The sequence below is a fragment of the Ursus americanus genome, chromosome 17 (genome assembly GCF_024610735.1).
Source record: "Ursus americanus isolate L20-20 chromosome 17, mUrsAme1.1.p, whole genome shotgun sequence".
NCBI lineage: Eukaryota > Metazoa > Chordata > Mammalia > Carnivora > Ursidae > Ursus > Ursus americanus.
This window is the reverse complement of record NC_142143.1, coordinates 37,214,055-37,446,810: the sequence shown is the minus strand read 5'-3', so window position 1 is coordinate 37,446,810 and position 232,756 is coordinate 37,214,055. Positions and strand designations below refer to the sequence as shown.

Sequence of the window (232,756 nt, the reverse complement as noted above, 5' to 3'; positions counted from 1 at the left end):
GGCTGGATGGACTGCCACTATCATGCACCTGAAGAGACAGACCTCACTATATTACAAGTGGTGCCAGGGCACAGCATTGTCACAGGCTACAATTGCCAGGTCACCACTTTGTAAAAAAGTAGGCGAGCCCTGAGTCACACTCTTACCTAACATAAATCTTTCTTCCTACTTAGTATTCCTGTTTTGCCCAGGTGGCACATGGTGGGTGGGCAGTCAGTGTGTGCCTGCCACAAGAATGAGATTGGGAGAAAGTGATTCACATGCTATTTATTTCTCAGAGGGAAAGTCACACAGTTCCCGTCTTTGGTCTGGCTGTTGGGGTGAACATGTGGGTAGCAGGGAGAGAGCTCTGGAAAAATCCTTAGAAAATTAAAGGCCTTCCTTGGGAATTGGTTTCAAAGGCGGAGCCTAGCTGGTACCATCCTGGGCGTGCCACCTGAAATTCTTAAATTACAGATTCACTCGAGTGTTTTGTTTTCTGAGTTTTAAGGGGGTGTGTAGGAGGGTTGGGCATTAAACAGATTCGCATTAATGCTTTGTAACTTACCGAAGGATTTTCAGTTGGAGGGGCTGCAGGATACAGCGGAAAGAGGATACAGTGTGCCAGAATACAAGTTCATTAAGTAGCTGAGAGATCTCCAATGTGTTAAGTTCTCTGAAACTCAGCCTTCTTTACTGTAAAATCAACAACAGCATATATTTTTTAAGCTATTATAAGAATCGACACTATGTTCTTGGTTCAAGGAAGACACTCAGTAAACATAGTCCTTTTTATTAATAGGATATCAAACAGTTTTTCGTCTCTAAGAAGTGGGGGAGGGGGTGTAGCGGGGAGAGAGGGCAGGCAAAAAAAGATAAGGTACTGAATACACAATATTAATTAGAAAATTATAGACAGAAAATGAACTAGAATAACGCTTATACCACATAAATTTATCACTGCACTTTTGGACTGTTCTCTTAGTATTAATAGGCTCTGACTCAGGAATTGGCTACTACTGACTCCTGTGGCTTTGGGCAAGTTGCTTAACTTTTGTGCCTCTGTTTACTTACATATAAAATGGGGATAATGATACTTCCTACATTGTGAGAGTGTTGTGAAGGTGCCTGAGATCCCTGGATAAAAGGTAGTATATGAGAACCAGAGTAGTTATTATTAGTCTATAAATGCCTTAGGAACCGTGGATGAAAGAGATTATTGAGGTACAAAGCACTATGTATTATTATTGTTATCATTTATTATACCTTTTGTCTTTACCTTACCATTCTCATTTCCAAAGATGTATTTCACAGGCAGACTGCTTCCAGCACCGCACCAAGGTATTTAGCTGAGTCAGTCCTAAATTGCAAAATGTTTGCATATCATCAATCTTTATGTTTAGCGTTCTGATGAAATAATCCTCAAAGACTCCGAGCGTGGTTTCTCAACCATGGCACTGTTGACATTGGGGACTTGGTAATTCTTGGGGGCTTGTCCTGTCCATTGCAGGATGTTTAGCAGCATCCTTGGCTTGTAGCCACTAGATTCCAATAGTTGCCCCCAACCCCCAGTTGTGACTTTGCCAAAAGTTCCCTGGAGGGAAAAATCTTCCCCAGTTGAGAACTGAGCTAGCCCTAAAATAACTAATTTGGGTGATACACTTGCCCTTTATAATAAACGGAAATATGATGTTACTAACAAATAAAAAGATTCATTGTAATACGTCAGGATGAAACTTACTCTAAATGTTAAGTCTTACTTCATGTTTTCCAGGCAGTGGATTAGCTATGATGTGAAATAGCCGATTTGTTTATGTTGAAATAATTAGTAGGATATTGAGGAATAGCCATTGCTCCTTCAATGCAAAAATTTCTGGAACATATGCAATTCACCCTCTTAAAATCAAAATAATACATGTACAGTCTTAGAAGGTAAATACTTTAGTACTGCAAGGATTATTACAAAAGACAACAATCCCCTACCTGGCCTTCCCACATCCAAAACCCTACCCAAAATTTTGAATTCTTATATCTGTTTCTGCTAATACAATTCATCATATTAATTTTAAAACCCTCAGTAGCTTCTTGATTTCTTCGTTTTTAGACATACTTTATTGACTTCCTAATAGAGAAAAAGAAAATTTAGCTCTCTTATACTAACTACACACACACTTTTCTTACTCATAAACTCCCGCTATATTTATATTACAATTTTATTAAACATTTAATGTTTGTTGTGTTATGACTATGCAAATATTGTTCACAGCTGAGCCATGCAGTGTACTATGATTGCATTTTTACAACTTTTGTCTTGTTACACAATTATTTCTTTTTCCTCCACAGTTAAAACTTGACATTTTTAAAATCATTTCATCATATTCCATATACCAGTCACAAATTGAAACCCAAACTTTCCTCCTCTCAGTGCAATTAATCATGTCAGGTAATCTACCAGTTCTATTTCTCTTTTTCTTGGAGATCTCTCTCTTGGAGCCCTCCATTCCCTGCTGTGATCTAGGTTGATTTTAAGGCTCATAGCTCTGTGGTCATCCTAGGATTATGTTTCCCTAACATCGTGGAAATCATTTCCTATGCAAACCTCTTGTTTCCTGAATTCCATATTGTCCTCTTTCTTTTTTTCCCCCATCATTTCAGTGGAGTACATCTTCAGTTTATTCTGAAGATAAGATCATACATTCTTGAACACCTTGTGTATTGGAAAACATTTTTAATTTATCTTCACACTCAACAGTTTGGTGGGGCATGGAACTCTAGGTTAGAAATCATTTTCCTTCATAATTTTAAAGATGTCACTGGGCGCCTGGGTGGCTCAATTGGTTGGGCATTCCGCTCTTGATTTCGGCTCAGGTTATGATCTCAGGGTCATGAGATGAAGTCCTGTGCGGGGCTCCATGCTCAGCAGGGAGTCTGCACGAGATTCCCTCCCTCTCCCTCTGCCCTTCCTCCCCACACTCTCTGTCTCTCTCTTTCTCTCTTAAAAAAAAAAAAAAATTGCTATATTGTCTTCTAGTTTCCAGAGTTGATGCTGAGAAGTTCAAAGGCATTCTGATTCCTTTGTATTTTGTCTCTGGAGGTTTCTGGAACTTTTTACCCAAATCTTCTGGAACATCTCGGATTTGTCCTGATTAACCTTTTTTCATTATTATATTAGGCACTCAGTGGGCCCTTTCAGTCTGTCATCTGCCCTTTAGCTGGGAAATTTCCTGATCCTATTACCTTTGGTAATTCTTCTCTTCAATTTTCTCTGTTCTCTCTAGAACTTCTATTAAATGTTTGCTTTCTAAACATTCTCTAATAAATGTTCAATCTTTTCTCTCCTAGTTTCCATCTCTTTGGCATATTATTCTATTTTCAGTGAAATTTCCTCCATCTTGTATGCCACCTTTTCTATCACATTTTCTGTTTCTGACACCATTTTCTTGGTAAGATTTGTTTCTTATTCTCTAAGTGTTCTTTTTCCATATCATCCTGTTCTTGTGCCATAAGTTCACCATCTTTTCTCTCCCTAAGGAAATTTCTTTAACTTTTCTTCTATTGGTCCTGCACTCTGTCTCTTACCTATATGTTCCTTTTTTCTCTCTTTTTTTTTTTTTTTTGTCTTCATCTTTCATGTTAGAGGATTTCCTCCTCCGTCTGCCATTCATTCATATTTAAAATAGAAGTACCGAAAAGCTGACTGGATGCTCTTTTGTGAAAAGGCAGAGCCTGTGGACTGATGGTCCTCCTTTAGGAGGCTGATGTTTGGACCCAGGCATTTTGTGGAGGCATGTGTCAAATGTCAGCATCTATGGGACTTTTCTCTTGGCCAGAACACTTTCCCTGAGAGAAACTGCATTTCTGCCTGTGTTGCCAGTTGTCAACCATTTCAGGGCCAAGTAGGGAAAGAGGACTTGGGAAGTCTTATTACTCAATATGCAGGTTTTACCCCATACCTATGCTCAATATTCCTGGTATACACAAGTTCAGTATATTTATGATTCAACAACTGCTGAGTGTGAACTTCCAGGTCTCCACCAGGATCAAGAGAGAGACCCTCCTTGCTCCTGGGCCTTAGAGAAGGGACTTGAGAATCTAACTGCTCCTTACACAGATTTTCAACTAATTCTTCTGTTTTCACCACTTTCTTCTGTTTTTGGAAGTACATGCTTCTGCCTCCAATTTCTGAGCTTTCCTCTGGACAAAAAGGATTACTTCTTGTCAGCTTTGTCTCTTGCAGGTGGTTGGAAGTCACCTTTCCCTACTCTGCTAATGTCTGTGCCCCACCTTCCATCTTCCAACATTTTGTTCTTGTCACCCATCCTCTTTGTTGTGACTGGTTTATTACTTTATTTTTGTGTGAGTAAAATTACTTGAGGGAATAGAGGTAAACATGTGTGTTCCGCCTGTTATGTTTAAAAGGAAGCCTAACCTATCCATTTTGCAGATTTCCAGATACTTTGAAATCTAATCTGTGATGAGGCCAGATAAGTAGAGACCTCTACACCTCCTTATTGAATTACATCGCAAGCCCCTATTGATTGACACTATTAGAAAGAACTAGATGAGATGTATTGTATTGTCTGTAGGCTGTCTATAAAGATGTGGCACGTTATATTACATAACGTTCCTATTATAATAAAAACTAGGAAAAATGCCTGACATTAATATTAAAAATACTTACATGGTATTGTAATAGCATCATATGGCGATAGACTACACTTGTAGTGAGCACAGCATAACATATAGTTTTTGAATCACTACTTTGTACACCTGAAACTAACGTAACATTATATGCCAACTATACATCAATAAATAAGAATAAAAATAAAATAAAATGATGGTATCAGACAGAGCATCTTACACTGCAGTCATGACCCCTTATGGGCCATAATTGAGTTAGTGGGCTGTTAGGATTTTTTAAAAAAGAAAGAAAAACAAAAACACATTAGAGAAAAGCTCTCATGTAAAGGTGAGTGTTGTTTGGTGACCTGTTGGTCTCAATTGGGGGTGCCACTGTCAGCATGTGAAGTTCATTCCGTGTGGTGGGCAGAGTCAAAAAAGCATGAAAACCAATATTATAAATAGATATTTAAAGATATGGAAGAGTAAAAAACAGACAAACAAACAAAAAAAATAAAGATATGGAATAGGGTTTATCCAATTAAAATGCAAAAACCAGTTTACATAACCAAATACACATTATAATCCCATTCTGCAGAAGAAGAAAAAAAAGAATAGTTGCATATTCCTTTTGTTACTGGTTTTGTGGGTTTTTTTAACCATAGTAGAACTACGTGTTATATAGCTAGTGAGTTTTCTCTTTTTCAGTTGACTACTGGTAATCTTAGGCCACATTTGTGGTTTATCTAGGAAAGACCTAGGTTTTATGGTACCTGAGGCTTATGTAACTTAAGAACCTTCTTTAAGAAAAAGAATGTGTAAGAAAATAAATATTTAGAATAAGACAGCTTTAAAAATTATAAGTTTTAACAAATTGGAAAATGCCATAAACATTGCAAAATCCAGAAAGACAACCTAAATTATTCATTATTTTACTCTGACATATTTCTATAATACTATTTTACCTGCATTTTTATTATTGATTTTATTATTACTTACTGATGCATAAAATAGGTGAGTTTACACACAGATGTATCCTTTCTTTGCAATACAAGTATATAGATTAATGTACCACACACACAGGAACTCTGATAAATTCTACTTCATACTATTCCCATCAAAAAGAAAATAATATACTGGGCATTTATAATTTTATAGCTTATATTATGAAATATATCCCAGATAGGAAAGAGCTTCTGTTTCAACTAGACTTGCCACCCCCTATAAGGGGCAACGTCTTGTTGTGGTCACTAGCTAACTTCTCAGCCACTCTGAATCACTGAGGATCTTAGTTCCTGGCCGACTGTCTTCTCCTGTTTATGTCACTTCTTAGTGATAACATGCGAAGATAATCTATCCAATCTCCTGGCATCTCAGATACTTGACTTTACTTCCAATAATCTTTTCCTCTTTACCCCTCTTTAGTCAGGCATCTCCACAGTTAATCTCTTGACGTTGTCATCACCAGCCAGTGCACCTCCAGATACCCAGTTTAAACACTCTATTTCCCAACCACTACCTCCTACTCCTCTAGCACGCTTAGTCTGGTACCCCTCCCCCAACCATTTTTTTCTATTATCCTACCGATTATTCATTATCTATTTTTTCATGTCCTAACTTCCCTACTCAGTTTAGATTCTAAAGCTGATTGTTATTACCGTCCTGTGTGCCTGCGCCTGCTCAGATAAATAAGGTTAATTAAACACAGTACGACATGCTTCTTAACCTTACTTTAAATATATGACCACAGCCTCAACTGGACAATCCATACTGTCTAGCAATCCTGCAATCCTCATAAGCTTGCTCTCTTGTGCTCCAGAATGACTAGCTCACATCTGTCCCTTAAACCTCCAATTCTCCTCATCCCACCCTTGCTCTCAGTTGATGAACTTGCTTTCCTATTTCATTGCCTAAATAGGACTGATCAGAGTGGAGCTCCTCGTATTCCTAAGACAGCTCTACCCACTTTCCTACATCTGGATGGACTCTCTCCCTTCTTACTTTAAGATGAAGTTCTCTACTCCCTTCAAAAGCAGTTATGCTGTCTGTGTCTTTCCCTTTGCAGGGGTTTGCTCCTGCCACTATACTCTCCTCTTGTGCATAATCAATTCCTCCTTCTCTATTAAGTCATTCCCTTCAACATACAAATGAACTCTAGTTATCCCTTCTGTATTAATTTTTTATTTACTGCCTTAACAAAATTTCACAGACCTAACATCTTAAATAACACAACTTTATCATTGTATGGTTCTGTAGTAAATGTCCCACCTGGGTCTCACTTGTCAAAAATGAGGGGACAGGCAGGGTTGCATTCCTTTCGGGAGGGTTTCTGGAAGAATCTGTTTCCTTGACCTTTCCAACCTTTAGAACCTCCTACATTCCTTGGCTCCAGGTCCTCTTCCCCATTTTCAAAAATAAGCAATGTTGTATCTTTCTGTATCTTTCATTATCACAAATTCCTACGATTCTCTCTTCTGCCCCCCTTTTCCACTTGTAAGGATCGAACGATTGCATTGGGTGTACCTGCATATTCCAGGGTAATCTATTTTAAAATCAGCTGATTAGCAATCTTAATTCCATCTTCAACTTTAATTCTCCTTTGCTGTACTCACAGATTCTAGGGATTAGGGCCTGGAAACGCTTTGGGGGCCGTTATTCTGAGTACCACACCCCCTTAAAGCAAAAAATCCTTCCCTTGACTAAGGGATCTATTCTGGTCAATGTCCCATTTCTTCTTTGGTGTTCAGTCAAAATTCTTGAAGAATCATCTTTATTCACTGCGGCAGTTTGATGGGATGGGGTCATTAACCTGTGAAGTCCGCACTAACTCCAGGTAGTTAGTATTATCATTGGGTTGTAGGACATCCGGTTAGTGTTCAGAGTGGGAGAACTGCTTAGTGTGAAAAAACCGCCCCCTGCCCCAACATCTGGTGTCAGAATTGTTGAGAGTAAAGGAACACACTGCTTCCCCTTTTACCTGGCTACATTGAAGATGTGATTTCCTGACAATCCCGTGATGGTACTCTCAGGTATCTACCCTAGAGAAACTCTGACGTGAACACAGGGACACATGGACATAAAGGTTCTTCACTGTGGCACTTATCGTAGTAGTGGGAAAGTGGAGATGTACCCGTAGTTAGCAGGAGAGTGAATATATAAATTTAAAGTTCATTAGTACAATGGAACATTTATAGCATTTCAGAAAAATCATTAAAACCCGGTTTCAAGTGGATAACGTATACTATTCATATAAATTTCTAAAATGTACAATTAAAAAAATGTATATATTTGACAAATACATACTTTTATAATATAAACACAAACACACCAAATTCAGCTTGTTAGTGATTTCTGAGGACAGATGGAAGGAAAAGATAGAGGAACTGTCATTTGCTTTATTTATGTTTTATATTTTAAAAATAAAAGAGATCTGGGGTGCCTGGTGGCGCAGTCAGTTAAGCATCAAACTCTTGGTCTCCGCTCAGGTCATGGTCTCAGGCTCCATGCTCAGCACAGAGTCTGCTTAAAAGTCTCTTTCCCTCTCCCTTTCCCCTTCCCTTCCCCTGCTTTTTCTCTCTCTTTAAAATAAATAAATCCTTAAAAAAATAAAATAAAAAATAAAAGAGATCTAAGATAAATGTTGCAAATCATTAACATTTGTTAAATCTCAGTGGGTGTGGGGAGGACCTAGGCTCTTTGCTATATTATTTTCTATACTTTTATATGTTTAAAATATGCTAGAATTTAAAGTAACTTTTAAAGGAAATAATCTGGACTTGGATAAATCATTTCATAAGAAAAGGTTTGATTTTAAAAGGCCAAAACGTTAACAAAATTGGGCTTGCCCATCACATCTTTGGGCAACCTTAAAACATCCCTGTTTTTTTTATGCCAAACAAAAGAAGAACCAAAATTGTAGAAAATTTAATGAAGCCATGTACCCTGGAAGTATTTGAAATGGTTTATTGCTTGGGGCAAAGGAAGAAAACTGAAGGCATACCAATTTCAAAAGGCACGAGCCCCTCCATAAACACTGATCTTTCTTCTAATATCTGGAAACAAGTTGCTAAACTGGCTCCTAAACCACTTTTGTTCAACACGCAGACAGCTGCAAGAGACTGCTGCTGCCTCTCGTTTCAACCAGCCCTATATTGTCATTCTTTGCACACGGTGCCCTCAAGAAGTATTCCAATCTTTCTGCTCCCCTTTTGGAAGCTTGACAAGCCATTGTCATGTTCCAAATGGTGAAAAAATGCCTTTGTCAAGGAAAACTTTGTGCGGACAGAACGTTTGGTTCTCGGGACGCAGTAGCATACCTGGCTGGGCGGCTTTGTTGAAAGCGCTCCGCGCGGCGTCATAACTCATGGCCCTCGGCATCAACAGGAATTGATTTGTGCCAGCAATTCTCATAGGAGTCTTGTTTACTGCTGTGAAAGTCATCAACTCTATCACAGCCTGGTCCTAACCTCAGCCTTTTCAAGAAATTTTGACTAGAAAACAGATCAGAGTGGGGAGCTCTTCTCTATTACACTCAGTCCAGTAACTTTACAAAGAATACTCATGACTAAGTCGTATGTGTGCTCTCAAGAGAAGGACAGAGACAGAGAGACACAGAGAGGAAGACCGAGGGAGAGCAAGAGACAACATTTCTCAGAACAATGTAATTAAGAGGAGTTCCTTCCTGGTTTTGTTACATCATAGATATTTCTGACCAGGAGACTAAAGCAAATCTTTTGATTTAAGGTTCTACAGAGGGTATTATGGATACTAGTAAAAGGAACCCACCAACTCATAGCTCAGCACCATTTCAGGAAGTGAAGACAGAATGCAGGCAATGCTGTAAGCTTTCCAGTGAGGAGAAGGACTTTCTGGGGTCTGAGGCCCACTGAGAAAGGCTTACTAATTTCCCCATAAACAGAAATTTTCAATACCCCAAAACACCATAGAATTCTTTTGCAAGTTGCTTCTGCTCTGATGACTTTAAAATTAAAATATGAATCAATCATCCTGTTTGGCCCCCAGAAAGCTTCAACGATACACCTAACCAAAGACGGTTCCATTAATTCACAATGATGATGATGAGGCAGGAATTTAAACTCAGACTTGGGGTATGTTCTTTGAACTATACGAGCCAATGTTTTCAGCGTTTATTGCCATAAAAAAAAAAAGAGTGAAATCAAGTGGGTGACATAAATGACATAACCCAACTTTATATGTATGCGTATGTATGTATATGTATGTATACGTATGTATATCTCCCAACTTCTTATTCAAATCAAAAGCATCCTTTCATTGGAATTTGCTACTGAGTAAAGTTAAGGTTGCCTTTGATTTTATTGGCGTTCAAATTAATGAAGACAGTATTTTGCACAATAACATTTATAGCAGTTAGTCATTGCTTACTACACACTAGGGACTGCTGTCACTTTGTATATGATGTCTAACAATTCTAAACAGGCCTATCAGGGGAGCACTAATATTCCCTTTGGCAGATCAGCAAACCGAGGCATAAAGACAGTAAGTAATCTGTCCAGTGCCACAGAGCTAGTACATGATAAAGCCAAATGTTTCAGCACATAGCTGATGCCTGAGCCCATCCTATCTTATATGCCAAAGCCATTCATTTTCAGTGCTATAAAGTAAACTAAATGCAAACAGACTAGTTTCTGTGCATTTTTCCGTGAAAGATTCGTTTCGATTTCATCAAAATCTTAGGGTTTCATAATCAGTGATTCTTAGGGCTAAGGACAATTGGCCTAGACAAAGCGCAGCACTTGGAATACCTGAGTCACCCCTTCCCTCCCTGTCTCTGCATCATTGTGTCTGGAGTACAGCAGGTGCTCTGTGTATAAATATTTCTCGGACGGCAGGCGGGCAGGATGGCTGTCCTAAGTTTGCCCTGGAAGTAAGCGTACGGTCCGCCAGGGCTTACTGGGGAGGCGGGGACAGTTCTGGTTGGAGAAGTATCCTTGGTGTAGGTACGACAGCCAGCCTTTGATCCTCAGCTTTGCCCGTTCAGAACTCTGATTTTATCAGCAATTAAAGAGCATATTAATTTTCAACAATGCATTCACATTAATGTAGCCCACTTACCTGATGTCCAAGCGCCAAATAACTCATTGATTTATAATGAAAAATATCAAGATTAGAAACACAGGAATGTTAAAGTCGTCACTAGCAGCATGTGTTCTCCAAGAAGGCAGACCTACATGGGAGTGAAAACATCACTGGACGTTTACTTGGTAAATATGAAAAATGAACAATAGGGGTTAATTGGAGGAATCCAGTGTCTATTGACCTCTGGTAAGAGAGCCAGGGCATTCATCCCCACAAATAAGGAGAGTCTTGCCAAACTGAACAGAACAGAACGGCTCTCCCCGGGACCTCTGCGTTCCATCTCTTGCTTGCTAAGGAAGCTGCTAACTTGGCTACTGATGGACACATTCTTTTCTTTGTATATGCTAATGATTTTCATCTGGTTATGGTCCTGTTTTATTGGTCAGACCTCTTTCAGGTGAATTTGAATATTCACACGAAATCCATTTAGTGAACTTTTCAAAAACTATTTTTAACACTTTTAAAAGGATTTTATGTATTTATTAGATAGAGAGTGTGCACAAGCAGGGAGGGGCAGCAGGGGAGGGAGAAAGAATCTGAAGCGGACTCTGCACTGAGCTCAGAACCCGACGTGGGGCTCGATCACCATCAGGAGATCGTGACCTGGACCCGAAACCAAGAGTCCGTGGCTTAACAGACTGAGCCACCTGGGCGCCCCATTTATTGAACTTTTTAAAAGTTGAATTCTCCCTGGGCGGTGTTACAGGCGGGCATTCTATTATAGCGTGGGTGTGCTGATGACTAACATTTTCTAAGGCCCCTCAAGAAAAGTCTGTTGTCCCTTGATCTTCGAATAGAAATTGCTCCTCCTTTTAAAGCTAATCTATAAGTTACATGAAGAAAAGGACCGGGGGTCATTCATGAACATTTTGGGGGTGGCCCTCCTGTGCATCAGGCTTGTTGCATGCAAGTTGCTGTTTAGACAAAATGGAGAACAAGGATGAATGACAGCTCCTGCCTTTAAGGCGCCTGCAGGTGGGTAAACACATATGTAAACAAGAGCAGATATCAGAATAGAATATCTGTCTAAAGAGACTTGGAAACAGGGCACCCGGGGGACTCAGTCCGGAGAGCACGTGACTCGATCTCAGCGTGGTGAGTTCAGGCACCACGTTGGGCATGGAGCCTGCTTAAAAACAGACACACTTGCAAACAAACTGATGTTGTTTAGTTCTAAATAGAAATAAGAACAAATTGTTGTAGAACCACAAAGAGGAAAGGCGTGGCTTCACCAGGAAAGAATAGATATTTTCAGTAGACAAGGGAGGAAAGTGCATTCCAACAGCTGGAACCACGGAAGCTCAAACACGGATTGTAAAGTGTGTGCAGGAAATGGGGAAGGCGGGCTCTCGGAAGGCTAGGAGGGGAGACCTGGAGGAGCTGGCTGAGCCGGGGCACAGGGGTACGGAGGCTTGAGCTCTTTAGGGCCAAAGGGACGGGAAACATTTCCTCCCTCTTCCACCTCTTTCCCTCATCTCCAGAACACTCCACTCTCTATGTTTGCCTCTTGGGCCTCTAGGTATTGATTCTCTGTCTCTTTCAGAAGCTTCTGTTTTCTCAGGTTCATTTTTTAAATCTATAATTTTTAAAAATTGGGGACCCTGACTAGCTGAGTCAGTGCAGCATGTGACTCTGGATCTCAGGGTCTTGGGTTTGAGTCCCAAGTTGGGTGTAGAGACTAAAATAAATAAATAAATAAATAAATAAATAAATAAATAAATAAATAAATAATAAGTTTTTAAAAATTGGTTTTTGATTACATAATACCTGTTTGTGGCATGATGGTCAAGATCTATAAAGGCGAAGTGTGAAAAATCGAGTTTCCCTCCCACCTGCAATGGCCAGCAGCAACAGCAGGGCTCTCCTTCTCCCAGGGATGACCGCTGGCAGCGGCTTCCTGTATATTCTTCCATAAAGTCTCTGGATAGGTGTGTTTGTGTGTGTGTGTGTGTGTGTGTACATTTTTTTACACCAAGAATAGAATACTACTGCATTTTGCTTTCTTCACTTTAAAATGGATTTTAGAGATTTTTCCATATTTATCCATTCTTTGATGCATTCAATTGACAAGTATTTATGCAGTGTCTACCATGTACCAGGCACTCTTAGATGGTAAAGATATAACAGTGGGCAAAATCTCTGCCTTTGTGGGACTTATCTTCTAGTAGAGGGGTACAGGAAAGACAGACACACACCAAATAAGCAGTGAAATATGTATAGGATGCCAGATGGTGATGAGAGCTATGGAGAAAACTAAAGAAGAGTGCTGGGAGGGTAGAAGTTGGAGAGTGGCTGCAGCCATCTAATGGAGAGAGAAAGAAAGAGAGAATGAGAGAGAGAAAGAGAGGCCTAGTTCTGTTGGTCCAGTGGCAGTCTGTCAGATGAATATACCATAATTTGTTTAATCAGTCCCCTCCTGACATTTACCTAATTTCTCACATTTTGCTGTTACAGGAGTGCAAATCTTGCATGTAGGTCATTTGACACATCTAAGAGTATATTTGCAAGTGCAATTCCTAGGAGTGGAATTGCCATTTTAAGGGTCTGTGCAGTTTCAATTTTAACAGATAGTGCTAAATTACTTTCTGAAGAGTACCAATTTACAGTTCTTTCAGCAATGCATGTGAGGACCCCAACTGCATCAACACTGTGTTGTCAAGATTTGTGATGTTTGCTTACCTAATGAGTAAACCATGAAATCTTGTCATAAGTCTAATCTGCATTTTACTTTTTGTGATTGAAGTGAAATGTCTAAAGGCCATTTTTCTTTCTTGTAAACTGTTCACGTCCTTTGCCAAATTTTCTATTGTGCGGGTGAGGAGTAGGGGGCAGCGGTTGCTTAGTTTTGTTTTATTTCTGATTCATAGAACCTCTTCTTAGTGACGAGTTTACAGCTGTTTTTGGGCTGTGGGTACAAAAGTTTTATCTAACTTGTCAATTCTCTTTTGATTGTGTTTATAAGTTTTTTATAATGCAGAAAATGCTTACTAATATGTAGCCCAATTCAACCATCTTTTAATGGTTTCAGAAATTATTTTTTTAATTACTGTTTTTCTTCTAGCACTTTAACCTTTAACAATTATGTTTTTTTTAAGATTTTATTTATTTATTTGAGAGAGAGAGACAAGGGGCTAGATCCCAAGACCCCGAGATTATGACCTGAGCTGAAAGCAGACACTTAACCAACTGAGCCACCCAAGAGCCCCAACAGTCTGTTTTTTAACATTTAAATATTTGATTCATTTAGAATTCATTCTCTATAAGGTGTGAGGCATGGCTCCAATCATTTTTTTTCCAACTGGTTACCCAATTGTCCCAATGCTATTTATAGAATAATTCCTCTTTTCTCCATGACTTTTTTTTTTAAGATTCTATTTTTTTAAGTAATCTCTATACCCAACATGGGGCTTGAAGTCACAACCCAGAGATCAAGAGTTGCATGTTCTACCGACTGAGCCAGCCAGGCGCCCCTCCATGACTTTTAATTCCCATTTTTTAACATGATAAATTCCAATAAGAATTTGGGTCCAATTTGGGTTTTCTAGACAAATCCATTGATTTAACTGTTTATTTAATCAACAATTGTATATTATATGTGCCAAGTACTGTTCTACAAGCATTAGTAACATTTTAAAATGTTATAGCTTATAAACTATAGTGTACTATCTGATGGAAAAATACATCTTATTTTTCTTATTCTTTTTAGACTTTCCCAGGCTCTTTTTATTTGCTTATTTTCCATTTGAACTTTAGAATCAGTTTGTCTAGTTCCAAAATAAATCATCTCAGTGTTTTTATTGGGATTACACTGAATTTACAGATTAATTTAGGGAGAACTGACATCTTTGTTATGCTAAAATTTTCAGAACAAGAGCATAGTACGTCCTGTATTACATCTTTTTGTGTGTGTCCCTCAGTAGCCTTTTAGTTTTCTTCATATAAATTGTTCACACTCTCTGTATATCTTACCTTTTTCTAGTTTTTTCCTTCAAACTGGCTCCATGAATGCTCTTACGGATTTTGAATTCTCTTATTGTTTCTAACAGTTTTTCATTAGATTCTCTTGCACTTTCTGGTAAAAAATAAAAATAAAAAAAAATAAATAAATCATACCATCAGCAAATGATGATGATTTTGCTTCACTTTTTCCAATTTTTATTTTTATTCATTTCTGTTATCTAATTATGATGACTAAATAGTAGCGGTGATAAAGAAGACCCTTACCTCCTTCTTGATAACGATGGGGATGCTACGCCGATATAAGCTTCTTTGTCATAGCTAGGAGCAGAAGGCTTCATTCAGGAGTTTTTAATCATCAGAATCGGGGGTGCTTACCACACATCAAATTTTTGGAAAACGAAGAGGCTCATGTACAGCGTCTTTCTAGTGATGGGGATTTACCATAAGGATATTCGGGAAAATGAAGGATATAAGAAACCATGGCAGCGTGGCTGTTAATTACTCATTGTTTCATTCTTTTTTTTGCTAATGTAACACTATGCTAACATTTTTATACATATGAGGTTGTTTGAAATTAATCTCTTCAAGGGTCACAGGCGATATGCAGAGGCAAAATGCCCCAAAAGGAAACTTAAGTGATAGAAGTTTCCATGTCTTCCATGTCTTGTTCTGAAATTGCTCATTCTTTTTTTTTTTTTAGATTTATTTATTTATTTGAGAGAGAGAGAGAACACGCACACGAGCGCCCGTCTGCACGGGTACACAAAGGGAGGTACACAAAGGGAGGGGCAGAGGGAGAGGGAGAGAGAGAATCTTAGCAGACTCCATGTTGAATGAGGAGCTCAATGCGGGGCTTGATCTCATGACCTTGAGATCACGACCTGAGCCAAAATCAAGAATCAGATGCTTAACCAACTGAGCCACCCAGGCTCCCCTCTGCAAAATAATTTCTTTTTTTTTTTTTTAAGATTTTATTTATTTATTTGACAGAGAGAGAGACAGCCAGCAAGAGAGGGAACACAGGCAGGGGGAGCAGGAGAGGAAGAAGCAAGCTCCCAGCGGATGAGCCTGATGTGGGGCTCGATCCCAGCGCTCTGAGATCACGCCCTGAGCCGAAGGCAGACGCCCAATGACTGAGCCACCCAGGCGCCCCTGCAAAATAATTTCTAATGATAAGCCATATGGATGAACTGATCACCAGTACAGATTCCTTTTCTAAAATATGGAGCTGGCCAAAAAAAGGCACTCCAAGTTCCATGGTCACCTGGGTTCCGTGGCCTCACAAACATGGGTTCGGGGAGACCAAAGACACAAAGGGTCCCAAGATCAGGGTTCCATCATGCTCTTGGGACCTCACACAACACCAGTGGACTTTACATTAGGGGCTGAGGAGGGCAAGAGAGCCGAGCCTGTTCTTTGGCCTGACTCCCTCTTCAAAGCTGGAGTGACAGATATTTCATAACTTTGAGATCTCATATTATTTAGTAAGGGTGGCTCTTTTTCAGTTTCACATCGTTTGCTTATTCATTTGGCAAATATTTGCTAAGTGCCTGCTTGTGTGCCAGGGTTAATGCTAAAGGATATGAAAATGGATAAAATATGGTGGTTAACCTTGAGGGGCTCATAATCCAGAAGGACAAACGACTATGAAATATGATGGTGGCTAGAGTAGGGACCTGTGAGTCAACTGCTACAGAGGAATAAGCACTTAGCTCTTCAGGAATGGGCACTGAGGGAATCTGAGGGAGTTCACTGAGGAGGTGACATTTCAGCTGATTCATGAAGAATAAGTAGGTGTTTTCAGGGCAGAGAGGGAGCAAAGGAAGCCACTACAGAAGGAAAGAATAAAATGGGTATATCCTAGTTTGTTTGTATGTACCTGAACCCACCTGAAAAAGAGTCAGAGACAAGATTCCAAAGTATGTTTAGGTTATGCTAAGATCAGACTTTACCCTGAAGCACACTAGAGAAAAATGAAGGATTTTAATCCAATAATATAATCATCAGATTTACATTTTAAAATGTCCTTCTGCTTTTATTGTGGAGAATGACTTAGTGGTTAAGTAAGTCATCCACGTTAGAACAGATAAAAGTTTCCAAAATGGGAGCTAGGGCAGGAATTTAAGAGATTTGGGAGGTAGAAATTCCAGGGAGTGGTTACTGATAGAGTGTGGAAGTTGAAAGAGGGGAGCCTACAAATACCTCCAGGCTTCTGACTGGATGGATTATAATAATATATATTTCATTAATTCTAAAAAGCACACTCTTCTTTTCATATATAACAACCCTGAAATTGAGACCCATTTTACATTCCATGGTATGTCTACTTAATGTTCTCAGTACTTTGGTTCTTACTCCGTGATACAATAAATAAAGGTGCATCAGCCACGTGATGACATCTCAGACTTAGTAGAATATGGAAAATAAGATCAGGAATACAGCAGAAAGATAAGATTTGGGCAGGAGGGCTGGGGGGAAAAGGTCATCACTTATGAGAGATGAGGGAGATGGTACTTTGCAGTACTTTATTATTTAAAACAAAACCACAGTCCTGTTCTGCTGCACATGGGACGCTCGATTATTCTAGGCAGGTGAAATGTTCAACACTGGAAACTGGACATTGAGGGATGGAGGTCTGGTGACGGTGTGTGGGTTGGGAGCTCACCTAGAAAGCTAGGTTTATGGAAGGATGGGGCAAAAAAAATTATATCTTTTTAACTGACTTACCTGTTGCTGAATTTGGCATCCTGCATTATTAGGTATCAAATACCAACAAAAGTTCATAAACAAATACATATTTCTGTATTTTCAGTCGTGTATCATTTCAGTAGTCAAAATACCTGAATTTTCCCCTGCTCTAAAAAATAAATGGGCACAATCCTATCAGCGGAGATAGCAAGTCACTGCTCTAATATCCTGGCCAGTTTCAGTACTCCACTCTCGTCCTTCAGTCGTGGACCACCACATACCTCCAAGGGTGGTCATTTACAACTGAAATTGCATGTTCTTTCCTTGCTCAAAACTCTCCAAAGTTTCCCATCACCCTTGGGATGAAATCCAAATTTACCTCAGCCTATCGCATGCTGTATCATCAGGGCTCCTTCCCTCACTGACTCTCCTTTCCTACTCCCCTCTGGTAAGGGCTGCCTTACTGCCTTCACGCCAGCCCCTGAGACACCACCAATTTCTCCCCCCCTCAGGACCTGTGTCCTCGTTTGTTCTGCCTTGACTGTCCTTCCTCTAGGTCTTCCCCTGGCCATGTCCCTTCCTTCATGTCTCTGTCAAGTGTCACTGACCCAGGAAGGCATTGTCTAAACCCCCAATCTAAAACAGCTGGTGCCCCACGCTGCCATTATCTTCCCTTCAGCCAGCTTCGTTTCTCTTCCTTGCACTTAACACAACCTGTAATTACACATTTGACTGTTCACCTAAGAAAACACGAAATAGAAAAGGAAAGGCTTTAGCTTGGCTGAGAATTGGGCCTGGCACACAGTAAGTGTAAAATAGGTAAGTATTCAGGAGACAAATGCTATGGACCTCAACGTTGGAACTGAATGTCGCTCTGCTAGAGAAAAGTCCATGCTGTTCTCTGTGCCCACCACGGCCACTGCTCTCTCTCAACGCAGTAGCCAAGGATCCTCGAACATAAATCTCTGTGCTTTATACTGGATTCTAAGACACTTGCCTCAGCCAATCAAACCAGACATGGGGAGGGGGGATACCTATGGGCTTATTTCTCCAAAGTGTGGTCCACAGACCAGCAGCAGCAGCCGCACCTGCGAATTTCTTAAAAGTGCCGGTTCTTAGGACCTATTGAGTCAGAATCTGCATGTTTAACAAGATCCCTAGGTGATTTGGGTGAGCATTGAGATTCGAGAAGCACTGATTTATAGCATTGTTTTTCAAACTGCGGAGTTATGAAATCAATTTAGCAAGTCACGACGAGCAAATTTTTAAATGAATAGAACAGAATGGGATAGGATAGGCTCGGTTCAGAACACAAAAGATCAGACTGTAAAAGGTACAGAGGGCTTACGTGTTATCTTAAGAAGCCCTGTGGGTATATGCACAGATGCATAAGATCACGATGTAATACATTTATTACTGTGGATTGTGGTCACAATGCTTGGAAGCTGCCGACCCACAGGACGGTCAGAACTGGAGGTAAGAATTAACCCATGGAGGAAAGTGATACCGTATTGTGACCACCGAACCAATTAGATCTTCCAAATAAAGTCTAGAGACTTAAAACAAAGGGGTTGTTTTGAGAAACCTTTTCCAGACTGTTAAAATTTTCCTAGTTTCAGCTTATCACATGTAGAGTATAGTACATAAGTTACTCAACTCTCACTCCTACATTGCAACTTGGAAAAAAATCAGTGTTGAAAAGCTCTAAAAAGACAACAATGTGCGGTTGTTGGGGCTCGATCCCACACACAACATGTGTGCTGTTAATGAATATCCGATTTACAGAGTTATAGTGGCTTGTGGGTGTTTTAAAGAAAAACACAAAATAAAATAGCAAAAGATTGAGTAAATTTTACCCACAATGATTGATAAAGTCTCAATACAAATCTAATTGTTAGCAATCCATAGATGTATTTTTATAGCAATATGGCATTTTCAAACTATCTACCTTGATCATCTTCTAAAAAACTGATGCCTATGTCAGACTAACTAAAGCCTTTCCTTTGTTCAACAGACATTGCGACATATCACGAGTATAAAACCACACAGGGTGCGCTAATTACCTACCATTCACTCATTCAACGGATCTTTTTAAACATCTCTTATATTTAAGGCATTGTGGAGCATAAATGAAAGCCTTTGAACAATATCAAGGCAATTTTTCTAAACAGGGAAACTTGAGTATTGATAGATTAGACAAGCAGGAGCCAATTTTTTTTTTTTTAATTTGAGAGAAAAAAGAAATAGTGTCTAAATTAAGGCCAAGCTTTGGCTAATTAGAGGCTGCTGAGTTAGCATACTGTTGGGTTATTTGGATCTCATACCCCTTCCTATTCTTCTCGTTAGGCAATTTTATTCTCTTCTGGTACATTCATTAAAGAATGAGCAATTTCTTTAGGCCCAAATTTCTTATTCTATTATTCTCCAGACTTGTAAAAGGATTGAGCATTAGGAGAAAGTATATGGATATTCAAGAAGTCAAGGAAGATGAAAGAAAAGAGCTATATTGAGAAAGACAAGTATATTAAAAATATATATTATATATAAGACATTGCCATTTTTGTGAATGGTTGAGTATCACCAATTTCATATGGTTTTACCAAATACCAAAAAGGAAGGAAAATGGAGGGAAAGTATATCTAAAACTAAAAGACATGTTAATATTTTGAAAGACTCAGCAAAAATAAAGATGGCCTTTCAGTATCAGAATCAGCCATGGGCTGTAGAGCATACTGGTTAAGATATGAATTTCAAAGTTGAACTTCCTTTCATTGAATCCTGCTTATACCACTTACTCTGTGATCTTGGTTAAGTTACTTAATTTCTTCTGCCCCAGTTTCTTCACCTGTAAAAGGGAAAAATAATAACACTTACTTACTGAGTTTTAGAGTAGATTGAATAGAACAAACCTGAGGTTGAAACTGTGCCTTAATACAAACCAAGTTTCAACCAAATGAATGATTTTATTTCTATTAGTCTTCTTCAATCAGAAGGGAAACCTTGAAGTTAGCAGGCATTTATGTGAGAGTAAATAAGAATTTGAAGTTCCTGATTATTTTTTCAGATTTATTTATTTATTTTAGAGAGAGAGAGTGAGAGAGAGAGAGAGAGTGTACGTGAGAGGGGAGTGGGGCACAGGGTGGGAGAGAGAGAGAATCCTAAGCAGGCTCCAAGCCCAGGGTGGAGCCCAACGCAGGACTCCATCTCACAACCCTGAGATCATGACCTGAGCTGAAATCAAGTCTGACATTTAACCGACTGAGCCACCCAGGTGCCCCTCTTGATAATTTTTATTAGAGATTTATTAGAGGATATCAGGCTTTGGGGTCAAACAGATCTGGGTTTGTCTTTGGGGAAATTTACTTACCTTTTCTAAGTATCACCTTTTCATTTGTAAAATGGGCAAAAGATTATACTTAATTCATAAGGTTGTTGTGAAAAGTAAATGGAATTATGTAAAATCCTCAACAGGGAAGTCACTGAGTGTCTAACAAGTTGCAGCTATTACTGTTAAAATTAATTAACTTCATTGACTTGAATATTACAAATATATCTTCTTTCATTTTCCTAAAATTAACCAATTCAAAAAGGAGGTTAAAACATTTATTTCAGGAACTTTTCCTTGAATATTCTGTAATAGTCATTGTCTAGTTAATTTTTTTAAAGATTTTATTTATTTATTTATTTGAGAGAGAGAGACAGAGAATCTCAAGCAGCAGGGCTCGATCCCACAACTCTGAGATCATGACTGAGCCAAAACCAAGAGCTAGATGTTTAACCAACTGAGCCTCCCAGGCACCCCTAGTTACTTTTATAAGAAATGAATTAGAATTTTTAAAAATGTGTAAATTCCATAGACATACTCAGTTTGATATAATTCAAATGTATGAACCATATTGTAATTTCAAAATGAGTACCTTAAAAAAATCAGAAATACTACTTCATGTAGCATAAAGTCATAGTTGTAAAGTTCTATGTGACAAAAATGTAAAAATAAACAGACTGAAAGGAAATGCTGTTTGGTCTTCTGGTAAACAAAGGCCTATTATGTTGATCACTACTATGAAGGGAAGGCAAGAAAAGGATTGACAGACTAGCAGAGGAGGTGCCATATATCATAAGAGATAGCTCATGTTCCAACTTCCTTTGTTAAATTCCTATACATCTCTGACATTGTGGTGCTGTCATAGGCTTCAACTCCAGGGAGACATTCTTCCAACCAGATGCTCTTATAAGTGACATCATTTAAAGGCAAGGAAGAAATACCAAGATCATTTGCTGAAGTTGACTCAGAAAATTTAGGAGATAAGCAGACAGAATGTGAACAAGAAAAGATCAGCTCAGATTGAGTCTTCAAATAATTATGAGAAGTGTTTGTTTAGAAAGACACTCCTAGGGATCCATATGTTCCAAGAGAAAAAGAATGAATTCAAAGATGATATCATTGGGATGCATTTGATTAATGAAAAGGACAACATTAATTGTTAAAGGAAAAGGACTTTTATATAACTTGAAAAGGTAGAACTGATACACAACTTCATCATACTTCATTGACTAGGAATGTATTTTCCCCCGAGGCTGAAGAGCTTTAAAGCCACATAAAATATTTCATTTGTCTTGTGATTCATAATGCTGGCACATCTTACATCACACTCAATTAAAGAACAGTGCGTCCTTCCCCACATCATCTTCCCATAGAAAAACTGAGGAACACTAACGCAAGTGACATTGTCAGGAGCACAATCTTCCCCTCTATATTCGATATTTTTGTTCATTACTTGTTTGGTATCACCACACCTCACTTTGAAGGGTCTGATTCCAATATCACTGTGTGCTCCCATATTGTTTCAATATTTCAGTTGGTCTACAGCAGTTTAGTTTTGGTTTGAACTAGGCAGATGGCACTCAGAGCTCCCTTCTTCATGAATTTATTTTCATTTTGAAAATAATGAATCTGCACGGCAGAGTGGTTAAAGTTCAGTATTTGGTTTCAGATAGACTCAGCTCAAATGCAAGACCTGGAGTATTTACTTCAAGTCTCTAAGCCTCACTGTTCCTCAATGAGAAAACCGATGGCTGCAATAATGCTTACAGCATTTGGCTGTTGAGAGGATTAACTGCATATAAGACAACCAACATAGTGTCTGGCACATGGTAAAAGCTAAAGGCATGGTAATTATTTTTGAGCTCTTTATTAGATAATGTTTGGAGAATTATAGGACTTACATGATGGCATTTACTTATTAGGACGGGAACTGGAGTCGTTTTTGCTTCATGAAGTGTCTTTAAGCTGTAACAATCTCTTCTGCATTTGACACTAATTGCACACTTTGAGATACGTTTATTATTATTCTCTACAGTAAGGTAGAGATTATTGCCTCTACAGATGAGATAAAAAGACTAGAAATAAGACTTCTACTTCTGGGAAGAGGCAGTAAGTATACTTTTCCTTACTTCTGTCATTAAATACAACTTAAAACTCCACACAAATATAAAGGACTCTGAAAGGTGGAGAGAAGGAGACAGACCAGCTAGGGACTTTTGAACCCAAGGATTGACATGATGGTGAATCCCATGGGTTTCCTTTTTGTCTCATTTATCCTGGAATGATGCTAGAGAAGCCCCCAAACTAGACATCAATAGGCACAAACAGAAAACAAAAACACCTGTTCTCTCTAACCAAAGAACCAAGAAAGCAGTAGCCTAGCAAGACAGAAAACTTTGAGACAACCACTCTATCCCAGCCAACCACCACAGAAAAAATCTCACTCCACCCCTACCCACACCAGGAAAAGTAAAAAAAAAAAAAAAAAAAAAAAAGTACATACAGATATACATAAAAAATTGCACACCATATGTGTGGGGTTTATTCCAGGGATGCATGGTTGGTTTAATAATTGAAAATCAATCAATGCAATTGTCAAAGTAAGGAGTAAAAATGAACAAAACGTATGATAACATCAACTGATGCAGAAAAATCATTTGACAAAACTCAGTACACATGTATGATAAAAATGCTCAGAAAAAGAGGAACAGAAGGGAACTTCCTTAATTTGATCAACATCTACAAAAACCCTACAGACAACATTATATTTAATAGTGAATGATAATGCTTTCCCCCTCAGATCAGGAACAAGGAAAAAACACCTACTCTCACCACTCTCATTCAATGTAGTGCTAGAAATTCTAGCCAGTGCAATAAAGCAAGAAAAGAAAATAAAAGGCATACAAATCAAGAAGGAAGAGATAAAACTGTCCCTATTTGTGGATGACATAATTATCTACATAGACAATCCTAAGGAATGTACAAAAAAGGCTCTTACAACTAATAATTGAATTCCTCAAGATCACAGGATATCTAGTAAGCATATTAAAATCTATTATGTTTCTATATACTAGCAATTAACATGTGGATACCAACATTAAAAATACAATACCATTTACAATCACTCAAAAAATTGAAATACTTAGGTATAAATATCACAAAAACAGGTACAGGACTTGACTTGTATGCTAAAAACTACAGAACACTGGTGAAAGAAATAAGAGATCTAAATAAATGGAGAGACAAAGGGTGTTCACGGATTAGAAGACTCAACATAGTAAAGATGGCAATTTCCCGATTTGATATGAAAGTTTAATGCTATTCCTATCAAAATCGCAGCAAGGTTTTTGTAGATAGTAACAAGACCATTCTAAATTGTATATGGAAAGGCAGAAAAAAGAATGATTAAAAAAATTATTGAAAAAGGAGAATTAAGTGGGAAAAATCAGTCTCTCCATTTCAGTATTTTTTTTTTCATAAACTTCTTTAATGAAGACAGTATATGGGTGAAGAGATAGATACATAAATCAATGGAATAGAGTAGAAAGCCCAGAAATAAAATATGCCAGTTGATTTTTGACAAAGCTACAAACACGATTCAGTGGAAGAAAGATGGCTTTTTAAAAAATTGTGCTGAAGCAATTGGACATTCATTAAAAATAAAAAATTTCAAATTAACCTCCAGACCTTATCCAAAAATTAATAAAAAATGGATCATGGGCATACATGTAAAATAAAAGATTATAAAACTTTTAGAAAAAAAGTAGTTGAAAAATCTTTGAAGTCTAGTGATAAACAAAGAGTTCTTAAACCTGACACCAAAGACATGATTCATAAAAGGAAAAATGGACAGACTGGACTTCATCAAAACTAAAAACTTTTGCTCTGTAAGTGATTCTGTTAGAGGATGAAAAGACAAAGACTAATGTTTGGAATACGTAAGATCTCTTAAAACTCAACACCTAAAGGGCGCCTGGGTGGCACAGCGGTTAAGCGTCTGCCTTCGGCTCAGGGCGTGATCCCGGCATTCTGGGATCGAGCCCCACATCAGGCTCCTCTGCCATGGGCCTGCTTCTTCCTCTCCCACTCCCCCTGCTTGTGTTCCCTCTCTCGCTGGCTGTCTCTATCTCTGTCAAATAAATAAATAAAATCTTTAAAAAAAAAAACAACTCAACACCTAAAACTCCATTAGAAAATGAACAAAAGACATGAAGAGATATTTCATTTAAAAAAGAATACACAGATAGCAAATAAGCACAAAGAATGATGTTTAACATTATTAGTCATTAGGGAAATGTAAATTAAAACCACAATGATGGGGTGCTTCGGTGGCTCAGTTGGTTAAGCATCTGCCTTGGGCTCAGGTCATGATCCCAGGGTCCTGAGATCGAGCCCTGCATTGGGCTTTGTGAGCCTTGGGGAGCCTGCTTCTCCTTCTCCCTCTGCCCCTCAACCCTCACCCATGTTCTCTCTCTCTCTCTTGTTCTGCTCTCTCTCTCAAATAAATAAAATCTTTAAAAAAAATAAACACAATGACATACCACTACACACTATCAGAATGGCTGAAATTTTTTGAAAAGTGATGCAAACACCAGATTCTGGTGAGGATGGGGAGAAACTGGATCATTCCTACATTGCTGGTGGGAATGGACAATGGTATATCTATTTTGGAAAACAGTTTAGTTGCGTGTTTAAAAAATTAAACACGCAACTACACAGTGACTCAGCAATTGCACTCCTGGGTATTTATCCCATAGAAATGAAAGCTTACGTTCATACCAAAATCTATACACAAATGCTTATAGCATCTTTACTCAAAGAGCCAAAAACTGAAAACAACCCACATATCCTTCAGGGAGTGAATGGTTAAAAATCTGTGGTATATCCATATCATGGAATATTCTTCGGCAATAAAAAGGAATGAAGACTTGGCACATGCAACAGTCTGGATAAATCAAGGGAATTATGATGAGTGAAAAACTAAATCCTAAAAGGTTACATACTCTATGATTTTTTTTTTTTTTTGAGAGAGAGAGAAAGAGAGAGCACGTGAGCATGGGGCGGGGGGGGGGAGAGGGAGAGGAAGAGAGAGAATCTTAAACAGGCTCCACACTCAGCGGCATGGAGCCCGACTTGACGCTCTATCTCTCAACCCCGAGATCATGACCTGAGCCGAAATCAAGAGTTGGACGCTTAACTTGAGCTATCCGGGTACCCCAATATATTATTTCATTTAACATTCTTGAGATGACAAAATTAAAGAAATAGAGAACAAATTACTGCTTTCCAGGGGACTATGAAGGGAAGTGTGTGTAACTATAAACATACAACACAGGAATTTCTATGGTGGTGTAACTGTTCTGTATCTTTTTTTTTTTTTTTTGTAGGCCCCCACACCCAGTGTAGAGCCCACCATAGCGCCTGAACCCATGACCCTAATATCAAGACCCAAGCCGAGATCAAGGGTTGGCATCCTACTGACTGAGCCACCCAGGTGCCCCTAATTGTTCTGTATTTGACTGTTTTAGTGTCCATATCCTGGTTGTGCTATATAGTACTTTTAATTTTGCAAAATGTTACCATTAGGAAAAACTGGGTAAATAGTACGTGATTTCTCTGTTATTTATTTTTTTTAAAAAAATATTTTAAAGTAATCTCTACACACAACATAGGGCTCGAACTCATGACCCCAAGATCAAGAGTGGCAAGCTCTACCGACTGTGTCATTTTTTTATAACTGCATGTGAATCTATACTTTTATCAAAATAAATAGTTTGGCTAATTGAACATAATAATATAAATAAATAAATAAATAAATAAATAAATAAATAAATAATTGAAGTAAAATAAAACCCAGAAGTCCTGGATTCTAATCCTATGTCCAGATGATTTTTAGAAACACATTACTCAGTGTCCGTTTACTCATTTGTAAAATGGAGGAAATAGTGTCTGTACTATATCCTGGAATTGGGTAAACAAAGTTAAAAAAAATAAATGTTTAAGAAATTGCACATAGCTACATACTTGGATTGGACTTCTGAAACAGAAGAGCCCTTAGTAATTTCTAACCGCATTGGTCTCCAAATAATTTTTTTCTGGGCATAGGGATCATGGGCTGGACATTGTGCAGAGTGGTAAGAGGTAGAGCAGGAAGTGCTTCCCATACATCCTTCTCCTTCTAACACTCCTCTGGTTCCCTTTCCCTCCCAGCCTTGCTTTCATTGGTTTTCCATACAATTCTGAGAGATTTTGTAGAAGTGTTTTTTATTTAATGCATTTTGATATCAACCCTTTTAGGCCTAATCTTTCATTTTACTGACTAGAAGACTGGTAACCAGAGAGGTTTAGTGACTTACAGAGGACACAAGATGGTGGTGGAGGTGAGAACAGAACCAGGGCTATTGACCCACAGCCCAGCATTGTTTTACTAAATCACAGTGCTCTGTTATTTTGGTAGATTGCTCAACATTTTTGTCAAAAGTTCAGTTTCTTAAGCAGCGAGTAATTTGCTAAAGTGATAAGATTTAAGGTTGTCTGGAACCATAACTTTATACAGTCTTCTTGAAACAGATGGATTGAATTTGTAGACATGTTGGTAGTGATCCTATCAGGTATTGTTCTTTAGTGGATGGAATTCAAGGAGTGTCTTAAATCTACATCCTTTAGTGTACATATTTGGAAAAAGCTTGTTGGTGCCACCTAGTGGTTCAAGGGATAGATATTATACTGTGGCAGTAATTCAGAAGACATTTTAAATTCCCCTTTTGTTAATGCTGTTTCGATTAATACAGTAAAATTTATTGCCACCTACCTCAGCCACTTTATTTCTTTGATGTTTTACTGAAAATGCATTTCAGAATAGGAAGGAAGAGGCTCATTCTTGGCTTAGCTGTCCAATTTATGTCTGCCAATTAAAAACTTTCTTCTTGATAGAGAAAATTACTTAGATGAATTATTTTTTTAAGATTTTATTTTTATGTAATCTCTATACTCAACATGAGGCTTAAACTCAGGACCCCGAGATCAAGAGTTGCGTGCTCCCCCGACTGAGCCAGCCAGGCGTCTCAAGATGAATTATTTTCAAGCCCCAATTACTTGTTAATTACAACTAATTTTCAAATCAGAATAGTGAATTCTTCCTTAGTACAAATCCTTAGGATTCCTGTAAAATTAATAGTCAGGTTGAGTAGGGGCTGATAAGTACTAACATCTTTTTTAAAAATTTGCAATTTAGACTTTTCACTAAATGGGATATTACTCTGTAAAAAAAAAAAAAGTGTGACCATGTTGAAGACTAATATCATAAGGGCTACAGTTAGAAGTGAGTGCACAATTTAACCATTAGAAGGAATTCAACTCTTGAAAGTTTTCTAATGAACATACGTTTCTTTCAGTGAAAACTTACACTTAGATGTAATCCTTTTCCTAACACTAAAGTAATTATTTGAGCAGACTAAACCCCATATCAACCACTATTGAATGCTTAAAATGTTTACTTGCTTCTATATTCTCACCACATAACAATTTTCTTTCTTTTAGAAGGGGTCGTGAAAGGAGTGAATCATAAAAGTATTTGTTTGCTCAAGGTGTTATTAACTTTAGAAATTGCTGGTCTTCTGGGCTGGTTCCCTTCTCAAAGCTATTTTTAGAACAATAATGACTAAACTCAAGTACAGGAAAGACATTTGGTAGACAAGGACAAGGGAAGCTGTTGACAAGTCTGTGGAGGGAGGCAATCTGGAACCAAGAATAGCAGGATACAAAGCAGCCATCAGGAGGAATGAAACAGAAAGAGAAGGGAAGAAAGTTTCAGGAAGAGGGAAAGTTTGAGGTATCACCACGGCAAAAGTGATGAAAACCTCAGATAATGCTTGAGGAGGCTGAAAAAGCTAACGAACAGGATAAATTTAAAAAACAAGTTTAAGTCCCATTTAAAAGTTTCAACCTGTACCAATTATGCTTTCAGTTGTTACAGATTTATTTCGATAACTGAATATTTTTTGGGGTGCCTGAATGGCTCAGATGGTTAAGCGTCTGCCTTTGGCTCAAGTCATGATCCCAGGGTCCTGAGATCAAGCCCCATATCAGCTGGGAGTCTGCATCTCCCTCTCTCTCTCTGCCTCTCCCCCCGCATGTGCTCACTCTCTCTTTGTCTCTCTCTCAAATGAATAAATAAAAAAATCTTAAAAAAAAACTGAATATTTTTTAACCATTGACTAGAGGTAAATTTTCACACTGCCAATACAAAAAAGATTTATTTAAGAACACATGATGCAAATGTAGCCCAGGGTCCTGAGATCAAGCCCCAGCTCAGCTGGGAGTCTGCATCTCCCTCTCTCTCTCTGCCTCTCCCCCCGCATGTGCTCACTCTCTCTTTGTCTCTCTCTCAAATGAATAAATAAAAAAATCTTAAAAAAAAACTGAATATTTTTTAACCATTGACTAGAGGTAAATTTTCACACTGCCAATACAAAAAAGATTTATTTAAGAACACATGATGCAAATGTAGCCCATTTCCAAAGGCTAGGACCGGAGACGAACTTCCTGGGTAACTCTCATTAGTTATTTCTGGCAATGGTAAGTTCTTCATGTAAGTTACCCACTGCCAAATTAAAGCTATTTCCTCCTTAAAAAAAATAATCTGAACACTATTGGAATACCTTCAGATCTTTGCAGTTAGAACACTTGAGGTCAATTGTTGAAGACAGGTGGGAACAAAATAGATTTTGAAGAAAAGTCCATAAGGCCTTTTTAAAAATTAAAAAAAAATTTTTTTTTAAAGATTTTGTTTTAAAGTAATCTCTACCTCCAACATGGGGCTCACACTCACAACCCCAACATCAAGAATCATATGCTCTTCTGACCAGGCCAGACAGGTGCCCCCAAGGCCTTTTATGTTGACTTCTTGAAGCTCCATGAAGTGGAATGGGCGCCGAGTCAGACACTATCCAGATCCTGGCTTCATTACTTAGGCCCTAAGTTCATGACTTTAGCTTCTTCTTGTAAACTGGGAATCATACTGCCTCTCACAGTTGTTATGTGGGTTAAATCATATATATATTGTGCTTGTGAGCACTCGGCACACAGTAGGTGATTAACAAATGCTCATTTCTTTTTTTTCATTGAGCCTAACATACTTGACAATAGCGCAGAATTCAAAGTTTTTTCCCATGGTCTTTGGTTTTTACTGGCAGCACAGACTTGCATAGCAAAGAAGTCATGAGCTCTTTTTAATAAGATTCACATAAAATTCTTAATGCCCTAAGAATCTATTATTATACATAATTATAACAAGTAGATTTGGTGCCTGGGGATACATACTTTTAAATCTTCTAACAATTACAAGATAGTGAAACTCACTTGGTCCATTTTAACTTGAGGTTACAAATTTCTCAGTTTAGAGCCAACACGTAACTTTGTAAAGAATAAGGGAATAATAAGTATGTGGGCTGCAAAAAAGAGCAGTTCTATTTTTAGGATCAGTATCAACCAAATGCGAAATGCTGGTGGTGTCAAAAGAGATTTTTGTACCAAGATTTGAGAAAACACCCTTGTATCTTTCTTTCTTTCTTTCTTTCTTTCTTTCTTTCTTTCTTTCTTTCTTTCTTTCTTTCTTTCTTTTTCTTTCTTTCTTTCTTTCTTTTTTTCTTTCTTTCTTTCTTTCTTTCTTTCTTTCTTTCTTTCTTTCTTAGATTTTATCTATCTATCTATCTATCTATCTATCTATCTATCTATCTATCTATCATCTATTTGGAGATCTGGGGGAGGGTCAAAGGGAGAGAGAATCTTAGGCAGACTCTGTGCTGAGCATGGAGCCTGACTCAGGGCTTGATCCCACCACCCTGAGTCCATGACTTGAACCAAAACCAAGAGGCAGATGCTCAACCGAATGAGCCACCCAGGCATCCTGATACTCTTGTTTCTATTAACATTTGCAAAGATGTATAAATGAACGCATTATAATTTCAAGGATGCTATTCAAGACGTACTATCCCTCTGACATTTTTACTGTCCAATATCCAGAACCTAAACATGCTATAATAACTGATAAAACGTCCCTACTGAGATGTAGTGTCTGCCTTAGAGACCCCTAACAACTGTTTAATACCAGCACACTCACATTAATGTGTGCTTATAGATAAATACATTTTTAACTCAGTGGTATACTGATGGACTTAGCAAAAGAAATGTTGGCATCTTGGTAAAGGGTAAATTTGGCCCTTTTAAGAAAATGTGGCAATATTTAAAGTGAAATTATAATGAAAATTTCAAATAAGCCTTTAAATTTTGACAACTAATTATATGTAAGAAAAAATTCTTAAATATGCCTATTTATACAGTTTTGCCATTTGAAATATTGCTTAACCTTTCCCTTACTAAGCCATTCAATGGGGGTACCTAGGTGGCTCTGTAAGTTAAGCGTCTGACTCTTGATTTCGGCTCTGGTCATGATCCCAGGGTTAGAGATCGAGCCCCGAGTCAGGCTCCACGCTTGTAGCAGAGTCTGGGATTCTCTCTCTCTCTCCCCCTACCCCCCGTCTTCCTCCGCCCCTCCCTCTCTCGTTCTCCCTCGCTCTCTAAAATAAATAAATCCTAAAAAAAATAAATAAATAAAAATGAGCTACTCAATATATTTTGTCTCCTTATCTTTTCCAACTAGATAATTAAAAAACTTAAAGCACCTCAATATTTTTCTTTGCTTTTTCAAATTTACATTATTGTCTCTTTATTTATATCTACTATTATTCTATTAGAGAATACACAATACCCCTTAGCTATTTAACCATTCATTCATTCACTTGGGTTTGGGTGTCTCTCACCAGAGCTGCATGCTGGCCTGCGTTGCTAATGCATATATTGTAGTCAAGGTGGCAGGAGGGACGCCCAGAAACGCATTTCTTTAGGTGTACTCCGCGCGGTCACAGCAAGGAGGATGCACACGGGTATGGGAGCTTCCACGTGCTCCAGGCCCCCAGGTGCAGAGGTGGAGGGGAGAGAGCGTGCGTAGGGACGTGTGCGTGCGAGCTGCGCAGCCACGACCACTAGCGCGTGCAAGGAGGCTCGAGCAGCGTGGGAAAGCAGCGTCTTCGTCACGATGGCAACTCGCTCGCCCTCTCCTCCACCCGTGCGTGTCATTCCTCCTTTATGCTCTGTGACACCCCGGCCTTTTCGCCGCAGGATCCTCTGGCCTGATAAGGAGAGGCAGACCTTTTAAAAGGCCACAAGATCAATTCTAAGTGTGCGATTCTGTGATGCTCACTAAATCTCTTTATTAAACTTTATGAATGAAAAAATGCTTCATTAAACATACATATTGCTATATTTTTTCATTAGATTCAACGAATATCTTTTTTTCCCTGTCACTGAGCTCGCTTTACCTCCTAGAATATCATACATATTGTTCTTTTAAGCTTAAAATAACCTCTCCAGTGGGTTCAATTTATACAAGTGTAAGGGGAAGAAATGACTCATTTTAGGGCTTTAGACAAAAATAAGACGTGCTGCTGACTTACGGTCTGGTGGGAGGAACTGATGCACACACAGCCAATTATAACTACCGTGGCAGAGGCAGAAAGTAGAGTCGTGGGAGCCCAGAGAAAGTCAGGCTTCGCCGGAGGGCTGCTACTCTTGGGAAACAGTGCAGGACATGGGTGGCGGCGTGGAGTCTGAGGCCTGGTCCAAGAGTGCAGATCTGCTCGTGCGGCTGGAGCGTGGAGGGGGGCGAATCCACGCGCGATCAGAGTAGTAGCCTGGCACGGTCCTTGCCATGTAGCTGGGGCTCAGTGGACGCTGGAAGAGACGAAGATGCATTATGTCCCTCTCAGCCTCGGAGTCTTCCCAGCGTACTTAAAATACAATCCTGGGACCTTCCTCCGGTTCATGAGGCTCTACATTTCCTGCCTCCCTAACTCTCCACTCTATATTTATGACCACTCTTTACCCTGGTGAGTTTTGCTGTAACTCACTATCTCCCTTCTCCTCCTCCAGCATGCTAAATCCGTTTCTGTCTCAGGATGGACATTCGCAGTCCCCTCTGTGAATACCACTCTCCTTACACGTATGTGTAGGGCTCAGGGGTCACTTGTCTCTGGTCCTTCCTCAGAGATGCCTTCCTTGCCTGCCTCTTCTGGAATAGTCACTCCATACCCATTTGCTATCCACTTCCTCTATTTTGGTTTTTCTATATAGTGCTTACTGCTACCCAGAATTTCATCCTTTGTTTACTTGTTAATATTCTGTCTTCCCTACTAGGCTATAAACTAAGTCACTGAGGATAGGGACTTCATTTTGTTGATCACCATATCTCCAGTGCCTCTACATAGTAGGTCTCAATAAATTATTTGGGGAAGGAAAGGAGAGAACAAGGGGCCAATCAGTGGAAGGTTTGAATACCATGCCCAATTATCCTGCAGACACACTCTCACCATATTCATTTATCTCTGATGAATAAATTCTTGTTGTCCTTTCCCTCACTAAATAGGAATATATTAAATACTGAGAATGTACTTAATATATTATTATGTGTGAGAAGGAAAGAAATCAATGGACAATTTTTCAAGTCAACAAATGTCGTTGGGAACCTTTTATTGCCAGGTGCTGGGCTAGGTGTTGGTAAAAAGCAATGAACAAGTCAGGTGTAGTCTTACTGAGCTTAGAGGCAAGTAGGGAGAGATACAGTGAAGTGTGATGAGCGTCTTATAAAAGGGAAAATCATAGGTACTCTTGACTAGTTGATGAAAGCTTATTAGAAGAAAGAATGTTCAAGCTGAGACCTGACAGGTGAGTTAGCCAAGTAAAAGGGGAAAGATGAAGACTACCTCAGAATGTGCGAAAGGTGGTGTGGAGAAATCAAAGAAATTGATGCCTGAGGCCTTAAGTTCTCAGTCTTCCAGCTACTTAATGTTCCAGGTGGAGAGAGGATGGACATTTGAGACAGTTAAATAAGAATGCATGAGGGGCACCTGGGTGGCTCAGTTGGTTAAGCGTCTGCCTTCAGCTCCGGTCATGATCCCAGGGTCCTGGGATCGAGCCCTGCATCAGGCTTCTTGCTCAGTGGGGAGCCTGCCTCTCCCTCTCCATCTGCCTCTCCCCCAGCTCATGCTCGCTCGCTCTCTCTCTCTCTTTCTATACATTAGAGTGGAAGAGGAAAAGTGGCGGGGGAGGGGGGCAGTGTCTCACTGCAGGTCAAAAAAGAATTTCCCATAATCTCTAGTGCGTCCTTACTTGTGCCAGAAGCTGTCTAGGAATTCCATGGGAATGTGAAAGCCACCCATTATGTGCATCCCAGGGGGAAAAAAACTGAGATCTACTGCTTTAAAAATCATCCCCAAATTTCATCAGTCTACAAATTAGTTGTTTTCCTCTTTCCATAACCCTTTCTGATTTGCATCAAGGTGTATACATATTAGTTGTATATGTATATTAATTATTTTATGTAATATTAAGCTGGAAATTTTTTTTTAAGATTTTATTTATTTATTTATTTGACAGAGATAGAGACAGCCAGCAAGAGAGGGAACACAAGCAGGGGGAGTGCGAGAGGAAGAAGCAGGCTCATAGCGGAGGAGCCTGATGTGGGGCTCGATCCCATAACGCCAGGATCACGCCCTGAGCCGAAGGCAGACGCTTAACCGCTGTGCCACCCAGGTGCCCCTAAGCTGGAAATTTTTAATAAAATATTTGTTTTTCTACAGCAGAGTCACTTATTCTTCTACTGCATAAAGTAATCCAGCAGGTTTATAACTCAAGCTATTTGGCAATGAATTGAGGCTAATTGCCTTTGTTTATGGTTGTTTCTTTATACTTCTCCACCCTTGCAAAACCATCCTGCTCCCACCTAACAGCTGACCCAAAGATGACTCATGTTCTCTATATAAACACACCTTTTAATTTATATACTTCCTGCTGTTTGGAAAGCCTCTGCCTCTCCATGCAAATTCTATCCATTAAAAAAATGTTTAATTAAAAGAAATTACATTACAGAAAATTTGGAAAATAGAGGATAGGTATTACCTATAAAACTATTCTCTAGGACAATATACCGTGGTTTGGTCCACTTGTTCTAGCCTTTTTAGTTTTTTTTTTTTTTTTTTTAAAGATTTTATTTATTTATGTGACAGAGAGACAGCCAGCGAGAGAGGGAACACAAGCAGGGGGAGTGGGAGAGGAAGAAGCAGGCTCACAGCGGAGGAGCCTGATGTGGGACTCGATCCCGGTACGCCAGGATCACGCCCTGAGCCGAAGGCAGACGCTTTAACGACTGCGCTACCCAGGTGCCCCTAGCCTTTTTAGTTTTTTTTAATTAATTTTATGTGTGTGTGTGTGTGTGCTTTTTTGGGGGGGAGGCACTTTTTTTGGTGGGGAGGCAGCTGGGTGATTTGGGTTTGGGGGTCAGACTACAAATGAATTGCAAGATGGGGGGTTGCAATGCCAACCAAGCATGTTCCTCCTCCCTCTGCCATTGCCTTTGGTGTGTGACTACCTGTGCATGTGCTCCTGTGTGTGTGAGTGTGGGTATGAGAGTGTGCATGCGAGTGTGTACCCACCAGGGGCCAGCGGACACATGTGTTTGGGTTGGAGAGAATGAGGCAAAATCTGTTTTTTTTTTTTTTTAAGATTTTATTTATTTACTTTTGAAGTTTAAAAAATTTTTTTTAGTAATCTCTACACCCAACATGGGGCTTGAATTTATAACTCTGAGATCAAGAGTCACATGCTCTACTGACTGAACCAGTGAGGTGCCCCTGTTCTAGCCTTTTTAAAAGCTAGTTTTTAAATTATGAAAGTAATACGGAGATTTTGCTTCCAGTAATGGCAGAGTAGCTCATATTGGACTAAGCCTCTTACAGATAACCATTATGGACTATTGACAAAATATGAAAAATAGCTGGAAAGCAACCAAAAGCAGGCCTAAACTAAAGAGGACTCAACCCTGGAAAAGGGAAACCACACTTGGTGAGATTAATGTTTGAACAGATTCACCTCTGAGGGCATTTCCCATTGAGTGCAGTAGAGGGTGGCTAGAACTTAAACTGAAGATACCAGAGAACAGAGTTTGGGGCTCCCAGAACAACTAGAAATTGAGGGGGGAAATTCTGGAAACGAGACTCACAGAGATGGGAGTCCCAAAACCTATGTACAAATTTCCTTCAAACCATTGGATGAATTGCATATACCAGGTCTCAAAAAACCCAGGAAAAGAACAGCTAGAAAACACAGCAGAGATTTCAGTTGTTGCCCAGATAGAAGAGACAGTTTGGATTTTGAATATTACTTTGTGAGCCCATTTGGTCTACTGTAACAAAAATATCACAGGCTGTGTAGTTTATAAACAATAAAAATTTATTTTTCACAGTTCTGAAGATAAAATCCAAGATCAAGGTGTCAGCCTGGTGGAGTGAGGGCCCTCTTCCAGGCTTCTTGTATCCACCCTGATGGAAGGGGCTAAGGAGCTCTGAGGGGTCTCTTTTATAAAAGCACTAATCCCATTCATGAGTGCTCTATCCTCATGACCTAATCACTTCTCAGAGGCCTCACCTCTTAACATCATTACATCTGGTGTTAGGATTACCACATGTGAATTTGGGGGGAACACAGACATTCAGACCATAGTCCTACCAAGTCAGAGGGGCTTGGTAAACATTTCAAGCTTTTAATCGAAATTCAAAAGGGGCTACACCTTTGGGGTAAAGACTATTTCCTGGGGCTAAAGATTTGCTCTAAAATTAAGAATAAAATTGAAATAGATCTATACTAAAAATATAAAAAGTAAGCTTATACAAGTTCAAAGTCATCAGCCACTAAAAGTATTAGTAACATAGCTGCCTACTGGAATGGAAATCAGAATCCTTCAGAGGAAGAAAAATTCATGTGTTGTCTACAACGTTTAGGATAAAAATTATTAAACATGTGAGGTGCCTGGCTGGCTTAGCTGGTAGAACATGTGACCCTGGATCTCAGGGTTGTGAGTTCAAGCCCCATGTTTGGATGTAGAGCTTACTAAAAAGTTAAAAAAAAAATTTTTTTTTAAATGAAACATGTAAAGACACAGGAAAACATGACCCAAGGTTAGAGAAAAATTTGTCAATAGAAGCAGACCCTGAGATGAGCCATATGACTTCAAAGGACTTTAAAACAGTTATAAATATTTTCAAAGACTTACATGAAAAGATAGCCATAGTGAGTGAGCAAATGGAGGAATTTCAGAAGAAAAATGAAAACTATTTAAAAAACTAAAATGAAATTCTAGCACTGAGAAGTATAATATCTGAAATGAAATATTCTCTGGATGGGTCTAACATCAGATTGGAGATGGCAAAAGCATCAGAAAATTTGAAGAAAGATCAATAATAATATGCCATCTGAAGAATGAAGAGAAAAAAGATGAAGAAAATAGAACAAAGTCTTAGTAAGTTGTTAGACAATATCAAGCAGCTTAACATGAATCCAATTGCAAACTAAAAGAAGAGAGAAATTATGTAATGGGGAAGAAGAAATAGTTGATACAATAATACCTGAAAATTTCCCAAATTTGGTGAAAATATCAACTTACAGTTTCAAAAATTTCAGTGAACTCCTAGCAGCAAAATCACAAAGGAAATCACACTTTGCACTACCAAACTGCTCAAAACCAAAAATAAAGAGAAAAATCTTAAAATAACCAAAGGGGGAAAAATACATGTAAGGGGAAAATGAAAAAATATTTCTCTCATGAGACACAATGGGGACCAGAAAAAAATTGTATGACGACTTTAAAGAGCTGAATGGAATAAAAAATAAGTCATGCTAGAATTTCATATCCAGAGAAGATCACCTCCATAATGAAAGGTAAATAAAGACAATAAAGACATAAAGATAAAGATAAAAGAACACTGAGGGAATCATCACAGCAGGCCTCCACTACAAGGAATCAAAAAGATGTTCCTTAAGTTAAAAGTATAGGACAACTTGTATCTACAGGAAGAAATAAAGAACACCTGAAAAATATAAAATACTATCTAGATTGGTTTCCTATTGCTACTGTAACAAATTTCCACAAGTGGCTAAAAACAAGACAAATTTATTGTCTTAAACGTGGAAGGTCAGAGGTCTGAAATGGGCTGCGCTGAGCTAAAATTAAGGGGTCAGGTATGCTTCCTCTGGAGGCTTTAGAGCAGAATCCATTTCCTTGCTTTTCCAGCTTCTAGAGGCCCTTTGCACTCCTGGGCTTGTGGCCCCATCTTCAAAGCCAGCAATGTCACTCTGAATCCTTCTCATGCTGCTATTTCTATTGGTTTTCCTTAGCCTCTTTCTTCATTTTAGGGACCCTTGAAATTGCTTTGGGCCTGATTGGATAATTCAAGATAATATCCCTATTTTGAAGTCAATTGATTAGCATCATTAATTCACTCTGCTACCACAGTTCCCCTTTGACATGTAACCTAACATATTCACAACTTCTGGGCATTAGGACATGGAAATATTTGGGGGGCCATCATTCTGCTGACCACACCAACATTTTTCCCTCTTAATTTATATAAAGGACAACTGATTATTATTGTAAAAATTACAACATAGTCTTGCGGTATTTATAAATAAGTAGATATCAAATGTATGATAGCAATAGCACAAGGAACAGAGGGTGGTAAATGAGATAAACTGTTGCAAGTTTCTTCCATTTTATATGAAGTGCTATAATATTAACTTGTAGCAGACTATTAAGGATGGATATTACAATTCCTAGAGCAGTTTCTCAACTGGGGCTCCGTGGAAGTGAGGTTCCTAGAAAATGTTGCTAAGAGTTTTGTTAGAGATCATGGTTTGATGAAGTGCCTGAAACAAGCAGAGGCCAAGATGTATTAAATGTTTGTCTTCATATCTGGGAACAAAAGGTCTATCTTAAAGAAACTTGTGTTGGCTGCCGCCTCCTATTAAGAAAAAAAAAATCCGTGCGTTAATGTCACAATGCAAATTTCTTTGGAGACAGATGCTTGTGTCAAAAACTCTTAGAGTTGAAATTTGGAAATACGGAAAGATGCTACAAAAAATGGTTACCTATATTAAAAAAAAGACTAATTTACTTAAGAGTGTTTTTTGAAACTGTTTCAAAACCTCATTTGTGGAACATAAGGAATAGCAGGGAGATTGGTAGGAGAAGGAAGGGAAGAATGAAGGGGGGGGTAAACAGAAGGGGGAATGAATCATGAGAGACTATGGACTCTGGGAAACAAACTGAGGGTTTCAGAGGGGAGGGGAGTGGGGGATTGGGCTAGGACGGTAATGGGTATTAAGGAGGGCACATGTTGCATGGAGCACTGGGTGTTATACGCAAACAATGAATCATGGAATACTACATCAAAAACTAATGATGTACTGTATGGTGAATAACATAACATAATAAAAATTAAAAAAAAAAAAAACCTGGGAAAAAGAGTGCATAATCCCTTGCTACATACAGAAACCTGAGGGCTTAGCAGAGGAAGAGTTCTGAATAGGGTAACTGAGGTTAAAAGAGACTTACAAGTACTTTCAGGAAAAGAGAGGACTAGAGTTTGCTCAGGACTTGGAAATGAAGAAGGGTTATGGAAATGAGCCCCCTTAGCAGACATGTTTTTGTTGTTGTTGTTGTTGTTGTTGTTGTTTTTAATCCTATGAACCTGTTGAACAAATCTCTGCAGGAACCACAGAACAGGTTTAGATTATAAGTGACAAGTTTCTTGGATTTTAAAGGAAATTGAATTTTTGGAAAAATATTGCAAAAGGAAATTTTGAAATGTTTCCACTGCTGCTTGGGTTTGAGAGAGAGGAGGAATATTGCCAAGTGTCCAGTTTCATGAAACTGGGAGAACTGCAGCACAAGACTGAACGGTATTCTCCCTCACCTCCAAAGCAAGTGTGACTCAAGGAAGGTCCCTTTCTCTAAATCTTCTGCTCAGCTCGAGAATTTGTGAGCTGCACGCTGATTGTACACTGAAGATGAGATGTACTGATCTGCCTCTAGACAAGTTTTGGATTTCTGTAAAAAAGAATATTCTGTCATTCATAGGAAAATAAAGGACAACTGACTACAGTTTTCAACTCCTTACGTGTGTGAACAGGCTTATTTATTTCAGGTGAAAATGAAATCTGTACGTACGTTCAACCCAGAACTGAGAACACATTGGCGCACATAATAACTAATGTGAGTTGGCTAAGAATCTCACGCTGGTATGCTCCCTTTTCTACTATTGTTATTACACATTTCACTTTTACATATGTTATAACCCTCAATATATTGTTCTTATTTTTGATTAGGCCATCAATTATTTTAAGAGCTTTAGCTAGAAGTACAATGTTCTTTATATTTATGTACATTTTAAGCGCTTCCTTGAATCTTCATTTCTTTCTGGAGATCCAAACTACTGTCTGATATCCTATTCCTTCTGCCTCAAGAACGTCAACATTTTTTTGTAGTGTAGATCTATTGAATTTCTCCAATTTTTTTCTGAAAAAACATTTTTTCTTTATTTTTCTTTTTTCTTTAAGATTTTATTTATGGGAGAGAGAGAGGGTGAGAGAGAGAGAGCGAGCACAGAGGGAGACGGCGAAGCAGACTTCCCGCTGAGAGGGGAGCCCAATGCGGGGCTTGATCCCAGGACCCTCAGATCATGTCCTGAGCCAAATACCGACGCTTAAACAACTGAGCCACCCAGGCGCCCCTCTTTATTTTTCAAACATAATTTTGCTGTGCATAGAATTTAGAACCATCAGTTCTTTTTAATTTTAGCACTTTAAAGATGTCACTCCACTTTGTTGGGCTTGCACATTGCTGAGACAAATACTTAACATATCTTAGCCTCTGCTTGTTTTGGGCAGTTCACCAAACCATGATCTCTAACAAAACTCTTAGCAACATCTTGCAGAGATGGAGCCCCAGGTGAGAAACTCTGCTCTAGGAATTGCAATATCCATCCTTAATTTCTGATAGTCTGCTACAAGTTAATATTACAGCACTTTATATAAAATGGAAGAAACTTGCATTCATCTCATCTTTGTTCTGTATACAGATATCTTATTTTCCCCCATTGATTGCCTACAAGATTTTTCTCTTTATCTTTGGTTTTTAGCGGTTTGAATACAGTGTATCTAGGTTAAAAATTTTTTTTAAAAACCCTTGCTATTCTCTGAGATTTTTGCAACCCTGTTTTGATATGTTTCATTAATTTTGAAAAATTCTTGACCATTATCTCTTCAAACATTTCTTCTATCCCATTCATCTCTCTTTTCCTCCTGGGATTCAAATGACACACACAGTAGACTATACAATACCGTCCCACAGCTTTGGTGTGGTGTGTTGTTGCTTTTTCCCCTTCTCTCTTTTTCTTCTTTTTGAGCTTCAATTTGGATAACTTCTTTTGACCTATCTTCAATTCACTCTTTCTGTGGCTATGTCAAATTACTGATGTGTTTTCACATCAGTCAGGAGGCGTTCTTCCTATCTGTTACCATAGTTTTCCATTCCATCATTTCCATGCGAACCTTTTTTTTTTTTTGGAGGTTATTATTATTTTTTAAATTAAGCTCTATGCCCAATGTGGGGTTTGAATTCACAACCCCAAGATCAAGAGTCGCATTCTCTACTGACTGAGCGAGCCAGGCACCTCAATGTTCTTTTTTTAAATTTCTTTTTTTGATTGAAGTATAGTTGACATATAACATGGTGTTATTTCCAGGCATAAAACATAATGATTCAATATTTGTGTATTCTGTTGAAATGATCACTACAGTAAGTTTACTTACCATTCATCATCATGCAGAGCTATAAATATTTTTTCACATATGAACTCTTAGGATTTACTCCCTTGGCAACTTTCAAGTATGCACTACAATATTATTGACCATAGTCACTATGCTGTGCATTATATCCTCCTGACTTATTTCTTTTATAATTGGAAGTTTGTATCTCTTGACCCTCTTCACCCATTTTGCCTGCTTCCCAAGTCCCTCTTCCCCTCTAGCAGCCACAGTTCTATTCTCTGTGTCTTGGAGTTTTGTGTTTTAGATTTCACATATAAGTGGTATTTGTATTTTTCTGACTTATTTCACTTAGCATAATTCCCTCAAGGTCCATCCATGTTGCAAATGGCAAGGTTTTGTTCTTTTTCATGGTCAAGCAGTATTCCATTGTATATATGATATATATGAAATTTATGAATGACATCTTTATCCACTTATTCATCAATGGAAACTTCGGTTGTTTCCATATCTTGGCTGTAGTAAATGATGCTGCAATAACATAGGGGAGCATATATCTTTCTGAATTAGTGTTTTTGTTTTCTTTGGATAAATTACCTAGTAGTGGAATTGCTGAATCATATGGTAGTTATATTTAAACATTTTTGAGGAAATTTCATGCTGTTTTCCATAGTGGCTGTACCATTTATATTCCCACCAACAGCGCATGAAGGTCCCCTTTTCTCCACATCCTTACTAACATTTCCTTTTTTTTTTAAATTAATATTAGCCATTTTAACATGTGTGAGGTGGTATCTCATTGTGATTTTAATTTGCATTTCCTTGATGATTAGTGATGTTGAACATCTTTTCATTCACCTATTGGCCAGCCATCTGTAAGTCTTCTGTAGAAAAATGTCTATTCAGGGGCACCTGGCTGGCTCAGTCGATAGAGCATGCAACTCTTGACCTCAGGGTCCTGAGTCCAAGCCTCACATTGGGTGTAGAACTTACAAAAGGAAGGAAGGAAGGAAGGAAGGGAGGGAGGGAGGAAAGGAGGGAGGAAGGAAAGAAGGAAGGAAGGAAGGAAGGAAGGAAGGAAGGAAGGAAGGAAGGAAGGAAGGAAGGTCCTTTGCTCATTTTTTTTAAGTAGCCTCCACACCCAACACAGAGATTGAACTCACAACCCTGAGATCAAGAACTGTGCTGAGATCAAGAGTCAGATGCTTAACCAATTGAGCCACCCAGGTGACCCAACTCTGCTCCTTTTTAAATTGGTGTTTGGGGGATTTTTTTGGTGTTGTGTTATATATTAGTGTTTATATATTTTGAATATTAACCCTTTATTGGCTATTTGATTTGCAAATATTTTCTCCCTTTCAGCACATTGCCTTTTAATTTTGTTGATGGTGTCCTTGCTGTGCAGAAGCTTTTTAGCTTGATAGAATCCCATTACTTTATTTTTGGCTTTTGTTGCCTTTGTTTTTAGAGTCAGATCCAAAAAAATCATTGAGATTGATGCAAAGGAGTTTATTGCCTATGTTTTCTTCTAGGAGTTTTACAGTTTCAGGTCTTGCATTTAACTCTTTAATACATTTCGAGTTAATTTTTGAATATGGTGTAAGATAGTGGTTCAATTTCATTCTTTTGCATGTGGCTGTTCAGTTTTCTCACATAATTTATTGAAGAGACTGTTCTTTCTGTATTGTATATTCTTGCCTTCTTTTTCATAAATTAATTGACATAATTATGTGTATGGGCTTATTTCTGGGATTTCTATTCTGTTCTTTTGATCTGTGTGTCTGGTTTCACACCAGTGCCATATTGTTTTGATTACTACAGCTTTGTAATATAGTTTGAAATCAGAGAGTGTGAGGCCTCCAGCTTTGTCTTTCTTTCTCAACACTGGTTTGGCTAATGGAACCACAAAAGACTCTAAGTATCCCTGTTTGGGGTGCTCAACTTTCTAGTGAAGGTCCCAAAGGCTGGGGTGCCTGCTGTGGGGCATGAACCCTCAGTCCTCAGGTGGAAGCTCAGGCCTCATGATTTTGGGTTGCTGCACTGGGGTGGGCTTCTCAGTGAGACCATGTCTTTGCCTCTCCTACCAGTCTCAGTGTGGCCCTTTCTGTTGTGGAGCAGCCGTTCAGCTAGTTTTCAGGCCTTTTTCAGAGGGAATTGTTCCTTATGAAGCTATAGCTTTGCTACCTCTGTGGGAGGATGTGAGTTCAGGACCTTTCTATATCATCACCTTGGGACTGCCCTTTCCCATTTAACTATTCTTATAGCTTCTATATCTCTGAATTTCCTCTTCTATTTATTCATGTACCCTACCTTTTCCACATTAGGCTAACATATTAATCATAATTATTTTAGATTTCCTATCTGATCACTCCATCCATGTCATATCTAAGTCTGGTACTGCTAAATGCTTTGTCTCTTGATGACGGGTTTTAGAAAGTTTATGTTTTGTATTTTGTACTTGATTGCTCGGAGCACATAATGTATAGAACAGTAGATACTGAGGCAAATAGTATTATTGGAAGTGACAACCCTTCTTTTGCTAGACCTGTAGAGGTTGAGCCAATAAGCTGGAATTGAGCTGGGTTTGTTTTTTTGTTGCTGCTGTGTTTACTTTCCATGTCCCATGTTTTAAACTCTACTGGATTTTCCTTGGGGTTAGGGTGGGAATTGGTTTTCTCAATGTTCTGCTTCTCCCTTAAGACTTCTCTTTGAGTTTGTGCTTCAGAGAGGGTTTCTCCATGCTCTTGTCCCTTCCCCAACAGTAGACTTGGGGTCTCTCCATGCTCTTGTCCCTTCCCCAACAGACTTCTGTTGCTTGTTGTTATTTGGTACTTGCAAGGAGGGTGAGGATGATGGAGAGAGGCCAGAGGAACTTTCTGTCATTCTGCTTCAGTCTCAGCCTTAGTCTTTGTATTTCTGTTTTCAGGGGTGTGGTTTTTCTTAGTGATTCTACCTACTCTACCTCCTACCTCCTTGAGGTAGGAGACCTGTGTTAGACTGGGACTGTACTTTTAACTTTATAAGCACTGAATAACAAACTCATTTTACAGTATAGCCATATCTTTCCCCCAAACAAAAATTTCTTGTTGGGTTCCTTTTGAAGGCATCCACTAAAGGGGATGCTTTCTTCCTTTGAGGTGGATCTGCTCCACTTCAGATAATTCATATCTGATTATGGCCCTTCCCAATCCAGTTTTTTTTTTTTTAAAGATTTTATTTATTTATTCGACAGAGATAGAGACAGCCAGCGAGAGAGGGAACACAAGCAGGGGGAGTGGGAGAGGAAGAAGCAGGCTCATAGCGGAGGAGCCTGATGTGGGGCTCGATCCCATAACGCTGGGATCACGCCCTGAGCCTAAGGCAGATGCTTAACCGCTGTGCCACCCAGGTGCCCCCCCAATCCAGTTTTAAGAGTAAAATGTTTCCTAGTATTTTTCAGATTGAGGGAGTGAAACCTGCAGCATGTTCCCGACGTAGCTAGAGATTTCTTACTCCCTAATTGATCATTCTTTTCACTCTCCACCAATAAAGTCTAAAGAGATTTTTTTTTTTTTTACATTTAATTCAGTTTCAGTCCAGGTTATCTGGATTTAAAAACTTTAGACCAGTAGATCTCAAATTTTATCTTGCATCATAATCCCTTGGAGGGCTTGTTGAAGAAGACTGTTGGGCCTCATCTTCAGTTTCTGATTCACTAGGTCTGGGGTGGAGCCCAAGAAGTTGCATGTCTAATAAAATCCCAGTTGATGCTGACACTCTTGGTCTCAGGATGACAATTTAAACTCTGGTAGAGATTTACACATCTATATCTATCTGAACTTAATCCGACAAAGTTTAGCTATATTCAGCAGCAGTCCTATAAAGCTAGCCACGTAGGCCATGCAGGAAAAATGGATGCCTGTTTAGATGTAGTGGAGTCCCTGTAGCATGTTGTGTGGGGTTTATGAGGCACTTTATGTAATAGCTTGGGCTTTAAAGGTAAGAAGGTAGTTATGTTGGCTCTCCTGATTTAAACTTGCAAGAGAGCTAGATTTTTAAAACATTTGCCTCCCTACACTTGGAGTTTTAGGCCTTTTTTCTCTTTAGCAAGTGGAGAAAAGGTAAGGGCATTGCTACCCTTCTCCTGACCCCACGTATGGGACTGCTGTCAAGTTGCTTGTCTCATATGAAAAAAAGTCCTTTTCTGTTTTGTTTTCTTGGCAAATCGTATCTGATTTGTCTGCCCATGTCCTTTACCCTCAGCCCAGGTATACGTGCTATGATTGGACACATGATCTTTTAAACTATCACTGGTGTTGCTCAAGGTTTAATATCTCTATGGTCTCCATTTAACTGCTAATATAGTATACCCACATTTTGGTTTCTCACAAGGGACTTTACTTTCGAATTCTCTATTTCCATTTAGGAGACGGACAAATGATATTGTAATGCCATATGTCTCAAAATACAGTCCCTCAACCAGCAGTATCAGCATCACCTGGTTAACTTGATAGAAATGCAAATTCACTGGTCCTACTCAAGATCCTAAATACTGAATCAGAAATAGGCGTGGGGCTCAAACTGTGTCTAACAAGCTCACCACTGTTGTAGAATGATTAAGCTAACCATTCCCGGGACATTCCTAGGACAAGAAAGAAAGATGGTGGATACTACACACTAGGATTAAAGTGATCTGATCCTTCTTGGAACAACATCTTAGCAATTACAGAAGCACATCTTACTATCCAGATTTTGCTTTTGAAAGCAGAAATGAGAAATGACCATCTGAACAGAAATACTACTACCAAAAAACCCCAAAACCCCACAAATGAGGACAATGCAATAGGTATACAGACCAATGGTAAACCCAGTTAGAAAAATTCTTTTGAGAACTGACCTAAAATATTAATTTTGCCCAAAGAACTGATGTACTTCTTTTATATAGTATTGATGTTTATAATAATTTTTTTCCATTTCTAACTTGGTTGTCATGAGTCTTAACAAATGTTTTACATTTAATTAAGTTTCCCCTTAGAAGACCTAAATCTAAGTTTCTAGTATAATTTTTCTTCCTAATTCAAAATTTATAATCCAATTCTTTTTTTTAATAAAAAGTAGTATATAAGGCTCTTATTGTAAGGAGCTACAAGTTATCGTTGGCAAAAGGGTATAGATAAAAGCAGTAAGGTTGTTGAAGAAGCAAGTCTATTAGTCGGGGTGAGGCTAGTGCACAGTATGTGGCCAATTCTTCTCTACATCAAGTCCCTAATCCAGCTCTTGGTTGCCTCTCTGGTCTCTCCTACTCTTCTTGCTCACCATAGAACTTCTACCACAGTGTGTTTGTCTATTTTCAATCTTCCCACTATTTGAATGTAACCACAAGGCAAGGATTTTGTTGTTGCCTGCTTTACTTCCGAGTATGTACCCACCACATAGAGCAATGTCTGGCATATAAGCGCTAACAAGAACTTGTTGAATGACTTAAAGTCTGCAGGAATCAGAATGTTTATATTCAGTAGCTTAAAAAACTTAAATCTAGAAGCCAGCTGAGATTTCTTCTTCCACAAAGTGTATATATCAGAATTTAATTATTTGGGTTTACTTGTTCCTTTTAAACATTCAGCAAACACCTACTATTTGCAAGGCACTAGGCTAGGTGCTGAGAACAAAAATGAAAAAGACCCTGTTTTTTTAAGGGGCTCACAGCAGAGTAAAATAAAAGAAACAGCTTAAAAAATTTTTTTAAACCACAAAACCAAGATATGTATAGGGTGTGGTACACAGAAAATATTAAAATTTAGCTGCCTTCCCTCTGGTTTTTCTACTGCTGCTTACAGTAAAGCAAGTACTAGACAGATGTGCAGTCTTGCACAGAATAAGAACGAGAGGCAGAACTATAAATTTCCAACAAAAGAACAGATAAGGTAATAAAGCTCTTATGCAGAACATCATTATGTAACAAGGTTAGTCTGATCTGAAGGCTGATAAAATGACCGAGATAACTGCAGGATATTTTACAAGCTCCATGTAAACTTTAAAAGCATCCAAAATTAGTGATGATACTGACATCCCAACAACCATAAATCTTAATGAAAACAAGGAATATTGAATAGCAATTATTACAAGTATTAAAACATTTACTAGCCCATACTTACCACCTGCCTCTTCTATGGCAAATATATTTTATGTCACATGTAAATTCTCTGCCTCTTTCCCCATCTCTCCTTCTCTGTTAACAGCAACTGGGGTCCATAAATGGATTAGATTCAGTCACACCACTAGAGCCAGTGTCCATGGAATCTGTTGGCACAGATGTGGCATGGTTACAGAGGTGTACCTTTTCCTTCTTTGCAATGGTTGAAGGAAGTCCTCCGAAATCCACCTCTTATGTATTTTTCTCCCTTACTGATCCTAGAGTAAAAAATTAGGTGTTTATGATAACTGGGTAAATCATTCCAAAATTTTGTTTTAATATATTCTAAGAGGAAACTATTAAATTTTAAAAATACTACAAGCTTCTTTGGGTCATGATCTCAGGGTCATGAGACCAAGTCCAGCGTGGGGCTCTGTGCTCAGTGGGGAGTCTACTTGAGATTCTTTCTCCCTCTCTCTGCCCCCTCACCCCGCTGTCTAAAATAAATGGATATATCTTTAAAAAAATGCTACAATCTTCTTTGGAAATATGCTGACATTATCAAGTGATCTTAGCAAAAATAAGTTAATTCCAAAGTAAATTAATACTTTTAGAAAGTCACAAATTAATGTAACTTCTTCAAAGTAATAACATAATAATTGCAATTCTGAGCATCTATCCACTAAACTCTAGGAAGTATTCAAGGCACTTTATACGATATGTCATTTACCCAAAGAAATTGAGCCCAAATGGTTAATTTGACCAATGACACGCAATCATAAAGTGGTGAAACTAAGATTTACATCTAGACCTGACTGAATCCAAAACTCAAGTGTTTAAAAACACAGAATAAGTAACAAGTGAGAAAATCATGCTGTGGTCATGTTGTCTTATTTTGAGTACTTTCTTTTGGGGTGAGGTCATATCTGAGTTAACATAAACACAATTTTTATGTTATATATTGACATTCCACAAGTTTTCATTGGGGAGAAAAGTTCGCTGCTAAAACCATAGCACTATCAATGTTGCCTATCTTACTTGGTAATAAAGTTCTTGAGAATTAAGCTCCAATCACCAACTAAAAATGTCTTAATTTTTTAAGAATGCAGAAATTCTTTTGCATGTATGTGAAAATATCTTTAAAAACTTTATGATGGTCTACCGGATATAGTTAGAATTTGCATCAGTAAATCACTAGCTGCTTGAGCATTAAAGCATTCATCTCAAAAAAAAAAAAAAATCCCATTATAGGGCAAAATGGTTTAGCAATAACAAGTTCTAAGGAGAGGAGAAATTTAGTGAGTGTGGGGGTTAGGATGTAGAATTAGAGAAAGAATGCAAAAAAACCCCTCAAGAAATGCTATCCTTATTTTAAAGCCTAGACATATAAAATAGGCTCATAGGTCACTTCTGCAATTTCATGCAAATAAACCATCAAACTAACTGCTAATATTAGAAAAAGTCCTGGAATGTTAAATCAGTTAATAGTCTGTACATCTCAGGTTTCTCACCTACAAAATGGAGACAGACTTTATTTGGCCAGCCTGTGGTACAGATCAAATGAGATATGCAAATCAGACCCGTCAGAAAAATGGAGTGTAAGGGGAGAGAAGGTAATTTCTTCTCTTTTCTACTACCAGTCTCCCAGACATAAAAGCACAAAGTACAGGCCCTATTAGCTGTATATTATTCAAGACAAAATCTACTAATATTTATAATTCTTAAACTTTCCCCCTTTCTTTTTCATTAACCTTTTAAAATGAAAATCTAGTTCATTTTTGCAACCTATTTATTTATTGGCATCTAAGTAGTGACAAGTTGTGATAGCCAGGCTCAAAAAAGCTTACTTAAACTTTAAAACACTTGTAATAAAATTTCGAGTTATGGTAATCAGAGAATTATTTATGTTACCTTATTATAGAATCTTAAACTTCTGACTCGTATGTTTTTAAATTTATTACCTTGTCATCTGGTCATTTTGTAGGCAAGGAACATTGGTATGACATTGTGTCACTTACCTCAGAGAAAGAGCAATCTGTTGTTTACATAGCACTTAACACCCCAGAGAACCTTTCCAAAATGAAAGTCAAGAAATGTAGTTAGAGATATGTGATAAATAGGAAAAACAATTTCATTTTATACCCAATCCTTTTTGGATTGTACATTACACCTGTTGTACACGTATACTCACACACAGAGATCACAAACATACAGTGTACAACGTGGACATCAGAGAAAAGATTGCTTATCAGTCAGCCTTCATCTTTGCAGCCAAAGGTTTTCACTAATGGATAGTTAATAATTATTAATGGGGTCTTCTCTGTATTCTGCTTATCATGACAAGTGAAGGGCGAACTACAGGGCTATTACGTCCTATGGGAAATACATGGTCCTAGAGTAGAGAGAATTTGGCCTTCTGGATTATCTGCTTCTTACGACAACAAACTCAGTGAGAGTGGACATTGAGAGTCATGACTGTTTCAGATTAGCCAGGAAAGACTAAGTGATAATAAACCTGTAAGCAAAAGAGCAAAGTAGCCTAATGGACTGGTGAGTATCTACTTTTTATATGAATACTCTCCAACACAGTTCGATAGCTGCTTTTCATTTGGCTTTGAAGTACTGGCATGTGAAGGCAAACAACAGTAACATCTTTCGTTCTGTGACCATGCATAGGGTAAAGTACTGGAAATAGAAAGAAGATAATTCAATTCTTGTTGTATTCAGTTAAAACACAGGCTTACTACAAGTCCTCTACCAAAGTTTCCAAACTGAAAGTGCCTGCTATGATAGTTATATTTAGATGTGTAAGTAGATGGGGGGGAGAGGTTGAACTTTGGACAAACCTAGGTTGAAGAATAATATTTTACATCTCAATGGAATATTATCTTTATATGTACTCCCAAGCCCATGTTTGCAGCTAAGAAAAAAGCACAGGTTTAGTTTAGAAACCACAAGATGTTTATGTAAATGAAATCTTGTGCTACAAAGCCTCTACTACCTTGAGACTCACTGTTATTGTTTTTTACCCACTTATTATCATAAAAAAACTAGTTCTCAGATTCTGCATACAGACAGCTTTATGTAAAATATATAAACATTTGTCCAAATTGGTACACAGATTGCATAAATATGGCAATTAAGATTGCATTTACAGATGTGCATGTACAATGTTGTGCAAATTATCACAATATTACAATTTCAGAAATTATTCAAATTGGAATCCAAGTAAAGCAATTAGTGAAAAAATACCCATGCAGAATTTAAATATCTCAGAACAAAATTTAAATGTCTTCAGTAAAAGGTCACACATTTAAAATAGTTTTATTCATTTTATTTGTATATGTCAAAATACATTTTTATTTCCAAAATAGTGGGTTTTGCAACTAGTTTCATGCAGAAACAAGGTCTGCTCAATACTACCAATAAAATCAATATAGCACAGTAGCTGTTCAGTTTTAGATACAAAGAATAAATAACCTAAATACAAAACACTAAAATATTAGAAACATGTATTTAATCATTCTTCACAGGCATCCAAACTTCACAAATATAATCCTTAGCATGCCTAACTGTTGTGCAACCAGAACATGTTGCAGTCACTCAAACTTATCAATTATCTGTATATTTTACGTCCACATAAGACCATGGAAATTCTCTATATTCAGACCCACCATTCATACAGTTCAAATATAACCAAAAATAAAATTCCCATAACTATCCTTGTACCTTTAAAAATCAAGAATCCTGAGCTTGGTAGTAAGAGCATAACCTTATATCTTCATAAAACCAATCAAGAGAGAGAGGACTTAAAATCCTGCTTACCAAAACACCCTTTCCCAGCCCCAAAGTAATCTAAAATAGGCAGTAGAACACAATGACCTTTTAAAATGAAGGGGTACAAATTCACATTTAATATAGTATACAATACAATCAATAATACAATTAGCTACTATAAGCTTTATGATGTACAATTTATTCAAATGGCTGAACTGTTCAGTGGTTAAGGAGACAGTTATGTGCCAGAAAGATGTAATTTTTTTTTGCATGGTTTGATGAAAATATAAAAGCTATTTGTCCAAATTAAAGCCATCTTCACTATGTACTTGGTTTTGCTTTTTTTTTTTTTCCTTTTCCTTTTTTTTTTTTTTTTTTAAAAAGGCCACTGAAATGTATAAAATGGTCTGAACATGATGGTGGTATCAAAGTCAATGCCTCTTCACATGGCAATAACAGTGCATTTAACATTAACTCACGGGTTAAGTCTGCAAATGATTTCATAGCATTACTTTGGCTAGCACAACAGTTTTAGACAGCACTCAGATAAATATAGGTATGTGAAATGTGAAGCAATTATCTTATGCAACTTTAATTGTGGTTGAATACTATCAAATGAAAACTGGAAATAAAAGTAAAAGCACTTTACAGTAGAAAACTTTTGTAAAGATAGGGCTCCATATAATGTGTTACTTTTAAAGTCTTTATATCACATTGTTAGCAAATTTTGTTTTAACACTATTATGGAGTAGCCTACTTTGCATTAACAGACATTTGAAATAAGGAAATAGTCAAGCATGCCATGTGGTGGTCTAAAAATCAAAACAATACACTTATTTATATATACAGCATCACTCAGTACCTGCTAAAATGAATGTGAAGATTACAGAATCTAACATCTTATACTACAATAATAAAAAACAAACAAAAACAAAAAGTGACCAATGAAGGCAGAAAACAGGACTTAAAAGAATCTAATCTCAATTGACTTTAAAGCATTCATATAAGAAATAAATGCATATTGCACAAACAGTGAAAGCAAATGTTCCACCAAGCAATTCAGTTCCAGGTGGAAGACAACACAGCATTAGCCTAATACATAACAATGATATCAGAAGAACAGTGTTCTTTTCTGTAAATGAGAAAGCTGTGAAAACATAGAAGAGTCTGCCACATGAAGAGTTAGAAGGAAAAAAATACAAACCCAAACTTAGATGTAAAGCAAAAAATTAAATATCGAAAAACCGGAAACTGTGGCACATCAAAAAATGTTGAATAACTGTCTTCTGTGAGAGCTGAAAGTTTCTGTTGACACAAAAGTATTTATGTACAACTAAGGCTTACTGGTTAAATATCTGAGGCATATCTGGCCTTGAACACTTTCCTTATATGCTGGAGCTGTAAACAAGTTTTCTCAGTCATTAAAAAAAAAATCTTCTCAGCAGCTGCATTAACATGAAACAATGGTCTTGATACAAGAAAAAAAAAAAAACCAGAAAATTAAACAAAACAAAATTCCTAGATAAGAGGGCATTTGGCAGGATATCCGAAAATGACAGTCTCCAAGGATTCTTCTCAGGCTTCCAGTGACTGTCAGTTATGGTCCACTAGGTTGCTAATATGTGCAATTCCATTATTTGCTGCTTTTTATTTGGAAAGTTTGCTTATAACTCTAATCAAGGCCCCATTTTCATCCTTTAGCCTCTGGTTGTCTGCTTTTAGGTCTGGTAACATCTGTGAGGGGAAAAATAAAAGTTTTACTTCAATAAGAAGATACGATGTTACTCTTCATAAATTTTATGTTTTCACCACAAGACACATGAACAAGCTTTGTCAGTTATATAAATTTCTAGTGGCTAAAACATATATGAAAGAAAGAAAAAGCTTGATTTGTGAAGCTAATTAGTTTAATAAATGATGGAATTAAAGGTTTATTCTCCCAAAGTTATCAATTGGAATGTACTAAATCACCCGCTATTACGACTCACAAGCACACCATATTAGAGCAGCCAAGAAAATGAAGCCTGTTTTTGTTAGGATGGGCTCTCAAAGGGAGTTCCTCTAAGACTTCCTGTCGGCACCTAAACTGAGGCCTTTTACTTTATTTACATCAGACCTCAAACCACAGTACTTACTATTATTCCACAAGGAAACCAGCCTATTTAGCATAGTATTGAGGAAGTTAGATTTGTTCTAAATTATTAAAATTCCTTAAAGGATTCATTTGTAGTACCAAGTTTAAGCATGTAGTACAATGTGTGATCCAAGATAGGTGCTCGTTAAGTTATAATAACTATTACTATTATTAGAATAGTACAAAATAATTTATAAGCCGAAGTAGTCAGTCTGTATTGATGAAAATACCTAAGCATTGAAAAAACCACCAGTATTTGAAGCAAACAGAAAAACACATCCTTACGTCCTCAAAGCAAATCTATTTTCTGTTTTATAGTCACACTGAAGGAGGGGGTAGAAATGTTATCAGTAAACTGGATTTTCCACTAAGAATCAATTAAATCACACGTGCTCTGCCAGATTTGCTAGGAAGTGGAACAGCTTATATTCTGGACATTAAAACATACTTTCCAAGGTGCTTAAAATATCTTTCAATATCTTTCCTCAGCTATCAAAATGTACTAAGTTGTAAAATTAGATAAAAGTAAAACTTCTACTTGGCATAATTAAGTTAAGCAAAATCTTTATGAAGAGCTTAACTTTACGTGGAACCAATGAATTCTTGTGTTCACAATGTATGGATCTAAACCATAGTAATCTGAAGTTTATGTATTAGGATACCTCTGTAATAAAGAACTAAGAGAATATTAACTACAGTGGTTCTGACTGAAATTGTATTATTTTGAAAAAAAGGTAAAGCATGCTTAATCTTTAGCTTCAACATATTAATTATAAGTAAAATATGTTATACTGCTTATGTTCCATTTTCTTTCTAGAAAAGAATTTTAAAGTTATATTTAAATATTTAATCCTTAAAATATCTGTAGAGCCAAAAATGTATAAAGCTTTGCAAAAGTGCAGACAAGTCTTTAAATCCTTAAATCATTTCCTAAATTTATTGTAGTTTATCAGTCAGAATATACAATTAGTGACACTTTCTAACATTCTGAGAAGCCATGCATAATTAACAGTTACATGATAAGCTTCAGACATAATGGCATTAATTTGTAAAAGTGAGCTTAAGACACGCTTACTAATACAAAAACACCTGCCTGGCTCTACCAAGAAGAAATGATGAAACTATAAATTACAGGTTTACAGACTGCAGATGCCTACAGAACCCTGAGCGCTTGGCTACCACTCTTGTCAAGGCCCTATTCTCAGTCAGCAGTCGCTCATTTAACTCTCTCAGAGTTTGAATTTGCTTTATTTGGTGCAGGTTCTGCAGGAATTAGAACAAAGAAATAGAAAATAAAAAAATAAGAAAATGGGAAAGCGTACAATAAAAATACAAAGAATCACAGATAATGCATACAAGAAGAAAAAATTAAGAGTCTTGAATGAATATCTATAAGGATATTCATTCCCTGAGATTTGCAAAGCTAAACAGTGTAGTCCTAAAATTCCATATCAAACAAAATATATAACAAAATCCAAAAACTGTCTCCAAAGCCATTCAATAATAACATTTTAATAAGGAACCAAATTCAGTAATACAATAATTAACTCTTGAAATTTTAATTCTACAGGAACATTGTCCTATGTATCAGTTCATTAATTCATAATGTGATAAAGACGTTTTATGCAAGATAATACAATAAAAACTAACCAATTAACTATGCTATTTTTTCCCCAGCAAAGAGGATTCCTTCCAACATTCAAAACAAATAGTTACTTCTATAGGTAATTCGGAGTTCAATAAAGCAGAGCTCTGCTCATCCACTACTGTAATGTCCTTTATTTTCAAAGGAAAATATTTTTGTATTGACACCCCTTCCACCATTTATTCTCCAAGAAACAGAGTATGTGAAATGTGAATAAATAATAAATCCCAAATCTTATAGTCATTACTGTCTAATTTCTTCTATACCTGAACATCAAAAGAGCCATTAAAAAGTGATTAACGAAATGAGTTGATTATATTCTCCTAGCTCACATAAAACCTAGATGTAGGAAGAAGAGAAGCACAAGATATCGATAATTCACAAACTACATAATCAGTACAGAGAACAATTAACATAAACATAATATCTATAAGAATACTGTAACACCTGAGTTGATAAACAGCACTATCTCTTATAAGTCATAGCAAGGTTTACTTACTTTGAGCTCTTCTTCCATTTCAGATATTCTTCTTTCTAGAGCTCTTCGTTCCTAGATCAATTTAAGGTACCAATATTAATCACATAATTATTATATTCTTAATTTTCTTCTAAATTGTGAAAGAGTGACACTTTAGAGTCAAAAATCAAATCAGGAGCAGTGTGGAAAAAGATGTGATGCCAGTGATGTGTAAAGAGCTTTCCAAATTTTGAGAGAAGTAAATATGAAGATTATTTTTATTAATTTCTATAAGCTCTTTCTTCAAAGCTTTGACTTTCTAGTAAGATGCTACATAACATGTTCAAACTATTTTTTTAGTTCACATAAAACTTAGGAATAAACCAATACTCAAGACTGAGGATTATATAGAAAAGAAAAAAAAAATCACACATAGATGCAATTATTCTACAGTGACAGAAGCAGAAACGCAAGCAGCAAACATGCCTAAAATATGTGTACTTTAAAATATCCAAAGGATCTAAGAGAAGTTCATCTCTTCCACCTACAATGTTTACTAGTCATTATTTATCCAACTGACTTTATAGCTTTGTATTTAGGTTGATACCGTGTGCAGCATTAATGCAGTGAATCTAATGAAGAAGCAACTGCAGCACTTAAAGTACCTCCTTTCCACGAGTGACAGGCAAAGGCAACATACGATATATTACTGCAGTGTACGGTTTTATTCTCCCTTAAATAATAAGCACTCTAGGGTGTTACGCAAAAAGCAAGCAGCAGTAATTAATGTGCTGTAAAACTTTGGTTGTTAGGTCATACCGCCCAGAAGATACTGACTCTTGCCGGTCACCTTTCAGATACAAACCATTTAAATTTAGTTTAATCACTAGAATTTCCAAGACATTCTTTCCCAGATTAATAATTAATGTTGATATTTAGTAAAGCAGTATATTTACTGTAAATGTTAATGTTTTTAGATTATGTGATGTAAAAAGTAGATGGGACTCCTACTCATAGTCTTTTAAGTACCATGTTATTCTATTAATAGCTGGTTTAAACACTATTATATAGACAAAAATGTTATCTTCTATGAACAGAACTTCCTCCTAGTTAATAATACAGCCATGACTAATTCATAAAAACTACTGCACTTCCCAAAACACTAGGATATATAGCATCATATCTGATCCTAATAACTTGGTGAAATCTCATAAATAACATATTTCCTTCAGCCTCATTATCCTCAATTTTATTAGGTACCTTCAAGATTTTAACTACTTTCTGGCAAAGCAAGACAAGAACACTATACCAAACTGTCTTGTCACCAAATCAGCAACTATAAAGTTGTAGGCAACTTCTTCTGTTTGACAAACTTAATAACATCAAAAAATATGGTTAAGAAAAATACATGTAAAGTGCTTATTAGCCCAGTGCCTGCCTGGTACATCAGAGTGCTGAATAAATGTTATTAGCAGATATTATTAATACTAGGATTAGTAATATCTGTTAAATTGAAAGTAAATTAGCTACTTTGTAATTTATTTGCCTTTGACAGGCAAACAAAGAAGGTTAGGTGAGTATGTCAGAATATAAACGTGTGCACCACGTGTGCACAAGTCTAGATAAAAAAAGACAGACATCATTTCTCTCATTTTTTTTTTTTTTGTCAAAAAGGTAAATTGGCTATTTTTATAATGGAATGGAGGAAAATATTTTATCAACGGCTCCTGATTATTTATTCTTTGACCTAGCTACCCAGGATGTACTTTCTTGTCTGGCTGAAACCTTGTAGGTCTAGCCACTGCTCACTTGGACTAACGGACACTCTTTTCCTTTAACTTTTGATCATTTATATACTCTCAACTGCTCAGACTAAACTGCAGAGTTCTTCCTATGGCCACTGCTAGACCTCTGAGCAATAACAATAATAAATGAGAAATACAAATGAATATATCGTTGCCAAATAAAAAATTATAGGAAGACATAAAAGGGCAAAAGGCTTTTCTAGTAGTCAATTTTTTTTATTTAAAATATACTATTTAATTTAAATATTTAAATTCAAAATTAAATAAAGTATTATTAACTTTAAAAGAAATTTGAGAATTTGATGTCCTTAGAATCTTTACAAACTTTAAGAATGGATTTAAATTTTCTAAAGACTTAAACTAAATGTATGCATCAGAATGTTTTAAGTATACAACAGAAAACCAAAGAGATAAATGGCACTTCAAAAACATCGGATGCACTATCATAACGTGTGCATTTCAGAATCAAGGCAAAGATTTTTTTTAATCTGTTAAAAGAATAACATGGTAAATTAAGTCATAATACCTAGAGAGGTAAGGTAATTTCACACCTAGAGAGATCCCACAGAACTGTACAAAGAAGCTAAGCCAGAAAACATTCATAATTAAAATATTAATCTACACTAACAAAAATTACCATTCATAAAAATAAAATTAAAAGAAAACAAAAAAACTTACTGTTGCTTATGTAAAACAATAAAGGGGGAAAATGATTATTCAATAAAATGGATACTTACCCTTTTTTCCATTTCTAATAGTGACCTATCAGCAAACCTTTCTTGTCTCTGTAACGAAGTAAGAAATATAAAAGGGATATAAGCGCAATAAAGGTGGGGGGTGGTGAAGGTGAATGAAGGAGGACCATAGTATCTCCTCTAGTGGTGTTCAAATAAATCACATAATTCAGGTAGAGTAATACACAGGTATAAATAAAGAAAAGAGAAAACAACCTTGTATTGAAACAACAGAGAGTTAAAGAAATGCTTAGAAATAGAATGGTCTCCACAGCTCTCATGGTCTACCCGTCACTTTTTCTCAGGTCTTTACGCAGTATAGTAGGGGCTAAAGATGGGTGAGTACTGTGGAACAAAACCATAACATCCTAGAGTTTCCTGTCCGATGCTCAAGCTCTCTCTTACACACCACTCGGAGGAGTGGCTAATCTGAATGGTCAGATTCTAGGACCGTGGCTGAAAGGTAGTTGGACTAGGATGAGTGAGTATCCATGCAGCCAAGCCAGTAAACTGGCCTAAATTCTGGTGTCTCTCACAGCTTCCTATTGCTCACTCTCTATCTAGAGTTTCTTTTCCAATCATCCATGCTCCAAAATTGGTAAGGAACTACACCCTGTCACTTATAAGAAATCCTAACTATATAGCTTTTCTTTTCCTGGTACTTAGGGCTCTCATTTTTCCTGCTTTGTATCAGGAAATGATACTGTACTATGTATCAATGGTACTATGCTATCAACTCAAAGTTGACAAAATCCTGAGACCTGGGAAATAGAAGGGGTTTTAAGCCATATGTTACAGCCAGTACCTGAGGGGTCTGCACGTGGATACTGAGTAAAGGCCCAGTTAAAAACAAGTAGTTCCTAGGGGCCCCTGGGTGGCTCAGTTGGTTGAGCGTCTGCCTTCAGATCAGGTCATGATCTCAGGGTCCTGGGATTGAGCCCCACGTCAGGCTCCTTGCTCAGCGTGGAGTCTGCTTCTCTCTCTGCTCTTCCTCCCACTTATACACACTCTCTCTCTCAAATAAATAAAATCTTAAAAAAAAAAAAAAACCAACAAAAAACAAGTGGTATCCTAGTTCTTACACTGACTTCTGTACATATATCTCCCTTGGATTCCTGGTCAGTTTGCTATAAAAACCATCAAATGACTCATTTCCCAAAAGTGAATTTGTTGAATAATCAATTTTACCAACTTACCAAAAATGGTTTTTGACAACTTTAACAAGAATGCTTTTTTATGACTATTAACCACAAAATATACTTAAAAATATATTTCATCATTAATTACATATTTCCCTTTTTTCTTCTTCTTTTTCAATTTTATTTTTAAGTAATCTCTACACCCAACACAGGGCTCAAACCTACTACCCCAAGAACAACAGCTGCACTCTACTGACTGAGCCAAGCCAGGCGCCCTAAACGTTTCTTTATGTAATTTTCTATTCTGTCAACCATTTCAGCATTCACACTTTAGTCTCATCAAGGCCTGTAACCAAGTTACTTTTTGATCTTCTTTTCACAATTTCTTTTTTATGGTATATAAAATTTAAAGATCTAATCACAGCCAGGTATCCCTCCTTTTCTCTGTTGTTTTAAATGGTTTTATGCTTTTGTGGTTACTCTTTCTGGAAAAATAAAAGTTGACATATTTTAATTACTTATTGTTAGAAATCAAATTGAGAATTTCAAGTATGATGAGACTTTTCAGCTAATTCTGATTTTTTGATGTTTTTAAATTAAAATTTATATTTAACTGCTAAAAATACAAAAATATGCCCCTCGAGGATATGCAAATGAATCCTAAAAAATGCTTTAAAGACTGAAAAATGTAGTGGTGCCTGGATGGCTCCATCAGAATAGTATGGGACTCTTGATCTCAGGGTTGTGAGTTTGAGCCCCATGCTGGGTGTACACATTACTTGAAAAAAAATAAAGACTGAAAAATTTAAAAATGACATTCAAAAGCACCCAAAAGAATTCAGAAGCAGCTGAAACAATGCCATTACATATAAGTCAACAAAATTTTAGATGGAAAATTAGCATTTTTTTGCGGATTCTTCTTCATATAGGAACATTTTAGCAATTTTATGATTCATCTGCTAACTTCTTAAGGTTAAAAAATCAACTTTAGTTAATATTTTTGGTTAATGTTCTAGTTAAAGCTGTTAAAAATCATATTCAGTGAATCTAGTGAATTGACATTTGACAAAATATTATTCATCGAACCAGTTTCTGGTAAATCAGCCTCAGTTGGGAGACTACAGGAAGGAGGGTGGCTGGACGAAGGCAGGATTCAAGGATTCTAGAATCCCTTGGCCAAGTGTTGTCAAACTCACTATTTTTTTTTTTTTTTTGGTTTTTGTTTTACTTTAATGCCAGCCTAGTTATCCTACAGTGTTAGTTTCAGGTGTACAGTGTAGTGATTCAAAAATTCTATACATTCATTACTCAGTGATTCTCAAGATAAGTGTATTCCTTATCTCCTTTACCTATTTCACCCATCCCCCCACCCACTGCCCCTCTGGTAACCATCTGTTCACTCTCTATAATTAAGAGTCTGTTTTTTGGTTTATCTCTTTGTTTCCTTCGTTCGTGTCAAACTCACTATTAATAGGATGATAGTTCCCTTGGAAAAAACTCTATGCAACTGTCAAACCGTTATCAGTATGTATACCCATGAATAGTTATGGAAGTAATGCCCCAAAAAGAAAATAAAAATCAGGTGGAATGATTCATAGTAGACTTAAATGCTCAGGATAAATACTTTAAAATTGAACAAAAAGTTTAATGTTTATCAGCTTTGCTTTTACATGGACACTTAAAATTAAAAACATTTACACTGTTTTTCCAACTAAGATATTAACTCTGAGTATTTACCAATATCTTATATTCTGAATTACCCTTTCCATTATTCATTCAGTATACTGGGCATGGTACTTAGAATGTCTACTAAGGCAGTTAATAGTAACTTGTTTTTCTGGCCACAATCCATAGGATCAGAAATTGGTACATGACCTAAAGGCAGCTTGCTCTAGGTTGTCCAGTGTCCTATGAAATGGTAACAGGACTGCTCCATGCTGATAATAACTGGCTAATTCTAATTCTATCAGATCCCCTTCTTGCAGACTTAGAATGAGAGACATCTAGGAAAAATTAAATGACAACAGGGTAGGAAGAAGAGCAGAGAAACAGAGAAGGTAGTAAGCAGTAAAAACACAGATTAGCTGACTCACTGTAATGCCAGAATACAGCAGTAGGAAGCAGTGGACTCTTTTTTTTTTTTTTTAAAGCAGTGGACATTTTTATTTAGAAAATATTATGATCAAATCTCTGGAGCTAAAGTTATTTTCAGAAAACTAGTTATGATATTTTTGTATGAGGAGGCTCACGAAGCTACTAATGCAACCCAAAGAATGATGACTTTCCAGTTTACCATGAAGTCTAAGTTACCCCAGCAAGTTGTTACTTGAATGACATTCCAAGTTTCTATGACACCTCACTATGAAATGTGTTCTTGTTCTGACTTACTTCTCTGTGTATCTTTACAGTAAACCCTCATCAAATGATGGAATCTGCAGAGCCTCCTCAACCTCATAAGGGTAGCTTAATTCCTGGAATTTTAGCAAAGCCTCCATTGTGCATAGACAACTGCTTCACAATGTAATAATGGTTAACAACAACGAAAAGGGGACCTGGTAACAAGTTCAACATAGAAAATTAACTTAAAAGATTATAAAAAAGATGAATGTAAAAGAATGACCAAAGAATACAGTCTTATTCATAGAACCAGACATGTCAGTTCTCGATGAGTGATTTCAAACTGGATTCCAAAAGTTGAACTGCAGAAATGTGTTTATACTACAAAGTCTCATGTTAAAATTAAACAAGTTTGTTTTCTTAAAAATTACAGGACTGCTTAGAGCCTTTTAACACATGAGTAGTATCCTATAAAATCTCCAAGATGTAGTATAGTATTTCCCATGAAACAGTTGGGTCACAAAACTCTTTCCTTTGAAGGGGACAGGTAGAGAATGAGGAAGGAATGTGCCTATTACTATCTCCCACAATTGGTATTCCATGGAAAAAGCTTGGGAAACAATGCCTAGATCATACATAGCCTAGATCATATGTATATGGTTGTGAATTTTGTTTGGCTATCCCAATTTTCTTGTCTAAAATGGTCTCCTATAGGCTGTTGCATAGAAGGTAAATAAAAAGAGTTAATGACAAACTATCTTCTTCAAGCATTAGTATATCAATTTTGAGACAAACAGGAAATATTTCTAATGAATAAAAACGATTATAAAATTTTTCAATGGCTCTAAGAAGATTCTGTATAGATGCTTTTAATGCCTTCCTACATTTGGTATGCTGGGAAATAAGCATTTAAGCCCTTTATGTAACACAACATAGGTATTTTTGGCTTAAAAATACTTCAACTTTCCATTACAAGGTTTTACTTTTGTATTTTTAATTTATTCTAGAAAGAAGTAAATGAAGTTATCAGTAAACTGTATTATTTTGATTCCTTATTAATAAGCTATTATCAGTAACCAAACTTATGTTTCGAAGGAACACCTGAGAATATTTCAATCTAATTTTTTAGATAGAATAAATCAAAACAATTACCTTCAGGATAACAAAGAGAAAAAGGTACAAACCTGGGTGGCCTTTTCCAATTGTAATTTAAGATCGGTCAGTTCCATATTTGTATCATGTAGCTGTGCTTTCAGCTTTTCATTTTCAGCTAGAATTTGTTCATAAAGCTATAAAAATTAGAACAACAAATTACTTTTCTGCTCTCTTACTATTTTAAGATTTCCCACTGAATAGTTTGCAATATTAAAACAAAAAAGATTAATGTAACATATGAGCCATTAAAGGATACATTAAAAATATTTTAATGCTTTATGGTTGCAAGGCAAAATTTTTGGTCATGCAGGTATTTGTCCTATGGAAACTCTTTAATACATTAGTTCTAGTATTTAAAATTTAAGACTGCACTGACAAATCTACCTTTTGTATTTCCATTAAAAAAAAATTCAGTTATATGATAAAGAGGGACCACATAGTGCAGAGCAACTATAGCTAGAGCTGAGGAACCACTGTGATCTTCTTCTGGGGTCTGTGAGCTTTTCTATGCATCATTCTCTCTTGAATAACTGACACTGATGTGGAGCATCAGTTGTATTTATCATTATAATTGTACTGCTTTTACTAAAATTTTAAGGAAAGTGAAATATTTCTTGAATACTTTCGTAACATTTGAATCTACTACTTCTTTCTCCCCCATCCCTACTACTACCAGTATAGATGGTTAAAATCATCTCTTATCTAGACTATTGTAAAAATTAGAATTATTTTCCTGACCTCGCTCTAATTTGTCCTATACATAGCAGCAAGAGTAGACTTTTTAAAAATGATAATCTCAACTTCATATGCCAACCATTCCATTAACCCTGACACCAGAAACCCCTGAATAGCTTCCCAGTGTTCAGTATAAAGATATCCTTAAAATAGCCTGTAAAGCACTGTATGGTCTGGTCCTGGGCTGTACATCTAAGTGCAACCTCACACTACCATCCCTTCTGCTCTACCAGCCATACTGAAAATTTAATTACTTCAATGCATCCTGCGCCTTTCTACCACCAGGTCTATGTCTTTCTATTTCACTCCATCTAGAAAACTTTCTTCTTCCATTTTGCTAGTTAACTAATCGTCCTTCTGTGATTTGCTTCTGAAGCTTCACTTCTTTAGGAAATCTTATCTTTAGGCCCTGTCACTTTCCTTTGTTATACACTCTTATGAAATGGATTCTTTACTTCAGATAATTGTTTCAATTTTTAAGTTACACATTTATTAATATGACTGTATGATCATGTCGGTCTCTTCTACTACATGGAAGATGTCCATAAGAGCAAGGACAGTATCTCCAACTCTACTGCCCATGAGGAGAAGCTCACTACTTAGGACAGTGTTTAATTCTTTACTGAATGAATGACAATCTTATACATAATGTAAACTGACCCTCCACCTTCCTTCTTTTGCTGACTTTGCTTGTAAGAAACCAATTCAAATAGCTGCCTACTATTTGGGGGAACATGTACAAATATCACAAGCCTTCTTTTTCCCCAACAAACTTCATGTTTATTCTAAGCTTAAAATATTAAGAATTATGAGTCAGAATCCTAGACTGTTGAGTTTCCAGAACTTACTTCTTAAATACTTCCATCCTTAAGACATGATAGCACTTACGTTACCACAAGTTTTTTAGTTACCTAGGAAAAACTATATTCACTTAGGAAGAGCTCTGTTCTTTGTTTGGCTGCCTCTTATTGACAAATAGGTAGAGAAAAGTGTGTGTTCATGCTTGCGTGAGTATACATGCATATACAACCCCCCACCCCCAGCCCACCTGCATCCATGCCTCTTTTCTCAGCTCAATCACAGTATCGGCCTGAGACACTTAAGTGTGAAATAAAGTCTCTTCCTTTTAAAAAACAAACAGCTATTTATATTCTCTGTACCATTTAGTGCTCCAAACTGAAAATTAAAGTTATTTCAAGATACTGATTTCATTATGAGTTTCCAGGAATAATATCGAAATATAAATGTATTAATACAAAAGACTATTTTTAATTAAATATAGTTAAATAACCCAAGTACCTTTTTGAAGTCAGTTGAGTCGTCCTTTTCTAGCCTGCTACTATAAGGTTTTCTTTCTTCTAAATAAGTGTATGATCCAGAGCGACCCAGCAAGGAATCATACCGATCACCAGCTGATGTGGAACTGGTTTCATATCTTTAAAAGATGAGTCAAAGTCAAAATCTTTATTATAGGCTTTTACAGCTCCCATTAACATGCATCCTAGTATATTTTGACTTGATATTCCAAAATAGTAGGTAACATTCTCCTTCATCTATTATCTGTTATCATCTGTATTTGTGATAATAAATGAAAGTTATTTATAATACTATTAATTTCTATTATTTGAGGAAGAGATTCAATATATCTATATCTAAAAAGTCAGAACTAGTTTCACATCATGATAAATTATTTCAACAATTTTAAACTGTACTCTTCTACATTTTAAAATCTCTGAAATCAGAACATGGCTTGTAACTGTTGGTGTATTATACTTGAATTGGTAGCACTTTTCCTTTAAGTGGCATGTAGTTGTTTAAAAATTAATAACAGCTGAGATTTGATAAACTCCTCTATCCAAAGTGATAGATAACAGGTCTGCCCTAAACAGAAGGAAAATAATCTCATCTGTACATGAATTTTCTTATTATCTCGTTATGAATTCAGGTTACGTTTTCCTGATAAATGCTATTGCTTCTACATTTCAATTCAACAGAATCATCAATATATAAAAATTTGTTCTTGGTTTTACAAGGTTTTGGTTAACTCTTATGAGTGAGAGAAGTGGAATGGAGATTAGACTTAAGGACACCGTGGAGTTTTCTAAAAGGTGAATAATTTTGAGCTAGATGACAATTTTTAGTGTCTGCATTGTTTTTCTTTTATCTAAAGCAGGGATCTGAGAGAAGATTCAGAATACCTAATCAAATACATTTCTGGTGGTTTTCATCAGCCTCTGCTGTTAATAATGACATAGTTAATACTGAAGTAACTTAGGAAGCTTAGGAAAACTTAAAAAGTTATCACTGTTGTAAGGATTTAAGAAAAAATTTTCTTTTTTAGTGACTTACTATGACTATTGAACTAGAAGCAAAGGCTTTGACAAAGAAAGCTGGTAACAGTTATTAGGTCACCTAAACATCTACAGATTTTTATTATTCAAATAATTCCAACTTACAAAATCTATAAATATCTAAGCAACACAGAATAAAAATAAGAAAAAAGTCAGTAAAAATGTAAAACATACCTAGAAATGGAATCCGTCTATAAAGAAAGAGAAAAACACAGGCATATTAATTTTTATACTCTCATTAAAGTAACTTGATTGATGAAGTAAATTTAACATTTATACTGTTTTCCACACTATTTAACTTATCTATTTACTGTATATATATATATATATATATATTTTTTTTTAAAGATTTTATTTATTTATTTGACAGAGAGAGAGACAGCCAGCGAGAGAGGGAACACAAGCAGGGGGAGTGGGAGAGGAAGAAGCAGGCTCCCAATGGAGGAGCCTGATGTGGGGTTTGATCCCGGGACTCTGGGATCACGCCCTGAGCTGAAGGCAGACGCTTAACAACTGAGCCACCCAGGCGCCCCTACTATATATATGCTTTAACTTTAATGTGATTGTTCAGAAGTTCTAGAACAGAGTCACTATATATTTTTCATGCATAATAACCATATAATTACATTTCACAATTTATAGTCATCTTTTATGAATTCCTACAAATGCCACCATACTACATTTTTAATTAGAAGAAAAAAAAAGAAACTAAGACATATATCTATTACTTCTACCTACTCAGGAGAAAGCAGTATGTTTATTTGTATTAACAAATGTCAAGTTTACTACGTCACATCCCAAAGCAACTATTTTTCTCATTTTTCTGTTTTTGAGGCAATAACACGAGAGGCAAACAAATGAATACCTAAGGTATTTTATGTGCAATAATATACACATAATTTTAAAATTTACTTTCTAGAAATCCAGCTCCAAATTCCGTCAAAGTTTAGCAACTTGGAGGTAGGAAATTACGACTTAATTTTCTCAAGCAAATGGTATACTTTATCAATGTTTCATAACTCTTCTTATCTAAATGGTGAAATGATCATAGGGTAAAAGAATTTTAGTTGGGGACAAAGTAGGTTTTTTTTGGTGGTCATTTTTAGCTCTTTCCCTTTCTATCGAAGCTCTTGCTCAAACTACACTTTTCTGTAAGGCAGCTATTCAGAAATGGTTTGTTAAATTTCTGAATTAGGTAATTGTATTTTTCCATTGCATCTATCTTTGAATGCACTGTAAAATTAATGGGTTCCTTTGGGATTGTTTAAAGTCTAATTTGGACCAAAAACACCTTACTAATAAAGTCTATTTAAATTTCCTTTGCAAAACCAATTTTAACTTTGCACTTGCTTCCTATTTTTTTGATGTAATGCTTCATTTCATTATTTGTTCATTAGTTTCATGACAATTTTGAATTTAAATTTCAACTTTCAAGAGATTCAAAATCATACATTGCTAAGAGAACAGACTTTGAAAGTTCTTATCACAAGAGAAAAAATGTAACTACGTGTGGAAATGGATGTTAACTAGACTTACTGTGGTGATCATTTTTTGCAATATATACAAATAATGAATCACTATGTTGAACACCTGAAACTAATACAATATTACAAGTCAATGATATTTCAATTAAAAAAATAACAAAACCAAAAAAACCCGAGATATTATTCAAATTCAGAAAAATATCCATGTATGAAATAAAATGTGTAAACAGCAAATGAAAACATCGCCATTCACCTCACAGTTTGTACTCTGGTTCATGGATTTAAATTTAAGAAAAAATAAAAACTCCAAGCAGTTACAGAAATCATTCAAATTCCATTTCTTTGTCTTTAAAAATCATGGCGCTAACCATTGGTTATTTTTTATATTTTTGAGATTGTAATAAAAAACACCTGACATAAAAGTTACCATCTAAATTACTTTTAGGAGTATAGCTTAATACTGTTAACTATATTCACATTGTTGTGCGACACATCTCTAGAATGTTTCCATCTTGCAAAACGAACTTTATACACCCCATATTCTTCTATCCACAGCCCTGGAAACAACAATTCTACTTTCTAAGAGTTTGAATAGTTTAAATACCTCATGTAAGTGGAATTACGCAGTATGTTTATTTCGTGACTAGCTTATTACATTTAGCATGTGTCCTTATTTCATACAGCAATGTTCTTGCTCCCTGTGTTTCAAAATTATTTTTCCAAAGTAAAAATACACTTAATTACAGTACATATAAGCTCATCTAAAAGTACCACAGCATAAAAAGTTCCTCTATAACTCACTGCCTCGAACCCTCAAGGTAAAGTAGGACCCTGGGATCATGACCTGAGCTAAAGGCAGACACTTAACCAACTGAGCCACCCAGTTGTGCCTGATGCTACAAGTTTTTTAAAAGAGAGTGGCATACCTAATGGCTAGAAGCACTTTCCTTGTTTATTGTAGAAGACACTGTGTTAGTGTGTTAACCTCCATTCTTCCTTTTATTCATGGTGTACCAGTCATTCAATTTAGGTGAGATGGTATACAGCCCACATTAGAAGCAAAATGGCTGCAATACCCTAGTGGTGGAACTTGTCTGGCCTAAGCCAATTATTATAATCCCAGCCCTGAGATGGAAACCTGCTTGAGGATGAAGATGACATAGAGGGTTGTGTAATACAACTGGAGAGTAATAAATTCTCTGTTTAATTTGGTTTCGGTTGGGTTTTCTGTTACTTGTAACTGAATGCTAGCACAAAAGCAAGAGCTAAATAATTCCCTATTTAAAACGAACAAAACCTATTTAAATTGTTTGGAACTAAGAAAAGGTTTCTTTTTAGAAACAATTTCTTTTCGATCTTAATGTATCTCATGTATAATTTTAATAGTAAAACTTAAACACAAGTATCAATATGCTTCAAAGTCACAACTTTGAAATCAGAAAATCTTCCCTTCTGTCCCAGCCTGGTGGATGTGAGGTATATGTGATAAGGCAGTGAGAAGTGTCAACTAGGGATGGTTTACTAACCCATTTCCCCTTGTTTACCTATTATTTTTCCCTTGAAAGATGGGAATTACAGAATATAATAAACATGAGACACAGGGGAACTGGGGATACTGACAACTGAGAGGCAAAGCGTTTAAAAGTGATACAACTTTACCCTGCAAATAATTTACCCTTGGAAATAATTAATTCTTCAGTATCTCTCTGGGTACCTAATTATAAAATAAAAGTACCTTTCAGGACAAAATAGGAAACTTGGCTTTAAAAGTAACATCCATAGTCACAGAGCACACAGATAATCACCTTCTGGTCACTTCATATTATCGTAGATCCTTGTTGACTGAAAAGAACTTCAATAGCTCTATTTAGGAACTCCAAGTCAAAAATAAAGACGATATGACAGAATGCCATTTCAGGTTAGATACTGCTAGCTTAGAAGACTAGAACTAACTCATATTATACAGCTTTACCCCTATGTGAATAGAGCTCTTTAAAGCATGTCAGCTTTCTCCACAGCCAACCAATAGGGCATAGAGGGGGAAAATAGTTAGTGGGAGGAAACTTTCAGCATTTGCTAGTTATGTAACCTTTTAAGTCATTCAAACTTGCCTTAGTTCCTTCATCACTACTGAGGGAAAAAAATGCGTTTTTGGAGAAGATTGTCGGTATGGTCAATTGTGATAATATAAAAGTCCTTTAGGGGCGTCTGGGTGGCACAGCGGTGGGGCGTCTGCCTTCGGCTCAGGGCGTGATCCCGGCGTTATGGGATCGAGCCCCACATCGGGCTCTTCTGCTATGAGCCTGCTTCTTCCTCTCCCACTCCCCCTGCTTGTGTTCCCTCTCTCGCTGGCTGTCTCTATCTCTGTTGAATAAATAAATAAAATCTTAAAAAAAAAAAAAAAAGTCCTTTAGAGCACTAAATTTCTAAACAAATGTAAAGAAAGTAAAAAGACTTACTGTCTTCTCTAGAAGGTAACTTTGCCTTCCACTACTTCTCGATATCCCTTAGATACTTTTATTTTTCTATTCAACTTCGGAGATTAATTTACATATATTAAACTATCCATTTAGAGTATGCAGTTTGATAAGTTTGACAGCTGTATATATCCAGAAAATCACCACTATAATCAAGATCCAGAATATTTCCATTGCCTCTATAATATTCTTTGTGACACTTCCAGTCCATTTACCCCTGATCCCAGAGAAACAGAGTCTATCCCCAGCATGCAGGTACAGTGTGGAGTACCGATCTTCCATGAATAAATACAAACACAAGCAAACAGTAATCCTTAAAAAATATGAATACTTCTAAACACAAAAACTGCTTTTTACCTGAGTTTCTTTCTTATTGGATCCTTCTTCTGTATCTGATTGTTGTTCTTGTTCATTTTCGTCGCTCTAAAACAGATTGTCAATTTACTTTAGAAAAATAAAAATAAATTTCAAACACCTGATGCTTAAATATTTTAGGGCTTTTCTAATTTTTTTTTGAAAAGATTTATTTATTTGAGAGAGAGAGTGCATGCAAGCAAGCGTTGGGGTGGGTACGTAGGGCGGGGGAGAGGCAGAGAGAATCCTGAGCAGACGCCCTGCTGAGCAGGGAGCCTAATGTGGGGCTCAATCTCACGACCCTGAGATCATGACCCGACTGAAAATCAAGAGTCAGTCGCTTAACCAACTGAGCTACCCAGGCACCCCGGGGTTTTTCTAATTTAAAATAAACCTTGAGAAAAATCTACCAGGAAACAAATCAAAAGGAAAACGGATTTTTATGTGGGAATTTTTCTACCCTATTTTGAGGAAGCCTTTATTTTGTCTGCACGACACAATCTAAGTAGGTTAACATACACGGTGAAAAAAGACCATCTATCTAAAAACATGATTTAGGAAACACATTCACAGTGGATGAGGAAACTGAAGGCTTAGCAGAAGAAGGTATTACATTTTATACTGCAATGATACCACATGTGCTTTATAAATGTACTATTTAGACACTCAACTATAATGGGGCATCAAAAATAGGAAATTCATTATATTAAGAAAAGTTGGATTCTATAAGCTTGGCAAAATTTATACAAAAGTCCTACTATATTTAGGTAGTTTATCAACATCTGGAAGTTTCTTGGGAGTTTACAGCATACTAAATAGAAATCAGGTGAAATCAATGGTGCTACTGCTAGTTTTATTTATTAATATAAATGTTAATATAAAAACATGAATTCCACACATGATATGATTGTTTTTAAAAACTGCAGTTTCATGGGAAAACATAGAAACTGGAAATTTAGAAAGTGGGGAGGTTCAGAAGTCCTAAAAGTAGTAATAAAAAAGAGGGGGGGAAGCCTACTAATAAGAGAGATTAAAAAGCTGCCTAACTACATAACACTTTCTTGACAGAGCTCTTGGTTCTTTTTGTATGTTGTCTGATATAGGTTCAAATGTGGCTAAGGGAAGAAGACCTGTGCTCTGATGGCTAATTAGAACACAATTCAATGCAGGCTCAAGTTAAAAAGATGAGTACTGCCAATATAAATCCCAGGAAGAATCCTTACAATGCAAGTTAAGGGTATTCCAGAAAGTGAAGTTCTGAAGGGAGAGCTGGTCTGAATCAAACCAGGGAAAAATAAATACTATACAGTAAACACAGCTTTGACTATGAATCTCCTACTACATATGATTTATTAAAAAGATAATTTTAAGTAACAAGAGTTACTAAGTTAGGGTCCTAAGACTGAGGTTTTATTTTACTGTTACTAAAATGTTAATGAGCAATCGATTAAAATCAACCAGATATTATATACTTCTTGATGAACAAAGATACATTGCCAAAACAATTTTTGAACTGGAATGGGATCGGTTTTCTACTTGGTAGTTACCAATTGGTAAAATGGCAGTTACCAATTTATAGGAAATATTAAAAAAACACATGAATGCATTAAACAACATTTCTGGGATATGATAACCCAGTTAATTCAAAAATAATTGTAAGCAAAAAGAAAAAATGAGATGGAGGGAGAAACTGATTAAATATATAACTAATCATAACGCATAGTCCCTACTATATTACAATCAAACCAGCAAAGCTTCTACAACAAACCACGTATGGCATATATTAGTCAAATGGACATTACAACTGACTGGATATTAAATATTAAAGATTTATTGTTAACTTACTTAACAATAAATGTGATCACGGTATTGTGATCATTTGTTGTATGGTGACACATACTGTGATTACTTTTATTACTGAAAAAATACAATTCTAGTAATTTTTAAAAAGGAATCCTTTCCTCTTAAAAATACACACAAAAATTTTTAGATGAAATGATATTCTGTAGACTTTCTTCAAATAATATGGGAGTTGGGGAGGTGGTAGGGATTTAGTTTAAACAACGGATATCTGGGGGGGGGTCATTATACTTCTCTGTCAATTCTGAACTTTACTGTTACTTTGAATTTTCTATATTAAAAATTAAAAGAAAAATGGAAAAAAAAAAAAACGCAAGAGGCTGAAAAAACCCAAACAGATTATGTTTGTCCTTCCATAGTTATATGTTCTATTGAAACAGCATAAATTTCACATTAACTGTGCTATGCTATAGTTCTTCTTTCTCCTGTATATGAATAGCAATGTTAGGCATATATACAATCAGGCATAAGGAAAAAAATAAAATTTTGTACGATTGTTATAATTTGATAAGTCAAAGCACTACTTCTATCAAACATCACTTGAGATGTTATGTACTGTATAATCATATTCATTAAAATGGAACGTAAAGCATCTTATGGAGTTCTTGGTAGATGGTGAAGTAGGAGGATCTTAAGTTCACCTTCCATGGACACACTGAAGCAACAGCTATATATAATGTAACTCACTCTGAAAACAACCTAAAAATTAGCAGAACAGATCTTCCATTGCTAAAAAAACACACAGAGGCCCCATGGAGAAGCATAGAAGGGGCGGAGAGGCAGCTGGGTACCAAACCTCCCACATGGCAACCCACAAATGAGAAGGATATCACAGGTACAGAACTCCTTGAGGAGCAAAGAGAATCATGCCTCACATTGGACAATCCCTACTCTGGGGACCTACATCGGGAAGATGAATCCCCATAACATTTGGCTTTGAAAATAAGCAGGGCTTAACTCCAGGAACTTTGAAAATCAGTGGGGCATAACTCTGGAAGAGCCAGAAGGCTATAGGAAACCGACACTCCACTTTCAAAGGGCCATTGTACTATGTCATTTAGTTCGAGATCCTGCACAGAAGCATTCGTTTGAAAAGCACCTGGGTTATACATGATTTACTTATTAATTTAGGGGATGTGCTTGAGGGGCAAGGATCTGTAGGAGTTTTCTCCAGGAAAGGAGGTACTAGCTAGCATCATTTCCAACCCCCTTCTGCCTAGTTGGTCGGACACAGGAGACAATTCTGACACCTTCTATCTACATTACCAGCACTGCTCACCCCACCCCAGCTTTCCCTGTGGATGCTCCCCGCTCCATCCACTCACCCTGGCAGGCACCCCTTCAAAGTTGCTCCTGCTCTGCAACACCTGGCGGGCAGCCTTGCTCAGGACTGGTGTCCCCAGAAAAGGATTACTGCCCCATCACACCTAGCAGGCAGCCCTGGTGGGAACTGGAACACTTTCAAAGCTACTCCTGTCCTGGGGAGGGGGAGAGCCAGTCTCACCCACCAGCCTACCCATAGCAGCTACTGCCAGGCTTTTCAGTCAGCTGCACTGGGGCCAGCACTGCCCATCAATGCATCTGCAGTAGTCGCAGGCTGGTCACTGCAGCCAGCTGGGCTGAGGACCGGCCCACCCACCAGTTCCCCCAGATCGTGGCCTAGTTACCACAGGAAGGTACACACAGCTCACACACTGGACACCCTTGGAGTGCCTGGTTCTGTTGACAGGGTGGGGGGAAGGGTTGTGTTACAGGGCACCACAAAACCTTTTCTACACAAGGCCACTAATTTCAGGACCAGGAGACATGGCTGACCTACCTAATACAGAGAAACAAACACAAAGAGTAGGACAAAATGAGGAAACCGAGGATTATGTTCCAAATCAAAGACAAAGACTAAGACAAAACCTCAGAAAAAGAACTAAAGGAAATGGTTTACCTGATACAGGGTTCAAAATCATGATCATAAAGATGTTCACCAGATGAGAGAAGAACAGATGAACTAAGGGTAAACTTCAACAAAGATAAGGAAAATATAAAGAAGAGCCAATCAGAGCTGAAGAATACAGTAAATGAAATGAAAAATACACTAAAGTCAACAGCAGATTAGAGAATACAAAAGAATGAAATCTGCAATCTGGAAGACAGTGTAGTGGAAAGCATGCAAGCTGAACAACAAAAAGAGAAAAAGAACTAAAAAATGAGGATAGGTTAAGGGACCTCTGGGACAACATCAAGCATATTAACATTAACATTATAGGGGTCCCAGAAGGAGAAGAGGGAGAGAAAGAGGCAGAAAACATATTCTGAGAATTAATAACTGAAAACTTCCCTAACCTGAGGAAGGGAACAGACATCCAGATCCAGGAAGTGCACAGATTTCCAAACAAGAGGAATCCAAGAAGGTCCACACCAAGATATATATTCATCAAAACATCAAAAATTAAAGATTAAGAGAATGTTAAAATCAACTAGTTATGAACATGGGAAACCCTATAAGGCTATTAGCTTATTTTTCAGCAGAAACTTTGCAGGCCAGAAGAGAGTGGCATGACGTAAGACTGCCACGGAAAAAACCTACAACCTTCTGGAAAAAACCTACAACCAACATTACCTAGAAAGGTTATCATTAAGAACTGAAGGAGGGATAAAGAGTTTTCCAGACAAAAAAGTTAAAGGACTTCTTCACCACTAAACCAGCCTTACAAGAAATGTTAAAGAGACTTCTGTAAGTGGAAAAGAGAAGGCCATAACTAGAAATCAATTATACCTAGAGAAATTAAAGGATAAATAAAATAAAAGTAGTGAAATATGTGACATATAAACTGTAGAGGAGGGAGTAAAAATGTAGTACTTTTAGAATGTGTTTGAACTTCAGTGATGACTATTAAATTAAGACAGACTGCTATATACGTAGGATGTTATATATGAACCTCATGGTAACCACAAACCAAAACCTAAAGTGGATACACAAAAAATAAAAAGGAATCCAAGCATACCACTAAAGAAAGTCATCAAATCGCAAGGGAGGAGAGCAAGAGAAGAAAGGAACAGAGAACTACAAAAACAACCAGAAAACAATGAACAAAATTGAAGTACCTATCTATCAATAATTCCTTTAAATGTAAATGGACTAAATGCTCCAATCAAAAGACAAAGGATGACCTAATGGTTAAAAAAAAAAAACAAGATCTAATTGTATGCTGCCCACAAGAGACTATTTCAGACCTAAAGATTCATACAGGCTAAAAGTGAAGGGATGGAAAAAAATATTCCATGCAAATGGAATAATAAAAAAAAAAAAGCTGGGGCAGCAATACTTTTATTAGACAAAACACACTTTAAGACAAAGACTAAAAAGAGACAAAGAGGGCCTTACAAAATGTTGAAGAGATCAATCCAACAAGAGAATATAAGAATTTAAATATCAATATACCCAACATAGGAACACCTAAAAATATAAAGAAAATATTAACAGACATAAAGGCCAAAATTGAAAATCATAGAGTAACAGTAGGGAACTTTTTACACCCTACTTGTATCAATGGACAGATCAACCAGACAGAAAAATCAATAAGGAAACAGTGGCTTTGAAGGACACGTTAGACCAGATGGACTTAACAGATATACAGAACACTTCATCCAAAAACAAAATACATTCTTTTCAAGTGCACATGGAATATTCTCAAGGACAGATCATGTTAGGCCACAAAATAAGACTCAATAAATTTAAGACTGAAGTCATACCAAGTATCTTTTCTGACCAAAATGGTATGAAACTAAAAATAAATTAGGAGAAAACTGGAAGAAAAACGAACATGTAGTGGTAAACAACACGCTTCTCAGCAATGGGTCAACGAAGAAATCGAAGCGGAAATAAAAAAATACTTGGACATAAATGAAAAGGGAAAGAATGGTTCAAAATCTTTGGGTTGCAACAAAAATGGTTCTAAAAGGGAAGTTTATAGTGATACAGGCCTACCTCAAGAAATAAGAAAAATCTCAAACAATCTAACCTTATACCTAAAGACAAAGCCCAAAGTTAGCAGAAAAAAGGAAATACAGATCAGAGCAGAAATAAATGAAATATAAACTAAAACAATAAAAAAGACCAATGAAATAAAGAGCTGGTTCTTTGAAAAGAGAAACAAAATTGACAAACCTTTAGCCAGCTTCCGCAAGAAAAAAAGAGAATTGAAATAAATAAAAAATGGAAGAGAAGGTACAATGGACACCACAGGAATACAAAGAATTGTAAGACTACTAAAAACAATGACATGCCAACAAATTAGAAGAAACTGAAAAGTGACAGTAATCAAAACATTATGGTACCGTCACAAAAACAGACACACAGATCAACAGAGCAGAACAGGGAGCCCAGAAATAAACCCATGCTTATATGGTTAATCTTCAGCAAAGCAAAAGAATATATATTAAGGAAAAGACAGTCTCTTTGAAAAATAGTGCTGGAAAACCAGACAGCTACATGAAAAAGAATGAAACTGGACCATTTTTATACCATTAACAAAAATAAACTCAAATAAACTGGAAAGGTGCTTGACATCAATAATCATCAGGGAAATGCCAAAAAAACCACAACACCCCCCCCCAAGAGACATTATCTTGCACCTGTCAGAATGGTTAGCATCAAAAAGATAAGCAATAGTAAGTGTTGGCGAGGAAGTGGAGAAAAGGGAATCTTTGTGCACTGTTGGTGGGAATGCAAATTGGTGCAGCCACTATGGACAACAGTATGGAGCTTCCTCAAAAAATTAAAAAGAAATACCGTATTATCCAGTAATCCTCGTACTGGGTAATTTACCTGAAGAAAACTAAAACACTAATCTTTAAAGACAGATTTATCCCCATGTTCACTGCAGCATTATTTACAATAGCCAAGACAAGGAAGCAACCTAAGCATCCATCGACAGATTAAATAAAGAAGATGTGGAAATATATACAATGGCATATTAGACATAAAAAAAATGAAATCTTGCCATTCACAACATGGATAGACCTAGAGAGTATTATGCTAAGTGAAACAAGTCAAACAGAGAAAAATAAATACCACGTGGTTTTACTTTTATGTGGACTCTAAAAGCCCAAAAAGTTAACAAACAAACAAGCAGAAACGGACTCATAAATACAGAAAATGAACTAATTGTTTCAAGAGGGGATGGGGAGATAGGTTAAAAAGATGAAGGGGATTAAGAGGTTCAAACTTCCATTTATAAAATAAGTCAAGGTGATGACAAGTACAGCATAGGGAATATAGTCAATAATATTGTAATAACTGTATAATGAAAGATGGTTACTACACTTATTATAGTGGGCATTTTGTATGTAATTGTTGAATCACTATGTTATATACTTGAAACTAATATATAATAATAATAAGAATACATAAAGCATCTCTCTTTCAAAGAATCTCCAAGGTAGAGCAGTTAAGCCTCTATACAATTTTATATATATACATATAAAGAACATATATTATATATAAACACATACACACTTCCTGAGCTGTGGCTATTAGCTATTATTTTTATTCCAAAATTGGGACAGAACTCTTGCTTATTAGTAATACCAAAACTCTAAGAACTCATTAACTATCCTTCAGAAGAACTTTTCTGATTTAATAACTTGACTCAAAACATATAGTGATGACCTAAAGAATATATAATCTGAGGTATATAGAAAATTATTAGTATGTACTTCTGGAAAGATTAAGTATACTATCAAGTAGTTATATGTTAACAGGTTCTCACATCTTGTGTCCAAAATGAAACTCCTGTAGATCTCCTTTTCTCTCTTGGTCGCCGTCGTTCTCGGATTGATTTAGGTTGTGATTTATCTTCGCCTTCTTTTTCCTCTTCTCTTTTTTCTCCCTCTGTTAAAGATTACAATGAACCACATGGTAGTAATGTATCTTGACAGTATTTTATAAGAAAAACATAATAACAATTCAAAGTCAACCTCCTTCACGAAGCCTTCTAAAATTCTCCAATCAGAATTATTTTTTGCCCTTCTCAGTGCTCCTATAAAACACATGGTTTAAACATGTATTTGTATCTCCCACTGGAGAGGTTCTTGATCAAGACAAGAGTTTTAATTATTTCATTTTCCTGGTGCCTCATACAAAACTTTTGCCAAAAGACACACTTAATTATGTGCTGGATAAAAAAAAAATTGAATCCTATGAAGAGAATAGGGCTTGAGTTATTAATGTCTGATAGGGAGAGACAGTTACTAAACCCAAAGTTAACACTTCAAGGAAACCAGTTCTTAATGATGGAAGAACTAGCAGGCATCCAAGTTTATCAGTTTCTGTTTCTACTATTTCCAGTCCTCATTCAGTAGTAGAATAAATACAGTATTCATTTCATTTCTATTAAAATCTAAGAACAAAGCCTTTTTTTCTGGAAAAAATATTTATATTTTATTAAAAACAAATCAACATAAAATAGATATAGTCTCAAAATTTGTTTCCTTCCTAGGACAATTAAAATAGCTTTAGACTTACATACTAAAAAAAATATTAGGGCCTTTAATTTTGTTTTAAAAAGCAGACATCTATGTGGAACAAAGTAATGTTAAAAATTACTTTTTAAAAGTTTCCTTGTGTCATTAGCAAGGAGTCACAGCAGAAGAAAATTCTAAAATTATAGTATTCAGAGGGTTTTTTAAGAGTTTGTTTAGAGCAACGATCTCAAACTCCAATGCTTACAGTGGACTTCCAGATAACATAAATGGATAAAATAGGTCAGGGGGGGCACTTTTCCAAGTAGTGTGGGGCTGCTAACTGTTTGGCTCTAGCCAGTTGCTGGTATGTGAGAATTTTTAGACCCACTGTTGCTAAATCTTCCAATTTTTCAATAGAAGATGAAAATCTAAACTTTTATTGGCTCAAAAGTTTTACAAACATTATGTGGGCCTCACACTCAGTGGTTTAAACAACTGAAGGGATGCCTGGGGGGCTCAGTTGGTTGAACCTTTGACTCTTGATTTCAACTCAGGTCATGACCTCAGGGTCATGGATTGAGCCTCGCATAGGGCTCTGTGTTTAGCTGAGAGTCTGCTGCTTGAGATTTTCTCCTTCCCTCTGCTTCTCCCACAACTCACATATGCATGCTTTCTTTCTCAAATAAATAAATAAATCTGGAAAAAAAAAAAAAAAGAACTATTTCTGACCAAAAAAAAGTCAGCTGAAAATTAAGAAAAACTTAATTTTCTGAAGTTTATCCTATATGATGATTGATATTGTCATGACTAATACTATGAGATTTTCTTTTAAAATATAAAATGCCTACAATTAGAAATGATTTTATGTAGTACCCACCTCTGATTTAAAGTAGAAATTATTAAAATTTAAATAGGAAGTTTATATTAGGAAATGTTAAGAGTGATCACCAATATGCCAAGCATATAGCTGAAAAAGAAATCTATTTCTCAAGAATAAGCTTTAATAAAAACAATTTTGTTTTAGCAAGGAAATTACATGTGTATGTGATTTTAGTTTAAAACAATTTCACGCACAAAAAATTTAAGAACTATGATCCATGCAATAGGCAAGAAATAAGGGACTAATGAACTGGTCCTAGAAATAGTCTCCTATCAGTTCTTCTATATTGACTTTTTTCTATGTTGGTGGACATAAAAATTTTTGTGAAGTCTTGGATTATAAAGATATATGTATCAATTATAAAGATATATGTATCAACACAAAGATATCAATGTATCAATATAAAGATATGTATCAATTATAAAGATATATGTATCAATCCATTATAAAGATGTATGTATCAATAAGAATTTTTGTGAAGTCTTAAATTATAAAGATATATATCAATATGTATCAATCAAAGATATACATAATTTTCTATTTTTATTTTCTACTCGTCTCATTCTCATCCATCATATTCTTTCTGAAAGAATGGCAGAATGATTCCCAGTTTAGAATGCTGTTTTTTTCTGTTGAACTATAAAGAAAAAGAAAAAAAAATGGATTCAAAGGATTATTTGTAGGAAACAAAGTGTTTAAAAAATTTAGCCTTCTTACCTCTTTCATTTTCTTTTGTTAATCCTCTGGAGTAAGCAGAAGTTATACCTACAAGACTATTTGGCCTGTTTAGTTGACTTGAAGCATAAAGTGAACTGCTCATGGTAGAAATAGAAGAGGATGGAGTGGTTGAACTTGAAGTTGACACTGGTCTGTAACGTTGGTAAGTCTGCGAAAATATTACAATTAATACCCATTTAAAATATTAAACAGTTAAAAACATATACACATTTAAATTCATTTTAAAGGAAAAATAATGTTCTAATCATCTTGAAATAATTCAGATTTCTCATTAAAATCCTTTTGAGTATTTTGTATATGGTCTGTTGGTAAATAAATCTCTTGTATTCTGAGAGTCATAACAACTATTCATACTATTTGACCTAGCTATGTTGTTGGTATACTATTACCTCATCATATGTTCTAGAGTACTTTTGTTTATATTCATCTTCTCTTGATGTTTCTGACTCCTTCTTTTCTTCTTGTTTCTCTTTATCCTGTTTTTCTTTTTCCTCTTTTTCTTTTTCTTCATTTTCTTGTTCTCTGGTTCGGGTAGAACGACTTCTTCCTATTGTTTTTTCAGCTTCCTGAAGATCAGTCAATGTTACGCCCTGTATGCAAAAAAGGTAAATTTAATAATGAGAGGCATTATAGCTTGTTTCAAAGAAATATTTTATAAGTAGACAAATTTAATATGAATGTATTAAAAAGAAATTGAAACAGAATTTCTACTTGGCAAGTCACATTCATTCTATGAAGAATCATCATGAGTAAGCACAATAATAGGTACTGGGAAAGATACAAAATGTGTGTAAGAAATAGCCTCTATATTCAAGAAATTAACAAAAACAAAGGGGAGGTGACAGAAGTAACACATGAATTCCTAAGAAGTTCAGAGAAAAAAGGAAAAACTGGCATATACACTGTTTATATACTGAATTTATATGTATCTATGTTTTTATGTATATATTTGCAGAGAAAATTTTGGTAAAAGAAATAATTTTTGAAGGATAAGCCTTGAAGAACAGGTTAAGATTTCAAGAAGTAAAGGTACAAAGACAGAAAAAATATGTTAAGATCTTAGCAAATAGTTCAGCCTGAAATGTGAATAAGAGTAAGGATTGAGGAGCTGAATCTGGACTTTGGAGCTCCTCAACTGTAGGAAAGGATACACATAGGATAAAAGGACAGTGATATATTAGATATAATTAGAATGGTAAGGAGGTTAAGGAGATGATAACTAGACTGAATGACATTTTCCTCATACTTGTATATTAGCTGTTTGAAATATCTAACATAATAGACCTATTCCCCACAACTCCAAATATTCATAGAATTCTTTAATAATCAGACATATTGATTAATTAACACTTATTGAATACTCTGTGCCAGGCACCATCTTAGTAACGACAACAAAAAAATATTCAAAGACATACAAAGGCATATGCTAATTGGATTAAATATAATATTAACAATGTGACTATATACAAAAGGCTAGGGCAGGATTATTAAAGCAGTCTTTATTTTTAAGATTTACCCACATTATATACTGATATCGATTCATTCTTTTTTTTTCTCAGTTTTTAAAAATTTATTTAAGTAATCTCTACACCCAATGTGGGCCTCGAACTCACCACCCCAGATCCTCTGACTGAGCCAGCCAGGCGCCCCAATGACATCAATATTTTCAGAGAAGTGAAAAAGAGAAAGGTAATTTGTTTCGAAGTTTTATATATTATACACATTAAATATACCTGTGTTGATCTTCTAGACTGTCTTGCTTGTCTAGATCTTGCTTTTCTTTGGGATTCAGACTCTTCGTCTCTAACAGGAGTGAGGTATGATCTACAGTAATAAGTAAAAACTGTTAGTTGGAGATACAATATCTGTGAATATAATTACATATGAATGTGTGAATGAATACAAATTTAAGCATTTTAATGGGTTTTAAGAAGAAGTCTTCAAAAATGGTTACATCCACTGTGAAAAGTCAACAATAGAATCTGATAAAATTTTTAGACTGGAAATAATCACATTAACTTATATTTTTCAAGTTTCTCCTAACTATAGTTTTTGGTTTTTTTAAACCATGTGACATCAGTCCTCTTAGCCCCTTTTTTGATTCCCTGCAATATCAGGCTAGATGATATGTGAAGTTATCTGGCTAAACTCTAGCCTGTCAATGTCTTCTTATAGTAGAATGGTTAGGACTGAAGGCAACATTCAACATATGGGATGACTTAGTGAGCAAGCAACACTCCCTGAATTCCTGCCACTGTGTATTTATTAATGATGTTTTTGGCAGACATCATACTCTCGTTCACACTACAAGTTCTCTAAAAAGTCAAGTGCTTTTATACATAAACTGCTTTAAAATCAGCATCTTATTCCTGGTTACTGATTTTCTGATATAAAGAGGACTTAATATTTAGCTTCACTACATCTCATCTTACACATCTGAGCCTATGTTCCATCCTGTCACAGAATATGCACTATTTTATGAGCATGCAATCTATGTCAAGAGATTAGTATTTAATTAATTAAAGGGTTGAATAAGCAAAGATAAGACAGAGCCCTGCAACACAACAAAAAAACTTCCTTCCGATGATCAATATTACTTGGGAAGTTCAATCATTAATACTTTATGTATTTATATTACCATCTAATTCACATTTCTCAGAGAATACTCAGAAGTAGAGTATCTCTATTTTCTATTCTGTTTATTAAATTTATCTAGTTTATACCACTCTGCCTCTTCCCTCCAAATGCTATTTTTTAAAAAGGCTTTTTAGCTTTAGTATGCTTTCCAATTGGTAATTCATTCTGCTCTTTAAACTCCCTAACTATTCATGTATCTATAGCAAACTTCAGAATTTATTCTTGGTTTTATGCCTCATCTTTTACTTTTTCTATGTATCCTTTAAAGCTCTAAGTTCAGAGAGTACACCACATCTCAACCTCCTTAGAATAATTTTTAGTTTTTTCAGAGTTCTTTTGGAGAGCCCCATCCCTTTTGATTTACCTTTCTCTTCCTTCACACTCTTCAGTTTTTAGAAATCTGTCTTCTAAAACCAGAATACATGATTCATTATTCCTAGGATTTACCTCCTTGAATAATTAACCCTAAGATGACAAGGTCACTTGTCATCCAAAATCTAGTTGCCTTAATTCCATCAATTAACTGCTACTTATTGGTTAAAGTTAGTTCTAGAAGACTGGTTTTCTGTGTTGCTTCTAATCTAATTACAGATAAACTTTAACCTAGGTAAGTCAGGAACTTCTCTAGAGGGTGTTTTTGATTGAGACATCCAACAAATTTAGAGAAGGATGAGAATCCTCTCCCTACTTTTTTTTTTGACTTAAGTTGTTTTTATCACCTGGTTTGAGAAAATGTCACCTGATCTTTCTACTTGGCTGAATAACTTATGGCACTATTTCATAATGATATAATTGATTTTTTTCTCTTTATCCATATGTTCTCTATCATGTTTTCACCTCTAGGTTTCTACAATAGCCTGAAAGATTACGTCTTTTTGCTATTACAGTAGCACTACTCATATAAATCAGCCACACCTCATGAAGCATTAGAAGAGTTCTTAACTAAATTTGGCTTCTACTAAAACAGTGGTACAGATTTAAGTTTACAACCTAAAATTTTAATTAAAAAAATTAAACGTCTAATTATTTTTCTGTTACTTTTATTATTTATTTTTTAAAAGATTTTTATTTATTTATTTGGCAGAGAGAGAGAGAAGAGTGCGCACGCATGGGAGAGCATAAGCAGGGGGAATGGCAGGCAGAGGAAGAAGCAGGGTCCCCACTGAGCAGGGAGCCTGATGTGGGGCTTGATCCCAGGACCCTGGGATCATGACCTGAACCTAAGGCAGATGCTTAACTGACCGCACCACCCAAGCCCGTTTTCTGTTACTTTTAATTTGTCCCGTGTTCAGGGCATGGAAAAAATTCACTAAACGAAACATTTTAGTTATCAACAATTCTTTAGTTTGACTTTCTTTTAGAGATTCTGCAACACATGGCTTCATCTGTACCAATGCACAGATCCAAAGAGATGAGCAGAATTGGTAGGATACCTGCCCTCTTGCTGGTCCATGATGCTCTAGCTGCACTAAGCTTGGTAGTTCTCTCTCTCTCTCACTGTTTTATAATTTTCATTCTGTCTATATACCAACTCTTGTGAGTTTTAAGCTTTTTATTTAGATATAACAGATATTAAAAAAACCAGATATAACAGATACTTCCTATTTTTATAACAACTCCGGTGATTTTCCTAGGACGAGTAATTTAAAAGGTGAAAGAGAGTAACAATAAACTTGTTATTATAGTTTCAGTTTAAGAAAATTAATTCTGAATATAGTGAGGAGCTTCTTTGTGGCAGAAGTTGGTCATATGTATTTGGAAAATGCTTACATTCTAACCTTCTCTAGGAAAATCACAACATGTTAAAGGCTCTGAGAAGAACTGAAAGAAGAAACCTGTTTAACCGTGTTTAACTATGCATTTCTTCAAGATCATTTAAGTAAAAAATATTTTTCTTTTGTGGTACACCTGCTACATGTGGAAAGTGCTCTGTAAAACATCAGCTTGAAAAATATGTCCTGATGGCTATTTTTTTAGCCAATCACTTAGTACTTATTTATGCATCTACTGCCCCTACATAATTTATTGCTTTTTGGACTTCTCCCAGATGAGGGGAAGAAAAAAAAAAATAAAAGGAGATGAAACCTCAATGAAATAGCGAATCTGGTTCAACAGAAAAACTTTATAGCAGCTTAGATGGCTGCATGCATCATTTCAGTATTTCATGAACTGCTATGAAAGTAAAGCATGAACATGGACTTCTGAATCTGACTCCCCTATGTAATGGTCAAAATTCCCACATTTAGTTTAGAACAGGGAAATCTGCATTGCCATTTGCCCTTTTTAACTCTAAGGCAATCAGCCATCACACTTTCTTGTTCAAAAGAACGATTCTTTTTCAAGTTTCAAGTTGCCATAAAAGTTAAATATATTTATGGTATCTGGTTTAACATATATACATAGGTCAATGGGATAAAAATTCCTAAATGGAAGACTTACAATTTCTGTTCATTTAAATTTTCCATACATTTGCTCCAAATTAGCATAAGAATCCAGCCTATCAATTTGTAATACACAATGTATTTCCTATTATTTTAAGAGTCCCCATCTGGTATTCAGTTCCTTTCTCCTCTCTTGGGGTTCCTGTATAGAACAGACCTCTATGAAGAAAATTAATTCATATATTTTATGTGTTTTTAATTAAAAAGAGCTGACCAGGGCACCTGGGTGGCTCAGTAGGGTGGGCGTCTGCCTTCAGCTCAGGTCATGACCCCAGGGTCCTGGGATCGAGTCCCACACTAGGCTCCCTGCTCAGTGGGGAGTCTGCTTCTCCCTCTGCATGACCACCAAACAGCAGAATATATCAGTCAAAATCCACTGCTGCCTTAATCATTACTATATCATACTGTCATACTGGATCTCTTTCATAGAACTATATAGGGTGCATAATTTTACTCCTTAGCTGTCTCAGATTGCTTACTATTTTCCGTGCAAAGGTTATTTTTAAATTACGAATTTTCCAATAATTCCAATTATTCTATATATTTTTAATTTCACTTTCTTTTTTAAAAAAGATTTATTTATTTTGGGGGGGGGTGCAGGAGGGGAGGCACCCAGGGAGAGGTAGAGAGAAAATTCCAGCAGACTTGCTGCTGAGTGGGAACCCTGACGTAGCGCTCCACTTTACGACTCTAGGATCATGACCTGAGCCAAAATCAAGAGGAGGACACTCAACTGACTGAATCACCCAGGCACCCTAATTTCGCTGACATTTATTGGCTGAAATATTCATATTTACTTATAATATTTATATTTTGGGTAGTCAACAAATTACATTTTTAAAAAACTGAAAACCACTTGTTTTTCTTTCAGCTTTTTTCTTTGCAGAGGGAAGAAAAATGAGCAAATGCAAGCTGGCTGAGCCAAGGGAAAAAGGTGTAAGAAAATAATTATACAAAGCAACAGTTCCATGTGAATTCATGCTACAAATAAGAACTTATTAGTAAGATACTGTTTTGTAGTTTGAAAAGACTGGAGAACTAGAAATATTTTAAAAATGAAAGAATTTGCTATTATGCTCCATCTATTTAAAGCTAGTTTCTCTTCTATACTCCCCACCCTGCAACCACCATTAAACCACTGGAAATCTTTACTAATAAAAACAGATTCCTCACCTAATCCTGATCAATTAAAATAACAAAATTCAAGAATCCTGTGGAATTTAATAGTTAGTATGGTAACTTTATATAATATCTGAAAGTATATATGTAAGGATACCTAAAATGGCATAAATGTATTAACTTATCTTTTTTTACGCACAATATATATTTAAATCCTAATATGTACATTTTGAGGACAAATATTCAACCATATACATTTCAAAACCATTAACGAAATTTAATTGAAGGACAAAAGAGGCCAACAATGTATTCAAAACTGCAAACAATTACCTGACATGAAACAAAACACAAACATTAATATTATCACAAACATCACTGAAACAGAGTAAGACAAAGAAAACCTCTGTAATATGCACCAGGAAAAATTTCATACACATTTTGTTTCTTATGCTATCAAAATCTGTTCTGTTCTATTAATATCTCCAAATATTTAATTCTCAATCTTTAATGTCTTCCAGTATTAATCCCAAAATGTTGAAACTCAACTCTCTCTAACAACTTTAAAATAAAGAAATCTGAGGTTAAGAATCATAATTTGTTTGCTCTGAAATAACTGATGATTCCAGGAAGATACTCATTAGGCTCTGTCACTGGAAACATTTTTAAAAGCATGGAATCCTAGAAATAGAAAGTATTCTAGAAGTCAAAAATTATATAAATCAAATACCTCATTTTACAGAAGAAGAAATTCTGACCTGAAGAGCACTCTAACCTTAGGATTAAAGCAGAGCAAGGAGTAAAAACCTAAGGATTCCTGACCTTTTTTCCTTCACTCCCCCTACACCATAAAAGCAAAGTCCTCAAATTTATTTTCATTAGAAAAGAATGATGGATGCTTATGATCCTCTGATTTCTGTTGGCTATATGGCCTTACCTGAAAACACCTCAAAAGCCTAAAAATAATTTAAATTTAGAAAAATGAAGAATTAAATTATGGTATGACCTATACTGATATTCAAATCACAAAATGTTAATTGCTTATAATAATTTCATCATAAAAATAGAAATAAAACATAAACAGTGGTAGAAAATAAAGATGCAATGACAGAAAATTTTTAACATTAAAAAAATTTAATGTCTTCTTACTTTTCATATATTCACCACAAATATTACTGCAAGGATACTGATTCTTTGCTAGGCACCAGAGATAAAGACTGCATATGAACAGTACATGCCAGAAATAAGAGAAAGTTGATCTGGTTGGTATTTTTATAAAAAAAACCAAACCAGTTATGCAGCTCATTTAATTTTGCAAGAATAAATATAGAAAAGGTCACGTTTAGTTTCCTAACACTTTCGTTTTCCTCAAGAGGGAAAGCAAAATTCAAAGCTAGGAACTAGGTATGATAGAAAAAAATACTGGACTAATTTCCTGTGAACTTGGGCTTTGCCTTAGTTCTCATACTAATTATATAAAAGTGGAAAAGTCACTTAATATCTCTGGGTCTTAGTCACCTTCTGTAAAGCAAGGATATCACAGGTAAGTTCCTTTCCACATTTGTGGTTCCATACCAATTAGCAGCAGTAGGAAGAAGTAAAGCAATGCTCTTAACATTTAAGCACACAAAATCAATTCACAAATCCTTTAAGAAACTTAATTAATGAGTGCCTTTTGTGTGCTAGAATTAAAACTAAGTGAATGTACTCAATGTACTTAAAAATTACTTGGCTTACACGTATGCCTAAGAAACCTTTCTTCAAGAGAATCTTAAAAGGAAAATCTCAAAAATAACAAGAACAAAAACAGTTAAAATCCATCAAACTTTTTAATAATGGGGAAACATAGAGAAGAATAAAAAATCTGTTTTCATCAGTTAGATCTAGTCTTCCATGAGTCTGATTGGGTGTGTTTAGATCTTCATTACAAAAACATCTTGAACTAGAACAACCATTAAAAAAATGAAGATGGCTAAGAAGACATGTGTCTGGCTCACTGCCTTGAAATGAAAACATCAATTCTGTCAGAGGGAGTCACCAAGCCTAAATGCTAGTAATTGCCCATTATATCAGTCTACACAGTTCTGAGGTGATACAGGTTACTTCATTTATTAACCTACCAAAGAGATGGTCACCGACTTGACAAGATTAAAAAGCAAAACAAACAATTTTCATCACTGGGCAAGACAGATCAGCAGTCCTGTGAGGACCTTTACACACCTGCGTCTCTCCCTGACCTCTGAAGTGGAGGAGACAGTGCCAGCAGTAGTTGTAGTCAGGGTTGTGGTTGAGGCTGCAGCATTTACAACAGTTGGAGCAACAGGGATGGTCAATGCCGTAGGAACACTGTCCTTTTCTTTTTCAGTACTATCCTCAGCCCACAAACGATTTGAGGTACTATCGCATCATAAGCAGCAACACAAAAAGAAAAAAGGGAAACAGCTAAACAATGAAAGCACTTTCTAGCAGCTGAAACATGTGACTACAGGGATGGATTTTTTTAAAACACAAGGTAGGACATCTTTCAACTATGAACCAAAAAGCTCACCCAGAGCTGTCAAAGGAGAAATTTACATTTTAAGCTGCCTGATTCAAGGAAGTTAATACTTTAGGAACTTAATTTTTCCCCCAGACATGCATAATTGCCTCTTTTGGGAACCAATTTTTGATTGTAAATAATTTTAATGAGGTAAATGAAAAAATCCAGAGCCCCACAATCTTCTAAACAAAAATGCATGCACATACATAAGCACACAGTAGGCCTGAACACAAAATGTATCTGTGACTCACCTGCTTTGTGTGCCTGCTGAGGAAGAACCCGTTGTAATCTTTGTAGTAGTGCTTGTGCTGGAAAGCAGGCTTTTCTGAAGCCCAGCTGCAGAGGTAACTGTTGGTGTTGATGTGGTGCTTGGAACACTAGAACTAATCAAATCATCTGGTCTTCTACCAAAGGAGCAACTAAAGGAAAGAGTCATATCTATATAGGATGTGTTTGTATGTGTATTCTATAGTTAATGTCTATATATTATACAGATTGACAAGGCTAGGAAAAATCTAAAAAACTGTGTTCCTAAATACACCACCAGCTCTAGCACCAAGAGTTGCATCTACAACTTGCTAGGAGTCTGGATGATTTCACTAATTTGGTAGTGTATCATTTTACTACCTCCCCCCTCCCTCAATAGGACTCAAAGGTGATCTGATCTGGTATTTTTCATTCCTGGACTGTTACAGACCATATGGTCATGCCAGGCTGGGTCTGAGAAAAACACTTAGGTTTGGTTTTACTCAGGGAAAGTAAAGACGGACCTTTTTGAAGAAAAGTGTTTCAGCAGTGAGTCACATCCTTAGGAGTGACCCATGCCTATATTATACTTGTTCATCTTCTTTTTGGCTGTTTTTAGCAGAGAAAATATTTAAAGCCCCCCCCCCCACCATGTGATTGTTACCATCATTTCAATTCAAGACACTTCCATATCTCTGAGTTCTCAGAAAAGCAGAAACTTCCAGGTCACTAAATAATGATCAAATCAATGAAGACACTGATCTATTTCAACTGCTCTAGTTAATTATATAAGGAATTCCTTTTAAATATGCTACAATCTAAAAGATACTCCCTAATATATCAAATCTAATGAAATTTATATATATATGATAGGAAGGCATAAGTAGAAGTAAATTTTCACCCATCTTTCAATATATCTTCTGGGTCTTTAAATGATATTTTATTTAAACAACAAAAGACATACTTATAAAAGCACACATTTTCTTATGATATTAAATTGAGGGCTCCAAAGAAACTGCCTCATATTTTTATAAAAGACATGAAAGTTATTCAAGAATTATATTACCTTTTATGATAAGTTGATCCTTCATTAACTGAGCTATTCTTTTTGAGATCATCTTCCCATTTTCTTCTTGTATAGGAACTACTTGTTCGCAAACTTGAGGAATCTCTGTGAAAAGAACATCCTTCAAATTCTGGTATATAATTTTAAAATAGGGTTAAGAAAGCTGTATATTAATAAACATTAGTAGAAGCAGAAACTTCTGCTCGGGAAGGGAAAATTCCTCGGGAAAACACTTTGGCATTAAGAAGTGAAAGTAATTCTAGTTCTAAGATTCTATCCCTAGCGTATAATAATCCTAATTATAGGGGGAAAATTAAGATGTTTACAGAAGTTTTACTTATGATCACAAAATATGGGGAGGGGGTGGAGCAGAGAGAGAACCCCAGGCAGGCACAGAGCCCAACACGGGGCTCAATCTCACGACCCTGAGATCATGACCTGAGCTGAAATCAGGAGTTGGATGCTTAACCAACGGAGTCACCCAGGTACCCCAATAAAAATTTCATAGTAAAAACATAAAGCAAATCATAATGAATCCACCTGTTTTCTTTCTCTTCAATGTCAGATGTACTGGCTAGTCGTCTTGGTATTGTAGGTGCAACATATGCGAGCCTAGTTCCTTTACTATCTTTCTCCTACACAACAGGAAAAAATAATGAGTAAAAATAAATCTGTATGATGATTACAGGAGCTGCTAAAAGTATTAAGGAAAGAGTATTCGACAATGTACAATTATACAGCCATCACAGTTTACTTTTTTAGTATTTTTCCAAAGTTCCTAGCTATACTCTAAAATTAATGTCTATCAATAGTACTATAAACACTAAAGGAAAGCCTGTTTAAACCAATTTTCTTTTCTTTCTCCTTTAATCTAGAATTAGACAGTATTTTAATATAAGAAAAAAATCCCTCCACATTTTAATGACTTTTTCTAAACTTCTATAACAGATTATATAAGGTAATGCAATATAATAAAGTAAAATATTCTTATTTTTCCAGAGAAATAAGGTCTCAAAAATGGTTGACTGGTAAGTCCCAATTATTTGTTATGTAAGTTATTTACTACTTTGATATAACATTAAAATATTCAGAACAAAAATTACTTAAATTATATTTATCCAAATCTGGTTGAGACTGTAGTATTAGCAAGGGCATCTGATACATTCCCACTATACTGTCATTAAGTACTCAGAAAATAATTGGGCAGTCAATTCATACAAAACAAAAAACATTAAAATTACTTCATGAGAAATTCCATTTCTGAATTTCTGATACAAAGAAACACTTTTTTTTTTTTTAAAGATTTTATTTATTTATTTGACAGAGATAGAGACAGCCAGCGAGAGAGGGAACACAAGCAGGAGGAGTGGGAGAGGAAGAAGCAGGCTCATAGCAGAGGAGCCTGATATGGGGCTCGATCCCATAACGCCGGGATCACGCCCTGAGCCGAAGGCAGACGCTTAACCGCTGTGCCACCCAGGCGCCCCACAAAGAAACACTTTTAAATAGAGGAAGGAAACTATATGGAAAAAAGTCCAAGCACTGAAAATGCAATAGAAAATAAATAATCCAGCTATATAAAGTATCACTGAATGAACTGTAGTACATTCTATTTGATATTATTTATAATTTAATACTACCTTTCCAAATATAGTTATTAAAACTACTCCATTAGAAGGAGGTTGCTTTTGATGTATCAGATGAAAAAGGAGATAAAAACGCAGATACTGGATATACTCCCAGGAGTATAATTACATTCTGGAATAAATAAATTCTAGAATAAATGCCCCTTAATACATTTTATTGTAAGCTCTCAAGTAGGATGAAGCATTCATTTGAGTATAATCTCATAATTTATTTTTTTGGCAAATACATCTGATTTCCCCAATACTTATAGAGGCACACTTCATTTTATTGCACTTAACAGCTATTGTGGTTTTTATAAATTGAAATTTGTTACAACCCTGCATCAAGCAAGTACATCCCAGCCATTTTCCAACAGCATTTGCTCACTTTATGTCTCTGTGTCACATTTTGGTGATTCCCACAATATTTCAAAATATTTCAATTTTTTTTTAAAGGTTTATTTTTTTGTTTGAGAGAGAGGGAGAGAGCACACACACAAGCAGGTGGAGGGGCAGAAGGAGAGGGAGAGAGAATCTCAAGCAAACTCTGCACTGAGTGAGAAGCCTGGTGGGGGGCTTGATCTCACGACCCTGAGATCGTAACCTGAGCCAACACCAACAGTCAGACACTTAACCAAAAGAGCTGCCCAGACACCCTCAAGCTTTTTCATTATTACATTTGCTATGATGATCTGTGATCAGTGATTATGACCTGCTGAAAGCTCAGATCAGGGTTAGCATTTTTTAGCTAAAAAGTATTTTTTAATTAAGGTATATATATTTTCTTTAGACATAATGCTACTGCACACTTAAGAGACTATAGTATAGTATAAATATATTTTTTATATACAGTGGAAACAAAAATTCATTTGACTTCCTTTATTGCTGTGGTCTGGAGTCAAACCCATATCTCCTGACATATGCCTGTAATTCCATACTGACATCTGTTTTAGGTGGGTATATTTGTATTATCATGTAATTCATTAAGTCAGGTGAATTAAGCTAATACAGATCTAATAATGATATATAGTAGAAAATACATCAAATCTGATGTTCCCGGAAAACAAATTATTAGAGTTTTGATAGAAACCAGATTAGGAAATAGATTACCTTTTCTTTATTATCCAAAGAGGAGGAAAGCCTGGGACTTGAAGCTGAACGCATCACACCTGCAGTGTCTTTGTCTTTCTGAGCCTCTTTAGATGCTGTGATTTCTGCAAGTGCGCCATAACTGCCAGTCTTTCTAAGTCCTAACCTCCAAGATGCAGGAGACTCATCCTTTCTCTCTTCTTCTTTGGGGGAAACTTTTGTAGCTGAGGTTGGAAACTGTTTTTATTTTATTTTTAAGGAAAAGAAAAAATAGTTATCAAGACTGGTCAATCCTTAAGCTGGAAATGACAAGTTTACAGATAATATGTCTCAAACTATAGTTAATATCAGGAGAAACACTTTTACTAAGTAGGTTAATGTCTTAGTAAAAAATGTAAAGATCTAAAACTGAAAAAAAAAAAATAGAACTACCTTTACAAAAGTTAGATTTAATAAAACACACTCCACACTTTATATCACACAGAAAAATTATGATGCAAATACAAAGAACAGAAATGAGCACACCATAAGGACTTTAAAACCATGCATCTTTGGAACCAATATTCATATTAAACTTGTTATGTTGTAACCTAATATAAATCCTTGCACATAGAAATGCCTCACCATAGATTTTTCACCCTTACTGGGCACAAGAACAATGCCAGTTTTGCGCAAGCCCTGCCTCCATGATGCAGGATCTACTGATTCCACCACAGGCATGATAGGAGCAATGAAATCATACTAAAGCCAATTAAAATAAGACAGGTAAAGAGATAAAGATTGAAAGCATAAAACCAGAAAAGGAAGTTATGAACAAAACACTTTTTTAAAAAAAGATTTTTATAACAAACGAAAACCCAATAACTGAGTAATGATCCAATCTTAAAAGTCACTGGGAGCAAGTTCTAGTTTTAGCATGAGAGAGAGATTCTGAAAGACTCTAATGAAGAAATTTCTGAAGCAGTTAAAGGCACCTGGAGCAGATAATGTTACAGTATATGAATGAGCAAACTTATGCATCTGAATTTTGTTTCTATTCATTTATATACTCGGGTTAAAAATTTTTAATCCAGCATAATCAACAAAAAGTAATAACTGGTGTATCTTCCACTTATGATATTTCATCAGTAATATTTTTAATATCATAGCCTTAAACTATTTGATTTTACCAAAAAATATTAATTTAAACATTTCAACTAAAAACTAATTTTTTAAACAAATACTTACTTCATTTTCAAGGCTTTCCAAAAGCCATAAAAATGAAACATCTGTTATCTTTAACTAGTTCATTTCATCAACTCACAGAGTTTAAATATTTAACCGCAATTAAGAATAGGTGAATATAGCAACTAACTAGTTCCTATAAATATAGGATATGGGTAATTAAAAAAAAACTAAACACTTTCCCCCATATTTATTGCCAAAGTTTGCTATAATTAGCAGTTTAAGAGGGCTTGTTAAAGCACCCAGGATGTGAGAGGGCTACTTCATAGACAAAACTATTGTGTAAGATACCTCTGGTACCTCCAGTAAATAATTCCTATTGATAGGGTCAAAAAAATAGACTCAAGATATACAGCATTCCCCAGTTCCTAAAATGTGCACTGAAGCACTCTAGAGTGCCAGGATAAAATCAGAAGGGCACTGCAGGGTATTCTGAAGTTTTAACAGAAAGTACAGTGACACCTGTTGGATGCTGCACAACTGCCATTGTTAACTTACTTGCACTTAACTACTTAAATGAAGCAGAGTGGGACTTCTGGCCAATGAAAAAAAATTAATAAAATATTAAGCGTTTCCACTGACTGAGAAAGTCCAGGGCCGTCTGTAACATTTTATACAATAATAAAGGGACTGAGATGACTGGTTATTGGTTTCCGAGTCTAAAGTCAGAGCATCCAAGAATAGGGGTGGGCAAACTTTACTGTAAAGGACCAGATTGTGAATTATAGGCTTTTGCAAACCTTAGAGTCTCTGTTCTAACAAAACTTTATTTAGGTATGATGAAATCTGAATTTGTGTCACAAAATATTCTTTTGATTTTCCCAACCATTTAAAAATATTAAAACCATTCTAACATGTGGGCTGTACAAAAACAGGTAGTAGGTCAGCTTTGGCCCATGGACCATGGTTTGCCAATCCCTGACTTAGAACCTCCCCAAAACTGGAAATAAAATTACTCCTCCATGATAAAATAGGTAACCTAACATTTACTGAGTGTTACAACAGAAGCTAACATTTAATAAATATTTGTTCCTGTCAGGCCCTAAGCTTAAAAGTCCTTCACATGCGTTATCTCATTTAATCCTTGCAACCACCCAGTGAAATACTATTATTTCTGCTATTTTAGAATTGAGAAAAATGAGGGAGTATTATCAATTTTGAAACGGACATTTGTTGTACTGTAATGACTGATATATCTCCATTCTGTCTAATGTGAATTTGGATTTACTGGTTTATGTGTTTCAACGCTCCTCTCTATTTTACTTGGTCTATAAATGAACATCTCTGAAATACTCAACTATACCCACTCCCTGAAACTCTTCTTTTAAGCTTTTGTAAACAGTACACTGTTTTGACTTTCTTACTTTTCTGACCACCCACCTTTTTGGTCTTCTTGTTGTTGTTAGCACAGTCCTGTAACATAAGCATTTCAAGACTCTCCTCAGATCTCCTATCTTCCCTTTCTACTTTCTCCTCCTGAGGGCTGGGAATAGTCTTCTATACTTCCTCAGGCTAAATATTAACAGTACTCAGCTTATTCTCAACTTTGTTATCTTTAATTCAGCCTGACTCCTAAATTCCTAGTTCTCAATTTCTACTTACCTAAAGAATGATCTACCTGAAACTCAACATATTTCAAATCGAACACCTTTATTTCCAAATTGGCTCTCCCTCAGTTCCCTATTTCTGTTAGTAGCAACAATAAATTTCTTCACTTCCCAATATTTGGAACTTTGTAGTCCTGTTAGACTTCTTAGTCATCTTCCCCCATTTATAAATTAGGTGCCAAGTCTCTGAATCCCTGTCCTTTATAAGACCACTGACACTTTTCTAGTTTATCATCTTGGGCAACTTTAATAACATTCTAACCAATCTTCTCTCAATTAGCCTCCCTTCAAATACACCTGTATGTTGCAACCAAAATAACATTCTATAAAGAATAATTCTCTCATGGCCTTGTTCAAACACTTTCTATGGTTCTCTACTATCTATCAAACTATAAAAATGTCACCATAGAAATGAAGACATTCCACAATTTGGCTTTACTTTTCCTGTTTTACTTTGTATATGTACCCTATAAATCAACCAAACTATACAACTTATTTTTCCTGCAAAATATTTCGCATTATCCCTACTTTTGTTCACATTGCTTCTCTTCTCTTCCTTTCAGTAAACTGTACAAACTCTCCTTCTCTGTTAGTGGAAATACCACCTACTCATTAAAGATCTCAAATGTTCTAGCTTTATTGCCTCAAATCAAATATGATCTCTTCCATTTTTTTCTCAAGATTTATTTATCTGAGACAGAGAGAAAGAGAGAGCGTACACATGGCGGGGGAAGCAGCAGAGGGAAAGGGAGAGAGGGACCCAAGCAGACTCTGCACTGAGCACGAAGCCCAACATGGGACTCCATCCCACAACCCTTAGATCATGACCTGAGCCAAAACCAAGAATCACACTCAACTGACTGCACCACCCAGGCACCACTCAGGCACCACTCTCTTCCATTTTTTTTTTTTTTTAAGATTTTATTTATTTATGTGACAGAGAGACAGCCAGCGAGAGAGGGAACACAGCAGGGGAGTGGGAGAGAAAGAAGCAGGCTCCCAACGGAGGAGCCCGATGTGGGACTCGATCCCGGAACGCCGGGATCATGCCCTGAGCCGAAGGCAGATGCTTAATGACTGCACTACCCAGGCGCCCTACTCTCTTCCATTTTTAAACCATCTTTCTGTATTTGTACTTTTACTGGCATGTATCATATGCCCACAGTACATAGTTTATTAAATTATTATTATACTTAATAACTGGATTCAATTAGCCAAAACACTTAATTGTAAGAAAATTATTAATTTTTACCATCTAGTAAATATAGCTTGCACTTATCAGAATTTATGTGCATACAGCAAAGTAGGTAATCTTTTTTCAGAGATCCCAACAATATTTATTTTGATTAAAGAGAGGTATATAAACTTTATTTGTTAAAATTTTAAAGTTTACTTATTATTATTATTTAGTAATTTCTACACCCATTGCAGGGTTTAAACTCATGAACCCAAGATCAAGAGTCGCATACTCTCCTGACCAAGCCAGCCACATGCCCCTACTGTTAAAATTCTAAATCATAAAAGCAAACTGATAGTTTTATAGGAAACATCGCCAGAAATCACAAGCCTGGTCTCTCTTTAATTTTAGCTGAAGAGTTAAGAACTTAAGGGAAGATCATTTAAACAGAATATATCTACACATCTCTGTAGCTACCCTGAATTATTGGAGAATATAAGTGATATTTAATACTGTTTTAGACCTTCCTGTTTTGTGATCTATTCCTTGCCGTGTGTATGCACGTGCGTGTATTTCTTTTTTTTAATAATTTTATTTATTTGACAGAGAGAGAGAGAGCACAAGCAGGGGGAGTGGCAGCCAGAAGGAGAGGGAGAAGCAAGCTCCCCACTGAGCAGGGAGCCGGTGGGACTCAATCCCCGGACTGTGAGATCATGACCTGAGCTGCAGGCAGACGTTTAACTGACTGAGCCACCCAGGCACTGTGTGTGTATTTCTATATAGTTTATGCACTGGTGGAGGAAGCAAGAAATTTAAGATACCTTTGTCTAACTATCAAAACCAGAGTAGTGAGTGGGAACCTAAAAACAGAACTCTTAACTACAAAATCTTTTACATTGTATTTACATACAGATTAACAATTCATCTAAGGACATTCATCTATGTTAAGCCTTTAAGTTAAAGGAAAATTCTTGAAACTAACTTAGAAAACATTAAAATGCTAAATTAACATAAAAAGTATCACTGAACATAACTACAGGCTTTAAAGTCATACAAAATAAGTAAGATTGCCCTATCCATTAAAATAATACTTCAAATTATTTGTATGCCTCAACTTTATTGATTAAAATAAAATTTGGCTACAAAACCTTAAGAACAAAGACTAAAAACATATAATCTTCAAAGTAAGTTATGATACCTGAAATTGAGAATAAAATGGAGCTTCTAAATATGCAAATCATAGAAGCAGATAGTTGGTTATTAGATCAATATAATTACAGAATCAGAAGTAGTTCTGAATAAGGGTTTTTATAGCAAAGAGGTTACTGGCCTAACTCTAATAGTTATTAAGTTATTATTACTATAACAGTAAATTATTATTACTTTAACAATTATTAAGAGTTATTAAAGGCAATTAAGTTATTAAACTGGAGCTATGCTTGAGAAAAATATAATTGATCAAAAGGAGTCAACTGCAATTATTTGACTACAGTAGGAAAGAGATTGCTCAGCGAAATACTCAAAAGAATGAGAGCCAGTTATTTGTGGCCAGATATTTCAGGCAGATGAAGCTTTTGGGAACTTGATAATCCTATAATTTTATAACAGACAGTAAATCAAAAGAGCTAAAGTTTGGTACTCACTGAAGAAGTATACAAGGGCTCTAGAATTAAATAAAGTTTAAAACAGCCTATGGTGGCTCCAGTTAAACCATCTTTAAAATTCTGCAGACAGATTACCACTAGAGAATTTCAATAATTTCAATTATTATCATATGAACGTAGGTTCTAGCTGAATTCAGGAAGCCCTCAATTCTGGAATACAGAAGGTAAGATAAATCATTCATATATTTCCCTAATATTCAAACTGTACCAGTGAAATCCATACATTTCTACCACTAAGAACCCACATTATCACTTTCCTTAGCAAGAGTTTTAGGGGAAGATTATTACTAGCAGTATGTATTTTCAAAAACTCTAGTTTATTATTCTAAAAGACTCACATTTTGACCACTTGGAGTCAAATCCAAAGATTAACAATACTGACAACATAACAGAAACACTATGGGGATTTAAAATCAGTCCTCAAACCCATGCAAACCAAATAACACCAGATAAGCAACAAAATAAGTCCAAAGGCAGAGACATGACAGTTAAACACAATGTGCAATCCCTCAGTGGACCCTTGATTTGAAAAAACAAACAGAAAAACATGAGGAGGAGGAGGACAATTGAAAAAATCTTGACTATGGTTTGTATATAATGAACATACATTAACAGTATTATACCAAAGTTAAATATCCAAAATAGGATCATTTTAGTATGGGAATGAAAGATAATGCTTTCGTATTTAGGAGATACATCCTCAAGTATTTAGGTGTAAAGTGTTGTATCGATTGCACTCAATTCTTAAATGTTTCCACAAAAAAGTGTGTGTGTGTACACAGAGAGGGAAATGAGGATGCTCATTAAAAATAAGTAAAGGTGGTGGGGAGAAGCCTTTAAAAAGAGACCAGTGGTAAACAAAACAAAACAAAACAAAACCTATAATCTTTAATTTGGATTAAAAGAAGTACAGGTTCTAGAGTAGCAGGGAGAAGAAAAATCTTAAAAAAGATCAACACACTACTTGGGAAGCACTGTTTGGTGGAGCAAAGGAAGCAAATGGACAGAGAACAAATGGGTAACAGAATAAGGGAGAAGAGGAAGAAATGAAACTACCATTTTGAGAGCACTTAGTCACTAGCCAGGCTCTCTCTCTCAACCAAGACTTATAATGCTAATTTACTTTCTCTTTTTGTTTATTATTTTTGTTTTGCCTTTTCTCTGACAGATAAGGAAGACAGTAACTTGCTCAAGGTCCTTACAATTAATAAGAGGTGGGGTCAGGAGTGGATCTCTGGTTCATCTGACAACAGAGATAATGCTCTTACTGGCATATCATACTTGCATGCCTGGTGCTTTGTATAGTTAGAAAATCTAGATTCTAGCTCTCTCATTGACTTTGATAGTACTTTTTGTGCTTAACTGTGAAATCATCAAAATGCACCTTTACTTACCAGGGATAAAGGATATAAAACCCATGTTTCTCAAAAGTTCAACAGAAATAAAAACTACCATTACCATTACCATTAGTTTTCATATGCAAACTAATACTTTAAAAAGTATTTTTTAAAAAGAATATGGTTCAAAGGAAATCTCAAAAAAGAAAAATATATTCTTATTCTGAACCTTAAGTATTTTTGGAATAAACTATAAAAATTTAAGAACTGTCTTAATGCTTTTGTACTTAGAATATATGTATTTTTAGCAAACACAATTTTGGCTTACCTTTTTCATAGGTGATGTAGGTGTTGCCTGACCAGATGACACAGGTGTTGTAACAGCTACAGGAGCTGCTTGTGTACTAGAAGTATTGGCATTAGTTACAGAAGCCATGGGCTTTGTCTTATCTATTACAAAAACATGAAAAACATTGAGTCAAGATTCAGTACAGATTGTTTTAATGTCTAGAAAAACAGTATTTTACAATCATTTTTGTTAAAGTCTTGTTAATTCAAGTCTTTTCCATTTTTTTCCCTTTAACAAGTGAATTTTTCAAGGAGTTTCTAGAAATGTCTCAATATATATGCTGATACACAGAACATGGTGACACAAGAAAGCTTCTAAGAACAAAAAGCAAAAATGGAATCTGATTTTCATAATTTTAACACTATAGAAATATAAAAAAATTAATATTTAAAAGCTGAATGCATAAATACAGTGTAATTAAAAAGATTACAAGAGTTATACAATTTTTCTAATAGATCTACAATTTACACTGCTTATTTAAAATTCATAGTTCCTCTTTATTCCAGGAAATCTAAAAAGTGCCTTTTGTCAATAATCAGATTATACTTCTGTCACAAAGAGCATACATTCTCACCCCTAAAAAGTCTAAACTTAAACGAGAATATCAGTTGAATTAAGATTAAATCTCTTTTCACAATGTATTGAGACAATTTCCAACCAACAATGAAGCACTTAGAGAAATATTTTTGAGAATATCGATGCCAGAAAAGATTCAGACTGTAGTTGAACATAAATATGTGTGTGTGTATGTGTGTGTGTGTATATATATATATATATATTTAAGATTTACTCATTTGAGAGAGAGAGTGCACACACACATAAGTGGGAGAGGGAGAGAGAATCTCAAGCAGACTCTGCGCTGAGTGTGGAGCCTGACACGGGGCTTGATCTCATGATCCTGATATCACCACCTGAGCCAAAACCAAGAGTCAGCTGCTTAACTGACTGCACAACCCAGGTGCCCCTATATTTGAACATATAAATCAGACTGATTTTAGCAAAAACAGTTACCTATAAATTTAAATCTATAAATTAACTGTAATTTATAAATGGGCCAGAAAGGCTTACTTTTCAAATGATCAAAGATCACTTATCTATTTTTAAAGTATTCCTTTGGTTTCAAAATGAGGGAGGACAGATATTTTTCTATACTTTTGGGAAGAAGTATAGTACTTTAAAACTCTATGAGATATTCATTTTCATTATACTCATATTCGTTATACTTCTCTCTCTCCCTTAGGTCAATTTTCCAAAACAATTTTCTACCTTATCATTATTATATGCTGCTATACTTTATAAGTAGACAATATTAAAATATAATTATCTTTAGTACTTGCCCTAAAGATAATATATATACATACACATGTATAAACACCAAATAGTTCTGAATTTGTATTGATTGATTCAATTCTATCTGAGACTAAGAAAATATCCACAAGATGTTAATAGGGTGAAAAGCATAATATCTCAAACTATACCAAAGGACAAGGCCAAAGTGGCGCATTTAAAAATCACTATGATTTTAGCTTTTTGAATAAACTGAATGAGCTAACCACAGTCTAATAAACTTTATTCTCATTGTTAAACAATACCTCTTTTCATTCAATAGAAGCTAAGACTATTTAGTACAGTTAAGTACAAATCATGTATAATCTATTAGACCATCATCCTGAAAACAGTCTTCCTAACTGGAGAGAGTAATTCAACGAATATTTATTAAATGTCTCCATACTTCAAGTACTAGGTACTGCGTCCTCCTGTCCTAGGTAGGTACTGGGGACGTACCAGCTGATGAAAAAAACAAAATACCTTAACTGCATACAGCTTATGGTCAGTCCAGTAGGAAAAACAAACAACAAACAAGATAAAATTCAACAGATTTTTTTCCCTTTTATTTCCTCCTTTTTCCTCTTGGTTTAAATATTTGTTTTATATTAGTGAAATCTACACATCAAAGAACGTATATGCATGAATGTATAAACATTCAGGCTTGATTTAAGAATAATAATGAAACAAACCTCAAGTGTTCACCATCCAGCTTAACATTATTAATATTGTTAAAGCCCTTCTATTATTAATTTAATTTCAATGAAGAGTGAAGATTTCAAGTCCTAGAGGAAGCAAAAGTATGCTTCCCTTCTCATTCCTTCAACTACCTCTCAAATTTATAAATCACTAGGGAGGAAATTAAACTTTTGGTTGAGTTCCTATTTTCAGCTCATTCATAAGAAAAAGACACTCATAAAAAACCAGTTTGGTAAATAATTTATGAAAGAAAATTCAGAAAAATCATTATTTTACATCAAATAGTTTCCCAAAGAAATGACCTTACAAAAAAGTAGGAAAAAAAATAATTTAGAAATTGTCAAATCAAGCTGTAGCTCTACAGGGAAACAACTGCTTTCTCAAGCTTGCCAAATAAAGTATGATAAAACCTTGGTGATATTAAAAGAATGAGACAGAGGGACTATACAGCATTTACATGGATTAATTCTTGAGACAGAGTCAAATTTTCCTGGCACAACCAACCACTAGCAACAGGAAGAACAAAATTATCATAGTACAATGCTTCAGAGAAACATTTAAAGTTAGTTTACTGAGAAAGTGAGCAGAGAGTGATTGGTATGCCTAAACTCCAAAGGAGGAATACAATGCAATTTGATGGCAATTAATTCTATTTTAGTTACAGAACAGTTTATCAAAAAGGAAGGAAGGAAGGAAGGAAGGAAGGAAGGAAGGAAGGAAGGGAGGAAGGAAGGAAGGGATGGACACTAACACTACGGTTTAAAGAACTATCCAGATCGTTTAGTCCAATTCTCATTTTACAAGCAAGGAAATTTCAACCAAAGAAGTTCAGGAGACTAGCTTATTAATGACAAGACTGGCCTAATCAGAAGTCTTGTTTGTTTCAAATAGTTCTCCAGTGCCCAACATGGAATAGTGAATTCTATAGAAGAGGCCAATTAAGAAAATATTAGATAACGAAATCTCAGAAATTTCTGTGAGATGCTTGGATTCTTGAATTCTGCTACGTAAGTAGTAAAAGATCTGACACATTAGTTAAAAGATCTGGGTGCTAGTTCTGGCTTTCTTGTGCACATGTAGTATACTTTGATTTGTAGTGATATATTCTACTACAGACTGGAGGCCAAAGCATTTCTCAAAGGGAGGAGATGAACTACATAAAAATAACTTTAACACTTGTGAAATATCTCAATTTAAATTTCAATAATCTGATTTCATCTTCTAGTTTTTGTACAATGAACAAGGAAACAGTACAAATTTAATTGAAATGATATTAGGAAAGCATGTATGTTGATCATATTTAAATTAGTAGAGTCAAATTTTATAAAATTATTATGCAAAGTTAGCACTTACAACAAAGCAGTGCTATATATAGTATCCATTTAAAGCAGGAAAAAACTGAGAAATTGGAGGTTAGAGTAATCTGAGATTAAATAAATTAAGCACAAATACAATTACACTCATGAATCAGTCCATGTTTTTAAACACTGTGCATGCTCATTCTCATATAATTCACTTTTATAATGAGAAAGATTTTAATTAACAAGTCATAAAAACGAATTATAACATTCAATGACTACCTGGTTGCTTTAGTTTCCAATTTTACCCATACTCTCACCAAGACAAAAGATATGCTGACTCACCTGACCAGCAATATGACAGCAATATATTGAAAATTATATTCTTGGTGACTAAAATCTAGCCATTTACATATCTCAAAAAGTCTCTGTGTTTTACCAAAAAATAATTTACTTGTAGGATTAGTAAACTTCAAAAATAAACAAAGGAATTTAAGACACAGTACCTGGCAACAAAGCTAGCCTTTATCAGTTTAACAACATTTTGTTTTTAATGGGAAACAGATAACTATCTTCTTCAATGTGTGTTTATCTAGTAAACTTTAGCTTCCTGCATTTTCTTAGGGGAAATATTTTGCTGAGTGAGTAAAAATAAAATGATCCCAAACTGCTGTTGAGCCTAGAGGAAATACAGGGAGCCCAAGAAATTCTAGGGCTTCATTTGTATTTACTGATGACCACCATATTAGTCCAGATAAATTTTTTTTTTTGATCAAAGATCTTAATGGAAATGGACTATATTTTCTGATAAATTTACATGTTAAACTATCAGGTTATACAACTCAAAGATGGCAATACTGTAATTTCACATTGGTCTGAAGATGTGAATGATTAACTTATGTAGAATAAGAAAATAAGTGTTACTTAATAAAAGCACTCTGGTAAATAAAATGTATAAAACCATGGGGGCCAGATGAAGCAATGCAGAAATCATACCCTTGATAATAAAAAGGAAAAGAATGTAAATTGTGATAGTGACTTTGTAAAGAAATTTGGCAACATCCATGAAAACTGAAAATGTGACACGATAACTCAAATTTTAAGTATACCTAGTAGAGTATCTCTTACCTATATATATAAGGAGGCAATTGCACAAATGATCACTATGGCATTATTTGCCAACAATGGAAAAATGGGAATAAGATAAATTTTTATCAGAAGGGAAACATATATTTAATACTATACAACAACTAAAGGGGTAAGATATGTTGGTAGAGATACAAATAGATGTAAACAAATCTAAAAATTACAACTTTTGAGTTAAAAAAAAAAAAAAAGCAAGTTACATAACAACTCCTAGGTATAAGAATGAAAGCACAAAACTGTCCTACAATTACTATATATTACTTCTGAATGTATAAGATATGAGTATAAAAATGGACTGGAAGATAAAAGAAAAAACTCAAAGACAGTGACTGACTTTGGGAAGAAAGGAAAGGGAAGCAGACTAGGGCTTATGGTTAAAGAAGACAACTGTAATTTTAAAATTTTATTACAAGAAAAATTTGAAGAAAATATAGCTAAATGTCAGCAGCTGTTCATTCCTGGTAGGTGGAATATGAAGGTGTATTATAGTATCTTCAAAATTTCTTGAAACAAAGCAAATTTTTCCACACCGCACAGGAAAGTATCTCAATTCAGCCTCAACCTTCTAAAATTTTACTACTCCTTAGGGAATATTTGGGATGATACTGGGACCAACTTCCTGGATTGTTGGGCCTCAGAAAGTATCAGACACATTCAAGGATTGCTGGAAACCCATTTATATCCTATCTGCACCATCCTAAGGGAATCTTCACCTTCTTCAAACCTAAAAATACAATTCAGCAAGATGCAGAGGTGAGTAAGAACCTCCAGGTCATTAGAGAACAATAAATTCACAACTATACTCAAGTTTCTAATACTCCCTGAAAGATAATTTACTGGTTTGTCAGATATCTGAACAAATAGCAAATCAGTCCGTGAAGCTTCAAAATTAAAGCCTAATCTTATCTTACTTTACACTACATCAAAATTCACTGAAAATCCCATTATGCGTCAAATTTTACCTGTTTCAGCTTCTGATTCTGAGTCATCTTCTTCATCTTCTTCACTAGAGCAGCTAGATTCATCTTTCTTTCCTTCTTCTTCATCATCAACTTTTTCTTGTTCCAGAGATTCAATACGGGATGCGTTTTTCTCTGGCTCAATTATCAGTGTCTCTTTGCTGTGAAAGGAAAATAGTTTTCAAATGATTAAAAACACGAAGACCAAAAAACATTAATTTTTCTCAGATCCACAAAATCTAATAATCATGTCTATGGCCATCATGCCAATTCATTCGTAACAATAACAAAACCTACTTTAATATTTCACTCACTTTTTAAAGGTCTTCTGTGACTGATTATTGTCCATATTGGCTGTTGATTCAATTAGTGGAGATTTCTTCTCCCGTTTTTCACTATGCAGCTTTATAAAAGTTATGCAAAGGAAAATAATACTATTAAAATAGTATTAATGAGTAAAATACAGAATTTGAAATAATAACATAGTTTTCCAAACATGAAACAAAACCAAAACAAAGATTTAAGTTTTACCTGAAAAAAAGGGGGGGCCAGCTTGGATAAAGAATAAAGAGGACTAAACAGTTAAAAAGCTAGGTGAAGGACAAAGTTGGATTTTCTACATCCCTCCAACTTTAGATCACTGAAAAAAAGTTAGGATCCATTAGCCACTTAAGATGTCTGATGATATTTTAGACTTAAAAATCTCTTTCCTACCTACATAACTTCTTCCTTATCTAGAGCCGGCTATTTTAGAAATCTGAGATTTTATAGTCTCCACCTTGTAAGCAAACTTTATTATGAAATTACAAAAACATGTTATTCATGACCAGGTACATTATGGAAGTATTCATTTTGTGAAGAGGAGATAAGCAACACAAAAGGCTGAACACTACCACTATTCCTTTATTCTCTTTCAGGTCACTTGGTTTGACTGTCAGGAATAACTTAAAACCAAAAAGTAAACATCACAAAAGTACTTTTTCAACTGTCTGAAAGTTAAAGCTATTAGGGAAATTCGCTAATACAGACAATTTTTAGACAGTCATCAAACATACCAGATTTTGTTTCTTTTGCAACTCTTCTAAATATCCTAAAATATCTTCATCTGCTACATCAAACGCTGTCTGGCCCTGTAGGAAACAAAGGGGGTTGGTAACGGTAAAAAGTCAATAAACAAGAAAACACCTTTGATGATTCTGTATAATTATATAGAAAGAAGTTAGATAACATTTTGTTATGTATGTAGTTATGTATGTAGTTTGTTATGTACGTAGTAATACAACAGTATATGACTTAAAGGAGATGTATGAGAAATCCATGTGAGAGAGCAGCAGCTGATACAACTCCCCTTACATTCTTTGGTAACAGCTTTATTGACATAAAACTCACCATACAAAAAGCGATTTAAAGTGTACAATTCAATTCTTTTTAGTGTATTCATAGAGTATCACAACCTTAACCGTAATCAATATAGGACATTTTCACCACCCCAAAAAGAGATGACCTCTCCGCTTTTCTCATCTCCCTTCCCAACCCTCCAGCCGAAGGCAACCACTAATCTATGTTCTGTTAATACAGATTTGCCTGTTCTGAACATTTCATATAAATGGAATCATACAATACTTGGTCCTTTGTGACTGGCTTCTTTCAAACTTTGTATAATGTTTTCAAGTTTCATCCATGTTGCCACATATAGCACTAACTTCAATCCTTTTTATTGTTGAATAATATTTCATTGCTTGACATACCACCTGTGCTAATTTATTCATCAGTTGATGGATATTTGCTTTTGTTTTCTGCTTTCTGGTTATATATAATAAAAAATACTGCTATGAACATCTGTATACAAGTTTTTGAGTGAACATCTGTTTTCATTTTTTTGGGGATACAGCTCTAGGTAAAAATTACTAGGTCATATGGTAACTCCATGTTCAACTTTTCAAGGCCTTTTTTTTTTTGATACCTCCATAAAAATTAATTAAAGTCTTAATAGAGTAACAAAATAAATGTTTCTAAACTGCTTAAAGTTCAGCCATGCCTTAGTTTCAAAAATTAGTTCAGGTGAACATCTGTCAATCTATTTTTATTCACTGTGGAAAAGAAAATTTCAAAGAGCTGCTGACCAAGCATAGTGAGGTTTTCTCCTGTTGCCTGCATTTGTCCTTGTAATAATCCTACTGGTACAGGTTTCCAGAATGTCAAAAAAGTTCATTATAAGAATACATTCTACTTTATATGTTGGCCAGCATATGATCCTTTCTCAGAAAAAAATTCTTTTTTTTAACTAGAAAATATATCCTTCTGAAAGGCAATTCAAATTTCTTTCATAAAAGGAATCTCACAGCTACAAAAAAGCCAGATGAGTAGATAATAATGACTTCTAAAATCACATAAGCTCTTCCATTAAAAAACAAATCTAAAATCCTCAATTCTAGACCAACATTAAGATGTTGCCATCTACCTGGATAGGAGTTACATTGCCTAGCACTATAAAATGAAATATAAGCTATCTGATATCTGAGCTGGTTTTCCACTGTCTGTTTATAAAATAAAAAAATGGTCTAAGAAATGTATTCTAAAAGTACATGAGACGCTACTTTATCAAGATAGGGGAATGTATGTATTTAAAATTTAAAGGACTCAAAAACATTTATCTGCCTTTTTTTGTTAGAAAATCTTCCCAGCAGGAATTTAAGAACCAATCAACCTTTTCCCACTCAGTCCAGGAGAAAATGTTTTTGCTTTAATAAACCTTTTCTCCCATTTCAACCTTGAGTATTAAATGCTAAGAGTTAAATTTCTGAAGAATAAGTGGCTCTGAAACAAAATAACTGGCTCAAATTTTGAAGGTGCCCTTTATATTACAAATAACGTTAATCCATTTTGCCATATCATTGTCTCTCTGTATCATTAGTTCTATAATGTTACACATGCCATGTTATGCAAATTGTTTTCAAGATGTTAAGTGAAAATAACTCACTGGCTTCTTTTTAAGTATTATTTTAAGCATTTATCAACCCTTTTCATGAATGAAATACTGCACCTTAAAAATTTTTTTGAATTGTAATTAAATTTTAGCAGCGGTTAAATGCAATGGGGTTATTTTAGTAACCAAGGAATTTTCCTCTTAAGAATAAGAAATTGGATCACCTTACTAACCTTTCTTTTCACTTTCTCCCTTGATAAATGAGTCTACTTTGCAAACAGCAGCTGATAGAGAATAAAAACTAGAGTAAAATGCAGGCTATAAACAGAGAAAATTTTCTAATTTCAGAAAAGCACACCCCTCAACTTAACCATGCTCATTAAACAATATATAGGACAGTTATGAAGGTAGCCAACTGTAAAGTTATAAACATGACCTGGTTCTTAATTACTATAAGGCCACTATGCTTCATTAACGGGATGCTACCACAGTAGGGCATATAAACAGAAATCACTCAACGTAACCAAGAAATAATTGAGGAGGGTACAATGCTGAGGTATGAGAAAATAAGAACTCTTATTAATCAAGAAAACAATCTTAAAAGAAAATTACTGCTTAAAAAATCAGTTTACAATACATCTGTAAATTACCAGAATCACACTAGAGCTACTGTTTAAGTCTAACTACATAGACTCTTCATTCTTTCCTCACTTATTGTGAGTTGCTTTTATAGCCGTGATCTCTCTTCATTTACACAACAACCAGTGAAGTAGTCAGACAAGCATTATGGCTCCCACTGTACAGACGAGGAAACCTAGGCTGAGTATATGGCATTTGCTTAAGGTCATGCAGGCAATGGAGGGAAAGTGGGAATAGAATCTAGGTCTCTACTGCTCCACTGTCTCTACAGAAAGTAAGAATAAGTTCAGATAAAAGCAGGGAAAAAAATTCCGTGTGCCCATTAAGCAGAAGCAGTTTTGTTATTCATTTAAATCTTTGTAATAACAGCTATCAAACTAAAAAACTGTCTACCAATAATTGTCATATTGCATTAAAAGAAAATTCCAGGGGCGCCTGGGTGGCACAGCGGTTAAGCGTCCACCTTCGGCTCAGGGCGTGATCCCAGCGTTCCGGGATCGAGCCCCACATCAGGCTCCTCCGCTATGAGCCTGCTTCTTCCTCTCCCACTCCCCCTGCTTGTGTTCCCTCTCTTGCTGGCTGTCTCTATCTCTGTCAAATAAATAAATAAATAATCTTTAAAAAAAAAAAAAAGAAAGAAAGAAAATTCCAATTAGAAAAACATCTTAGTTAATACTTAAAAAGGGACAATATTTGGGTATATTCTAGTAAAAGAATTATTTTAATAAATTAAGGAAACAAAATAAAAATCATGATATTTAAAGTCTGTATCACGTAATTTATAATGCGTTAAAATGTAGCAAATGTCTTACAAAACGTTAAAGAAACAAGACCAAAATCTCTATTTTAAGAAAATTTCTCATACTTTTATGTAGAAAGACTTTCAAATTTTATACATTTGGTGCATTTTCTGTATTATACATTTACCAAAATTATATTTTCTATTAGTAAAGAATTAATCTAAATCCTGAAAGTTCTGTAAGTACTTTCTGATATTTTTATTTTTTAAGATTTTATTTATTCATTTATTTATTTTTTATTATGATATGTTAGTCACCATACAGTACATCATTTTAAAAATAAATTTACTAAAAATCTTCAAACTACAAGTACTGAAGGTATCAAATAACAAGATAAATTCATTTAAGCAGGCTTACACAATAAAGACTAATTTTGACTGAACATGAAGTATAACTTTTTTTAAATGCAGCCAATGATAACAGAAGAGACTAACACACAGGCATAATTATAAAATTAAAATTTTAAAAATTAAAAGTCTTGTAAAAATAAATTCCATTATTATAGAATATAGTCTCCCTCCCAACAACAAAAATGCTTGCATTTTGGTACACTTACGGCATACAGGCCTTTAGAATGCTATATACATTATTTATTTCTCGCTACTAAAAGATGTCTTTAAAATCCTGTTATTTGATTAAAAAATCCAGGTATTTGATAAAAAAATCCAGTTTTGATAAAAATTTTAAAATTGTATTTTTACGACTTATGAGTTAGTATCCGGAAAAATAAAACATGAGAAATCAAAAACTAAGAAAAAGCTGCAGAAGAACTTAGCAGAATAAATTATTCTTTTTTTAACACCGATTTATTTATTTCTTTTATAAAGAGAGAGCAAGGGAGAGCGTGTGTGCACAAGTGGGGGGAGGGGCAGAGGGAGAGAATCTCAAGCCGACTCCCAGCTAAGCCCACAGCCCATTGCAGGGCTCGATCTCACAACCCCTGAGATCATTACCTGGAGCCAGGACCAAGAGTTGGACGCTTAAAGAACTGAACCACCCAAACGCCCCCAGAATAAATTATTCTTAATTACACTTAATTATTAGGGCTTTAAGAAAATCACTTGACTTCTCTGATCATGTTCTCAAAACTGCATAACTCAGATAACAACTTCGAAGGATTGTTAAAAGGATAGCATTAGATAATATATATGAAAATAAGTTGAAAACTATAAAATTCTAAGGCACTATGAGGCATAATTCTTTTAAGATCATACAAAGATATACCGAAATGATGAAATGAGGGGATAAGATATTAAAATTTAGGATGACACAAGAAACTGCTACTATAGTAAGACAGAAACAAAAGGAGATAAAACAAAATTATTTACATGCAGTCTTTCTTCTAGAGCATAATTATGATGAACTATATGGCATAGGAATCAGACAATTATAGAACAGAGATCAGATAAAATATTTTTTTTTCATACATACTATATATTGTCTATGAATCACTACCAAAACATAACATGTTTAAACTGGAAAATGATAACAATCTTTTTGGAAAACCATTTCCATTAATAAGCTTCTCTCTTCTGGTCCTTATCTGGAGGCTACTACCAATGAATGAACCAATTATCAGTACTGTCCATGTCAATGAACAAGTGGCCTTTAGGGGACGCTGTTTGGGAGAGAGACAGGAATGCAGAACAGAGATTAGAACGTAGGAGGTATTTACTAATTTCTTCAGAAAAATCCCAACTCCTGGGGGAATTTCTACACTGAGAGGAAGAATTGTCAAGCTAAAATTAAATGGCTTTTTAACTTAAAATTTAACAGTATCAACATTCGTCTTCTAATGCTAATTACAAAACAGAAAACTGTTATAATAAAAAACTAGAGAAAGCAAATTACCAAAAGTTTTGACTACAAAATTAAAGACTTTTATACTTATATATAAAAGCAAACCTAAACTTACACTCTCAAACATTTGGATCACTCTGAAACATTTTTTATCTTGATTTCCCTGAAGATTTTCATCACTTCTAGGACTTTAACTTGCCTGCACATTTCTTACTTAAAACACATTTATAAACACATACATGAAATGCTACAGAAAGAGCAAAGGAGTTCAGAAAGCTTCTTTATCAGAATCTGCACTACTACCTCAACTTCCAAACACCCACAGGAAAATCCTGGGCATATGTATATCATACTTGTTCTCTTCCCTTTGCAGATCCCCAATTAGAAACTGCAGTTAATCATAGCATAATTAGCACTAGCACTTATATTAATGGACACAGCAGAATCACACGATGCCATGTGAATAAAGATGAGATTATTTTAGGAACCTCTGCTAAGTAATCTACTACATTATCTTATAAAATGCAATATGTAAGGGATATTCTATGGAAGTTAAGGGTAATCAGCTCACCAGAGATATGTTTTAAGCTCTCCAACTGTTGGCAGAGGATAAGAATTATGAACACAGAATAGGAGGAACTAACAGGAATACTGGTGACACTGGTAACTGACTGACAGTGCTTAGAATGGAATAAAGGAAAAAATATCTGATCTAATAAGGAATCTGATAACCTGAATCTGTTCATGATTTTGTAAAAAAACCCACGTAATAGGACATTCATTCCTTCTTTCCCTCTACCTAATTGCGTGATATTAAGTAAATCTTTTACCTCATAAATGGTTTTCTCATCTGCAAAACTAGGACTAAATGTTGCATCTCAATTATTTTATTTGGGATAAAACTTTATGGTTTTTATTAGTCTCACATGCTGTAGACCCCACTTTCCATGTCATTTAAAAAGCCGTTAAGACTATCAGCTAAAGAGAAACAGAAATATACTTCTGTATGTGTTCCAACTCAGAGTGATGGGAGAAAGCATTCACAGAGAAATGCAAAATTTTCTTAATTTATGAGTTCCCAAGTACCCAAATCTATTATGTGTGGTAATATGATTACTAAAAGAGTAATATTTCTTTCTTTGAGGAACAAGACCAAAACCACCTCACAGGTAGCTGAGAAAGACTTAAACAATTAATAATAAAAGTCAATAAATGGTTGATAAAATGTTGTTTTGCAGTTCATAAAACGTAATACAATTATAGAATTTATACCCCAACATTTTTGAGACTTTTAAAACATTTATTTCTAAAAGTTAAATATTTAAAATACATATTAGATATTTCTAAAAATTTAAATATTTAAAATACATTTAAAAGGCCTACCACTTTGTTGACCATCTCCATATCACACAGATTGTCCACTAAAATTCGACATGCTTCTTCTTTACCCCAGTGAGCAGCAGCATGAAGAGGTGTCCAGCCATCATAATCTTTAATATTAACATCATAGCCTGCCTGTATTAAAAGTCTAAAGAAATTACAGTGAATTAGATAATCATTAAATCTAAAAATGAGCAAACATAATCATTAGCTTTATACCATGCAAGTTTACAAAAATTTGTGATGTATTTCTTTTCCTAGTTCACATCTTCTCCCTCCCTTTCAATGAATTAATAGAACAAAAGAAAATAATTCTCAGAAAACACTGGCAATGAGGATTTTGAATTACTGCCATAATAATGCATTCAGCTTTAATTAATTCTTACTGACTAATAAGTCTTATGGTTTGGTGTAACACTGATTCTTGTTAATATGAATTATAGTTGAAATTTTCATAGGAAAGCCAATAATTTTTCAATGTGAACTCAAAAACTCCTGGATCAATCTGTATGTTAAACTGATTTATTGAAGGAATGTCTTCAGGTATCCATATTACATGTCATCTCAAGCTAAATGTGTTCTAAAAATATACTGGGATCAAACAAATTTATTTTGCAGTTTTTCTGTTGCCTTGCAGTTGAGGAACTAGTTTGTGAATGCTTTCACAAACCTTAATGATCTACCTAATTTTCATAGGAAAATGACAATCTGTTAGGAACAAACCAAAGCAAAACAAATATTCAAGGGGTCGATTCTACTTTTCTGCGGCAGTAGAAAGCAGATATTCTAATTATCAACAAAGCTAGAAAAGAGGAATACATTTTAATACAATGCAAAGAACTGTATAAATTATGTTAGTATGGCCTCCTAACTGTAAATATTGACATTAACCTTTATTTTATTTAGAAATTAAGCTCGGAGAGCAAGGAGTGGGTCTATAAATTGCACAGCACAGCCTCTCACACACAGGCGAACAGTAAATACTTTACAACTCATGAAATCTGGCTGACCTTTACCTTACTTTCCAAGTAGCTGAGCTTGAGAAGGGCTTCTTTTTACCTACAGGAGGTGGTAGTGATAGCTAATACATAACCCTTCATTTATTTATATTTCACGAATTGATCCCTTATTTCCTAAGAATATTTAAAGCAGCCATTTCCAATTCTGGATCCAAAACAAAACCATCTTAAGAGCTTGTTTACAAAAAAAAAAAAGATTCCCAGGCTCTACCACAGTCCTATGGAATTAAGCAGCATGTTAGGAGATGGGCCCTGCCAATTTGTATTTTTAGGAAATCCCGTTACCTGCCTGCAGACCAACATTTAAAAGCCTCCAATCTAAAGAGCAGGCTAACAGATATAAGTCTAGAGCTTACAGTTCAAAAAAATATGTCCATTAACATATATTATCAGAAACTTTATTAACAGAGACAGAATACTGGAAGATATAAAAATATATCCCCCATTAGAAAATATGAACTATAATAATGTTAAATATTCTGAACAACAAAAATTATAAGTACTTAGGAGTCTATGTTGAGAAGCAAGACAGAAAAGTAGGTGTGTATATATATATATATATATATATATATATTTTTTTTTTTTTTCCCCATAAACGTATGGCTCTCTCTATATGCCAGGCCACACAATACTCAAAAAAATAGGACCGTGCTTATTATATTCAAGGAGCTTCAAAGGGGGACAAAAGTCAAGTAAAACAATCAACCCTCAAAGACAGTTTCTGTGATGGAGATGCAATGGCAGTACAGAGTTGAAAAGCATCAAAACCAATTGAAAGGGGTTGTGTGTGTTTGTGGGGAAAGGGATAAGGTACTAAGTGGGGAGAAGGTTACATTTGAAACCAGTTTCTTCTATTTATTTTTCATTTCATTCATATTTTTATTTATTTATTTTCATAAGTAATATACTTACAAAGTTCAAAAATAAAAAAGAATAAATGGCTATATAGGGAAGTCACACTCTCACTGCTGATCTTTAGCCAGCAGTTTCCGCTCCCTTAGGTAACTGTACTACTAATTTTGATTGGATCCTTAGGGAGATTTTATGTATATATCAGCAAATACAATTAAAAAATTTTTTTTTCTTAAAGATTTTATCTTTAAGTAATCTATACACCCAACAGGGAGCTCAAAACCACAACCCCGAGACCAAGAGCTGCACGCTCCACCGACTGAGCCAGCCAGATGCCCCTGAAATTTTAAAATAGAGACACAAATGATGAATACTTCTGCCCTTGTTTCTTTTATTTTTTTACAGTTAATAGATCCTATTGCTCTTTCTATACCTATATATAGTGTTTTAATTGCTACAAGAGTATTCAGTGAAAGGAGGTATCAAAATTTATTCAACATTCTCCTACTCCTATTATAAATAATGCTGTTAGCACCTACCTTATTTCCTGTGAGAATATCTGTAAAAAAAAATTTCTAGAGGCAGAGCTAACTGCTAAGCCAAAGAGTAACTGTTACTTTGATAGAATCTGTTCAATTGTCACACTTTCAGCAGGAATGTAAGAGAGAGCCTTTTCCCCAACCTTGCCAACACAGTGTGCCAAACATTTTAATCTTTGCCAACATGACAGATGAAAAATGGTAATTCATTGTAGCTTTATCTGCACTGATTATGAGTAAGGTTGAGCATGTTTTTTCATAGGCTTAAAAGCCTTGAACTGAGTCAAAGGATTGAAAGGAATTTGCCTCCAAGTTGAAGAGATGGTGAATGAAGGTATCTAGACAGAAACAAAGTAGGCATTAAGACATCATGACAGAACTTCAAGTAGATATATATAGTTGGAATAATGCAGGCCTGAGGAGCAATGGTAGCAACTTAGCTTAAAAGAGGATGACTTATGGTCTTATGTACTAATTTGAGGAGTTTAAAAAACATCCCAATCCCCACTGAGAATCTTAATAAAGAATTTTAAGAGCCTAGATAACCTAATTAAAAAGACCACTTGGAAGCAGTCTAGAAAACTATTTTACAGTGCAACTAGTACTCAAAAAAAAATATTACCTTTACCATATGCAATTCTCTAATATTTCCATTTTTTTCTTTAAAAAATGCTGTTGTCAAGTCACTAAGTTTATTTGTGACCTGCTAATGGGGTCTGAAAGTTGCTAAGTTTTGGATTAGAGAGAAACACATAGGACAAGAAAAGATTATTAAAAGTTAACTGCACTATTCTGAAGGCTTCAGTTATTGAAGTGAGTAGGGATTGAAAAAAGGTGAAAACTTAGGAATAGTCGACCCACTTAAACTTCACTGTTTTTACTGAGCAGAGGGAATAAGGAGAATAGTTTGATATTAGAAGCTCCAGTGGAACATAACAATATAAAGGGTGCAGAAGATGTTGCTGAGGGCTAGAGTCTTATTTCCTTACACATACATATAACAAAAATCATGCACTGAATTATTTTTTTTATATGGCTGCCAACATATTTGCACTTAAATAAAAGAAAAAAATTTACTGTGATGTAAGAGAGCTTTGTTTCAAGGAAATATGCTGATCAATATATAGACCTATTAAAAGTCTCGGCTACTTATGGCTTGATATTTATTATTATGCTAAAAGCACCCTGAGTCCCAGCATTATGTAGTAAAAAGAAAACTGCACTTCAGATAGATTACACGTAAATAAATATTCACTAGGAATCAAGCTCTCTGAATTTCATGATTATGTTTATATAGAATACTGTTCTTAGTCTGAGTAACCAGAGTTAGCCAATCTGGGAACCTCAAAATGACTTTTTACCAGCCCAGAAGGTAACATATAATGGCTGTCTGACACTTTAACTCAGTGGAAAATTGCAACCAAAGAAACGAACAGAATAATCAAAATTCAAGAGTAAAGAAAGGGCTTTAAAAATAAAACAATCATATTCAAGATAGTTTTCTCTTTTCCTATAAATAGACATTAAATAACTTCTATAAACTGTTTCAAAATAATGTCTGCAGGTATCTTAAGAAAAGGAACAATGAAATAAAGAAAATACACCAAACTAGAAAAATGACTGTGAAAAACAATACTTACTTTAAAACTTCCGTATAGCCTTTAGCGGCTGCAACGTGAAGTGCTGTCCCTCCAGATTTTGCATGCCGGACATCATTTATGTGACCGCTATTTAGCCACTGTCTTGCATCTCTAAGCATTATCCGTTCTTCTTCTTTTCGAGCTGCTTCTATATCAACCCCTGATAAAATAAAAATTGCTTTTATTTTTTCTTTATCGAAAATGCTCTATGTTGGAAAATAAAATTATTTAAAATATTTCAAGTCTAAATAAAAATTAAAAGTGAAATTATATTTGTGAAAAATGGGCTGCTAATAACAAGCTGGTTCAATAAGGGAATGTGGGAATACTTATAGCCATTTTATTACCCTTCTCTACTGATTATTTAGTTTTTGCCCCACAATATTATTTTGGCTTTCTTTATTACCTTTTCTGATAAATCCTTTTGTTTTTAAAAATTTGATTATTTCCTTAGGTACATCATCCTTTAGTTTAAAAACAAGACAAAACAAAATGTTATTAAGTCTTAAATTTCTATCCAACTGCTTTGACCAGTCCTCTGAACTCTAGCCTACTAGGTAGAAATGTTTATTGAATACTCTGACTCAGAAAATTTACCAGACTTTCAAACAGATTCTTTACCAAAGTCTTTCCTTATCCAACATAGTACATTCTTCACTATTAGTATCAGCATTATAATTGTAATAAGTTATACAGATGTTCATTCATTTAAAAGCATTTATTAAGCACTGAGTAAGGTTGAGATGGTAAGAGTGGGAAGAATTTAAAAAGGAACAGGATACTCCACTTCTTACCTTCAAAGAGCTCTAAATCTTGAGAAAAAAAATTAAAGTAGAAAAGATAATCTTGAAATTCCTAAATGATCTCATGTGGTCTCATGGCGAATTGCTGGCTGTTTAATGAACAGCATACACCACAATGCAATTATAGTTTGTCTTACTCCAGGAACCTATGAATTTTATTTAAAGGTAAAGATACTGCTTTTTTATCCTGTAACCCCACTGTCTAGATGAGCACCTAATACAGAGTAAAAAGGATCAGTAAATGTATACTAACTACATGATGAATGAATAAATAAGTAAAAACAATTACACACACACACACACACACACACACACACACACACAGCTTCTCAGCTAAGATCTCTCCTATAATTCATATCCCCATATCCAACTGTCTGGTCAGGATTTTTTTCTTTCATTCATCCATTTATCCATTCACCCACCCATTCAATATGTACTGAGTGCCTTTTAGATGTCAGGCATGTCTTATAAGGTACAATGGGTATAGAAGTGAACTTATTAGAAGGCCGAAAATAATACATATGTGAAGAAAAATAAAGCAAGGTAAAGGGACAGAGGGTAATGCTAAAAAAAAAAAAAACAAAAAAACAAAAAAAAACAAACCACAACTTGTTTTATATGGTTTGGTAAAGAAAAGTCTCTTTAATAAGGTGACATTACAGCAAAAAATAGAGTGATAGTCATACTCTAATCTGGGAGACATTCCAGGAATAGGGAAGCCCTAGTAGGCTCTGAGGTAGAAGCCTGCTTGGAATGTTCTGTTTAGAAGGCCAGGGTATCTACAGAGTAGTGAGAACAATAAGCAGAGTGACACAATCCGTCTTAATTTAAGAGGATCACTTAAGCTGGAAAATTAAGAAAAGAAACTGAGGTATCAAACTGGAGGCTATTATAATAATTTAGACAAGAGATGATAGTAGCTTAAACTAGGGTAGTAGTTAAGGTAGTAAAGAAATTAGATTCTGGATTCTTCAAGGTACATCAACAGAATTTGTTGCTAGTTTGGATGTAGGAGAAAAAGAGAAGTCACATATGAATCAAGGTTTTCTGCCTGAGCAATTGGAAATATTGAATTTTTAATATGAGAAATGTGAAGTTTGAGATGCCCTGACAGACATCTATCTAACTGGATATCAAGTAGTCAGTGGGATACCTGAGGTTGGAGAACAGAAGAGAGTCAAGACTAGGCAAATAATATAATAAAATTATACGCCACAGGCATCTGAAGCTTATTGCTAAAATCTTAATTCAATTTTCCTAGCCAGTCAGCTTGCTGCCTATCTTGTATTTACTATACTAGGTACTACTACTTACCCAGCAACCTGGAAGACACCCTTAATCCCTCCCTTTACCTTATTCCCAGCCCTCATCCAATTAGTTCACAGACTTGAACTGCCATCTCCCAGAGTGTCGTCATGATGGTATCATAGTTCATCACCATCTTAGTTCACATCCTATACCCCAGGCTTTAAGGACTACTACTGGCCCTTAACTCACTCAACCTCAGTACCTTCTGATTCATTTCCCACATTGCTGCCAGCCCAGTTTTTCCATATCAAAATATAATCATTCACTTTTCTACATAAATTCATCAATGGCCGCTAACCTCCTGTAAGACAAAACTCAAGCTCTTTTGCGTAGTAGACAAAGCCTTTCATATGATTTGGTCTCAATACACTTTTAACCTCTACTCTTTTTCTTCTAGCATCACCCAGTGTTCTTACCGTCTAGATCGCCACCAAGCAGATTATGCTTGTGTGCTGTTGTGCAAGCTATTATCTTCTGCATGGACTGTATCGTTCCCTTGCCTAAGCAAATTACCAATTATTCGAGGCACAACTAAACCATTCAACTGAAGCTCAACTTTTAAAAAGTAGACCATAAATGAAAACATTTTTAAAATCCACAAATTACATTAAGTACAGGTAAAGTCATCTTCAAACTAGAGACAGTTAAATCTCAATAACACATTTGAAAGAAACTTGCAATAAGATTTCCCGAAAAAGGGGGAGCCTGGGTGGTGCGGTCAGTTGAATGTCCAATTCTTGGTTTCAGCTCAGGTTGTGATCTCAGGGTCATGGGATTGCATCCCAAGTAGGGCTCACGTTCAGCTTGGAGTCCGCTTGAGATTCTCTCTCTCCCTCCCTCTACCCCTCCCACTCATGCATGTGCGCGCTCTCTCTCTCTCTCAGTGAATAAATGAATTAAAAAAAAGAAAGATTTCCAAAAAAGACTTTATAAAAAACCATTATACTATCTATGTGTAATAAACAAAACCTATTATGACTGTTATTTAAAAAGTAACACCATTTCATAATGAATCAATTTTATATATCCAAATTTCCTACCAAAAGATAATCATCTCATATTATTTAAGATGACTTCTAATGTTATTCATAAAAGAAATTATAAAGTTATAATTGTACTACATTAAGTATAACCTTTTTACTAAATGATTTTTCTCAGACTGATTTTATTTTCTTACGCTTTATACTTTTACTAAGTCTTTTAAAATACAGACCTCTTTATTATCATTATGCTTTTTGTCTTTACCACCTTGAATATTCTTACTTTTATTATCTTTTACTATTCTAAATTCCCTTTGGACCTGAAATTTAAAAATATGTACTTCTCACTTCTGGATTTGTCTAATTTTATCTAATTACAAATTTGTCTAAATTTATCTAATTACAAAGCAATTACCCTCTTTTAGCTCCACATCATGCTCACATAAATTATATGTAAAAACAACTCATGTTTAAAATTAAAGTACATGTGAAAGGAAATTTCTTATGCTTAAGAAAATCCAGTTGGAAAGAAAAACTGCACTTCCATATTTAAAAAAAAAATTTAAATACTACTTAGTTATAGACCTTGCTTTATTTCATTAAAATCTAGGGGAAAAAACCCTTATTATACTACATATTACAATACTTTTTTCCTAGTTCCACTGTTTTAACTAGCTAGTGACCTTGAGAATGCCATAACCTCTCTGAATAGTAGTACATTTAAATGTACTTCCATTATATGAATAAAATGAATACCATAAAGTATTTCTAGATTAAGAACACCGAAATTGAACCTAGACTGCCAAGTTTCAATCCCTTATCTGCCACTTACTAGCACTATTATTTTGGGAAAGACACTTAATCTCTGCTAATATTCAGTTTATCTGTAAAATATTTATTTGTAAAAAAAAAGGGTAATGAAAGCACCTATCCCCTAAGATTGTTGTGAGGATTAAATTAATTGAGATATGTGAAACGCTTAGATCAGGAGTAAGCACCAAGGTATTAACTATCACTATCAGCTCTAAACGCCTATGATTCTGCTTCTCCTTTCTTGTTTTATGGTCTAACAGACAGAAAATTCTATAATGCATTTAACTGGTCCTTAGCCCACCTACTATAATTCCAAGGCTTTTAAATAATGAAAACGATAGCAAAACTAAATTGGGTATAATAAAGTGATTATATTATTTAACATCCGTTTAACTACTATTGAAAAACAGTAAATATAAGATTGAAATGTAGCCAAATCTCTTGGTGAGAAAAAATAAGAATAAACTGGAGTTTGGTCACAGTTAAGAGAGAAAAAGATTGATTCGTGTCCCAAGCTAAATAAAGGCAATTGCATTAAAATACAAGCCAGTAATACTTTAAGCTACTGCTCAATCATTACTACTTTGTTTTGTTCTTAAGTAATCTCTGCACCCAGTGTGGGTCTTCAACTCACAACCCTGAGATCAAGAGTTGCATGCTCTACCAACTGAGCTAGTGGGGTGTCCCAAATCATTACTAGTTTCAAAGGCAATTTACTTAAGCATAACTAGTTATTGATCAAATACTTAAATAAGAAATTAGAGCTGAAAGAATTGAAGAATTTTAAAATATTAAATAAAGACATTCATATCAGGATAAATAATTTTAGAAATCTTATCACTACAAGAAGTATATTTAAGGTGCTCTTTTTATAATTATTAAGATCTATTAGTAATATCCCTATAATTTGTTTCTCTGGAACAAAGTTATGCTACATAAGTTCATGTACTTCCATTATATGAATAAAATGAATACCATAAAGTATTTTCTAGGAGACATTCTTAATAAAATACAGTATGATACAGTGATGAAGAGTGTGAGCTCAAGAGATCTGTCAGACTGTTTGGGACTGAACCACAGTACTACTTCCTACCTGTATGATCTTGGGTAAATCACTGATTCTCAATTTGCCATCTGTAAAATGAGGGTAATAGTAGTAGTAATCTCTTAGCATTGTTGTGAGGATAAAATGAAATGAGGCACTTAAAGCCCACTGGCTCAATGCCTGGCAACACTGTCAGCATTTAATAAGAGTTAACTACTATTATTAGTATTAGCTTTTCACTTTTTAGTTCCAGGGTCATCTCATCTATTTCTCAGAACTCCCCCTCATCTATTATTCTCCCAGATTTACATCGTCCATTGTGACATCTCCTAGGTTCCAACAATGCACCACATACTGTTATGTGAATGTCCTTTAGCTGCCACAAACTCCATATATCCCAAAATGAACTCATGTATGCCCTTAATCTGTTCCTACGTCATCCCACATTTTCCCATATCAATTTAGCCGTCATTAATTCTTTTTTTTTTTTTAAGATTTTATTTATTTGAGAGACAGAGAGAGCATGAGTGCGAGGGGGGAAGGGAGAGGGACAAGCAGGCTTCCTGCTGAGCATGGAGCCTGATGCAGAGCCCAATGCAGAGCCCGATGCAGAGCCCGATGAGGGATGCGGGACTTGAATTGGGGCTCATCCCAGGACCCTTAGATCATGACCTGAGCCAAAGTCAGAAGCTTAACAGACTGAGCCACCCAGGGACCCCAGTCATCATTAATTCTTAAACTGGAAACTTCAGGAGGCAAATAGTGGGCCTCAATTCTTCCTTTATCTCCTCCACATTCAATTATTCATCAAAGTGTTTTAATTTTACATTAATATTTCCTCAAGACAGCCCTGCTCTTTTCTATCTTAAATGTAATTGTTTTGTCTTATCTTTCAGCTGGACTAAATTAAAAGAGCCTTCTTCAAGGAAGATATGCCACACCATTCTAAATCATCTTCCAAACTGCCATCAGCTAGCTATATAACTAAAAACCAAATCCAATCGAGTTCATTTCCTGCTTGGAGATCTTTGCTGCATCTTATGCCTATAAAATGGATGTCCTCACCACCTGGCCCCAGGCTCATTTTCTCAGGTCTCACCCTCCTACTAATTCCATCCTGACTTTGCATTTTGTGATTCCAATTCTAATGAGTTCTCCTCATATTTTATGTCTCCAATTCCTTTTCTTTGCACATGCTGACACCCCTGCCTGACACGCCTTTTTTTGTCCACCACCTCCTTTCTCTGCTAAGCAAACTCATTCTCAAATGTCATCATTCTGAAACTTCTACTGACTATTGTTAGCAGTTAGTCATAGCCTTTTCTGTTCTCCCGCAACCTTTTGTCCCTATCCATATTTTACACATAGCACACTGCATTGTGAAGCTGTTCATATATACCTGCCACTTCTGATATACCGTGAAATCCTTAAGAAGAAAGATTGTCTTCTTTCTTCCTTTCTGTCTTTTCAATACCCAGCACTCAAAGCATTTGCTGGCATATTAACCAATACTGAACGAATCATTACAATTAAAATTAGTGTTGCAAAAAGCTTCCTTTATATACAAGGAAACCAAAGGCAAAAAGGTTTCAGTACATCTCCATGCCTTTTCTAGCACGTAATAATGGCTAATATTAGACAGTATAAAAAGATTTATTTTGAATAGTTCTTAACAGGAAATGGCTATCTATCTAGGTACTCATCAGAGCATATGGGCAGAAAAGGCAGTCTTCTCTCTAGATTGTGATGCTTTCTACCTATTCTTCCAGCTTCCTCAAGTCCTCAATATCCCATTACTCCAAGATGCCTGATTAGAACATTCCTGTTAAAGCTCTTCTGTGTACTTATCCAAGCTCCAGTTTTTAACTACTTTTCTAATGTATGCCCTGTTTCTCCTGGGCTTCAGGGACCTTCGACTATCTGTTACAATGCCTCAACTCTATTTAGGCTCCTAAATATCTTCTCAGCTTCAGTGTCTTAAGATTATTTATTTATTTATTTGAGAGAGAGAGAGAGAGTGCATGCACTATTTGAGGGGGGGACGGGCAGCGGGAGGGGGAGATAATCTTAAGCAGGCTCCAAGCCCAGCATGGAGCCCCGACATGCGGCTCGATCTCACGACCCTGACTGAGATCATGACCTGAGCCGAAATCAAGAAGTCGCACACTTAACCAAATGAGCCATCCAGGTGCCCCTTATGATTTTTTTTAAACACTTAGTATGAATTATGAATTTTCCTAATCCCAGGAATAAAAATCTCTTTTCAAAGTACTAATTTAGCTTCTACCCCTTTGCTTCTATTTCATGATCAACCATACTTCAGTAAGTGCCTACCTTCTAAAATAGTATCCCATACATTTCCTTCATCTTTTAACACCTTAGTAAAACAGTTCTCTTCTGATAATACTCATTTAATCACCGTCTAAACATAATGGAATATAGTGGAAATCATGCAGACTAATTTTATTTATACATATTAATTTTTAATTGGTAAAATACACATAAAATTTACCATCTTAACATTTTTTTTCTTTTTAAAGATTTTATTTATTTATTTGACAGAGAGACACAGCCAGCAAGAGAGGGAACACAAGCAGGGGGAGTGGGAGAGGAAGAAGCAGGCTCCTAGCGGAGAAGCCTGATGTGGGGCTCGATCCCAGAATGCTGGGATCACGCCCTGAGCCGAAGGTAGATGCTTAACGACTGTGCCACCCAGGCGCCCCACCATCTTAACATTTTTAAGTACATAGTTCAGTAGCGATAAGTACATTTACACTGGTGTGCAACCCATCTCTAGAACTTTTTATCTTGCAAAACTGAAATGCTACACCCATTAAACAACAAATCCCCATTCCCACCTCCTGATAGCCATCATTCCACTTCTTCTATTAATCTGACTCTTGAAGTACTTCATGTAAGTGGAATCATACAGTATTTGTCTTTTTGTGACTGTCTTATTTTGTTTAGCACAATGTCCCCAAGGTTCATCCACGCTACAGTATGTGTCAGAATTTCATTTTCAATGCTGAATAATAGTCCATTGTATGTACATACCAGATTTTGTTTATTCACTCATCCACTGCCAGACACTTGGTCTACCTCCATCTTTCGCTTAAGTGAATAACACTGTTATAAACATGGGTATACAAATATCTTCCTGAAAGTTTCCTTTTAACTTTTTGAGTATGTACCCCAAAAAAGAACTGCTAGATTTTATTAAAGATATTATATAGACATATAAAACATAAATATATTATGTATTATATATATCTCAAGATACAATTCATATATATTTACAATATACAGTTCAGTGGTTTTTAGTATATTTGCAGAGTTGTGAAACTATTATTACCACAGTTTGTTTGTTTATTTACTTATTTTTAAAGATTTTATTTGTTTGGCAGAGAGAGAGACAGATGCGAGAGAGGGAACACAGGGAGGGGGAGTGGGAGAGGAAGAAGCAGGCTCCCAGTGGAGGAGCCTGATGTGGGGCTCGATCCCAGGACCCCGGGATCACGCCCTGAGCCAAAGGCAGACACTTAATGACTGAGCCACCCAGTTGCCCCCGCAATCAGTTTAGAACACTCATCACTCCTAAACAAAACTCTACCCATAAATAATCACTCCTCATCTATAAACTGATGTTTCTCAAATTTTTGTCTCCAGCCTGTACCTTTCTCTGCTCATGGATTCAACTGCTTAAATATCTAATCGGCAAAACAAACTTGACATATCTGAAAATAAATCTCTGAACTTTCCCCACAAAACCTACTTTTCCCACAATATTCACATCTCATTTATACCTTCTTTCTTACATACCCTACACTTAATCACTCAATAATCCTCTTGACCAAACCTTCAAAATATATCTAAAATTCAACCTTTTCCCATCACTTTGTCCACTATCACCTACTCCTGCCCTTATTTTCCTACAATCTATTCTCAACACAACAGCCACAGAGATCCTTTCTAAAGTAAGTCAGATCGTGTCACTCCTCTACCTCAATTCCTCCACTGGCTCCCTACTTCTCTCTGCCTAAAAACCAAAGTCGTTCCAACGGCCCACAAGCCCTTGATGTGGTATGGTTCACTGTTATCTCTGTGACATCTCCCTCCAGCCTCGTCCTTGTTTTGCATACTTTAGTCACACTAGTCTATTTGTTGCTTCTCTGAATAAATCATGCACTTTCCCATCCTTGCACTTGCAGCTCCCCATCTGGAATGTTCTTTGCCCAGATGCATGATTCATCCCCTCACTTCGCTCAGATCTTAGCTTAAATATCCATTAACGCTCTATTTAAATTTACAACGTATCTAATTTATCCTATGCACGTCCCTATTCTCTTTGCCTATTTTCTCTCCAAAGCTTTTATTACCACATAATTTTATGTCTGATCCTACAATTTATGATACTTCTTTCAATTTTAAAAATATTTAAAAAGATGTAGAATTGAGAATCATATATTTTTTTCAAACAGACTCATATTACACATACTGTTATGGAAAGTGATTTTTTTCCAAATTATGATTTCCCCTTCAATACCAACAATTATTTTATTAAAAAAGTCTAGTATCATAGTCTCTCTAAAACAGTTTTAAACATTTTTTCCACTTAGGTCATTTTTACATTACCTTGCCGATTAACTTCATTTTGAAGTAGCTCTTCCATTGCTTCTTCCTCAGCAATATCTAATGGTGTGTCTCCTTCACTGTTGACAGCTCCTACATGAGCTCCCTGACCAATCAAAAATCTGTAAAATGAAAGGGAAGACAGTTAAGCAATGACAGTATCATAAGACTAAAGGCATAGCAAATGAAGAAAACTTATGTAAAAGCAACACTAAAAACCAAGGATAGATGCATTAAGTTTTAAAAAAGTAGAGCATGTTTTCTTATTTTAATTTGTATTTCTTAATTTTTCTATAATGTACACACATTGCCTAATACAAAAATTTTATTTAATGATAATTAGAAAGTCCTTCATAGGATCATTTCAGACTGTCTCCACTAAAATTTTTCAATACCTCCATATTGACTGGTTTCCTAACTGAGCTCCACGTTCCCAGTCTCACGCCATATGCAACAGTTCTTTTTTTTTTTTTTTTTTTTTAAGATTTATTTATTTACTTGAGAGAGAGAGAGATAACGTGCACGCAAGTAGGTGGGGTACAGAGGGAGAGATAATCCTCAAGTATACACCTTGCTGGGTGTGCAGCCCAATGTGGGGCAAAATCCCAGGACCCTGAGATCATGACCTGAGCTGAAATAAAAAGTCAGACGCTCAAGTGACTAAGCCACCCAGGTGCCCCATATGCAATAGTTCTTAACCTGGGGTTGATGGACTAAAGTCAGAAGGCCATTCAACTGATGCAGGTATCTTAAAATACTGTTTAGATCATCACTGTTTTGAAATGAAAAGTAATTGTTAGATCAACCATTAGGCCTCTTCATTTAATGTGTTACTAAAGAAGCACATATATAACTATACCATAAATGAGTTTTTCTGATATTTTGAAAAATGAAACCCAACAGAACTGGTGTTTGGTGTTCTTCCTATTTTATTTTATATATCCAAAATACAATCCTGAGAAAAGTATCCACAGGCTTAATCAAACCTGACAAAGGGATTCAGATACAAAAAGGTTAGGAATCTCTTCCACTGCATCAACTATACATCTCCCAAAATCTATTTAAAATGACTGGAGTCAGCTTCCCACTTAAAAATCTTTTATGGTTGTACCATACTAAGAGAAAACATACATGACCCTCAATGAGCTGGTTTTGTCTTCTTTTTCAGCCTCATTTCTATTCTGTCTTGTACCACACTTTAGGCTCCAATAATACAGAACTATACTTATAATGCCAGACTAAGCCATGCTCCTTTGGCATCCCTGATTTTACTTCTGTGTATGTAAAGAATGGGCATTTTTCCTCTATGTCCCTAACCAACTTAACTCTTATTCATATGCAAATTTTTATAGACTACATAAAAATATTCTCATTATAAAAATAGTAAAAATGTCCAGAATTTAAAAAAAAGAAAGAAAAAACAAGAATACCTTTATACCTCTCCTTCTACTATTATGTTCCCTCCCCAGAGATAAATATTACCAACAATATCTTCCTAGTAACTTTGCTATGAATTTTTATATGTGTATATAAACATGTACACACTCACTTTTGAGGTTCTTTTTATGAAACAAAAATTAATGAGATTATTTTCAATGCACAGGAATGCAATGCATTATAATAGTTGAAAAATACTCCACAATATGGCTGAATCATACTTTTATTTCATACCATCCTCCTAATGGAATGTTTTTAAATGGACACTTGACATTATCAACCTTTAAAAGTTTTCCCAACATGATGGGAATAAAACTTTATTTCCTGATCACACAAGAGGTTGAAAATATTTGGGTATGTTTACTGGCATTTGTATTTTCTCCTCTCGTGAACTTATTTACATCTTTTGCTAGTACTTTGAATGTGTTCATTAATTTAACAAAAACTTATGGGATGTTTTTATGGACTGAGTATTTGTATCCCCAAATTTCATCTTGAAATCCTAACCTCCAATGTGATGGTATTAGGGGGTGGGACTTTTGGTAAGTAATTAGGCTTAGATGAAATCACTAGAGTGATGCACCCATGATGGGGATTACTGTTCTTACAGAAGAGGAAGAGATTAGAGCTCACTGTCTTTCTGCCATAAGGGACACAGCAAGATGGCAGCTATCTGCAAGCCAGGAAAAGGGCCCTTACCAGACACAGAATTGGCCAGCACCTTGACCCTTTAATTCCCGAGTCTCCAGAACTATGAGAAACAAATGCCTATTGTGTAAGCCACCCAGTTTATGGTATTTTGTTTTCCCAGCCAAAGCTAAGACAGGTATCTAGTATGTACCTAGTACTATGTTACACGCCAGGAATACAATGGTAAGCAAAACAAACATAGACCTTTCCCTCAAAGAGCTTACAGTCTAGTAAAAGAGAGATTATTCAAAGAGTTAAGATTATTGTAAAATTTTGGTAAGTCTTATGACAGAATTTTGGGGTTTCTACGAGTGGATAATAGGATAACCTAATTCAGTTAGGTAAGGAATATGTAGATACTAACAAAGACAATGGAAGGAAAGTGTGTTCCATGTAAGAGAGAACAAAAGGTACCATATAACCCTGTGACAGTAAATATGTATGGTCTACAGAGGCCTGGTTCATTTTCCTGAAAGAACTGATCAATCTCTATGTATAGCTAATCTCTCCTACACACACACACACACACACACACACACACACACACACACACAGTGAGAGTCTACTTTTCTAAGATGTTATATGATCAGGAATATGTTTCAAAAAGATCACTTTGTACAGTACGGAAAATAAATTACAATGTAGAAAGAATGAAAGTAGAAAGATCAGTTAAAGGAGCTACAGCAATAGTAAAAAAAAAATTATGTTGGAAACTTGAATTTTATGGAAGAAATGGATGAATTCGAGATACCCAAGGAGATACTGGGAGATGAGTTGGATATGAGAAGTGAGGGTGAGGAAGGTGTCTAGGATAAATTGAAGTTCTTGACTTGTATGATGTGATAAATGAATGGTGGTACTAATTAATGATATGGAGAAAATGAAGTTATTTCCTACATCTGACTAATAGCTATGTTACAAGTATTTCTTCCATACTGTAACTGCATTTTGAAAAAAAACCCACAGGGGCACCTGGGTGGCTCAGTCGTTAAGTGTCTGCCTTTGGCTCAGGGCGTGACCCCTGCGTTCTGGGATCGAGCCCCACATCAGGCTCTTCCACTGGGAGCCTGCTTCTTCCTCTCCCACTCCCCCTGCTTGTGTTCCCTCTCTCGCTGGCTGTCTCTATCTCTGTCGAATAAATAAATAAAATCTTTAAAAAAAAAAAAGAAAAGAAAAGAAAAAAAACCCCACAACTTTTCAGGGCTCCTGGGTGGTGCAGTTAGTTAAGCGGCTGACTCTTGCTTTCGGCTCAGGTTGTGATCTCAGAGGTCATGGGATCAAGCCCCGCACTGGGCTTTGTGCTCAGTGCAGCGTGCTCAAGACTTTTTCTCCCTTTCACTGCCTCAAACGAATAAATAAATCTTTAAAAAACAGAACAGAAACAAAAAACTTTTCTTACAGTACTTTGTATCTTACTAAGTTTAAAGGTTGCATAAAGGCAGGTCTGTCAGTCTCTTGTTTAAGAAGGCTTTTACCATCCTATTACATGTATCTATATGGAGATGTAACTTTTACAGACATATACATAAACAAGAACAAAAGAATATACACTACAAAGTTAACAGTGATTATTATCTCTAAGTGGTAATTAGAAGGGATTTGTATTAGTAGTTTTATTTGGGGGGTATTTTTTTGTTATCCAAATTTTCTGTACAAAGTTTATTTTGTATATGTGTGTCAGACCACAAAAATGGCTACCATACCATTCTGTAGCCTCATGCTTTTACATTACACTTAATAATACGCTGTAAATATTTCTCCCTATATAAGGTAAAATTTCATTTTTATGATCTTCATGGGACTTCTACAAAGAAGTCATACTTGAATTGAAGCAACTTTTTCTGTTTTAGAGTTTTATTTTTTATTTATTTATTTTTTAAGATTTTATTTATTTGACAGAGAGAGACAGCCAGTGAGAGAGGGAACACAGCAGGGGGAGTGGGAGAGGAAGAAGCAGGCTCCTAGCGGAGAAGCCTGATGCGGGGCTCGATCCCATAACGCCGGGATCATGCCCTGAGCCGAAGGCAGACGCTTAACGACTGCGCCACCCAGGCACCCCTGTTTTAGAGTTTTAAAAAATGTAATATAAAACTAAATGAGAACATTCATGTACTACAAATAAATAAATGAGTCTGGAGCAAAAGAGAAAAAATATATAGGTGGTAAAATAAACTGTGCTATGCTCCAGGAGAGTATGTAAACAATCCGCTATGCAAAATATTAACCAAACAATTAGCCATATTTAAATGAAATCACTTCTATTTTTCTTAGGTAGAAATCATTCATAGGCTATAAAGACTGAGAATAAAAAGAGTACCTCAGAGTAGCTTCAGTGCTTGCAGCAGGGGGAGCTATATGGGAAGCAGTCTCGAGGAAATACCAGGGCAAAGCCAAATACAGACAATCCAAAATTAATATAAACAGGAAGGATGTTAAGAGAAACTAGCAAGAGTAAAGTTACAAAACTACTGCCAGGAAACAGAGACTGGAGCAATTCCTGAACCCAAAGTTAAGGTATATATATCTACTCATATAATTCACAAAAATCACCTGCACTCCAGGACTATCATTTGCAAATATGAATTTTTAAAACGATATATAGAAACAAAGAAAGAAAATCCCATGGCATTAATTCTTAGCTACAATGAAGAATCTCAAAAAACCATTCAAAGATTGGTTGTGTGAAAAAAAGCACAAATGTTTAAGTTCCGTAGACTCTGAGTTAGGCTCCCAACTCTGCCTCTTGACAGCTGTGTGACATTCACTAGAACGCTGGAAGCCTAGTTCATAGACAAATTACAGGGCTGTGTGAAGTTTAAATAAGTTAATGTCTAAAAATAAAATTCTATCTTTTATCCCATCACGCAAAATCATCACATTTAGAAAGCAATGTTTAAGATAATGTGAAATAAAACAGTACAGACTATCTGGAATACCAGAAATTGACTTTGAGGGGCCCTCCAGATACTGGAAACAGATGGCTATATTTCCTTCAGAACAAAAAAAGCTAGGGAATTATAAGGAGCTCATGTGACGGCTAATTAGGAAACATATTTATTTTAAGATTTTTTTGGAAAGAAAAAAAGCAAAGATTTCACACAGACTATCCCAAATTGAAAAGAAAGAAGATTGGACTGTTTCTCAGATGAGTAGGTTTTTTTGTATGCTTTAGAATTTTTTTTTAAAGCAGTGTAACTGTCTTAACAATAATGATTTCCTCAAGTGATACAAATGAGGCCAACATAGGAGATGCCTATAAATGATGAAATTCTTCATAAATTGTAGAAATAAAAAATGTTAAACCACCAGGTTTATTGAGATTTATAATAATCTAGCACCTTGAGTCAATAAATAATTTTGGATAAATTAACTGACCTCAAAATCAAGACATGATCCAAATGGACTTTTACAAAATTATTTGCACATGTCCTAATTTAAAAATCTGACAAAAGGCATAAAGTTCTTAACCAAGTTATTGGTGGCAATTTAGATATGCATATTAGATAAATTTGAGAATTATTCAATGTTACTTGAATTTGGAAGACAAATTTTGACAGTCTCTGTTGTCTTGGATTATGAGTTTTGTCAAAAAAGAATCCATAAGAAGAGATCATGAGAAAGGGAAATAGTTTTCATTTAAAAAATCTGATCTTTTAATTAAAATTGTGTTTAAAGTAGAAGCTAATGAGAACACAGTGATCAAAGAGACAAAGGAAGAAGAAACTCCATCAGCAAGAGCTGAATATATTTAGTGTCCAAATTTAATGTATATTGACTTTTTTATTCACTGTAGGAAAACTAGTATCAAGAAGTCATTATAACCAGGGGCGCCTGGGTGGCTCAGTCGTTAAGCGTCTGCCTTCGGCTCAGGGCGTGATCCCAGAGTTCTGGGATCGAGCCCCCATCAGGCTTCTCCGCCAGGAGCCTGCTTCTTCCTCTCCCACTCCCCCTGCTTGTGTTCCCTCTCTCGCTGGCTGTTTCTCTCTCTCTGTCAAAGAAATAAATAAAATCTAAAAAAAAAAAAAAGTCATTATAACCAATACATGAAATTTTCATGTATTCAATACGTGAATCTTTAAAAACCAGGAAGTCAGTACCGCCTTAAAACAGAAAGAAATTCTGTCACACAGATGAACCTCAAGGTCAGTGTGCTAAGCAATATAAGATAGTTACAAAAGGACAAATAGTATATGATTCCACTTATATGAAGTATCTAAAGGTATCAAAATCATAGAAACAAAAAAGAAAGCTGGTTACCAACGGCTGAGAGTAGAGGAGAGGGGAAATTACAACGGCTGAGGGTAGAGGAGAGGGGAAATTAGTGTTTAGTGCACAGAGTTTCAGTATTATAAGATGAAAAATTCTAGCGATCTGCTGCACCATAGTGTGAATATATCTGACACTGAACTATACACTTAAAAATGGTACAAATGGTAAATCTAATATTATGTGATTTTATGATAATTTTTTTTAAGCAGAAAATCAGAAGAATGCCACTGGAATAGCTGTTTCTTGAAAATCAAAATGAGTTCCTCAAAGCCATCTAATGACACAGAATCATGAACTACCTGAACTTTCCAAAGATGGGTAAGTAGAACATTACACCCTTAAGAAATGCATGCTATTTTCTTTTGGTAGTCTCTGAGCAACAAAAATCTTCAAATAAGTGTAAACAACCTTATGCGTCTTCAGCGGGAACGCACTTTGCTATTTCATTCCTGAAGTTCTAGACAATGATGAAAAATAGTTGAAAACAGCTGTAAGAGTCCAAAAACAGCTCTGATGTGGAACCTTTGAAAAGTTTTATTAAAAACAGCAGTTCTTCATTCAGCACTTGACAAATGTTATGCCACTTTCTTCTGGTCTCCATGGTTTCTAGGGAGAAACCTGTTGTCATTCAAATTTCCCTCCTTAAAATACAGAAATTAGGCTTTTGTTGGGACTTTTTCTTCTTTTGGTGTGCCTACTTGTGCTTCTGGATCATCAGTGTTTTCAGTTCAAAGATATATGAGACAAAAAGGAAAGCTAAGAAACTCTCTCCGTGGGTCCTGTGATGCCTAGCCATCATGTCTTCTTTCTACCTCTTCAGAATCTTTTGTTTTGTATATAATGCTCAGGGTTTTTAGTAGTTCTTAGCAGGAAGAATAGGGAAAACCATGTCTACTCTATCTTCCCAGAAGCAGAAATTCTCTCTCATTTTTAATTGTCAAATTTCAATGCTTAGAACATTAGCAATTTTAACCTTAATTTTTTTTGTCAAAACCTGAAGGCAAAAGTATTATCTTCACATACAAATCACGTTGTTAGTCCAACTGTTAGTCGTGATACCTTGCCAAATACTTTGCTTAATTTCTGACATCACAGTTCCACAATTATGTCACAGATATAATTAATTATGCCAATAGCAAAAACCAGGCTAATACTTGTGAGAGAAATGAATCTATTTTTGAAACTGGTGTCTATTTTCCAGTTGTCTAGGAACCTGGATTATCATTTGTAAAACAAAAACAAAAACAAAACAACAAATTCAAAATGTGGGAAAGTATTTAAATTCCTCTATTCTCTTTGTAAAACCACCTTTAAATATAGGAAACCCTCAAGGTTCTGTCTTCAGCATTTCCTGTTTCTCCTAATTACTCCCCAGAACCATGATTCTATACTTCTCTGATGATGCACTAACTCCTGAAAAGGCATATTTGTTTATTAAAATCAATTATATATACTACTGTATTACCTCATTACTGCAACTTTCAATTCCCAAAGGCAAAAATCCTACTCACTATGCAACAATTCTAAAATGTACATTTCCCTCACATTTTAAATTCATGGAAATCTTCTACAATCAATGAATGTTACAATCCATGATGCCTTACAATGGCTACTGGCCAGGTGGCAGACAACCTGGTTGTGATTATCTGTCCTCACGTGACCTCAGTCACAGCTATTCATACTGTTTTCATTTCAGTCAACTTATGTGCATTATTGGTACCTTATTTGTTGAACTTAAAATGTCTTTCTGGATGTTGTCTGAAACTTTTTGTTGATACTTTCCGGTAAGATCAAGAAAGCATCAAAATCAAAACTTGCAGAATGCATACCAATGGCTTAAATAAAACCCCAAAGGCAATAAGAGAACATTCTTTAGTAACGTTGCATCAATGACACTCTAAATTGCACAGAAAATAATACTGTGCGAAAAAAATCTAGGTGATTAAACACACACACACAGTATCACAGCTTCATTTTTTAACCTTTTTTTAGTTGGTATATAAAATAACGACACTGTGTTACAACAATGGCATCTTAAACTTCATGAAATCCAGTATATGCATTATAAACACACCAAATTTATTCCTGGCTTCCTACAGCACCATTTCCATTAGCATCTCAAACAGGGCCTATTTTTTTTCAAAATATTTTATTAATTTATTTGAGATAGATAATGAGAGAGAGCATAAGCAGGGGGCAGAGGGAGAGGGGGAAGCAGGCTCCCCACTGGGCAAGAAGCCCAATGCGGGGCTCTATCCCAGGACCCTGTGGTTTCATGACCTGAGCCATAGGTAGACACTTAACTGACTGAGCCACACAGGCACCCTCAAATAGGCATATTTAAAACCACATTCCACTATGGTCTCTTCTCCGCTTCCCCCAGTCTTGCTCTTTAGGTCTCTTAATAAGTTTAAAGGCATCATTTTGCCAATTACAAAGGTCAGACAGGGAGGCAAAATAGTGTACTGGCTTAAAGTACAGACTTGAAAAGTTAGACTGACTAGGTTCACATCCTAGTTCTGCCACTGACTGTGTGTGATTACTCTTGGACTCAAGTTTCCTCATCTATACATCACTATATACCATCACTCACCCAAACCCAAACTTCAAAATCTTTCATATTTTAGAAAGATAATATTGCAGATTATGTAACCCCCCCGAATCTGAGGCAGCACTTCATAACCAAACATATTAATATTTTTGCAAAACATAAACATACAGTAAGTGGGATAAACGAAACTATAAATAGCCTCTTATCAGTTTAGGTCATGGTTTGTTACCAAATGAGCCTATACCCAAATTTACAATTAGCTTGTCATTTTTCCAAGTTTTTGGAGTTTGTAATTGTGCATATAGACCTGTGGGGTGGTGGTAGCAATATATTTTCATGTGATTGTTAGGATGACTGAAATTATATATACTTAAAGGGCTTAGAGTAGTGACTAGCCCATATTAAACACTCAATGAATATTAGCTATTATCAGGCATTCTCACCACCTTTGATTTTTTTCTCCTACCTTACTACCTAGACCCAGTGAATCACAACCCAGCCTTATCAATTCTATTTTCCAATTTCTTTCAGATCTGCCCCACTTCCAATTTCACTGCCATTACCCTAGCTCTCTTGTCCAACAATACTAATCTGTGAAGAACAGTCTTCCTAAAATACAGAGTGAGGATCATCATCACAACATCCCTAAAAATGCATCACCACTAAAGGTCAAACTTAGCAAAGCATACAAACTCCTCTATGCTGTTGACTCAGTTCATTTTCGCAATCGGATCTGCTACTCTCCATATGCCACTAATGTTCTTCTTCCTGAAAAACTCCGGCTCCAAAAACCTCCTCCTATCCAATGGAATCAGAACTAGTATTTGCTTGGTTAACCAGAAAAGCTGATTAAAACAGGGAATCATAAAACATAATTATATATATATATATATGAAAATAATTAAATGTAAATAAGATATTTATTTCAACATAGAAGATACTGGAGAATGTCTCCAATGACTTAAAACTATGCTACCTCTCTTGCATAAACCATACTCATAATGCATTTCCTAAGACTTCCAAGTGTCTTTAAAATGAAGCAAAAACTTGAAGTCAACAGGAGAGCAGAGTACACAATCCCTCTGTCTTTTACTTTCAATCTTTCACTTATCACAACCACATCTACTTAAATCGCAATTTTATATATATATATATATATATATATATATATATATATATGTAAAAGATTTATTTATTTATTTTAGAGAGAGAATGAGTACAAGCAGGGGAAGGGGCAGAGGGAGAGGGAAAGAGAGAATATCAAGCAGACTCCCTGCTGAAAGCGGAGACCCATGCAGGGCATGATCTCACAACCCTGTGATCATGACCTAAGACTAAATCAAGAGTCGGACACTCAACTGACTGGGCCACCCAGGCGCCCCATCAGCAGTTATATTTTTAAGGCCTTGCCCTTATCAAATCTTTCAAAATATTTAACTGTTACAACAATAATTTTCTTTTTTGTACACATTTCAACAGTTTTGTGCTATCTAATTAAATAATCAATAACAAGTTCAGAATACACACAATTAACTTTTGGTAGGCTTGTAATTCCATTGGTGAAACAGAAGTGAGTAAGCTTAGTAGAAATAGCCTATTTGCTGCAATGTTCAGTTTCAACCACTTAATGGCAATCGGTCATTAGATTTTAAAAAAGAAGTGACAAATGTGGGGCACCTGGGTGGCTTGGTTGTTAAGCATCTGCCTTTGGCTCAGGTCACGATCCCAGAGTCCTGGGATCGACCCCACATCGGGCTCCCTGCTCAGCAGGAAGCCTGCTTCTCCCTCTCCCACTCCCCCTGCTGGTGTTCCGTCTCTCTGTCTCTCTCTGTCCAATAAATATATTAAAAAAAAAAAAAAAAAAAGAAGTGACAAATGTTAGTTAATACAGTGGAAGCCAGTTAAAAGAGCTTTACCATATATTATCTCTCATTCATGAATAACGACTTTGTTCAGACAACTTCCAACTCTCACAGGCATAAACCCTGCTCGCTGTTTAACATAACAATTAATGTCATCTCCTCTAAAATTATTCCCTGGCCTAATCAAAATCAATCACTTCTTCAGTGTTCCTTGTACATTTCTTGGTCCATTTATTCTATGCAGTATTATTAGTTAATTAACTTCACATATATCTATAAGTTTGAGATCAGGAATGGAGTTGTAGCCATTTTTATATCTCACAATGCCTAACACTACTGTAGTAGATGTGATATAATGAAAAGAACATCAGAATTTGAGTCCTGAGAATGAAGGTTCAGTTCTGATTATAAAATGGAAGTAACAGGGAACATTCCCATATGTACTTTAAAAAAGCAGTAAGAATGTATATAAGAAAATGATCTTTATAGTTTTAAGCAAACACATCTCATTATTACTATAGTAAGACATAAGTATCTCATATCAAATTTTAATATTTTCATAGGATCCTAGACATAAGTTTTGCCGAGATGCCTAATCAAATACAGTCTGCTTTAGATGAACAAAGTATCATTCTTAACAAGAAATATGTAAATAAAACCAAAATTCATGGATTTGCCAACTCTTCTTGACGCTCAAATATCCACATATCAAAGTAAGTATGACAAAATGACTACTTTACTATCTTCTGTTCCTCTCATCTAGTTCTGTTTACCCTCACACCAAATGACATGATAGTTTTCTTTATAATCAGGAGAACCAAGAGTTTAGCTATTTTTCACTAAAAGTAATGACCATATGTAGTATTTTGATTAATACCAATTTAGCTAACATTTACTGAATACTAAATATGCTGTGTATTGTGTCAAGTGTCTAATACACATTATCTAATCTTCACGATCTTATAGAATAGGGATAAGTATTAATATTTTTATTTTACAGATGAGGAAACAGAGGTTCAGAAAAGCTGGCAATCTGCCTCAAGTTAATAGCAATTCTGGCTTCTACTCTGAATGCACTATGAATCCACTGGAAGGATTTGAATAAAAATGTGATGTTATCCCACTTGTAATATTTTAAATGGATCATCCTGCCTGCTGTGTGGAAAACAGATGGGTAGAGGCAGGAATAGGATGGTTATAGTTAGAATTGTTGCAACTATAATAATTCCAGTGAAAAACAACAGTGTCCAGGATCAGGAAGAAATTAAAGAGGTGATGAAAATAGATACTGGATATATTTTGAAGGGTAAGCCAAGAGAAATCTCGAGGATTATACTGGATGTTTATGGAATAAAGCTATAATGAAGGAGAAAAGCCAAGCCATAAATAAGCCACCACAAATATTTAAAAGTTATCATATCCTTAAATAGTTGATTTTTTAATGATCAAATGACAAAACTCATGAAACTTTTTCCATGCTGTAAATAAGACCATGAAAATGTCACTGAATGTAATCCTACTAGCTTTTTTTTTTTTTTTAAAGATTTTATTTATTTGAGAGAGAGCGAGAAAGAGCACAAGAAGCTTGGGGGGGGGGCATGTAGGGACAGGGGGAGAGGGAGAAGCAGACTCCCTGCTGAGCAGGAAGCCCTAATGCTGGGCTTGATCCCAGAACCCTGGGATCACAACCTGAGCTGAAGGCAGATGCTTAACTGACTGAGCCACCCAGCCCCCCCACTAGCATTTTATAATGATATAAAATCTTCAATAGCAGCAGTTTAGAAACTACTCCAAACACAAAGAAAAATGCATTAAATGTACTAATTAATCACTATGTCATCCTATGTACACTACATAATGCTTGCTTTATACAGGGCTAATTTTCCCTACTATTGAAAATTTTTATGGCAAACACCAAAGCTACTCAAGATAAAAGCACTCCTAGGGATGCCTGGGTGGTTCAGTTGGTTGAGCTTCCAACTCCTGATTTTGGCTCAGGTCATAATCTCAGGGTCATGGGATCAAGCCCTGCACTGGGCCCTGCTCAGCATTGAATGCCCCTGCTTGGGATTCTTTCCTTCTTCTTCTACCTCCTCCCTGTGCCCCTTTCCCCCGCTCATGCATGCAGTTTCTCTTTCTCTCTCTCAAATAAATGAATAAAACCAAAAAAGCACTCCTAAATATCTGTGGTAGAAGCCTAAAAAAGAAAAGTGGTGATAAAATTAAAATACAAAAAGATTTCAGAATAACCACATCAATAACCAAAACGTTAATAAAACAAATTGTTTTAAAGTTTTATTATTCAAATACAAAATTTTTCACATAAACATAAAAATTCCTATGATTTGCAAAAATGAAAAAACAATTCCAAGGCTAAAACTAGAGTCATTCAAATAGATAGCATTCTTTGGTCAACCAAGAAGGACAGACTGAATAAACTACAATGACATACTATACAATGGAGCCCTCAAACCTAAAAATAGAACAATGAGAAAGAGCTCTATATACCCCACTATATAATGATCTCCAGAATAGACTGTTAAGTGGAAAAAGCAAGTGAAGAAATACGTATATGGTATTCTATCATTTACCTACAAGGGGAAATAATATTTTCAATGATACTTGTATTAAAAAACAAACTGGGATAAAATATAAAATTTGCAAAATAGTATAGAAGGAAACAGGATAGAAGGGATTGCCATTAGAACTCAGTATTTTATGTAAATTATAAAACAAAATTAAATTTAAAAAAGCAAACTCTAAAAAATAAATAAACAATGAACCTAATAGTGTATCTAGTTGGTGGCATAACCACACAGAAAAGAACTATTTCAAGTGTTCCAACACACAGTAATTTGATGGTGTATTTGAAGTCGGAATACCTTAAGGACCAAAAGAATTGCCCTCACACAAAACTTCAAACTGCTTTCAGTAATCATATTGTTGTTGTTAGTGGTATTGTTGTTATAAGTAGTGTAATGTACGTGTAATATATAATGAAGGAAATTAGTAATTCTGTGTTATTTTAATACTACAACTCCTGGCAATGAAATAAAGGGAGAAAGGAAATATTGATACAAGATAGAAGAGGGTAAAGGAAAACACCTTGGTGCCAAATATGAACTTGACGCAATGACCAACTCAGTAGCAATGAGCACTTCTAACACAAGGAACAGAGCTCATTGGAGAAATGGCAATTCCAGACCCAGGGCAGGAAAAAAAATGAGTTTGGAACACCCTGTAATACTACATAGCAAGGAAGGTTTAAAGATCACTTTATTTGTTCATTTCCCAAGGTTTTAGAAGCCAACATGAAGAGAGTCTTGATAACCACAGACATATAATTTACTAATCAATAAAGATAGTAACAGCAATGTATTAAGCACATTAAGTATATTTAAATGCAGGAGCTCCTGAAGTTGCTTAACCCTCAAAAAACCAATTAGTTCCCTTTGAAGGTAACTAATGAACCAACTCATTATTTTAAAAATCAGTATATAGAGGAAAAGAACAAAAACTATATCCTCTCTTTCCTTTATAAAACTTGTATTAGGGGTGACTAAATAAATATGAGGAAGTTTCTTTTACAAAAATATTCCAGTTAATAAATGAAAAAGAATGACAAAATGCTGCCACTGTATAGCTCCTATGTTTTCATTTAATTATTTCTTCAGTCAGAGGACTTGGTTTTCAATGCTTTGTGCATAATAATTTAGTTTTTTAAAAATATTTTATTTATTTATTTTAGAGAGAGACAGAGAGCACAAGCAGGGGGAGGGGCAGACAGAGAGGGAAAGTATCTCAAGCAGACTCCATGCTGAGCGTGGAGCCTGACATGGGACTCGATCTCATGACCCTGAAATCATGACCTGGGCCGAAATCAAGATTTGGATGCTTAATCGACTGAGCCATCCAGGCGCCCCTGTACATAATAATTTAAATATATAATTTATACTTTATAGTTAAAGAGCTAAGACTAATTGAACTTATATACTGGAGCACAAAATTAAATACATAGTTTTTGGGGCTCTGTAATTGTTTGCCTTTTCTAATATATCCAAAGCTGTACTATTCAATTTTACTTTTAAACCACGACTCAACGACAACACTATAATTTTTAGGGAAAAATACCTTGATGCGACAGTAAGAATTTTATACTGCCTAAATTAGTGTACCAGTGCTACCGTTAACAAAATGGCATTAAAAAAAAATACCACAGACTAAGTGTCTTAAACAACAGAAGTTTATTTTATCATAGATTTAGAGGCTTGAAGCCTATGATCAGGGTGTTGGCAGGTTTAAAATGTTTCTTCTGAGGGTTCTCTCCTTAGCTCACAGATGGCTACCTTTTTCATAGTGTAGCTTCCTGTGGTCTTTTCTGTGTACAGGAACTAGGTGTCTCTTTCTCCATCCAAATTTCCTTTTCTTATAAGAAAACCAGGAAGACTGAATTAGGGCCTACCCTAACAGCCTGATTTTAACTTAATTATTTCCTTAAGGGCTGCATCTATCTTGTCACAATCCAAGTTTCTGGGGGCGGTTAGAGCTTCGACATATGAATTATGTACGGACACAATTCAGCACACTGAAGGAAGAGAATGATGTTAGTGCATACATTTCAATACTTGACCCGACAGTATTTAGTAAATCAATGCATATGCTGAGGTAACATACTCCCCAAACTCACCTCCGTTACTATTCCTCTAATCCACTCTGGAGAAGGGGCATTATTAAACAATCTCTATTTTTAGTTTTTCCTAAGACTTCTACCTTATTCGAAGCAGGGAGGTTGAGAATAATTATTTCGGTGAAAAGGTGAGATAACTGAGCCAGAATATGAAGAGTCATCATCCATCTATTCACTTGGCTTCTGCTAGGCTACAAACCAGATGTGAAATTGTTGAATGTCTAGAAACTAAACTGTAATCTCACATTCTCTATTCTACTATGTCCAACAGAGGTCCATCTCTATTTATTTATTTTTTGGGGTAAGATTTTATTTTTAAGGTAATCTCCTTGGGGCTCAAACTCACAACCCTGAGGTCAAGAGTTTCTTATTCCACCAACTGAGCCAGCAGGTGTCCTTAGGGGTCAAAAATTTAGAAGTCACTGTATCCAAATTATCTCCAAAACTTTAAACTATGTGTGCTTCATTGTTTGTTTCATCTCTCATTTCAACAGGTATGAATTAGAACTATTCTGTGCATAATGCAGTTCCTATTGAAGCATGTAAACATCTGATATGTTGTAGAGATGATGATGATGATAATAAATCAGCCGGGAATATCAGAAATGTTTCTGGAAGAAGTGATCCTTATGTAATTGCATTTGAGAGTCTGGGAGGAGCTGGTTAAGAAAAGAAATAAGGCAAAGGAACCAGCAAAGACTCATTAATATGAACCAGCAGTAAAAGTTTGGGGAATTAAAAGTAGTCCAGTATTGAGAGTGTGAAAAATATGAAAAGCAGTAAGAGAAATAAGAGGCACGAAGAAGCCAGATCATCCCTATTGTATAAATAATGTTAATCACTGAGACGAAGTAGCTTGGCCAAGGGCATGAAATTAGTGAACGGCAGAACCAGGATTATAACAATATAACTCCAAGTACTTCACTTAGCAGAGTAATTCAATTTTCCTAGGTTGTTCCTTGTTTATAAATATTATTTCTATATCATTATTAATAGGGCCTTCTACCCCATAAACATTCTCACTTGGGGGATATCTTCACCTTATCTCTTAAACCACCATGCTATACTTTTCTAGACCAAAGAAAAGTAGGGTTTCATTAACTTCTGTCATTAGTGAGATTAACTGGTGAAAGAGCTAATGATGATATGGTGACTAACATATCATAATAAAAAAAAATCATGTATTTGGAATGGTTTTGGACTATCATCACTTTAACAAGTAATCCCAGTCAATATACATCAGAGTTAAATGGTCTTTTATAAACACTCTTATTACTTAAAAAAAGCAGAAAGATCAAAAAAGAAAAAGTCATCATTCTTCTAATTTTAATTTTGTTCAAAGACACTATGGATTTAAATACTTTGGTTATACCACAGCCATAAATTCAAACTGCCTAAAGAAAGGTAGTTAGATCAGCAAAACCGTACTTAACCTTGGCCAAACCAGGTCATTTTTGTTTGTGTAAGTCCTATGAAACACTTTGTTCCATAGCCTACCTCTTAAAAAAATGAAAAGTTGTAGTTATTCTACTGAAAATATTAACACTTGCAGCAGACCCCTTATCCATCCTCCTACTTATTTACTGATCTGTAAAACACTGAATATGCCAAGTACTTGCTTTTCCCAAGGTAGCAATGGGCAAGTGACCAAGCCCAGGCCAATGCAAATCCCTGAAGGGGAAATGTGATGTACTCACAGGACTCTCTGGGAAAAGTTCCCTTCTCTGACACGCACAGGATATGGAGAAGATACTTTCCATTTCCCACTTCACTTTTTATTTTGCTCTCGGGTGTACATATGTAAAAATATAACTCAGGAGTTGCAGCAATCATCCTGTGACCAGGAGGGGACAAGGCTAAGAATAAAGTTCATATTTGGGAAAGGCAGAAGAAAAAAACTGAGAGATCCCAGGCCCTTGGATGACATCACTGAGCAGTTTAATAAACTTGAATGCCCTTCCTCTAAACTACCTTATATACTGTAAAACAAAGACCCTTACCTTTTTAGGTCACTTTAAATTTGATACTGGTACTTGCAGCTAAAATCATCCCAACATACACAATGGCATATCAAGCAAGTGGAAGAAATTATTCAGTAGGATTATTAGTGTCTTTTCAAACTCAGAAGCATAAATTAAAAAAAGGAAACATGGGAATTAAACATTTGAAGAAAAAGGCTGAGTTTTCATTTCCCAAGAGAAGATAAACAAGATAATGGTCAAAAGTGAATAATATATTGAGTATTTACTATGTGCCAGGTACTTCGATGGATCACTCATTTAACCCCCACAACAAACCTAAGAAATACTTCTCCCTTTCTACAGAGGAGAAAACAGAAGCATATAAAAGCTAAGCAGCTTGCCCAAGGTCATACCCCTTGAGTGTGGCTGAGGAAGCATTCAAAATTCACATCGTTTGACTCCAGAACCTGAGTACCAAATATTTAAGGGCAGCTAAAGATAAATGCACATTAGCAATTTTTTCTATGAAGAAGAGATTCAAGTCCTCCTTGAGCACAAAAAGAAGAGAAAGGAGTAAGGAAGCTGAGAACCATGACTAATTATCAACAACCACTACTGTTTTATAATGACAAAAGACTACCTCATTTTACACATAAAGAAAAAGAAATCAAGGCCCGGGGTGCTTGGGTGGCTCAGTTGGTTAAGTGTCCGACTCTTGATTTTGGCTCAGTCATGATCTCAGGGTCCTGGGATTGAGCCCTGCATTGGGCTCTGTGCTCAGCAGTGAGTGTGCTTGAGGATTCTCTCTCCCTTTCGCACTGCTCCCTACCCCCAGCTCTCATGCTCACGAGCGTACTCTCTCAAATAAATAAATAAATCTCAAAAAAAAAAAAAAAAAATCAAGGCTGAGAAAGAAAAAGATGAAGTGTAATTAGTGTTACAGGTAGTAATAAAACTCAAGTGACTCAGACATTCTATTCCCAGGTCAGAGTAATTTTCATTTTACCAAACAATGCCTCCCCTTTAAAATGATATATTGCGGCACCTGGGTGCCTCCATAGGTTAAGCATCTGCCTTTGGCTCAGGTCATGATCTCAGAGTCCTGGGATCGAGCCCCAAGACGGACACCCTGCTCAGCGGGGAGTCTGTTTCTCTCTCTCCCTCTGCTCCACCCCCTGCTTGTACACACAATCTCTCCTTCTTCTCTCAAATTAATAAAATCTTTAAAAAAATGATGTATCATAGTTACAATACACACGGAGGAAGAAATGAAATACACAAAGAAATAACAATAGTTAAGGCTTACTAAGAGAGATTCACAGAGTAGCACTCCCATATTCAATATCTACCAGTTGATAAGCTCTGATGTGAGCAGACAAACAATAAAATGTATTTATGATATTGGATACATAGTAACAAAAAAGTGAAATAATTTAGTGAAAAAATTATTTTGTCAGGATAACTATACTTCCCTGTTAAATGCTTGAAGAATCAGATTTTCTTGGAAAGTACCATCAAATGTAGATAAGAATGACCATTTCTCATTGCATTTTCTAAAAACCATTTTTAGAAAACAATCTTAATAACAACTAAGTATAAATGTTTTAACGAACTAGAGAACTATGTATCATATTCTCCCTATAACAAAGTAACCTGAGTTATTGTTAGCTTTCCCTAACAATTCACAATTACATAAGGATAGACTAGACTGCTAAGTATTAACCTTGAATCATTAGACAATGGTCTACATGTACTCAAAAGGAGATGCGAATGGAGAAGTGTACAATTACTCATATTAATACAAAGTACCAAAAGCCAAAGAGGGTGGGGAGACGGAAGATGACCTTCCAACGAGAGACTCGATATACAGATTCCCAAGAACTGCTTATTCTTTTTCCTGGGAAGAATAGTTTTCATGAATAAGGTAATCTAAGAGCTCAATCATTTATCTGTAACAACAATTTCTATAAAATCTCAGGTATCTAAAATAGTGTTTGGATATATGGACAAAAATAGACACAGAACTGGCTTACTCTGCAATGTCGAGATAACCACAGGAAGCAGCTGCATGTAGTGGTATCCAGCCTTCATTATCAGGTTGATTAATATTTGCTCCATTTTCAACCAGAAACTTCACCATATCGACATTGTCATCAATGCAGGCCTAAAAACAAAACAGAAAGCACAATTAGAAAAAATTTGAATCAACGCTCCTAATAAACTTTGCAGCTTTTATAACATAAATATTCTCCTTTAGTCTGCTGCTATCTTGATAGTACTGCCATCAAACAGGCTAATGGTACCAACTAAATTGTAAGAGCCCTTGCTTAGATGCACATACAACAGTATTGTATGTGACCAGACTATGCCAATCTGATGATAAAAATAAGTACCAATTATAATAACAATTAAAACATTATATAAGTACCAGTAATATCCTCTATAGCAGTGGTTCCCAAAATGTGGTCTGTTGAGGAGGGAGGGATCCTTTCAAGGAACTCACAAGGTCAAAACTATTCTCAAAATAATATTAAGATGGTATTTCCCCTTTTCACTGTCTTTACAGGTTCACTTGAGGGTGCAGAAAGCACCAGTGGCAAAACTTGCTTGTGCCTTAGCACAAATCAAAGCAATGGCCAAAAAAATTCTACTAACAGTCACTATATTTGCCACTATACACTCATATTTTTTAAAGCTATTTTTCTTTATGAATATCCTTGACGAAGTAGTAAAACCTATAAATCTTATTAAATTTTGACCCCTGAATACACACCTTTTTAATATTCTGTGGAACAAGATAGGAAGTATGGATAGAACACTTCTTCCAGGTATAATGACTGCTCTAAGGAAAAGCACTTGGGCAACCAAGATGCAAGCTGAACTAGCCACTTTTCCCACGGAACACAACTTCTACTTAAATAACAAACTATACTTAAGTCTAATTTGGGGTTTTGGCATACATTTTCTTAAAAAAAAAAAAAAAGTCTGACATTTCAAAAAAACAACAGTATTTGTTGTCAATGATGAATTCAAGCCTTAAGAGCAAATGAATCAATTATTTTAATTTTAAAATGCTATTTATGTAACATGGGTACAGTATTGCTATTTTAAAATGAATTAATAAATACTTAAAATCCTCAGTTTTAACCTCTATTATTATCAAATAGTAATATACACACACCACAGAAACAAAAGTTCTTCGGGTCTTTCAATAATTTTTAAGAGTATAAAGCAGTCCTGAGACAAAAAAGTTCGAGAACTGCAGCCTATAGTAACTAAGAAGGGACTTTAATAAATGTTTACTTTGTGCAGGTAGTATGACTGGTACTTTATCTATTCTACTGATTTATACACATTATCCTCACATAAACCTTCATGAGAACAAGAATTTTGCTGTATCAGCAGCATCTTACACAGTTCTTGGCATGTGGTAGGGGCTTAATAAACGGATGAACGAATAAAAAAGCTAAGACTCAAAGAGATTAAGCAGCTTGAATAAGTCAGACAGGTGGGAGATGATAGGCTGGCACTCTAACAGATATTTAGATTCCAAGAGAATAAGCTCTTTTCCACACTTAACACTGCTTTCCACAGATATTCCTAGTTTATCAACATATTTCTCACCTATTTGTAGTCTCTGCAACAGGATATCTTAAGTTCTAGGCACTTACAAAGTGTTGTATGAATGAAACCAATTTTTCTTTACCTATCAGAGAAGCAAAAGAAAACACCTTCAGTAGTATTTTCTAAGGGAAAAAATGGGTGTCAAAAAAGCACTATGGACAAAGTATGAAGTGGAAAAATACTGACAGGGAATCATGGCTTTTAACTCTAGGCTCTAGTTTTGGCTCTGCCACAAATTTTGTAGTGACAGACAAGTAATTTAATCTTTTGAGGCTTAATGTCTTTATTTTTCAAGTGGAGGAAGGAAGCTGGTGGGTTACAGATGTCTAAAATTCCCTAAAATGTTTAAGATTCTTATGTATCTATGATTCTTCTCCTTGGAACAAGTTATAAGTAACATAATGGCAAGGTCCCATAGTGCCCAGAACAGTACCTTCAAATGGCAGATGGTAAACGAATATATAAGTAACATTCATATGGACTTTAAGTATATACTGCTTGGGAAAAGAACCATTTTCAAGAAGCAGTGGTTAAAGAAAGGTTTGGAAAGATCTGAGAACCACAGCTATCTAGTAGCAAAAAAAGAAGAAATGTCAAAATACTATTATATTAGAAAGCAGTCTATAAAATGTTATTTGAGATTGCTAATGATCCACAGTGGCATCAATTAATATTAGTTCTATTTATAGGCTTGTTCATTAATTTTCCTCGAGAAAAGATATTGATTTAAATTTTTTTTAAAGATTGATTAATTCTATTAATTAACCTTTTCACTCAATCTGCTTTAATTCGTACAGGCTCCACAACAGTATTCTGACTTTTTTTTTTTTTTTTTTAAGATTTTATTTATTTATTTGACAGAGAGAGACAGCCAGCAAGAGAGGGAACACAGCCAGCGGGAGTGGGAGAGGAAGAAGCAGGCTCCCAGAGAAGGAGCCTGATGTGGGGCTCGATCCCAGAATGCTGGGATCACGCCCTGAGCCGAAGGCAGACGCTTAACGACTGCGCCACCCAGGCGACCCCAGTATTCTTTTATCATTGATATAAAAGTATAAAACTCTTTTTGATAAATCCATCTAATATGAATCTCATTATTGTTTTTAAAAAAATGAAAGATAATGTCAAGCAAACAAGATATGATTCTTTATAAAGGGATATGGGAAATGCTCACAATATATTAAAAATTTTAAAAAGAATATAAGAACAGTTTACCTAATATGATTCCAATTTTACTAAAAAATATGCACACAAAAAGACTAGAATATATATTGAAGGTTAACAGTCATTATCATTGATTGTGAGACCAAGAAAAAATTTTATTTTCTTTAAATTTTCCTTTATTTCCAAAATGCTTACAATGAATAGGCCGTTTTGAAAATTTAAGACTTCTTTTTTTTTTAAGATATTATTTTTAAATAATCTCTACACCCAACATGGGGCTCAAACTCACAACCCAGACAGAGATCAAGAGTTGCACGTGCCACCAAAGAGACCCAGCCTGGTGCCCTAAGACTTGATTCTTAAAAGAGAAATAGTAGATCTATTTTAATATGAAGAAACAACCAAACTGTTGGTAAAAGTGTACCATTTGAAGATATCTATGAAAGTATAAGAGTATAACAGAATATTATACTATAAAGTATAATACAATATAGTAATAAATAAATGGCATGGAGTGTATGTGTGTGAGGAGATTCTATTCATGTAATAGAATCTTATACATCAATGAGAAAAGAACATCAAACAAAAAGACGAAACCACTGCTACCTTCAACAACACAGATGATCTTTCAGAGTCAGATGAGTGAAAAAAGGCAGAAAGAAAGGATATATACTACAGCTTTCTAGGCAAAACTAATCTCTGGTGCTTAAGTTCAGAATCATAGTTAAATTTGTGGGGAAATGAAGGGGGGGCACGAGGGAGTTTTTTTGGAAGACTGGAAATGTGTCCTATCTTTCTAATTCTTACTTGGGCATATTCATATGTAAAAATTCATTGAATTGCAAAATTCAAAGCTGTATACTTTACTTTAAATTATACCTCAAATTAGAAAGAAAAAGTAACAGGTTACCATTTATTGAAAGCCTACTCTACATATTACCTCCATTATAAGACACTTTATTTATCCTTCTCTAAATCATACATGCTAAAATAGGTTTTCCTTTAATTTCTATCCTCTGGTCCCTGAAGCTCCAAAATCAAATACAATCCCTCTCTTAACTGATAACCTTTAGATATTATGAAGAATTCCCCCCCTCCAAGAATTCTCACATACTCTTTTTCAGGCTCAATATCCCAAATTCCTTTAGCTACTCTTCATATTATACATACTAAAAACTGTATCAGCCAAGGTAGGGAAGGGGAAGGATCACACTGTAATACAGCAGGCCTGTCCATAAATAAGAATGATCTTATAAGAGCATAACAGTAGTGGATAGAAAACTACTAAAATACCATTGCGACATAAAGATCACTTCTTGTGACTAAGATGGTCTATATAGGTCTCATTAAGAAATACACATCTGAGGGATGCCTGGTTGGCTCAGTCGGTAGTGCATGTGGTTCTTGATACTGGGGTCATGAGTTCCAGACCCATGCTGTGGGTAGACTTTACTTAAAATAAAAAGCACATGCTGGGGCGCCTGGGTGGCACAGCGGTTAAGCGTCTGCCTTCGGCTCAGGGCGTGATCCCGGCGTTGTGGGATCGAGCCCCACGTCGGGCTCTTCCGCTGTGAGCCTGCTTCTTCCTCTCCCACCCCCCGTGCTTGTGTTCCCTCTCTCGCTGGCTGTCTGTATCTCTGTCGAATAAATAAATAAAATCTTTAAAAAAAAAAAAAAAAAAAAAGCACATGCTTGAGCAAGGTTTTAAAGATTACATAAGAGTTATTCAACTAGCAATTCAACTGGAAGTAACTTCACTGGGCAAATGCACTGTGATTAAAAAAAATGCATGGAATAAAGTGAATGATCCAGTGGTATACAGAGTTTTGGTAAGTTATAAAACAAGATAAGGCTATGTGCTAAAACACCTCAGTATATTCCACATAAAAGATCTGAATGTGATGCAAGGATGACTGGATTTGACACTCTAGGTGGTTTTCAATCCACTTTCTACTCCCACACATCAAAAAGAACCAACTACAATACTCCCATCAGTAATACTGGCTCAATTCAGCAGTAGAGACAAATAGGAGAAAACATTTTACAATTTTAATTATACAATGTTTGAAAAGAGCTCTTTAGAGTTTTTAAGCAGAGGGGTGACATGATCAGATCAGTATTTCAGAAAGATTATTGGAAGTAAGATGAAAAGAGAAGAGCCTGAACTGAGCCTTAGCAGTTATTCAGACTGATCTATACTGAAAAACTTAACAGAAAATATGCAAGGCTTAAAGACTGGTTACGTAAGGTGAGGGACAGGGAGAAGCCATTCATAAAAATAAATACTACAGGTTTAAGAAGCAGGCTGGGGAAAGAAAGATGATTTCATAGCTTTGGATATGCTGAATTTATACGTGTTTGTATACCTATCTAACCATGCATATTCAGTGGCCAATTGGATGTGCAGATGTAGAGCTTTGAAAATAAATGTGAAATGAAAACATCAATTCGGGAATTATCTGCATTAAGGTAATAATACAGTGGGGCTTGAAATCACCCGGGGAAAGGATGTAGAGAAGTGATTCTGAAAATAGTAAGAGAAGTGTTAAGATTAAATTATGATCTGTATATTCTATTTAGAAAACAAAGACATTTGTGGTATTTTATTCAGTCAGTTAAAGAGAAAGGTCTCAAGAAGCTTACCATCTAGTACAGAAGATAAATACACAAACAGATGACTATATTAAAAGGAATATGATATAGTTATAGGGCTGTGCACTACTTATTGTGGGAGCTCAGAAAAGGGAGAACTAAGGAAGAATAGTGGATGATAGTCTGGGAATATTTCCTGCAGGAGGCTCTACACCAGAGCTTAACATATGAACAAGTGACAAACATTTCCTGGTGTATGAAGATGCAAAGTCACATATAGTGAGGATAAAGGTATGCAGGATCTAGAAAAGAGTTTATTTGCCATCTTATGAGTAAACCTTTGACACTGAAGAGAAAAGATTTTCAAGACGAATGGTTAATTTTTAAAGTTTAGGAAGGCAATCCCCCTAGCTCTTTGAAAAAATTAACCTATGCGTATAGCTAATTCCCAATAAATGAGATGTTGCTGATTCTGATTTTAAATATTTGGTTTTCAGTATAATGTAAGGAACACCAATAAAAATACCTAAAGCAGTTAATGCTAAATCTGTTTGTTCCTTTGTTTATAGATGTAATAAATTTCTGAAATGTTTTAATCAAAATTAAACGCTAAAAATGTTGTCACAAAATACATATTACATGTGAATCTCAAGTTTGTGGTGCAAATTGTCCAAAGTATTCTCCTGAACATTTATAAAGCATATACAAGAAACTGGCAAGGCATGGCCATAAAAATATTCTTGCTAAGAGAATCAAAAGCTAACGCAGCACATTAAGAGACACATGACTTGCTAGCTTTAAATATTTGACTAAATATGGTCAGTTTATTAAGCCATATATGGAAAGAAACAGAATGACTCACACTATGTTAGATAAGAAAATTTTGGAGGTATATCTTAAGTGTTTCATGAATACATACCGAGAGCAACTGCCAGTAACAAATGGCTGTGTGAAGACACATTTGTCATTTAATTCCAAGTACAGGCAGCTTTGTCAACTTGAGCTGTAAACTAATTCAACAAACTAGTTCAAGTAAATAAAACATCAGTTTTTACTGAAAAGGAAACCTAGTTATTCTTGTCATCAAGTTAGCTCAAGGACAAACTTTGTTTCCCACACTTTTAAAGAAAAAAACTGCAACCTGACAACAAAGAGTTGAATAAAGGGTCTATACACCGTTGGCTGAAAGTAGACAAAATCGATGGCCTAACAACAACTTTTGGGTGGGGCATGTATGTATAGTTTGAAAAATCATTAAATTTCATTTCTAGAGAAATGAAAACAAATGTGGTGACTACATAATTCAACTGAGTAAAATCAAAATTACAAAATTAGTAGCATTTGAAATAAATTCTAACACTGTAATATTTCTTTTCATGAAAGTGGTTTTGTTTAAAGTACATATGCTAGAGCCACACTGTCTGGGATTCACCCAGTTCTGCCACTTACTGGTCAGGTGTTGTTGCATAAATTACTTAACATCCCGTGTGCCACAGTTTCCTCTGGAAAATGAGGGTATTAATAGTACCCACCTCAAAAGTTTACTATGAGAAGTATATGAGTTAACATAGAAAGCACTTAGAGTAGCTGTCAAATATTAAGTACTTTTATGCTTGTATTAATACATAATCAACATGCTAAATCACCTCCATCTAAAATTTTCTTTTCTTACATTCTTAACTTACTTTTTCGTCCCTCCATAAATTATAAAACAAGGTTATATGCTGGAGACTTTTAGTACCATTTCTGGTAAAAGTCCCACCCACAATTATTTCCTAAAAGGAGGATTAAATTTTAAAAGATGCACTAAGGAAATCTTCGGGATTTCAAACTTCCTTCAAACAAATGTTTGCACATAAAAGTTTTATATAAGCTCATTCATACAAATTATATATGACTCAGGACAGTAAACCAAGAGAAAAAGATTTAGTTGTATAAATGTCATTAGAGAACTTAAGTTTAAATGAAATCATAGCCAATTAGTTGAAATGTTTACAATCTGTGCCTAATCATTAGTAACACAATTAATTAGCAAACAAATTAATTTGAATATGGAAGTAAGTTATCTAAATCAATTTCCACTTCCTTGAAACAATTCTTTATGACTCTTACTAAGGAAAACTTGGTTCTGCTCCACTGCTGGGAACAGAAATTTATAGATACACTAGAAAATAGTCCATGCTCTAAGCATTCCGATTGATACACGTGTCAGTGAGTATGCTTAAAGAGGAACTAAACTGAAGATATCCAAGCAAGTATTTGTCTATTTTAAAGAAAACTGAATTTGGACTATCAAAGGAGGAATTATGGATGTGGTTTATACAAGAAAAACAATGAAGAACTCTAAGCAGTACTCTCATGAGCATGTATAATCTTAGGAGTCATCTATTGTATTAGTTTTGAAAACACATAACAAGTTCAGCGCTGCATTAACTTTATTTTTTTAAAGATTTTATTTATTTAACACAGAGAAAGAGAGAGAGAGAGAGCGTGTGCACACACAAGCAGGGTGAGCTGTAGGCAGAGGGAGAGGGAGAAGCAGACTCCCTGCTGAGCAAAGAGCCCGAATTCGGGACTCAATCCCAGGATCCTGGGATGATGACCTGAGCCGAAGGCAGACACTCAACCGACTGAGCCACCCAGGGCCCCCCAGCACTGCGTTAACTTTAAAATATTTTTACCTTTCTACTCTTATCATATAAGCAGGTAGGAAATCTAGATGTAAAAATAAAAACTTGTCCTCATAATAAATCATATATTCAAATCACAAAATGATTGGGACAATAAATTTAAAACACAGATTATACGCAATGCTGGAACATGGGAAATTCTTCATTTGGATTAAGAAAAGTTCAGGCCTTATGTACATATGGTATCCTAGAGAGAATAAAGGAGACACATATCTGACAGAGTAGATCCAATATATATTTATGGACTGAATGAACTAGATAGACACGACAAACAGACTATAAAACATCTAAAAAACTTTTGAGACCAAAAAAAAGTTTCTAGGGGAAAAATAAGTATCGCTTGAACAATCATGCCTCATCCAACAAGTATTACGTATTTGAAAGACAACACTAAAAACTGGAAACTATAAACATACAAAGATTGAAATATATCCTTATCCTCTTACTACACGGCTCTGTTATTTCCTTTATTGATAAAAAACTATAAAAGTACTGAGTTAAACCTAGATCTTTAGAGACCAACACTTTTATTTGGGAACCTCGTAAGGGAAGAGCATTTCTTCTAGAGTTTAAAATCCTTAGGGAACTAAAAAGAATTGAAAGTCAGGATCATTCTCTCGCTAATAATTTTTATTGATTACCTACTATATATAATGCATTCTGGTGAATACAAGGAAGAACACTAAAATATTCTGTTTCCTTTATGCACAGTGCCTGGTATATAGGAACTATGTAATACATATAAAATGAATCAAAACAAAATGTTAACTTCTCCTTAATGAGTAGGCATTTATTACCTATACACACTAGGTATGTATGTGTACATAAAACCATGCTAAGTACTGTGCAAGACTTGCTGCCTTTCTCATTGTTTCATGTGTTACAGTCTTTTCTCCCAACTAAATGACAGTTCCTTAAAAATAGAAGATGCCTTATATACCCCACAATACCTAACAGAGCCACCCAATAGATTTTTGTTTTTGAGCTAAAACAGAATGCTTATAATCTATAATTAGGAAAATGAGATAAGCAGATAAAACAAAAATAATAAACAATTTAAAAGAAATATAGCATTAATCAAGAAAAAGTCAGTATGGGAGTAGAGATAAGTTAAAACTTTTTGGAGAAACTAAATCTTTGGCCAGGTTTCATTAATATCTGAGCTCTAGATAGGAAGGTAGTTCCAGGCTGCTGTTTTTCTTTCTGTAGTCTTTTATCAGAAGTGGTCACTCACTGACGTAGAGGGGTTTAATCAATGTACATACGAAGAGGAAGATAATTTAGTTTCAGGAGAAGAAATAAAAGCTTCTACTCAATATTTCTATTAAATAAAAAAAAAGCTTACAAAAGTATGTATAATGTGATACCATTCTTGCCATTGATATACCTGATTAAGAGTCTGAAAGAATATGTGCCAAAATATTAATTAACAGAAGTCAAAGTAATTGAGTTATCTTCCAAAAATGTCTCTATAGTGAGGACACAAAATTCTTATGGCTTTCCAAAACAAAACAAAAAATTGCATATGCTCGTTATGTTTCTTGATGAGTTTCTTCAGTGTCCAGCAAAATATGTGGCCGAGGAAGAGCAGCATATTCTTCATTAACTCAGAAAGTATTTACTGAGCGTCCCCTTCAGCCACTATGCTAGTTGCCAGAAATATACCGGTGAAGGATATAGACCAGAATTCTGTACTCACAGAGCTTAGAGCCCAGCAGGCAAGACAGATAACTAAACAAATAACTAAACAAACAACAGCAAAAAGATATAAATAAATGCTATACACATAACTAGAGTACTTAACCTGAATATGGGAGAAAGAGGAGAAATCAGAATTTCTGAGGGTGGTGCCCAGGAATTTCCACTTTAAAGAAATTCCCCAACTAATTTGTAAAAACAGACTAGATTAAAAACCTCTGATATCCATAGTAACTGAAGCTAGAGTGATAAACAATGCACAAGCAGCATTTGTACAATGGCATCAGAAAAGCCTATGTCAAAACTGGAGGACCATCAGTATTTAAGGAAGGGGAGACAAAACAAAGGAAAGAAAAAAAAAAGTGTGTTAGTAGGCAAAAATCCAGAAAGAGAAGGCAGTATGGATGAAAACACAACCTGACAAGCCAAATGCCCCATATTTTGGCGCTACTTAATAACATACTAAATAAAACACGCGATCAAAGGTAAGATGATAAAAACCCTATTTAACAGTAAAATCTATCCAATTAAATAAATATTTCAACTATATTTCAACTCCTTTTAAATGCTATCAAGTGGCCCTTTAGGCAAAGAGTTATCTAAATCATCTAGACCTATCTCTCCATTTCCACAAATTCAAACTCTCATCACACTGGACCACCTCCATTTCCTGAATATGCCAGAACAATCTGAAATTATAACTTCAGAATAAGTAAGTAACAATCTCCTGGTAATGTGCTAGCGAGTACATGTTTGATGAGTCAAAGGTACAAAAGAATAACCTTCTTATTAAGTAGAGCTATCCTAATAAATACATTTAAAAAACTACTAGTCCTTCAATATTTACTTTTGAGGAGGGAGGGTATATGAATAGCAAGAAGAAAATAAATCAGCTTTTATATATTCCTTTGAGGGAAAGGGAAACGTATGATTTTCTGTTGCATAATATATTCATTTAATAATTTTCCCCAAAATGTTATAAAAGATGCTAGGACTTTTACATTTACATAAAATGAAGTTTTTATATTCCTTCAAATGCAGATCTCTGAGAGAAAGTAATAAAGCAGAAATAAGAATACCTAAATTTTCAATTTGCCTCCTGAAACAACTGTCAGTCTGGAGCCCTTCTGAAAGCAACTTATCACAAAAATTTACTGTTGTATTTCCCAAATTGTTTCCAAGAAACTACTAAACTAAAAAAATTTAAATAAATGGTTTCTGACAAAAATGTTCTTAAAAACTTCTAAAAATTTAGAAAATACTGGATTAAACAGATTTCTTTACTAGAACTTGTCAACAAGTCCCTTTTCCCTATAAAATCCATTTTTATCACCAAAATCTATTTTTATGCCCAAGCTGATGCAGTCTGGGACTACTGTCCCATATAATCCATCTGAAATACAATAAATGAGTGTACCACTGCACTGTAAATTCCAAGTCTCTCTCAGACATAATTAAACAGTGAATTAATACTTTCACAATTTTATACTATCTTGCATCTAGGAGGAAAACTTTGTATGTAGATTTTATGCACCAATAATTACATGGAACCAAGAAACTTCTGAAAGATCTTTTTATTATTTATCTATACTAGACATTTAATGATTAACATGGCTGACTCACTGCATTACAAATGAGATTTTCACCTTTGGGGATATTCTCCAGTTATCTAAAAGACTCTGAGACACGGGTATTTTTGACAGAAAGACAGAGGCTACAAAATTTTGCTGAGGCAAACATGACAATAAAGAATCTTTAGATAAAACCTAGTACTAACCATCCTAAAGAAGCATACTCTTAGGTTGCACCACAAAAAAAGCTGGTTGATAGGAGGAGGGGGTTGAGTCCAGGTGCCAAGAAAAAGTAACCTGATGATGAAATTCCACTTCTTTTTGATTATAAGACTTAACTAAGGCAGTTTGGGACTTTATAACTTCTCTGGAAGATAAAGGGCACCCCTGGAGTAATGGCTGAGGCACTGCAGGATCCTACAGATTGCTCCTCAATTTAGCCTTCTTTAACCATCTTAAGCCTTTATTTCTTAGGCTTTCCCCAGCTTATGCTTATGTAACTGGACTTAAATCACTCTCCTCTTCCATTTTCTGTAACATATGAACTATAATGTGTTACAATTATTTTCCCATATGTACTATCTCTACATTTACTTTCCCTTCATGTCTCCACTAAGTACTAAGTTCTCAATTCCAAGGATCCCATTACGTATTCATAACACAGTATCCAGAATACATCAAACAGTAATCAAATGTGAAATGGAGGAACCTACAAGTATGATTTAGCTTCACTGCTAGGACTCAGAAATAGGTTGCCGATTCTTAGTTACCTGTAGTTGACTGTATCAGAGATATTAATTTTTCCATGTCATATCTGACTTACTCCATGAAGACAGAGGGGTTGCAAAACATTCTGAAATCTTAGGGGGGAATAATACTTTCCCTTTTCATACATGAAAAATGTGTAACTGATACCAAGAGTTCTAGTATCTATAAAGTATTAAACTATCTTGGATTTAATGTATGAATGAGTAATATTCATGATATGATCACTCAGAAACATCACATTCTTCAAGGCAAAAAAGACAACTAGTGCTAAATAAGATCATATCAGTGTAGAAATAAGGCACTGTTTTGGCCCTTTTATTGGCTATCACTACTTCTCTTGAAGTTTCACACCTTTTTCACCTGTGTCCCGTAATTAGATAGCAGGAGTTCCAAGGAAAACGACTCCAAGCCAATAACTTCATTTTCACTTCCCTAATACCTGCCATTAATGAAACCTACACTTTCCAACTGCACCACATGCAGATATGATCCCCTCCCCTGTAGTGAGATAAAATAAACCAGAACTGCTTTTAAGTTCCCTTAAAAAACCACTAAAACAAAAACCAAAAAACAAAAATTATATAACCAACAGCATGCAATGTTTTGTTAAAATAACATTAGCATTCTAGCATAAAACTACTGCCACAAAAGGAATTCCTTCCACTAGTAAGACAGACTCCCAATGCACATAAGGTTCTTAGTAATTTAGCTACTGTGGTAATAAAAGCAGCCAAGAAGACAGTACTGAAGACAAAGTGAAAGCCAGCTAGTTTTTTTTTTTTTTTTTCTTTTTTGGAGTGGTGCCTTGCATTTCACTGAAAGTCTAAAACTAAGTCTTGACCATATAAGGCTTTGGGATTCCCACGGATAGAAATGCCTAGGCAACAGTCAAATCTAATAACCCTAAAATACATGAAACACAGGTACTAAGCTACCACGAGAGGGTTCTTACTTTTTTTTTCTAGTTTCACTTATATTCTCGAAGATAATCCTGAAAGTGTTCCTGCAAAACATTATATCAAATTCATAGTTAAAATATATAAAAAAGAATATATATAAATTATTAAAATTTCCTTAAAAAATACTTTTGATGGATATCTTCCTAATAAGGTCTGTTACACATTCCTTTATTATTTTAAACAAGTACAAAAAATGTAATTTTACTTTTCTCTACCAATCTATTATGAAATCAACTATTGAAATCTGATGTTACACAACAATGTCCTTGTAGCCAATAGTTTATGCAGCTATAATGATACTTAAAATGCTTTATGGGAATCGTTTTTGCTTTTAATAGGTTTTCTGGTTATCACCTCTTAAAACCATCTGATAATTTCCTATCTTCATTTTAATTTGTAGCTCTTAATTTGCCAAACACCAAAAAAAGTTGAGCCTAAATACGAGCACATAGAAACTGTGTGAGGACTTCTCCTCAGTAACACAAAAATACTTGTGCTCAAGTGTGTGGATTCTGCAGCGTCTGTTTCAGTTCTAGGAGTAATGCTTATTTTCCAGTTTTTTTATGTCATAAAGTTCCTAATATGAAAAAAATGTATTAAAGAAACTATGATCTACCTATAAAATGTAGAAGCCTGACCAAGTGACATCAAAACTGACAACTGCTGAAAAAAACTAAAACTGATAAATGTTACTGGCAACATTTTCTTTGCATGGATGTGATTAAAAAGAACAATCAGGTGACACAACTAGTGCTGATCCTTTCAGAGCTCCGGGCAAACATATTAGTGACCCCCCCCCCCCACCACCAAATGAGCAAAGACCCTGAGATAAGAGTTCACTTTTCTATTATTTATCTTTTATTCACAACTTTGCATGGTCATGTCTTTAGAATAATAAAATGTACAATGACTTACTTTGCAACTTAATATTCAAGAATTCAATAACAAAAAAAAAAAAAAAAGGAAAAGTAGTAGTTCATTTTATAGAACTTAGCAATATGTAAACCTTAGTGGGACAATCATGTCTGATACAAATGGAAATATTTTGATACAGTTATTTTATGTTAATAAGAGCACAGGTTATATAAATAAGACATGGAGTTAAACCCCAAAGCTCTACTTCGTCACAACAATAAACTTCCTCTCCCAGAAAACATCTTTCTGAAGACCAAAACCAGTTTGTGGACTTTAATATCCCTCACCAGCACTGCTACACTCTTCAAGTCTTTTCCAAAACTACCGAACATCATTAGGTACAATATGCTTGGCATACAAAGGAAGATCATTTATATAGATGGTTACGAAATAGATGATTTTAAGGGATCCAAACAGGAAATAAGACGATCTTTATTTAACATGGTAACTGTCATAGTTCCTAGGATCTCAGAAGACAGGAATAGCCTAGAGAGGAGTCAGGGCTTCTGGGAGAAAACTAATCAATGTCTTTAAGGGTAAAGAAATGGGGAAGACCAAAACAATTTTCCTAAAAGGGGGAAACAGCCTATTGGATAGAGAGCATTCGGTACTTGTTGAAGGATCACAAAGTACAAGAAGGGATAGGTAGGTGATTAGGGAGCACTAACTAGAAATGAGAGGGGAAGACTATAGCTAGCCTCATACACCAGGCTAAGGAGACTAAATTTACTATGCACAACAGTATTTGTCAAAAATGAGTAACATAAGGGGATCTCACTAAAAGGAAAAAAAAAATTCCTACAGACTTCCCTAAAATTGAAATTTTTATTATGCTATTTAAACAGTTATGAACATAAACCTAAGCCTTTATATATGCTGTAGTATAAACATAAGCCATAACAAATTTATAAATTTCCTCACCACTTTTGTCTTTAGTTTATAAAGAGGGTTGTGATTTCATTTGGTTGGGAATTGACCCCCACCCGTTACAAACATGACATTTTCATTAAATACATCCAGGTCTTTCCTCATTTGTCTATGATTGTTAAATCTGTTGTATTTGGCACCAAATCCAACAGATGCAAATGTATGCAACTAAAATGAAGAAGCAGTATTCAGCTGCAAGACAGTCAGTTGTTTGCCCACCCATCTATCTAGCTACTCATGTTCATACAGTTTAAATTATCTTCACAATGAAAACTCAAGAATTAAAACATTCTTGTTGAGATAGAGATTAAGAGAAAAAGAGTTTTAAGAATGCCTTCTAAATTTCTGGCTGAAAGGATGAGGTGGAGAATGATGCCACCACTTCCAAATGTCACGTCTAAGATCTCAGAATGATGAAATTCCCAGAGAAGAGCACAGTACCCCACCCTCCATCTCTTTCTCCCTCTTTTGACTGAATCTCTCTCTTTTTTTGGGGGGGGGGTGTCCTCATTGTAAATTCCTGATTCTCGACAAATTCTAATTCTTTCCAGTCCACTTCACAGGCTTTACTTACCTATTTTCTATTTCAACTATCCACTCACCACCCCAGAATTCCTAATAACTCTTGTCAGTCTCCAGAGCTGAACAATACCATCCACTTGCTTTCTGTGCTCTAAAGCAGACGCTGTTGAGCAATGCTAGAAAAATCATGACACCGTGTTGATATGATCCACTATAACGTCACCCTAACCTCATTGTAATGTTCCACTAACAGATCAGTCTTTTGCCTGAATTCCTGTCACCCTGTATTTACCACTCTAAATCTTCTCCAGTCTCCTTAAGATCCCACTGATATTAAATCCCACTGCTCCATGGCACATTTATACTATCCAGGAAACTGAAATGGTCAACGGCAATTTTCCAAGGGTAGTACTCTTTTCACAGTAGAAGTTCCTACATCTTCACACCCTTCTTTCTTTCCTTTGGTTTGGAGGAAGAAATGTTTATCATTCCTAAACAAAATCCTAATGACTTCTTACACTTCTCACTTTTCTATGTTCATGTTTTTTCAATATTTTACCCTCTGCTTCAGCCAAAGTGAACTACTTACTCGTCCAATTCTTATCCTGGTTCTTCTAATGTTGCCTCTTCCTCTTATAATGTTTTCCTTACAAATCTGCCTAGACGACGCCCCCCCATCCTATCTATTCCTCTAGATCCTAAAAACTACAGAAAACCTAAAAATTTTTCTTGATACTACCTTCCACATAAACATTCTTCCTCTTTTCCTCCACATTTTATTATGAAAATGTTCAAACATATGGCAAAGTTGAAAGAATTTTACAATGAATACCAATGTACTCACCATCTAAATTCTACTATTACCATGTTACTACCTGCTTGGCACATAACTATCTACCCTGTAATTTAATCCAGCTACTTTGAAATGTACCAAAAAAAGTAACCCGTAGAAATTAGTACAGATAAACTAAACTACCTCCTAAATAGTTCAGCATGTATATCATTAAGGAGAGTTCAATATTTGTTCACTTTTCTTTTGATACAAAATTTACATACTATGAAATGCAGGGATCTTAAATGTACACTTGCTGTGTTTTAACCAATGCATACACCTGTGAAACCGAAACCTCTATCAACATTTAGAACACATCATCAATACAGAAACTTCTTTCATGTCCCTTTCTAGTCAAACTGCTCCTCCAGTCCCCTGAAGCAATGATTATTCTGGCTTTTTTCCCCACTATAAACAAGCTATTGCCCTTCTTATTATATCTTAATCTATATAATATTACTTATGTATGTACTTGGCTTGGCTCTGTTAGACTATAAACTTCCTGGGGTTATAAATTGTGTTAGCCCTCTTTTTTCCCCTACAAGTTTATAGCAGAGTGCTTTGCACATGTTGGAACAAGTATCAGTTTAATTGAACTGCTTAATAAAATTTCTTTGTCCTTCCTGTTCTGGATAAGCCATGAAAAACAAACAAACAAACAAACAAACAAACCCAAAAGGCAGATCTGTGAAATGAGGCTACAGAAAATCAAGTGTTGGTACCCTCCGATTTTATCCTAGTCCTCTGCTAAACTATGAAGCAACCTTAAAACCATTTATTATGCGGTTTATCCTACAACAGTGTCACATCTAGACATAAACATATAGAAACATACAGAAATAGAATGCAACCTCCATATAAGCTCCACAAGTGAAGGGATTTTTGTCTGCTTTGTTCACCGATGTGTCCTAGTGCCTAGAATAGTGCCAACCACATAACAGGAACACAAATATTTAAGGAAAATATTTATGTTGAATATGCACAACATACATGTTTAATAAATGTGCCTTTTAAATTAATAGCAGTGAACTTACATAATGAACAAAGCTTCTTACAGCTATAGTTGTAACCATAATACCCATGAACTTATCCTTCCAGATATAGATTTAGGTTTCTATCCGGGATTTTAGAATATTTCCAAAATTTAAAGTTTATCCTCACACAATCTGAAATGGTTATTTTCTTTAACTTAAGTATCTGACTCCAGGAAGCATACATACTGAATTTTAAGAGAAGAAGGCGGCTCCTGAATAGTCACTGGAAATGTACCAAATCAAGCTGACAATTAATGAGATGTCCTGTACCATACTACAGAAGGATTGCCCACTTATTAAAAATCTTAATGTAACTACTCACCTGTGTATCTATACACCAAATAAATTAGAGAGAGAGATTTCCAAACACTCACTTCTACTCAAAACTTAAGATGAAGTCTTGAAATGGGTCATTGTGAAAAGAATTCTTCAGACCATTAAACATTTCCTCCATGTCTAGCAATCAGTATCCCAGGTACTGTGCTAGGTGCTAGGGCTACAAGGACAAAATTAAGGGACTTTATATTTTAGTGCAAGAGACAGTGAAGTAAATAAATAATTACAGAACTGCTACAGAAAAAAGCAAAATTTCAAGGACAATACCCAAGAGTGCTCTGTATCAGGAAAAAGTTAGGTTAAGCTTCTTGGCAGAAGTGACTGCTTGAGATATTTAATCGCATGAGCTAGAAAAATAGGGGTTATCCCTGAAGGAAAAACTCAGTAGCAGTCTTGCTCAAGAGCCAGTTTTCTCTAGAGCAACTGATCCTCTTCAGGAGGGTTCCCATAGTTACTGAGGGACAACTGAAGAACATTTGGGTTCTTGATATGACAGGTGAAGGGCATTTCATTTGTTTTCAGTTCTTGGTGATTATAAACAAAGCCACTATAAAAATCTGTATTCAGGTTTTTATGTAACCATATGTTTTCACGTCTCTTGAGACAAAAAAGTAAACTTGCTTTAATTTGCTCCTCACTTCTTGGGAGTCATTACTAAAAAAAAAAAAAAATATATATATATATATATAGGACAACTGCATAGCTTCCTAAAAGATAACTATTACCATGCAGTGATAATAAGAGTTATTTACTATCTGAATCTGCCGAAAAAAGAGAGTAAGAAAAAGGAGCAAAATAAAAATTAGACTAAGATCTAGAGAAGCTACTCAATTCTTAAATTCAATCATTCAACAACTATTTACTGAGAATTCAGTATGAACCAGGCACTGTGATATGTTATAAATGTTTGGGCTTCAATGGCAGACAAATAAACAAATAAATGCATAATCACACCCTAAGAGAAGAAGTATGAAAGAACAAGGTGCTAATAGTGAAAGACAGGTTTGAAAAGAATAAGTCAGTCAGTGAAGGTTTCCATCAGGAAGTCACAAAGCTTAATGAATAGGAGTTAGCCAAGGAATGGAGAGACTGTTACAGGCAAAGGGAAAACATTAATGGGATGGAGGCATGAAAAAGCTTAGTGTGTATATCTGAGGGTCTGAAGGAAGTGTAGCTAGAATACAGACGAACAAGAGGAAGAGACTACAAAAGTCAACAGATCTTGAGAGATCTTGGGATTTCTTCCCTACCAAGTTTGTTCAGCTTGGATCAACTACTTTATACACCTGACAATTACTGAAAATTAAGAAAGATGTAGAAATTCAAAGCAGATCAATCTCAAGTGTACTAAGTGTTCTCTAACAAAGAACATAATTTCCTCTGACTTCAACTGTTAACTGATAGTATCATTACTAACGTTTAAGGTTAAAATTTGACATTTCCTCTTAAGCCCTTTTATTGCATTTTATACATCATTTTTATACATTTGGTATTTCCTCTAATACAATAAACTGATCACTTTTTAAAGCAAATACTAGATTTTTGAAATCTTTGATTCTCAAATTGGAAAAAAAACCCAGGATGATTCTTATTTTAAAATTATAAAATTCAGTTCAGCAAGCATTTATTTGCCTGACACTCAAAAGATGGGTTTACAAAGACATAAAAAACAAATGTTGAATTTTCAAAGTAACTTTTTTTTGAAAGTCTTGCTTCCACACTGTTTAACTTATAAAGTTATTTTAAACTGATTCTACCAAAAATACCGATCAAATAGAACCTAAAATTTTTTATTATTCTAAATGCCACAATCTGGATCTTGATAAATTAAGCCCAAATATCATGTATATATTGTATCTTTTATCTATTTTGTTCATTATAATTAATTCTTTGAGAAAATTGAGGTAAATATAAATACAATCATCAATTCACAGCTCTTCAAAAGAATGTAAAACCACACTATAAACTGTTACTAAGTCATTTTCCCCTCTACTCAATAACTCTACCTCTCCTCCCATGCAACATTAGATTTTTTGGCCTAAAAATCTGCTTGTGTTTATCATCCACAAACAGGGAAGTAATTACTTTTATGTAAAAGTTCTTCCTGTTTCTTCCTGATTCTCCTGGACAACAATAAAATACCATTTCTATGTAGTAATTAAGTAGAAAGAATGTTCCTGAATGACTAAAGTCATTCAGATACATTCACTCTGTATCCCTAAATAGATTAAAAACTCAAAGGCAGATCCGTCCCATTTATGCCCCAATATCTAACACAAGGTCTGAAACTGAGTAGTTACTGAAATAATTAGCTCTCTTTTCATCCCAGAAACCCTGCTGCAGAATATTATTCAGAATATTATTCTTCCTTAACAGACTGAAGGGGAAAGGCCTCAGACAGATGAAGTAGCTCATTCCAGGGGCAGAAGTTCTTCCCTCTACATTTTACTATCTCTTAAACACCTACACCACTCTATAACATTTTATTAACAAGCAATTGGCTGTTTAATAAACTTGAATATCTGCAGTATCACTTGCTCTATATTCAACTTTTTGAAAGGCAACAGCTCTAGATACTTAGAGGTGCCAAACAAAAGTTATGTGGTATAGAGATAAAGCAGAAAGCAAAGTGAGAGAAGAACTACTGTTTGATTCTTCAAGACACACTGAAGCATCTTCACTTTGCTTGAAGTGAATACCAAAATCACACAAAAGTTCAAATACAAATACAAAAACATTTCTAAAAACCTAAAATAGCAAAATTCGTGTTTGAAAATCCACTTTAACACGTTATACTGTAATTCAATTCACAGATGGCTTGGCTAATCTTTCTTCCAGCTGCCATGTTCCTAAAATAATCTTTCTTTACTAATTCTATTCATGTTTTACCATAGCTATTATCTTTCTGCTCAGTATACTTAAAAAGCCTTCAAACAACTTTTTATAGGCTCTTATGCAAAATTCTGTATAAACATTCTGACAGAATAAAATTGAAAAGCCCACTAATTTAAAGACAGCACCCCTAGAGCTTGATAACACACAATAATGGTAACAATAATTGAGAACCAGAGCCATATAAAAAAAAGTTTCACAAATATTTTATCCTAGTATCTTTTTTCTTTCTCTATTTTTCCCCCTGAAGGAGTGACATACAGTACCTGTGTTTAGATCTAAATCTTCTTCCCTGACTTCCTGGCGATCGTTTTCTAAGCTTACATCATCCACATTTTATAAAAAAGGAAACAAGCTCAGAGGAGTTATATAAGAACAGAGAACTAATTAATGGCACAGGAAAGAGTTAAACCTAAGACAGAACCAGTGTTCTTTTATAGCTACCATCCCTCTCCTTGCAGTGTTAAACTTGACTCATTATTTGTTATCTGCTATATGTTTATGTAGGTTTTTGTTTCATTCATTTTTTTTTTTGAGGGGGGAAGGGGTAAAAGGAGAGAGATCTTAAGCAGGCTCCACGCCCAGTGTGGAGCCTGACACAGGGCTCAATCTCACAACCCTGAGATCATGACCTGAGCCAAAAGCCAGAGTTGGATGCTTAACTGACAGGTAGCCACACAGGCATCCCATATGTATGTATTTTTACTAATGATTCTGAATCAAGCATTTTCTATAGAAGAAACCACTAAAATAAATTGTGAAACAGATTTCATTTACACATATTTTTAAAAATTTACATAATCTACCATAATATATTTAAATTCTAAGAATTATCCACACCATTACATTCAACTGAAAGGGGCTGATGATATGTATACCGAACAAGTGAGGCTCCAGTAAACAGACTCCTATTTCAAGTGGGCAATAAGGCTGGTACAACCCTTTGAGAGCAATTTGGTAATGTATATAATAAGTACTTCCAAATATTCCTTCATTTTGATCCAGAAGATTCAGTCCTGAGAAGCTATGCTAAAAAAACTATCCTACTTACAGAGAAAAAAATTCTTATACATTAAAATGCACATCAAAATATAAGTGCCAGAGCAAGCACACAATAAATATTTGCTGGCTGAATGAATAAATGAAAGAATGAATGACCTATGAATAATGAAAACCTAGAAATGGAACTGGAATGGTTAAGAAAATTATAAACATCAAATGAATATTATTCAATAGCAAAATTTAAGAAAAATTAACTATACAGTAAGTGGGATAAAAAAAAGTATCTATAGGGGTACTCGGGTGGCTCAGTCGGTTAAGCACCAAACTCTTGATTTCAGTGCAGGTCATGATCTCATGGTTATGAGATCCAGTCCTGCACTGGGCTCCATGCTGGGCTTGGAACCTGCTTAGAATTCCCTCTCTCTCTCTCTGCCCTTCCCCCTCACACACTCTCTCTCTCTAAAAAAAGTATCTATAGTACAATCACAAATATAAAAAAATACACACAACAGAGACACACACCTATGCAAGGTAGAGTTCTCTTCTTTCTCCATCTCTCTCCTCCTTTCCCTCTCTTATTTTTCAAGTTTTCTTTAAGGCAGATACATAACTATTAAAAAAAAAAGCTAAAAACCTTGAACATTTAGCAAATACCAGTAGAAAAAAATCAGCTTGCTTTTCATTGCTTATTTTATATAAAACTAATACTTCATAAATTACCTGTTTCTTTTTAATCGGTGCATAATTAAGTTCTAAAATGTATTCCATTAATATGTAAATATAAGTTATAATTCTCTGGTTCCTCTCACTCAGTGGTCTCTCAGGTGTATTAGTATGAGAGAGAGGCAGATCAGCAGAGTGTCACTGCCATCTAGAAGAGAGCCCTTGTGAAAAAGATTAAAAAGAAAATTAAAATGTTTTTTGATAAACCTTCTAATTATTCAAGGAGGTTATTAAGACAAGTCCTAATCCTTTCCTTAGTTCTACTGGAACTCCTCTGCCCATATTTTTAATGTACAATAAACATACTTTGGCTTTCAAAGACAACTAAGAACAAAAAACTCAACTCTAGAATTAACTTTAACTTGAGTGCCCAAAGAAAACATAGCTTTTACTAGGCAAAAAGAACATCAAGGTAAAAAGAAAAAGAAAAAAAAGTTAAAAAAAAATAAAGCAAAATACATGAAGTGTAGGGTATTTCCTTGGGAAGGGATGAAAACAAACTGGTAAGCAGAGCAAGTGCCTTCAAAGGAAGATGAAAGTTCATTCTACTACTGTTTATTTTTCACTTAATGGTGACTTAAACTAAATATATAAAAATAAATCTATTTTCTTTAAAAATTGGAAGACTGTTGGGGCACCTGGGTAGCTCAGTCGGTTAAGCATCTGACTCTTGATTTCAGTCAGTCAGGTCATGATCTCAGGGTCATAAGATCGAGCCCCACAAGAGGCTCCTAGATCCACACAGTCTGCTAGAGATTCTCTCCTCTCTCTGCTCTTCTCTCTCTCTCTGCCCCTCTCCCCTGCTCATGAGCATGCTCTCTAGAATAAATTAACTAACTAAATATATATATAAATAAAATCTTTTTTAAAAAAGTGGAAGACTGCTACACTTATGGTGTATAAGTCAAGAAGGATTCATAATATTTTAAATGGAGTATTCTCCACTATTATTAGCCTAAGGAGCAATCAGTAAATTTCTGAAAGAACAGAAAATTTCTTCATTTAAATGATCTCTGCGACTGGAAATGTTTAGGAGACTAACTCATAATTCATTTCTTCTATATAAAGATTTCTTTAATCAATGTTAAATTTTATAGAACCTTACAGAGTAATTAAAGAGTAGAATCTTTCCTGAAAAGTCACTTTTATTTGAAACAGAGTGATGATCCAAAGCATTGTATTTAATTACTCAGATCTTCAAAGAGGTTACTGATAATTACCATACCCAAACTAGGCTCTAGTTTTACTTTTATTCCAAAATAGGAAGAGAGCAATTAATAGAAAAAAACAACAAACAAAAAAGGAGATGCCTTTGAATTTTTTGCTGAAACTAGGAACTGCTTTTCTTGTAGTCTTTTTGTTTTTTATCTGTCATCCACAGTCCTGTAAAATGTAGAAGTTCTAAACTTGGAATCAGATTAGCCAATAAAAACAAACAAGCTTTTAGTAATGGAAAAAATGACTTAATACAAGAGTAAGAAGCTCGCAGAAAAGCAGGTATATGATCCCATATATGTAAATTAGGATCCAAGAGGATCCTAAATTCCTTTTCCAATATCACTTACAATCATAAACAGTGAGCCTTGGAATGGTAGAGCATGTTCACTGGCAAGAGCTAAACCCTGATTTCTCTGGCTGTATCTAGAAAGTTTCTTGGAACACACCATGATACAGATTCAGGAATTAACTGACCTACTGGGTCTGTTCTGGTCTATCTTTTGTCCTATATTTAGCTTTAGGGAGTCCTGAGGATATCATATGGATGGAATCTGGAGATTCAAGTAGTACAGGGGCACTATAACATAGTATTTAATAGTGTTGAGTCAAGCTGCCCAGGTTCAACTCCCAGCTCTGAAATTTATCTTGTGACCTTGTAGTTAAAACTGTTACTTTGTTTTCTTCCCTGGTATAATGGAATAGTAAGACTAAAAATATTTATCTCATATAATTGTTGTGACAAAATATAACTGCCTAAACTGTCTGTTATTTAAACACTATTATGTGTTAATTTACTGTTTATTATTCTAATGAAATTGGTCCTTCTGAATATGCAGAGAGATTAATTCCCACACTTGTTATAAGAATCTGTTATAAACTAAAAGTTCTATATCCTAACTATTATGTCTCTTTATGTCACATTGTTTTCAAAATAAAAAGGGGAAGAATTATTTTGTAACTGAAAACAAGTATTAATAGTTGGAGGGGTAAAAAAGAGAAGAATTTATCGGGTAAGAAAAGGGTTCATGTGAGTTAGTCTAAAAGACCCAAGGGAAACAGAATGGGATGGGGTAACCAGGACATCTAATTAAAATGAACCTTAAAAGTATATCTCCATGAATAACTTTGTTCTTAAAATTTTTTTTCTGATCTTGTAAGAGCTACATAAAACTAAAATGCTTTAGTTTATTCTACAAAGAATTTCACTTCTAAAAAAATTAGAATTAATGCATTAATTATTAATTATTTTAGGTCTCCTTCATCTCCTCAAAATACATTACAATTAGAATTATAATTAAGAGTAGGTATACTTGTTCAGGAGAACCCAGCCCCACCAGCCACTGTTGATGACCTAAGATGACACATGAATAATCTAAGGTGGATTGACTGGTCCCTTTCCTGGGAATTTGGGATTAGAACTCAGATCAAGATATCAAGATTTAGATAAAGATCTCTCTCTAGATATCTAGACCAGAATATAAACTCTGAAATTATTGTGTCCTTATATTTTACCTTTTGAACCAGGAAAACAAGAAATCTAGTTTACTGTACAAAAGAATAAAGTGGATTTGTCAGAAACAATGAAGAAAAATTTAGATAGAGTACTTCCTGGGTTGCATAGAGTTGCTGGTTCTAATTCATTCCAGAAGCCCAGATTCTATGAGATATCTCCATAATCTTACAGTGATTACTATACTTTATTTAGGCTAGTTTTTTTTTTCCCCACAATTTTCTTTATTTATTTGACAGAGAGACAGCCAGCAAGAGAGGGAACAAAGGCAGGGGGAGTGGGAGAGGAAGAAGCAGGCTCCCAGGGGAGGAGCCTGATGCGGGGCTCGATCCCAGAACGCCGGGATCACGCCCTGAGCCAAAGGCAGACGCTTAACGACTGAGCCAACCCGGCGCCCCTATTTAGGCTAGTTCTGATGAGCTTTTCTTACTTAAAGAATTCTAACTAATATGTGCAAGAGGTCCTTCTACCATTTTCCTACTAGTCGTTAAGTAGGTATGTGCTTTTGAAAATTAGCTCCCTTCTTTTTTCAAGAGGTTCAAAAGAAAATAGCTGACCTGATGGTTTAGGGGGCAGGTGTCTTAGGGCATATGAAGAACTGCAAGTATGTGTGTGTAATTATGTATAAATTTGTTAACAATTCCAGAAAATGGATTGGAATATAGGTTTGTTTTTCTCTGAAGAACTTTGTTATACAAAGCCATGCTCCTGGGGGGTAATCAAAAGAAGGCTGTAGCTGGTAATACCTGCTGAAACAGGAGGCAAATCTCAAACTATAGAACTAGATACCATTCTACAGATGTGACCTCACAGTACAAAGGAACAGATTTTTTTTTTAAATCTAGGCTAAACACTAGTTTAGCTTTACAATGATTTAGTGTATTTTAGAATTATTATACTGTTATCAGACACGAAGCTTGCTGTTAACCTTTTAGTAGCCTTTTTTCATGTTTGTCAAAGGTGATCTTTACCAACCTCTCTACATCACTATACCAATACAGATATTTTACATTCATATCCAGTATCTCTTCATCTTATTGTTTAAAACCAACTATTTTATGCTTTTTTTTTTTTTAAGTTCTCAGCTCCTATAGTTTTATCTACTAAAATGTTAAATAGGACAGGGTCAAAATTAAGAACACAAGGACCACTAATTTAGTCCTCCCTCTTGGTTGCCACTGAGTGATTGATTAACAGTAAACTGACGTGCATATGATGGTTCATCCAGCGGTTAATCCATCTAATCCTGCTAATACTCATGCCACATTTTTGTCACATTAACCACAACGATCTAACAAGAGCCTGTCCAAGTGGTTTACTAAAAAAAATCAAGCTATACTCGGTTTGTAACATTTCCCTCATTCAAATTTACTAACCTTGACAAAAAAGGAAGTTAAAGATAGATCACCATAAGTTAGTTTTCAGAAAACTCAATCTGGCATGTAGTGATCAACACAATCTCTTCTAAAACAATCTGTTTAACAATGGATATCACAATTTTGCCTGAGTAGAAGACCATTTTAAACATGTAAAAACATGTAACTTAAAGGCCATGCCATCAGTTACTTCCTCCTATTTTTGCTCCAGTTTACACCTCCTAAAAAGACCTCTTTTTGTACAGCATAGGGGATGTAGTCAATGATATAATAATGTATAATGACAGATGATAACCGCACTTATTGTGGTGAGCATTGTGGAATATATACAATTGTCAAATCACTATGTTGTATACCTGAAACCAATGTAACACTGTATGTCAACTACGTTTCAATAACAACAACGAAATTTTAAGGCCTCTTTTTTTCCACTGTCTTTTTTTTTTTAAATGTATTTATTTGTCAGAGAGAGAGAGAGCCCAATCAAGGGGAGCAACAGGCAGAGCAGGCAGAGAGAGAAGCAGGCTCCCTGCTGAGCAAGGAGCCCGATGTGGCAGGACTTGATCCCAGAACCCTAGGACCAGGACCTTAACCAACTGAACCACCCAGGCATCCCCTCTTTCAGTCTTGAAAAATATTTTCACAAAATTCATGTAACTCTGGGCTTCAGCATTCTTGATTCTACTCTTAGAGATTTGGAGCCATTTTCCAATTCATTCTTAAAACATACTTATCATTAAATGCTTTTATTCTTCATATAAAACAAGGCAAAAGAGTTCACTGAATACAAATTGCTTTTCTAGATCTTTTCTCTACATTTCTCCCACTAGAATTACTTAAAATTCTGAAATCCAAATTTTATCTTTTAAAATCCCTTTATTCCTCAAAGACTAGCTGCCTTTCCGGGAATTATGCTTATCTTTTCTCTGAATTTTCTGTAGTCCACTTGCCAAAAGCTTCAAAATATATTTAACCCCTTGATTAATTTTCTTACTTGTTTTTAAAACTCTCCCAAGGTATCCATCACATTGCCAATCAGTCTTTCCTTTTTAAATAAAAAGGTTAAGAAAAAAGGCAGGCATAAGTGCAGAAATAAATACTTAACTATCAATACCAGCTTCCTTGAGAGGCTAAAGACTAGCAAAAATATCCATAAATTATATCAGTATCTCTCTATTTTTTTTTTAAAGATTTTATTTATTTGACAGAGAGAGAGACAGCCAGCGAGAGAGGAAACACAAGGAGGGGGAGTGGGAGAGGAAGAAGCAGGCTCTCAGCAGAGGAGCTTGATGGGGGGCTTGATCCCAGAACACCAGGATCACGCCCTGAGCCGAAGGCAGACGCTTAACGACTGAGCCACCCAGGAGCCCCAGTATCTCTATATTTAATCCTTAATACATTACTGGAAGTAGTCATTTAAGCATTCTTTTCCAATTCATATTCATCTTCATCATTTTTTCTCGTTTTAAAAGATTAAAAAATGACATCATCAGAAATCTGCTATATTTCCCTCCCAGAGATAACCACTGTTAACAGTTGGGGTAAGTTCCCCAGATTTTTTTCTACACAACTTGTTCCCCCAAAATGGAATCATACCATACATACTGTCTAGAAACTAACTTTTTGATACTTAAATATTTTTTGAAAGAGAACAATTTATGTACTATCAATCCATTTTACACACAAACACACATACCTCTTCCTACCAACGCCTATCACAGATTAGCTTTAAATGCCAAGGGTGGGTTGAAAAGGGAAAAGGAAATTAACACCATGTTAATTTTCCATTAAAATTTAAAATATAATAACCATTTCCTATTTTGTCTAAGCTGAAACAAGCCGAAAGATGCTTCCTCAAGGTCAAAATAACCCACACAACCTTTATGTAAACTGCTACTCTTCTCATTAAATGTGCAACTTAAAAAAATATTAAAATGTAAAAAAGTCACAAATACTCAAAGCAACTCTATATATAATTTTGAGCAAAAAAAAAAAAAACACACCCTTTAAAATATGTTAGGTAAAAGAATCAGGGAAATCATCAGGGAAATGCAAATTAAAACCACAATGAGACACCACCTCACACTTATCAGAATGGCTAAAATAAAAAAGACAAGAAATAACAAATGTTGGCAAGGATATGGAGAAAAAGGACCCCTCGTGCATTATTGGTGGGAATGCATATTGATGCAGCCACTGTGGGCTGTAAACAGTATGGGGGTCCCTCAAAAAATCAAAAATAGAATTACCATATGATCCAGTAAATTCCACTACTGGATATTTACCCAAAGAAAACAAAAACACAAATTTAAAAAGATATATGCACTCCTATGTTTACTGCAGCATTATTTATAATAAACAAGATATGGATGCAACCCAATGGCCCACTGACAGATGAATGGATTAAGAAGATGTGGTGTACACACACACACACACACACACACACACACACACACACACACACGAGTATTACTCATCCGTTAAAAAAAAGAACATCTTGACATCTGTAGCAACATGGTGGACCTAAATGGTAGAATGCTAAGTGAAATCAGTCAGAGAAAGACAAACACCATGATTTCACTCATATGTGGAATTTAAGAAACAAATGAACAAAGAAAAAAAGATTTAAAAAATCAGGCTCTTAAATAGAGAATAAATTGGTAGTTGCCAGAGGGGATGTGGGTGGGGAGAAGTTCGAAATAGATAAAAAGAATTAAGAGTATATTTATCTTGATGAGCACTGAGAAATGTACAGAATTGTTGAATCATTATATTGTACACCTGAAACTAATATATCACTGTATGTTAATTATACTTGAATTAAAAAATGTATTAGACAAAAGAAAAACATATCAGGTTGTAAGTTTCTTATTTATAACTAATATTTTATCTTTACTTCCCCTGAAAACACAACTTAGTAAATTTAGAAACTGAGGAAAGTTAGAGATTGTTGAATGAATGGTTTAAGTGCACCACTCTGAGCGAAAATTCACCATGCTCTGAAAAAAATGTACTCACATCTCTCATTTTAATCTATGACCTTATTTTCACAGTGCATTATTTTAGGCAGTAGAAGACTTTTAGATTGTTACTACTACTACGACTTTATTCCTAATAGCTTTGTGCTCCATCCCCCAAAACCCCTAAAAACACACACTCTGTTCTCCCCCACAATATCATAAAAGTAAATTTGGCTTTACTTCTAAGTTCTTAATGAACTCTTCTGAACCTGAAAGGCACAGAAAAACAAACACAAAATTTTGCATTTATTTTTAAATAGTTCACCAAAATCTTTAAAAAAAAAAAAATCTAACCATGAAACCTTATCCTCTGGTTTTTCTATAACCCTTATAAATTATTTTCTATTAGGTATTCACACTTCAGAAAACCATGGAAATCTAAGAAAAAAGGCTAAGTCCAAGACTAAAAAAAAAAAAAAAAACAACAACAAAAAAAAAACACCTCCAAACAAGATTTTGATTTATTATTTATAGTTAGGCCACCCTTCCTCCATGCTGGCTCAAGAACTTGTATATCCGTTAGCATACATTTTGTACTTTATTATAATTTCTTTTTATTGCCAGTCTCCCCCCCAATTTTTACAATTCAAATATACTCTGCTTCTGACCTATACAGTAAGCACACAGTAAGTATTTACTGAATGAATATATGCATATGGGAAGGTGAAAAGCACCTTCACTCCACTCCAAACCAGAAGCCAAGGGCATGCACATCTTTGACTCCTATTTCCTCCTATTCCCTCCAGGTCAATCCACTTCCAGTTCATACTAATTCTATTTCCTAAATATGTCTTGAGTCCATCTACTATTTTCCAACTCTACTGCCATCGAGCAGTCACCTCTTAGACTACTCAATTTCCTAAACTAGTCTCCCTGCCTCCAATCTTGTTCTCTTTTCAGTGCATTCTCCACATTGTAGCCTAAGTGATTTTTCCTAAAGAGAAAATTTGTCTCATTTAACCTAAGATCCTTCCACACTGCTGTTCACCTCCCCTCCAGCTCTTTGAACATACTATTCCCTCTCTCTGAAATAGTTTTCTACATCCTTCTGTCCCTCGCAACGCTGGCTTTTACTCATCACTCAGCAGTTGAAACATCACCTTTTCCCAAGAAGCCTTCCTCCTCCCCAATTCTAGGTGACATGTGCCTTCACAAACTTCCACAGAACTCTGTACTACTACCATTACGTATCATTACACATAACTGACATAAATGTATAATCACTTGTATATTTGTCTACATACCTCAGTATACTGCAAGCCGTGTTAGGGTAGGGACAACGTTTGGCCATCCTTTGCCATCATAACTACAGTGATGAACACTAAGCTTAGGCTGGAGTTGGGAGTACTAGGAAAAGGTAATTACAGCCTTTGCCAGTGCCTCAATTCTTAGTGGTGAACACAAATAAATAGAGAATTTCATTTTTAGAAAGATATTAATAGCTTACTGAGATATAATTCACACATCATACAATAACCCATTTCAAGTGTAGAATTGAAAGAGTTTTAGTATATTCAGAGTTGTGTAATCATCACCACAATCAATTTTAGAACATTTTTTATCATCCTAAAAAGAAATGGGATACCCATTAGCAGTCACTCCCTATTTCCCCTCAATACCTCTAGCCTTTGGCAAGCATTTATCTTCTCTCTATATATATTGCCTACTCTAAACATTTCATATAAATGGAATCATCCAAAATGTGGCCTTTTGTGACTGGCTACCTTTACTTAAGCATAATGTCATTAAGATTCATCTATATTTTATCAAGTACTTAGTTTCTTTTTATTGCCAAATACTCTTCCACTGATTCCAGGAACATAATATAGGATATTTTATTTATCCATTCAACTGATAGACATTTGTGTTGCTCCCACTTTTTGGCTTTTATGAATAATGCTGCTATAAACATTAATGTACAAATTTTGTGTGGACATCTGTTTTCAATTCTCTTGGATATATACCAAGGAGTATAACTGTTAGGTTATATGGTAACTCTATGTCTAAGCTTTTGAGGAACTGCCAGACTGTTTTGAAAGTGGCTGCATCATTTCATATTACCACCAGCAGTGTAGAGGGCTCTAATTTCTCCAAACCCTAGTTAATACTTGTTATCATCTGTTATTTTTATTAGAGCCATTCTAGTGGATGTGAAGCATGGTTTTAATTCGCATTTCCCCGATGGCTAAGTAATTTCATTCTGTAAACTCTATGAGGGTAGTGTTCGTATCTGTTTTGCTTAAAAATAAAATCCCCCCAGCATTCAATAGCATATGGTACAGAAGAGGCCTCTGATTCTGTTAAGTAAATACATAAAAGCTAGTATGTATTTGGGAGCATTTCTCCTTCAGGTGTGCATGTAATGGGAGATATTAACTGTATGTAGAAAGTAAAGAAGAAAACAGAAAATGGCGCTGAGATTTTAGTTTAGTAAATCGAAAACTGATGATGTCAAAAATAAGACATGGATTACACTAAAAAGGAGAACAAATCATATAAAGAGAAAAACTGAAACTATAGGAATGCATGATATGGGAAAAAACAGAGACATATGAGAATCTTGGAATATTCTTCTTTAAGAAAGAAAGAAATTAAAAAGGTACACTGAATAGGGGCATTCAAAAAACAAGCAAGAAGGGAATAGGATCATGAAAGGCTGAAGACATCTGTTGTTACCGGAACTTATAAACATAACTTTCTCAGGGTTGTCCTTCCTGATATTCTAGGTTAAGTCCTCCAAATAAAAACTTTCATCTCACCCTGTATTTCCATTCTAACACTTACTAAAATGTCATCATTTGTTCACAATACCACCCCTCTAGATTATACACTACATTCAGGCAGGGAACATTGTTTTTTTAGAGATTTGTACAATGCCGGGCATATGGTAAATAATGATTAATGTATTTGTTGTATGAATTAGTTAATCACTAATTTAAACGAGTAACATCATCATTTATCTGTAAAACACAAATAATGTTTAACATTTTAAATAACTTATACACAAATTTTATTAACATACATGGAGTAGTAAAGTAATAAAACAGATTTTCCTATGGATGACTTAGAGAAGAAAGAGGACATTATCACATTATAAATGTAACAGATGTATGTCAGCCAGAGTATTTTCAAGGTTAGTCTTCTATGTTAGATACACTAGAGAATTTACTGAAAGTGTCTTTTTCATACACAAGCATTAAACAGCATATTATTTTGAGCAAAACATAAAATTTTAGGTGAAACTTCTTAAAAAACAATCCTAACAATACATGAGTAAGCAAAGATACAATATCCACCATATCATGAAAAGTTGGAAATATACACTAAATATTCATCACAGACAACTGGGAAAATAAATTTTGGAATGTACCGTACACACATGTAAACACACACGCACACACACACACAGTGGAATACTATGTAGCCATTAAAAAGGAAGTTGTGTATAGGTATTCATTAACAGAAGTATTTTTCAAATGTTTAATTTAGAGGTGCCTGGGTGGCTCAGTTGGTTAAGACAGCCAACTCTTGGTTTGGACTCAGGTCATGATCTCGCCATCATGAGATCCAGCCCTGCAATGGGCTCCATGCTGGGCATGGAACCTGCTTGAGATTTTCTCTCTCCTCTCCCCGACCCCCTCTGCTTGTGTGTGCATGTGCGTGCTCTTTCTTTCTAAAAAAGTTTAATTTAAAAATAAATTTAAAAAACTAGAAAATTAAACAGAACCCCATCTATAGAAAATTATATACCAAATAAAAATGGATAAAGGAGAGTTTACTAAGGTTTTCCATGGGCCTACCTCCGGCCTGAAAATCTGAATAGTCTTTTCCTTCCTCCCTTCTTCCCTCCCTCCCTCCCTTCCTTCCTTTCTTTTTTTAAAGTAGGCTCCATATCCAACCTGGAGCCTGAACTCAAGATCCTGAGATCAAAAGTCACATGTTGTATTGACTGAACCAACCAGGCATCCCAGTATTTCTTTCTTTCTTTTTTTTTTTTATGTTTTTCTATGATACTTTAATTACTTAAATAATTATACCTAAATGTTTATTTGGGATAAAATACATACAGAACAATAAACAAACTTGAAAGTAAGCCATGTTCTAAAGTAAAAAGGAGATGGGGAAGACAAAAAAGCAAGAGTAGAAGACACTGAAGGCATAATAATTACTTAAGGCTTTTTCATGTATATCGTAAGTAAAAACGTTGAGATGATCGGAAATTTAAAGACATTTTATTGTAAAAAAATGATGGTTGAAAGAGTTAAGCAGCAACAGACATTTTGTAATGAAAAAAACCTGAATATGAGACAGTTTTTATGCAGATTGTTCCATGTACTTGGAAAGGATATAGAGATTGCTGAACAAGTCACCCGTTCTAAACTTTTAAGAAAAACTGTACAAAGTAACATACTTTTGAGAAAAACAATAGCTCTTAATGAAATACAGTGCCATGATCTGGCAACACTAGCACCAAAATCTTTTGTAGAAAACAAACATCTACAAAAAAACACCACGTTCAAATCACAAGCTAAAACACTGACTTATTTCACGCAAAGTCTAGAACACACAGAGTATGCCAGCTTAACATGAAGAAATTCTGAAGTATACACAAGCCCAATGTAAAAAGAGTTAAATAAAATTCAATATGGCCTCTATATGATTATATTCCAATTAAAAATAAGCATTTTTAAAATATTATCTAATCACTGATATTAACTATGATTACCCATGTTCACCAGACATATCTCTAAATGACTATCAGTTTCAAAATTAAACTCCCCTGAAAGAAAAGGAAAAAAGCAAAACAAAACAAACTTCAATACTGAAGATATTCAAAAGATCATTCTGGAGCAGAAGAGTTCCAGAAATGTTCCAAACAAAAGTATAAATATTGGAATTCATTCATAATCATCTAAAAAAATGTACATATGTTTCCTATAAGGGTAATTGGTATGTGTGTATGTGTGTGTTTTGGAAGTTAATCCAGGAAAATACACTTTTCCACATGGCTAACTTCTAAGAGGGTATCAATTCATATTCTCACAAAATTTGTCTTTTGCACTACGCAAGTATTTAAGAAACTGATACAAACTTTCTATAACCTCACATTTTTGTTAGAGAACATGTTAAACAAAAAAACGTAATTTCAGCTTAATAATCAAGCTAAAGTAACGTTTAAGTGAAGCTCTCCCTGAAGAATATCTCACTCAGTGCACATAAGGCATTTAAACAGATTACTAAAAAGGTGACAGCTGAGGAATGCCTTCATTTCTTTCCATGGTTTCTACCGAATGTCATTTCAGAAATGCCTATACAACACATGACAATGTGGAATGTCTCCACCCATGAAAGAGCATTCGAGTGGAGCAAGCACACTTAGAGCAGTACCACAGAGCTCAAGTTTGTCTTTTTATGGTTAGCCAGCATAACAATGAAAAGATAAACAACCAAAATACTAATAAGGTCAGAAAATACTGGCATACAGCGATCCACAGTGAAAGTGTTATTTAGAAAAAAAAAAAAAACTGCGATTAAAATCATTTGAAAATATGAATTAGCTTCTAATACCAGTATGCTAAGGACTCCTTTTCTAAACCAACAACAAACAATTTGTTTGAAAAAATTTATTTTCGAAGTACGTAGCATAAATGGAGCAAAATTCTGCTTATATTGGTAACCAAGAATATATTCCATTTAAAAAAAAATCTAAGATCCTGCTAAATTTTGACTATAACAATGGCTACCTTTGCATTTTAAGCATTATAAAAGTAAGTTACTGGTATAAGCACTTTTATTACATTTTTAACGTTTGTTAATTCTGTTGTATTTACCCACACAAACTGTCTTCATTTTGTTTTCTATGATCTCAGCTCTTCACAAGATTGGTCTACACTGTGTTCAATTTTTTTTTAACCAACAAACTTTCACTGTGCACCTGCTAAAATAAAATTCAAATACCAAAGGGGATTTAAAGAAAAATGAATTAAAATCCCTATTTGAAGGAATCCACTATTTTGTCTGGAGATAAGATATATTAACAATAGCAGGTTCTGTGTAGGTGCCAAACTTAAGAGTTTAAACAGTAATTTAGAGAATCACTGTGTGCCCCAGTGGTCATGCAAGTCTACACTTTGTGCTTTGAGCTGTGCTTTAATATAAATAAGCTAGGAAATACATTCCAGAGGAAGATTACATGTACAAAGGCTTATGGAAGTATAAATATGAAACTGGTGGTTCCTAAAATATGAACTGGTGGATTGCTTCCACTGGTTTCCTGAATCTCTTTAGGTAAGTTCTTTTGCTCCATCTTGGGTAATTAGGGGCTAGGCACTTGTACCCTAATGATGTGGCCTGCCATGACCTGAGTGCCATCATATCCTACCAAAATGAGGACACAGGGAATACAATCATGAAATCTGTTCATCCTCAACTACTCTACCTGCATGAAAGACTATCAAGAAAATTTCTGGTCAATACAGCAATAATTTTATAGACTGACATGAATCCCCACTTTCCTTTACTTATTCGGATACTATAGTCTTTTGTTGTCCAAAATATTTTTTCTTTATGAAAATGGTGATGACAGTATATCACGCTGGCAAATAAAAATTAAGCTATCCTCTTTTAGTCAGTGAAATTTAAGCAAACATTTTACATGTCTATGAAATGTAAAATTCTGGGAATCAGTGATTTAATGGACAAGTAAATCACATTTCAAATGGTGCTCTCACTTATTACCAACAAGAAAAAAAAAATCTGTTGCCATTTCCAAGTTAAGATCTAAAACGTAATTGGGCAAAATTCTGCAAAATGATTTAAAAAGTACTTTTATAACTTGGATATTCCTACTAACAAAAGGCTTCCAATTAAAATCAAACATGATTAACATTAAAAGTTTGTTTCACTAATTCATAAATTAATTCAGTTAATTTTATTAGCATTTCATGTAATATCTCAAGTCCTAATTATAAATACCAATAATCACTGTCCAGGAAGTAAACTGCAGATGAAATGGTAGTGACAAACTCAATGTTTGTTTGTTTGTTTTAATACTGATATGAGTTTTCCTATAACTTACCTTTTTTCATTGCAAGTTAAGTGTGTGTGTGTATAGATAAATAAAGCATGTACTGTAAACGCATACATAAAAATGCCTAAAGCAATAATATAAATTATTATTAGGATAGAGACGTTTAAAGACTAAGCTCTATGTCCTAAAAAAGGAGTTTTTGTTGCTTTTGTAACTTCTTTTGCAACTTCCCAAAGCACTTGATCAAATACTCTGCACATAATAACCAGTCAAAAACAATCTTGGCAGTTCCTAAAATTTAGGACAGATTCTGAGATTAATTTAGATATAGTACTACTGCATTTCGGTTACCACAGAAAACTCGTAAAGGGGTTGGCTAGCTAAAATAAAAGTAGATGAAGAAAAAATTGTGTGTGTGTGTGTGTGTGTGTGTGTGTAGTGTGTGTTTCATTTGATTCTCGGCTGATTAACTGAAAAACCTCTAACTACTAATCATCAACCATAATGACTAGAAGATTGAAGAATACTTCTTCAGATTTAAAAGAAGAAATCTAGCATGGTGTTAAGTTTGGGCTTTGGAATCTGATAGACCTGCATGTTAGAACTCAGCTCTGTTGTTTATTACCTTGGTAATCTTGAGCAAGAAAGGGATGCCATGAGAATTAAATGAGATATTGGTTGTAAAGGCATGTACCACAGTGTTCCACATATAACAAATCCTCAGCAAATGTTCACCAGTCAATTCTACTTCTCAATACAACACTGATAAGTCATGGCTAATATCCAACCCCAACTTAGAATAAACTCAAAAGGCCTTTTGGAGGTCCTCAACCTTTCAAAGTGGTATACCAAAATGCCAATACTCCATCTTTTCAACATGATTGTGGAACCCCATAAACTTTCAAAAGAAAAGTGGGGTGAAAATGGCAATATTTTTCAGGCAGAAAGGGAATGAAAACCAACTTCAGGAACCCTCAAGAAGTACTATGTTATAGCAATAACAAAACAATTTCCTATACTCCCCATCCCCCATAAAAGTCATCTTCCTAGTCATCTTTAAAAAAATCACCTGAGGCTTTTTTTTTTTTTAAGATTTTATTTTTAAGTTATCTCTACACCCAACACAGGGCTTGACTCTACAACCCCGAGATCAAGAGTCGCATGGTCCACCAACTGAGCCAGCCAGGCGCTCCTAGTTTTTTTTTTTAAAGTACAATTCTTATGTGAACAGTACTTGTAAAACATGATAACAAATTTCTTCCATTTCATCTCCTGCTTCTACCTGGTTATACTAGAAAATGCTCAGTCACAGCTTGCAATCACACTAGCTGAAGTGCATGAAAGATGGTCTTGGTTATGACACTTCAAAGTCAGACCACAAAACTGTTGCCAGGAAGCACAAAGGCAGGAACTGCAGAGAAGACATTATAACAGCAGCAGTGTGGGCACTGGTGCCCTCCCAGTGCACCCCATATATGGCTAGGGTTGTCCATTTATTTGCAGGAAGTGAGGGGCCAGTTTATAGGGGTTAGAAGTTTTGTTTGTTTAGGTAGGGTTTTTTTCCCTTTTAATAGATTTAGGATGGTTTCAATAAAGAGTTTTAAGAGCCATCAGCATAAAGTCTTACAGTCTTTCTAACAAAAAAATAATGTAGAGAGAATAATTTATACCGCACATACTTTTAAACAGATAATACTGTTATTTATAAATGGCTGAATAGATTCTTCTAAGATCTTAACATCCCTCACCCAAAAAAAAAAAAAAACAAAAAAACAAAAAAAACTCCACATTCAGTTTTAAACAGATTTCTCCTATATAGCAATTACACTATTCTCTTAACAAGAGACTCAATATCAACCACTCCAATCTCTCTTCCTTTTGGTTGGAAAACACTTTAAGCAGCCCTATTAGAATACTTTTAAAGAGAGTTACATTTCAGATTACGATTCAGTTGAAAACGGTTTGGCTGAGAAGATTAAGCATTTAAGAAAAGACTGCACAAAAGTACTCCTTTTACTGTCAAGAGGGGAGCCACATATTTTTACAAAGAAGCTTCAAATGGATCACTTAAAGTTGATAAAATTTGTATTTTAAGAGCAAAAGGATTGAATACTAAACTTATCTGCAAGTCTGTCTCTATTGAAAAGTAAAAGGAAAACTTTATCTTAAAATTATAATGGCACAGAACATAGATCTAATTCTACTTTGTATTCCTCTATAGGACCTAGTTCAGACTTTTATAAAGAAGGTGGCAAATTAATTGATGACTCAACTAAATAATTTTCTATCACTTAACCAAGACTTAAACTGGTTTTTTAATAGGAAGGAGGTTAATATTAGGAACTTTTTAAAAGCTCAAGATATTTGAAAAAATCTACACAGAAGATACACAACAAAGATTTTCATTTGTTTTATGAACACCTAAGTTCTAGTATGTGTAAGAACAATAAGTACTGGATGTGAAGGCTTTAAAATTTATCTCACAATATACAAATAAGTATAAAACTTTGTACTTATAATACAAGGTAAATGATACAAGTCAATAAATCTTTAGTGAGCACCTAATATGTGCCAGGCTCTGGAAATACAAACACATGGGAAATTGGGTCCTTACACTCTATCAGGAAAGACAAACTTAAAAACAAACAGTATTCAATAAGAAGTGCTTCAATAGCAGCAGAGAGGAAAAATATAAGGTACAATGAGCACCCCAGAGAAGAGAGTGTTTCTCCAGTGCCATATTATACAATTCGAAGGACAGAAAGAACCTTACTGACTGGCAATTCCATTGGACTCTGAAGAATAACTAAGATTTGACTGGCAAAGAAGGGAGGGAGGATATTCTAGTGGCAGAAAAAGCATGACCATAGGCGTGGAAATAAAAAGGTAAAGAGTAAAAAATAGAAGAAAACGGAGACACATCAGTTATAAGCTAAATGATGAAACACTTTAAGGAGAGGAGTGACACAAGTGATATTGTCAAAAAATTATTTTGATAGCAATATGAATGCTGGATTGGACCAGAGAAAGAACAGAGGCAGAGAAAGCAATTAACCTATTACTATACTCTAGGGATAAAATAATAAACTAGGTTTATTATTATCATCAAACTAGGCTGATAGTGAGAGTAGCAAGGAAAAGAATTGATGCAAAGGCAACTGTGAAGGTTGAATGGATGTATGTAGACAAGGGGATGAATAAATAGTAACTGAGATATTTAAAGCTTGATCCAGAGATTAATGACATAAGAATCAGAAGTATCAATGAGAAGAGTAGGCTCCGTGAAGAAAGATTCAAGTTTTATTTCAGGTTGAATTCAAAGAAACTCCTGACATTGATATAAAACTAACAACTGAGTAATACTCAGACTGAAAAATGGATACAGGTAAAGTCTAAGGATATGAAAAGATATATACATATGTATCTAAACTAATGTTAAGTGATAAAAGTAGAATATAAAACTGAACTATGAAAATCCATGTTTGAATAAGAATTCTTTGAAGAAATCACAAAGCTAAATGTAAATGCAGTAATTGCTATTCTATGGCAGAGGTGGTAAACCTCTATTTACTATATTACTACTTAAATATACATTTTTAAATATAAAATCACAACACACTGAATAATATTTCATTTTAAATCAATACATCATCACTAGAAAAATGGAAATGAGGGACTGGAACTCTGCAGAAATGTGAGAACTGGAAACCGACTTGGAAGTTACTGGCACAGAGGAAGTAGATAAGATTTTAAGGTAAAATCAAAGGGTAAACTCAACACTGTTGGAAGAAATCTCAGTCCTGCATTTATGAACACCAGTATCAGTAGTAATCAGCAATAAGGCATTCTACAGAAACCTCTATTATTCTCCTAAAATCTTTCTAATGTATACTGAAACATAAATACAGATCACAAGGCAGAAAACTCGACCAGGTACCTATAAAATCAGAACTGATTAATGCCCACCAATAAAAATGAAAATCTACTCTAGACCTCAGTTCCAAAAAACGAGAAGTTTATTTTAGCTTCAATACTGTTCAGTATTGTTTTCTAGCTATGGGAGTCAGGGAGGGAGGCTATTCCAGAGACCAAGACAGGAAATTTGACAAGAACACTGCTTTTTCTCCACTATGGATGACATATTTCTATACAAAAAGAATAGCTGAAAATTAAGTAGCTTTTGTAACTTCTAATGAGAGGGCACATTCAACCAATAAACTTTTAAATATAAGCTGCTTACATTAAAAATGGAAGTAAAATAATAGATTAAGTATATTTATGGGCTGTGAAGTTTCTAAAACTTTTCTCCTGACAATGAAATTGAAGACACTTAATTAAAACCAAAAAGGTAAATGAATATTCCAAAAGACTATCAATAATTAGTCTAGCAAAAACATTTTAGGTATACAATCTTTGAAAAGTTAAATTAAAAAAACACTATTCAAGGGCTATTAAATCAGTGGGTCAATTTCAAGTTTTATAATTTAAGTAAAACAAGCAGCATTCAAGAGATTTCTTAAAAGCTTAAAATTTTCTTGTGATTCTTTTTTACAAAGTTTAATTTATCACCTTCCACTATCTGTTGTCCTGAATTTGCCCAAAGCGAACTCCTTGTTCTGACCGTCACAATGGGAAAAAAGTATAAGAGTTGATAAAAAAGAAATGAGAGTGGAGAAAACATGATAAAAATTTTAGTACTTGATATTTAAAAGACTTTAGCTTCAGTGACTTAAGGAATGTGCAGATAAATTACAAAAAGATATTATGCAAATGATTATGCATAAACTTTGAAACTTCTGCCTAAAAGCTTCTCAGCTAAAACAAAATACCCAATAAATACTGTTACCTATATGTTGCCAAACTTACTACTGAATTCAGTTAATCAGGAAAACACTGATAAGTAGGCTAATTCTTGCAACATGCCCAAATTGAAAGGGAAAAAAAACCCTTAAAAAGTCTGTTACACGTATATTATCTTCCTACCTAGACCTATATTACATTAACATAAGCATTAGAAAATTTCCTCTTCCTCCAAGCCAATACAATTGGGTTCCTCCACAAGTGTGATAACTTTAAATTTCTATTTGACAATTTTAATAAAACATATTGATGTAAACTATTATCCAACTGTACCTAAGCATACAATAACTGTGTCTTTCAGAATCAATTCCATACTCAAACATGTAAATTGCACTTGAAAGATGCTTCATCTTACATAACTACATTATCATTTTTAGTGCCAGAAGCTTCTTTCATTCTCAATACCATGTTTTTAAATCTAGAGTTTGCTATGTTTCAAAATATACCTCAGCCAAATAAAAAGTATGCTATACATTAGAGACTCTAAATTTATGGAAGAGAAAAAGAACTACAGACCGCTCTACATTTTTACTGGATGCCACATTCTGAATTCCAGATTTGTCCTGCAATCTGTCAGTCATTTCAATCCATCCAGTCAACTTTGTAAACAAAGGCTATACGCCAAGTTTGATATGAGAATTCAATTAAATAAAACTTAAAACGGTCATCATTCACCAAACAGGAAGCAGTAAAAGGAAAATGCCACCACACACCTTTTAAAAAGGCAGCAAGCAATATTCATAAAATATAAAGCCTTAAGTTTCAGCCTCTCAAACAAGTTTTTGTTACAGTATTAAATAAAATACAGCTATGACCTTCCGCATATAACCAAGGCAACTTTGCGATAGTTTACAAATCTTTTCATTGTAAGGGGAAGCTATTGCTGTTAGAGCCGTCTTCTAAGTAATTCCAAATTGCCCAGTAAGAAAATGAAGAGAGTCAATGTCTTGTCACCTATTACTATCACTTAAAAATTGCTTTTTATGCAGAACTCTACGTGGTTGTGTTGCTTTTGGCCTGTTAAAGGCAAAGCAACATTATCTCTGGATTGCCAATAGTTTCTCCTTATTTGGCTAACATTGAGAGATCCCAATCAGACTACTATAAAACTTTAACATGCACAAAGCATCCATTTTGAGAAAAGTTTGTGAACAGCTTTCTTTTTTTCCACCCCCAAAAGGAAAATCAGAGGTTGGTAATCGGCTCTGAAAAGCGTGCCCCGTGTTTATTCTTCTCCTTCTAACCCCAGTGCACACCCCAAGACGTGGGGCTCGAGGATCTCTGACACTGCGGCAAACTCTTCTCCGAAAAATACTTCAGTACGTTCGGGTCCGCCGGTGGGCAAGCCCGTTTGAATGCTTCCTTACCTTACCCACCTCCATCCCCTCCCTTTCACCCTGAGCAGATCAGCTAATTACACCCCGTTTCCCCCTCCCCAATGACCAAGAGTAATAAAGGAGAAAACAGGAAATCGTCCGCTCAGGCACTCAGCTTAGGGCTCTTGATTACTATTATTATCATCATCATTTGTAATCAAGTCCTAAAAACTACAGCAAATCCAATGCCCACCTACAAGCCAAAGACGTCCATCTGCTCAAGTGTCCCTAACGCCCCTTGTTGGTCGTTTTCTTTAGCATCCCCCGTCGTCCAAGCGTATCACTGACATCGGGCCCAGGTACAACCCCAATATACCGCACCCCGTCTCGACCCCAAATCCCAGACACAAGTCCACAAACGGCCCTGGGGCCCCAAGCCGATCACAGTCCCTTTTTCCTCTGCCCGGAAATCACCCAGTTCCCAACTCCGACATCAACTAGTCTGAAGGGGGCCTCAAGCCAGAAGCCCTCCCTGCAGCATTTCTCCCCCCCCCCCGGCGGGAAGCCGCCCCCTCACCCCGCAGTAGGGAGTCTCCCGCCGCCCCCAGCCTCCAGAGGCCGAGAGCAGAGAGAAGGCCCCAGCGGGAGGCCGACGAGAACCCGCAGGGTCAGGGGAGCCGGCGGCAGGGTGCACAGACCTGGTGCAGGGCAGTGAGTCCGTCCACATTGGCGTAATTGATGTCGGCGCCGCGGTGCAGCAGCTTGAGGACCTCGTCCGTGTCGCCGCTGGAGCAAGCAGCCAGGAAGACGGCGCCATCGTCGAACTTCACCTTGGTCTTCTGGCGCTTCACCACGGGAGGCTCGAGGTCCGTCTCGGAGCCGATCCAGCGCTTCAGCTGCTCGTTCCGCTTCTGCTTCGCGTCCGCCATCTTCATCCCCTCTCCTGCCGCCGGGTCTTCTTATCGCGAGGGGGGGAAGGGGGAGGTGGAGAGGGAAGAGAGGGGAGGCAGGGGGTGTGTGACTGTTTCTATGAATGCGGGCCAGAGGAGGGCTGGGAACCGGGAGGAGACGCTCGAGACTTCCAGTATCCCACAGAGCACTGGGGCGGCGCGCCCGGCCGAGCGGACCTCCCTTCCTACCCCAGAAGCCCTCCCGCCCCCGGCCCGGCCACCCGTCACCGGCGGCCAATCTAACGTAACTTCGCGAGATCCGGACAGGGAGGCGCCCTTCGGGCAGTGCGCATGCGCCCTAGGCCTGTGCCCGCCCCAGGAAGAGCGCTCCCGCGAACTGCGGCGGGGGCGGCCAGGCCACCGGAGGGAAGCGGGTGTGGTCCAGGCCGCCCGGGCTGCGGGGGCTGGGACCAACCTGGAAGGGCGGAGACAGGGAAGGAAGGTTGTCCCGCCTGGCTCCTGGGGTTCCGGAGGCCAGCAGTTGGGCTGTACGGTGGCTCTACCGGGCCGACCTGCCTCCAGGGCTGTCTGAGCTCCGCAGTCGTTCGCTCTGGGCGGAGGATTTTCCTATTGGCTGCGTTATTTGAATGGAATGGAGGATCGGACGTGAATTAGGCGCTTGTGATTCTCTTTCTGAGGAACTCGGATGAACTTGGGCATGTCAGTATTGATAAGAAGCTCTTAAAAGTTGGGTCTGAGGGCTTTGGTGGCAGTTACCCCAGATCTCAGTCCTAGGTGACCGCCTGGTAACAAGGGTTGACCTGCGGTTAATTGCGGTGGCTTCCTGCCAACCTCCGTTGTAGAAACGTCTTTCCTCTTATGTTTGTTTTTTGTTGCTTTGTTTTTGTTTTTTATCTCATGCGTATTTCGGGTCCTCTTACCCTTTCTTCAGTGCTCTAAGCCTGCCTTGTACTACCAATGAGCTTAGCTCAGCCTTGTTACTGGTCCTAACCTTTTAAGGGATTTCTGGTTCCTGCTCCATCGCTTTCTAAGGATGGGTAAAGACCCAGCTGCTTCTAGAGTTCAAAGGAATGTTAATATTACGCAATTAATTCATTTGGTATTTATTGAATATTTACTATGAGCCGGTCATTGTTCTAGGCACTGGCGATCCATTGATCATATGACATATTTAAACCACCTTTTGAGGTTGTGTGTTCGGGGAAAAAAAGACTTTGTAAATCGTTATAATCATAAAAAAAAAAAGGCTTTTTATCTTTGTCTTGTTTGACACCACACGCACGACTTGTAACAATAGCTCAAGTCTTTCAAGCCATCTATTTGCAGTCTCCACCAATTGGTATTTTTCTAAAAACTCCATTGTTTTCATCCACTACATGTTTTTAGAACATTTAGACCAAAGTAAGAAAAGTCATTACTCTTTACCATTAAATGGAACTTTAGGGATCGTCTAGACCGATTCCCCAAAGAACTAATTGAGTTTTACTCAGCAGCAGGATTAGGATTCCATCAGCAAATATTACGCACCTGTACTGGGTCAGGCATTGTTCTAGATGCTGGGGATGCAGCCGTGAACAATTAAGTTTTCTTATCCTCCAGTAGACTACACTGCAGCCTATCATACTGACAAATAGAATAATTGAGTAAAATGCAAGTAGGAAGCCACCTGCCTGTAAGACTGAATTTTCTGAAATGCAAAAACTAGGATAATAATAGAACCCAAATTAGGGTAAAAATATTTCCTCTGGAAATACTAGAAATAGAAAGTGAGTGTAACATGCATATTATGCACCAATGGTAATATCAGACCTTTGAATGATCATGGTGTTAGGAGCTGAAGAACTGTTAGTGCTAAAATATAAAATTTCTATTCACTTTAAGAGCTCCAGAATACAGCTCTTATATTAAAAGAAAGGAATCTGAGAACTGCCTTGTCAGCTTTTCTGTCTACCTGGAAAAACAGACAAACTTATTCTTACTGTTTCCCAAGAATGTTATGGTCTATATGGTAGCCCTTAAAAGTGCTCTGAAATACTGGTATCTCACGTTTTCATGTGGACAAGATTTTGATGGGAAGTACGCTATTTCTGATTCAAGTACTTCAAAATGTAGAATTAATAAATAAAATGATAGTTTATTAATAAGCCATATAGCTAAGTATCAGTTACCAAAGGTTACCAGTCAAAAACAAAACAAACACAACAAAAACCACCTGGGCTATTGTATGCAAATTTCATTGAGTTTAGCTTTCCTTCCCCAGCTCTAAGGGTCCCTGAGTTCCATGTTAATCTCATTGGAACTAGTCTTTTTTTTTTTTTTAAAGATTTATTTATTTATTTGACAGAGATAGAGACAGCCAGCGAGAGAGGGAGGGAGGGAGGGAGGGAACACAAGTAGGGGGAGTGGGAGAGGAAAAAGCAGGCTCATAGTGGAGGAGCTTGATGTGGGGCTCGATCCCATAACGCCAGGATCACGCCCTGAGCAGAAGGCAGACGCTTAACTGTTGTGCCACCCAGGCGCCCCTCAATGGAACTAGTCTTAAACTGCCCTCTGCTTTGCCTTTGTATGGAGGATTTTTTTTTAAATGATATTATTGAATTAATACTGAAGACCTATGCCTAATTCCAGAAGAGGCAAAACTTCTTATTTAAAAAACAATGACACAAAGTTAATCACTTCATAATATTTTAGTAGCTGAGTGAACTTCAAACTTTAAGCAGAAGAAATGAAAATACAAAATAAAAATTGAACTATATTAATTTGCTAACTGGCTTTCTTTGCTGCAGCAAATCATTAATCATGTTGGGATCTTAATTACATGCAGGAAGTTGTCAAAAAGGAATATGTATTTTTTTTAAGATTTTATTTTTAAGTAGTCTCTATACCCAACATGGGGCTTGAACTCACAACACCAAGACCAAGAGTCACATGTTCAACCAGCTGAGCCATTTAAGTGCCTCCAAGAATATGTATATTTTTAAAAGCCTAATTACACCACAGATATCCCCACTAACCATTAATTTATTTGTTAATTATGATGAATTTGAAGAATTTTTAATTAAATCATTATTTTAAATGCTTACACACATGAAGCTTAGATATTTTTCTGTGCTCTCTCTCTGATGTACCATTACCTAAAAAGTCCAGCAATAATATGATACTACACTAATAGTCAAGTTTAAAGTTAGAAAAACAACTAGAGAATGTAGTAACATAGGCACAAAAGCTTGTGTGTGTATGGCCTTAACTTAGTATCAACCTATATGATGTGGAGATTTGTTTATTTTATTTACTTATGAATGAATCCAAACTTGAAAATATATTTGATTATATTGTAATATGTGAACACAGAACAAGAAAAGGAAAATTTTAAAGTCAACCCAAGCAAAAAATAAAAATTTCAGAATTAGTGTTTTGTTCGGTAAAAGACTGGTGAATTGCCAGATGGTAAAAAGCTTTTACATGTCAAAAGAAGTTAATCTCTAATTATTAAAGAAAATATTAAGGGTGGCACAGTCAGTTAAGCGTCTGACTCTTGGTTTCTGCTAAAGTCATGATCTCATGGTTCCTGAGATCAAGCGCCACGTAGGGCTTTGCATTCAGCAGGGAGTCGGCTTGAAGATTCTTCTGCTCCTGCTGTATGCTCGCTCACTCTCTGTCTCTCTCAAAATAAATAAATAAATCTAAAAAAAAAAAAAAGAAAGAAAATAGTTAAGAACTCTTCAGATCCACATCGTTACTTTGCTTAATTGATAGCTCACTGCTTTGCCAGCCTTTACAATCCTTATAATACTGAAGGTATATATCACTAATACAATGTAGGATACTAAAATTGTCTATAAGCCAACTTTCTGTTCAGTGAATCTTTTTCCATATTAACTTTAATTATAGAAGTGGAAATGTATTTTGGTACAAAGTGTATGTAAGGTATTGAAAGTAAAGTCATTCATTTAAGTTCTCATCCCTAATTCAAACCTGAAATTCTAATTTACTTTTATACAGTTGAGAATAGAATAGTCAACAAGACAGTTTGGTCTTATCTCCTGTACTCTATGCCTGGGCTAGCCTCTTTTCTACTGTATAACAATTTCTTCCAAATGTTGTTTTTAGGAACCTAAAGAAAAGTTTACAATCTGCTAGCATCATAACATATTCAGTCCCATCCAGATTGTTGACTGGGACCAACCCTAAGTTGCTTCAGACTCTACTTTTAGATCAACCCTGATTTCTAGATCATAGCATTTAACCCCTTGCCTTGACTCTGGGTTACAAAGTCAGTCTCACTCTCCAGACCCAATGGCCCACTACTCTGAAAGTCACCTTGCTTTTAACTCTTCAGGGTAAATACTCTGTCATATCTGGCTTCATCCCAAGAACCTAACACTCATACAGTTACTTGTGGCTGATATTCCCATGAAGGTCCTCTCGTCCCCATAAAGGGACAATCAGATGAGTGTCTGGCAACAATTCAAAGTACAGAAATAGTGCTAAAAAGATGAGGACTTGCCTCCAATGCACGTGACTTACAACCTGTATAATGGTCAGTGTCAGAACATCACATGGCCATTCATATGAATTTCTTAATTTAGTGTTCCCCAAACTTTGTCATGACTTTTGCCTGATCCAGAAACCACAAATACTATTTTTCTTTAAGAAACTACATGTTTCTTTTAACCTTTAAAAAAAGAACCTTATATAGATTTGTTTAAAAAAAATAAGATTTATTTTAAAGGAAACGTCAGTTTTGTAAGTAGAAAACATTTCCAATTGACAAATGAAAGAAGACCTTAAAAGCGAATGAAATGAAAACAAAGTGTTATACTAGTTAGGTTACCTATCTAGGTTCTGAACCCAAGGCCTCCTCTCAATTTGTTAAAAAATAAGGAAGATTGGCAAGTGTTGGGCATAATAACATCAACCTGTTATTTTTCTACATAATATAATCTTAAAGATTAAAGTGTACTGAAAAGAGAATAGCCTTTTGGCTAAGTGCTTCACTGGTATTTGAATGTCATATCCATCTAAAATTACTTTGTGTACTACCAGTCTACATGTCCCACACTTTGGGAACACTGGCTGACTTTAACTACCATGTATAATAATAATTATAATTAATTTTGTGAGAATTACAAGAAGGGCCTCATGACACACTCACCTCAGGGTATCAAGGCAGGCCATTGGAAGGCCAATTTATATGAGAGTATCTATGAGCTCTGGGAGAAAATATGACAGGAACATCACAGCCAAGTGTCATCCTCCATAGCAATGAAATTACAAGAGCAACTAAATCCTGCTCCAACATCTGGAAGGAGAGTTTAGGTTCATGAGCTCCATTTTGGAACATGAGAATTTAGTTGAGGGACTTATTCAAATGTCCTTCATCTCGAATCATAGCAAAAGCTTCTAAATTCCTCCAGAAACCAGAGTGCAAAAGGCGTACAGAGCAGAGTACTAGTGAGAATGAACATGAACAGTGACAACAGACACAGCATCACTGGTAATGACCGTGCTCAGTTGCAGCGGGTGGGAATAATATATCAGCTTCATGTGGTGGTTTTCAGATGAAATGAATAATGTTTGTAAGAAAGAAAAAATTGAGATTTCGTTTCTTGTATTTGCCTCTTTTCCTTCCCTCATTTAAGTGGATAGCACTCTGCTTCCTTGCCTCAGGGGATGTTTGTGGCTGGGGGGAAAAAAAGCAGAAGTTGCTTTCAAAATACTTTCCTTCCTGGGGCGCCTGGGTGGCTTAGTCGTTAAGCATCTGCCTTTGGCTCAGGTCATGATCCCAGGGTCCTGAGGTTGAGCCCCACATCGAGCCCCACATCGAGCCCCACATCGAGCTCCACATCGAGCCCCACATCGAGCCCCACATAGGGCTCCCTGCTGGGTGGGAAGCCTGCTTCTCTCTTTCCCCCTCCCTCCGCTTGTGTTCCCTCTCTCTCTGTCTCTCCCTGTCAAATTAAAAAAAAAGCAAACAAAAAACTTTCCTTCCTAGTTTGAAATGGCCACCCCTAAACTCCTATTTAAAGACTTTAAAGGCCAGTAATCTGGTTGGAAGTAGTGTACCAGGTGGCTATGAAATTTATGGAAGCCACATTTACATTATATTATAGATCCATACAAACAGAAGCATTTTTCTAAATTTTATCCTCACTTGAACAACATTAATTCATAGTATCATGAATTATTTTTATTTGGGGTGGAGAAGGGGGAATGAGGCAGAGAGATCTTCCCAATCTACCCTTGGGTACTGCCATGGGAAAAAAGGACCTCACTGAGAATAAAAAGTGATGCCTCAGCTAAAAGGAGGAGAAAGAAGTTGGTGGGTCTCTAGAGCAGTGGGGATTTGCTACCTGAAGCCTGGAAGTGTCCTTGGAATGTGACAGGATCTGAGAGTGAATGGCTGAATGGCTGCACCAGAGAGGCTGGAACCTATGCCTGGGACTCTCACCAGCCAAACATAGCTGTGCTCCAAACTTGGCAGGTGTTATGGTCTGAATAATATCTGTGCACCCCCCCCCCAATTCATATGTTGAAGTCCTACCCTCCAAGGTGGTGGCATTAGGAGGTAGGGCCTTCGGGAACTGGTTAGGTCATTTGTGCCCGTCTGTTTGTGCTCTCTGAGGCCCCAGAGAGCTCCCTAGCCCCTTCCTCCAGGTGAGGGCACAGTGAAAAGATTACCATCTATGAATCAGGAGGGGAGCTCTCACCAGCCACTGAATTCTCTTCTACCTCAACCTTAAAATACAATCTTAAGGTACAGCCTCCAGAACTGTGAGAAATAAATGTTCGTTGTTTCTAAACTGCCCAGTTTATGGTATATTGTTATAGCAGCCAAAATAGATTAAGCCAGTAGCAGTTTGGTAGACCTGAAATTGATCACTCAATCATTATTCTAGGTTCTGGGGATACAGGAATACATAAATCAAGTGCCTGCCTTCAATAAGCTTACATTCTAGTGGGTAGGGACAGAGAATGAACACATTTTAAATGAATAAATAAATTCACATATTGCTAAGTGTAGTGAAGGGGAAAAAATGAGAGAGAAACTAAAAGACAATGTCTGAAGTTACTGGCAGTTGGGGGGAATGTGGGATAGGGAAGAAAAGATTAATTACTCAGGAAAGTTCCGAGGTGAGGGACTATCCAGGCTTTGTGGTGCTTCACATTTATACAATTTGGTGATTCCTTATAAGAAAACAGATGGATGATTTCAAATAATCAGTTAAGTATAGGGCCTTGGAAGGGACCCATTCAAGTGAGAGGCCCTGAAGTTTGACAGTAAACCTACCCCTGGCTGAGACTTGAATGTCAGGAAGATACCTAAAGAGATCATGCAGGCTAGGATAGATGTTCTAGTATTAACTAGTGTGCAAACATGACGGATGACCACAGTAGCACTGTGTACTGTCATCTCAGAAATCTGACACACACAACCCTGGTAGAGGTAAAAGACCACCAAGGAGGACCAATATAGAGTTCCCAGGTGTTAAGGTTGAAATTAAGTTCTTTACAGAAAATTAGAAAAGAGGAGGAGTCTTTAAGTGAGATTCATTCCCGATACTTGTGTAAAGAGTCCTGCATATAGTTCACACGTACTTCATTTTCTATTGGTGCTATAAGAAATTATGACACATGTAACACCTTATAACCATACCCATTTATTATCTCACAGTTTTGTAGATCAGAAGTCCAAGTAGACTCAGCTGGGTCCTATGCTCTGGATATCACAAGGCCAAAAGCAAGTTGTCAGCTGAGCTGGGCTTTTATCTGGAGGCTCTTGGGAGTTCATACAAGTTGCAGTTGCAGGACTGAGGTCCCATTTTTTGCTGGCAGTAGAGGCCTAGAGGCCTCTCTGTTTCCCAGGCCTGGTCCCTTCCATTTTCAAAGCCAGCCACAATGCTGGCTCTCATGCTTTGCTTCCTCTGTCTCTGACTTCCCCTTCTGCTACCAACCTGAGAGAGGTGTCTGCTTTTAAAAGTTGAAGTTAGCTGAAATGAGCTAATCTCCTTATTTTAAGGTCAACTGACCATATAACAAAGTCTAATCACAGGGGATCATATTTAGAGGTTTCAGGGGATTAAAGCAGGGACATCTCTTTGGGATTATTTTAGATATCTTGCTTGACACAGGGCTCATTAAATAATAGTTTCTTACCATATTACATTTCAATGAACATTCCTTGATCACTTACTATAAGAACTAATTTAAAGGGAATGAATAAGATATTGTCCTTTAAATGAAGGAGTTTACACATCAGTGGAAGAATCTGATTTTGAAACAGGTAATTTTAATATGATGATAAGAGCTAGTACTTATACAGAATTTACTAAATGCCTATCCCTATTATAAGCACTATGTGTATATATCATCCTACAGGGTAAGGGAAGGGATAGAGATAAAGCAGTATATACTCTTCAAGCATCGAGGAGTGTACTGTAGTGGGGGCTGAGGGGAGGGGCAGATAGGCATGGCCTATCAGGGAAATCTTTGAAAAGGTAATTCATCCCCAAAAAGGAATAGAAATTGGCTAGGCACAAACATGATGTGTGTGTGACAAGGAGGTGAGAAGGAGGCGGTGTAGGGATTGGGAATTTTACATGCATAAAGGCAGAAAGAGGGACCAGTTAATAGTACCAGAACACAAAACGAGATACAAAGCTGGAGAAATAGTAACCTTATCACAGAATGTCTTATATATGAACAAGGGGACATATTTACCATAAAAATGGTGGGGATGATTGAAGGATTTGTAGAAGGGTCATACAGAATTACTCAGAGTAGTTAGATAGTCCTAGATAAAATGTGAAGAAGGCTTAATTTATCTGTGAAACATTTCTCTCTTCCTCAAGCATTTATCCTGTGACTCATTCTTGCTATTAGCAGATTTAATCAATCCTTGGCATAAGCTAAGAATTAAGATCTTGGCTAATTAAGGCTTAAAATATGACCTATCTCATTTTAAAAGAAAATTCTCAAAGACTGAAAAATCATCAGTACAATGACAAGCCACCCAAACCCTCATATATTTGGATTAGAATGGACAATGCTTTTTTTCTATTTGGAAGGAGAGTTTGAATGGAGTTGTAGAGGGGGCTAATGGGATGGTGAGAACTGTGTGTCCTGCTACTTTCTTCCTTTGCCCCTTTGTCCATTCTGATTGCTTCTTTGAGCATTGGGCATGTCCTACTGACTTGTCCCCAGTTATGCTTCAGTTGAGTGGTCTGGCTAGAATAGACTAAATGACCTTGGGACTTCAAACAGAGAAAATCTATTTCTACCCCACCATCATAACTTAAAGATAAATCAATGAAACCTTGGAACACTACTATTAAGACAGTGGAGACTTGTGGTTAAAAATTAATACTAAAAAATTGGAGGATAATGAGATATAAAATAATATGTAGATAACCAGTTGACTTCTTTTAAAGTAAATATATATACACACATACATACATACACAATGTGGTGAACATCTTTTTTTTTTTTTTTTTTCCAATTTCACCTCTCTGGTCTGCCTTCCCCCTTTTGTTAATAGCAATGCATAGCTTTTCCTGGAAAGAAAAGAGTATTATTTATTTCATGGCACAGAGTCTTGGAATTATCCTTCAAGGTCCCCTGGCCAAGAGTGGATACACGAACCAGTCAGGATTCTTGATTGCAAATAACAGCCTGATGCTGCCTATTTGTATTCGTTTTCTGTTGCTATGCACCACATTACAAAAAAATGTAATGGCTTAAAACAACACAAAATTTTAAATCATAATTTCTGTTGGTCAGGAGTCTGACACATTGTAGCGGGGTCCTCTGCTCAGGGGTTTTCAAGGCTATAATCAAGATGTGGCCAGCTACATCCTCCACAAAGGCTTGGGGTCCTTTTCCAGAGTCTCTGGTTGTTGACAGCATTCACTTCGTTGTAGTTGGTAGATCTGAGGTCCCCATTTTCTTTCTGGCTATCAGCCAGAGACTGCTGTCAGCTCCTAGAGGCTGCTCTCAGGTCCTTGTCGTGTGACTCCTCCATAGGCAGCTCGCAACATGGTGTTCAGCCGGTAGGAGTCTCTCTGTCCAGGAAAGGCCCAGTCCCTCTTTTAAGAGCTTTCTCCATTAATTCAGGCCCACTCAGGATAATCTTTAAAAAAATTATTTTTTTACATTTTAAAATTTAAAATTAAAAGGTGTAAATTGTTTTAAAATATATATAACCTAGATTTTACTATTTCAAGTATAAAGTGGCATTAAATACATTCACATGCCATGCAATGATCACAACCGTCCATCCTTTAGGAGTTTTTTCATCTTGAAAAACTGAAACTCTGTACCCACTAAAGAATAACTCCATCTTCCCACCCCTCAGCCTCTGAAAATGATCATTCTGCTCACTCACTCTCTATGAATTTGACTACTTTATGTACCCTATATAAGAGGATTCATACAGTATTTGTCCTTCTGTGACTGGCTTATTTCTCTTAGCATGATGTCCTCAAGGTTTATCTATGTTGTAGCATGTGTCTATTTTTTTAAGGCTGAATAATATTCATATCTGTGTGTGTATGTGTATGTATACATATCTATATGTCATATTTTGTTTATTCACCTGTCAATGGACACTTGGGATATTTCTACCTTTTTATTGCTGTGAATAATGCCGCTATAAACATAGTGTACAAATATCTTTTCATGCCCTTGCTTTAAATTCTTTGAGTATATACTCAGAAGTGGAATTGCTGGATCATATGGTAATTCTATATTTAATTTTTTGAAGAACAATCATACAGTTCTCCACAGTATCTGTACCATTTTACATTTCTACCAGCAAGAAAATCTGCTCTTGATTAACTAAAAATCAACTGGTTGGGATATTATTTACATCCTTCACTTTTGTTATATAATATAACCTAATCACAAGAGTGAAATCCATCATATTCACAGTTTCTCCTGACACTCAAGATGAATGGGTTATACATGGTGTGTACACCAGAGACAAGAATCCTGGGTGCCATCTTAGAAGTCTGCCCACCATACTTCCAAAAGCAGAAAACATATTTATGGAAAGGATGTTGAATGGTTCCAAAATTAGTGGGAAGCCTGGAGAATGAACCCCCAAAATGAGCAAGGACAAATTTAAGGCAGGCAATAACAAGTATAGTTCAAGATCATACTACATGAAAACTTTAATAAAATGGTATTGTTGGTACCCCCACCACCAGACAGTAAGTATTATAACAATTGTGGTAATCAGCCTCTAAGAGGGACCCCAGTGATCTCCACCTCATGGTATTCACGCTCTGTGTGGTGCTTCCATATTGTCCCTGTGTTGTTCTGTATGACCAATATCATACAGCAGAAGTAATAATCTGTCACTTCCAAGATTAGGTCATAGAAGATGCTGTGGCTTCAGTCTTGGTTGCTCTCTCACTCTTTAGGATCACTCACCCTGTGGGACTCAGGTTGCCGTGTGTGAAGACACTGAGGCAGCTTTATGAGAGGCCCACATAGTGAGGAATTGAAGCCTCCAGCCAAGTGAATGAGCCTTCTTGGAAGCAGATCTTCCAGCCCCAGTCAAGCCTTCAGATAAATAACTGCAGCTTTCTTGCCAGCAAGCTAAGAATGGTTTTTACATCTTTAGAGGATTTTAAGCAAATAAAGATGAATTTGGGAAAGAGATTATGTGTACATGTAATATCTAAACTATCTACCATCTAGCCCTTTACAGATAAGGTTTGCTGACCCTTCTACCACCACTGCTGAGAAACATCATGATCTTTTCCTTCAGCTTTCCAAAATTTTCTTTATATTCAAAGCCCTTTCCATGAATGCCCCATTGGTCAAGCCTAGTTCCAGTGGCCAAGACTTAACTGCCAAAGAATCAGAAAAGAGAATGTCTAGCCTCATGTAACTTCTGTAGTGGGTGGCATGGTCTTTTATCCCAACAAGACTCACATAATGGGAATTGTCCCCAATTAAAAAGTGTTCAGATGCCAGGTAACAAAAAACAAACAGAAAAATGACATAGCTCCATCTAAACCAATCAGATTAGCTCTCCTTATCATTTAGCAGACAAAATTTATTTGTCCAAATGATGGTACCTAAAGAGACTATCTAGTATTCTTGTCATCACTTACCTTGGTTTTTTAGCTTTATTTTTCCCCCTAATTTTAGGAACTACTCATATATTAATTAATCAATTAATTTTGCTTAAAGCTAGAGTCAATTTCTCTGTTGGCAACAAATAACCCTATCTAGTAACAATATTATTAATATTAAGTGACAAAGACCATCAGAAAAGAATTTCAAGTTTGTTAATCATATTTTATTTTTCCAAGACACTTTGTTACACAAAGGGAGAACGTTTCCCCATAGGAAATATCACGTAACGACTTCACTTTTCACAAGCAAATGACATCAGGATATGTTTCTGAACACTAGCATAGTAATAAGAATGAGCAGAAAATTACATGCTATAAAACATAAGATTTAAAACTATCCAGAGGAAAAGCTCAATGATTTCTTTCTACAGTTAGATCTATATCCATCTATTCTAGAACTTGTGTGTCAGAAGTCCTCTGCCTCTATTTTGCTAGCTATCCCTTAAACTCAGTTTATATCATTCATTTGTTCAGTTGTTTATTTCAGTGAATGTTTATGAGCAACAGCCATGTACCAAGTCCCATATAATGCTGAAGTTATAACAATGTACACATATATTCCCTGCAATCAACAACTTAGAGTGGGCAACAACTCAATTCCATGATCAAACATAGTACCATGAACAGAAGAGCCTCCACTATGTGCCCTTGCATTATCTGTGATATATTTTTGCCCAAAAGGGGTAGCATGAGTCAAACTAGGTCTTCTAGATCAAATATTATTCTTAACAAATAAGGGGACTAGAAGAACATATTAGATATAAGGATTTAATAAGAAAAATCCAAATCTAGAATAGTCTACAGGACAATTGACCTGGTCTCTTTAAAAAATTAATGTTGCAAAAAATATAAAACAGAAGATGTTTTAGATCAAAAGAAACTGAAAAGCATAACAACCAAACTAAACATGTAAATTTTGATTAGGTTCTGGTTTGGAAAAAAAGTTATAATCGATTATTGAAAAAATTTGAACATAAATTGGGTTTTAGATTGATGTTAAGGAATTTTTTGTTATTTGTGTTCCAAGATGTGGTAATAATGTTGTGATTTTAGAACCAGTCCTTAACTTAAGGAGGTGCATGTATAAAGTGTCATATGTTGACAACTTCCTTTCAAATGGTTCAGCAAAATAAAAAATAAATACAAATACACATACATAAGTACATAAAGCAAATATGACAAGATGTCAATAAAATCTGAATCTATCACCCAGTTACCTCATCCCCCCAACCCTTCCCTTCTGTAACCCTCAATTTGTTTCCCGGAATACAAAGTTTCTCATGGTTTGTCTCCCTCTCTGATTTCTTCCCATTCAGTTTCCTTATATTCCATATATTAGTAAAACCACATGACAATTGTCTTTCTCTGCTTGACTTATTTCACTTAACATAATACCCTCCAGTTCCATCTATGTTGATGCAAGTGGTAGGTGATAGGCATTAAGGAGGGTGCATGATCTGATGAACACTGAGTGTTATACACAGCTAATGAATCATTGAACACCGCATCAAAAACTAATGATGTACTATATATTGGCTAATTGAACTTAAAAAAATAATAAAAATGTATATTGAAAAAATCAAAAACAAAAGTCCCCAAAAAACAAAAAATAAAATCTGAATCAAGCTAGTGGTAGTCAAATGTTTATTGTACTATTATTTCAGCTTTTCTGTCTGAAATTTTTCGTAATAAAATGTGCAGAGAGAAAAAGAACCTATTGGGGGAAAGCTATGCTGTGCTTCTCTGATAGGACCAGTACCATTGCCCCAAAGGTATTTGGGGATATGGATTGGGACATTTTGGTTATCAAAATAACTGGTGAGCACTACTGTGATGTAGTGGAGAAAGAGGTGGCAGCAATGCTAAATAACTTACAATATGAGGGAATTCCCATAATATTGAATTACCCTTCTCAAAATGCAAGTACCTCCCCCACTGAGAAATACTAAAAATAAACAAAAACAACTCTTCTGAAAAAATTCCTCCTCTTCCAATATACAATTTTAGTTTCTTCTTTAATCCACAAAAAATAATCCCGATAGATAATCTTTATTCGTGGTTTCTACTTCATCATTTTTTATTCATTCCTTAATCCACTCTACTTTGGTTTCACAACCACAATTCCTTAAAAACTGTTCTTATCAAGTTGGTTACTGATGTTATCGCTAAATCCAATGGACATCATTGTGCAGTATTTAACCATGATGAATATACTTCCTCCTCCTTGAAAATTTCCCTTTATCTTCTGTGATACCACTTTCTTCTGGTTTTCCTCCTAATTCTCAAACTACTTTTTTTTTAAAGATTTTTATTTTTAAGTAATCTCTACACCCAATGTGGAGCTCCAACTTACAACCCTGAGATCAAGAGTTGCATGCTCTACTGACTGAGTCAGCTAGGCACCCCTCAAACTACTACTTTTAAGACTCCTCTCATACACTCTTTTTTCTCTGTCCTTACCTTATTTCACAGGATTTAATCTATAGCTCTCTTTTCTTTTCCCTTTACAAAGTTTTTCTTGGATTCCCACCTCAAGGCCAGACATTGCATCTAAGTTCCATACCTATATATACCCTTGCCTACTGACATGAAATAGCCAAGCCTTACAAACATGAAATGAAACTTAGCTCCCCACATATACTTGCTTCTTCTCTTAGAGTCTTTATTGTAGATAATGATTGGGATTTACTCAATGTTTTGTGAACCCACTGTAATGATATCTATCCTAGATGGCCAGGGAGGAGGGCAGTAGGGAGAGGGATGGTTTCTGGGAGGAGATGACACTTAAGCAAGATAATTAATGAAAGAAGAATTGGATGAGGTGTTTGGGAGTGATCCAGTGTGAGCTGGGGAGGACTCTCCATCGGAGGGACAGAGGCAGAAACACAAAGACAAGTAAAATTGCATTTCCCCTGGAAGTGATGGTAACTTGCATTTGATGAAGCATACACGCTCTTTTAGCAGGAAGATAGGGTTGGAAAGGTAGGCAGGAAAGAGATCATGAAGAGCCCTTATGCCATGCTAAAGAGTTCAGATTTTATCCTATCAGATCAGAGTTGAGAGCTCGATTGCCCACAGAATACAGAAGTGATTTGTTTGACTCAGGCTGTGTTTAAAGGTATTGAATTAGTTGTTGCATTTAAAAATTGAGAAATTTCACAAGCAAATCTGGACTTCTAGCATCTCCTGAAAGATTTGGCAATTCTGGTAACATTTTCCCAAATTCGACAGACTCTGCTGTCACCGCTCTGCAACAGTCCCCAACTGATCTGCTTTATTCAACTGTCACGCATACCACCTGCAGAGCCCCCAAGCCCACTGGCAATTACTGCTTTTGTTTCAGATGATGGGGGCCATTGAAGAACTGGTAGCAGGAGAGTAGTATCATCAAATATTTGGGTCAGAAAGACCCAAAGTCTGGAAAAAGAAAAGATTGGATGCTGGGGAATAGAAGAGGGTGCCATAAAGAAATGAATCTGTACATTCTAGAGCAACAGTGGGATGTGGGTAAGGAGGGAGAGCAAACTCATCACATTGCCACCCCCCCCGGCGCCATTTATCCTCCTAAATCACTGGACATCTCAGAGGAGGCAACACCTTTGCAGTACCAGAGAGACAGTTGGAGAAAGCCACAGCAAGGGCAGTAATAGTACAGATGGAGAGGAGGGGCCGGAAATCAATAAAGCTTAATGATTGGCTATATATGGGATGTCAAAAATGGAAGGAATGTAGGATCATTTCTGAAAGGATGATGAATGACAGGGCCTAATTTTGCTAAAAATCCTCATTGATCACACTGTCAACTAATAGGTAAGTTCTCTTCCATCATTTGAATAAATTGGTTTTTCACAGTGATCAGTTCACTAGATGTATTTTCACATGTCCCCAGTAACTGTACATCAATAAATTATACAGTGTTCCTGAGTAATACTTTAGGAAAGACAATTAGACATAAAAGGAATATAATGTACATTTAAAATTTGCTAAGAGCATAAATCTTAAAAGTTCTCATCGCAAAAGAATTTATAACTTTGAATGGTGACAGATGGCAACGAGACTTACAGTTCGTAGTGTATACAAATATGAAATCCTTATGTTGTACTCCTGAAACTAATATAACATTATACGTCGATTATATCTCAATTTAAAAAAAACATGAAATGAATGGAAGCTTTGGTAAAAGCTTGGTGATTACTAGGCACACCTAAGAGTTCTTGGAAAATGAGCCATGCTAAACTAAGCTCTCTGGTTTATTGTTCACCTGCTTGTTTGTTTTGGTAAAAATGTGAGGCTAGGTAGGATGATGTAGAGTCTGAGAGAGTAGCTACAACTTATAGTTTCTCTAAGCTGTTTGATTTCAGAACTACATGATAGACACTGGATTTCTTAGTCTGAACAATTTCTCCAACTCGAACAGCTTTCCAAGTTTTCTTAAGCATCCTCCACATAAACCTAGTCTCTTTTTCCACTTTCTAATACCTCCATTTTCCTTTCATTCACCAAGAGTGAATATATCTTATTATATATATCTATTGGGCTTTAGATACTTCTCGATTCTCCAAACTACATGAATTTTATTTAAGTCTCTAATATTATTACACCTATTGTACATATCTTCACCTCTGACTCATCATCCTTCTCACTGTTGATATACACACACACCAATTCACGTGTTATTTGTAAATTACATGTAACTCCTTTGATATTTATTTATTTTTTAAAAGATTTATTTATTTACTTTGGGGGGTAGGGAGCAGAAGGAGAGAATCCTTCAAGCTGACTCCCTGCTGAGTGAGGAGCCTGACTCAGTGCTCAATTCCACAACCCATGAGATCATGACTTGAGCTGAAACCAAGAATCAGGCACTTAACTGACTGAGCCACCCTAAGCGCCCCTCCTTTGATATTTATTTCTGAAATTAACTTATTTAACTTTAATCCTATTTCAGATTCATCCTTTTGAGTTTTATTCTTTTTATATCTTTTTCTTATTTTTATAGATAAGCTTTTATAACTGACATTCTTTTATGCCTTGTTAGTACCTATTACACAGTTATCTGAGTCACTAGGAATAAAGAAGACTGTGTATGCTCCATTCACACTTAGGGTTGTAAAAAAAGATATGAAAGATATGCTGAGAGGGATAAAACTTATATTAGCCCTATATGTATAGATACGTAAAACAGGAACACATTGAAATTATGAATGAAAATGTCTTTATTCTTACTTTTATTTATTTTTATTTTTTAAGTTTTTATTTAAATTCCAGATGGTTAACACAGTGTTATATTAGTTTCAGGTGTGCAATATAGTGATTCAACACTTCCCCAACACCTGGTGCTCATCACAGGAATGTCTTTGTCCCTTTTTTTTTTTAAGATTTATTTATTCATTTGAGAAAGTGCTTGTGAGGAGGGGAGTGAGAGAATCTTAAGCAGGCTCTCCACTGAGCACAGAGCCTGACTTGGGGCTCAATCCCACAACCCAGGAGATCATGACCTGAGTTGAAACCAAGAGTCAGATGCTTAACTGCCTGAGCCACCCAGGTGCTCTGAGAATGTTTTTATTCTTAACTAATTCATAGCCAAGTAGGCAATGAGCTCAGATATTTCTATCTGGGAAGGTAACTAACTTTCACTTTTCTTTTAGCACAGGTTAAAAGCAACCCTTAGAGTAGGTAAGAAGTCCACTCCTCTGCCCGTTTTCATAAAGACCATTGCAATGTTCTACTTCTTCAGGTACAGGAAATATTGGTATAGCATCGGATCAGTGCAGCATGGAAAGAAAGCTTGAAAATCCGTCCCCACAGCCTTCGTCCGGTACTTTTGTAGCATTCTCGTGTGGTTACTGTGGTACTCTCTTGGGCTTCCTTTATCTCCATCACTTCTCTCACACTTCCACCCTAATTACCTCATTTCTAGAGATGAACTCTGACATAGTGTTGTTTTCTCTATTATAAGATATCTGGTATGTTACTGACTTCATTCTGAAGACAAATGTTTCCTCTGGCCTGAGTAAGGGAAGAAAAGGAAGAACATAGAAAAAGAGAGTACTAATATTTTGAAGTGATAGAGCTGTTCTCTATTTTGATTATGGTTATGGTTACATAATGGTATACATTTGTCAAAGATCATAGAACTGTACATGAAAATGAGTGAAATTTACTATAGGTAATTATACCTCATTAAAAGAGAGAGAGAGAAACCATCTAAGTTGTAAGACTGTCAATATTGCAGCCAGAAAAAAATTATGCTATGTTCCTTAAAGTCACATTTATAACCCGATGATAATTTTCCTGTTATGATAGTAATTATTACTAATATAATTTTCAATATAACTTAATCTCTTTAAAACTTAGGAAAAAAACAGTTAAGTTGTCAAAAGCCGTCTTACACTCTAGTTATTTGTTTTTCAGAAGTTTAAATTTGAACCTCAGTTAATGATATCAAACTGGTTAAGTATGGTAGGGAGTTCGCCTCCAAGATGGCCCCCAGTGAGTCCCACTTTCTGATGTTGCCAGGTGCTGTATCTCTCCCTTCTTATCTCTCTATTGCTCTGCCTTTATTGCTCTGCTATGCCTTTATTTCTCTACCTCCTTCTTCCCATATCTCTGTTTTTCTCCACCCCTCAGTTTCTCCTTTCCCCACTGCCTATTTAATTATCTCTCCTCCTCTTTTCTTGTCTCTTTCTCTGCATTCTTTCTTCACCCTTCTAAATCTTTCTATTTCTCCTTCCCTCTCTCTCTGTCTTTGTTCATCATACCCTTACCTTTCCTTCCATCCTCCTCTCCTTCCCCTCTTCCTTTCCTTCTTTCTTCTTCACTTCCCCCTCCTTTTCCTTATGTATCTCTCTCTCTTTCTTTTTTTTTTTTTTATTTTGCATCCTCTCTCATTACTTATTCTTTTTTGCCCTTTTCTTCTGAAGGATACCTACCTTCAAACTTAAGATATTACAAAGATTCTAAGATCAGTTTAATGATTAAAGTCAATTTAAAAGGTGCCATCAAAGTTTTCTGAAATGCAAAACATCTCAGAAATCTGGAAGTTATGAGAGCCTCAGCAGTCAGTGGCAGTATTGAGAAACAGGAAGACAAGAAAGGCCTTGGAGCAGCTAATGTAAATGTCTCAAAGTCCATGATCCCATTTACTTTACATATGGGAGCTTCTACCTTTACCTCTCCAGGTCTTATTCTTAGCCAGCAATAAATTAGAAAAAAAAAAGAAGTTAGAGGAGGAACGCTGCTAAAGTGAAATTCTTGTCAGCAAGTGACCGGTGACACCTGAAGACTATATTGTTTAACAACCATAACAACAAAAAGCAGACACAAGACCTGAGAAAACATAACAGCATGGACCCAATCAACAAATGTGCAAACAGTCTTATAGTCTTCAGTCGTCTGGAACAAATTTATATAATAGAGGATATTCATTGTAATAAATTATGGAGAAAGTATCACGTTTTATTTAGCTATTTAAGAAGGCAAGAATGTACTGTGTCAATATTTGGGTAAAACATTAAAAAGTGTGACCCTTAAAATGTAAGCCCTGGACATGAAGAAAATTTAGATATGAGGAACATCACATTTTCAGATGATTTTAATAAAAATTATATTAAATAAAGCCCAACTGTTAGTTTTAGTTTCTTTTCATTGTTGTAGGAGAAAAATTCATAAATTCATAAATTAAGCTTTCAGTACAGTAAAGTCCAACAGATCCCAAGACACTAATGCCCTTAAAATTAGAAATTTAAAATGAAATAAAAAGTATTACAGGTCTGCATCAACCTCATCTTGAGCACAAGCTTTAAACTGGTGCAACAGGTGACTAAAAGATAAACTTCCTTCTGCCCGTGAACACAAGTTAGCAAAGTTTTACACACCTTACTGGTTAGTAGGAAAAACGGGTCCTATTGATATGATTTCATTCTCCAGCTAGTTCAAAGATCCTTGAAGACACATTCAATTTCTTCTATTCTCTTGCACTGTGAAGTGTCATGTCCCTTATGTTGTGCATGCTTGACAAATATTTATGACTGATTACCTGAGTGAAACTGGAGTTTCCAACAGGGGCTGTTGGCAAAAATAATAGATTCTCTTCAAATGTGCTGCGTACACGGACATCGTAATCATTCCTCAGGGGCTATAGATTAAACTTCCTCCTAAATGCTCATCAGACTTATTTTGAATAGCTTTTGTTTTCTGATTATAAAGCTAATTTATTCTTATTGCAAAATTATCAGGAAGCAATAAAACATATATAAAGAAAAAAATGATGTCACTTGTAATTCCATTACACGGAAATCTGCTAACATTTTGGTGCATAGAACCATCTTCCAGATTTTTTTCTTTCAATACATTCATGAATACATACTCATGTGTATTTATTGATTAGTTTTTTTCATTTCAAGTTTTTATTTAAATTCTAGTCAACATAGATAGTAAAATTGGTTTCAGGTGTAGAATTTAGTGATTCATCACTTACATATAACAGCCAGTGCCCATCAAAGCAAGTACACTTCTTAAAACCCGTCACTCATTTAGCCCATCCCTCACCCACCTCCCTATTTATTAAATTTTTTTAAATTAAGGTATAATTGACATATAACATTATATTAGTTTTAAGTTTTAAGTGTACGACATATATTATGAAATGATCACCACAATAAGTCTAGTTAACATCCATTACTATAGTTACTAAATATTTTTTTAGTGATGAGAACTTTTATGATTTACTCTCAGCAATTTTCAAATATGCAATATAGTACTATTAACTCTAATCACCATGCTGTACATTATATCTCTGTAACTTATTTATTTACTTACTTATTTATATATTTTTAAAGATTTTATTTATTTGAGAGAAAGAGAGCATGCACAGAGGGAGAGAGAGAGGGAGAAGCTGACTCCCCGCTGAAAAGAAAGCCCATGACAGGGCTGGATTCCATGACCCTGAGATCATGACCTGAACTGAAGGCAGAGGCTTAACTGACTGAGACACCCAGGTGCCCCTCTTATTTATTTTATAAAAGGAAATTGGTACCTTTTTAAAAAAAGATTTATTTATTTGAGAGAGAGAGAGAGAGAAGGTGGGGGAGAGATACATAGCGTGGGGGAGGGGCAGTGGGAAAGAATCTTCAAGCAGACTCCCTGTTGAGCGTGGAGCCTGATGCGAGCTCCATGTCACGACCCAGGAGATCATGACCTGAGCCACAACCAAGAGTCAGATGCTTGCTTAATTGACTGGGCCACCCAGGTACCCCTGAAATTTGTACCTTTTAACCCTTTCATTTGTATTTCCCAGCCCCAACCCCCACTTCTGTCTGGCAACCACCAACTGTTCTCTGTGAGCTGGGTTGTTTTTTTTTTTTTTTGATTCCACATATTAGTGAAATTGCACGGTATTTATCTTTTCCTGTCTGACTTATTTCACTAAGTATAAAGTCCTCAAGATCTATCCATATTATCACAAATGGAAAGATTTCCTTCTTTATTGTGGCTGAATAATATTCCATTTTATATATACCACATATATACATTCCATTATATATATATATATATTCCATATAGTGTGTGTGTGTATATATATATATATATACTTACTGATTGATCATCAGACTATATGACTGATTATAGGGACCCAACTATTGTTTAGCTAATTTGGAATGGTTAATGTTTTAGGCAGATGAAGATGTTTTAAAATGTATATTTTTGAAGTACTTTTAAACAGCTCCACTGACAAGTACTTTGAAATGACTATTTAGTAAGGAAAATTCGAGAACTTTTTTGGTCTAAAGTTTTGGATAAACTCAATACACACTTAACTACCAAAGTCCTGATATCACTATCTCCCACGAGGAAACCTAAACCACAGTTGTTTTTGTGGTTGGTATTCACAGTGAGGTTAAGCATTAATAATGTTCCCTGCTAATGATAGGGAGATTCCTTTGTAACTGTAGTTTGATTATCGTGTATCAGAGAAAGTGGTAAATTCATACCAGAAATTAAAACTTCTTTTGTTAACTCAAGGATCTTGGGGAGATATTGACTTTTTACACTTAGGTGACTAGTGAGTTAAGTTTTAGAGAAAGCTTTTTGGTGATATTTTAGTCAGACACGTTCATGAATTTTTGAAAGAATTATGTGAGGCAGTTAATATAACAAAGTTAACATAGCGTGGTGTTCAGGAGCATGCATAGGCTTTGATATTTGATAACTTGGGCTGAAATACTACTGTTTTCTTTTAGAGCAAGTAACAATTTCTCTAAGCATTAGTATTCTCATTTTAAAAATGGAGATGATAATAATCTTAAAATTATTGAGAAGGCCAAATGAGATAATGCAAAGCACCTGTCATATGGTAAACAGTCAAAAAACATCAATCCTTCCTCCCTCTAATTATAATGATACTCTGCCTCCAGAGGTAACTATTACTACTATTGAGAGATGAGCATTCAACATCAACCAATTAGCAATGACCATTAAAATGAATTCCACACTCATACAGAGTTCTATATGACTCGGGATGTGTAAATATATACAACCACACTAATTTTATTGATTGTTAGAAAAAAGCCTGAATTAGTAAAAGATGTGAATTACAGTCTTTTAAAAAAAGTAAAGATAGCTATATTAGTTTGATATTCACTTAATAACCATAAGTAGACTAAAGGTTTTCAATAAATTATTTGAGGGAATACATTATATTACCGAAGTAAAAGTAAAACAAGCACTTTTTCACGTACAGATTGCTAGTAAGTTACTGAGTGCCGTCAAAACTTCTTGAGGTAACTGCACAAACTGCACAAGTAATTTAAGACATTTCCCCCCTAAAATCTCTTTCTCTTAGAGGATGTTATACTCAGAAAGGCAAAATTTGTCAGCTTAGGACTTTAAAAACTACGGGTTGACTTGCTGTGATTTTTTTCACTGTGCGAGTGTTTTTTATATAAGCTGGATAAAGGAAAAATGAGAGGGGAAGGACCTTTTCTTTGAGACCATTTCAATTTTAATGTGCAACTTAACATTGAAAGCAATATTAGCTTTAAACTAAAACATTGTAAAGCATTAGAGACCCTAGAACTTCAGCCTAATTCAACTAATAAATATTAAGCTCATATTATGGATCCAGCATTATGCTAGGAATACAAAGATGAATTTTAGGTGGATGTTAATGCTGGGAGGGAATTTAGAGATAATTTAATACAATCCCCTTAATGGACAGAGGAGGAAATTAAGGCCACTGAGAGATGAAGTGGCTTTCCCATAGTTAGTAGATTAAGTAACAGAGCCAAGATTAGAACACTTCCAATTTAGTATTCCTCGCATAGCCTCACACTAACTGCCCCAAGGTTTTACAAAAGATACTTGGTACAGTTTTTACATTGAGTAGAGCTCTTGTGGCTGGGCTATCCCAACAAAGCAGGTCGGGAAAATTTCCATGATAGTCAGCATCTCAAAATAGCAGCAGGTCACTGCAGTTTTGTTCCTAACTCTGTAAGAAAGAAAGAAATTCTAATTATACAACTGGCACTGGACGAACGGTCCCTCTCAACGAATTTAAATGCTTACCATGTGCCTGGCTCTGTGTTATACTCTAGGAATGTAAAGTAGACTCAAACAGTTTTTGTCCAGAAGAAACTAACAGTCTAATGGAGGAAACAAACCTATAAGGAGATTAATTCAGTAACTTCGCACAGCCTAAACCAATGCCCAGGAAAATGCATTTCAATTTTTAAAAATCATGAGTTGTTAAAATTTTGTTATATTTCTGGGTGTTTCGGCCGGGCACAAATACCCAACTCCTACTTCAATTAACCCTCTAAGAAGTTCCTGTGGCAGGAATATGCAAAAGAAACAATGATAAAGTGAAGCAAAGTTAGAACCTTGGCTACTAAACTCAATGCAGAGGAATGTGATAAACTGAATAGTAGTTTTAGGGGCGCAACCATTTTTCTAATCTAATTGGATTTAAATTACATTAGGCCAAAGTACCTTTAACACTCAAACTCACATTTTAGATCTTATTCTGGTCACATAGAACATTAAGTGTGAGATTGAAGGTAAGCTAGCTGATTAGGCCTCTGACATTCTGGACCAGCCCCAGTCTTCATGCTCTGACGGAAGAAAGCACATCAGACAGAGCCCCTACCCCTGATATTTCCCACTTGGTGTCCTACCCACTATCAAATACGGCCTAGTCAATGACTTTCAAGCTGATGACCCCTTCCTCTCTTCCTGGGCAGTTTGGTGTCTTCGCATAAGTTATTATTTCCTCCCTAGAGTGTTCTTTTCCTTTTATTCTGCCAAATAACCTCCTTAAAAAGTCCACTTAAATTTTATTTATAAAACCTTTTATATAATGTTGGTAGATTTGGATCAATCCTTTTCATTGCACTATACCACCTGAAACATTTACGAACATACAGATAACTAAGATGTTTAGTCTTAGTTTGCTCTCCTGAGTCAACAGAAGAGTTGAGAATTTCAACAGAGGAGCTGCCCAACCACGTAGAGCTTTAAATATTTTTAGATAGGTCACGAGAAGTGACAAACATTTTGAATGATTACAGCTCTGCAATTCTACTGTGAACCCATCTTTATTTTTGAAACCTTGGCATTACACAAGAAACAGACACTCTGACAGGATCTGATGATTATCTCATGAGGAAGTGCAGCTGTGGGCAACAGAAAGCGACAACCTGGCAACTTTGGTCCAGAAAGCTTTGCCTTAAATTCTTTCTTTTCATAAGCATGATCTAAGCGATCTGTACTACTAGGTGTTTGCTTTTTCACATTTGTCACTTTTGAATGACACCGGACTCATAAACTTTTCCATGTCAAACCTCACTGTTTTCCCTCAAAACACATTTTTACTCCCATTAAAACAAGCATTTAGTTAGCTTGTTTTTCAGATTACAATCTGCAGGAGAGTTACTTATTCAATTCAGGTCTTCGGTTCAGTTGAACACACACTGACTGTCTGCCTACTATGTGGCACGCCTTCTGCCAGGTGCTAGAAGTACAAAGATGAGGATTTCACAGTGTGTGAGGGTAGATGGACTAGCCAAGTATAATAAAGTTTCGACAAGTGCTATAGGAGCAGCGGGATCACTGCTCACGGAAGGCAGAACATGGAGGCGTAATTCTTGGGTGAAAGGGAGATCAGTGCAGGAGGAAAGCAATGACTGGGAGTGTTGCCGCTACAATATGGCATCCAGTGTCAGCTTCCCCTCCAGCGCTCCTTGCCTTTCTGATTTTACGCCCTGATCCACCTGCGTCTTCTATTTCCTTTCTAACTATTCTGACATTCACAACCCCTTCTGTGACTCAATCCTTTTCTTGTGTTTCATCTTCCTTTGCTTCTTGCCCTCTTCCTCTGGCAAACCACCAGTCTTCCTTGTTCACAGAGCAGATAGTTTCTCTTGCAAATTTCCTCAACTTCTGCACTTCTCCATTTCCCCAACCCTTGGTATTTGAAATGACACGTGTTTTCATTTGTGTTTTGTTTTGTTTTGTTTTGAGTGAATGCATGAATGAATGAATATGTCAGGCACTATTTGTACTTAGATGCTGGGGACACACATGCTGGTAAGATGGGTTTCTCCCTGCCCTCAAGCTAGTCACAGTTTCATGGAGTCACATCTGTTACTCCAGCTGCTCTTTACTCCTGAGTTCCAGACCTATGTAATCACAAGTCCTTTTCTGATATTCCCATCTGTATGTCCTCCGTGTACCTCGAATGTAACATACCCAATTCTGTATCGCCTTACTCCCATGCTGTGCACTGATTGATCAATTCTAGGTCATTTGTCCTCTCCTAGAACTAATAGCTGGATTGGGGTTGGGTACAGGACTGACAATGCAGGGAGGGTGACTTCCCAACAAAAGTCAGGGTGCTGTTACTATAAGAAACATGAAAGATTGGTCAGGCAAAACTAAAGATGTCTACTATATACTGTACACAAACTCTCTGTGTATATGCAGCTTAAAGGAAAAACCAATTGGTAATCAAAACAGTGATTTTCGATTGACTGAATTTGCTGTGGGCCAAATGGTCTGAATCACACTCAGTAGCTCACATTCACCATTTCAAGAATGTAAGTTATGACAGAGTGAAGTAGTATCTTATGTTTTATAGAAAGCATATTAACTTCTATTCATTTGTTAGAGAATATGTGAAAAAATCTAAGTAAATGGATTCTGCAGGTGCAACTATGAATATATCTCTTCCCCCAAAGCCTGAAAATTAATGCCCATTTATATAAGCTAGTTTATGGAGTGACTAGGAGCTAAATTGTTTGTGTGAAAGAAATAGGACTTTGTTCCCTTGTCCTAGAAAAGCCTTGGTACCACTGAAGTTTTGAGATCCTGTACCTGATGGAGTCCCCCAGCGTATCTTGGAATAGAATTACCTCTTTATATAAGGGAATGAAAACTTACATTAAGGAAGTACAAGGCATGTTTTGACAAGAATAAACTTCATATCTAAGCAATAATTTTTACTAGAAATGCTGAGATAAAAATAATTACTAAATTTGCATATAAATCTCCATAAATACAAAAAAAGACACTAAAAGTATTTATTATCTCCATTTTACAGGCACAGTTAGCTTTGCTTAGATAGTATGTAAGTGAAAGAGGAAAGCCTGGTGATTATCACTATAAAAAATACTTACTGTGATAGATACTTGAAGCAATAGTGAACATACATAAGTGACATAAATCAGTAAACGTTAAGTGTAAGAAAGATAGTGTCTATCATGTAGGGTTCCCAGATAAAACATAGGATACCTATTTGAATTTTAGATAAAAAGAAATAATTTTTTAGGGTAAGTGTGGCCCTAGTATTTCACGGGAAATACAGTAAAAAATTTTATTTTTCTGAAATTCTAATTTAACTGGGTGTTCTGTATTTTTACTTGCTAAATCTGTCAACTCAGCTATCATAACATAATGACTTAATTTCTTATAGGGACACAAAGATTATCAGAAGTTCCTGGTTTGTGGAAGTTGAGGCTGGAAGGAACTTGCTACCACATTTCCAATTGTTGAGGCCATGTTCCTTTAAATGAATTCAATTCAGTTTAAGCAACATTTGTAGAGTATCTCCTACTCCTGATGGAGTTTTAGGTGCTGGCTATGTAGAGTTGAATAAATTGCTTTCTTAAGATTCTCAGAGCTCAAGGGAAAATGGTTTTAGGCCTCTGGCACAGGTGCTCAAGGAATAATGTGTGAAGAAGAGAAAGCAGAATATGACCACTGAGGAAATGTGACTGTGAGGAAATAGTTGGGTAGAAAAAATTATATAATAGATGATGAGCAAGTAGAAACACCATTTTAAGAATATATAGCAGCAGATATTAATAATGTGCTATGAGAGAAAGAGAGAGAGAGAGAGGGAGAGAGGGAAGGGCTCATGTGCTACCAGTGGATGTAACATTGTATCAACAACTTACTCTGGAAACAGGTTAAGAAATTAATCATGTCTTTTTTGAAAGCAGTGTTGAAACCAGTTAATGTGTAAAAACTCCTCCCACTTTTCCTTTTTTCTTTTAAAAATTATTTTTATTTTATTTTATTTTACTCTTTTGAGAGAGAGAGGGAGAGGAGAGTTGGGGAAGGGGCAGAAGCAGAGGGAGAATTGTAAGCAGGCTCCATACCCAGTGTGGAGCCCCATGCAGAGCTGGATCTCACCACCCTGAGATCAAGACCAGAGCCAAAATCAAGAGCTGTCACTTAATCCACTGAGCCACCCAGGTGTCCCAAAACTTCTCCCACCTTTCAAACAAAACAATGCCAGCTCATTAATATGAAAGAAATAGTAGAATTAGGAAAATCACTGTTTGGAACACTTAACGGAAAGTGATTCAAGCAAAAAAAATCAGTAGAGCCAAAATCATTAGGTGAGAAGCTGATGAGGAAGAATATATTTGCAGAGTATGTCCACAAATCCCTTCTTACTTGTAAAGGGGAAAAAGCCCCTTACTTTTACGATGGAGACACCTGATCCCTTAATATAGCTATCAGACCTAGTGTCACAACAGACAAGCTGAAGTATGTGGTTCTGGGTGTGGTCACAGGATTATAGTGTCAGTATGACACAAATGTTTGAACCAAATCTAATCAAGTTTTTAGAACCAATTTCCAGGTTACAGGAAAGAGAAAGAAACAAAGAAAAAAAAAAAGAACAAGTTTAGGAACACCAGAAGGCAGGTCAAATCATCAAAGGCAATGTTTTGTATGCAATTTGTCAGAGAAGCCTGAAAACCCTTCTGGTTTTGAAGGTAGATTAAGTAGAGGTTGCTTCCCTCAGCTTTTATTGAAAGCCGTGTTTGTTCATAAGGATAACATGTTGACGCTGCTGGTCTGAGCATTTTATTCAAATATAAAGGAATAATTTTATGCTATATAGAAGAATAACTCCAATTTCAACATGAGGAAGCAATGCAAATTGGAGAAACATTGAGCTTTACTGAGAATCAAAGACCTTTTTCTAAATAAAAGAAGAAACCGTTCTTGTCTATATACGGGCATTTTGATTGCTCGGTTCCACTGATCCCTTTTTGCTGCTTGCTACATTAAGTTCTCGTTCAATGTGCACTTGCCTTCTTTGCAATGAAAGCAAATTAATCTCTAACATTGATTTTCTAAATGTTCTCTAGACTTCTAACTGGCTCATTTCTTGTTGATGCTGTTATACTGCTATGACATTTGGGCTTAGTGAATGGCATTGAAAATCACCTTTCTTAAGTGATCCTTAAGCTAAGGTGAACCAGCAGAGAAGCACATGATTCATTTCCTTCCCTATAGAAGGCAGAGAGCGTAGACTATGGGCTCTTCTTGATTCAGAGGAGAGAGAATTGGGAGATGTCAGAGCATTACCTTCTGTTTTTGCGAGAGGAGAAACCTCAGGCTCACCCTTTTGGAGCTGCCAGGCAACATAGCTTCTGAGCAGAACTGCCTTATTTTTGCTACTGGCAGCTCCACCCTTGCTACTCCCAGAAACACCCTTCAGTTTCCACTCTTTGAACTGTGCTATTTTCTTCCCCTACTGGTTAGCACACATCATTACTGTTAAATAATAATCAAATACATGTTCTTGTGGAGTTTAGAGAAATCAATTTATTTTATAGTCTTGCTACATTAATGTTAAACTTTAGGTAGCTCTTCTATCTAGTATATATGAGTACAAGAACTAGGCTAATGGTAAAAAATAGTTACTTTACTGCATACATAGATAGAACAGTTTATAGACTTACAATAGCTTATGGTCTAAGCTAATAGCTCTTAATGTGTCATGTCTAGACTTGCAGCATCAACGGCATCTGGAAACTGGTTAAAATTGCAAAAAATTGGGTCCAAACCTAGACTTACTGAATTAGAAACTCTGGGACTAAGCACAGGAATCTGTGTTTTAAGAAACCCTTCAGATGCTTTCTTATGCATACTAAAATTTGGGAAGCAGTCTAAGCCATGAGATTCCTTATGTTCCTTTATTAAGTCAGCAAACATGTTTAAGTATCTTTTGTGCACTGTGGTCCATAAAAAAGTAATATAGCAACCTCTGTTCTGAGGATGGTAATATGGTACATAGGAAGAACAAAGTTTACACATAAAGCTATAACAGGCACTTACTATAATCTGTCTTCCCAACTTCTGGATGTTCCCAGGCTAGTCTATAGGTATGAGTGGATGAACTATGTTAACCAATGGCAAAGAGGCTAAATTGACATATGTATTTGTAGAAAAGAATAGCTCCTGATGTGATTGAAGACCAAGAGTAGGTTACAAGACACTGAGAGTACAGAAGTTGGAAGATGATGGCAGAGTAGAAGGACACTGGGCTTGCCTCATCCCATGAATCCACCAAGATAACTATCAAATCATCTTAGTACCCCAGAAATTGACTTGAAGACTTACAGAACCCTGCAATTAAAGGTAGAGAAGAGGCCACATTAAGGAAGGTAGGAAGTGCAGAGATGCAGCTTGGGAGAGAAATGGATCATGGCTGCTGCAGTGGGGAGGGAGCTGTGGTCACAGAGAAGGGCAAGCAGACAGATTATCACACAGGGGAGTGCTCTGGGGAAACAAATCCCCATAGCAATTGGCTTGGAAAGTGAGAGGGACCAAATTTTGAGTTCTTACAAGCAGCAGGACTTAAAGCCTGAGTGTTAAAGGTCAGTGGGCGTGGCTGGGATATGGCCCTGAGGACCTTGCACTGCTCTAGGAGAGAAGGCAGGCAAACAGCCTGCAGACACACAGCAGGGAAAAAGCAATCCAAAGAGCACCTGGGGCACACAGTGGGGAGGTTATTAGCTCATCTTTGAGTATGTCCCAGAAAGATAATGTTCTCACAGAGACCCCTCCAGAAACAAAGGAATCGGCAGGCACCATTTCGCTCCCCTGCTCCTCAGCGTAAGCACAGAGCCACCTATGGGAACCAATGCAGCAGTGACACTTAGTACCTAACTTGCTTATACCATGCCCCACCCCCAATGCTCTGGTAGAACCACCCCTCCCAGTCATACTTGCCACAATCCCAGAGTGGTGAGTCCCTCCTGCCCCCCAAGAAGATCAGCCCAAACCTCTGCTCACATCATGTCTCCTGGTGCAGGAGTTTTGGGGAAACTTGGTTCTGGTGGTGGTGGCAACAGGTCTTATTTCATAAATAGATGAGAGCACACCTAGTTAAAATGCACCACATTTAGGCCAGGGACCAAACGCTGCCCATAACAGGCAAAGAGAGCCTCTGCAGACAAGTGGCCTGAAGGATAAAGCAGCCAGGATAAAATAGCAGAGCCCACGTGGCACATATTGGAGCTCTTCTTGGAAGCACCAGGTCCTGAGGAACAGGGAACACTACACACAGGGTACTAAAGGACCTCTTCTTTATAAGGACATTATCTCAAGAACAGGATATGTAGTTGACTTTCCTAACACACAGAAACAGGCACTTAGAGAAATTGAGAAGACAGAGAAATTTATCCCAAATGAACAAACAGGACAAGGCCACAGCCAGAGATCTAAGCAAAACAGATATAAGTAACATGCCTGAAAGAGAATTGAAAGTAATGATCATAAGGCTACTCATCAGACTTGAGAGAAGAGTGGAAGACAAGAGTGAGACCCTTAGCACAAAGATAATGAATAACATAACAGAGATAAAGAGCTCAATAAGCCAAATGAGAAACACAGTTGATGGAATGAACTGCAGGCTGGAAGAAGCAGAAGAACGAATTAATGACCCAGAAGACAGTATAATGGTAGGTAATCAAACTAAACAAAAGAGAGAAAAAATAATGATCCAAAATGAGAGTAGACTTAGGGAACTCAGTGACTCCATCAAAAGTAATAATATTCATATTATAGGAGTCCCAGAGGAAGGGAGAGAAAAGGGGGCAGAAAATTTGTTTGAAGAAATAATAGCTGAAAACTCCGCTGATCTGGGGAAGGAAACAGATATCCAGATCCAGGATGCACAGAGAACTCTATCAAAATCAACAAAATCGGATTCACACCAAGACATATTGTAATTAAATTGGCAAAACATAGTGATAAAGAAAAAAAATTAAAAACTGCAAAACAAAAGAAGACAGTAACTTACAAGAGAAAACCCATAGGCTATCAGGAGATTTTTCAGCAGAAACTTTCCAAACCAGAAAGGAGTGGCATGATATATTCAAAGTGCTAAACAAGAAAAATCTGCAGCCAAGAATACTCTATTCGGCAAGACTATCATCTAGAATAGAAGGAGAGATAGAGTTTCCCAGACAAATAAAAACTAAAGAAGTTATGACCACTGCATTAGCCTGGTGAGAAATATTAAAAGGGACCTTTGAGTGGAGAGAACAAAAGTGACAGTATAAAGTAGGAAACACAAAAGTTGTAAAAATGAATATTTCTGTAAAAAAACAGTCAAGAAATTAATAAAATAAAAGGATGTAAATATAACGACATATACCTAAAATATGGGGGGAAAGAAGTAAAGAATGGGTTCAAATTTAAGCAATCATCAACTTAATATAGACCACAATATGCAGAAGAAGTTATGTACAAACTTAATGGTAACCATATATCAAAAACCACTAATAAATATTCAAAGAATAAAGAGAAAGAAATCCACGTATATCACTAAAGAAAATTAGTAAACCATGAAAGAGAGAAAGACAAGAAAGGATCAGAGAAAATCTTCAGACACAACCAAAAACACAAATAATAAAATGACACTAAATACCTATACAACAATGATTACTTTGAATTTAAATGGACAAAACACTCCAATCAAAAGACACTGGGTGACCCATATATGCTGCCTAAAAGAGACTCATTTTAGACCTGCAGATTGAAAGTGAGGAGATGGAGAAACATCTATCATGCAAATGGATGTCAAAAGAAAGCTGGAGTACAATACTTATATCAGAAAACGTAGACTTTCAAAAAAAGGCTGTAATAAGAGACAAAGAAGGACAGTATACAATCATAAAAGGGACAACTCAACAAGAAGATATAACACTTGTAAATATTTATGCACCCAATATAAGAACACCCAAATACCTAGAACAGTTAATAACTAACATAAAGGAACTAGTCGATAATAATGCAATAATAGTGGGGACTTTAACACTCCACTTACAGCAATGGACAGATCATCTAAGCAGAAAATCAACAAGGAAACAATGGCTTTGAAAGACACACTGGAACAGATAGATTTAACAAATATATTCAGAACATTTCATCCTAAACAGCAGAATACACATTCTTTTCAAGTGCTCATGGAATATTTTCCAGAACAGATCACATCTTAACCCATAAAACAAGCCTCAACAAATTCAAGAAGATGGAAGTCATCTCATGCATCTTTTCAAAGTTAATGAAAAGAAACTCCGAACAAATAAAAGTCCAGGATCAGATGGATTTACAGGTGAATTCTACCAAACATTTAAAGAAAAATTAATGCCTATTCTCAAACTGTTCCTAAAACTAGAAAAGAAAAGAAAACTTCCAAATTCATTCTACAAGGCCAGTGTTACCCTGATACAAAAACCAGATAAAGACAACACTAAAAAAGAAAACTATAGGGCAATATCCCAGATGAACACAGGTGCAAAAATTCTCAACAAAATTCTAGCAAACCCAATTCAACAATATATTAAAAAATCATACACCATGATCAAGTGGGATTTATTCCTGGGTTGCAAGGGTGGTTCAATATCTACAAATCAATCAATGTGATATATCACATCAATAAGAGAAAAGATATGATCATTTCAATAGACACAGAAAAAGCATTTGACAAAGTACAGCATCCATTCATGATAAACCCTCAACAAAGTGGGTTTAGAGGGAGCATTCCTCAACATAGTAAAGGTCATATATGAAAAACCCACAGCTAATATCATCCTTAATGGTGAAAAACTGAGAGCTTTTCCTCTAAGATCAGGAACAAGACAAAGATGTTCGCTTTCAGCACCTGTATTCAATATAGCACTGGAAGTCCTAGCCACAGCAATTAGACAACAAAAAGACATAAAAGGCATCTAAATCAGTAAGGAAGAAGTAAAACTTTCACTATTTGCAGATGACATGATACTATATATAGAAAACCCGAAGGACTCCACCAAAAAAACCTGCTAGAACTGAACAAATTCAGTACAGTTGCAGGATATAAAGTTAATGTGCAGAAATCTGTTGCATTGCTATACACTAATAATGAAGCAGCAGAAAGAGAAATGAAGAAAACAAGTCCCATTGACAATTGCGCCAAAGATAATAAGATACCTAAAAATAAACCTAACCAAAGAGTTGAAAGGCCTGAAAGATATAAAACACTGATGAAAGAAACTAAAGAGGACACAAAGAACTGGAAAGACATTCCATGCTCATGGATTGAAAGAATAAATATTGTTAAAATGTCTATGCTATACAAAGCAGTCTACAGATTCAATGCAATTCCAATAAAAATAACACCAACATTTTTCACAAAATTAAAACAAACGATTCTAAAATTCGTATGGAACCACAAAAGACCCCAAATAGCCAAAGCAATTTTGAAAAAGAAAAGCAAAGCTGGAAGCATCACAATTCCAGACTTCAAGTTATGTTGCAAAGCTGTAGTTACCAAAATGGTACGGTACAGGCACAAAAATAGACACATAGATCAATGGAACAGAATAGAAAATCCAGAAATAAACCCATAATTATACAGTCAATTAATCTTTGAAAAGCAGGAGAGAATATCCAATGGGAAAAAGATAGTGTCTTCAACAAATGGTTTTGGAAAAACTGGGCAGCCACATGCAAAAGAATGAAACTGGACCACTTTCTTATATCATACACAAAAATAAGTGCAAAATGGATTAAAGACCTAAGTGTGAGGCCTGAAACCATAACAATCCTAGGAGAGAACATAGGCAGTAACTTTTTTGACATCGGGCATAGCAACTTCTTTCAGGATATGCCTCCTGAGGCATGGGAAACAAAAGCAAAAATAAACTATTGGGACTGCATCAAAATAAGAAGCTTCTGAAAAGCAAAGGAAGCAATCAACAAAACAAAAGGACAACCTATGGAATGGGAGAAGATATTTGCAAATGACATATCTGATAGAGGTGTAGTATCCAAAATATATAAAGAGCTTATAAAACTTCACACCCCCCAAAAAACAATGCAGTTAAAAATGGGCAGAAGACATGAACAGACATTTCTCCAAACAAGGCACATGAAAAGATGCTCATCATCACTCATTATCAGGGAAATACAAATCAAAACGACAATGAGATATTACCTCCCACTCATCAGAATGGCTAAAATCAATAATACAAGAAACAACAGGTATTGGGGAGGATGTGGAGAAAAAGGAACCCTCATGTTCTGTGGGGGTTCTTTAAAAAGCTAAAAATAGAACTACTCTATGATCCAGCAATCACAATACTGGGTAGTTCTCAAAGAATACAAAAACACTAATTCAAAGGAAAACAGCTACCCCTATGTTTATAGCAGCATTATTCACAAGAGCCAAATTATGGAAGCAGCCCAAGTGTCCATCGATTGATGATTGCATAAAGGAGTGGTATATATATACATATACATATATATATACATATTCATACATATGTATATATATGAATCCAATATACACATATATATGAATATATATATATTCAGCCATAAAAAGTGAAATCTTGCCATTTGCAATGACACTGATGGACCTAGAGGGGATAGTGTTAAGCAAAACAAGTCAGAGAAAGATAAATACCATATAATGTCATTTACATGTGGAATTTAAGAAATGAAACAAATGAGCAAAGGGGGAAAAGAGAGAGAAATTTTAAAAAGACCCTTTTTTAAAAAAAATTATTTATTTATTTGACAGAGAGAGAGACACAGCAAGAGAGGGAACACAAGCAGGGGGAGTGGGAGAGGAAGAAGCAGGCTCCCAGTGGAGCAGGGAGCCCAATGCAGGGCTCCATCCCAGTACCCGGGGATCAGGCCCTGAGCTGAAGGCAGATGCTTAACGACTGAGCCACCCAGGCGCCCCAAAAAACAGACTCTTAATTATAGAGAATAAACTGATGGTTACCAGAGGGGAGGTGTGTGGGGGGATGGGTGAAATAGGTGGTGGGGATTAAGCAGGGCAATTGTGGTGATGAGCAGCAGGTCATGTATGTAATTGTTTAATCACTGTATATTGTACAGCTGAAACTAATATAACACTGTGTTAACTAACTGGAATTAAAATAAACACTTGAAAAAACTAAAATAAATAAAATAACTAATGTATAAAAAAGACTCTGAGAATATGAAAAGAAGACCCCATTCTATTTTATAATGAAAAAATAAAACCTACTAAAGAACATTGAGAAATGGTGGGTGAGGTGGTAGGAGACCTGGGATGATCCAGTTTGAGGGGAAAATTTAAATTATGCACCTAGCATTATCTGTCCTTACCCTGTTGACTCAGCTGGTTGGAGTTCTGTCACAGATTCTGTTCCCTACTGAGACGGGATAAATTATTCTTATTCTTGGCCACAGTCCACACCCCACTCACAATCCAAGGCATCAAGTACAGGTGGACTGGGGCACTGCGGAAGGATGGTAGATCATTACACATTCATCTCTATTCCTGGGTGAATAACTGAAGGCCAATGAGAGTGGGTGGTAGTACCATCTTTGTAGGAGGTAGTAGACAATAAATGATACATTTCTCAAATTCTTTCCCAAAGCTTTAATTGGTACAGAGAGCTGTTGTTTTTGTGGGGGTTTTCTTCAGGCAACTTTACCTTTATGAAGAAAAATAGATAATAATTTCTAAGGAAAATTGGTAAAGTTTACCTTAATGCTGTTATAATTTTTATGTTGTATAACTTCTAAAATACTTCATTTGGTAAAATTAGTTCATTTAAATATTTATATCAGCACATAAACATGTAGCTCTCTTTTTGTGCACATTAAATAGATCTTGAAGATATTAAAAAAATTGAGAGGTTAATCTCTTGCATCCATATAAGGAGAAAAAAGTTAAATGCCTCACTTTTAAATATAGCAGGCCGCATCCACTAACATCAGCTAAGATGCCTCAATGTTTCCATCCATGAAAAATTTGTTCCTAACTCAGCCCCAGGAAAATGCGTCAAAGTAAAACTTGAACAATGTATGTTTCCCCAGACCTTTTTATAAAGTTTCTGAGTTTAGAATTACTATAAATATGGCCAGTGTATTGGAATATTCATATGCTCGGGTTCTCCCTGTGTCTAATATTTGAACAAATAGGAAAAGTTTATAGTGGACATCATCATAATAATGTATGTCAGTGGGGAAAAATAATTTTTAAAAATAATTTCCCATCATTGTTTAATACCAAGAACCTCTCCTATACGCTTTAAGGAAAAACCATTTTCTAAAAATAACACTTTTAAAGAAATAAAAGTCAGTAAATAAATCCACAAGCTGACGGCTGGGTGTCTTGATCCTGGGCTACCTGCATGGACATATGTCATGCTTTGTAGAAGAAGATAACGCTGCTTGTCAACTATTGTTAAGACTGATTTTGTAGTAAAGGGATAAATAATTGTATAGAAATCTGAACTTACAAAAATACATTTTTACAAAAACTGGTAATCTATTGAGTAGAAAGATTTGACTTTCTGGTTTTAGAACAACCAGTGAAAAGGATTTTGTTGTGTTTCATTTTGTTTAAAGGATCATAAAACACAAAGAATCATTTTGAAGCTAATAAACAGAATACTTAAGGTATCAGCATCCTTCACCATAGGGTGGGAAAGAATCAGGGAAAATAAAATTTTAATTAACTCATTTACCAGATAATTAAATTATACTCTCTATGGAGACCAGGAATTGCAACCTCAAATGTTTGTAGGATCCAGGTAGATAATATGGATAATGAAACAGACTGTATAGCATGGAGAAAAATTCTTAAGCTGAAGATTCTCCCTCTAAAGGAAGTAGTAGTACTCCACTCAGTTCACATAGTAATGAGAATCCCAAAATTTCTAGATCTTTTGATTGTCAAGAGAAACTCCAATGTAGACTTTTTACAAAATCTCCCAATCACTTAACGTTGGGAGTTAAATATTTTTAGAGACATTGTGTCTGTCAAGTAAAATATGCCTGCTGGGTAGATTTTTCTTGTGATCTACAAATTTATGACCCTACATTTTAACCCCAAATTGTGGTATTTTCACCTGTCTTTCTCTGCCACATAAAACATTGAATGGCAGATGCACATAAAAACATGTTATTATAAAAAATAAGGAAAAACTCACACCCGTTTAATATTTTTTGAATATTTATTAGGAAAACTAGTATAATTTGTATATTTTGGGCAAAGACTTCACCATAATCAACACACACATCCATGGGCATGTGAACTTATTTCCACTTAATGAGTGAGATAGGGATGTTAATTTTACTGACCCAGCACCACTGACTCACTGTGGAAAAGAAAGCTGGCTCTCTTTCATTGCGCGCGCGCGTGCGCGCGCGCGCGCACACACACACACACACACACACACACACACACACACAGAGGCACTGTGAAACAGAATATGCATTGGTAGAAGTCACCATGTAATTACAAATCTGAAAGGTCAGGGTCCATATGTCTACAAATAAAACTCTAATACATGTAATATAACCCATGCGTAATTATTAAATGATAAGAGCTTCCAGAACTTATTGGAGCAGGCCATTTGGAAGTGATTTTGCCTCAACAATTCTTATCTTCATTTAACTTTTAACATGCTAGCACAGTATAGATCATTAATAGAAGCAGGCAGTCCTTGGCATGAATGAATGAGTTTGTTTTATAAATTAAAAAGATGCATGTTGAGGAGAAGAAGAGAATAGTGAGTTTTCTCATTATTGAGTATGTATAGTTTAGAATTGTCATCATCTCAGGTGCTTATTAAATATGTTAGAGGTTGTGCATTTTTAAAGTAAGCATTTTACTTATTTTAAATCATAAATCATTAACCTAATGGGTGTTTATTAAGTAAACACAAAGCTTTGTATTAGTTTCGAAGACCCAAGCTTTAAATCTTTTGGAACGACTTGACAATGGATTTTGCATATTTAGTTACCTTTGAAAATAACATTATCTCTAGTTTGTGCTTTTTTTTTTCTTTGACTCTTTGCCTAAACTTTAGATCACTTGTTTCTGCAAGCATTTGTCACCTATAGCCTTTCCATCACACAGCACGGAGGCTGTGTCTTGAGCAAATTCATCGGTATTACTTCTAAGTTATTCATCGGAGTTACAAGATGAATGTTTTCTAATATGACACTTATTTTTCTAAAAGAAGGGAACTTGGTCATGGTATCTAAGAATGTATAAATATCAATAAGTACCTTTAATCCTTAAAAATGATAAAATTCTGGGGCACTGGGTGGCTCAGTCGGTTAAGCATCTGCCTTCATCTCAGGTCATGATCCCAGGGTCCTGGGATAGAGTCCCACATCAGGCTCCCTGCCCAGCAGGGAGTCTACTTTTCTCTCTCCGTCTCTCCCTCCCCCTGCTTGTGCTCTCTCTCAAATAAATAAATAAAATCTTTAAAAAATGATCAAATTTTTAAATTTTCAATTGAACTTTATTGCAGGGAAGAGTAAGAAGAAGGCACTCAAAAAAGTCTCATTATTAGAATCAAAGCCTATCATAGATTCATCTAAACAATTTTACTATAAAGCATATACATATAAACATATTATGTAATGTCTCTTGTCTGAAGAGTTAAGTCAGGTTACATATCACAATCAAAACAAAGATAAACACATGTGGTAACCTAGAAACATGTTTAAAAATTTCACTATCTTACATAATCAAAGCATCAGCCAAAATGATTACACATAATTCAGCCTATTAATTGATAAATTCAGAAGAAATTTCATTGTCTATTCATGGTAAGATTTTTATGTCCCTATGTCTACTTGGAGTTTTAGATTGATTATTTAGATGAGGTTAGACAATTATAGTAGAGTTTTCAAATTGGTGCAGGAAGACACTCTGTATCTTATCCAGAATCATGGTGAAAAGTAGGCTATCTATAATTATAATTGAGGGAGACAGCCCAAGGTTGGAATGTTTTCTTTCATATCCAAAGATATAATATGCATGTTACAGAACCACAGGCCATTGCATCTGCAAATTGCTGGTGAAAGTAAATCATGTCATCGAAGCAAAAGATTCCAATAAAGTAGAATTTTGTCTACCAATTCTAAAAAAGTCTGGTTGATTGCACTGCAAATGCCAAGGAGAATTATTTACACAATGGTCCTAAGACAAGCCACTGTCGATCTTTTGTGTGTGGTCATGTGATTAGCAGAGAGTTGGAAGTATCTATTGATCCAGTCTTGTCTTTCAGGTTATAAATACTCTATGATCTGGTCTACTTCTGTAGACACCATGAGGATTCAAAGATGAACTCTCATGCTTGAGAAATTCAGTGTCTAGTCAGGGTGACAGACACATAAACCCATAACCACAATAGGGTATTATAAACATTAAATTGGAAGCAGGCACAGAATGCTATGGGAACACAGAGGAAATGTGGACTATCGTTTTCAGAAATGTGTATCTCAAGGTAGGGAATCCAGCAAGGGAGCAACTGAAATACTTTTCACAAAAGATGGGCCTGAATTAGGGCAACAGTTTTTAGGCTAGGGGAAGGGGATAGAGTTAGACAATAAGTAGGAAATACAAGAGGCAGGATTTAATGATTGATTAGACAAGAGGAGAAATAGAGGTAAAGATATAGACGAAGATAGATGATAGATAGATAGATGATAGATAGATAGATAGATAGATAGATAGATAGATAGATAGATAGATAGATAGAGGTAGATTACGGGTAGATTTCTGGCTTAGATGAAGGTGCTGTTAATTGAGACTGGCAATATAGGTGAAGAGTCAGATTTGGAGTGTACTGGTTGGGGCAAGGAGAGGTGGGAGATAAAGTAGGAATTTGAAGTTGGGGTACCTGTGGCACATCTTTGTAGATAATGTCCAACATACAGTTTAATATAAGAGCCTGAAACATGCCTAAAGGTAAAGTGCCAGTACTGGAGGAGATATTTAAGCCTTAGTTGAGTAAGAGGATAATAAATGGGTCCCCATGGTGATACTCTGAACCTTATTATCATCCTGATCTTTATACAACTAACTTCTTAAATACTCCTACATCCTATAAGTCATCACTGAATGCTACCATCTCCTTGGCTGCACCAAAGCCAACCATGATCTCATTTGAAGGAAGTCTTTGAGAGCCTAATATTTAACCAGCCTTGAGCCTGGTCTCCTTTTGATTTCACCCACAGTCTTGCCCTTCTCATTAGTTTTAGTAGCAGTTCCTAATCATGCTGGCTCATGATTGAGTCCCACTTCTGTGGTTATGTACTTGTAGTCCACCAGCATTGCTTTACTCCCATCAGGGCTCCCAGGGATTGGAGCCCTGTCTAGACCTCATGTTTGGGTCCCTGCTGCAAGACTACCTTGATTCAAGGTGGCCCATTCATGCCTGGGCCTGCTGCTTCAGGGTGAACATTTGTTGTGTATGGAGCCCAACACTCACTCACACTCGTTCTGAGAAACAACCTCAACCAGATTTCCCTTTGGAGAATCCTCTCCAACTCTGTCATCACAGGTGGCCACTGTGAAGATGACCCTATGCTCTTCCTAAGGAGGCTTCATGTATTCAGCACTTTGCATTTCCTTAACTCCAGTGATTGGCTCAATAGTGGTGTGTGTTCCAACAGAGGCAATGCTGTATGCTCCCCCCACCCCCAATTCATGCATGTGAAAGACTTCTCGCTTCTCCTGCAGGATGAGACTAAAGAGCATGTGGCCCTGGGAAGTGCTGGTGGTCTGAGAATGGAAAGACAAGAGAGATCACACTTCCTGATGATAGTATTTGGATCTTGCATCAGCTGCTTCTGAAGTCAGATCAAAACCTGGGCTCCTCAGGGTTTTTTATTTATTTTTATTTTTATTTTTTATTTAAGAGTATTTGTGTTGGGGCTTTTTACCTTCAACTAAAAAGAGACCTTAATTTATTCATAATTGATTCACTGAACACCTACTCATTGAGGATGCACAACATGTCAGGAGTTAGCGAGGCATTGTGGGTATGGAAGAGAATAATCAGAGACAGTCGCTGCCCCCATGAAGCTCATGGTTGACCAAAGGACCACTGTTAGAGTGCCCTGACATTGATTTTGTGCTTGCCTGGACTTCCTCCAGGACTTCTGTTGACAGATACCTTTGATTCTGGGCTTCGTTTGTGAGGTTTCCCAGAGTGTGTACCAGTGGACGTGCAAAGAATTCAGTCTCTTGTCCGGAGAACTTCATAGTTATGAGCCCTCAGCCATATGGGCTGCCCTACCCTGGTAGGTCTTGCTAGACTCTGGGTCTCAACTATTACCTTTCTGACCTAGAGCACGACTATCCTAGCTTCGGTATGTTACTTCTCATGTTTTACTTTATTTGCTGATTTTCAGGTACCTTAAAAAATAAGGATTGAACAACTTTAAGGAGTCAGATAGTAAGAAGGAAGGTGGGACCTCTTATGCATTAGGAAAATAGGTGTATATTCGTTTATCGTACATGTATTCTTTCATAGAAGTATTTCAGAGCCACTTTATGGAAAAAAGTAAATAACAATGATCAGAAATTAAAACTGACTGAGCACATAATTGTCCCCTCTCTTTCCTTTCTTCCCTCCTTGTCTCTCCTCTCCTTTCCTCCCTCTCTCCTTTCCTTCTTTCGAAATATATTTCTTAAAGCAATTCTTGGTACTGTTTTGGAGGTTGAAGTACAGCTTTAGTCCTACAAATCCTTGTCATTATGAAACTTGCATTCTAATGTGGAGGCATTGAGTTCAGAGCTTTTACATGTCATTCCATTTGAGCTATGCAATAATTCATTTTTACCAATAAGGGAATGGAGAACAAGAGGTATGAGTATGTGATTTGTTAAGGATCAGAGCAAGGGCAGAGGCAAGATTCTTAGCCATGTTTGTAGCAGAAGAAATCGCACTAAGCACTTGAGCGCTATGAGGAAAAATAGAGAAGTTATATGGGATACAGAGTGAAGGGACCAGGAAAGTTGGAGTTCCAGAAGTAGAGCAGTGATCTGAATTAGGCCATGCAGAAACCTAAGGATAAGCTTTGCAGACAGAGGGAACCGCATGTGCAGCAGGAACATTCTGAGAGTGCCGGAGACCTGAAAGGAGGGCAGTGCAATGTGGGGTAGGGTTGCAGGAAAGGGGGTCACAGGCAGATAGAGGTCTGATGATGAAGCATCTTATGGACCACAGTAAGGCCTCCGGATTTCGGTGATACTTGTCACTCTGATCCGGTTCTAAAATGCCAGCTTTTTCTGTTCAAGGTTCAGAGGGTTGAGAAAGAAT

General features: G+C 35.8%; 1 protein-coding gene across 11 annotated transcripts; it reads right to left on the bottom strand.

The window, feature by feature from the left end:
* Positions 1-50,832: 50,832 nt before the first annotated feature.
* On the bottom strand, positions 50,833-189,980 carry PPP1R12A (protein phosphatase 1 regulatory subunit 12A). Of its 11 annotated transcripts, none has more exons than XM_087868912.1 (27): positions 189,484-189,980; positions 146,243-146,373; positions 126,756-126,874; positions 117,175-117,334; positions 113,128-113,272; positions 106,635-106,709; positions 105,894-105,982; positions 105,583-105,740; positions 100,131-100,252; positions 93,418-93,534; positions 92,815-93,030; positions 90,620-90,714; positions 90,080-90,184; positions 89,019-89,186; positions 88,449-88,625; positions 81,768-81,858; positions 80,424-80,624; positions 80,014-80,182; positions 77,723-77,844; positions 70,101-70,166; positions 65,957-65,973; positions 64,731-64,866; positions 62,726-62,830; positions 58,069-58,116; positions 56,346-56,376; positions 55,569-55,619; positions 50,833-53,024 (listed from the first exon to the last, which is right to left on the bottom strand). In XM_087868912.1, exons 1-26 carry the CDS (start codon positions 189,718-189,720, stop codon positions 55,588-55,590), a joined length of 3,132 nt encoding a protein of 1,043 aa, XP_087725038.1. In that variant the 5' UTR covers positions 189,721-189,980; the 3' UTR covers positions 50,833-53,024; positions 55,569-55,587. The 11 variants fall into 11 exon arrangements, with proteins under 11 accessions (XP_087725038.1, XP_045635969.1, XP_045635974.1 ...); XM_045780013.2 differs by lacking the exon at positions 56,346-56,376 and adding an exon at positions 54,518-54,687; XM_087868913.1 differs by lacking the exon at positions 50,833-53,024 and adding an exon at positions 54,547-54,687.
* Between the last annotated feature and the right edge of the window lie 42,776 nt (positions 189,981-232,756).

Coding starts and splice junctions, on each gene's coding strand:
- PPP1R12A (XM_045780013.2), bottom strand. CDS start 189,720: ATGAAGATGGCGGACGCGAAGCAGAAGCGGAACGAGCAGCTGAAGCGC. Junction 113,273..117,174: donor GGCTATACGGAAGTTTTAAA/GTAAGTATTGTT, acceptor TAATTTCTTTAG/ACTTTTAATACAGGCAGGCT. Junction 77,845..80,013: donor AACAAAAGAAAATGAAAGAG/GTAAGAAGGCTA, acceptor AATCTTTAACAG/AGGGAGAAAAAAGAGAAGAG.